The sequence below is a fragment of the Martes martes genome (genome assembly GCF_963455335.1).
Source record: "Martes martes genome assembly, chromosome: 6".
Classification (NCBI taxonomy): domain Eukaryota; kingdom Metazoa; phylum Chordata; class Mammalia; order Carnivora; family Mustelidae; genus Martes; species Martes martes.
Genome location: NC_137893.1, coordinates 133,530,334 through 133,818,691, shown reverse-complemented (window position 1 = coordinate 133,818,691; position 288,358 = coordinate 133,530,334). Strand labels below are relative to the sequence as shown.

Here is a 288,358-nt window from a genome sequence, read left to right as displayed (position 1 = left end):
TGAAATACATCAATGCACATTCTTGTGCAAGCCTTGTGTTTTTACCATAATCTTTACAGGAGTTTATAGACTTCTCCTCCAGCCTAGGCATCACTTTCTCAGGACTGTCACCTGCCTGAAAACCTCTTTATATTCTTTGAGGATAAAAGGCTTTATTTTGAGATCAAATAAATAGATCATGTTGCTCAATCTTTGTTCTAGTGAAGAAATGCTGAGCTAATTAATTAGGACCATACTTGGAATGTAACTTGAGCTCCTTCAAAATAGAGTTATCTAATAAAGAATTTAGAACTTTACCAGTTGTCCCCCTCCCCAATTCTGTCCTCCGTATCAAATATTTTAGGGAAAAAAATATGTTTCTAAATGGAGCCCTACTTTTAAGCACAGAACCTATTTTTATTATGACATCAAAACCAGTCATTAACTAAAAGACATGCTGAGATTACATTCAAACTTATTCTATTATTGACTGTAAACATCTTCGGAGTAAGAAAATACTTTTCTTTCTACTTGCAACTGTAGAGAAGTTCTAGTCCTGCAGAATTAAACAAGGATTCTTTCTCTCCCTTTTAATGTGAAATTAAGAAAAAATTCAGTCATCTCAAAGGCAGAATACATTTCACAAAGACTGATACACTCTTACTTTTATGTAATCCTGCTTTCAAGAAAAACAACATAGAGAAACAGTCTTTCGCAAGCCTGTAAAGTCAGTATTAAGGATAGTTCTGTTATGACATATGCCTGGTGTCCTAGAAGAACCACAATGTCGACAACAAAAATCTGTGTTATGACAATGTTATAGGGTCGTCCTGTGCCATGTGGTGGCCACATGTGATGGTTTCATTTAATATTTAAATTAGTTAAAATGATATGGAATTGAAGATTTAGTCCATCGATCCTACTAATTCAAACATTCAATAATCACTTATGGTTACTGACCACTGCACTGCAGAAAGTTCTCTTGGACAGCTCTGTTCTAGGGTCTACTCTTGTATAGATTACCTGTTAATAATCTATTTCTATTTCACGAATAGAAATCCAGAGTCTGATCTGGAGAGTAAGAGCCCAGGAGGGAAATTGAATGAGAGCAGTTTAGAAACACCATGCACTGCTTTGATGTCGCAGACTAGCAGCCACCCAAGAGAAGAAAATTCATAGTAGTGTTTCCTCTTTTTACTTTTAAACACTTTTTGTATTTCTTTTCGGTGGGTGGAAAAGAGTTAACAAATCATGCACTGTGTGCATTTATCTCTTTTTTGGAAAAACAGAAAAGCAAATGTCCCCCGCTCTACCCAAATCATTGTTAGTTAAAAAAATAAAAATTAAAAAAAAAAAGAAAAGAAAAGAAAGCAAGAAAAAGTTACTGAACATCACTGTGTTATTGTGTTACCAAAATTAGCAGTGGGTTCAGTTGAGAATAGGAAGGAAGTATGGGCAGGACAGACTTTCTAGGGAAATGGACAAAGCTGAGGCTCCCAACCCCTATTTTCCATACAGTTGAATTATACACTATCTTAGAGCCATCTACCTTTTAGTGTAGTTCAAGCGCCTGTTCTAGACATGAGAAAACAGAGACCTGGAGACAAAGAAGTGACTTGCCCAAGGACACTTGCAATGTCGCTGGAACAATAATCAGAGCAAGTTCTCCCTTATATTATTTTACCCACACTTCCACTACTTTCCTTATTCACTAGCTAAGTGGATACTCCGCTCTCTCCTTTAAAACAACCTATGGGATAAAAATAATTACTTTTTGCAAAAGGTAAAATATCGTGGTTCAGGAAAGCACTGTAATTGTGCAAGGGAATATCTGCCATCTTCCTGGTTTTGCTTCTTCGTGGAACAACTTGGGGCCTGGTCACTGGCCCAGTTGCTCTCTGGCCCATCCTCAAAAGTCAAAATGACTCCCTCATCTCTGGCCCTCTTGGGAGGTGGATGGACATTTGTGTGAAGTCCCTCCAAATACAGACTTTCCCGAGCAGGGTCATTTTGGAGTGGGTTATTTCCAGAATTTAAGTGAATGAATGTCATATAGGATGAAATCCAGTTGTTTCTGATTTGCTTTTGAGTACAGAGCCACAGTCCCCTCAGAGACCCCAAAGTAGACCCCAGTCTTGGTCTTGGGAAGTGGTTAAGGGCAGGGCAGTGTTAGAAGGACTTGACTTCCAATCTGAGTGCTCTACTTATCTATGGTCAGAACCACTGGTGGCCTCAGCCTCAGTTTCCTTACTTACTACGGTGAAACAATTAAGACCCATCTCCCTGTGACTTTGAAAGGATGAAATTGGTTACTAGAAGTGAATTGCGTGATACATCCATGTTAGAAACATGAGAAAAGTGACATTGTTGGGAACGGACCCGAGAACCCCAAGAAGTAGTAGAAAGACCTTTCTGGGTCCTTGCCTCCAGGCATCCTGCCTGAGCCAGTTTCCAAATCTGGGCTTCTTTGCCACCAGCTGAGGGAGCATTTCCAAGTCTCACTCTCAAATTTTGCCACTTTAATAAATGCGTCAGACCACAAGGTGGTGCTTTATTCTAAAGTTTGATATCAGGAAGTTTTGCCAACCACAAAAAAGTGAATAGCAAAGCACTTTCAAGACCATTCTCGAGTGCCAACTTCTTAACCCTAATACAAATATCCAGGTGGACTCCTGCCCTCCGCCACTAAGAAGCAAGGTGCACAGGCCACATAAGGCACACCCAGTCCTCTTTGTTCTTCCGTTCTGTGACTGAGAAGGAGGTAGGGAGAGCCCCGGCAAAGCTGAAGTCTTTCTGTGGTTCCTTTATCTAGAGCATTATGTAAACTCCTGTCAAATCTATACATGCACTGTGGTTTCCCCCAATTGCTGTCACTCCGTCTCCCGGTGAGCGGCGGTTCACAGAGTTCAGTGAAGAGGAAGAGAACGAGGGTATCCTTGTGACATTTGTCCTGAGGGGGGTGAAAAGTCAACTTCCCCCTTGTAGTGCAGGGGCTGAAACCAGTGGCCAGAACAGACCATGCAACTCTGTGTGCCCACCCTGCTGAACTTCCAGCTTTCAAACACTCTTGCCATGGGGTCTCCTGGAGCTGGCGGTGGGTTCAGTCGACATATGACAACTGAACCACAGCCATCTTGTTCGTTGGGTTAACTACCTCGGATGAGGAGAGCAGTCCGGGCTGTTTAAAGGGCTCTGACACCCATTTGCAAGCCATTATTGAGAGGTAATAGAGAATCAGCCATCCTGAGTCCTAGTCCTGGCTCGCTCACTCCCTGGTTGCATGGCTTTGAGCAATTCCACGAATTTTGTTTAGCTATAAGAGGGTGGGGGAAAGAAGGCAGGTAGACCAGATGACTTCCAAGGTCTTCTTCAATACCGGCATTGTGTAAGTCAGTCTCATTGTTCCAGAAGAGGTTCTGCATCAGCTAAGGCCTGGGATATTGTAGAGGCTAGGAGGGCTTCAGGGGGAATGCCAGATAATATCAGGCAGAGACCGTAAGAGGTCAGAGAAAGGCAGGAAGAGGACAGAGCTAGGAAAAACTAGGCTGACAAACAACAACTCAGATCCTATAAACTTGGGCTAAGACATGGAGGCGAAGTGAGAGGGCTTTTTGAGGAAAATGGCCTCTATAAAGGAAAATAAAAGGGGGAGGGGGGAGGTAAAGGGGTTTTTGGGATCCAGCCAAAGGATTAGCCCTAAGACTGTTTTCTAGCTGATCCTATGATAACAGCTTTCTAAAGCCTTGTGTAGACGTCCCTTCACCAAGTTCTTTGACCTTTTAATCCCTCTGAAAGTGACCTGCCCTCTCCTTCTACTAATGAGAACAGAGACAAATAAAAGAAAGTTTGCTAGCAGTCATTCCAAGAACATTCTGTTGATTTTCTCATTGTTCTTCACGCTGCACCCAACAACCTTTCATTATAAAATAACCGAAAGCCCTTGCCATGAGTCACAATGGCTGCTGTCCACAAACTGCACCCCAACCCCTATCCCACAGCATCGATCCTTTAGTCTAGTCATATTTCGAGTGGACGGATCAATTAGGATCAATGAAGCATCAACGATCAACTTTATTTTAATCGACTCAGTTCCCTTTTAATGAAGGAATTCATAAATTCTTCTTCGAACAAGGAAAGCACTAACACTTGGCGGAAGGCGAAGGGGATGAAAGATGAGCTTGACAGAACCAGGCTGCTTGGCTCAGAGAAAACACACGGCGAGATTGCTACATTCCACAAGTTACTGATTTTGGAGGAGGCTGCATTTGTCCTCTTGAAATGATCTGACTCAGCTTCTTCGGATCTTATGAGCACTCTGGCCGTGTTGTTTGGGAGTCAGATGACCCTTATTTATTTGATTCTGGACATTTTATTGTCAGCTGAAAAAAATAAACTCAGTTACGGAAAATATGAACAGATTTCCAAATAGAGATCTAGTCGGGATGTACGTACGTTATTGAAAATTATGTGTATATATATATAAAAAATATAAAAATTATATATATAATATATATTTATTTTATATTTTAATATGTATTTTATTTTTATTTAATGTATATATTTAAATATCTAAATTTAATTTATATTTAATTTAATTTGATTTATATAAATATAAATATATATCTAATATATTTTTAAATAATAGTTTAATATATGAATATTTACTATATTGATAAAATATATTATAAAATATATAATTATATATACTTATAAATATATTGAAATATGTAAAACTCTATAGTTAGATGTTACATTGTAATAGAATATATAAAAATGTAGAGAACTGCTATCTCTTGACATTTTCTTAGGGAAAATGTCAACATTTTACCCCTTCCTTTTTTTAGTCCAAATGCTAATGAATGCCTAATGAGTTTAGGTCTGTGGGTTGTTTGGAAACTTATTTTCATTCAAATTCACCACTGAACACATCAGACTTATACGAAAGATAAAAACTTACCAAAAAGAAGGAGTTACTATTGGTATGTGTCTTGAGTGACATTTCTGAGTAAAAACTAAATAAATCAGACAAGAATATTATTCCAAGAAAACAAGGTCAGGGTTACAGAGCTCATTCCCCTTCTGTTTAAGAAAATAAATGCACATACCTTTCACTTACAACTCTGCAGATAACCATGTGTTTTCTCTCACAAAGCTTGTCTAAAAAGCCACTGAAATAGTTTCGTTTTGTTTCTGGTTAGCACAAAATCCTGGAAGAATCTAGAAGGCAAATTATAGTTCTAGTAGAAAGAAAAAAAAGCATTTTTAATAGTCAAATTTGAGCAGCAAACATGTACAGAATGACAAGAGTACCTGTTTTTTTTTTAAAAAGATTTTATTTATTTCTTCGACAGAGAGAGCAAGAGAACACAAGCAGAGGGAGTGGTAGAGGGAGAAACAGGGAGCCTGACTTGGGGCTTGATGTGGGACTTGATCCCAGGACCCCGGGTTCATGACCTGAGCCAAAGGCTGGTGCTTAACCGACTGAGCCACCCAGTTGCCCTGACATGAGTACATGTTTTGAATGGATTTCACTACATGATTTTTCTCTTCGGTTTTCAGATTTGTTGCAGTTCCTTTACATCAGTAATTTTATCTTTTCCAATCAAGTATGAACTTGACTTTTGATTCATCAAAGTGGAGTTCTGATAGATCATTGGACCTTACATTTAAAATGCCAAGCAAAAGACGGGGTTCGCAGGACCCCTCGCCACCCTTTTGGGGTCAGTGGCGTTCAATCCTCTGATAGGAGGTCAGTTCTGCTGTAGAGGCAGGGAGTGAGGGTGGGAGGACTGGAGGTCCACAGCAGGTTCTGGGCCATTTAATCTCATGGCTTGTCTGGCTGTGAATCCACTTTCTATTAAAATATAATTATGTGTACATGGTGACAAAGCTCACATATTACGGCTCGCCATTTTTCACACTAGGAAAGCTGCAGACAGTTTGCTGGAGATGCAAGGAATTATGTTTCTCCACCTTAGGCCAGTTAGCTACTGTTCTGGTACTGTACCTCTCACAAATCATGTCTAGAAATCTCCTGGGTCTCCAAAATAATGCCTTGTTTCCTCTTCTCATGTTTTTGTCTACCCTCTGCAACAGACCTCCGTCGCTTAATGGAAAGGAGCAAATACAGGCAAGTCTGCTTACTTGCTCAAATTTATTCGTAACCCCAAAATCAATACCTGCGTGTTTTCACAGTGATTTGCGGACACATGTAGAGCGGAGAAAAATGTGAGATACCAAAGCTTGTGGTCCCAGCTGAACTAGACCATGTGCTTGCTGCCTTCTCGTTTTAGCTCTCACACTTAAATAAAGTGTCTTTTTGGGCTATCTATTTAGGCCCACATTCTTTGCATGTCTGTGCTTTGTTTTTTGGATGACTTCACTGTTTAAAATGGCCCCCACGCAGAGTCGTGAAGGGTTGTCTACTGTACCTAAGAACAAGAAGGCTGGGATGTGGGGAGCCTGAGTGGCTCAGTTGGTTGAGTATCTGACTCTTGATCTCAGCTCAGGTCAGGATCTCAGGGTCATGGGATCAAGCCCCATATGGGGCTCCACTCAGGGCAGAGTCTGCTTCTCTCCCTCTCCATTAACCTCTCCCCCTGCTCTTTCTCTCAAATAAATATTGCTGGTTTTTTGTTTGTTTGTTTGTTTTTAGATTTTATTTATTTATTTGACAGACAGAAATCACAAGTAGGCAGAGAATCAGGCAGAGAGAGAGAGAGGAGGAAGCAGGCTCCCTGCTGAGCAGAGAGCCCGACGTGGGGCTCAATTCCAAGACCCTGGGATCATGACCTGAGCCGAAGGCAGAGGCTTTAACCCACTGAGCCACCCAGGCACCCCTGTTTTTTTTTTTTTTTTTTTTTTTTTTAAAGAAGGCTGTGATGAGCCTCCCAGGGAAAAATAATATGTGTTCCATAAGTTTCATTCAGGCATGAGTGACAGCGCTGTTGGCCATGAGTTCAACATTAATGAATCCACATTTTGTATTACATAAAGTGTCCTTCAACAAAAACACACATAAAACAAGGTTAGGTATTGATGGATGGATAGAAATGTAACGAGAGGGTTACAGGAACCTAGCCCGTATTTCCTCTAGGAGCAATGGCTCAGTGTTCACTAACGTTCACAGCGACTTCTTGGAACATAAATGCCACTCAGAGTGAGAACAACCGTAACTACCATTGGTAGGTTTTCTGCTTCCCAAAACGCATATTCCTGCTGCTTCCTTCTTTCTTTTTTTTTTTTCCCAAAGAAAGGAAACTGGAGACAGTTCAGAGAAGAGAAACAGACATTGTATAAAGAGAAAAGAAACCCTACAACAAAGAGTAAGTGCAACTGGGGTTTGTTGAGTTTTCAAAAGAGATGCGGTAAAGACCGTTTCTGACCTCCATTCCAAAGAAGGGAGAGAAGGCTGGGCAGTGTTGGTGGTAGAGTGGTCAGCACAGCTGCCTTCCAAAGAAGGGAGAGAGATGGTCCTACATTCAAGCAGATCAGATTGTGTTTGAATGCAGTGGAACATTTTACTGGAACTTTGGAATATGAAGTTCCATTCCTAGGGAGCATCAAGAAGAGAGAACTGATATTCATTCAAAGAACCGCTGATACGATTTTGAGATTCCAAATCAGGCACTCTGTCTAGCTTCGTAGAGCTCTGGGATTCAACGAATGCCACCCGGTGTAAGGGGCCCCATGAAGCTGAGGTTATGGAATGTTTCTCCCTAGGATAGAGTTATCTAGTCTGAATAAGGCTGTGTGGGGATGAAAGCTAGGTCACTGGCCATACACTGACCAATATTTTCCAGACTGTATTTCCTGGAAAATGAGTTTTTGTTTCATTAGTGTGTGTGTGGTGGTGGTGGTGGTGGTGGGAGGTAGTTGGGGAAGAAAATAGTGTATTTGTGTGTGTGTGTGTGTGTGTGTGAGAGAGAGAGAGAAATTAGTGATTTGTCTCTTTTTTTAAAAAAGATTTTATTTATTTATTTGAGAGAGAGAGAGAGAATAAGCAGGGTAAGCAGACTTTACTGAGCAGGGAGCCTGATGCGGGGCTCAATCCCAGGACTCCGGGATCAGGACCTGAGCTGAAGGCAGACGCTTAACCGACTGAGCCATCCAGGTGTCCCATGATTTGTCTTTTTTAATATCACACTTCAATTTTATGGGTGGACGTATTACTTGGCATTTTGCTCTTTATCTGCAGTCCAAGCCTATGGGGTTTATAATCACACAGACATGAGTTTGAAAAGTCGTGGTCTCTGATGAATTTCTCATCTGTGAAATAGAGATGACCCTGTCTGCCTTGCAGGGTGTTTAGTTTCTTAATTGAGATAATAATTGACACACCCCATTATATTAGTTTCAGGTATGCAACATAGTGACTGGACATGTGTACACATGGTTAATGGTCACCACCACGAGTCTAGTTACCATCTGTCCCCTTATACAGGTAACTGCAATATCATTGACCAGAGTTCCCATGCTGTGTGTTACATCCCTAGGACTTATTTATTTTATAACTGGTGGTTTGCACTTAATCTCCTTCTCCGTTTTACCCCGGCTCCCCAACGCCCTCCTCCCCTCCGGAAGCCACTAATCCCACAGGGTTGCCTAGGAGATTTTGTCTCTAGTTCAAGCAGCTGTCCTACTCTTCCTGTTCTTAGTTGCCCCCCGGGCTCAGCATCTCACGACTAAACAATAAGCTCCTCCAGGGCAGGCAACCGACAGCAGCACGCCTCTCACCTAAGCGGGAGCTCAAGGAAAGTTTTTTTGACTTTTGAAGGAACAGCATCTCTGAGTCCCAGCCATGAAATTCCCTCCCGAAGTCTGGCCTCCGGGTGTCTCAAGGATTTCCCATCGGTTTCAGCTGAAATATGGCTTCTTCCCCAAAGCCCGGTCCCCAGGATTGGGTTAATAATCCCTCAGCCCTGCATGATTGCTGCTCCTCTAGCATTCATTCACGTACTCAGATTTAGTGATTCTTTATTAAGGGCCTGCCAGCCTCCGGCCAACGAGATGGACACAAGCCCCGTCTCTTGGAGCCGACAACCTATCAGTAGAGGTAGTCCTTCAACAAATCACTGCACACACAAAAAAGTGTTTTGCTTTTAATTTTGCAGGAGACTACAGCACTACAGGATGCATGAAGGAGAGGACAATTACGAATACAAATCACACTTTCTGGGCTGCATGGTTAATTGCCAGATTTCTTGCCAGTCTCCCCGACTTGACCACAGAGGGCTAGACCTCTAAATCTGGTTTTCTCGGAACACAAGCCCCAGACTTGAGCAGGACACACTTGGTAGGGGCCTAAGTGAACTGCCAATGTCACCGTCAGGGAACCTGCTTCTGTAGCGCTCTGCATTTGCTCCCTTGTGACAATATGGGGTTTTGAGTATCGCCCTCCACAATCTTCCTTTGTCCCTGAATGGATAGAAATTAGTGGCATAGGTATGGGAAAAAATCTTGTAAAGCTTGGGGCATTTGCTTTCAGAACATCTGACCCCCCCCCTTTGTGCCTGCTCTTTAGCTGATGAGAAGGTTCTCCCCCCACCCCCGGGGAGGGGGCAAGCACCTTTTCTCCTTCTCTCCCTCCTTAGGCGGAAACTCTGGGCTGTCACCTATTTATGCTTTGCCTGAAGCTCCTTCATTCCAACCCGTCAACTCTCCCTGGTAGCTCCATTTCAGTCTTCTTTTCACTGTGGAGCGAGAAAGCTTGTGTGTTCTGGAAGAGGAATTCCAGACAATTGTGAAAAGTCGCCAGGGAGCAGAGATGCCAGCCCCACCCCCCGACGTGTGCACGTTATGGCTACAAGTATTTATCTTATCATTATGCCACAGGATGTGCCTTAGGATGCACAGCTTCTTTTGCATGACTCAAATTGTACAACGAATGCAACTTTTCAATGAAATGACACCCGGAGTCCAGAAGGCAAATTTAGGGTGAGTGATGGTAAGTTAGCCCTGCCGTGGGTGCTCGTGGGTCCCTGTGCCCAGACTGAATTAGTTCCTCAGCCCGAGGGCCGCCACTGGCCTCTCCCCTAGTCCCCGAGCACTCAGGGCTCCGGGGCTCAGGTGTCTGTGCCCTCCGTTCTGTTCTGTTTGCAGCTGAATGGCACCTCCGCTCTGCAAACTGGCATGCAAGCCCTTTGCCCCCAGATGGCAGGGAGGAGCCCCGCCTCGTGGGGACAGCGGAGCAAGTCCGTGTGTGCGCGCGCGCATGCGCGCTTGTTGGGGGGGTACGTGCAAGAGCACTGTGGGAGGACATGAGCAGATGGCAGAGCGTCATAAGGAAGAGCATTCTGGAAGCTGGAAGTAGGAAATCTCAGCGGTTGGTGGTGTAAAATGAGGGTGTGAGCGCTGTGTACCAATGAGCGCTCCTCGAGTGGGTAAGGACTTTTGGACATTGGTGGCAATTATAGAGATCAGAGAAGTGATGAAAAAGAGAAAATAGAGTATTTATTTGCATAAATGATCCCCGATGGGGCATGCCTACTGTGTGTCAGATAATGTGTACTGTCCCTTGTACTGGATTCAATATAATAACATCCGTACCTACTCATGGGGCACGGACATCGACAAACAGGCCAGAATTGAACACAAGCAAAAGACAGAAGCGGGCTTCTTCCAGACAACACCAGATTTTGAACAGGTGCCTTTAACCACAGTGAAGCAGCCCAAACCTGTTTGTTCTTGTTTGCTGGGGGTGGTGATCTGTCTAGAGGGCTTTTTTGAGGTGTGTCGTTTCTCCCCCTTTTACGCTCTGTCCCCTCAGTCTCCACTCCCTCCTGTCTACTGCTTACAAAGGTGAAGGTCAGTGAACCAGGAACATCCCCAAACAATGGGCACCTTCCAAGGGGAGGAGCCATTTGTGGAAGTATCAGAGAGTGAGAGGCTCAGAGCCAAGTTCAGGTATGGGGAGGAAGGGCGAAGAGAGCAAGAAATACCCTTATTTGCTATATTTAGTAGTGGAAGGGAAAAACCACAGTAGAAGAGAGAGTCTACCACAGTGAAAGAAGGCCAGGTCTGTAGAAAATATATTTTTACATGTATGAGGCAGGGATCGCGCCTTTATGAAAATGTACATACACAAATAAGATATAAAAAGAGAGACATGATTGATTCATGCAAATATAACGCTAACTTGTTCTTTATGAAACTCTTCAGAATTTTTTTTTAAAGGTTTTTGTTTATTTATTTGAGAGAGGGAGAGAAAACATGATTAGGGGGAGGGGCAGAGGGAGAGGGAGAAGCAGATTCCCCACTGAGCAGGGAGTCGGATGTGGGACTTGATGCCAGCATCGTGGGATCGTGATCTGAGCCAAAGGTAGACGCTTAACCGACTGAGCCACCCAGGTGCCTGAAATTCTTCAGAATTTATGCTTAAATAACATGCAGCACACTGTATTTAGTTACAGAGTGCTGACTGTGTGCTAGGCATCAGGGAACCGTGATTAGCCAAGCTAGGCGTGGGGTCACACCCTCGGGGATCTGAGAGCTTCCTGGGCCAGCCCGGATCACCCAGGAGAGTGCGTGAGCCTGCGCCTCCGTGGAGAGTCCCAGGTACGAGGCCAGCATCTCAGAGGGTGACTTGCCCTCTTGGGAGGGATAGAAAAGCATCAGGGAAATCTGCCTGAGGGGAATCACATTTCTTGAGAAACAAAATCACGATGGTCAGGATTATTATCTCATTTCATAACAGAGTCCATGTTCCTGGTCCTTCATTGTTTTTGTTTTTGTTTTTGTTTTTTTAATTTGGCTCTCCTAGCCATGCATCTGCCAGGTGAAACAAGCAAGTTGGAAATTCACTGTAAGTGTTGGCTTCCGGCTTCTGACACATCATTAGAATTTTAAATATCTAAGATGTAACTTTATAGGCAATGTTTTTTTTTTTTAATGTTTGGATTTTTTTTTTTAATCATTTACTTACCTACCCACTCAATGACTATTTGAGCTCTAGACATATGGGTCACCCTGTGCTGTATTCAGAACACAGAAGCTGGCTGGAGACACCAGGGGAGAAGGGAATGTACAAATGAATATATCACTGTAATTGTAGTGAGGTTTTCTCTGCAGGTCAGAGTTCTTAATTATAGATGCTAAGCAATTTAAGCAGAAAGGGATATATGAAGAGTGACAGCAGGCTTCACACTGGAAAGTGGCCTAAAGAAATAGACTCGAGGCAAGACTTGCAATGCCAATGTCCCAAACCATCCTGCACAACGAAGCCACAAAGGCAGCTGCCACCTTTGCCAAGGTAAGAATCACAGCTCCTCTTCCAGGACCCCCGCCAGTCAAATGAACTCCTCTATCCACCTGTCTCTCTCACTCAGCGGCAAGTCAACACCACCTCCCACATATATGCCTGATATATGACCCAACTACTTCTAGAAGCCAGCTGCAAGGGAGCCTAGGAAAGACACTTTTTGTCATAGTTCTTGCCTTCTAGAAGAAGACGGGAATGCACATTGAGGCAACCCACCAGTCAGCCGTGGTCACCAAGAGAACGAGCAGAGATCTATCAGAAGGAGCAGCATGAGAGATCTGCCCTAGGGTGGGTAATAAAGCAAGGCTGTTCTGAGGAAGTTGCTTTTAAAGTGGATGGAGAGGAAGAAATAGGATGTCGTCAGGGTGTGCAAAGGCCCTGAGGTAGGAAATCGGCAGTGGCAAGCAAACAAGGAAGTAAAGGAGAATGAGGGTGGGAAACATAGAGCTAAGCCTGAGAGCTCTCAGAGAAACAGAGGGGTTGGTTATGCAGGGCCTGGTGGCCCTTCATGCTTTATTCCATTTGCAACAGGAAGCTTTGAGGGGCCCATGAAAGGGGAGCTGTGATCATACCTTTCATTAACATATCACACTAATAAACATGTTGTAGTTTATCATTAATGCTCTCGGCTCCAAGAAACGAAATACCTGACTAAAAGGAGCTTGGATACGTTTATTTTTATCACCTAACAGGAAGCCTCGAAAGAGGCAGTTCCAAGAGTGGTTCAGCTGCTGAGCGATGTCCAGGATCTGGGTCAACTTCTTCATGATCCTTGGGGCTGTTCCCACCTGCGCACGAGACAGTGGCTGCAGTTCCAAGCCTCATATGCTTCGTCCGTGGAGAAACCGCTCCTTGGAAACTAGGAAAAGAAAGATATTTTCCTGAATCCCTCAGGTTCCTGTGGTCAGCGTTGGGGGCCATGGCTCTGCTGAGCTGCAGAATACACCAGAAAAATGATTAGCTGACATTTTCAGATGCTGCAGTGGGAGGCAACCCCTGCCAAGAAGGGGGAGGTAGCGACTTCTGATAGGGAGCTGAGGCAAATGCCAGGGCTGTATTTTATTACAACACATACTCGGGTCATCCAAGAGAATGAGGATGGCAGGTGAGAGACGGCCAAGAGCAAGAGTGATGTTCGCCTGGGCCTGCCTGGCTAGACAACTCTAGAAACTCCCCAAGGCATAGGATGAGATGGTTAAAATAAATAAATCTACGCTTGTATAAATCAATCACTTTTTCTTGTGTAATTGTGCCTCCTAGAAACTTTGTTTGTAAGTTTATCCATAAGCATTTTCATAGGGTGATGTCAACCAGAGAGGCGGTTCTTGTTGTACACTATGCCTGGACCTTAGACATAGGCTTCCCTGCACCCTGGGGTCCCCTGATGGGCTTATGGATGATTTTCCTTGGTCTACCAGATGGCTGTTTGACAATTCGCACACACAGGCATGTGCAAAAGCTGCTTTCCCCTGACAGGGTGCCAGCGGGAGGGGAGTCTACCTGGACAACTGTACTCTTGGCAGTTGGGTTTTATTAAAGAAGGATCTTTTCTCTCCCTCAGAGGAATAACATTTACCCTCCTCTTCTATCTCCATTCTTTCATCGTCTCGAAACAGTTCCAAACTTCTCCCTCCCCCATGGTGGGGCTCGGTCATATTTTCCAGTTGTTGTTTGCACAAGAGAGAGGCAGGCAGGCGCACCCCCAGATTTACGTTATTTTTCTGTTTCTTTCTCATGCTCTTTGGAAATATGCTAATGACCTTGCCAGACCCCAAGGCGATGACAAATCTGGAATGTTGTTCTCTTGCCCATTATGATGGAGTGGTGAATAGTCATCTCCCTCTTTTGTTCTCATCACAGACTTTGCCTGATGTATTCCCAAACCCCTCCACCAAATCCTTGCTCCGGCTGCTCTCCATCTGGGAAAGCAAAGCTTACAGCTGTCTCTGCATCTGACAGTGTAGTTCCGTGGCTCCGACAGCAAGAGCGGCTCGTGGTTAAGTAGGAGAGACTCCACTGGAGAGATGTGTTTGGGAAATATCCATTTGCAGGTGCAGAGGGAAGGTGCAGGGGTAGGGGGAGATGAAGAGAGAGGAGACTTTCTCTAAAACCCTTTGGCTAAATTAAAGATAAAATTATGGAGTCTCATGCGATGTTTTTGACATTGCAAAGGGTGTGTTAGCTCTCTTGCTCCCTCCCCTGCCCGCTGCACTACAACTGGAGATTTAATGTTCAAACACCTGATGCCCAGCACCCCCCACTCTGATGCTGAAGTCTCCTACCAGCGACGAGATGCGGGTAGGAGGGAGGAAAAAGCGGAAGTGAACAGAGAAGGAGGATGGCAATGGGCTGAGAGAAAAAGAGTAGATGCATCCCTATAAGTAAGTGAGGGCACGCAGCTGCTAGGGAGCAAGGATTAATCCAGGTACAAAAATCCCCTCGTCCCGTACATTTGAATGCTTGTAAGTGGCAGACATTCAGCCAGCAGCACACACTGATGGACAGGTGATCGTCAAGAAAGACATCAAGAAAGACACATCCCCACTCTCATGGAATGGCATTCCAGCCAGGGAGACCAAGAAGAAACAAATACACAAGGATACGATATCATGTCAGAAACTGATAAGTATTACTATTGGTTTTTAAAGATTTTATTTATTCATTTGAGAGAGAGAGAGAGAGAGCATGCGCAGGATAGGGGAGGGGCAGAGGGAGAGGGAGAGAGAGAATCCCAAGGAGATTCAGTACTGTGCATGGACGCCCAACAGGTCACTCCATCTCATGACCTTGAGATCATGACCTGAGACAAAATCAAGGTTGGATGCTTCACCAGTTGAGCCTCCCAGGCATCCCCAGGAACTGATAGGTCTTATTAAGAAAAACAAGCCAGGACTCAGAGTGAGGGGAGGGTGGCAGGAGACAGAGATCTCTTTAAGGAGGTGATATCTGAGAAGAAAACTCAAGGAAATGAGAGAGTAAGAGACCCAGAGAGCTGGGAAAGAGCACACCAGGCCTGGAAGAATGGCGAGGAAAGATCCAGAGGCAGGAAAAAAAAAAAAAAAAAAAAAGACCCAGAGGCAGAAGCAGACGGAGTAAAGGGAGGGGTGGAACAGATGGCAGGAGGGACAGACAGGTGGGAAAGGAAGTCAGGCCCAGAGAAGACAGGCTCTGCTCCAAGTGCAGTGAGGAGCTCCTGGGAATTTTCAGCAGGACAAAGAAGCGCTTTGATTTTTGTTTTTAAAAAGATGTCTGTGACATGAAAGAATGGCTCAAAGTAAGGTGTTGGCGAGGACGTGGAGGAACCAGAATCGCCATGTCGTACCTGGGAGCTCGAATTGGTAGAGCCATTTCGGAAAGTCAACTGATGGTACTTACTAAAGCTGGACGCAAGCTTTGACCGAGTAGCTCCACTCCAGTGTATCTGTCCAAAAAAGGAAAATGGCCGTGTCCACCAAAAACCAGCCACAACAGCCTTCACGGCACTGTTATGAACGATAGACCCAATCTGGAAACATCTTAAGTATCCGTCAGCTGTAGAATGGGTAAATAAATTGTGGTAGAGTCACACAACGACTGTAACTCAGAAGTGAATAACAACCACCTCCAGCCACGTACAACAGAACGAAGGTCCCTCACCAACCTCACCGGGAGGTACCAGCGGCCAAGCACAAAAGGGCACATTCCGTATTCCTCCGCTAACATGAAGCTCAAAAAAGAAAAATGCATCTGTAGTAATCAACACCACAAGAGTCATTGTATTTGGAGATTCTTGCCTGGGAGAGGCCCGGAGCAAGTCCTCTGAGAGCTGGGAGTGGGTCTCTGTCTGGGTAGCTCAGTCGTTAAGCGTCTGCCTTGAGCTCGGGTCAGGATCCCAGGGTCCTGTTCAGGGAGGAGCCTGGTTCTCCCTCTCCCAATCCCCGTGTTTGTACTCCTTCTCTTGCTGTCTCTCTCTCTCTGTCGAAGAAACAAATAAAATCTTTAAAAATTAATTAATTAATTTAAAAATACTGAATTCCAAAAATCCAACAGGAGACCTCATTATTCAATAACCCAGGAAATCGATATGTTGTACATGTGGATACACAAGCTTTTAAGTATGGCCTCATGATGTAGGGTAGTATATGATTATTAAATGAATACACTTATACGTTAATGCACTTATAAGTACCTAAGAATAGATTTGAGGAGTTATGCCATTTCATATACTTTTTTTCAAAGATTTAAATAATTAGTTAGTTACTTTATTTATTTATTTATTTATATAATTGACAGAGAAAGAGACAGCAAGAGAGGGAACATAAGGAGAGGAAGTGGAAGAGGGAGAAGCAGGCTTCCCTCCGGAGCAGGCAGCTAGTGAGGGGTTCCATCCCAGGACCCTGGGATCGTGCCCTGAGCCGAAGGCAGGCACTTAGCCAACTGAGCCACCCAAGCGTCCCTCATATACATCTTGATTGTAAAATTTATATTGTAATATTATAAAATTTATACTAGCTTTAAAGCTCGAGAAAGGCTTCCAGATAAATATGGTGAAATGACATAGGATTACGGAAATCACTTTCTCTGATACTTGGTAAATAAAAATAACAACCTGAGTTTGAACTGTGCAGGTCCACTCATATGCACGAGTTTTTTGTTTTGTTTTGTTTTTGTTTTATAAGTGTAGTCTTGTCCTGTAAATGTATTTTCTCTTATAATTTTCTTTTATTTTTAAAGATTTTTTTTCTTTGTTTATTTGGCAGACAGAGATCACAAGTAGGCAGAGAGACAGGCAGAGAGAGGAGGAAGCAGGCTCCCCACTGAGCAGAGAGCCCAATGCGGGGCTCGATCTCAGGACCCTGAGATCATGACCTAAGCCGAAGGCAGAGGCTTTAACCCATTGAGCCACCCAGGCGCCCCTAATTTTCTTAATAACATTTTCTGTTCTCTAGCTCACTTTACTGTAAGAATACAATATGTAATACATGTAACATACAAAATATGTGTTAATTGATTATCAGCATATTATCAGTAAGGCTTTTGGTCAAAAGTGGGTTATTAGTATTTAAGTTTGTAGGCAAGGGTTGTACGTGGATTTTTGACTGCATCGTGTGAGGGAGACCTGAACCCCTAGCCCCTGTATTAAGGTTATGTGCTCAAGGGTCAGCTTTAGTTTTTTAAAAGGTAAAAATTTCTCTAGCAGGAGCTAAATAAGGAAAAAACAAAGCATTATTTCATAAGCATTAAAAACTAGTGATCAGGAAAAGAAACAGGATATTCCACAGTGCCTTGGCTCTTAAGTACATCTCCATCCCCAGAAAATGTACTAAGGAAAGACTCATCTCCATCATGAGAGTGTCATAATATTCCACGATTTGGAAAAAAGTAGACTAAGGGTAATAAAATAGCCTTAAGAAAAACCAAGGGAAAAAAAATGATCTAAAGACCCAGAATCTTTCAAAAGTTGGAAGTGAATCCAGTGTAGTCTAAAACTGAAACATATAGTTAAAATACAGTGATAATTATAACAGACAAGTATCCAATCTCTTAAAAGTTTTCATAATCGTTTTCTTTAGAGGCATTTTCATTGGTGAAGAAATGCTTCATGAAGTTCAGCCAAGTCTTTCAGGTTAACGCCAGTTTGTTTTTCCTCCGTGAAGGTTAAATAAAATTAACCATGATTTTAAGAAGTGAATAGCTTCGATAGAATTATTTTATTTTGAAACAATTATTTGATACGCAGCTCACTTTTTTTTTTACCTATCTCTTTGCCCATATACTGATCGAACGTTCTAGAACAAACACCAGTCCGTAGACTACATTACATATTTCATTTAGTCTGCATAGTGTTTTCAAACAATTTTGAGAAAATAGTGTCAAAGTGGGGGGGTTTGATTTCAGAAGCAAATGCCTCATATCTTCGAATGAATTGGAAGGCCTGGTGACACAGGGGCCACACTCCTGCTTGGCAACGATCTGTTCTGCCTGAGTGATGGTACCCGTGTCCTCTGGTGGGGCATCGCTCTCCAGCTTGCCATGGTTCCCACCACCCTCTGATTGTCTTTAGCAACAAAGAGAACATTGGCTTCTATTTATCATTTCACTGCACTGTGGTTTTCTGAAAGTAGAGAAACATTCCCCAATACCCATGTGGAAAATGCCGAAGGAGACAAAGGAGGTTGAGTGAATTTTCCACACAAACCATCTTGATCACTGAGGCTCCTTTTGGTTGCTGTAGGCCTTTCAGTCACCGTGACAGGCCTACAATGATGTCCACCAAGTGCCAGTACCAATATCTTTTTGTGTGTGTGTGTGGGGGGGGAGCAGTTACTTTCCTCTTTGTAGTCTTTTTTTTTGCATTCTTTGATTTTTTTTCTTTATTATGAGAATGTCCCATTTCTATTAAAAAAATGGAGATTATTTAAATACATATACATATACATGAATATGTTTATATAAACAGACATATGTTCCTACATAATTATATACGTTTGTGTGCACATATATAATGCAGATTGAAGATGGGAAAATGATACAAGTATTCTTGTAAGAGGGTAGAGTACAGATCCTTGGAGTTAGTCTATGTACTTTCAGGGAATCCTCTCTATTCCGTATCAAGGCAAAGGTAACTTCTTCTTTTTTTTTTTTTCCTTTAAGAGCTCATTAATTTGTTTGAGAGAGAGAGAGCACAGAGGGAAAGTGAGAGGGAGAAGCAGACTCCCCGTTGAGCAGGGATCCCAATACGGGGCTTGATCCCAGGACCCTGAGATCATGAGCTGAGCCAAAGGCAGACGCTTAACAGACTGAGCCACCCAGGCACCCCCAAAGGTAACTTCTAAATGAGGCATTCATTTATCAGGCATTAAGACTTCCCAGGCTTTCTACAGCAGCCAAAAACAGTATTTTTAATACCGCTGAAGGAAAACTGTAAAAAACAGGTCTATTCCCAGGGAAACCACACCTTAATTAGGAAGATATTTCTTTCTCTGAAAAAAGATTGACAAGGAACTTAATCTGAATATATAATGAGGTTTTAGTTGAGTTGTATTTAATCAATCTCCCAGGCAGTGGTGTTTAATTTACAAAAGCATATTATTTCCTTCTTCAGATTTTTCAGTTCAGTCCCCAGAGGTTGTATCCAACACACTAAAAGCCAGGAGATGACAAATGCATGAAGGAATAAAGGCAGCACTTTTCACACCCTTGTTGCTTTCAAATTATAGTCCTTCATTAGACTTGTTCCTTTGGAGAAAAAAAAAATCGAACAGTGCTATTGATGTTTTCTGTATTGTAATTGACCTGAGCGACTATAAACTACTCTAACTAGGGCGAAATGGGTAATAAATAAGAATCACGAAGCATAAAAGCAACAGAGATTGAAATTTAGTGTTTCCAAGATATTACTTGCTTCAAAATGATGCCAGCTAGCTAGCTCATCAGAGGACATTTCCCAGTTCGACGGTAATGGTAAGAATTGTTTGGACTGTAGCATAATTTTAGATTTTTTATTTTTCACTCTATCTTTGCACTTCCTGTTTGCATTTTCTGTTTTGCAGCCCATGTTCTCCCTTCTCTCCCTGGCCCCATAGTCAGGAACTCTGCTTCCTGTCGACCGAGTACTCAATTATCGGTATCTGATCGGTACGGCTTCTCATTTACCATGACCTCCTTTTTGAGTGAGAAGACACATCTTTCTTTGTCCCGAATCAAGGTTTCCCTTTTAGGCTTTATCATCAATTGTTTGACTTTGGATGAATCCTTAACTTCTCTATTTCTCACACTCCCACAATATGTGATAAGGAGAAAAATGTCAATATTGTTTTTGCCGCACAGGATTATTTTGATTGTATGCATGATGCAATTACATCCTATCAGATGTAATATGTTAAATACGTATCTGGGCATATTTAACAAGTCAACACGTGTAAAGCCCTTTGTATCTGGTCTATGTTGCTCAATTCCTGTTCATGCTCATTACATAAATCATATTATTTATATATTCATTCAATATATGCCTCTTGAGTGCCTGTTCTTTTTTTTTTTTTTAAAGATTTTATTTACTTATTTGACAGAGAGAGATCACAAGTAGGCAGAGAGGCAGGCAGAGAGAGGGAGAGGGGAGCAGGCTCCCTGCTGAGCAAAGAGTCCGATGCGGGACTCGATCCCAGGACCCTGAGATCATGACCTGAGCCGAAGGCAGTGGCTTAACCCACTGAGCCACCCAGGCACCCCTTGAGTGCCTGTTCTAATACCAGGTATACATCAGTGAATAAAACTGGCAAAGATCTCTTCCCTCCATGAAGCGTCATGGAGAAGTCAGCGATGAAATAAGTACACTCTATGGGATGTTTGGAGGTGATTAACGCTATAGAGAAAAATAAAGCAATAAAGGAGAATGAAGAGTGTTGAAGAAGGGGAGGAGGGGATTGGTTTGTAATTTTGAACAAGGTGTCCAGAGAAGTCTTGTTGAGAAGGTGACATTGAAATAAGTCTTGAAGGAAGTAAGGGAAGGAACAAGGAAAGTACCTGGGAGAACTGTGTTCCACACGGAGGGAACAGCATGTGCGAGGAACAGCAAGAAGCCCAAGGTGGCTAAAGTGGAGGGAGGCTGGGGGCAAGCAGCAGGGGATTAACCATTCCACATTCTTTTTTTTTTTTTTTGTAAGATTTTATATATTTATTTGACAGACAGAGATCACAAGTAGGCAGAGAGGCAGGCAGAAAGAGAGGAAGAAGCAGACTCCCTGCTTCTTCCGATGCGATCCCAGGACCCTGAGATCATGACCTGAGCCAAAGGCAGAGGCTTAACCCACTGAGCCACCCAGGTGCCCCTACCACTCCACATTCTTGAATGCCACATTGATGGCCATAAAGTGTTTATGTATGTATGTATGTATGTATGTATGTATGTATTTTTAATAAATAAATGGGCAAGGTGCTCAGTAAGTATTTCTCTTCTGCATAGAAACAAGTCAGTCTCAAATTCTGTACTTCCCACAGTCTCTCACCCTCTCCAGAGACCCCTTATGAAGCGCACCGAGCTGAAGGATTGGTTTTCACACTGTGAATGAAGCCTCCAGAGCTAATGTCCAAGAACAAGCTTAATGTAAATGACACCATGCTTTGGAGACCTTCCCTTCAGTTTGGGATGAGCCTTCAGCCCAATCAAAAGCCATAGACAAGCCACAGACAAGCAGCAGGCTCAGTCCTTGGAGTTTGCGACTCTTGATCTCGCAGTTGTAGGTTCGAGCCTCGCCTTGGGTGAAAAGATTACTTAAGGAAAAATAAAATCCTTAAAAAAAAAAAAGAAGCCATAGGCAAACCTTCCAGTCAACCTACAAATTCAACTCTTACCCATGACACATGGGTTTAACTCTGAAACTGTCTTTTGTCTCCTCCGCCCTCTAAACTATGTCCTTGATTAGAATAATTCTCATCCTTACCATTACTCTACACATTCAGTGCCTCAGGGCAAGTCATATTAAAATAAAAAGAAAAATGCTAAATTTGTAAACTGTATCTTTGTGATTTTTGCCCAAATTTTATCACACACGATGCACGTGGTGGGGCGCCTGGATGGCTCAGTGGGTTAAAGCCTCTGTCTTCGGCTTGGGTCGTGATCCCAGAGTCCTGGGATAGAGCCCCGCATCGGGCTTTCTGCTTAGTGGGGAGCCTGCTTCCCCTTCTCTTTCTGCCTGCCTCTCTGGTGATCTCTGTCTGTCAAATAAATAAATAAATAAATAAGTAAAATCTTTAAAAAAAAAAAATGCATGTATTTTTCTGGCCTCCGTAAGTTCCTTGAGTTCCATTGTTTTGCCACTTACTAGCTGTGTGTGACCTTGAGCACGTTATCCCAGGTCTCTGGGCCTCAGTCACCTCAACTGAAAAATGGGGATGGATGTGATTTAGAAGGATCAAAAGAGTAAATATAAATACAGTAATCCCCCTGGGGCACCTGGATGGCTCAGTGGGTTAAGTGCTTCAGCTCTGGTCATGATCTTGGTCCTGGGATCAAGCCCCCCCAACCCCACCACAGGGCTCGCAGCTCAGTAGGGAGTCTGCTTCTTCACCTCCCTCTGCCCCTCCCTCTGCTCCTGCTCTCAAATAAATAGATTAAATCTGAAGTAATTAAGTAAATAAATAAATAAATACAGTAGTCCCCCCTTTATCTGTGGGGGGTACATTCCAGAACTCCCAGGGATGCTAGAAATCACAGCTAGTACGGAAACCTGCCTACACCACATATTTTCCTACACATATATACCCATCATTAAGTGTACTTCATAAATTAGGCACAGCAGGAAATTAACAAATAACTGATAATAAAATAGAACGTGGAGAAGAATATGCTGTAATGAAGGTTGTGTGGATGAGGTCTCTCTCTCACAAAATCGCTTACTGTGCCATTCTCAACCTTCTTGAGATGCGTTGAGAGGATACGGTGTGATGAGATGCAGGGTGGTGGCTGAGGCAGGCACTGTGACGGAGGGTCAGGCTATCGCCACCTTCTGACCTTGTGTCAGAAGGGTAGTCATCTGCCCCCGGACCGTGGATGACCTCAGGTACCAGAACCGCAGGAAGTGAAGCCGGGGCTGCCGGGAACCATCGTAGTTATTTAGCTTAGTGACGGGTCTCCAGCAACACTTCACGAATATTTCTTGTTGTCATAGTCACTGTTATTTTGTTTTTCTGGGGAATTGCTCAAAAGGCAGTGAGACATTAGGTGTTACGAAGCACGCGTGTAAATTAATGGAACGTGTAAATCAAAGAAGTAGCGAAATTGATGACCACGCGCCTGTGTCTCCCATGGAAGTATCAGTATTAAGGAAGCACTGACTTAAATCATGATTATGGACTTTCCTTTTTTCCAGAGAGTCAGCAATTTCATCTTAAGAGACCAAACCCCTATGTTCCTGTTTTTACGATTTGGAAGAGATATGCCTCAGAAGGTATTTATTTATTTATTTATTTTAAGATTTATTTATTTATTTGGGATGGGGTGGCTCAGTGGGTTAAAGCCTCTGCCTTTGGCTCAGGTCATGATCCCAGGGTCCCGGGATTGAACCCCACTTCTGGCTCTCTGCTCAGCAGGGAGCCTGCTTCCTCCTCTCTCTCTCTGCCTGCCTCTCTGACTACTTGTGATCTCTCTCTGTCAAATAAATAAATAAGTAAATAAATATCTTTTTAAAAACTTATTTATTTATTTGAGAGAGAGTCCAGGGAGGAGGGGCAGAGGCAGAAGGAGAGAGAGTTCTGAAGCAGGATCCCCATTGAGCATGGAGCCCAACCTGGGGCTCGATCCCACCACCCTGAGATCAGGACCTAAGCCAAAACCAAGAGTCAGATGCTTAACCCACTGCCCCACCCGGGTGTCCCTCAGAAGGTATTTCTAGACATGTCTGTCACTTCGTAACATACTGTAGTGGATAATAATGATAATAGCAACCATCTGAAAGGTTTTTGCTCAGTGTCAGACACTTTATGTATACTATTTCATTAATTTTCAGAATAATGCCAACAGGTATGTTACCACCGTCCTTATTTTACAGTTGAAGAAGCTGAGGCCCAGAGATTTGGAATCACAGCTAGCGGGCGACATCGCGGAATTCAAATCAGCATCTGCAGTCTCCCACACCTGGCTCCTTAAGTCTAGTTTCTTGATTGCGAAGTGCTTACGAAATGCCTCGACGATCGACCAGACTTCCAGTTGGTCGTGGCTGTCGGCTTCTACGGCTGAGGCTATAGGGCAATTCACCAACTATTTCTAGAAAAGAGTGCAGGCTACAGGAAATAAGTGGAAGTCCTAGGTCCTTGGGTGTATTAGTAGGAAATTTAAATAATCTATGGGAGGAGATCAGGTTGATGGCAACTATTAAGTGTCATGATGAAAATTGTATTTATGGAACATTTGAGTGCCATTGTACCGCACAGACGTTTAAAAAACAAGGACATGGTCCCTGGCAAGATCTCCTTAATAAAGAGTGGAGAGTGGGGGCACCTGGGTGGCTCAGTGGGTTAAAGCCTCTGCCTTCGGCTCAGGTCGTGATCTCAGGGTCCTGGGATGGAGTCCCACATCGGGCTCTCTGCTCAGCGGGGAGCCTGCTTCCCCCTCTCTCTCTGCCTGCCTATTTGTGATTCTCTCTCTCTCTCTCTGTCAAATAAATAAAAATCTTTAAAAATAAAAAAGAGTGGAGGGTGGTTAAATCCATCTTCAGCAGTCACATTACCTTTCCGTGAGCATGCTACAGCAATCACTTGTAGGAATTAAGACCTCAGACTAAAAGGAAACCACACGACGGGCAATCAAAGTGAGGTACCCTACTAGATTAGCCAGGTGCCAGCAATCTCTACACATCCGGGATGATTTGTCTTCCTTAAAAAAACAGCAGAATCGGAACAGATTTTTTAAAAATACTTCTGATACTTTGATGTAACATTTTTCCATGGGATCCAATTTCCTCATATTTCACTTGATCAATGTTGGCAACCCCCTAAGTTTATTAACAGGTGGTGCTGACAGGTTAATTACAGGAGGAAATTAGTGCACCTCAGAGACCAGGGGGATCTCTCCTACTTTCAGTCACTTTTAATTGTAAATGATTTGCTACAGCTTCTCATTCACCTCTTGGGCTAAGGGTTCGGACAACAAGGAAGTTTCATGAAACTCGGGCCTCTTATCCAGGCTGGGATCTAGCACTGTGCCCTTGCTAGCAACTTGGCAAAGACTGATTTACATGTATAAAATAGTAAAGATGACATAAACATAGCATATTGGTTTCCTAAGGCAGCCATAACCACATGCCCCAAGCTGGGGGGCTTAAGCCTCAAACACTGATTCTCTCACAGATCAAGAGGTAAGAATTCTGAAATTGAGGTGTTAGGAGGGCCGTGCTTTCCTCTAATGGTGTCTGTGTCCAAATTTCCATTTTTTTAATTAACATATAATGTATTATTAGCCCCAGGGGTACAGGTCTGTGATTCGCCAGGTTTACACACATCACAGCACTCACCATAGCACATACCCTCCCCAACGTCCACAACCCAATCACCCTCTCCCTACCACCCTCCCCTCAGCAACCTTCAGTTTGTTTTGTGAGATCAAGAGTCTCTTATGATTTGTCTCCCCTCCGATCCCATCTTGTTTCATTTTTTCCTTCCCCACCTCCCACAGCACCCCCCACCTCCCACAGCACCCCCCACCTCTCAAATTCCTCATATCAGAGAGATCATATGATAATCGTCTTTCTCTGATTGACTTATTTAACTCAGCATAATACCCTCTAGTCCCATCCATGTTGCTGCAAATGGCAAGATTTATTTCTTTTGATGGCTGCATAGTATTTCCCCCCCCCATGTATATACCACAACTTCTTTATCCATTCATCTGTTGATGGACATCTAGGTTCTTTCCATAGTTTGGCTGTGTGGACATTGCTGCTATAAACATTTGGGTGCACGTGCCCCTTCGGATCACTACATTTGTATCTTTAGGGTAAATACCCAGTAGTGCGATTGCTGGGTCATAGGGTAGCTCTATTTTCAACTTTTTGAGGAACCCCCCCATGCTGTTTTCCAGAGGGACTGCACCAACTTGCATTCCCACCAACAGTGTAGGAGGGTAAAAGTCCATTTTTTATAAGAACATCAGTCATCTTGGATTAGAACCTACCTTAGTGACCTTATTTTAACCTGTAGATGTCTGTAAAGACCCTGTGTCCAAATAAGGTCACGTTCTGAGTTATGTGGGGGTTAGGACTTAAATACGGGAATGTGGATGAATTTGGATGAGACACAATTCAGCCCACCACACAGAGTGTTACTATCATGTTAATGACAGTTCCAGCAGTGGGGGGCACCGAGGGGAAGAGGCAGGTCCCACGTCTTGCGGTAAAATGGGCTCAGGGTCATGCGGAGCTGGCTACAAATCCTGACCTTGTCATCTGGGAGATGTGGCTTTAGGGAAGTTATTTGTATCAATTGCCAAAATGTAGGTCATAACTAATTATCTTGCAATTTTTTTAGAAAAAAAATGATCCTTTAAAATTACAGTTATTTTATATGTGTAACAAATATGTAGTTTACAAATACTAATTTATATAATCCTTACAACAACCCTAATGGGTCGCCACACAGAAGTGAAGTCACGTACCCTCAGTCATACAACTAGTAAGAAGCAGGGGCACGCTTCACAGCTAGTAGCTTGGCCCAAGACCTGAAGACTTAGCCAGCCATGCCCCTTCTGCTTATTAAAACTGGCCCGCAAGGGGGGGGCGCCTGGGTGGCTCAGTGGGTTAAGGCTGCTGCCTTCGGCTCAGGTCATGGTCCCAGCGTCCTAGGATCGAGCCCCGCATCGGGCTTTCTGCTCAGCAGGGAGCCTGCTTCCTCCCTTCTCTCTCTGCCCGCCTCTCTGCCTACTTGTGATCTGTCTGTCAAATAAATAAATAAAATCTTTAAAGAAAAAAAAAAAAACTGGCCCGCAAGGCCCCCTATACCACACAGCAAGTCATCCCCCACCTACCCTTGCTCCAAATATTTGACCGGCTTCCCATCTGCCTGGGAGGGAAAGCCAGGGTCCTGATCCTGCCTCCAAAGCTATCACAGGTTTCACCCCTGCCGGCTCGTGACCTCATCTTCTGTCACTCCCCTTATGTCTTCTGCTCCTGCCAAACCACTCTTCCTGGACACTCAGACACCCTCTGACCCAGCTCTTTGCCTTTGCTGTTCCCTCTGGCTGTAATGCTGTTCCCATTACAGCTTCCCCAGGACTTGCTCCAGCCCTTTGCTCAGAAGGCACCCATCTGTCCGCCTGGCCACTCCCTCTGCACCTGCTACTATTTCTTTTCTCTTCACGTCGCTCAGCCCTGCCTGCCATAATATGTTTATTGTTTTCGTATTGCTTCTCTCCCCGACTCCCAGGGCTTCTGAAGAGGGAGTCTTTGTTTATTCGCTGCTGGAATCCCAGGGCTTTCTGACCGGATAAGTAAATCAGTGGACGGAGTGATTACCGCCACGCTTGATCTTGCTTCATAAATAATAATCGCAATTTTTTTTTAAATGCAGAAACCAAAATTCATTGAAAGTGGCACAGGATCGGAGAACAAGATGATTCTGGCAGGGGGACTTTCTTTCTTCGTATTTAGGGGCATGCATGTCACTGAGATGCACCATGCGTCGGTCTTTCCAAATTGTACCGGGACATGGCGCCCAGCAGAGAGGAAGCCCTCGGCACCCGGGGGTCGAGGAAAAAGAGCCAGAGACGGAAAAGCGAGAAAGGGAAGAAAGGAGGGGGAAAGGAGAGGAAAGGAGAGCAAAGGAGCAAGAAAAGGGGAAGGGAAGCAGCTTGCTTGGTGCTGGCAGGGAAGCTGAAAACCCAGGGTGTGTCCACGAGCAGCCCACGGTCAGGAAGCCTTGGATGTGTCCCATGTCAAAGGCGCAGTGTGACAAAACCGCTCTCCTTCTCGCCCTTCTGCATGCAAGAACGCCCTGACTATCTCCTTCTTCATTTTCCCTTAATGCAGAGAAAGGATTTTCTCTGAACCCCCGAATACCAGTTTTCTAAGCCAGGGTCACCCCAAGATCGGCAGAGAAACTTCTTCAACATGCAGTCACCCCCGATGGCACTTTCAAGTCCTTGGTGGCACCGGGCAGATCGTTCAGTCTGGTGTCAATTCGTTTTCTCATGGGCTGGCAAAATCTCGATCTGTTATTTTCTGAAGGGCTTTTTTTTTTTTTTTAATTTTTATTTTTTTGTCTCTTCCTGCTGTTCTCAGCAAACAAAAACAATAGCTTGTGAGTGACTCTGAGCTTCTGTCACCCCTATAATAATAAACTACTACACTGAAAGGGGGACAGAGGCAGACTTGCCCCACGGGAAGTGCATCTGGGCTTGCAATTCCAAATGTTTAAAAGAAAAACAGGCCAAGCCCAGGTTGTGGTGTCTATGACTAATGGAGACTTTGCCGGCTGCCACTCTTCATGGGTCTGTAGCAAGAGCCGGGGTTTAATGGGTAATCAGGCTGCCTGGATCCTTCCTCAGCCCGACCCCAGCATTCTCCTGCTGGAATGTCCTTATCAGCATGAAGAGTCACCGCATTCCATACAGATCTTTCCAGCATAGAGAGTGTGAAGCGGTACTGCTATATAAGGTTATTTCAGCTGCCAAAGTGCTGCTTTCAGTAACAAAGCTCCATGTGTCAGACCATCCTCCTCCCCTCCCCGCCTGCCCCCATCCAGGGCAAGAGGGAGAAACTTCCCGGATGAGATCGTTAGCAAGACGGACCGCAAGATGCAGAAATATGCTGCCATTAAGGATGCCTGACATCAGCGTGCATTTGACCTCTGAAAATGTATGCCCTTTTTTGGAATCTAGAAAGCCAACTCTTTGGGGTCGTGGGTCACACGTGTGCATTTCACAGAGGGTGCGATTCGTGAAGGCACAGACTCGCGTTCACAGTATAGATTTGGGAAGGTACCCAGATGGTTACTTCATTTTCCAGAAAATCGAAAGAGGAAGGAGTTCTGATTTCTAGGTAATTTTCTAGGAAGTCCGACTTTTCTGACTTTAACTCAGGGTTCACACTGCAGAGGAGGGCTGCAGGGAGGGCAGAGAGAGAGTCGGCATCCATTGGGTTTGATGCAGCTTGTAGAGTGGGATAGGTTGACCTTCCATGGGCTAGGTTTTTCAACTTGACATCACAATGAATTTGTGGGTTCTGGGAACGTGACATCTCCTCTGTTTATTCGACCAACACTGATCTGCAGTATACTCTGCTGACGTGCAATGTTTGGAAAGAAAGATGTAGGCAAAATAAAAGTGATCCAGAAATTTCCTAAGCTAATGACGGGGGATAGTTAAGAACTGACAATAATACCTCAAACAATCAATAATCTTGCATTACTCGAAACATAGCAAGAAAACAAGACAGGCACTCCTAGTTATTAATAGAATACATCTCTTGAAGTAATAAAATACAGAAGAAAAGATTTCCCATGCTTGTATGACAGGGAGAAACTTAGCATGTCTGACTCCATAGTGTTTCCATTCCCCTCGCTGCTGTGACCTCCAGCTTAGCAACTTCTGCTTAGCCCTGCATGTAGGTATGGTATAGCTAGGATTTGCAAAAACTGCTTTTTACCCAAAACCTACATCACCATGAAAGATAAAATACATACAGAAATGACTATGCTATGTTAAAGATGAGAAGCGACATGACCAGAATCCTGTACCCCAAAACCAACTTGACAAGGACAAAGAGGTTAGACCACCTTCTTCAGATGTCTCCAGACCTCAGTCACCTTTGGACCCAACCCCTTCCTGCTTCCCCCTTTGGTTAATTGAAAGAAGCTCAAATTCCATGCCAAGGGGAGGTGATCCTTTGCAGCAATGATCCACCACCTCTCGGTTTGCTGGCTTCCCCAATAAATCACTTTCATCGATCTTACGCCAACATCTTTCCTTTCGACCTGTTGTAGACGAACAGAATGCGTGTAGGCTTTGGTATAGTAGAAGATACTACAGGGCAAATTTTATTTGCCCCCTGTAGTATCTAAAATTTGGAAATTTTTTTTTTTTACTCCTAGGCAATACTAGAAGGTATGGATTTAGATCAAAGTGTTTGTCATCATAAAAATTACAGAAAAATGGTTTCTTAAGTGTGGAGGACACTACCTTTGGTGGAACTCATTTGGTTTCTTTCCCATTTCCTTTCATCCTCCAAGTCAGCAAAAGGTTCTTTTAGTGTCCTTTTTGTGAGATCCCCTCCCCCTGCACAGCCCTAAAACCAACCTACAAAAGTTTAAAATGGGATTGAGATCAAAAGAGAAGGAGAAAACATGCATGATGAGAGAAGTCTCTTAGGGAATTCTCCCCAAGTCATTGGTGAAAATTGAAACTATGTGCATTGAAATCCAAATTATTCATCTTAGGAGTCTCTAGTACGACAAATCATGCTTTCTACACATTCAAAAAATAGTTAATCATTCTATTTAAATAAGTGGAAATGAACTCTAGAAGGGAAACAAAAACAAAAACAAAAAACCACATATGTTTGGAAATGCACAGATTCAGATAAGAACATGAGTAAGAACATGAGTTCAGATAAGAACTGCCTGAGTCAACAGAGATGGACGGACTGGTCTACTAGACGCCCACCTCTTCTGGGTATGTAAACTGCAAGGCCCCCAAAGTCTGATGAAAAACCAATGTAATCAGTAGTTTGGTGTTGACTTCCATGTTTTTATCTCTCAGTCTGGGCGAGGCATGTAATGGGTAAAGTTGTAGGTCAAGGAATAGAAGATGTTTTGGTGAAATGCTCCTTTTATACAAAGGTATTTTTGAGAGGGTTATTAAACAAAGATAATATTATCAAGTAGAATGCAAAAGGCAGCTGAATTTTAAAGCAAAATGAATTCAAATAAACTTCAGGCATGCGGCAGAGTATTGGGGGCTATGGGTTCATTCTCTTTGGCCGGAGGGAGTCTTTGGTAGGAAGTGTAAGAAGCGCATCTCTGGGGGCACTTGGGTGGCTCACTGGATTAAGCCTCTGCCTTCAGCTCAGGTCATGATCTTGGGGTCCTGGCATCAAGCCCCGCATCAGACTCTCTGCTCAGCAGGGAGCCTGCTTCCCCCCACCTCTGCCTGCCTCTCTGCCTACTTGTGATCACTCTTTCTATCAAATAAATAAATAAAATCTTAAAAAATAAATAAATAAATAAATAAAAGCGCATCTCTGGGGGTGCCTGGGTGGCTCAGTCAGTTAAGCCTCTGCCTTTCGGCTCAGGTCATGATCTCAGGGTCCTGGGATTGAGTCCCGCATTAGGCTCCCTGCTCAGTGGAAAGTCGGCCTCTCCTCCTCCCTCTGCCCCTCCCCCCACTCATGCTGGGTTGCATGCGTGCTCTCTCTCAAATAAATAAATAAAATCTTAAAAAAAGGGGGAGGGAGAAGCATACCCCTCGATCCCTATGAATGGACCTAGAATCCTTAGTGGGCACGTATGCCGGATGCATAGAAATAGCAGCTCCCAATGAATTACTTTCCTAGACTCTGGTCTCTCGACTTCCTCACTGCTCAGTGCCCATTGGGGTTGAATTGAGTCCATTTATTTATTTTTTCTTTTTTAAAGATTCATCTATTTATTTCGGAGAGAGAGTGGGGGTGGAGGGAAGAGCAGGAGGAGGGAGAGAATCCTGAAACAGGCTCTCCGCTGAGCAGGGAGCTCCACTCGGGGCTCAATCCCTAGGACCCTGAGATCATGAGTTGAGCTGAAATCAAGAGTCAGCTGCTTGACTGACTGAGCCACCCAGGTGTCCCTGAGGCCACTTAATTCTTTTGGAGTTTTGGTGCTGTGAACTGAAAGTTTGTGTCCCTCTGAAACTCCTGTGTTGAGACCCTAAACCCTAACGTTGAGTGTGATGGTATATAGAGGTGAGGTCTTTGGAGGTGATTAGGTCTTGAAGGTAGAGATCTCCTGATGGGGTCAGTGCCTTTGTACTAAGAGACAGGACAGGGTTTGCTTTCTCGCTCTTTCTCACAGCCATGAGAGGGCACCACAAGAAGACAGCCATCTGCAAACCAGGAGGCTCTCGCCGGAAGCCAGCCATGCTGACCCTCTTCTCTCAGACTTCCAGCCACCAGAACTGTGAGAAACAAATTTCTGTGGTTAAGGCCCCCCAGTCTGTGGTCATTTATTAAAGCAGCTGAAACTGACTAAGACACTTGGTCTCTGTCTTTCCAACATTCGTCACCTCTTCTTCTCCATCTCACCGTCTTGGCTTCAGAACTGGATATGGAACTCTCCACCTTTGACAGTCATCCCGACTCTCTGTAGACTGGAGGCAAAGAGCTTCCTGCCTCCCACCAGAGCGAGGCTAGCACCCAGTCTACCTGGGAATGGTGATGGGACAGGTGCAGCCCTGGTTGATGCCAGCAAAGGTTGGGCTCTGCACTGGAAAATCCCCCAGAAGGGCCAGATGCTTCCTATATGCAGCTTTTATATTTTGCATTCAAATACCTTGATATAGTAGGCTCAGTGCGTTGCAGAATATGGAAAAAAAGCAAAACTTCTGTTAAAAAAGTGGTAAGCGTCTTTACCATGAAACAGCAGGAATGTATTTACACCAAATTTCTTCTAGATTTCACTAAATGCCCGTTTTTATTCATTTTCTTTTAATTTTTTTTATTATGTTACATTAGTCACCAAACAGTACATCCTTAGTTTTGAGGTAGTGTTCCATGATTCATTGTTTGCGTATAACACTCAGTGCTCCATGCAATCCTTGCCCTCCTTAATACCCATCACTGGGCTCACCCATCGAATCACCCCAATTCCCACCCCTCTGAAACCCTCAGTTTGCTTGTTGGAGTCCACAGTCTCTCATGGTTCGTCCATGAGAGAAATCCTCCGCTTTCTCTCCTTTTATTTTTCCTTTCCTTCTCCTAATGTCCTCCATGTTGTTCCTTATGTTTTACTTTTAAATACTCACTATGTTCAAGTCTGCCTCTCAGGGCAGGAAGGGAACTAACAGTCACTGTGTTCCCACCACACAGTGCTAAGAATTAAGCACCGCTTTGCCTTGCCTCTCACCTGCTATCAAAACATCACAAAGGATTATTTCGTGATAATCACAAAGGATCAAAAAAGATTCAAATCCAGGTCTCTCTGGCTCCAAAGTCTGGATTCCTGGTCTTTCTACATGACACTGCCTCTCAAAAGACATCATTTGTAAGTTTGCTCTGGTTCCTAGGTAAGACCTAAAAACTTAAAAAAGTAATTCTCTGCCTCTGCATGTCACATGACCAAGAAACCCGCCCCCTGCCCCCCCGAACCCCCCCCCCCCCGGCCAGTGGCCTCCCTCCACAGGGTCCCAGCAGATCACTCATCAGAGAGCTCACTACCTTCAGAGACAGTCCGTTCCTTGTCTGGCACCTCTTGATTCTTCTGGTAAGTTGATCCCCCCACCCCCGCAATGTTTGTGCAAATCCATTAAGGACTGCAGGCTTAGGAGACAAGATGAATTAAAGAATGTACTTTTTTGGTGATGTTTATAGTTGAGTGGAGGATTCTGAATTTTAAATGGATCTTTTTAATAAACTTGTTCTTTAAATAGCTGAATTCTGTGTTCCTGAATTCTTGACAATCTCCGTATGCCTTCTCAGATCACCCAAGATTGGGTTAGGCATCTCCTTTTGTGCTTCCATCACTTTGTAGACCAATACCCATCAGAGTTCATAGTATGCCATGTGGAAATTGACATTTTAAAATCTCTGTCCCTCAGGGCGTTTGGATGGCTCAGCCTGTGGAGCGTGCAACTCTTGATCTCAGGGTCTCGAGTTCAAGCCCCATATTGGGCATACAGCTCACATCAAAACAAAACAAAATGAAACAAAAAACCTTTGTCTAGACTAGCCCAAGACTTCAAAAAATAATTAAACGAGGTTGAATTAAAATCTGTCGTTCTTCGATTTTACTGTAAGCTTCCTTGAATGCAAGAGTTGAATTTGATTTCTTTTTGTCTAAGACCTAGCCCCATCTGGCAGATAGGAGGGACAAAAAAAAAATTTGTTGGGGCGGGTGCCTGGGTTGGTTAAGCATCTGCCTTTTACTCAGGTCACGATCCCAGGGCCCTGGGATCAAGCCCCGCTTCAGGCTCCTTGTTCAGTGGGGAGACTGCTTCTCCCTCTCCCCTTCCTCTTCCCTCCCTCTTTCTCTCGCAAAAATAAGTAATAAAATCTTTCAAAAGAACAAAAGTGTTGCCTCAAAAAAATCTGTTGGAGAAATGAATAAATAAATCTTTTCTTCACTAAGTTAATAGTTCCAATTTATTTGAGAAACCTGGTTTCATGACACCCCCTTCCAACTAAGTTGTTTAGCTTCTTGGTGCCCCCACTTAAAAGATGGAGGCCAATCCTGAGAAAATGACTTTAACCATGACCTGGTAAGCCATACTCTGTTATCTCTGGACCAGGACTCTAACCTATCCTTGGAAGTTGACTGAGTTTTGTTTGGTTGCCAGGCTCTCTCTGCAGGAACCAGTGAGTCCACAGTAACTCATCGTGATTGTTGTGGATTAGGAACAAGTAGGCACTAGGACGGCAAGTCTGCACCCTTTGTCTTGGTAGGTTCCTTCCTGAGCCTTTCTGCTGTAGGTGTTGAGTATGATCTTGTATGTAGCAGTAAGCTTCAGTATTTGAACCAAGGAGATGATAAAGTAATCTGAAGAGCCATGAACAACCAGTGATTACGGTTTTGACAACTGTTACAAACTATGAGGACTCTGACCTCAGCGACTAATTCTGGTTGTCCTTGTACTCCAGCGGAGTGACGACCACAGGCAAAGATATGCAGGCTTTGACCCTTTCTTCCAACCTCTGTTGGAACACCCTGGTTCCAGCCATCATCCAGCCATCATCTCTCGCCTGTGTTAATACAACAGCCTCTTAATTGGTCTCCTTGCTACTTCCATTGGCTTCTGTGATGATTAATTTTATACATTAAATTGGCCGGAACACCTTATCCAGATATTTGGTCAAACAGTAGTCTAGATTTTCTGTGAAAGTATTTTTTGGATGAGATTCATATTTAAATCAGTAGACTTGGGGGGCACCTGGGTGGCTCAGTTGTTAAGTGTGTGTCTTTAGCTCAGGTCATGATCCCAGGGTCTTGGTATCGAGGCCTGCATTGGCTCCCTGCTCAGTGGGAAACCAGCTTCCCCCTCTCCCACTCCCCCTGCTTATGTTCCCTCTCTCGCTGTGTGTCTCTCTCTCTGTCAAATAAATAAATGAAATCTTTCATAAACAAATAAATAAATCAATAGACTTGGGGTAAAGAAGATGGCCCTCTGTAATGTAGGGTGGGTCTCATTTAATCAGTTGAAGGCCTTTCCAAAAAAGACTGACCTTCTCCAGCAAATTGCTTTCATACTCAAGTTTCAACACTTTCCTACATCTCTGGCCTTCTGGCCAACTCTAGATTTTGGACTTGCTGGCCCCCACAATCACATGAGCCAATTCCTTACAATAAATCTCCCTATTATATGAATATGAACATCCTACAGATTGTTTCTCTGGAGAAGCTTCACTAATATTACCTCCAACAGTCTGCCTTCAATTCAGCCATCAAAACGACCTTTTAAAAGCTAAGTCAGAAGCTGTCCCCAGTAGATTCCCTTTCCGCTCAGAGAAAAGCCATGCTTCTCACAAAGGCCTCTGTCTGATTTGTCCACATTGTACCTCTCTGGTCTAATCTGCTACCCTTGCCCTGGCCCTGGCCCTGGCCCTTGCTATTCTGCTGCTGCCACACTGGCCTCCCTGCTGTTCTCTGAGGCTCAGATGATAGGCATTTGTTATTCCCCTGCTTAGAACATTTTTTCCCCAGAATTATGTATGGCTCTCTCCCTCTCCTCCAAGTTGTCGTTACTTTCTCAGGAAATTCTTCCTTAGTTACTCCGTACCTGCTTTCCTTGTCTTCCTCGGGTAGCCTTCTTTTTCTTTGAAACACTTGCCACCCCTTGATATGCTCTGTCATTTACTTATTTCCTGCTAGCTCTCTTATCACCACCATCGTGGAAGTTGATGAAGGCAGGGGTCTTTGGTTCCCAGCTTCCTCCCTTCAGTTATTGAACCAACAAACAAATGGATGAATACTTTGTGCCCTCTCTGAAAAAAATTACTCTGTTAAAAAAAAAAAATCTCCAAGAGTTTCTGTTTGAACAAAATAAAGCTAGACAACAAAGACCAACCATGAACCTTCTCCAGTGTTCCGTTCTCAGTCCTCTGTCCTTAGCACTCTATACCTGCTTCCTGGGGGACTTGGTCAAACCCAAGGTTTCAACCACCCTAAACCTACCCTTCTTGGGGTTCCTGTGTCATTGCATAGGGGTGCCTGGCTGACTCAGTTGGTAAAGCATGTGACTCTTGATCTTATAGTCGTGTGAACCCCATGTAGGATATAGAGATTACTTTAAAATTAAAAAAAAAATCTTAAAAAATAAAAAAAAAACATTTTAAAAAATGTGTTACTATTCAGATGAAATTAGATGTAAGTCCTAGAAGAATATGGGCACATTGTGAATTTTTTTCTTAATTGATTATAAAAAATTTTTAAACTATTGACCATCTTGTTTGCATATTGCTTGGGTATCTATACAATTCAGAACCCTCACTTTCCCCATTTTGAAGATGTGGATATTTTCCTGTTTCAATAATCTGGCCATCCTATGTATGCTTTCTCTTCTCTTCTGCATATATTTATTGAGCACTTACTATATGCCCAATGTTCTGGGCGCTGACAGCACACCAGTGAATGAAGGAGATCATGTCCATGCTCTCATAGAACTGATAATCTAGTAAGTGAATGAGTTCAATTTTGGAAGAAATGCCAAAGACTACCAATGATTTCATCTCCCAGAAATAAAAAGTTATCTACTGTTGGATGTGAACACGAATTTATAACACCTGGATATTCTCGAATGTCCTCCCTTCTATCTTGAGTTCATTTACTTCTTGAGATTTTGTCTCCCTTTTCCAATTTGAAGATCGTTTTTCTTTGTAGAGAGGACAGAAGCAAAATTGGAGCTGCATAATTCTATCTTCCCTCTGTCTTGTGGTGATATTTTGCCTGAATTTCTATCTGTCCTTCTTTTTTCTTCTTTGTGCTCTGGACAGAGTTTTCAAAGCACCTTTGGCTTCCTCTGACTCATTCTATAGAAGAGTCCTGACACTAGCTGGTTTTATTCCTTTATGTTTGTCTTTGTCATAGGTCCTTTAAAATCTGAATTTATGAATAAATATCTGAGCTCATGAGAGCCCTCCTGGCTGGTCCTATTGGTTGATGCGGTGCTATTCTCTTTACTTAATTTAATTACAGAGGCATCCTATCTCTCACTTGAGTTGAATGCCCTTTTAGATCTCTGGCTAAAGCAGTGAAATTCTGAATTGGCCTTATTAAAATCTGAGATCATAATGAAGCTTTAGACCTGTGCCAGCCAATGTTAGCCTATATGCAATATGAATTCCAGAGGTCATATTTAAATTAAAAAAAGTGAAACAGATAAAATTATTTCTAATGATATGTTTTATTTAACCTAAGCTATCCCAAACACTAGTATGTAAATAATTTTAAAAATATCAATGAGATATTTTGCATTCCTTTTTGAGTACGCGAAGTCCTCAAAATCAGGCATCTCTCTTGTACTTACGTTACCTCTCAATTCAGGCTAGTCCCAGTTCAAGGATTCGATAGGCATCTGCTACCATATTGCCCAGCATGGCTGTAGACCCATCACGCAGCAAATATTCATGCTGCTCATACTTCCTTTTAATATTAAATCAATTCCTTTACATCAATACATTTGGTCTGTAAAAGCTTTAACAAAGGATAAAAGTCCCTTAAGATCTAAACCTGAGCCAGTCTGAAGTAGTTTTTTGCTATATTATGAGCTCAAATCTCGTGGCTTTTGCTTCCTCTCTTTCTCACAATTTGCATATTAATGTACCTGAGATATCATTTGAAATAATCATCACCTTAGTAGGGGGTCACTAACCATTTCTGCCTTCTCTCTGCTCTGCATTGCCTTTCATCTTTAGTGCCTTAGCTTGTCATGAAGATTAAAAACAAAAATAGTGGATTAATCTAGTCTTAAAAGATACCAGGTAAACAAACAAATTGGAAAATGTTTGATCTCATGAACAAGCAAATAAATGCAAAATAAAAGGACAATCGGGAGCTATTTCACCTATCAAATCAGTGATTTATTTTTAAATGACAACACCTTGAGAATAAAACCTTATAAACTGTTTCCCACACTATTGTTGATATTGTCACATCCTTTGAAGAGAAAACGCTTTGGCAATATGAATCAGTGATTCAAAAATATTCATTCCATTTGATCCTGAAATTGTCCTCCAGGGAATTTGTTCTATAGAAATTCTGAGGAATAATGACCATGATATTCACACGGACTGTTTACTTCAGAATCATTTATAAAAGCAAAAAGAGAAAACAACTTCAAAGTCCAAAACGGAAGTGAGATAAGTAAATCACACTACATTCATTGGGCAGCGTATTAAATAGGGAGTGAAATTATGATTATGAAAAGTTTGCAGCAATAAAAATAAAAAAATGGCATGTTAAGCGAAATGCATAGAGTGAAATTATATATACATTGGAAAATCTATGAAAATCATACGCAAATCAAAGAAGGATACTAGAAAATAATATCCCAACATGAAAACAATGGGGATGCCTGGCTGGCTCACCTGTGGAGCCTGTGACCCTTGATCTCAGAGTTGTGAGTCCAAGTCCCACATTGAGTGTAGAGATGATTGATTGGTTGATTGATCGATTGATTTTAGAGATGATTTAAAAATAAAATGTTAGGGACACCTGTGTGGCTGTGTTGGTTAAGCGTCTACCTTCAGCTCAGGTGATGATCCCTGGAGTCCCCATGTTGGGATCCTTGCTGAGCAGGGAGTCTGCTTCTCCCCCTCCCTCTGCCCCCTCCCCCCACTCCACCCTCTCCCAACCTCTGCTCCTCCTTGAGCATGAACTGCACTGGCATTCTCTCTCTCTCTCTCTTTTCTTTTTTTTTTAAATTTATTTGACAGAGAGATCACAAGTAGGCAGAGAGGGGGGCAGAGAGTCGGGGGAAGCAGGCTCCCCACTGAGCAGAGAGCCCAGATGCAGGGCTCGATCCCAGGACCCCGGGATCACGACCCGAGCCGAAGGCAGAGGCCTAACCCACTGACCCACCCAGGCGCCCCATCTCTCTTCTAAATAAATAAATAAAATCTTTTAAAAATTCAGCTCTGAAGCAATATGCACTGTGTCGGACTTTGGCAAAAATAATCCAAGGATGTGGAGTGTCCGTCTGTGTTCATGTTTTATTGTTTTTTGTCTTTTGGAACTGGTTGACAATGGAAGATATTTCAACAAATTGATGCCAATGTAATGACAGCCTCTTAAACAAGAGTGGCTGGTTCACATCTTACATATATCGGCTTGTGTCTTAGTTTCCTCTTACAGGAGAAGTTAGCTGAGAATCACACTTGACAATTACGCTTCTTGGAATTTTTAAAAACTACTACTGGAATTATTAATCCATCTAGTAGTTTCTAAAATTACATTTTTCTGTGCTTTTTTCTTCTGTCTTGGTTATCAAAGCACTGAGGTTGTCAAGACAAATGAGCATACCAGCTGTACGTAGTTCTGTGTATAAAACACTAAAAAGGGTGCTTGGGTGGCTCAGTGGATTAAGCGTCTGCCTTCAGCTCAGGTCATGATCCCAGAGTCCCAGGATAGAGTTCCACATTGGGCTCCCTGCTTGGTGGGAAGCCTACTGCTCCCCCTGCTTATGCTCTCTCTCCCGCGCTCTCAAATAAATAAATAAATAATTAAATAAATTTTTAAAAAACAGTAAAAAATATTGGGCATCATGAGTTTTAAATACTAAAAATAGGGACCACATTTGTGTATCAATCCGTAAGACATTTATTCTGCTAGGTTGTTTTACAACTTCGGTTTTTCATGAATGAATGAAGGTGTTCAAGAGAGGTTGGCATTCTCACCAAGCTGGAATGTGTCAGGCACTATCATGTGTGTTGACCGAAGAATAAAATAGAAATGGTACCTTAAATAATTAACAGTTTGAGGAAGGGTGTAGAAAGACACTGAACAAGCCAACAAGACAGATAAAGAAATGAAAAACAATTATCTGTGGTTAAGTGTGAGTAGAAGGATTTAGGTGCCACAAAACACTACTAAACAGGACTCTACTTTTTTTTAAAAGTTTTTATTTCAATTGTTTAAATTATTTAGATAATTATTAAATTTAGCTGATAAATTTAATTAAGTGTAACAAACCATTATAAATTATTTAATTAACAAATTAAATACATTACTTAAATGTAAATTTACTTAAATTTATTTAAATTATGTAAATTCTAGTCTGTTAACATACAGTGATATTAGCCTCCGGTGTACAATGTGGTGATTTAACGCCTGCATATATCACCCTGTGATCATCACAACAAGCGCCCTCCTTAATCCTCTTCACCTCTTTCATCCCTCCTTCCATCCCTCCCCACCCACCTGCCCTCTAGTAACCATCAGTTTGTGCTCTATAGTTAACAGTCGGTTCTTGATTTCTCTCTCTCTCTCTCTCATTTTATCCTCTTTGCTCATTTTTTTTTGTTTGTTTTTTAAATCCAACACGTGAGTAAAATCAATAGTATTTGTCTTCCTCTGACTGACTTATTTTGCTTAGCATAAAACCCTCAAGCTCCATGTCATTGCATTCTTTTTTATAGCTGAGTAATATTTCATCATATATACCATATCTTCTTTTTTAAAAGATTTTATTTATTTATTGGACAGAGAAAGAGAGAGCACGAGCAGAGTGAAGGGCAGAGGGAGAAGCAGACTCCCTCTGAGCCACCCAGGCATCCCTATACCAAATCTTCTTTGTCCATTCATCAGTTGGTGGACACTGGGCTGTTTCCATAGTTGCTATTGTAGATAATGTTGCTATAAACAGAGTATGTGTATCCCTTTGAATCTGCATTTTTGTATTCTTTGGGTAAACACCCAGTAGTGCAATTGCTAGATTGTAGGGTGGCTCTATTTTTAACTTTCTGAGGAACCTCCATACTATTTTCCAGAGTGGCTGCACCAGCTTGCATCCCCACCGATGGTGCAAGAGGGTTCCTTTTTCTCCACATCCTCGCCAACACCTCTTGTTTCTTCTGTTGTCAATTTTAGCCATTCTGACAAATGGGAGATGATATCTCAATGTAGCTTTGATTTGTATTTCCTTGATGATCAGCAATGGTGAGCATCTTTTCATGTGTCTGTTGGGCATCTGAATGTCTTCTTTGGAAAAATGTCTGTTCATGTCTTCTGCCCATTTCTTAATTAGATTATTTGTTTTGGGGCTGTTGAGTTTTACAAGTTCCTTATGTATTTTGAATACTAACCCTTTATCAGATATGTCATCTGCAAATATCTTCTCCCATTCCATAGGCTGCCTTTTAGTTTTGTTGTTTCCTTTCCTGTGCAGCTTTTTATTTTGGTGTAGTCCCAATAGTTTATTTTTGCTTTTGATTCCTTTACCTCAGAGGAATCTGTTTCATTTTTTACACCAATAATAAAGCAGCAGAAAGAGAAATTAAGAAAACAATCCCATTTAAAATTGCACCAAAAATAATAAGATAGCTGGGAATAAACCTACCCGAAAAGATGAAAGATCTATACTCTAAAAAACTGATGAAAAAATTGAAGACAACAAAAAGAAATGGAAAAACATTCTATGCTCACGGACTGGAAGAGCAAATATTGTTAAAATGTCTATACCACCCAAAGCAATCTGCACATTCAATTCAATCTTTATCAAAACACCAATATAATTTTTCACAGAGCTCGAACACATAATCCCAAAATTTTTATGGAATCACAAAAGAGCCAGAATAGCCAAAGCTATCTTGAAAAAGACAAGCAAAGCTGGAGACACCACACGTCTGGACTTCAAGTTAAATTTATAAAGCTGCAGTCATCAAAACAGTATGGTACTGTCATATAGACAGACACATAGCTCAACAGAACAAAATACAAAACACAGACATAAACTCACAATTATATGGTCAATTAATCTTTGACAAAGCAGGAAAGAACATCCAACGGGAAACGTCTCTTCAACAAATGGTGTTGGGAAAACTGGAAAGCAACATCTAAAAAGAATGAAGCCAACCACTTTCTTACACCAAACACACAGAAAAATTCTAAATGGCTTAAAGACTGCTGAGACCTGAAACCATAAAAATCTTAGAAAAGAGCACAGGCACTAACTTCTCTGACCACGGCCCTAACAACCTTGCTAGCCCTACTTTTATCATGTGGCTTTTCTGAGATGTCAACAGAATGTGTGGAATATCCAGTGAAATGACTCCCTTCTGCTTGGAACCCTGGTGCCTCCCCACACACCGTTAGCCTCCAGCATCCCAGTGAAACTCTGGCCCCTTGGGAGCTCTTCTCTACAGGTGACCCTGGAGTTCCGCTCTGAGCATGCGCAGGTTGGTATTTGGTGAAAGACTGAAAGGAACCTACGTGCAGGTTTCTAGAGCTGCTTCTCTGTGCAGCAGCTTTTTTTTTCCTCTCTGGATCCCCTTCTCCATAAATTATAGCTGTCTCAGCAGCCCTGATCTCTTGACATCCGTTTCCTCCACCCAGCAAGATCACTGCTCTCAATCTGGGTTCACTCCCTTGCCCTACAGTTTGGAAAGCGCCCCAGGCAGAAAGCTGAACTGAATACGTATGCACACCCCTGTGTTTTCCTTCTTTCAAGAAAGGCAGAACTATGTGGAATACTATCTGATGTCTGGAAACAGTTACTTGCATCTTTTTTCTATAACTTTTTAGGTAGTTATAACCAATACCTGTTACTTGGTCATGACCGTAACCAAAATTTCCTTCTAACACCGAAATACTTATCCCACAAAGTTTACTTTAAATGTATGTATGTCATGTGCGTGTGTGTTTGTTTATTATATTATTTATGCACACCTTAAACTTCAGTCTGAAGTTTTATAAAAATATTTTGAAGACCTCAGCTGCTTTTCGTTTTTTAAAATTTTTATTTATGAATTCTTTTTTTCTTGTCATTTTTTAATAGATAATGCTTTCTCCTGGGAAGATTTAGAATGTTGCAATAAAATAATAATACATATCACTTTCCAGCTGAACTTTTTGCTGTTCTGGGACAATTAAAAAATCACTTATAAAAATTCAATTTTTTTAGTGGAACTTAAACTTACGAGTCTGAATTTTTTTTTTTTTTTTCTATCCTAACTGTTTCACAGGGAACAGAAAATGCATGCTCACAAAACTCCCTCTGGGAAAACGGATTGATGAACAAAAGGGCTGCAATTCACATTTAAGAGGCTATTAAAAGGGAAAATGGAAGAAACCATCAATAGTCTCATTATTCTAATCATAATGAAATTAAAATGTAAATATAGTCTTCCAGCATGGCATTATTTGTGAATGCCACATGAACAGATGGCAATGAATACAGATCAAAATTTACTTTGTGGGCTGTTCTGGCATAGTGGAATGCAGAGAAGTTTGTTTGTGTCTGTATTTAGTGTGATGATGTATGACTTTAAGAAAATGATAAGGAATTTTTTTTTATGTTTGTGCTAGATGTTATTAACAGGGATTGGTATCTACACATTCTAGAAAATCCCAGGTAAGCCCACACAGTGGAGACAAATATATCGAATTCTCAACACAAAGGCTTTGAGAGATCCAAAATTAGGATCTTTGCCGAAAATACTTTGCCTCTAGTCTCTTGAAGCCAAAAAAGAAAGGCAGTGTTATGTCATCTGTAATTGTCTCCCAGAACAAATGACCTGACAGAATTCTATTTGTCCTCATTTACATTCTGACTCACTATACCCTCAGAGACTATTTTATTTTTGTTCTATTTTTATCTATTTCTTTTTTCTTTGTTCTTATTTTTTCCATTTTTTAATTTTATCTATTTTTATCTATTTATTTTGTTCTATTATTTTATCTATTTCATTTGTGTTTATATTAATAACATGATTTAGCCACTGTGGTTTCTTAAAGTAATTTGAGTTAATAATCTGAAATTCTCCATCATTTATTTTCATTAGTGATTTATATTTCAAATTTTTTCATTCATATGGAAAAATATAAGCACTCTACCTTTCGTTTTATATCACTGATCTCAAGGGATATAAAAAATTATTAAGATATAGTTATTTTTGATCCTTATCCGTATATAGGAAATGTAGGCTATAATATAATTTTGAGTGGTGGTGGCAAGACAGGGGCCAAAAATGAGTTGAAATCATTGTCCCGTAATTAAATGATCATATCTTGTAAATGCAAAAAAATGAGGAAAGGCAGCAAAAAGATTAGGAATCGGGAAATCTGAATTCGAATCGAAGCACGACAAGATTAAATTAAGTGATTAGAACTTAGCTATCTCAAACTATCTTTTCCATCTAAAACTAAGGGCTTTTATCGGAAAGATCACCGTGGAGCCCATCTCCAAGAACTCCAAAATGCAGCTTGCAACCCAGACATTTCCACAGAATATTTAATAAACACAAGAGGGTGCTGAAGCCAGTTTGCTCCACAGAAGAGCCAGACCCTTTAAATAGGCCTTTCCTTCTCTCTCCTCCTCTCATTCTCTCTTTTTCTCAATTCGCTTTCCGAGTGCTTAATGTATCTGATTGATCCCACAGAGGGCATTGAGATCAGTACAAACAGCTTTGCTTTACCATTATTTATGAATCCATTAGTTCTCAAGTTTTTCTACTTTTCAAAATGATTAAAACTACACTTGGTATGCTCCTAACGTTTCTTTTGTTTTCCTTTGGCTTAAAACTTGCCGGGAATTTTTAAGAAAATCATTTCTCTAGTTGAAAGCCCATTTTCTTAAGAATACATACATTTTCCCTTTTTAAGTGTCTGGGGACCGTCTCCACCCCCCAAGGAAATATTATATTGCGGTTTGGTCTCTGGCATGGTTCTTGTGTCTTCCCTTTAAAACATCAGGTCTCCTGGGCTGAGACGGACACCGTTTTCTGAGTCACTCAGGAGGGCCACCATCTGAGCAGACACCACAGCCCCGCAGGAAGAACCCACACGGTGTCACGCTCCTTAGTAATCGTAAGGAGTTTCTGATGTTAGTTATGACATTTTCTTGGACAGCATGGTTTGTTTTATTAGGTGGTTCTACTATAGGTCTTTGAATCTTCCTCACAAACGTTTCTGAGGGGAGCATGGCAGGCATTCCTCTTTAAGAAGGAAGACAAGGAAGATAGAAGAGAGTGAATCACGAAGGACATAAATGATGGAGTTGAGGGAAGAATCTCTGTTCTACATCCCCTGGCTCAGGACTTAGTCCAGGGCGCCATCTTTCCTCTCTGAAGAAACGGGCATTTCCTTCAGCCCTGAACTAAAGGGAAAACTTCATTTGACATCTCCATGAAAATACCTTGTTTCATATTAATTCCTGCATAACCAGAACCTTTACTACTCAGTTGGAAGGAGAACAATAGATCTCAGAGGTGCCAATGATCTGCTCGCCTAATGATGGGTACACCGACTATGCTTTCTTTTCATTTTACGTGCCTGAGGCATGGCATGAAGAAGCAATTTTAGAGTTTGATTCTTTACATACCTTTTTTTTTTTTTGTATTTAAATGAAAGGGAACTTTCAAAGATTAAATGGGGAAAAATAGTATTGATATGTGCGAATTATTTTCTCTTTGACTTCTCTATGTGTTGAGATCCTGAAACAGATTTCTAAATATCTGCTTTAATCTGCATTTCAAATTGTTTTCCCCTGGGGGTGCCTGGGTGGCTCAGTTGGTTAGGCAACAGACTCTTCGGATAGGATCAGGTCATGATCTCAAGGTTGTGAGCTCAAAGGGTCCTGAGTCGGGTTCCCATTGAGTGTGGAGTTGGCTTAAGAGTCTTCTCCCCACCTCTATCCATCCCCTCCCTCAAGCTCTCTTTCTCTCTAAATAAAATAAAAATAAAATAAAATAATAAAAATAAAAATAAGTTGTTTTTCATTTTTGCATTGTAATTTTTATCTCCTATTGTTAATATAGGAAGTGCTTGCGTTTTGGGCCCCACGTATGGGCTAATTCCCAAATCTTAGGAGCTGTGAATAAAATACAGGGTAACTAGATCATTACTCTGGGGATAATAACTTGGGGATTATTATCTGGGAAATCAAGTTTTGGAAGAAGAGATGTGATATGTTCCATCATTTCTGTATCTTGGCTTTTAGTCTCGATCATAATCTGAGTCTTTCAGCAGATAAAACAAGTAGCTTCTCTTGGCTCTACTGCAAAATACATTATCATTATCAAAAGAGAAGAAAAGGATTTTAAGGTGAGTCATCAAGATGTTAGCTTCCATGTTGAAGGCATGGGAAGAACCAAATCTTCACTTTGACAAACATAAGCTCTTACCTTAACACAGCAGGGCCTCCAAAATAATATTCACATGTTCACGTATTGACTTTAGTGAGGGAGTGCTTTGGCATTTGGGTGTATTTCTGTTGGCTCAAGAACTTACTGGAAGTCCCCAAATACTTTCTTTTGGATTACCTCAGTTCTTTTCTGCAATAACAGATTGGAGAAGAGCTCACAAGCCAAGCTAAACACACATACAATGAGAATTATAAAGTAGTCTACATTAGGAGTATCAGCTCTTACCTTGACATATCTTCATGGGCTTATGCATCTCACCGTCTGCCATCATTGCTCTCTACTTATGTGCAGCCTAATGAAGTCACATGCTGTTTCACCCCTGTCTGATGTAGTCTCTCAAGCTTACTCTGCATTAAGCAGTATTTACAAAAAGAAAGAAAACAAAGTTTCTGTAAATGAAAACAAAGATACATTCATGTATTAGGTTATGAATCTTTCGTGTAAATTTCTGACATTGTAGAGGAGGATCTGAATAATTGAGAATGAAACGAATGTGCAGATGCTTCCAGTAGAGACTTAAGCCCAGGGTATGGCCTTGGACGCTTTCATATCAGCAAAAGGAAATTGTCATGGAGGGAAATTATATGGTATTTATGAAATACAGGAAACACTGAATATCATTCCCATTCCTTCATACCAAAACGTCTATTTATAATTACTTGTTAAGAAATTTAGAAAACCATAGTAATTCTGGAGAAGCTGATAATTAGAGCAAATCTCTAGGTGATTATTAAATACCTAGCATAAACAGATACATTTTCCCCCTAAAAATATTGAATGCTTTTAATTATAGTTTATAAGAATAAAGGACTCTTTCCTCTCAGTGGATGAAGATTCTAGTTGATGAATCATTGCAAGTGTATATGCCAAGAAAATATCAGAATTTATTTTAATTTTAAAACACATATGTTCAGCTTATCCAGTGATGGCCCTGAACCTGGAAGAGAATATTGGTAAAGAGCAAGGGAGATAAATATGCGTTGAGACAGGTTGAAATTTCTGGGGCCCTGCGCAAATATTTATCCATTTTATGTCTCAGTTTCCTTAATTAAAGAGGTGTGCTTTCACCCCACGGTGAAAAAAAAATTTTAATGAAAAAAACCTTGTGGGGCACCTGGGTGGCTCAATGGGTTAAAGCCTCTGCCTTCGGCTCAGGTCATGATCTCAGGGTCCTGGGATCGAGTCCCACATCGGGCTCTCTGCTCAGCGGGGAGCCTGCTTCCTCCTCTCTCTCTGCCTGCCTCTCTGCCTACTTGTGATCTCTGTCTGTCAAGTGAATGGATAGAATCTTTAAAAAAAAAAAAAAAAAACCTTGTAAAGTAAGTTTTTATTTTACTAATTATTATTACAAAAATGCTGTTCAATATCTTAAGGGTATATTGGGGTTGATACAAAACTTACTGAAATTCTACCTGTTACACTTCTTAGAAATAATTTCCAGTCCTTTTAAAGAAAATTCATGTCACCACTCTTGAGCCTTCTGTTTTGTTTTTTTTTTCTTTTTCTTTTTTTTTCTGTTTTCTTTTCTATCTTAATTTTATTCTCTTACAGGACTTTGACATAAATACATTTTCCTTGGAAGTATTGAAACATTACTTATAAGTGACCACTGTTCTAAGAAAAGGCTAAGATCTTTTGTAAATTTCTATTGGAATTTTGGTTTTGTTTACTTGTGTCGCAAGAGTAGGTTTCCTCTTTTTAAAGCATTGAAACATTGCTTGTTAGCAACTCGCTTGTCCGGGGAAACACTCATCACCAGGGCGGAACAATAGTAACAGTAACATTGAGAGCAGCAACGAGAGCAATCTTGACCTCCCTGTCCCACACTTTCCAAATTCACTCCTCCAGAAGATGGGAAGGAGAAACCTCTTACCTAAATGGTGAGGCAGCACTGGTCTACATTTTCAAGCAAAATGGAGCCCATCGCTCCCCTCTCTCTCTCTGATCATTATGAAGTTATGTAGGACTATACTCCCCTTCTTATGGACTAGACTGGAGGGGAGAGGGGATATGCAGGGGGTAAATGTAGTGGGGGGGTAGGGGAGCAAGCCCGCTGGATGTGGTCCTAAGCCATCTGCTCCATGATAGCCTTCATCTGTCATAAAGCTGACATTTCTGTCCCTGTCTATATATTGGCTGGGTCCATTACACCCAATGAATGCCCACCCCCAAATACCTTTGCCATGATCCCCAGGTCTTCTTCAGTGATGTCTTCTGCTATGACTTCTATGTGTCATCCTTCCATGCCTTTTCTATGCTTTTACATAAAGACATAAGGCTCTAAACATCTGTACTCCGTTTGGTTATATCTTTTTATATTTTTGATATAAATTGTACCTATTACATGAATTTTCCTGTAACCAGTTATTTGTATCACAAGATAGGTCTCGGAGAGCTATGCTTCTATGTAATGCTTTCTGTTTCAATCATGCTGAGTATTCCAGAGAATAAATATGTTCTAGTTGATGAAGGCATCACTCTATGTCAGGATATTTAGTTTTTTTTTTTTTTTAAATAATTTTTCAATATAGCAAACAAAACAAAACAAAACAAAAAACCCAAATCACACAATGTTTTTGCTCAAGTTCTTTTGGCAAGTATTCCTCTATGTGTTCCTTCATACTGAAGGTTGATATGGAGAAATGGGGAGGGACATAGCTTGTATTTCTGGCTCTAATGAATACTGCTGAATTGTTCTTCCCAATGGCTGTATCAACTCAGTCCTCTACCAGCTGTGTCTAAAAACACTGCTCCCTCCACAGCCCCGCCCACACTTAAGTGATTAGGTTTTTATTATTTGCCTATCTAGTAAAAAAAAAAATCTCATTTTAATTTCCACTTTTCTCATTTCTGTTGAACATGAATATTTGTAATATATTTCTTGGTCTTTTGTATTTTTTCTATGAATTTCTTATTCTTACCATTTGGAAATTTTCCTTTTGGGCCTTTTGATTTTTTTCTTACTGGTTTGTAAAATATTTTAAATGTTTTAGGTGAATATCCTCTGTTAGATGTATAAACCAAATCCCTTCTCCAGCTGAGTTGTCTTTTTTATTGTTTTGATGTTTTTTACATTGAACCAAAGTTTTGCATTTTGATGAACTTGAATTTATGACCCTTCCTGATTTTTGTTTTTAGGTCCTTACCTAAAAGCCCTCTCTTGCCACAACGTCATGAAGATAGTATCTCATATTTTTTCCTAGTAAATTCATAATTTCCATTTTTATAATTATACTTTAAAATGCCATCTTAAGCATTTTGAGTTAAATCATCAAAACATAAGCCCAACAAATTAAATTCTTTCAAACATTGTTTGTAAAATAATTAACTTCTTTAAAACCATTTAACATTCCAAGCATAACTTTTATAATCTAATCCTCTTCGGTACTTTGAATATGGACTTGGGAGACAGACAAATGGAAAACAAAAACAACCCTAAATATAAAAATCCTCCTTATCATTTAGCCAGCTCATTAGAGGTCAAGAGCAAAAATTTCAGAGCATAAAGGGATGCTTGGTTGTCAGCTATTGTCTTTTGGTTTCTTTCTAACTTTGACTTCTCTAAAATAATACCAATAGGTATATTGTAAAAACAATAATGAGGTAACTTTGAATGCTTATAGTAGGCAAGGCAGGCTCTTTACCAAATACCCTAATGAGATGTCATTTGATCTTCCTGCTGATTTCTGAGTTTTGGTATTATTATCATCCCCATTTTTTAGATCAGGAAATTAAGGTACAAGGAGGGTCAATGACCTCCCTAAATTTAGAAAGCTTGTAAATAGTAGAGGAAGGAAATAATCTCAAGCACTGTCTTCTTGGGAGCCTGCACGTAACTAGTGTCAATGTGACCACTTTGTATCTTCCTTAAATAATGTAGAGTATTAAAAAAAATCCTAGGGATGGGGGGTGCCTGGGTGCCTCAGTTGGTTAAGCGTCTGACTCTTGATCTCAGCTCAGGTCTTGATCTCAAGGTCGTGAGTTCAGTCTCCACATTGGGTCCCACACTGGGTGTGAAGCCTGCTTAAAAAAAATAAAGTGTAGAGTATTTACCTTCTTTGGACATCATTTTCCTCATTTTCTGAATGGGAAGATTGGAGGAGTTCCCTTCAGCTCACTTTTTTTTTTTTTTTAAGATTTTTATTTATTTATTTGACAGACAGAGACCACAAGTAGGCAGAGAGGCAGGCAGAGAGAGAGGAAGGGAAGCAGGCTCCCGCTGAGCAGAGAGCCCGATGCGGGGCTTGATCCCAGAACCCTGAGATCATGACCTGAGCTGAAGGCAGAGGCTTTAACCCACTGAGCCACCCAGGTGCCCCCTTCAGCTCACTTTTTACATCTAAAATTCAGTGATTCTTAAAAACACACCCAAGGCTTAAAATAATAAAGTGATCTAGAATCAAACCATATAGCTCTCTGACAGATCAATTGTTTCCGATCACTCCTTAACAATCTAATTGGGGTAGCCTCCTGTCCCAGTTGGTCGTAACCTTGAAGTTACAGGCAGTGAAGGCAGCCCCAATTCCAACACAGCAGAGATGCTAAGAGGCACTAGCCTGATTCTGTGGGTTTGGGCTCCTCCCAGATCCTGGAGTTTAATTGTTCTGTAACACTGGTCTCTGGGCAGGCCTGGGTTCCATGGCCGACCCGGCTGGAATTTTCCTTGAGGAAAATTCTCTGCCCCCACTTCCTGCTAGATTCTACCAAGAACAACCTGGGAAATGAGTACCTTCCCCTTAGCAGTACGCTCTCAGCTGCAAATAGCACACACATCTCCCCCACACTCTACTTTTCTTTTGCCAGCGGACAGCCCATCTTCTTGACAATGTACAGGAATGACCTCACGTTTTTGAACGTATAGTTAGAAGAGTTCACGTAAGCTACTAGAAATAACCTGTTTGGTTTATTCATTTTACTTCTGTCTTGTCTGGTTTTCCTGCAAAGCAAAAGCATTAGAAACATTTTAAACACAGCACAGCACTTGACAAAAGGGTGCTAGTGGGTTTTAGCATAGATGAAGATCCGACATCGTTTTGTACACAGTAGGTGCTTAATGAGTGTTTGCTGGATGACTGTTGAGATTTGTATTCTTGCAAAGCATTCAAAAATCACTTGAAAACTCTCATAATCAGTGCTAACATTTATTCAAATATTTCTAGGCACCAGAAATTGTTAATTTCTTTACACACTGTCCGCTTAAACTTCCAATAGCACTTTCCGGGGTATACTTCCTACATTTTTAATATAATAAATAAATATAAAGTATTATAATAAGTAATTATATTTTGAGATATAATTGACATATAACATTGTGTAAGTTTAAGGTGTACAAAGTGTTGATTTGAAACATTTGTAAATGGCGATGTGATTGTCCTTGTGACATTAGTTAACACCCTAACACTTCTACCACGTCACAGAATTAGCATCTCTCTTTTTGTGGTAAGAACGATTAAGATCTAGTCTCTCAGCAACTTTAAAGTTTATAGCACAGTATTGTTGATCATAATCACTGTGCTGTGCTTTATTAGGTCCCCAGGACTTACTCACCGACTAGTTGCAAGTTCATATCCTTAAACAACATCTACCCAATCCCCCAGCCCCAGCCCCTGGTAAACATCATTCTACTTTCTGTTTCTTCAAGTTCTGCATTTTTGGATTCCACATATAAGTGAGATCATACAGTATTTATCTTTTTCTGTCTGACTTAAACTCACTTAGCGGAATGTCCTCAAGGTCTACTCCTGCTGTTAAATGCCAAGATTTCCTTTCCCATGGCTCCATTACATACATAAAAATAATTATATGTAAATATCACATTTTCTTTATTCATTCTTCCTTTGATGGACGCCTACGTTGTTGCTATATCTTAGCTATTGTGAATAATGCTGCAATAAGCATTATAATATATAATATGTACATAAAATATATATAATTATTAATATAATAAGCATGAGGGTACTTACTTTTGCCCTAAATGATAGATGAGAAAATTGAGGAAAAGAAAATAAATAATTTGATAGTTAGCTGATTAAGTGTCAACTTGGGAATTGAATTTAAGCAGTTGGGTTTTTTTTTTTTTTTTAAGCTTTATTTATTTATTGAGAGAGAGCTTGAGAGGGTGGAGGGTCAGAGGGAGAGGAGAGAGAGAGAATCTCAAGCAGACTCCTTATTGAGTGTAGAGCCCCTCAATGGGGCTCGATCTCATGACCCTGAGATGATGACCTGAGCCAAAACCAAGAGTGTGACGCTTGACCAACTGAGCCATCCAGGCACCCCAAAGCAATCTGTTCTTAAGATTTCCTTGTTTCCATATGCACTATGTTACTTGTTTCTACATGTAATACTTAAAAGAACTAAGACTGAAGCTGATGTTTTGATTTGATAAACAGATAAACTATAGAACAAACACTATCTATGCTAATCATTTGTTGCAATGTGTGGCTTATGAAGCTTGAGGTATTTTTTGTGCATCCCTTCTTTCTTGTTCCTATTCCGTTTGATCATAAATCTGTGAGATGAGTCACAGCTGTTAGCGAAGTAGTCACTGGCCACTGAAATAAGCCAAGATTAAATGAAGTCTCATTCTCCAGCCGACCGATCTAGGTGGCCCCCAACTCTGGACCAAATGTTAATGAAATGCACAAGTCTTACTAATCAGTTACTTTATATTACAAATCATTTACAAACCCATTCAGCCCATATTCTACCCGCTGGAGAGGAAGTTACTTCAGTGGCAACGGTAAAAACAGTAGCCATGAAAGCTTTCAGGGCTTCTAAGAGACAATAATGAAAGTCTGTCACAAAATATTTTCTCTATTTCAGCTGAAATTCAAAAGAATATGGGGCTCTACCTATAGAAGAAGCTTTAAATGTTTTGACGCTGTTTTGTCTTCCAAATCCCTCTCTTTTTTGAAGGATTTCGGAAAAATGACAACAAAGAGTTCACAGGAATTTGTTTAGTTACAAAACAAAACAAACAAAACATTTTCCAGGATAGGCCCCTGGGGTCCCTGTGTCAGCTCTGATCTTTATCTCCTATTTAAAAACCTTCAGAGCATTGACCTGAAGGCGTTCAGGGTTGCTCAGGCGTCAAAGGGGATTGATGTACCATGTACTAAACATTTTACAACTATTTCCAACAGAGGCCGAGACAAAGAAAAATATCTTTTATTAAGCATTTCACGTCACAGTCATTCACAAAATGAAGTCGTTAGTAATCGGTATCTGAAATTCATTTTGAAAAAGGTGAGTCATAAAAATTATTATTCTCCTCGTAGATTATTTTCTGAAATTCAGTTTCTTATCAGCACCATTAGGAGTTCAAAAGGCGACAACCCCTGGTAGACTGAAATGGTGTGAGTTATTTTATCAGAATAGTTAATATAGTTTCAACGAAGACTGGATCTTTCCATAATTACGATGATGATGATACATGGTTGGTTATAAATGAGCAGACTCAGCATGAAATCTTACACTACTTCTGGAGAACTACTTCTAGTGTATATGGGTGTGGAAGTAACAGAAAATGTCTCAGTGTATAATGGATGTATGAAGATGTTCCAAAAGAACTAAATTCAAAGGTATCAAAGGACACGATTGCTGAATCAGAACGAGTCTTAACATTTGACCCTACTGGGCAAAACTAAGCCTTGCTATTAGCAAAGCAAACGAAGCATGCCTGGCTAATTGACTGATCTCAAAGCTGGCTTTTCTTTCCATGATTGACCTCCAGGAATGTAAAGTCCTGTTGTTTTTCACCTAACATGGTTTCCTTAGATCCCATTTGGCAACATTCATAGGCAAATAACTAAACATACTCTCTTTCAAGTAACTGAAAACGAATGAATGAAAGATGTCTTGTCTCCGGCAAAACCAACTACCTAACAAATAGCTATTGGTCTTTAAAACTTTATAAAACTCGCAAATACATGGGCGTTGAGAAAGGTATCTAATTATTCACTACTATAACCCAGATTCCAAAAGTGAATTCTGGAAGAAAGCAAGAATTAATTCTATGTAGTTACCTCTACTGGTTTATTCCGAGATACGGAGTCATTTGCTAAGGAGATCAATTTTTTTTTTCCCTTATTTGTTCTGTAAAAAGAATTATTAATGTCTTCATTTCCTTCTAAATTCTGATCCTTGCTTTCTTTGCATTATATTTAAATAGTATAATTTAAGACATTTTAAAAAAGTACAATTCGATGCTCCCTCTTGCAGGAGAAACACGTTTAAAAAAATCTTCTTCTCTATCAAAAGTAACAGAAAATTGCTCTATTTCTTTTTGAAAATATTTCTGAAAGGATCAGAGTCAGAGATTTTATGATATAATGTTATGCTGTGTTCAATCCAAATGTATATCCAAAACAATGTGAACCGATGTTCAACTTTCCCGTCATTTGGTTTTTACCACTACAAGACGTGTAAACAAAGACATTTTTCTGAATAGTGACTAATAATTGAAACCTAATTCACTTTGGAAATTTACACGTTTTATGCTTGATTGGGATTGTCAGTTTGCATTGCTATTTTATCTCCTGCTATTTAAATTAAATATTTCTTCACAAATATTTTTATGACTCCTGTTATATCAATTATGAGAAAGGGCATAGAGAAAGGTTATAAAATCTAATATCTATACAAATATGCATGGCACTGGATGTACTCATTTCAGTCGGAAATTTAAATGGGATGTTTTATGAATACTAAATAGACTTTCACCTAGAAATGAATACAGTGCAACCCAATTACTGTAAATCATTACTGAAAAGCAACACGGTACAGTGGGGAAAAAAAGAGACCTACATTTCAATCCCAGCCTCACTACTTTGTTACCCTTAGGCAATATTCTCAGCCATAAAATGGGAATAACATCATATAACATTTGTTGTAATTATCAAAATTAGAAATACCGCATTATATATCAGGTTATCTATAAGACTTGTTCATAAAATAGACATTATCTATAAGACTTGTTCATAAAATACTCCATCGAATCCATGGATGATCTCAAAACTTTTGTCTGTACAGATGCCTTATTAGTTTAAGTAAGAAAATTTACCTAATTCTGAAAATGAATTTCTCATATCCTTAAGCCAGGAAATGTTCAGTTTTAATTTGGAATTTCATCCCAGTAACCTAAGTCAACTACATCTTTTCAGCATGGCACGTGGTTTGGGTGATGAGGAAATAAAGCGGAAAGCTTACCTTTCTTCCATCATTCGCCCCAACGTGCAGCCCCACACCTACCAAAAGCCAGAGCCACCAAAGGATAGTGCTTCCGTGTGTTGAGATATAGCCTTCATTTCCAACGTAACCTCAGGCATTATTGCAACGAGACAGCCCTAACTTCTCAGAGAAAGCAGCGCAGGGATGAGAACACTGTTGTTCTAGGTCACGGGGACTTTTTATTTTAAAGACGGCCCAACTACAAAATAAGCAAAACGTGATTCATGACTCTTGAGAGATACACCTGCCTGGTCCTTCTCCCTGCTGTGAGAATGTGGCTGGGGCCACTGGTCCTAGTTTCTGGGGCTCTTCTCAGCTGTGTCTGCACGTCCCCAGAGCAGACGCTGTCCCCAGCACCCAAGCGCTCGGAAGTGGTGTTCTCCTAGAACTTGCTTCAGAACAAAGTGGAGGGGAGAACGGTTCGGCAGGCCCTCCCCGGGCTAGTCGCGGATAGATCTTAAAGGATTGGTGAAACACTAGAATTTTTAATATTGCAGTCTTCCCTGAAGATATATATTCCTCTATGTCTGGTTATTATGCAAATATGAGTTTTAGTTTGAGAGCCATGAATTCCCACTGGCTGCTTGCTGTGAGGCTAATCCTGGTTTTACACAAAAGTTAATGGAGACCTGGCATTTCCATCACAATGGTCTGCTCTTTTTTTCATAATCCCCAAACTCTCTCTCCCCTACTGGAAAGATAACTTTATTGTTATTCTTTCTTTATTATTATTATTATTCATTATGATCCTTCTGTATTATTTCTGCTGCTGTGACTCTCCTGGAGTGCTTTCTTCCCCATCATGATGAACCGTCCAGGTGCTCCTGCCTGCGGTCCTCTCACCAAGGCCCTTCCCAAGGCTTGGCCTCCAGAGCCTGATGGCCTCAAAATGTGCTCATTTGTTTCTATATTGCTCAAGCCTGGGGTCCAGAAGTCACAGAATACTCGGTGTTTGGTCCACGAGAGAACAGAGCATGGTGATTTTTGTATGTGGGTTTAACTAATGTATTTCTAATATCCCCAAGACAATGCTTTTTTTTTTGGGGGGGGGGTGGATAAGAATGGCACATATTGAGCTTTGTATAAATGAAACTGCTACACTTTTGGTAGCTTAATTTTCCCTGTTGTGTCTTATATCCAGCCCATCTTTCCAGCTGGTCCAATCTTCTTTCACACTGTCTTCATCTGTTTGCATGATCAATAAATGTCTCCTGTAATTTTATTGAGTCCACCAATTAAGAAGAAATACTGTGGCCAGCTCGGTAATGGATCAAGTGTGTCTGCTTTCCATGCTCCCTGTATTATTTCCTTTTCCTCCTCACTTCTCTGGCCTGTTATTGCCAGCTCCTCCCCTAAATTATTCTCCCATTAAAGAAATGACACTTCTTTACCCGCATGAATGACTCTGAGCCCGTGAGTGCCCCCTTCATGTGAGGAGCCCACACACACCTTTTTTTTTAAGGTTTTTATTTATTTATTTGACACAGAGAAAGAGAGCATAAGCAGGGGGAGCAGCAGAGGGAGAGGGAGAAGCAGACTCCCCGCTGAGCAGGGAGCCTGAGGCTGGGCTCGATCCCAGGATCCTGGGATCATGACCTGAGCCAAAGGCTTAACCAACGGAGCCTCCCAGGCACCCCAGCCCACACACTTTTAATCATCTTCAATTCTGTCCCTGTTCCCACAGTATCACCATGGCTACGGCGTGTGCTTGCTAAACCACTAAAACATTGTCTGCTCCCTTCGTCTTGATCCTTCTTCCTGATTCCTGCACCTTTGCTTCTGTGCAACGCTGTTGTCATGCAATCCTGCATTCAAATACTGGCTCCTGCACCAGCATGATGAAGATTCAAAACAACCAGAGAGGCAGGCTGCTTGTCTATAAAGTGGGAGGATAACCCCTGCCTAGGTCTGAGATTACCAACAACACATAGCAGGGATAAATACTGGTTGCCCTCCATGTCCTCTGTCCATAATGGCCTTCCCTTCTATTGCTTCTGCTTAGTGAAGTCCCTTCAAGGCCAAGTTTAAATGTCACGTGCTCCATAAAGCATTCCCTGATCAATTTCACCAGGAGCTCCCCCTTAGTTGCACTAATGTTCCTGGTTGTCCAGTAGCCCCCTTATCTGTGGGGATATGTTCCAAGACCCTCCCCCCCAAAACAGTGGATGCGTGAAACCACAGATAGTACCAAACCATCTATTTGCTGTTTTTTTCCAATACATAGATACCTATGATAAAATTTAATGTATAAATGAGGCACCATAAAAGATCAACAGTAACTTTTTAAAAAAGATTTTATTTATCTAAGAGAGAGAGGAAAAAGAGGGCACAAGCAAGGGGAGGGGGAGCAGCAGCAGGAGAGGGAGAAGCAGACTCCCCTCTGAGCAGGGAGCACAACACGGGGCTTGATCCCAGGACCCGAGGATTCTGATCTGAGCCAAAGACAGATGCTTACCTGAACATGAGCCACCCAGGCGCTCCAACAGTAACTCTTAACTTAGAATGTACTATAGTAGAAGTTACTTGAATGTGGTCTCTTTTCTCTTAAAATAACTTAATGTGGCATATTCACCCTTCCTGTGACGATGTGTGTTGAGATGGGAGTGGGGTGAGTGACACAGGCACTGTGGCAAAGTGTTAGGCTACTACTCGCCTGCTGAGGAGGGGCCGGGGAGACACCTGCCTCCGCCAAGGTTGACCGCAGGCAACTGTAACCACAGAAAGTGAAACCACCAATAAAGGGGAACTACTGTTCCGCTCTTATGCCTCCTGAGATACTGTGTCTTACACTTACTCTTCTACCAGAACTTAAGCACCTAGAGGGTAGACACCTAATTGCATTAAATTTGGAACTCCCAAGTGATCTCTATATTGTTGGTGCTAAATTAATATTTGTTGAAAGCCCTTGTAATCTTCTCTTCCACCTAGATGGTTTCCCAGGCACATTATTTTTTTTAAAAAGATTTTATTTATTTATGAGAGAGAGAGTTCGAGTGCATGTAGGGGCAGGAGGAGAGGGAGAAACTTTAGCCAACTTCACCCTAAGTCTGGAGCCTGATGTGGGGCTCTATCTCATGACCTTGAGATCATGACCTGAGCTGAAACCAAGAATCTGATGCTCAGTGGACTGAGCCACTGAGGCATCCGCCACCCAGGCATAGTTTTTAAGTAACATAGTCATCTCAGCTATTTCTGTTCTACTGCTTAGCGTTATCTCTATTCGAAAGTCCCAAATCCAACTCCTCCTTCAAAATACAGCAGTCCCCAACATACACAAATCGTTCTTTAATTACTTAAGATAATAACTTCTTACCTCTCAAAGTGTTTATAGTCTGTGGTTTCTAAGACATGTGTGGTCTAGTATTATTCTCTAGTTTATATGGCCTAAGTCTAAGGCAGGCATGCTCCTTTGGGATAGAAAGTGTGCCTTCTAATTTCTTTTGTACCTTGCATTGTATTGGAGTTGGTTGGTACTTAAAATAAATGCTGGATTTGGGGTGCCTGAGTCTGCTTCAGGCCTGAGCCTGGTTCAGGGGACAGGGAACATCCTCCAGTAGGTTCTATCTCTGCTTTAACTCTGATGTCTGCAGTTCCTTCCACAGAACCTTATATATGCAAGGTTCTAGATGACCCTGATATAGGTAAGAGCCTCATGACTTTCAGATTCTAAAACGGGTAGAGAAAAATATTTTACCATTTTTTGCTTTAAATTTGTTCTCTTTTTTTGTAATGATGGCAGAGAGTCAGGGTCATTAAAATACTATAAAATAACTATTGTATTATACATAATGCCATATAGATCTTCACTGAATATTAAATAGAGAACTCAAAGTCATGGGAAAACAGTTTGGAAGAAGATTCTTGTCTTAGATTTAATATCCCATGCTTAGAATTTATAGGTAGTTTTGAGACAAAATTACTTTAATGGAAGTCACCTTTTGGTGTTGCTTACACTTGATCTCAAAACATAAGCTTAACAGAAAAGTAAAGAAGAGCATTGATGTTATATTTTGATATATGCATCAAGAAACACCTTCACAGTCTTCCAACAAAAATAATGAACCGCTCCATAAGCCTTGTTAAGCCCTATCATTTAAAATTCAGATAAGAGATTAACGAATGACAGTATTATTTATACTGTTCCCACGAAATGAAAGTCATGGCTGTATTATGAAAAAAAAAAAAAGACAAAATCTCTTTGTGAAATATTATCAGTTAATTATCATTCTGAAAAAATTAAGTACCATTGTAGCCTAAAGTTTGGGGAATGAAAACAGGTTACTTGAATGCCACTAACTTAGGTTAACTCCACACATTTTCATAAAACAGATATACCAACCTTTAAAAACTAGAAAGATAACCTTTTTTTCTTCAGAAGTTTTATTAGATAAGCTTTATTAATTTTTTTAAAGTAATCTCCACACTCAATATGGGGCTTGAACTTGAGACCCTGCAATCAGAGCTGCACACCCTACTGACTTAGCCACTCAGGTACCAACCAGACTTTTGGTTCCTTAGCTATTTTCAACACTTCTGAGAGTGACATTGCAGTGGGTTCATACAAGGAGATACTGAAATTGTATCACATATGCTTTTCACCTGTTTGGCTAAGAACTTATCATAGGGCGTTGCTACGGTCATTGTGCTCTAGTTTTCTAGTGACCTGGGTCTTTCAGTACAACAGAATAAAAGTCAGATGTAGGCTCACCAGCTCTCTGGATTGCATTATTTGAAAGTCACTTGTATTTAAGAATAACAGTGCTCGTGTGGTGTATAAACAATGAATCTTGGAACACTGAAAAAATAAAATAAAAGAATAACAGTGCTCTGTGGGAAAAAATGACTTTGCAGAAAGTGTTCAGAATTATTCCCTAATGTTTTGTTTATGTGACTATTTCAAAATATAATGGCCCAGACTTGGGTTTCTCACTTAGCTGCATATTTCAAATGTTAGCAAACTATTTGAATGTCATCTTGAAGTATTAAAGTCACTAATATTAAAGGTATGTGTATAATTTAATGAACCTTGAAAAGTCAAGACTACAAAAGAACCTTGAGATGTATTACAGCATTATGAAATTCTCAAGGGAGCATCCAAATACATCAGAACATTTGGTATTTGGTTAAATGTAGAAAATTTTTCAAATTAAGAAAATTCTATCCATACAAACTAAAAACAAAAACAAAAAAGAACAACAAAAAACCAATTCCCAAATTCTGAGCATTAATTTTGAGTTTAGAGAAGTTATACATACCTAAAATATGATTCTAGAATGAAAATGTTTGCTATTCTGCTTTAAAATGTTAGGCAAAGTGCAATAGAAAGTATAATAGAAAGCATGACACAAAGTTAAAACATGAATTTTGAGAAATCTGACAAGATAATGGACCTCATTTTCAACAACTATATTGACAGAGCAATGCAATTCTTATAAATAAGTTTCTAGAATTCTTTTCCAATCTATCTTGGAAAATATTTTTTTTTGGTATTTTTGATAATTGTTAATCTGTAAGTGTAAATAAAAATTCGAACACACATCAAAAGCATCACAGACCCATCTAAGCCTGCTGGGGCTAGACTGCATTCTAGAGATCATAATTTAGGCTCAGGGCATGCAGGCTAAGATGGCAGGTGCCTTTCCCAAAGTCACGGAAAGCAGGGACTGGCCAACAGCAGGTCTCCAGTACTTCCCCCAATAGTCTGTTGTCTCACCAGCTTCGTACCCTGGGTATCTCCACGAAGGAGTGCTTTAAAAAATCTGAATACATTGCCTTAATGATATGCTACATATTCAATTTCAATATTAAAACACTTTCTCACAATCTAGCATGTGTAATGCTTAAGTAATAATGCAAATCACTACAATGGGAACTGTGAATGTTTTCTGAACGAGTAAGGGTGGCTAAGCCTTACAGGGCAGGAAATAATCATTTCTAAAGAGAGTCACGTGAGTAATTTAGAAGTCTGAGTTTGGTTCTGTCCATCTTGGACCCTCTGCGTTGTGCGTTTGGCCAGAGAGCTCTCTGAGCATCATCAGTAGGACTTCCTATGAGGGAAAAAGCCAGTGGGTAATGAACAGACCTGGGGGCAGAGCCCAAGAGACCGGGTTCATGGGCCATATCCAATTTTTTTTTTTTTAAGATTTTATTTATTTATTTGAGAGAGAGCGTTCACAAGTAGGCAGAGAGAGAGTGGGGAGCAGGTTCCCTGCTGAGCAGAGAGCCTGATTCGGGGCTTGAAACCAGGACCCTGAGATCATGACCTGAGCCGAAGGCAGAGGTTTAACCCACTGAGCCACCCAGGCGCTCCCATCCAATTGTTTTTAAGTTATTTTATGTTTACCAGAAATTGTCACAACCGCATTTAGGAACTTTGCCCATTCCAGGCTGTATGCCGTACCTATTTGCAGGTGCTCGTCTTTTAGAAGTTAATACCTATAAAATGAGTTCTCAAAAATAAGTAACATAAGCTTCTCAGTCATATGGGCTTCCCTGAGTTTCACACATTTCTCCAAAATAAGGGTGGGTGTGAGTGTGGAAAGAATGTGACCGATGGCTCTTTTCTGAATACAGATTACTGATAATGGGTATATAAAGAAGGCACAACTTAAGCAATGGTAAAGTCAGTAAACAATATTTTACTGAAACATTTCATGACACAGAAAATCTGTCTGAAGTGTAAAGTTACTGTCTTACACAAGAAGGACAGACCCATTTTCAAAGACTAATATGAATACAATAAATATGGAGTTTACATACTAATTTATACACAGAAACTCTGCCCCACAGCCATAAAAATTTATATTTAACAATGCAACATATAATTTAATCATTTGATTTATTTGACAGGTTTTTTTCTTTTTTCTAAACACAAATAACTACCTGGTTTTCATATACATATATAATATATATTTTATGTATATAGATATTCAACAATCTGTACAGCTTCTAAACATAAACTCCTAAAAGGCACAAGTGTCTATACAACATGTACAAAAATGGCTGGAGCGGACACAAAACAACAATTATTGGTCAAAAGTTCATGATTGCACAAAGATTAGTCATGAGTTTATGTCAGAAAAATGTGCTTTAAGGAAAGGAGGGTTTTCAAAGAAACCTTTAAGTGTTATATAAAAAAAAACCAAAACACCAAAAAACCAAACCAAACCAACCCGCCCCCCTGCATAAAGAGCCCCTAGGTCGCTATCACAAGCCTGTCCTCGTCGTCGTCACTACTCACGTCGCTGAACTGGGCGGCGGCCTGCCTCCGGGGCGGTGCTGTGGGCCTGGGCGCCGCTCTGTCCGGAGGGAGGGTGGGCTGGCCGGGGGGCTCCGGGACCTGTGGAGGCGGCTCGGCGGCACAGGCCACTTTGCCCTGCACCGGCGCGAGCTCGGGCTGGGGCTTCACATGATTCACCGAGGCGGCCTTCCCTGGGTCTGCTTTACCCGAGCCATCGGGCCTGGCCGGGTCTCTTGTGGGGGCAGAGGGGTCTGGAACCTTTTTTGCATTCGCCCGCTGGACCTGAGGAGACCCCTGAGGAGACGTGGTCCCGCCACCTGGATGGGCGCCGGCTGCCGGGGCGGGCTTGGGCGGCGCCTCCCTTGCTCTGCTGGGGGCGGGCGGCACGTCGGGGGCGGGCGGCACGTCGGGGGCGCCCGGCGTGTCCACGGCGGCCACTTGCCCGACCGAGGGGATTAAGGTAGGCAGCGCGATGTTCAAGATCTGGAGGCCTGGAATGTGCGCTTGGGGGCTGGGGCTGCTTTGCGAGGAAGGGTTTGCGGTCAGAACCTGCAGCCCCACGGCGTTGAGGGCGAGCCCCGGCGGGTGCACTTGAGGGGCCACGTTCGTGTTGGCGAGGCCCAAGATGTTGACGGTCTCCATGCTCAGGGACGGCAGCGGCTGCAGGCCCGGGGTGCTGAGGTTCGGCAGGCCCGGCACTCGGATTTGGCCAATGGGGATACATGGCACGACGCCGCTTAACTCGGCCACTCCCGCGGCGTGGGTGCTGCCCGAGGCCTCCGTGGCCGGGTCCCCGGGGGCGCCCACAGTTCTGTGAATGACATTGACGGCCGGGATCGTCAGCTGCATTGGCCCAGCTTGGATGGGTACAAACGTGGAGTACGTGAGGCCGGCAGGTACCACGTGGATCCCCCCGACTGGAACCATGTTATAGGGTGTCCTGGACTGCTGCTGAGAATGCAAAGGAAGGTGGCTGAACAGATGGGTCTGGGGGGAGGGCAGGCCTGCAGGCGGCTGGAGGGTCACTTGCTGCTTCTGGTCTGGAGCGTCGGGCTGAGGCGAGGCCCCTGAAGGAACCCCCGCTGCTGGCTGATGGCCGCGCTCTGCTGCAGGAGGAGGAAGTCTTACAGACGCTGCGCTCTGAAAGGCAGGACACAAAACCCTTTGACAGCACGGCTCTCTCCATCACGGAGCTAAACTGCTGGCATCACATCTATTCTTCCTAACCAGGCGGAAGCATGTATATTTGTATAAAAATGACAAGCTTGCTGAAAAGGATGTTTTCATTTAAAAAAAAAAAAATAAACTGCCAACTAAAAAAAAATCTATTACGTCTTTAATCTCGAGTACCAATAACAACCACACATTTTGTATACTACTTTGCAGTTTTCAATAAATTTTCTGGGTATCGTTTCATCTATAGAGAAGTTAACCTTGCGGCATAGCCGTAATTACACTGCCGTTGTTCTTACTTCTGTTGTTGTTATTGACGGCACCACCAGCTCTACCCTATTTTAGAGATTACGAGTTATTGAGAAATTGCGACACTAGCTGGCTATGAATGTCAACTCAAAGGGAAAATCAACTGGAGGATTACTCATTTTTGAGATAAAGGGTTGTCATTAATTAAAAAAAAATCCGCAGTTGTTTATTTATTCCTTTGTTCCTTCATTCATAAACTTACGAAATGTCTACTGAAAACCAGATTTCCAGGCACTGCCAGGTGTGTCAGTGATTTTAGGCTAGAGAAGATGAGAGCACAGGCGGCCAAATCTGGAAGTCGAAAAGGGACAAATCTTGCCAATCCCCCCTCCCGAACGAGACTATCACCTAAATATTAGCTTTTTCTTGATAATATCTACATTACAGAGTCACATTGACACATATGCTAACTTAAATATCAACTATGACTTAAGTATTAGTGCAATAAAGTTAAACTATATTAACTTAGAATGGTCTCTAGAAAGCCAAGCTTGCACAGTCTGTATTTTTCTCCAGGGTTACCTCCCAAACCGAAATCTGCCCCGTTTAAAAATACATCCTACGACCATCGTCAATCCATACTTGAGGTAAGACAAGTGTCAGGGAGATAACTATACTCGTCACAGATTTAAATACTCCTCATGAGCCACGCCAGGGGTAAAAGCAGAGACTCGTTCATAGCACACGTAGGTTGTGTTTCTTCTGTAGGCCTGTGTCTGGCCTTGAGCTGGATTTCTGGCAGGAAGCTCTCTAAAGCTGCCATGGCACTTCGATCATTCAAGCAAAGTGAACTTCTTGGTACATTATTTGGGTCACACCAACTATGCCACAGAAACTGGTAGCTGTCTTGCCAACGGGGGAAAAGTGCAAAATGTTTGGATAATTTAGTGTAAATACATCATATCAATGCCAGTGGAAAAAGAACTCAGGGTAAGCACGGGGACATCGAGGTCCCAAGGTTCATGTTCCCAAGGGCACATACATATTTTTTCAAGTGAATAGATTTTCAAGATCCATTTGGTCCTTTTACAGATTGATGATGAAAATATGTGAACTCTGATTAAAATACCTAGCAAGAAACCAAAAGACATAAATGTCCTTTACCCTTAAATAAAACAAAAAGTTAAGGCTAAACAAAGTGATTTAGCCGGAAGTAAATAATTTAAGTCCATTATTTTCTCAAGCCATTAGGATCCCCCTATTTAACAGGTTAAACAAAAGGAAACCAACAACAAAGCATTTACCTGTGTTAAAGTGATAGTCTTTCCAGCCACAGAACCTCCCAGAATTACTTCTGAGTCTGGGTAGTCTACAGACATCTGGTGACATGGGGATCTGGGCGCAGTGTCGGGTGACTGAGAAGAGTCTATAGGAGTTGTTGGTTCTTCTCCGTCTTTTGTACCATGCTGCCTGGTCTTTGCCGGGGACTCTGTATTCCTGCTATGGTCTGACTGCACTGTGCTTAGCACAGTCATCTTGGTGGGCAAGGCTCTGGGCAGAATGTCCATCGGGTCGGTGTGCACCCCAGAGAAGCAGTCAGCAATCCTGATGTCCTCCTCGACACTCCCAGAGTCCTGGAGGCTACTTCTAGATGGAAGGTGCTGCGGGCTGGCCGTAACAGAGGGAGCTGCTGACAAGACAGATTCGGCCTGACTGTCTTCATCATCATCTTCATTTTCATTATCATCCTCATCTGGGCCATCTGATTCTTCAAGGTCATACCCAGACCGCTCGAAACCAAATCTTGGCTTTTCATCTAATAAAAACAACCAAGGGACTATGTTATAGAATGTTTTGCATGTGGACAAGTGCAACCTTTTATTGTTGTTGTTGTTATTATTATTATTATTATTATAAGCTTAGCAACGCTGTGAGGAATAGAACAGATGAAGGCTCTACCCACAAAAAGCCTACAGGTTAGGCGAGGAGAGTGGTGAGGGGAAGAATAGGTCAGTGAGTCCAGGAATCAGAGAGGGGAGGTGCTGACAGAGAGTGGCATGGCCAGGACACTTGTTAGGGATGCAGAACGTGAAATGGACCTCCAGAAGAGTAGACAGGCAACGGCAGTTGTATCAAGAAAATCAGAAATAAAGGCCTCAACTATTAAAGAAGATTGAAAGATATTTAAAAAACTGAGAGTTCAACACCATTCTTCCTGAGTTCTTTCTCTCTACTACTTTGTATTTCCCTTTTATTGGACAAATTAAAATAAAAACAAACAAAAAAACCCTGAGGCCATCTGTATTTGTAAGTGAAATAATTTTATTTAATAATTACATTAAATATTTGCATTAATATGTGAATAGTATTTTAGATGTTTCCACTGTCCTCTGGGTAGTAATATTCTTTAATATTTAAGACATCTACTTTTTATTTTCTTTTTTACTAAGAGAGGTGCTAAATTTTCCCATCATTTTTTCATTATGATAATTCAACTCCTCACACGAAGAGGAACATTAACTAAAAGTCATTCATATCAGCTTCATGTCCTCATGCGGGACTTTAACAAAGAATATTCGAGAAGGTCCTGTTTCAGATGCTTTCAAAATTCTCATAAGCTCATGTGGAACTGGATTTAAAACTCTAACTGTTCAAAAATCTTACAAAATTAAAGGTGCTTTCCCTTAGAAAGCTAATAAACTTCAAAAAAAAAAAAAGGGAGGAAGATGAATGCAAAACGTCCACCCTAATTTTTTGTCACGAGTCATAATAAAGAAGACATCACATTGTAGTCAACTTAGCTCTGAAACATTCATTTACATACTTTTTAACATCTGCTTTTACACACGTATTTTGAAGAAGTTTATTTCCTGTATATCGCAAATGGTCTGCATCTTAATTTATTTTACTACTCCTTGTATATGACAAAGATAAGTTCTCAGAGAAATGTCTTAAGGGATGGACACCAAAACATCTGAGGGTGATTATTTCAAGAAGAGGGAATGGGTTAGAATTTTTAAGTTGTTTATCTCAAGTATATGTTACTTTTAGAATTAAAACATTCAAGGACAAAAACATATGCATGCAGGCTACTTTAAAACATGATTTTCATTTGCTTTTTGCCTTAGGGGTTCTGCTGTTTTGCTATAAAATAACACCGATTTGCTGAATCCCACCAGGTGTCCATGCTAGAGATGGAATGGGTGGTTTCTGGGTAATTGCTGTGCCTCCTGCCTCACAGATACCTTTCTGCAATCCTATCTGATGTTTGAAATTCTAAAATTGAAGAGTCATTCCCAATTTGTTTTGAGTTTGCCACAACAGTGCCAAATCAGACATTTTTAGATACTTTTTTTTTCCTCTTAAAGGGGAAAGCTGAAGAAAATCAGAAGACACCAGATGATTAGGAGAACAGGTGACTGGAGAGGGAGGTTGATTTCATCAGAGGTCAGCCCTGCTACAAAATCTAACTAGGATGAAACTTGTTTTGCCTTAAGAACTATTACTTAATTTTAAAAGAGAACAGGCCTAATTTTATATTTCCGACTTTTTCAATATGCCTCGTAAAGCTGAGATCCTAGTCAAAGAGTCCAAACTCCAAGCGGAGACAGTGTCTGCAGGAAGAGAGGAGACACCAAGTCTGCATCACCTGGGGTGGAGGCCATGGGACACTGGCTGGAAGAGTTCAGCTAAACAGCTGACGTGTTGGTTAGAGCCAACTACGGTCTGGCAGGACCGTGTGAATCCTCTGAAACCATGCTCTCCTGCGGGCTCTATGCTGTAAACCCCACTCAAGTGCTCACAGAAGAGAGCACTCAGTATCCATTGTGATCTAGATCTGGAGGGCAGGAGCGGTGGCCATAGAGAAGGGACAAGATATTCCACCTGGATCCACTTCCTCCCTTCCCACTAGGAGAAAACGCTACCCTGTGAAGGGAAGGGCACAAGCATCGCTGCCCTCAGGACATTGGTGAAAACGTACTGCAGTGGCGAAAGGGGAGGAATAGGAGAAAAAACGCAGCTCTACTCCTCGAAGAGGGAAAAGATTACCAGCTGAGTCTACCGCAGCGGCTGAGGGAGTGGTTGGGGAGCACAAGGACCACAGCCCAGAAACCTAAGAACCTGGTACATGTGGAAGACAGGCCGAATCAGAACACAGGTAGCATCCTGTCCTCCTCCTCACCCCTTAATACCAAGCTAAGACCGTTAAGTGACAGGTAACCCCTGCTGGGCGAGGGACAGGAGAAGAACAGGAATGTGTACAGTGACTCTCAATGAGACACAGTACACACGGAAGACCTAAAACTGGGACTGAAACAGGCATTGTACTCATAATCCACTCACCATCCCAAAGACAAATTAGCTCTGTAGCAATCTGAAGCCTCTGGTGCTCTCAGAGTTGCCATAGCTACAATGGATCTTTCACACAGGGTCGGATTCCTAACTAGAGACATTCTAATGCTCACATAAAGGCCCAGCAGGAGGGACACACCCCCTAGGAGGCAGAAAGACTGTTTACAGTTTCTGCTGTCTTACAGAAGATGTCTAGCTTTCAACAAAAATTACAAGGCATACAAAAAGGCAGGGGGAGAAAAAACATACTCAGAAGAGAGAAAACAATCAGAACCAGCTGGATGGGATACAGACATCAGATGTGCCAGAGCATTTAAAATAAGCGATGTGTTAAAGGCTCTCATGGGAACGGTGGACAACATGAAATGTCTAGTGGGAATTTCAGCTGAGAGATGGAAACTATGAAAAGGAATGAAATGAAACACTACCAATGAAAAACAGTAACAATGACAACAAGAAAATGGCTCAACCCAGAAGTCTATGCTCACTGGCAATAATTTTCAAAGATGAAGGAGAAATTCAGACTTTCTTAGAAAAACCTAAACCGAGGGGATTCACTGTCAGCAGACAATAAATGTTAAAGGAAGCTCTTTAGGCAGAGAGAATATGGTATCAGATGGGAATGTGGATCTACACACACACACACAAATGAAGAGCTTCAGAAAAAGATAAAGACAAAATTATTATTCTAAAGTTTTAATTGCTTGCTCTAAAAGACAATTGAATGTCCACAGCAGTCACAGTGTGCTGTGCATTTACAGCATTTGTAAATGGAGAAGGGAGGAAAGCTACAGCACAAAGGATGGAAAGGAGGAATTGTGATACACTGTTACAAAGTCTTCACACTACCTGTGAAGTAATGTACCATTATTTGAAGGAAGACAACTCAATTTTTCAAAAAGGTATAAATAAGAAAGTCAAGGAGGAGAGAAATATAACAAGTGTAAATAATATAACAAGGTATGAATAACAGGTCAAGGAAGAGATAAAACAAAATCATAAAAAATGCTCAATTAAGTAAAAAAAAAAAAAAAGAAAAAAAATGGCTGGCAAGATGATATGTTTTATTCCACTACACGGAAAAATGACACTAAAAGGAATGGTCTAACACGTGAACGAAAGGAGAGAAATTGCTAGACTGGATTAAAAAAAGCAAGTGTCAAGTATACGTATTGTGTGCAAGAAACGTATTTTTAATATAAAGACAAATAGATTGAAAGTAAAGTTTGGAGAAAGATATACCTTATGACATTAACTAAATTACAGATGGAAACACTAGTATACTAGTATCAGACAAAGTAGATTTGAGAACAAAGAATATTATCAAGACTGAACAGGAACATTATGTAATGATACGGAGGTGGCCTCACTATGAACATATATAACCCTAAATGCGTAGCAATGAAACCAGAGCCTCAAGATAAATGAGGCTAAAACTGAAAAAAGTAATAAACCAATCCACAATTACAGCTGAAGACTTCAGAACATTTCACTCTCAGTAATTCATGGAAAAAGAATATAGAAAGTAAGAACACAGAAGACCTGAAAAACACTATCAAATAACCTGTCCCAGCTGACAGTTACAGAACATTCCACCCAACACAGAATATGTTTTCCTTGTAAGTATACCTGGAACGTTTACCAACATATATCATATTCAGAGCTACAAAGGAAAACTCCATAAATTTAAAGTAATGAAAGTCATATAGAGTATGTTTTTGGATGAAAACAGAGTGAAACAAGAAACCAGTAACTGGAAGATACCTGAAAATCCCCAATATTCCAGATTTACCTAACATTCCTAAATAATCCTTGAGTCAAAGAAAAAGTCTCAAAGAAAGGTCAAAAATGCTTTGAGCTACATGAAAATTAAAATATAACATGAAAACTGTGGAAGGCAGCTAAAGAAGTGGTTATTGGGAAATGTACTGTATCAAACACTTCTATTAGAAGAGAGGCCTTAAATAAATAATCAGAGTTTTCACATTTAAACTAGAAAAAGAAAACAAAAACCAAAGCAGGGAGCAGAAAGGAAATAATAGAGATAAGAATGGAAATAAAGAAATCGACAAAAGAAAAGCAGAGAAAGTCAATGAAACCAAAAGCTGGGTCTTTGGAAAAAAAAAAAAAAAGAATAAAATTGATAATTATCTAGTAATACTGGCTAAAAAAAAAAAGATACAAATTACCAATATTAGGAAAGAAAAGGGGACTATTACTATAAATCCAGAGATACTAAAAGGATAACAGAAAATCTATTAAGGATACAGTTGGTTAAGCATCTGCCTTCAACTTAGGTTGTGACCTGGGATCAAGAGTCTCCAGGCAGGCTCCCTGCTCAGTGTGGAGCCTGCTTCTCCCTCTCCTCCCTACTCCTGCTCTCTTTCGCTATCTCTGTCTTTCTTTCAGATGAATAAATAAAATCTTAGAAAAAAACTTTTAAGAACTCTATGACCCGCCAATGAAAGCTAGAATTCAAAATTAAAGATACAATACTAATTAAAATAGCACTAAAATAATGAAATCTAATCTAATCTAAATTTAAAAAAGGACCTGTATGTTGAAAACTACAAAATACTAGTTAAAGAAACCAAAGACAGGAAATAAATGAAGAGATATACTAATACTCACAGACAGGAAATTTCAGTATTGTTAAGAAAGCATTTCTTCCCCAATTTGATCTACAGATGCAATACAATTCCATTAAAAATCTCATAAGTGTTTTACAGATATTGACAACTTGATTCCAAAATTTCAAAGGGAAAGAAAAGAAACTAGAATAGCCAAAGATGTTTAGGAAAAGAAAAGTTGAAGAACTCAGACCTAAGCAGTGTGGTATTGGCAGAAGGACAGACATATAGGGACCAACAGATGAGTGGAGAGAATCAGAGATAAAAACCACACAGATATAGTTAGCTAAATTTTTGACAAAGGCGGTTTCCATGGGGAAAGGACGGTCTCCTCAATAAATTGTTGCTGAAACAAATGGACAACCACATATGAAAAAAATGACACATACATAATACCTTATACAATAACTCAATCTAAATGTAAAATATAAAACTGTAAAACTTCTTAAAGAGAACTGTAGAAAATCTGTGTAACCTTGGAGTAGACAAAAGATTTGTTACATATGACATCAAAAGCACAATTTTAAAAAATTGATCAACTAGGCTTCATAATATTTTTAAAAAGCCCTTTTTTCTCTGAGAAAGACACCACAAAAAAGAATAAAGACAAGTAAAGACTGCAAGAAAACACCTACAAAGCGCATTTCGGGCAAAGAAATGGTATCTAGGATATATTTTAAAAATATCAAAATTCAACAATAAGTAAATAAATACCCCACTTTAAAAAAATGGGCAAAATTTTTGAACAAACACTTCACCAAAGAAGACATCTGGAAAGCAAAGAGCATATGAAAATATGCTCATTGTCATCAGTCGAAGAAGTGCAAGTAAAAACTGCAATGAAATGCCACTGTACCCCTATTAGAATATTTTTTTCAAAACGTGCTGGTAAGGTCACAGAACACTGGACTCTCCTACATTGCTGGTGGGAATGTAAGATGGCACAGACACTTTGAAAACCAGTTTGACCACCTGTTATAAAGCTACACGTCTCCCAGCCACAACACCCAGAGATTCCACTCCTCATGTCAAACCATGCAGGAATGGGAACTTACATTCATATGAAAACCTTCACATGACGGTCTTACAGCAGGTTTATTCATTTGCCAAATACCGGCAGCAATCTAGATCTTTCCACCGGTCTGTGGATAACAAACTACGGCACATCAGTACAACTGGAATACTACGCAGCAATACAAAAGAAGTGAACTAAACGGAAGCAGCCAGAACCCCAAGGCTATTCACTCTATTATTCCTTTCATATGGCACTCTGGAAACCTCACGACCATAGGGAAAGAAAGACATCAGTGGTTGCGAGGCGCTGTTGGGTAGGGGCAGCAGATGTCTTATAAGGGAATGGCACAGGGGAATTTGGGGGGTGATGGAATGCCCCTGTATGGAACTGTGGGGTTGGACATACCATTCTACGCATTTGTCAAAGACCGCCCTAGAGTGAGCTCAACGCCATGAAGTGAACTTTATGGTATCTCAATAGAAACACAATCAGTCAGGATGTGGGACATATCCAAGATGGAATGCAAGCTGAGACAGACAACGCTAACTGAAGTACCCGTGAACTGCATAACTACTCTGAAGGGGTGGGAAAAAGGTCCCCCCCTGGGTGAGGGTTCTGACCAGATGAAGTGAAGTCTGAAGACAAAAAGAACTGCACACAAACACTGACTGCAACTGTAAATCTGCTTTTTTGCAAGTGGGTTAGGATTTCTGAAACTGGTTCATTAATTGATACTAGAGCTGTGCAAGGGGCACCCAGGTGGCTCAGTCGGTTGGGTGTCCGACTCTTGGTTTCAGCTCAGGTCATGATCTCATGGTTCATGGAAGAGAGCCCCATGTCAGGCTCCACGCTCAGTGGGGAGTCTGCCTGAGAGTCCCTCTCTCTCTCTCTCTCTCCCCCTCTGCCCCTCCCCCATAATAAATAAATCTTAAAAACAAAAACAAAAACAAAAAAAACTAGAGCTGAATAAATATGCAAACATAGTGTAGATGGGGACCAGGTTCCTCACTGCAGGAGAAAGAAAAAGAAGGAAATAGAGAAGGCTAGAATCAACCGTGTGGACTGAAATTGGGACTATCAGTATGGACTCATGTTTCATTCATGTATACTGCATAAGTGTGTGTTTATGTATGTGTGTGTGCGCAAGCCTCCCCCTTCCCCCACAGATACAGAAATGAATATAGGTGTGTGTGTGTAGGTAGGAGTTAGCATATGTACATATACTTCCTAACTCTACCCAGTGACAGAGGACAGAAGCAGTGACAGGTCAGTAGCAATGAACACACCACCTGTGAGATCTTGGTTTCTAAACACCATTCTCCAGTAGGGGGAACCAGAGGTCCTTGGAGAAATGGTTGATGTCAGGGCTGAAACATCTAGGGGTGCTAGAAAATAAGGAACTTCTTAAAGAAAAAAAAAAGATGGGGCAAGTCAAAAGGGCACAGGAACAGACCTCAAAGAACTCTTGATGAGAACTTGAGCTACACAATAAAAAAACGGTAAGACTGATCATAACCCAAAGAATAAAATACATATCCCTGAGTCCATACAGATGTAAATGAATGAAAGGATGAAAGAACAAATGAAGATATGGTAACTTCTGCCTGCAGAAAAATTCCAATTAATAAATCAGAACACCCTAGTAATACTCATCGTAGGCAAGATCCACCAGTGTATAAGCAGAGTATCTGCATAGTCTCAAAGTATCTCCCATAAACATTTAATATTTACAAAGGGAACAACAGTAAGTTTACAGTAGAGAGTCCTGGAAGATTAGCCAAAGTCCTTCCAGAGTCCTGGAAGATCATGTTAATGTAGGTTAACATGACCAATAATACCTGTTGACATGGTGTACCTCCGGATACGACAACACTGAGACAAGTACAATTACTCTCTGGCACGTTCCTAATGATGCAAACCTCAATCCAGTCATGAGCATCCACCAGAAAACCCCACTCTGGGGACATTCTACAAAATGACTGATCAGTATTTCCTACAAATGGCAAGGTCATGAGAGACAACAGAGACTGAGGAAGTCATCAGAGGAGTCTAAGGAACCATGACCGCCAAGCGCCATGTGGGATTCAGAAGGGGATCCTGGGCCAGAGAAAAGACATTGGTGGAAGAAATGGTGAAACTCAAGTCACTTCTGTACTTTAGTTACTAATGTTGAGCTGAAGTTAATCTCTTAGTGTTGGCAAACATCCCGCAGTTCTGTAAGATGCTAACATAAGGGGAAGCTGGGTGAGGAGTACACAGGAACTCTATATGCGTTTTGCAGCTTTTCTCTTAAGATGAAAATAATCTCTTGGAAAGCTGCATAAAACAAACAAGTGGCCAGTACTCCAGGGTCTTTATTTTACTCCCTCAACACCAATATTCCGTCTCCTTCAGATAAACTTGCACAATATCCACTTCCCTGCTGTTCTTATACTCATCAAGGCTTCTTTCTCTGATAAGCAATTTTCTCTTTCTTATTGTTTAGTAGGAAACCATTAATTCTTGAAATCAAATCCAATGCTCCTCTTGGTGAATTTTTAGAAGCACAGGAAATTTCTCCCAAATACATGTGTTAAATTTTCAGCACCTAGGGGCGCCTGGGTGGCTCAGTGGGTTAAAGCCTCTGCCTTCAGCTCAGGTCATGATCCCAGGGTCCTGGGATCGAGCCCCGCGTCTGGCTCTCTGCTCAGTGGGGAGCCTGCTTCCCTTCCTCTCTCTCTGCCTGCCTCTCTGTCTACTTGTGATCTCTGTCAAATAAATGAATAAAATCTTTAAAAAAAAATTTTCAGCACCTATAATTCTTCCTACCTTGTATTTTGTATCTGGTTTTGCATCTCTTAGTCAGCTGGACATAGGGTTCTTCCAGCCACTGGGGCTCGGGGACAATGTGGCTTTGCGCTATATACACACCAATGCTATTTGATCGTAACTAAGACAAGGAGCAGATGAGCACTTGATATATTCTCAGATAATGATTAAAAAATGTAAACTGTAGGTAATTATTTTAAAGTGTCAAGCCAACAGCTCGCAAGTGTCAGAGCTGAGGCTCAAACCCAGGCTTGCCCGGCTCCTGAGTCTCTGGCTAAATGTTGCACATTCAAATGTCCTATTTTAAAAATCTAACTACAGAGTGCTCTGAAAGGTCAACAATAAATTATAGAAATTAAGCTAGCTTATAAATATGCATGACTTGAATGTTTATAGGCACAGAAATTAAAAGCTTCATGTAATTATTTGATTACGCATAGTAGAACCTATAAAATGCAATCCCCAAGAATGTAAACTAATCACTCAACGTTAACTTCACAACACATACACTGGCCTTTGTAATGACTATGGAAGTTTAAGAATACTTGTAGAATAGTATAAATCTTTAAAATTTTTAAATTTTATACACACACATACACACGCAATTTACATGAAGGATTTAAAAAAAGAACACCATATATCGTTTAATGTGGAAGGATGTAAAACTATTTGGCTCCATGTTAATCTGATTTTGCCTTGATCACGGCAAGTTTCAGACTAAAGCTGGAGGTATGATGGGTGGGAAAGCTGCACAGTGGCTTCCCTGGACCTTTCTCCTGGACAGAGCCACAGGCCTACAGCTTGGAGAGGAGTTAAGAAGGGCTGGGATTCCTCTCTGTAGTTTTCCTTCCGCAGGACAAGGACAGAGTAATGTTTATCTCTGCATGTGCGGTGTCTTGAAACTCCTGAAGGGGGAGTTTCCAAGTCTGGAAACCTGAACATAAACTCTGATTCATTACATTACATATTACATACATTGCATGTATGTTAAACAGGGCTGATACTCTAGGGTGATAGAGAAAAGAGAAAAAGGGATAGCTCAAATGAATGGGAGACAATGGCATTCTTTTAAATACCCATCCCAAGGCAGAGCCCACCAACCCCGTTCTCTTGTGTTAATACAAGTCCCTTCATATAACTTCACTGTCCCCTTAGCCCTGCTCCTATGCCCAAAGGACACTATTACTACCACATCAGAAATTGTGTCGACGGAAGACGAAGACAGGAAAAGTGACTCGTCTGTGATCACAAGCCGGCAAGCATGAGACCGCAGACTTGTTAACTACTCCGAAAACTTACCATTTAGGACTCTGTGGTATCGTCCATTTTGCCGTAGCGCGTTACATAGTATGAGAACTACCACAGCGCGCTGTGCACAGTTCCTGCTGTATCCGACACTGGCAAACTGTGGCTGCGGGCCGCGTGTGGCTTGCTGCCTGTTCTTGTCAATAAAGTTTTCCCGGCACGCAGCAGGCTCACAGGTTTACAAACTGTCCAATGCAGCCTTTGGTCACAACCAAATGTTAGTAGTCATGACAGAGGCTACATGACCCACGGAACATGAAATACTCATTATCAGGCCCTTTTCAGAAAGAGTCGGCCAACATCCCGGCTCTGCTGTCCTGTTTCAATCTAACCAGCACCATGTGACAGCAGTGATCTCAAACTCTTCTTAGCAAGGAAGTTAAGAGATGTCTCTGTGGCTAGGAAGCATCAAAGCCAAAACTTGGAACCAGCTTTTCATGCACTTGGGAGTCCTGTCATTATGCCGATAAGATGTATAGATTTCCTACTATTCTACCCCCATTGTTCTTTTTTTTTTTTTTTTTTGGTGTAGAGTGTAACACTCCAGGAGGGTAAAGGCTATAGCTCACCCCTCCGCATCCCCCAGACTCTACAACAGACATTAAAAAAAAAAAAATCCACACTTGCTTAACAAGTTCATAAATGCGAGGCCCTTACAAATTCTATTTAGTTTACGTCCTCCTAGACATATTCCTTCCCTGCTTGTAAATTTTTCCAATACTCAGTAAATATTTATGGAAGTGGAAAATTAATTCCCTTAATTTCTGTGAATTTAAATTCGTGAGGGAAAGAAGAGGTAGGCAATGCGGCACTACTGTTCTTCAAAAGCAAACGTTTCCATAAACTCTGTCACCCAATTTCCCTAAAGATGTAGTTCCAACTTCAGCGTGGGTGGGACGAAGGGCAGCCAGGACCTCCCATCGCTGCCACACAGTGACACCTGCTGGAAGACTCGGATTCACAGGAGGCCAGAGCCGCCGGCTCCGACGTCTGCTGCCTGTTTTTGTTTTGCTCACATGTTTGGAAACAGTACTTGGAGACACAGACAAACAGCAGCAACTTGGGGGAAAAAAATTCTTTTAAAGCCTGCAATTATGGCAGTAATAAGTTATTGGGCTATTTTGTTTTTGTTTTTTAAAGATGAAAACATCATTAAGAATGTAATGGGGTCAGCGTTTAATGTTTGTTCACTTCAGGAAGTAAAACTAAAAGACTCCTATCCCTGTCGTTCGTTAATGGTATTAACACTTTATCTTATACAGAAATCTCCAGAGCTATTATGGTTTTGTATTGTACATGGAACGTTTTCTTAAAAAGGAGCACTCATGTTTTCCCTGAAAATCCCAGAATGACAGAAACATACTGTACAGGTTTCATGTCGACAGAATTTCATTTAGAAAAATTCAATTAATTTTAAGGACAAATGTGATACAGGTTTTAAATCCTGCGGTCTGACATCAAGCTCTTCCACACATTACCCTAGACTTAAACCCCAGCAAGATCAGATCTGCAGCTGCACTTGGCCACACCGGACAGTCCTCCCCGTTGGGCAGCCGAGGGCATGTATTAACATTCCCAGCACTGCAGTCCAGTATTCTGTTGACAAAAACATTCTTTGGATCAAGGCACGAAAAGCAAATAGCCGGCAGCACGGTTTTTGACACAAAAGGTGAGAACACGAAAGTACTCACTACTACCCCAAGAGCACAGGGATGAAATTCCAGAGACTGTGCAATTTTGCATGGCAAGAAGACGACGAGCACCACGGGCGGGCTGGCTGGAAGGATGAGACTTTTCGTGAGCACATACTACTATAATTACAGCTTGAGTTGCTGGTTTTAAACTAAATGGGAACTTCTTTCAAATGCCAAGTGTCCACATTTTAATGGCTGGCTTAGAGAAACTTATAATTCCTCCGGCTTCATTCAAAATAAATGGTTCCTTGCATCTGTAAATTGACTCCACTTGGAAATTAGCACAAGAATTCATCCACTGAAGGATAAAATGGGTAGCTACGCAGCCTGCGGTTGCTAGTAGTAAGGAATTCTAAAAAATCGAGGTTTTTGGGTCCTTCATCACACCATTTTCACAGTGAGCTTTAATGAGTCGTCTTTAGCAACTGGGGACCTGCACGTGACTCTGGTGAAGGGCATTCTGAATGTTATGTTGGTTGGCACAGTAGGGAATAGGTTTAAGATAATTTGAAAAAAAAAAAAAAAAAAAGATAAGTGCCAAGAAAATAAATTCTGAAGTTAAGGAGAAACAAACCCAGAGTAAAACTTTGGGGAAAATAGACAAAATGAGGCAGACATAAAGGAATAACTAAATAAACATACAGCATTAAGAGGCCTTGGACTTTTGCCAGAAAGCCATAAGCTGGCCAAGACGTTACCAAATGCTAATAATATTTAAGAAATAAATATTCTGGGGGCGCCTGGGTGGCTCAGTCAATTAAGCATCCAATTCTTGATTTTATCTCAGGTCATGATCTCAGAGTCATGAGATCAAGTCCCATGTCCGGCTCTGTGTGGAGCATGGAGCCTGCTTAACATTCTCTCTCTCCCTCTACGCCCCTGCCCCACCCCCTGCACACATTCAATCTCTAAAACACACACACACACACACACACACACACACACACACACACACACACACACACACACACACATATATATTTTTTGGTGAGATACTTTGTAGTAACACTGTCTGGCCTTTCATGAGCGTTTAATAAATTTTGTTGTATGAAGGAAAGCTCAGAGATGGTATTTCTTGATGATATATCTTGGTGTGCTACAGAGAAGATAAATTAAATGACCAAACTGCCCAATTTTCCCTGTAAACCGATAAGCACTATCCTTGGTATAGGTTTCTGGGTCCTATTCTACAAACTCTGGCATTTAGTATCAGGTCTCCCAAACAAAACCATTGTGGGTTATTTGTTTTTCTTTTAAAAAGCTCTACCCTGTTTCTTCGATGTCCAAGGTGATCAAGATTTAAATGTATGCAGGAAGGTCGGGCATGTCACGTGGGCACTGACCATCTCAGCGCATGTCACATTCACTAATGTGTGCTGAATCTAATTCTCTTTTTCTTTTTCTTAAAGATTTATTTATTTATGTGAAAGAGAGCAAGAGACAGAGAATGAGTGGGGTGGGGGGGGGGGTGCTGCAGGCAGAGGGAAAGGGAGAAGCAGGCTTCCTGCTGAGCAGGGAGCTTGACTTGTGGCTTGATCCCAGGACCTGGGGATCATGCCTTGAGTCAGCTTAACTGACTGACCACGCAGTGGTCTAGGGGGCCCCTAGCCGTCCTCTCTGAGGTACCGTAGGAAACCACTGCCAGCACGGCCACCACACGGTTAGACTAGGACATGCAGCGTGGCTATCAAAATTGTGTAGGAATTTAAATCAGTATCTGGAGAAGACAATGTCACATATCGTCACACTGATCAAGCCCTGACATTCTGGAGGAATGGTTTCCCAAAAGACATGGAGCTTCGAATCGGGCTGCTTATTGTTCTTTATTCACCGTATTTTTTTAGTTGGCATCTATCATCTATCAGCATTGGTAGTGACAAATTTCAACTGTGTTTAGGCAAAGCTAGGTCACAAAGGACAGTCAGCTGGTGGACTTAGTTATTTCAGACTTTACTTTTCATAGGGTAGACCAGCTGTCCCCCACCCCCACCCCGACAACTGCCATCATGTGGGCACAAAAGGCATTGGAAGAGCCATAGCAATCATTACCTTTTTGAAATAAAGGGAAGAAAGCTAACCGTGAGGCGTGCTATGGCACCCTCCCGCCAGCCCAACCTTCGACTTTTCGACGTGCAGCGACGGGATTCCAGTGCGGTTTCTGGCAGTACCCCGCGTCAGGTCTTAGTATCAGATTTACGCTAGATTACAAATTTGAGAAATGATAGCAAGATCACAGGGTGCCACGAAAACATTTGCTAAAACTGTTCACCATTAAAAAGAAGACAGCAAGTTCCGTGTGCAAAGATCCCACATCACACAACACAGTCTGACCCCTGCTTTTCATCCAGTGGGCAGGGGAGATGGAGAAGACACTAGCAGGCCGGAGTGTTGAGATGGGCAGAGGGGCCTATGCGGCATCTGAAGTCCCCCAAGGAACCATGGCCATGTGCCTGATCCCTACACGGGGGAGACTCTGTGACCAGGGGACAGGGAACCTCAGTGGGCAAGGAGGGTGCAGAGAGGCGGAGCTGGCACAGATCACCCAACACTGACCAGCCTCAGACCCCTGAGCTTCAGTCTACCTGGAAGTGTACATTTCGAAATTTAGAACTGCAATACTTGAAAACCATTGATTCTCCTTCCTAACTTTTTAAAAGTCAGCCACTTCGTCTCTGACGTGTTCCCCTGGGAAAGGAAACTGAAAGTAAAGTGAAACACTTTGTGACAAGCTGCTATATTTTATCACATCCTTATGGAGACCACGAGGGTAGGATTTTAAAACACACACAAAAATTAAAGCAGGAACAAATCAAGACCTTACCTTTTACGATGAACTATTCTATGGGGAGAACAGAAATTAATTCCAGGGGAAACAGTGCTCCCTAATTTAATAAATGAAGAGCAAGTTTTCTAAATTAGTCATTACACATTTCTATGTATACATACAATGGGATGTCACAAGGAAAAACCCGTACCAGACTTCCCACCCAAACTTGGGTGGGAGTGAGGCATGTGGAAGCACTGAGGTGCTCTCTTTATATAAACAGCCTTCCAGAAAGAGGCGTTTGCTCCATGGAATTATTTTTTATTGCTGCTGCTGAACGGGACCATCCGCTTAATGAACTCATGCTTCTTTCAGGCATTACAGTCTAATTTCCCACTACAAAATAAAACAGCATCATCGGGGGGAAAAGAGAAACAAAAACAAAAGAAAGCAAAATAAAAAAGCTCGGCAATGAAAATTCCAGAGTCATGGATTAAAAGCTCTATTATCTTTTCTTTCCTTGTTTCAAAAACATTTGAAAAAATAATCTGGATTGAAAGACAGGTGTCTATGGGCCCGAGGAAGCAATGACTTTACATGACTTTAGATGACATTAAAAAAACAAAACAAAAACCTAAACTTTTTAAATCAAAGGAACACTTTTTGTATCATGGAATGTTTAAAAGAATAAAAATACTAGAAAAAAATCATAACAAAGAAATAGTGGGTTTCAAGTGTCACAACATCACGGAACTGGCATGAACTGCCATAGCAGAGGCTCTAAACAAGTAGGTGGGCAGCTGGCACCACCACTCTCCGGGCTTCCCTGGGCTCAAGCCCCCTTGCATGGTCTGACCTGTCCCACAGCCCCTGTCAGGGGTGCACCCTGCCCAGCTCTCACATCCTGTCCCAGTTACACACTTTGTACTTGTTCCTTTCCCCGGTCCTTGCGGTTTCTGCCCAAGTAGCTCTCTCGGTCCAGCAGATGGCCCTCCCTTACCCCTCCTCCTCACCAGTTCTTTTTTTAAAAAGATTTTATTTAATTTGACAGACAGAGATCACAGGTGAGCAGAGAGCCCGATGTGGGACTCGATCCCAGGACCCTGGGATCATGACCTGAGCCGAAGGCAGAGGCTTTAACCCACTGAGCCACCCAGGAGCCCCCTCACCAGTACTTTTTTAAATAAAGTGATGTACGGGTAAAGAAGTTCCTTCCCTTTCTTCGAGGGTACCCTTAGTCATCTTTCTGCACCATCCAGGCCTCCCTGCTCCTGCCCCAACCCCAGCTGAGGCTGGGCTCACTCCTGAGCCCCGGGGTGACGGGGCGGGGAGGGGGGGCATGCACGTCCCCTACGGCTGCTCCAGGGCTGAATAAATACATAAACAGATCAACCAGAGAAGCAACTTTTCTTCTCTGGAGCTACCAAAAAGCGGGTCTTCGTCAATCTGGAGTGATCATCACTGAGGATGGGAAAACGGAAGAGTCAGATGACCTCAATTACCCTCTCGTCTTCTGATCCCACAACCAGTAACAATTTAACAAACAAACGCCTTCATCGCCTCGACAATACTTGTGTCTACTTTGGCCATATCATGAAAACTCTGGTTATGGGTAGAGGCGTTAAATGGCATCTCATAGCTACTGTCTGATTTTAGTGAAGGGATTTAACAGAAAACTAACATGTCCAACTCAAAAAATAAGAAGACTGAAGAACTTTCTGACAGACTGTAGGTCATTTCTTTCCCTCAGTCCTTCATTAAATCAACAACTATTTACTACCTATCACCTGCCAGCCACCATCCTGAGAAGCTGGAGATCATGCAGCAAACAGAATCCTTGCCCTCACATTCTATTTCCCTAAAACACACACAAACACATAACACACCTGGTAGGGATACATGCCAGAAGGACTACAAAGCAGGACAGAGAGGTGTGAGTACTGCTGGCAGTAAGAGCGGGAGGTGTGGTTGTCGGGGGGGCTCAGAGGGCCTCGCTGACCCGGCAGCACTGAGCAGAGCACTGAAGGACACGAAGGGGTAAGTCCGGTAGGAACTGGCGGAGGCACTGGGAAGACGGGAACTGAGCACAAGGCCCGAGTGGGGGCCTGCTGGGCTGTTTAATGAAGAGCGGGGAGATGCGAGTGGGTGTGGCTGGGTGAGCAAGGGCAGAGGAGATGGGAGACGAGCTCGGGAGAGATGGTGTGCGGAAGGTAGAGAAGGAAGCGCGCAGCCGACCAAGCACTCTGAAGGACAGGAGACCTTTAGAGGGTTTTCAGCAAAATAAGGATGTAATTCAAAACACAACACAACAAAAAAACAACGCTTTGGTTGCTCTGCTGGAAGTCTGTCAAGGGGCTGGGTTGTACACAGAGCAGTCAGGGGTACTCCAAGCCACTGAGTGGAGGCTGTGGTGACTCTGACCAGGGTTGGGTGGCAGAGGGGGTCAGACGTGGGGAAGATCCTGAACACACTTCAGGAAGGAAGAGGCAAAGGCACCAAGGATGACTTCAAGACTTGGTCTAGCAGCTGGGAAGACGAGACAAGACACTAGGGGAAGTGTGCTTCTTGGAGGTAAGGGGTGAACGTCCAACTTGAGGTGCCCATGAGACTCGCCAATGGGGGTGGTGAGCAGGTGGACAGATGCGCCAGTCTGGCGTGAATACTGGAATCAGCAGGAGACAGGTGGTATTTCCGTCAGAAAATGGAACGAGACTACCGAGCGAGTGGGTACAGACAGAAAAGAAAAAGAGACCGACCACCAGCCCTGGGGTCGCCCTGGGGCGCCGCATGCAGAGGCCGTGTTCAGGCAGAAAACAGAACCTTCTCCAGCCATGCAGCATCCTCCTGCATGCAGGTCTGGGCTTTCTCCCCTAAAAACACAGACATCTGAGGAACTGTTCAGCAAGATCCCGTCTCTGACTACTGCCGATTTAATGGAGAGGAACCTCTTTTCAAAGAATCGTATGACACCACTTTGGGACAGTAATCAAGAAAACACTAAGACAGCAGGCTCTCATTCAGCCAACCAGGCAAAATTTAAATTCTTACAGTATAAGGTAGAGTCAAGGATGAGCAGAGACAGAAACTGTTCTAAAAAACAATTTAAAATTATAAAGCAAAATTAATTTTCTAGGCATCTACGTACAAGGTGATACTGTTGATACAAATTCAAAACACAAACGAACCAACCACATACTATTCATGGATATATGAAAGTACATTAAATGAATTGAAAGGCGCAGTTAGTGTGTGGCTCTGGGAGGGAAAGTGACTGGCAAAGGTGACCTGATGTGTAATGATGTGCTTGACTGTTTTTTTTTTAAATACACTCAATTTATGAAAAAGACTTGAGACAAATATGAGAAAATATAATAATCAGGTCTGGTGTGAATCCCTGAGGGTAGTAATAAAACTCTTTGTAATCATTCTGTATTTAAAAAACAAAACAAAACATTTTTTTTTAGAAGCACAAAACAGAAGAATGAAAAGTTCACTGTATAAAACAAATGCTTACTACTGTTACACGTACATTCCAAGCCCATAATAAAGCAAAAGTAGGATATGCTGGTTGGCATATTCATAAAGAATTGTTAGGTCTCCAGTACGGTATAGCACTTGGCAAAATCCACCTAGATGCTACAATTTACTATTCAATTAAAACTGTGAAAAAACTGAGTATGCTACCCATAATTACAGTAATTAAAAAAAATTTAACTAAGAGAAAAATCAAGTAAAATTTCCCAGTTTTATCAAAAGATCCCATCTGAATAGGGAATCAGGTTATCAAGTTTGAGTTATCATCTAAAACCCACTTCAAGTGCTTCTGGAATGAGCTGAGAAACACAAACATGAATGGACAGATATGTAAGTCCACCCATCAGCCGATCTAAACAATACATGGTAATAATGCAAACCACATTTAATTTTCCTATGCAAATTTCAGATATAAACACTACCTTCCTCTAACTTTAGAGGACTCTAAAGATATTTTACTTAATTTTTACAAGACATCTTCTTAAAGAAGTAAAACATGTAAATGAGTGTATACTATAATACTACTTTTTACATTTGTGTTTCTCAGACATTAGTATTTCTTATTTCTACTTTGTTCCTTTTCTAGTCTGTGGGTAATAATAAACTTGATGAAACTCTTACTCATTCTTCCTAGCTTTTTACTTCTGAATGGCTCTATATAATAGCAATATAGCAAATAATAATAAAGCAAATAAAATTTTTTTCTTCACTTTATCACGGTAGTTAATTTACTGCGTGACTGCTAGGAGCAGAAAATAAACCAAATAAGCTGTATACATTAGAAGTGAATTATAAGTAATTCTATTAAATGTGTAAGTGTCTTTAAACAAAGACACGACACAGAATTCAATTTCTGGCAATTCAAAAATCAGCTTTTAATAAGTGTGTTCCTAGGCAGAAAAGTTACACATATGTTAATGCGACAGGCACTTTTAAATCCTGATTATTGTCATCCCCAAAATGTATAAAGTGTCAAGGTGCCTAAAACACGTAAAAAGCTCCTTATTGTCCTAAATTTGTTATGATGTTCTTTTTCTTCTATCAAGAATGTACCAGTTTATTCCCAAAAAAGAGTTAAAGGCAATCCTTTCTGTGTGCTCAAAATCCTGAATCATATTGGCTCTACCACTTATGGTGTGAGTCACTTCCTTTGCGTATCCAGAAAAAAATTCAGGGTGATTCATTCAGTGTGTTACTGGTTGTCAGGTGGAATAAAACACGTTTGACTTTTTACCTATATTTTCAATGATATCCTCACCACTTTCTGTTTGGAAATTTTCTAGATATCAAACTAATGCATGTTAACTAAAACATAGCAAGCAAATAAAGGTTGAATTTAGGGCATGTTTCAAAAAAAGTAGGACAACTTTTTAGGGAAAACTTCTCTCTCTTTGGTTGATAAATTCTTGGCTTAAAAAAAAAAAAGTCTTACGAGAGAATAATTCTACTACTCTCTAATGAATCAGAACAGCTGAACAGGTTTACGTTCCCTCAAAATTGGTTAAAGATAAACACTTCTATTTGTTGAGTGAACGCCGTTAAGAAAACAACCGGTTAACTTCTTCAAAATAACAAACATCTTGGGGACGCAAACGAATGTTCTGGTCCACAAACATTTCCAGAGCAGCCGCTCTGGGTGAGGCCATGCACCACGGGCTGTGGGTGATGCGGGCATCACTCCTTCACCAGCTCTGCTCAGGACATGCTTCGAAATCTCGGTGAGGAGGTGAGGTAAGCAGTTGTAGATAACCCCAACATAAGGCAGAAAGAGAATCAATGCTTTCAGAGAGCAAACGTTAAACTGCTACAGGAGCTGAGAGCAGGGAGAAGTGGCTTCCCACAGTGTGGGAAGGGAAAATCAGAGAAGGCTTCATGGAGCAGTGGGTTTGAGCTAGACCTCGAAGGGAGGAAGAGTTTTGTCCAGTGCACACTGGGAGCCATGTCTGCATGGGGATTGAGGGCGGTGGTGGGGTTTAGGGGAAGGTTAGAAAGGGAGAGAGCCAGATCAATGCCACGTAGGCAGGAAATTTAAGCATGAGGATAGGTGAAAGAAAGAAATGAGAAACAAGGGTGGAGAAGGAGGAGGACACAGACCATAACGGACTTTGAAGATGTGCGGTCAGGCGGCTGACAGTTCACTTGGGAGGCAAAGGGAAGCCAATGGAAGACGAGCAGCAGAGCAGGAGTGTGAGCAGACACATGCTTCGGGAAGATGGATGTCTGCGGGGCTGGACGGGTGGGAAGGAGGACAAACTACAGGTGGGAACACGGATGAGGAGTCTACTGCATCGTGTAAATAAGCAGCAACGACAGGAAGAACTAGGAAGTATCAGTGAGAATGGAAAGCAGCGTATGGATGCAAAAAAACCAGTACATTATAAATAGCATTTATGAAAAATATGGAATAAAGCCTTACCTGATTCTTCTGTATCTTGTTCATCTATTAAACCTACTGAGACGCCTAAATCCACACATTTCTTGCTATGTGTCTTGGACTTCATGTGTTTTGTCAGATTTCCTTAAGGGAAAAGAATGTTTACTAAGCTTATGTAGTATTATTTTGCTCTCGCATTTGTCAACACTGGCAAATTTCATTCCTATTTCAAGTGAAAGCACAGACTGTGGTTATACAATTCCAAGACTAAAATTTGGACAAGCAAAAGAATTGGTATCTATATGTTGTAATAACCTTGCTATTCATGACTAATGGCTTCTCTTTTTCAAATCTGCCTTCACTACCTGGATAATGTCTACTTTTGCCTTTGGTTTCTATTCTGTAGTCCTCATTTATTTCTGAGTACATTTTATATTCAGTTTAAAGTCCCCTTGGATTGCACTAAGATCTGTAGTTCCTGTAGTCCGAAACCTCCCCCATCATGTCTGCTCGATCTCCCGCATGGTACCTTGTTTCCTTGCATGCTTTGTAGTTGTTATTGAAAGCTTATCTTCAGCAAGACTGTTTCCCATGGAGTCTTAAGGACCCTGGGTTGTACAAACATCTCTATGGATCAGTTTTCCAACTGCTTCTACTTGGGACTTAAGGTTTCAGACCACTAATTCTAGACTAACTAACTATCTATCTATGAATGACATGGCAGAGGTCAGGGGTTTTGCTTTTTAGGAGGTATCTTTTTCTCACTTGATCCAAAGTCACTGGGCAGGAGGGCCAGGCTTATTTCAGAAGCCTCAGACTCCATTCCAGGATTGACGTTAAAACCCCAGGGCTGGATAGCTGTGATATCCCCAGAAATTCCTTTTTTTTTTTTTTAATTTTGTTTGTTTATTTAATCATTATTATTTTTAAGTGTCTATTACTGTTGGGCTAGCATGGAGTTTCTTTTTTATTTCTGTTACCTGGGAATTTGTTTTTTTAAATTTCAAGCTTGACTATCTATTAAAAACTACATTTGGCTGTTATGTCATGAACAGAATTTCTGTTCACTGGAAGCTGAGAAAGAATTTCCTGCATTAATTTCCCTTCACCATATTGACTAGAAGTCTCTCAACAGTATCTCTAAAGAGGTGTTTTCTTTGGCAGCTAAGTATTACCAGGTTAACTGGGAACCCCTGGGCACATTTGTCCCATGGGATCATGAATGCAGGGGGAGAGCTCAGGTTCTTTTCCGGACACCAAGCAGCTTGAGTGGAGAACGCCACACACACACACACACACACACACACACACACACACACACAACTGCCAACAAGGGAAAATCATCTCTTTTGAGAAAACAAAATCTAAAGACTTAGTTTGGTTAGCAGGGGCAGACTAGTATTTCAGAATAAGCATCTAGAAGAGTTAAGAATGTCTGAATCGTTGCTCCCAGCTCTGGGCTTGTGGTCACCGGAGGGCGTGCGACACGGCTGTTACTTGTAGAACCTCAGGACCACTACAAGTGCCTTATTCCGTGGAACTGGTCACACTTGTCCCAGCCAATGCTTACACTAGACAGTACACCGGACAGCATCCCAGAGCCTGGTGCTTTGGGGGCTCCAGTGTGAAAGGGTGCCTGGATCAGATGAGGTCTAAGACCCATCAAACCCTGACTTCTATAATTCTAGAGGTGACATCTGGCTTACATGGCCTGGCCATGTCGGATACTTAATTTAAATACACTTAAAAAAAATAAAGCAAATATGGCAAAATGTAAATGATTAGTAAAAGGTGGTTGGTATATTGGTATTCATGATACAGATCTTTACTTTTCTGTCTGCTTCAAAACTTTCATATTAAAAAGTTCAAAACAAATGGCTCGGCCATCAGAATAAGGCTGAAATTTCCAATTATAAGTCAAAGCACTTTCTAATATAAAAACAATATGACAAGCCAAATTACGAGTTCTACTAATAGTCTCTTTTAAAGTGCTTTTGTTCCCTAAATGGACAACTATAGAACATTATTTGCTTCTTATAGAAATTAATGGATAATTGTAACCAGGCAAATTTGGGAATATAAAGTTCTAATAAGCACATTTTCTCATAACTTGAGCTATTATTTATTATTAACCTACTTCTTAAATAAGTTAAAATAAATAAACACTCTGCATTTTAACATGCAAAAATACATATTAAAGATGCAAATATCCCTTAGCAATGCCATGAACTTTGTGCATTAACTTAACAAGTAAGTTTTTTAACAGATTTAATAAACATGACCCTAAATCCTCTGGAAAGCACGTAAGGTTTTGTTTCTGGGTTCCGACGGCTACATATAGAGTGTCTAGCTTTCTGTGTATAAGTGACAGTAAATCCCAGAGAGATGCAAAGCTCACTGTATATTTTCTGCTGACTGACCTTTAAACAGGGAAAACAAATTAATTAAAATTATTTTGAATATGTCCTCATAAAATAAATTAAGAGGACAAATGACGAAGCAGAGATTTACACACATTGCCATGGGAAGCATCACTCTCTCGCACTGCATATATCCTTCTCTGGGCGCCATTTCGCCCCCTCCACATGCCCATATTGATGTCGCACTGTCATTACATCACTCTTTCTGTGACCACCAGACACAGCCAGTGAGAAGTCGAGCTGCACCGACTAGGACAACAAGGTAAATCCAGGAGAGCAACATCTACAGCCTCATCTAAAAACAAGTCTCTCATTAGTTAGCTAACTTTAGAAGATACTGTGGGGTCTACGAAAGCTGACCCGTAAAATAAAGTACTGTCGTGCTGGGAAGAGAAAGAGACTGAATTTCTAGCATTTTCTTCACCAGTCTCCTTAGCAAGGGTAGCTTTCTTCAAATGAGTATTTATTGCATAATTCCAAAGAATTAGCTGACAACACAAAACATTTGAGGTAAATTCAGAGAAGCAGCGTAGCAGAGGGGCGGAGGGTGTGAACGCCGCGAAGACTGCAGGCTCACTCTTCAGGGGTCCTCGTGCTCTGTCAGCCTTTTAAGAAACGATTATCTCAACCCTGACGTGGTGCCCTGTTGAGTTATTTCACTAGGATTGCTCATTGGTGATTCAGAGTATTTGTCTTTGCCAGAAGTCTCTGGAGCCTGATCTGGCTTTCCACACCTAAGTGCCCCTCCCTCTCCTGCCCTTATTTTATGAATATAGTTTTTTGAATACCCTGATTCCTTTTCTTCCTTCTGTTGAGAAATACTCATTTCACCGTATACCTGGAGCCTCTTCTATTTAGTACTTGGCCATCTTTTATTAGTAACGCTGGCCTCTTTTTGGCCTCCTGGTCTCATATTGGAAAGTAACCAGTGTTTCTTAATCACAGGATCAAAACCAGCGAAAGGGCAACAAATTGGGTTAAGAGATCAAAGCACTTTCTCTTATCACACTGGCACACAAGGCCAGGAGGAACATCCTGAAACCCACCCTCCACTTCCAGAAGGAGAATCCACATCACAGCCGAAGGACTATAGACTGTGAACCTCCCAATTACTCATGTTGTCTTGAAACTCTTCAGGAACATTCCAAGCTAGCTGAGAACAGTCCCGTTGCTGTTGCTTCCATCACTCTGGCCTCAGGTACTAGTGGCTTGTAAAGAGAGTGAATTCAAAGCTGCTTATTAGACGCTACCTATTATAACTCTCTTTAAACACCAATAAACACTAGCCCAGAAAAGGAAATAAATTTTGCTGAAGAGCTGATCAAGTTTTAAAACAAAACCCCTGAAGACAGCCAACATAATTAGGAAAAAGGTGCATGTTCACTCAAAAGGGATAAAAAGAAGTTTCTGTAAAAAAAAAAAAAATTGGTTTTTTTTTTTTTGCTTTTTTTTTTTTTTTACAGAGATTGTGCTTTCTGACAGATAATTTTAGGAATACATTGTTTTATTTTAGAGAGATTCCTAGTTTTTAAAGGGTGGTATGGGAAATTAAAGCCTCAAGTAACATATTTTTACATAATGATTCATGAGCAAGAGCCTAATGGAGAAAGTGAGCATTATTTCATAAGTAGTGTACTCATTATATGTAGCGGGGAATCTGAAGAGGGCAAAATTACCTTAACTACAATAAGGACTTACAATTTAAATAAAAACATATAAAGAATACAAAAAGAGTACTAAATATAATTTTAATGACTAGTTCAGAGTTCTATGCACGTTAAATAGTATAACAGCAACTTTGTGAAGCTGAAATTCAATAGAATTTGGGTATAAAACAAAAAGCATCATGGAAAAAGAAAAATGGCTATTCATGTCTAAAATTAGATAATAAAACATGAACATAATCATTATAAGTTTACTACAGTTATTATTTAAAAATTTTCTTCAATCTTTTTGAGTTTACTGGTAATCATGAAAATTTCTTTCTCTTCTTCAGCCCCAAAGTATTTTTGAAATGTATTAGTCATCGTGTTATGCAACTCTAATTTGGGGAGTAAAACAAAAAAGGGCAGTTTCTCCTTTTAAAATGTCATATTTATTATATATAATGTAAAAGTGTATAATTAAAAAAAAAACTTTTTTTTCCCTCAGAAGTCTAGAGATAGATAAAGAAAGAAGTCTACCATGTTGACAAGACGTATTTATATTAGTCAATTTAAGCTATTGCATCCTTGGTCAAAGAGTAGGTAAAGTTGGGTCTCAGCTCTACTAACTCAACGCATATAAAAAGGACCATGAAGCAATGTCATCTCATACCTTTCGTCTTAAAGGAGAAGTTACAGTAAGTGCAGTGGTAGGGGCGGACATCCGTATGGGTCCGTATGTGTTTCTTTAACATACTAGGTTTCTTACAACGTATTCCACATTCTTCACATATGTACTTTCCTCTTCCCCTGCCTCGGACATATACATACTCTTCATTTGATTTATATCTAATTTAAAGAAAAAAAATAAATAGGGAGATTGGATACTATGTCTTTGAGAAAATAATGATGATTAGAATTCAACTTACAAAATACAGCAAGTCACAGTTTTTATACTCAATCAACACAATTTTATGCACATATATGTAAATAACAGAATATTCCAGGTTTTTGCATCAACACTTAATATGCTAATAGCTAATTCTAATCAAGCAACCTTATTCAATACTAGGTTTAATTTTAGCATAGCACTCTCTCCTTCTAAGCCACTGGTTTAAGAGTGTTCTTTTATTATTAAATTCAATGACAACAACTCTATGTACTAAAATATTTCTTGGCTTCGCCCCAACTACCATCAGTTTTACAATGTGTTTTTCTCATTACCAAATACACAAAGGCATCAAACAGGCAGTGAATTCGTCTGACAACAGATTTCTCGAGGCACTCCTTATTGTAAATCGACGTGAAACCCAGAGTGTACTCTGAAAACAGTTCTTAGCTGCCTCCTAGGACCTATGATGTTTCCTAAATATTCTCTTGATCAAAATGGAATTATTTAACATGACAATCTAACATATATTTTGCCATGAAGATTCTGTTAATAAGCTGAGAAACCTTGCAACATTTACGTAAAATTGGCACTGGTAAGTCTTCATTCACATGAAAGCAAATGTACATTTAAAAAGTATGTTTAAATGTACATTTAAAAAGTAAAATTTGTACTTGCCCTCCATCAAATATTTTAATTCTTCTTGGTTCACTTTTGATTAAGGAATTTTCTTTATCTTGCTCACTGTTAATTTCAGAGGCATCTTTATTGCTGAATTCAACTACTGTGGACTTTTGATTACCTAATGCTCTCTGAAAGGGAAAAAAAAAAAAAGAGAAACTAATTTAATAAAACTGAAAACACAAACATGCTAATGTTTCACTTGGAAATTAAAACATGGCACAGAACCGTACACGTAGTTAACTTACTGGGATGCGTTTCGAGGAAGTAACGTGTTTAGAGGACATTTGCTTTCTCCCCTCCCTCGGCTTTAGTCTCTCCGTGGGCCCCCCAGCAACCTGACGACCGTAACCTGTTTGAACATCCCGCCACAATCCACTGACCAACGGCTCACACTACTCTTCACACCTCAAAGAGCTTTACTCTTTGGAGATGGGAAAGAACCCGTTCCCCTTTTTGGTATAATCCTGTCTCATACTCCTGAGAGAGAGGACGCTATCACCTTCACCGGAAGGCACTGTAACTGTGCATTCTGTCAAGCAGAGGCCCCATTTCCCAAGAATCTCCCCTTTCCCTATTATTTTAAACCATAATTACGTTCCCTCTCTGTGTCTTCTCAAAAGTTCCCGAATGCTGATAACTGTGAGAGACAGCCAGGTCGCAAGTCAGGCTGTGGCCTGATAATAATTATGTCTCTAGAAAAAGGTAACAGATGTCAAAATGAGAAACTGTATGTGCATTTCCTGTGGAAACTTTACAGCGACAGCACCTTGGGATTTCACTAGTGTCCCGTTCTCAGCCCCTGTCCTTCTCACACACCCTGTGGGGCAGGCAGCACAGGGTTATACCCAGGGAAGAAAGGCACTCTCGGGGTAAAGTCACTTGTCCAAGGTCAAGCTCAACAGCCAAGGCTCAAAGTCCCATCCTTTGGCCAATTCCAACATGAGGTGCGACTTTTCTGATCAAGGGCCCTTTTTTCAAACCACGTCCCCAAGCAGACAGCTCTGTGCTGAGCTGACTTATTGCCAGCAAGTGAAGAGAGAGCGTGCACCCAGACAGAGGGCCCGCGTAGCCTCAGAAGGAGCACCCCGGGGAGCCCCTGTCCTCTCAAGGCCAGGAGTAAAGCCAAGCTGCTGGCCCAGGTCAGGAAGGTAGTGCGAGGAGGTCATGATGCTGACCTTGACAGGCAAAAATGCATCGGGTTCTTCTTTTCCTGACAAATACATGGGGTTCCCCCACAATCTAGAATGCACACACATACCTTTCCTTGACTTTATACCGTTAACACTAATTCTACTTTTCACCTTCTTTTCAACACCTAATTCCCATTTGTCTTTTGCTCATTTTCTTACTATTGAATCTGGCTTCTAGTCACCAATTGCCAATGAGCTAGACACCCCCAAATCCTTATCCCTTCCTTGGTCTTTATACACTTGACCACCTGTGCTGTTTAGTTTATGTTGCTGATACCTTGTTTCTCTTAGAAACACCTGTCCTTCAAGACCTGTCCCTTCCTGTCCATTCTGAATCGTAACATCTGGGTTGGGAATTAACAGCCAACCCAGCACCCAGTCCTCCACAACCGCCTGCCCTTACAACCCAAGTGACCAGAGATATGAGAACCGTTGAGCCCAGGAACCATGTTCGTCTTCATCTTTATGTGACCTTTATTTGACCTCTCCATCTGAGTAACTTTCCTTGAAATTTCCTCCTTGATCTATGCGATCCCACTTTCTTCTAGCCCTCCTCTTTCTTCTATGAACAACCTCTTTCAGCTTCCTGCGTATTCAACCCTTTAAGTAGTAGTGATCCCGGATCCACCCTGAGCTGTTTCTTCCTTCTGCCTTCTCTGAGCAAGCTCATGAATTACACCAATGCACCAAGGAATTCCAACACTGTCCACTGAGAGTCCTTGCCCAGCTCCAAACCTAGATACACATTTCCAGAGGCATTTCTACCACAGCACTTGGTACTGAGGAGAGTCACTTCATACAGGCACAGTAACATTCATGAAGCTGTTTAAATTCTTATAATCAGGTCTCATCTTCCAAGATTATGGTTTCATTGGTTTAAAGTCTGGGCATTGAAAAATTAAGTTCTGAATGGTTTGGATGCACCTTCCTTCACTGAAAAAGCATCAACGTCTCACCACCACCAGGCACATTCTTTGGTTTTTACCCATATTTCCAACCTGAAGGCACACTGGTGTTTCAAACTTACATCTTCTAGCTACAGCAGACTCCTCAAGGTTCTTTAAAACAAATCAAGTTCTTTCTCACTTCTATATCTTTTCAGCAGACTATTAAAATTTCTCATTCTTATTTAACTGAAAAAAAATTTCTACTTTTCTTTTCTTTTTTTTAAGACTCCGTTAAAGTATCTCCACTTTCAGAATCTCTTCCCTGTATCCATACCTCCTTGACCTACTGGCAAAGTTAGAGACTTCCTTCTTAAAACTGGATGTACCTCCCAGTATCTGGGATCCTGAAATATTTCCTTATTGAAAAGCATGTATATATCTAGGAACCTGTATCATATATGCTCACGAACCTGTGGAGGTCAAGGACTTAATCTCTAGTTCTGAATGGCCAGAGTCCAACACGATCCCTTTACCTATTTATTCTCACTTCCATGATTTTTCCCATATTAGAAAGCCAACAACTCTACTAAAACAAATTCCATAAATGACCCAAAGCTATAGCTTTATGACCTTATTCTACGTCTCGAGCACATCGACTCAATTATCCAGTGTCTGAGTCAGCCTTTTTGTGACCCCGCTCTCTAGTACTAAGATTCCAACACTGGGCGGGAGTTGAGATTGGCGTGGCAAGGGGAGAGGAATCAGGGCACACAGGACAAGTATGAATGGCTCTCTGCTTATATTTCAAGATGAAATATAACACTCTTTGATAAGTCACACCGCTGTTCCTCTGCACTAGCAGGGACGAAGCATAAACATAATCTCCTATCACTTAGTGTAAGAGAAAGATGAACGTAAAACCATGTTTCTCTGCACCATTACGCAAGGACTTAAATATTCAGCTGAGGGCAAGTTATTTTCAAAATGTTTCAAGATAATATCACTGAAGGATTCCATGTAACCCTTATCAGCCTAACTCCCGGGATAAATTTATCACCCTTTCTTTCAGATAACTTTATACTTACAGAGCACAAGTTGTCATTCAAAATTAAGATACAACTTCCAATTAAAACATTTAAAGGCATCAAGACATTGCACAAACTATTTCTGAAGATAAATATGTCAAGTACCTTGCTTAAGTTGCTTTTCCACTTGCTCGAATAGACCAATAAATCTGATTTGGAATGGGTAGTTATTGCTTGACAATATAGCGATTTTCCGGTCTTCTGTTTGGAGTTAAGGAGAGAAAGAGCAACTTTTGTAGGCAAACCAAGTGGGTTTGGGTTACCGGCACTAACTGTCCAATCAGTATAGGCTGAAGTTTTCTGGTCACTCTGAGGCAAATGCAACGCCTTCTGCCTCAACAGGTAACACCATGTAAAGTTGGTTGAGGTCTTCAGGCTGGGGAAAGGCAGCTGCCGTGTGTCTCCCGCATCAGACACTAAAAGTGTGCTGGTCGTAGCTGGACTTTGCTCTGGGATGTTCTCTCTGTCCCCTTGAGTTTTAACCCCTGGAGACTTCCTTTCTTGGTTATTGTCTACATGTTCCAAAGGGGACATGTGAAGGTTTTCTGCAGGGACAGGTGAATCTCTCACGGTAAGAGTGAGCGATGTGGATGCCTTGATCTTTTCAAATTCCTGTAGGTCGCTTCTAGGTTCTGTGACTACAGACTTGGAGTGATCGGATGACAACTCATCAGCTGGTAAAACATCTGTCAAATTAACAGCCTCACTACTAATTTCTGGTGGAGAAAAAATACCCTGCTCCAATAGCACACCTTCAAGAGGCTCTGTAGTACAAACCTGCCTCACCAGGATGGGTTTCTTCTGTTTATTACCTTCACTAGGTCTGGAACTCAAAGGCTCCAAGGGTCTAACCTCTGTTGTACAAACAGCCCCATTCTCATCTTTAGCTCGCTTCTGGTGCTTTTCCATGGCAATGTCTAAACTATTTGCTGGGGAAAGCATTCTTTTACTTGAAGCTGAAGATTCTTGCTGGGGGGAAAGTCTACCCATAGACATTTTCTGGGTTATGGACAAGGAAGCTGATGGAGAAAAATTCTGACCCATCTCTGAAAACACATTTTCATGAACGAGTTCCTTCTCTGGGTTTGGCAAAGCATTCTGGTGATCTTTTTGCAATTTTGGCATGGAATTTGGTTCTTCATTGATTGGCACCATGCTACAATTAGCCTGGCAAATTGGCGGGTTGGAGAGATCTTGGGTCACCAGGATCTGTGGCAGAGGCGTGACAGTGGCAAAACAGTATGCTGGAACGTTACTCTGCAGGTGCACGGGCAATGCAAACGATGTTGGCACCTTCTGCGCCTGACTGCCCAGGGGCCCGAGCTTCAGTGGGGGCGGGACACATGAATTAGGCATGGCATCCATTAATTTGGTTGGTAATGCTAACGAAGTCCCACGATGGTCAACCCCAACGGGATCCGAAAGAACTGGCTTTGGCAAAGAAAGTACAGGACTGGAAGAGCGAGACTGGCTTGAAGCGAAAACCTGACAATGAAGTTGGTACTTTGGAGCAAAGCAATCTTTACTTTTAGAAGATACACATACACTGGGGCTTGCATCCGGTTTGACACTCTGTGTAGATACCTGCAGAGACATCTGTGTGTTTTGGTGGCTAAGGGGTGCATGGATGTGATTTAACAAATTGATACCAAAAAGCTGTTGAACAGGAAAGATGTTAGCAGAGGTGGAACTGGAAGTTTCTGTTCGCTGATCCTTAACTTGAGTCTGCGGGTGCAAAGTGTTTGCAGGTAACTCGGCTAAAGAAGCATTAGTGAGCTGGGGGCCCGGAAATGGTGCTGTGTTCACGACGGGAAGAGCAACTGTTTGGAAAGATGGTGGGTTCACGGGAGGCACATGACTATCTGGAGCTATGTTTAAAGATATCTGCCTCATCAGTGGACCTCTCCTTCGTTCTAAGAGAGGCACGTGCCCCGTGACCCCCATGCCAGAAGGGGACGTCAGGGGCTGCAATTCAACAGGTGGTGTCGTCTGAGGTGGAGTTATGCTTCCACAGTCGAATGATTTACTTCTGAAATCAGAGACCTCCATGGATGTTGGCACGCAGCTGATCTGTTCTGAGGCAGCACGCCTCATTTCCCGGTGAGTTCCAGGAACATTGAGTGTATTCGAGCCAGCGGGAATCATGAGGAACTCTGCTCTGTTTAGAAAATCGATTTTGGGGGGAGCCTCAGTTTTAGAAATATCCTCTATGTCTAACGAAGCCGAGAAACTGGAAGTGTGAGATAAACTACTCTCCCTACTTAGACTCCTGGACAGAGTGGAGTCAAAACTTGATTCTGTTGAAGAATGTTCCATCTCGGCAAGACGGAGCCTCTTCTTTTTGGGTGGCAGTTTCTCAGTTGGCAACTTTGACAAAGTTTCACTACGCTGAGGCCAGCTGAACTTCTCGGATTTTTCCTGATCGTAGCCTTGGGCTTCGAGGTCCCGATCTGGCTCTTCTGTGACCAGAATCTCTGGGACTTGGATGTTGTGCTGCCGAACTAGTCGGGAGGGCTGTCCTAACACGTGTCGTTCATTTGCACTCTTTCTCAAACTGTCCTGAGGTTCTCCTCTCAGAGCGTCTGACGATAGCACAGGCTGGTGAGGGTGAGAAGTGTTCTGAGGAGGGTGGCCTTCCTCTGAGGAAATTCCTATCACTTTCAGAGGCCCGGGCTTCACTGTTCTATTCAGCTCCTGGAAGGAAACTGGGGAACCTCTTTCAAAAGACTCAAGCTTGTCGAATGAATTGGGTCTGCTCAGTGAGTTCGTATGCTGAATGACGGAGATTCCGGTTCCATGCCTCTTCAACTCTGTCTTGTCCTGGGCAGCTGAACTTAGGTGTTGCTCCGTGATGGCGGCCGACTTTGGATCCATGGTCTGGTCGGGGCCTCTGGCAACCAGGTGGATTTGGGGAGTCTGCAACTGTATGTTTCTATGCTGCTGGTCACTTGTTATTGCAATACTATGCTTAGGCAGAGTGGAAGTGGGGCCCAGAGAATTCTGAAACTGAAGGCCTTCAGAGCTTTTGGGAGAAGCCCCCCTTTCATTGTGCTGAAGTTCATCGTCATCTCCAACACTTTTCATCTTCCTCCTTTTTCTAATCTGGGGCGTCTGTTCCCACACCCCTGTGGAACCAGCAACTCTGTAGTGCAGAATCTGAGGCTGGGTACTATTAGGCACGGGGCTGTGTTCCGGTTCTCTCACAGCCACCTTTGTTTTGGGCCCGTGCAACTCTGAACAGTAAAATTTCTTATGGTTTTCAAAATTCTCCAGTTTTCTATACCTGTTTCTACAGGTTTCACACTCAAACATTGTCCCACGCCCTTGATGCGATTTCTTTTTCTCTAAATGCGAGCCTGGGGCTGACGGCTTGCTTCTGGCTGATACAGCGTCACCACAGCCTTGATAGCTCTCATCCAAGGACTGTGCAGGACCGAGAAGGTGATTTTCATTTGCGGAAGAGTCTTCGACTGCTGACTGTCTGACGAGGGTCCGGGGATGTGCGCTGGGGGGCACAGAAGTGTTAGGTCCCGACATGAAGACATCGTCGTAGAGCGCGCCAATTTTGTCATCAAACGACTGACTTCCTCTCAGTGGGTGAGGGGGGGGTATTATGTTGGCAGGCACTGCTGAATAACCTGTGGTGGGCATAGAATTACTTCTTGTGATGGGCAAACAGTCAAGGGAAGGTACGGACAGAAGAAACACTTGCTTTGATTTCTCAGTCGGGGTGAAAGGGGACTTCGGTATATCAGAGCCTGAGCTTGTTCTCCGTCCCACTGGTTTCAAATCAAACTGAAAAGAATCTTTAAAAATATATGACTTGGGGGAATCGATACTTCCTCGTCGTGAAAGAGAGGTTCTCCGTGGCTTAACACTATCCAGCTGCTTATCATCTACCAAAGCTTCGTTGTCGGAGATAAGCTTTGATATCCGTTCTTCCAGTGTTTTTGTTGCCAAGGGTGGGCGCATCTGACCCGGCAGAAGCAATGCTTTCTCACTTGTTGACAGAGTCGAAGGTGCTGGTGTACTGAGGCGAGGTGCAGAGGGCCCGTTATTCTTATTTAAGTCTTGTTCCACGGTGGGTAACGCTCTGGCAAAGGGAGTCGGTGGGCTCGCTGTCTGGTCGGCACTTTCAGAACGTGAAAAGTAACCAGAATCTGTACTTCCTAAACTCCGAGGACTCAGAAGTTTTCCCTGTTGCTCTTGGGAGCAGTCGGTAGCCTGCTGCCTTTGTAGCTGGGCATGTACCGTTCCTACGTGCGGTTCCTGTTTTCCTTCTGGCTGAGTCAGGTCCCCCTTCTGACAGGACTTCTCGTCAGTCTCCAGGGAGGAGGCCCAGGCTGAATGGGACAGGACACGGGTTCCCTGAAGGTCCTTCTGCTTCTGTGCACTAGACAGTTCAGGCTTGGGATCCGTAACCTTTGGGCTGTCAACTCTTAACGGGGACAGGCTGACAGGGTGGACCACAACTTTTGGTAACTCTGTCACAGCTTGGGATTCGGAAGCTTTGTCCTGTAGTGAAAAGTCACCCACCACATGGTCTGGATTGCTGGGAACAGAACCTGATTTCGGTAAAGCTTCAGAATTTGACATCATTTTCATTATTTGCACAGGCTGCAGGTCCATGGAGGCTGGGTCGTTGTGTCTTTCATCAGCAGCCCCCTCCTCGTCACTCTCCCCGCTGTCTTCTATGTCTGAATGGATACTAAGTGCTTTGGGGGACTCCTGTGACAAGAACAAACCACCGGCATCCGGTTGCAAGACAAGACCCAGTTTGATAGTATGTGCGTGGGATTTTTTGTGCTTGTACAGATTGCTTTTAGTCTTAAATGAAAATCCACAGGTGACACAGGGATAGGGTCGCTCCCCAGTATGGGAGCGGATGTGCTTTAAAAGCACGCTAGGCTTTGCACACGCCCTATTGCAATACTCACAAATATATTTTCCTTGTTTTTTGGGCTTCTGATCTTTCAGAAGAAGATTGCACATTTGCTCCACGCTGTGGTTAACCACAGAGGCGACAGGAGTTGAACTGTAAATTGGCGGGGGCGCTGACTGTGTAGAATGGGCTGGACTGACTGACATCGGGGAAGCAGAATCCATTTGCTGGTTTTGAGGAGGAACCTGAGTTCTACTGGAAGGTGAAGTCAGACCCACAGACGACGTCACTGCTATATGATAAACTTGTTCAAGTTTGGCATTGTCTTGATTTTGCAGGTTCACCAAGGACCTCGTGAAACCTGAGCACGCTGGAAGTGGCGGATTTGGCTGGCTAGGTTTGGGAACAAAGTGTTCGTGTGGATTATGTGAATGAGAAATTGACTGAACTGCAACCTGCTCATTCTTCGGAGCAGCAGACACATGCACGGTGTATGAGGTACGAGGAGAAGGCTGTGGTTCGGAAGCAAATTCTTGCGGAGTCTGATCTGGGGCCTCCACTGAGCTGCTGTTTAACTGAGAAGGGGGTCGTACAGTTTTATTTGGTCTCAGTTTTTCTATCTTAACTGCGCAAGACGAGCCCTTTTGCGACAAGGTGCTCAGTTCTGGCTCCATCGCTTTCAGTAAGACATCGAATGCGGTGTTTGTATAAGAGGAAGAAGTAGGACTACGCGTGGAGGAGATACATTCACTATGGTCAGTCCTGGTTTTACTTGACAAAGAACCAGAGTCACATTTTGCGTCCAGGAAGTCTAACTTGGCGGGGTCGGAGCCTTCCGATCCCCATCTCCGCAGCTCAGACGCGTGCTGCAGGAACAAGGGCTTCTTTGGGGAGACAGAGTCTTCGGAGTTAGGGGCATCGGCCACTACCCCAGGGGTTTCTCCATTTTGTTTGGTAAACTGCTTCCCATTTTTTATGGGACTAGGATTGTGTTTCTTGGGAGACTCTGAAGCACTCTGAAGGACAGCAAAAGAGGGCTCTTCTGCATTCTGTTTATGTTTTGCCTGAAGAGGATTCCTCAGTGGGGATTTTGGTATTTTTTTCAGGTGATTCTCAGCTACAATCTTTTTCCGTTTCACACCTTTAAGTGACTCTGAAGTTGTTTTAATGCCAGCCTCTAAGATTTCTGTTTAAAAAAAAATTAAAGATATCAATTGGTAAAATGGTATATATACCAACTATAGACATATTTTTAAAATTAAGATTACAATCACAAGATTGTTATGACAACTGAAGAAGGTAGTCCAAGGAGAGCTTACTTTGGATAAAACTGCATTCGAACAGTGGCAATTTTAAGAATTTGGCAATCAAAATCTATTGAAACAATCATGCCAAGACCTTAGTGTACATTTCCGGAATGTCGTGTTCCTCTCTTGACCACCTCTGTCACCAAGGTCCAAGAACCAGATCTTTCAACAACAAAATCACCCTTCTCCTTCAACTGACAGCGGAGGACTCTGTCTACACAATGGTCTGAGAGACCCGCCCCACAAAGAAGAAAATTCAGTGTTTTAATGTTGGGTATTTGACTGTCTTCTCACATTTAGTATCTTTTAAGGCAAACTTCTCAGCAAGTTTTTAGGAGTACTGTTCTAAAACATGCAATATTGATATTCTTGTGAGAAAAAAGTCTACTATACAATGATTTTTAGGGCAAACATACCTCAGATGATCATGAGATATTAGCCGGTAGAAGCATGAAGAATTGCTAACATGGAAATTTTATCAATGAACAAAAACTTTATGAAAGTAAAAAAATCTACTTATTTAAGGTTCTTCACCAATACAATTTAAAAGTTATAATGTGATGGCCCTTAGTTTAAAAAGAAAATCACCATTTTAACTGAGCGAAATATTCAATAACTTTGCTGCTTTGTCATTAATGACAGGAAGGTAGGTAGAGCTGACTGCAGGAGAGAAGGGATGAAACCACCACCATTTCTGGTTGTGCTGGAAGTAAATCGGTATTTAAATGGCATCGACCACCCACAATCTCTGTCAACTATTACATTTTTGAGCAGTGATTACTTGCCATAATTTCATTTGTTTCCACTTACTGGATCCTTGGGCACACACACAAAAACTATTCAGGCTCATATTATTTATTTATACAAGAGTCAAATACTCTAATTCCTCATATTTTCAAATAGTTGTTTCAATGTATGTATTTGAAATTCACATTAGACCAAAATGCCTACACCATAATAATCACTTTATATTAACTGAAGATAAAAATTTACATAGGATAAAAAATATCCTAGTCATCTTGCAATTATCAGTTTATATGCTGTCATAGATTAATGAATGAAAAAAATACACTACAAATATGCCAAAGATATATTTACCCACCATAATCAGAAGAGCAAAAAACAAGGGGGGGATGCCTTGTGCCTAAAATATTTGAACTAAGAAAAACAGGGGAAAAAGTATCAGGCTTGTTGATAAGAAATGATGTTGAGCAAATCATTTTTATGCTTCAATCCACTCATTTATAAAATGTTTCCCACTGGTTTTCCCTTTTCAAGATGAATGTAATGAAGCTCATGGCGCACTCTGTGCCTCTTATTAACCACACCAAGCAAACAGGTGGAAATGAAAAATCATGCTCGTCATCTGGGTGAGCAGTTTCCTCAGTAGTCTCCAGAAAGCGTGGAGGTGGGTTGTAAGAGAGGTGAAAGCTACCAGGCTGTGAAAACACATACAAAAACAGAGAAGAGAAACTGCTAGCGCAGCAGTTCCAAATTGTCAGAACATTCGGAAACACAAGAGCTTTCTTAAAAATCTGCCCATGCCAAACCCCAATCAAGACCTATGCAACCAGAGGCCTGGATGGTAGATGGGTTTATTTTCTTACGTTGAACAGAGTTTTTGGAATAAGCTTTTATTTTTAGATAAAGTTATCTGTTTAAAAAAAAAAAATTCAACAATGTCTGACACTCCAAAGGAAAATGCAAAAATTCAATGTGCAGGCACAACACCCAGAAATACCACACCAAGTTTTAAAGGGAGTCTATACACCCTCCCCTGTGTGTCTTAAACAGAAAGAGTAAAATTTAACTTTGTACTTAAAATGAAGCTGAAGTGAAAATAAAGGAAAAACTCCACTTAAATCCATATTTCTTTATAGAGACACTACATTCCCCAAAAATTCCTCTGAAGTTAGGCTTTTGAAAAAACATATTTTAAACAGATTTTCTGAAGTATAAGTTTCAATTTTAAATGAAGACCAACTATCTTTTGTCAAAGTGTATAACACTTACATTCTATTTGCACAGTTGTTTACTCTTGGTTTCTCTAGCTGAATTCTAACACTTACTTGGTGCTAAATACATTGATTCTTTCTTTCAAGACTCTGCATTCTCCTTTGCTTTCTGGCAATGATGCTAAAGTGGAGAAGCCTGGAGCCAGCCTGATTGATGGCCTCCCCTCCTTGGGGTGACTTGCCCTTTCTTCTGGCTCAATGTCTGCAAAATTATTTCTGAAGTCTGATAAATAACTAGGTGTCAGCTCGGGGTCTGTCACTATACAACCTTTCTTTACCCCCTAGAACACAATGACCTTCTCTGTAAGGAGACACATTTCATTTCAGAAAAATTTTCTTTTATTATATCTTCAAATAGATCTTTTCTGGCCAATTCTTTTTCTTTGGGGGTAGGCTCCTTTACTTTACAGACACCAATTATCTTTATGTTGGACCACCCTTATGATGATTTAAATTGTTCCCATTTTTGGTGGGGGGTGGGATGGGGGTTCTTTTCTTTTGCTTTCTCTATAATTATCTAAAGCTTTTCCCTATGTCAGTAACTCAATTTTCAGGTCATTAAGTTCCTTACTGTTTCAAATTTATTAGTTTTGGGTGAATGTTGTTTTGTTCTCATCTTGTTCCCTTAGTTACGTATTTCCCATTTCATCTCATTTTGTCTCATATAATGTTTGAGCTGTTGTTTTAATAAATTTATGATCTTATTAAGCTCAATGAAAACACTTCTGTTTCTGAGGTAATAGTTTCTCTAAGGCTGAGTGGTCTGTCTTTTTGTGTTCTACTTTTCTATTGCCTGAGATCGTGGGGGACGAAGGGGAAGGCATTCAGTGGAGAGTACGTTCCTAACAGTACTTTTCTGAGTTATAGTCACTCTTCTAAGATTTTGTCAGGTCTCCTTTAAAACGGTTTACTCTCCTTGTTCAAGGAATGAAGCCCATTCCATCAAGTGTGGGGATGACTTCGCATGTTGGATCAGTCTCTAAATTGAAGGACTTTGTTGTCGTTGTTGTGACAGGAGAGGACAGTGGAGGGGATCAGAGAGAATGTCAAGAGAGGGAGGGTATCAGGCAAACCAGAGCTGAACACATACTGTCGTTCTAGAGCTGGAGCTGAAAAACTTGTGTGCCTCACTACTGACTGTCACCCTCTACCTCTTGGTTCTCAAGATTTGGGGCAGGAGTGCACAGAGTAGACCGCTAAGCCATCTGGCTAGGAATTACAGAGAGAAGCATCTTCGTGGGAACCAATGCCTGGGGCAGAATGAAGCGGCAGACCCTTGGGTCTTCAAGAATGAAGCACCCAGGGTAGTTTTTTAATTGTGATTAATCTGAAATCTACCATTAAAGAGTGACAAGAGTTATCTTCTCCTGCCTCCTGATCTACAGCAGAGAGCACCATCATCAAATACTGTCACTGTGGCTACAACATCTGGTATACAGTTACTGTGGGCCATTGAGTTAAGAGGATGCATAGATCAGAATGCCTCAAGGCAGAAGTACAGTCAGGGCAGAGAGTGGGAGGGGAGAGGCTGTTACAAAAAACATGCATGCTTTTCAATAATTTTAAAGGCAATTTGTTATTATAGTAGACTAAACTGAAAATTAATTAGAGGATGTGAGAGAAAGGCAGACAATGGGATAAGTGGTGGAAGGCAGCGGAAGGGCAGTGCCTTGATGATATGCCCACTCTGCACCGCCAGTGCACAGGCCCACCTTCTGCTCCAAGAGCCTGCTTCACAGTTGCTACCACTGTATGGTTCCTGGGCTGCTGGTGTTTTACTAACATGGGGCTTGGAAATGCTTGGTGCACACAGCCCTATTTGTGTGAAACACAACCCTCTTTCCTTACACAGTGATAACACATAGCCAGAATGGGAAAGGGTGGGACAGGCTCAAGAATGGATCAACCAACTGCTGTGGCTCGTGTCCTGGTCAGTGTGCTCCTGGAAATGGCTGACAGTCAGGCAAAAGCTTGGAGGCATTCCCAGGTCGGACACCCAAACAGGAATTCATGAACACAGACAAACCATGCTGAGGAGAGGGACAGAAACTGGTAGCACTGCCACGGTTGGAAGCTCTGATCTGATGGGCTTCACTAAAGAGCCAGTTCTCCGTCACGCAGGTGGGTGGAACCGCTTGGCACGATCACAAAGGCCACTTGGCTGGGGACAGGTGAATGGTTAGAGGAATAGTTCCCAAGTTCTCCACAGCGAAGGCACCAGCACTTCGTTTCCCAAGGCACAAGCCTGATAATCATTAGGGCTCCTACAGTTTTTGAAGACCACCACCAGGGAGTATGAACAGCACCATCAGCTGGTTTCCAGGTTCCTTCTGCAGAATAACAGAATGAAAACAAACACATCTCCTGGCTCCAGAGAGCATCTGAGTTGTCAGTTAAATATGGCAAAAATCCTCCCAAGGCTGATGGTAGGTATTGGGAACCACAACCTTATAGTGTGTTTAAAATCCTGCCTTGGTTGAAGGTGAATCTCTTTTGCAGATTTACTCAGAGACACATCAGTGTGAGAAACTTTAAGGTCTCTGGGGTCTTGGGGACACAAGGACTACTTGTTCTGTAATAACAGAGAGCCTGCTGTATCAGTGAGGAAGGAGCCTAGGGACACAGGGACCACGTGGAAGGCCTTTCGGGAGTTCACGCAAGGGTTAATAACGCTACCTTGAACTCGGGTAGTGATGGTGGGCCTCTCAGCTGATCCAAAGCAAGAAAGCCTAAGGAAGCTTTGCCAAGGATTCTGCTGATTTTCCCATCTTTATCTAGGAGGCCTGAGCTAGTTTGGGAGGGGGAAAAAAACAGCAATTCATTTTCCATCCCACCAAATCTCAAACTCAATATACATGTGTAGAATTATAAAGTGTAGCTGCAAATCCAGGACTAGAAATTTTCAACAGAGAAATGGTTAGGCTAATTACAGCAGAGGCACTTAACATAACATTACACATCCATTTAAAATAATTACAAAGATTACATAGCAATACGAAAATTATGATCTATTAAATATAGATGCATATTCTTTTCTTTCCCTAGAGAGAAGTCTGGGCTAGAGGCACAGATCTGGGAGTACACAGTGAGAGCTGTTTTTGTAAAAGGACATAAATGATAAGCCAGAGAGCATATACGGTAGATAGAGAAGTCTGACTCAGCACCTTGGGTAATCCCAACCTATTAAGGGTGAAGTAGAAATGAAAAGAAACGAGAGGTAATACGAGTGATAAAACAAAACACGTGACAGCGAAGGGCCCAGGAAGTCAGGGTTTAGAGACTTTGAAGAAGGAAGACGTGGCCAACAGTATATTTTTAAATCTTCCATTCTGAGAAGAATAAATGAGAGGGTGCTGGGTTTGGTGGTCACCGGGATTAGGAGGACATTGTTATGGGAAAAACCATTTCACAGAAGGGTAAGGAGGGAGGGCGGGCACAGTGAAGTAGTAAGGGCCTGCAAACACAGAACACGGTCTGAGAAGTGGCTGTGAGGGAAAGGAGAGAGGCCGGGCGCCAGGATCAGCAGAAGAGGGTTGGGATAAGGGGGCGCTGAGTGTGGTTAGAAACAGGAAGAAAAAGTCAGCACGGAGAGACTGAAAATGTGAGAAAGGTAACAAATAAATTAATGTGAGATAAACAACTATACTAGAGGCTCCCAGGCCCACCTTGTGTCATTGGGCTTCGATTTACTGCACTTCGCAGGTAAGTTTAAAAAAACAACAACAACAAATTGAAGGTTTATGGCAACTGCATCAAGGAAGTCGATCGGTGCCATTTTTCCCACAGCATTTCCCACTTCATGTTTCTGTGTCCCATTTCAGTCATTCCTGCTGTATTTCAAACTGTTTTGTTATTACGGTATTTGTTACAGCAGAGCTGTGATCAGTGACTATCGCTCATGGGAATCACAGAAGATGGCTAGCATTTCTCAGCAACAAAGTATTTTTTAAGTATATCTTAAACTCTTTTTTTTTTGGCATAATGCTACTGCACACTTACTAGACTACAGTAGAGTGTAAACATCTTTTTTTGTTGTTGTTGTTAATAATGAAACTGTAAGTTTATTAGCTGGAAACATTAAGTGTGAGAGAATACTTAAATTTTATCAAACTCATTCACATTTAATGTAGGTTATTTTATTTTTTTTTTAACTTGTAATGAGTTTATTATTGTTATTTTTAAAAATTAACATATAATGTATTATTTGTTTCAGGGTTACAGGTCTGTGATTCTTAAGTCTCATTTAATACACAGTGGTCACCACAACACATACGCTCCCCAGGGTCCATCACCCAGCCACCCCTTCTCTCCAGCAACCCTCAGTTTCTATCCTGAGATTAAGAGTCTCTTATGCTTTGTCTCCCTCTCTGGCTTCATCTTATTTCACTATGATCCTCTGCATTGGAAAACAGTATAGAAATTCCTCAAAAAGTTAAAAGTAGAACTATCCTAGAACCCAGCAATGACACTACTAGGTATTTACCCAAAGATACAAATGTAGTGATCCAAGGGACACCTGCACCCCGTTGTTTATAGTAGCAATGTCTACTACAGCCAAACTATGGAAAAAGTCCAGATGTCCACCAACTGATGAATGGATAAAGAAGATGCAGTATATAGGCATCCAATGGAAAATTACGCAGCCATCAAAAAAATATGAAATCTTGCCATTTGCAACAACAAATGGATGGAATTAGAAGGTATTATGCTAAGTAAAATACGTCAATCAGAGAAAGACAATTATCATATGATCTCACTGATATGACTTTAATAAACATCACTTTTATATGCGCTGGGAAACCAAAACATTCACTTGACTCACTTTACTGAGATACTCGCTTTATTGCGGTGGTCTGGACCCGAACCTGAACCACCTCTGAGGAACCACGTAGATGCGGGAATAATGACTTTTACTGAGCAAGCAAGAGGAGGCCTCCTTCAATTCATCTCCAGGTTTTTCAGCTTCCTCATGTAATTCAAACATGTAACTTGGCTGAAAAGATGGCATGGCCATTTGGCTCTGACTACCTTTTTGATCTCCCTTCATAACATTTCCCCTGTACTCACTATGTTTCAGCCACACCGGTGAACTTCTGATCTTCCACCAGGCCCGTCTCCTTTCTGCCCCTGGGAATTTGTACCTGCCAGCTCCCGAAAAGCCCTCCCTACTTTCAACTCTTTTAAGCAACTGGATCATTTTCAATCTTTAGAGCCTAACACCAGTATTACCTCTAGCCTGTTCCTGTCCACCCTACCTAGAGTAGTTACTCCCTACTGCCCACCCACCCTGTTCATTTCCTTCCTAATCTAAATCACAATCTAAAGTGCCCTATTTATCTATTTACATGTGGCTTTTGTCTCCCTTTTGATCAGAATACAAATCTGTAAGACTCTCTATTACCCATCTCTACGTATCTGGCCCTTAATAGAGTATCAAAGAAATACTTGCTAATGAAAAAATTCTTCAAGTACGAAAAAATAAGGGGTGGATTTAGTATCAGGTGATCTATTGATATAATTCATCATGTCAGGAAGGATAACTTAGAAATTCACATGACCATTTTGAATAAGGGTGAATGATATTTAATAAAATACAAAATCCATTCCTTATTTTAAAAAATAAAGCTAGATGAGTCTGCTTCAAGATGCAGACACTTGAAAAGAATGTTGTTTCCAGCATAATAACATAAAAAAGCTAGAGATATCACAAAAACCATAACTTCTCTCAAGCCCACCAGAAAGTTGAAGTCACAGAGCAACCAAAGCCTGAACTCCATGCAGAGATGCATGAAATGGCTCACCTGGGGCCAAGAAGGGAAGGGCATGTGGAGGAAGACATGAAAGCTATTCCAACAAGCAAGAAAATATCATCTAAAACTATAACAAACTGTTAAGAGCTGAGCATTGGGCTGGATTAGCCTGGTCTCAGACCCAGGGGAATCCACACTCACTCCCAGGCTCTCTCCCATGAGCCCCTGGCAGGTACTCACACAGCCGGCAGAGCAGGAGACCAGAGACAGCAGGTCTCCGTGGGAGGCACAGAGGGGGAGCCTCAGCTGTGGAAAATGCACAGAGCCCAAGGCCCTGAGAGCTTCTCTAATGTGGAGTAAAAACCTTAAACTTCAAACTGCTGGGCAAAGAGCAGCAGACATGTCACCCACAGAGCATGGGTAAAACCCACTGTGGCTTGGCGAAGGGTAGAAGAAATCTTTTATCCCAGGGGAAGTAGGAAATTGTCCTGGGACCAAAATCCCATACCAATAAAATGAGAGGACTGCTACCACAAGAGATGGTCAGGAAGCACAGGAATTAAGACCGAGGCTAGAACTGGACAAGAGAGCAATCCTCACCAACCCCCACTACCTGCCTGGCAATGAGGAAGAAGCAACAGCAGTCCACTGCTAGGAGAGGTAAAGAAGTGGAGACTCTACTCCCACAATGATAGGGGCATCTAGAGCTGAGCATGGAGCACTAAACTGAAAAAAAAACCTTCCATACCTCTAGCCTATAAGCACAAGGAAATAGCAGGCCATCACAAGAATAACTGGAGGCCAGGGTGGAACATGGAAGATATACACAACACCACCAAAATCTAAACCCAGTCCAACTCCTGAACAAACTGCCTCCACTCCCCACCTGATCACCTGAGAGAAGAAAAACAGTGCCCATCTCCAGCTACTAAAAACCACTGACCTCAATAACTACTGTTATATACACAATATCCAAAGTTCAGTAAGACCCAGGCATTACTGACCCACTGTCAAGAGACAAAACAAACAGAAGAACCAGACTCAGGGATGATTCAGATGCCAGAACTCTCAGAGAGGGAATTAAAATAACTCTAATCAATATGTGCAATCACAAGTGGGAATTTAAACACACACACAGAGAAAGCCAAATGGAAATGCTAGAAATAAAAGACAAAGTAATAGAGACAGGCAAAGCCTTTTATAGACTTATTGATAGACCTGACAAAACTAAGGAAATGGTGAACTTACAGATAGGCCAATAAAAATTGATCAAACAGAAATACAAAGAAGAAAAATAGCATAGAAACAAAACAGGACAAAACAAGAACAGTGCATTCAAGGCCCATAGGACAATCTCAAATGATCTAACATATAAATGGAATCACAAAAGGAGAAGAAAAAATACTGCAGAAGAAGTAAGTGAAGAAATAATAGCAAGTATTTTCCAAAAATAAACAAACCATAGATTCAAGAAACTTAGACAACCCCAACTGATGAGTAAGAATAAAGAAAGATGAGAAGAAAAACCAAGAAATAAAAGAAAAAGAAAGAAGGAAAAAAAAACCCACCTAGACAAATCATATTCAGTGTGCTGAAAATCAAAGATCAAAATCTTGAAGGCACACAGAAGTTAGAAAAATGTATTACACATAGAGAATCAAAGATAAAAATTAAAGCAGACTTCTCAACAGAAACTGTGCGGTGACATTTTCACACTACTGAAAGAAAAAAATAAATGGCCAACCTAGAATTCTCCATTGAAAGATAACAGTTTTCAAAAATGAAGGCAAAACAAAGACTTTTACAGAAAAACAAAAGCTGAGAGCATTCATTGCCAGCTGGCCTGTACTGAAATGTTAAAACCTTAATTTGGCTCTACATATATAAAGAGGTCTGAAAATGGTAACAATAAAAGAACATTTGTAAAAGAATTTTCAAAAATTCCATCACTTTAAAATATCGCACAGTGGGGGAGCCTGGGTGGCTCAGTGGGTTAAGCCTCTGCCTTCGGCCCGGGTCATGGTCTCGGGGTCCTGGGATCGAGCCCCGCATCGGGCTCTCTGCTCAGCAGGGAGCCTGCTTCCCTCTCTCTCTTTGCCTGCCTCTCTGCCTACTTGTCATCTCTCTCTCTCAAATTAAAAAAAAAAAAAAAATCGCACAGTGTGACCCTGCATTTTCCAATATGGTAGTGTGTTAGGCAAAATAATGGCTCGGCCATTATTTTGTACACACCCCAATCCCGGAAACTGGAGACTATGTGTCTTTGCCTATGCAAAGGGGACTTTGTAGAGGTGATAAGATTATGGACATAAAAATGGGGAGACTATCCTGGATGATCACAGGACCTCTTCAAACTTAATCAATTGACAGAAGAATATGAGGGGCAAGGGGGAGAGAGAGGGGTCTCACGTGTGACAAACCTAACTGGCTACTGCTGCCTTTGAAGAAAGGAGCCAGGATCCAAGGAACACAGGTGGACATTAGAAGTGGGGAAGGCTAGCAAGGACAGGAGGAATTCAGGCCTACAGACACAGGAGTTTAATTCTGCCAAAATCTTAATGAGCAAAAGACAGATTCCCCCCTACAGACTACAAAAAGAAACAAAGCCCTGTTAACACCTTGATTATAGCCCAGTGAGACCATGTCCGATCTGCCCTATAAAACTGTAAGTATTTTTTAAACTGCTACGTTCATAGTAATTTGTTACATAGTCATAGGTAGCCACTGGGCACATGTGACTTTAAACTTAAAAACAGTCTGCTGCTCAAAAAGGTTAAAAGGACATACAAAGTATGTTCTCTGACCACAATAATATTAAAGAGAAATAAATAGTAGAAAGATATCTGGAAAACCCCCAACTATTTGGAAATTAAACAACATATTTCTAAACAGCCTAGGGGTCAGAAAGGAAGTCACAGAGAAATCAGAAAAATCAAAACAAAACTTTAGAGAAGTAGGAAAACACAACAAAGAATATTTACCATACCCATGACATACAACATTCAAAATCAAACACTAGAGAACTCTCTTTTGAACCATGGGACAATGAAGGGATTTTTGCCATAATCAGTAAGATTTTTAATCAGTTCTTTAGGTGACCAAGCTAACGCAACAGCAATAAAAATAAGTGAGATATAAATAATGGTAAGGAAGAAAGTAGACTTATTGGCTGATAATATAATGGTTTCCTAGAGAACCTATCAGAAATAACCAGAAATCTACTATATCTAAAAAGAGCTCAGGAAGGTAGATGTCTACCAAAAACATAAAAATATCAATCTTATCACTTGTACCAAAAATAACTAGTTAGAAAATATAATGGCAAGAATATTTTATTAGAAACAGCAATAAAAATGAAAAGATGCCTAAAAATAAATTTGGCACAAAATATTCAAAACATACAAAAAAATTAAACAGTTTTTTTGATATGATTTTAAAAAAGACTTACAAAACAAAGAAACACATCACGCTCCTGGAAAGAATATTTTGTAGATTATCAATTCAGTTCTTTTCAAATTTCTAAACTTTATACAATTTCACACAATAAAAATAAGTATTTTTTTTTAATGTGATATGACTCTAATCTTCACTTGGGAGAATATTCTAATTTGGGTAATACAATTTTTAAAAAGAATGATATAAGGACACCAACACAGAGAGGCATTAAATTATTAAACAGTATTTTCTCAAAATCAGATTAATGGTTAAACTGAAAACCCACAGAAAGATCCCATCATATATGTGCCTTTAGTATACAAAAAAGTGGCATATTTCAAAATCTTGGGGAAAGGATATAGTTTTTCAGTATGCAGATTTCAAACAAAGACAGTAGATTCTGAGCAAAAACCACATTCCACACAAAGTTCATTAATTCAATGTGAGAAATAAACCAGAGAAAGAAGTGAACTGTGGAAGGACTCTTGAGTATATACGAGAGACTCTGGGGCGCCTGTGTGGCTCTGTTGGCTGAGCTTCGTGCTCTTGATTTCAGCTCAGATCATGATCTCAGTGTCACGGGATCAAGCCCAGTGTCCAGCTCCACACTGAGCACGAAGCCTGCTTGTTCCTCTCCCTCCTTCTGATTGTAAGCTCTCTCTCTCTCTCAAATAAATAAACAAAAATCTTAAAAAACAGAAAAATCTCTTTTACATATAGAAAAGCAAAGGACAAAAAGAAAAATACTGCAACATATAAGGCAGATATCTGGTTGATATTCTAAATATATTACCTTTTATGGTAATAGAGAATTAAGTAATTAAGTAATTCAAATGATAGTCCTCTGAGGATAACAGAACAGCTTAAACAAATGAAAATATTATCAACTTAAAGGCGCCGAAACAGTAGGAAGGTAGTGAAAAGTTAGTGGGCCAAGAGCTAGGGGAGGGTAAAGTCCAAAAAGGTGAACTCAGCATTTGGGCTCCTTTTGCTCAGAGAAGATTTGTCCAGATGGAGCAGCTCGATGGCCGAGCAGTTCTTCTGACAATCTAGAAGAGCTAAGGGTATAAATGACAGAATCCAGGGAATGCCATCCACGGGAGTCCCTGTGAAAATCTACATGTTCCCAGTTGAGAGCCTGAAGGACTTTATTCTAGAAGGAAGAGAGGTCTGGATATAGACCAAGCAAGCTTCACATGAACAGCAACTTAGTTCCAGTGGCCCAGAAAAATCAAAGACCCCAAACAGGATTAAGTTGACATTGGATTGTTAGCTCTCCTACGAGCCTCGCAGAAGCAAACTCTTCTCTGGAGGAAGATGTCAACTTAAGCTCTGAACCATTTCAAAGATTTTTTAACTGGAATGTCTAACTATTCAAAGATAACCGGGCACCTAAGAAAAGAATGAAAGCACCAGTATCACAAAAAGATCAACGAGAGTCCAAAATACTAGAACTGATACACAGAGACTTCAAAATCAATGTACTAATGCTATTAATATTGAAAGCATATTGAACATTCTAGAGGAAAACGGGAAAGTAAAGAAGAGAGTGTGTCTGAAGAGCCAAATATAAATGACAGAACTGGAAAAGTAGACGCAAATTTAGAACTCACTGGGTGTCTAAGCTCAGATTACAACAGGGGATGAGAGGAGTCAAGAGAAACAACAGGGCATAGAGTAGCAGAGACAAAAGGTGGCAAAATGGAGATGTCCCAGAACAAAGGACGAGTCGAAAAGACTGGAACTGGAATCTCGGAACGGGAGGACATAAATAACTGGGCATCCCCCAGACCCAGGACTCTACAAATTGAAGAGTGCCTCGGAGCACCCACAAGATAAATACAGAGAAATCACACCTATTCGCCCCTCTGTGAAACTGCGAGGCAGAGCCAAGGCCCCCAAATCTTAAAAGTTTCAGGAAAATACATTAAAATGAAGATGGATCACCTCCCAAGGAGCAGTAATTAGACTCACAAGTGACAATCTCGATGGCAGCAATGTGCGCAGGGAGGTGAACTGCCAAGCTACAAGACTCTAGTTTTATACTCAGCAAAAGTTTTTTTTTTTTTCCCCCATGAATGAAAACGAAAGAGACATTTTCTAATAAATGATACTTGAAGTAATTTGTCACAACAGACCTGCATTAATAGAAAATTAAAGACTACGCTTGAAGTAAAATAAAATTATCCTAGATGGGAAACTGGAGATATAAGACAAAGCCAAGAGGGAAAAGCGTGATTAACATGTGGCTAAAACAAAATGAGTAGCAACTCTGGGAAAAGTAATAAAGCATATGGAATGTGGATACACGAGAGTGACAGCACGTGAGTCCAAAGCAGAGAACGTGGACCAGCCCCTGAGGGGAAGAACAAGCCCCACGATGGAACGTTCGAGAAGCCTGGCGTCAACATGCCCACAACAACAGGTTCTGAGAGCGCCATCGAGTCTCATCAGGCCCACCTCAAGCAGAAGATCGGGGCAGGAGTTGGAGCATTCAGTGAAATGTGAGCGGAGTTTTACCAACCGGAGTGGGTGCAAAGGCCTTGTTAATATTCCTAATGGAAGAACTCACGGGAAAACAATCGGAAGCCAGGAGCCTTCCTGAACAAGAACCTCAGCTCTGACAAGAAAAGCAAAACTAGAAGCTAAGTGGAATTTAGGTCCATTCCCATCCCAAATCTGAGACCACACATCATCAGGCTAAAGGTTTAAACAATGCAAGATACAGCATCACTAAATTTTTACAATATAACAGAGAGGCAACAACATACATTAAAAACTCTTCAAAAGACACAGAAATAGAATTGTGGGGGATGGTTGGAATTCATCAGCAGGCTATGACGTAGCAAACAGTCAGGAAAGAGAAACACACAGGTTTTAACACAAAGAAAATGTCATAAAACACAGACCTACTGACTTAAAAATCTTCATTAAGAGAAAATCTCATACATAAAGTTTCAAAACAAATTAAAAAACATGGGAGGGTGAAACAGGTGAAGGGGATTAAAAGGACACTTACCCTGATGAGCACTGAGTAATGTATCCAACTGCTGAATCACTATATTGTACACTGAAACTAATAGAACACAGCGTGTTTATTATATTGGAATTAAAAAAAAACCCAAAAACTATGGGATTGGAATATAAAGATTGCACAGGCGACCCTTACTATTTGTCACCTAAAGTTCCACATGTTTAAATTCATCATGCACAAGTATGTTCTCATAAATATGTAATAAAATACTCATCCCCAAACTAGTTCAACTAACAAAGTAAGAAACTATTCAAAGGTATCTGAAAATACTATAGATCAAAAGGTAGCAGACCGGCAATATAGGTACTCAACTATTTTTGTAATTCACCACTCAAGGGCAAATGAATGCTGTAGGACCTTTTGTTTTAAAGATGAGAGATAATTTGCTAAGCAGTTAATACATGATTTTGGAGAACTAATTAAGATGGTAGGAATATAGAAAAAAGAAAATAAAAACAAAAATAAAGCTAGACATAAGTCAAATTTAAAAAATTATTTTTTAATTTATTTTTAAATTTTATTTATTTATTTGACAGAGAGAGAAAGAGAAAGAGAGAGAGAGAGAGAAAGCACAAGCAGGGGGAGCCACAGAGGGAGAGGAAGAAGCAGGCTCTCTACTGAGCAGGGAGCCCGATGTGGGACTCGATCCCAGGACTCTGGGATCAGGACCTGAGCCGAATGCAGATGCTTAACTGACTGAGCCACCCAGGCACCCCTAAAATAACTTTCAAAGTAGAATAAATAATACTTACCTTTGAAAATTTTAAATACAAAAATCAGTGTAACCAGTAAGTGCTCTTAGATACTGAAAAAGGGTATGATACAAAAACAGATGAAATCATTCAAAATTATAAGAGAATATTATATTCCATCTAGTTATATTTGGAAACTTGAATAATATGTAGAATGTAGCAAGTTATAAATCAAATTGATCCAAGAAGGTGAAAACTTGAACAGACCTCTAACTGACGAATGTACGAAGACAGTCTTCGAGACCTGCACACATGCTCCCCTCCTTCCATGCACTTAAGTTCCAAGTAGCCTTTCCAGACGCTTCAACATAAGGAAAGCTACCCAACACAATCAATATAGTCCTGTCAGATCAACACAATCAATATTTTAGGCCAATCTCAGTGCATAGGGCGTGGCCATTTGTGCACCTGTTAAAACCACAAATCATCCTAAATTCTTCCTACTCTCCTACCCCATCCACTCAATTACAGAGGGAAGCCTGGCTTTAAGTCCTGGCTCTACCAATCACCAGCTCCATGACCTTGAACTCGTGTTGTGCAGATAATGGCACTGCACAGGGCTGCAAGGATTATTTGGGTAAAGCATGTAGGAAGCACAGTGTGGTGCTCGAAACCTCAATTTTCATTCTAATACCACCACTGCTACTGTTGATGGTGATGATAATGTTGTTATATCATCAACATCCTATTATTATTATATTCTATCATCATGGATTGCAATTATATTACTAGAACAAAATGGCTCAACCAGTATTACAACATTTATTTTCTATAATACAGAGTAGCTGGAATTAACTCCAATATTTTATTTTAGCTCCAGTGAAACCAAATTTTTAATTCACTTCTAATAAAAACATCATAAAGACATATTTTATTTGATGTCTTGTAATAAGTTTATAAAACAGATAGCATTATTCTAATGTTCTACGTTATCAGAATATAAAATAAAAACTGTTAAATAGACTGAACACTATCAGAATAAAGAGTATTAAATTAACATAAAAATAAAATAATAGTTAATCTCTTTAAGAAATATGTCCTTAAGAAATGACAAGGTAATGACACTGCGTGACAAGTGTACTTTTCTGCGAAAAGTTTCAGCTGCTAAAATGCTTTGACTGTCTTATTCAAAAGGAAGACAACGAGATAGCTGTTCCAAATACATTTCTCTGTGTAATCCCTGTCTTGCTTAATTATTAAGGAGATGACTTTAACTTTTTCTTCTTTTGGAGGGAAGTGTAAGCCTTAAAAATTTGTTACAGCAAGCTCTATTTCTGTTTCAGAGAAAGCATTCCCAGTGGTCTGTACCTTTGTTAGCTTCCTCATGGATAGATAATCTAATGTAGAATCCTTTTGTCAATTTTATGGCAGTGTTCATAGTGTATTTGTTTGAAAGTCTCTGAATCATCTGTACATTAAAGTTTTGCTTTGCCGCCTGCCATTTCTCCTCTGGGGGATTATGTAGGATCAGAAGAACTTTTTCAGGTGCGCATACTTTTTCTGTTACTGATCTCTAACTTCACTGGCTCTGGTCAGCTTGAAGACAGACTTGGTATTATGTCAGTCCACTTAAATTGAGTGATCAACTGTTCCATGGCCTCGGTTATGGCCTATCTTGGAGAATCTTACATGCACACTAGAGAACATGTGTGTTATACTCTTGTTCGGTGGAATGTTCTATAGATGTCTATCAGGTCCAGCGAGTTTATTGGGCTGTTCAAGTCGTCTATTGACTCGCTGACCTTCTGCCAAGAGTTTTGTGAGCTACACAACCATTGGTAGCTTGAGATCAGCCATGGGAGGCATATTTTCACCACACTGCAAACACTGTCAATTGTTCCCTCCTTTCCCCCAGGGACCAGCACAAGACTGACCCTAAGTTTAAAAAAAGAAAAAAGAAAACAAGTTTAAATTGAGGCTAATCTTATTACTGAGACAAGAAAACATGAAATCTATTTGATAAACATTTCTACCACAAAGGCTCTTCGGGTTGTAGTGTTGAACCTTCAGAAGTCTGAAATCCTCAATTTTTCATTCAGTACATCTAACCTCCCACCAGGTTAACTAACATGTAATTATATTATCAAAGTATACCAAGAATGGTTTTAGGGGCACCTGGGTGGCTCAGTGGGTTAAAGCCTCTGCCTTCGGCTCAGGTCATGATCCCAGAGTCCTGGGATCGGGCCCCGCATCGGGCTCTCTGTTGGGTGGGGAGCCTGCTTCCCTTCCTCTCTCTCTGCCTGCCTCTCTGCTACTTGTGATCTCTGTCAAATAAATAAATAAAATCTTAAAATAAAAAAAGGAATGGTTTTAATCACAGCATTTAGATAAAATCATGAGAAAGGATTCATCTGCAGTAGCTGACCATGGTCTCTATTAAAGGCTAGAGGAAAGCTTTTATTTTTGTTAGGGAGACAGACATAAGTAAGTTTTGTATATCACTGCAGAGAGATACAATTAAATTATACAGGTAATTTAATATAATAAAAAATTTACTTCAGATATGCCAGCTAGGTTATAGCAGGAGAAATAAAAAATATCTATGTAGCCACACTTAAAAAAAGAGAAGAAATTGATAGTGCGTGTCATCTGAAAGTCCTGCCTGTAATGTGAAGGAAGCCATTCTTCTCTCCCTCATCCACCTACCTACCCGCCCTCATTTATTCAGTAAATTTCTGCCAAATGCCTATTGTATGCACTAGGAACTGGAGCCAAGTATGGGGGGTGGGGGTAGGGTGCTGGTGGGGTGGACAGTAGGCAAAAGTGAACTGGAGGCATCCCAGGAGACCGTCTGGTGAGGCGGGGGTGAGCAGCCGGGGGGTGGGACTTAGTGAGATGCGGTCTCTTGGGGGCCATGTTTTGCAGCACTGTCTTCATGCCAAGGGCCACAGACAGCCATGAAGGGGTTTTGTTAGACAGTTTCTAATAGGCCTGTGGAAATCAGCATAGCCCTAGAAACACCCCCCTTCCCCACTCCTGTGCAGGGTGCGTGCTGCCCTCCCCATACAACCTGCTCTGTAGTCTGCTGCAATCTGCTTCCCCACTCCAGCATCCGCCTCTGTGTAGACGGCTCTACCTGCCTTTGTGCTCATTTCAGCACGCTTTAGCCCTCTTGGTCCCTTCCCGCATTCATCCACAGACTCTCATTTGCGGCTTCCAAATCTTTTCTTGAAGGAAAAGAGTTCATTCTTTGCTTGGTGCTCAGGACAAAACTCTAAATTATCCTTCAAAATTTGAAATTCTTCTCAGATGCAGCCCAGCCCAATAAAACATGCTCTGAGTCATGAAACTGACAAAAGAAAATCACATCTTGGTGAAATGTTACTGTGTGATTTCCAAAGACGTTTGTGTTTTAATTTTTAAATTTAATTTTCCAGAGTTTCTCCCAGTTTTTTAATCCGTTTTCAATTGATTCTGCCTCCCCTCACTTTTATTTTCTATTCTTCCTTGCCTGGAATTATATGCCTCCCTTTCCTGCCACACATCTAGCACCTTCTCTCACCTGTGGAAAGAGAGACGAACACGTCTCTCTGTAGGCCACACATACCTGAGCTCGCTTCCCTTTTGTTCCTTTGGCCCCACACATAGATCACAGCAGCCAAGCGGAGAAATGCCTTAGTAAATCAACGGAAACACACACTACCCTTTCAAGTCACCCTGCAACATTATTTACATAGAAGACACGGAGGCGTATGCATGAGGTCAGTTACCCAAGAGGCAAAGACAGTAAGCTGAGCATAGCCTGCTTTTATTCTTATCATTCTCGATGAATTTCCAAGTGAACCAACAGAAAAAAGATCCATTCCTTTGTTTTTCACAGTTCTTAGGGACGCTGTCCTCAAGGCAGCTCAAATCCAGCCATCATCATCCGAACCACTTCAGCTCTCTCACCACAAAATGAAGCCGTGGACGTGAATACACTCCACAGACTCTCAAACAAACAGGTTTTGGACATTTTAATCTCCCTGAAATGAGGATTCATCTTCTACTCAATTATAAGAGCACTGTGTCATGATTTAATGGGTAGTGACTTTCCCTTTCTAAATGGTGCATGAAATCATCGTGAATCTCACAATTAATAGCATCTTGAAGTCAATGGAATATACAATAAAAGTACAAAAGAATGCAAGTCTGTGATAGTCTATGAATCCTATATGAAGCCTATAAAACAAAAATCTTGTTAGCTACTTAAGTCTCTGATTTAATGAATGATTCATCAACAGACAGTAATCAGCAACGGAATTTTCTTTCTAATAGTAAAGTATTAAGGATTTTGCTTCTCACATTTTATGGGAAACAGAGTGTTAGTTTCACTGGCTTTAAAAACAAAAAAAGGTTTGAGAGAAAGAGAGAGAGTGAGAGTGTGAGAGTGAGAGTGTGCACGTGCACAGGACGGGCAGAGGGGGGTGGGGAGAGAATCCCAAGCAGAATCCCTGCTGGGCACAGAGCCTGACCAGAGGCATGACTTGATGCAGGCTTGACCTCAGGACCCTGAGATCACAACCTGAGCAGAAACCAAGAGTTGGTTCCCTAACCGACTGCGCCCTTAGTTTTTCTTGCATTTAAACATCATGAGTAAAGAATATTTAAAGACACTTGTTTTACACTAACGAACTAAAAAAATGCTTTATGTTATTTATCATTGCACATCTTCTATATGGCTGGCACAGTATATCTGAAAGGCAATCATCTCTTGGGATTTAGTATTTTTAAATCTCAAAATATTGACCAGATTGCCAGAGGATACCTTTAAGTCACACACATTGCACAAATAATTAAAACAATACTAATCTTCCTAGAATTCAAATTAGCATTGTCCATTACACTCAGAGAATACTTCATGAAACCTGAATGTTTAAATTTAAAATTCCAAGTAATAAAATATTAAAAGATGACTTTTTTCCCTGAGAAAACAGAAAATCTGTTGCTGTTTTCCCAAGGGAAATTTGTTAGGCACTGCTGCCAGTCTACATAAAACCTCATGAATTTTGATTCTACCAAGTCAGATTTCAGGACAATTTGGGCAAGAGCAGTAAAGTTAAAAGTTATCCTTTTAGGGTAAGTTAGACTTGTTCTTTCCTATCTACTTCCCAGGGTTACAAAGAATGGCCGACGCATAATATAAATTTATTGAATAAAAGAATGAACTAATAACCTTACAAGAAGAACATAATGAGTTTTTTAGGGCATTCATTAAGAAAAAAGCAGAATTTATAAAAGTTTTTATTTAAAATAAGCATCCATTAACAAGTGCATTTAAATACACTATTTCCCAGCAATTAATTTATAAAACCAAGGGACCACAACTTGCCAAGAGGGCATACTTAACTAGCTAGTATTACCGTACACTAAAGTAATAAAACTGTGTTCCTTAAAACACTCTCAAGTTCAGACACCTCAATGAAATAGTACACTAGCCTTTCCTCTGCCAAGGAACTTTAATTTTTTATATTGTTAACGCCCTTCTAGGTTTATTACATTTTGATGATGATAATCAAGTTTTGTTCTAGTGCACAAACTTGCTCCCAGACTATTTCTAAGACATTTTTATCTTCCCTTTGATTGCATTCATATTATTGATTTCAAATTACTAAAATTAGCCCAAATTTTCCATAATGCCACCTCAATTTTAGTCTTACTCAGGAACCACTTCACCGCCCCAAATCTAAGAAGAAACCTTTATATTTTCCTAAGTGTACTTAGCAGAATTCTTAAGGAAGAGAATTCATTAGCATTCAAGCATAACCTTATTAACATAAGGTTATTTTATTAACATAAAATATGATCACAAATCAGCCTTCATTTTTTTAAAAAAATAGCATGTGTGGTATTTAAAACAGAAAAAACATGGGAGAATTTTTTGCACTGCTGGTGAACTTACTCCTATTATAAGAAGCTTAAGAAAAAAGACATTTAGTAAAGTAGGTGAGCAAACTCTAGGTTTCTTATTTACACACTAATTAGAGTTCCACAGTCTAGTTTTCTGCTCATTAGCCTGTCACTCTCACTTCAGAATTACGCAGCCTAGTTTTACACAGACACCTAACTTCCCTCCAGCTTCCCCAGATAACTGGAGGGTAATTCCTGGGCATAAATTATGCCTATGTTAACAGAAATCCTACTTGTCAAGAGCCTCCTTGGAGCAAGTCTAAACCTGCTAGCTACTGCAGCAGTGTAGACCCCTTACTGTGTTTCTTAAGCCACACAATCCACACAGACATGCTTACGGCCTCATTACCCTCACAGCCACAGTAAAACAGATGATTAACAGAAATTATTGTTTTTTTTAAAATAAACTTTCTGGTGGTTGGAGTTTAAAAAGTCGGAGTGATACCACTGCTGCTGAAGGAAATTACTGTCATTATGGGGGCGCTTTCAGGATTTTGCTGCGAATTACTGTGAAAAAATCCCATGCAAGCTGACCTACCATCTCCACCTTTTTCTAGACTCAACTGTCTGAGTCCTATTTTTCCTGGATTATCACAGTGTTTTTTAAAGGAGGTGACTGCTAACATAATCTCATCACCCAAAGGGTAATTTAGAACAGGACTATCACAGATTCAACGACCACTGGACCACAACTCTCATCCAGTTATGATGCAGGATAATGTTAGAATAGCACAGTCCAAGACAAGGACTTGAACCCTCCTCATGCTACTTGCTGCTTCCACTCTCTGGGGGTAATGTTCTTTGACATCTTTCAACTTCAGCTAGTTAGTCTTTGTAACAAGGTAAATTTAGAAAGTGCTGAATTTTGGATTTCTGGCATAAAACCTAGGAGCATTTTTGTAGGACATTCCCTGAGAATTTTATTACACAGTGTTCAGAAATTGAGAGCAAGTTGTTTTAGAAATACAAACTGGTTTTAAAAAACAGTTAATGTCGGAGCGCCTGGGTGGCTCAGTGGGTTAAGCCTCTGCCTTTGGCTCAGATCATAATCCCAGGGTCCTGGGATCGAGCCCCGCATCGGGCTCTCTGCTCGGCGGGGAGCCTGCTTCTACCTCTCTCTCTGCCTGCCTCTCTGCCTACTTGTGATCTCTGTCTGTCAAATAAATAAACAAAAAATCTTTAAAAAAAAAATCAATGTCTTTAAAAAAAAAAAAACAAAACCAGTTAATGTCACAGTATAACTAAGTGAGAAATCACTACCAAAACATAAATAAAATCCCCCACAGTGTGGGGGGAGAAATTCTGTCAAGAGGGTCAAAGAAGAAACTGGCACAGAAATTAATGAAAGCAACAAATATGACATCGTGTAGAATGTAATAAAGTAATACGCAGAAAGTAATTAATAGTTTTCAGTGATTCAAACAGGAAAGAACAAAGGCTTAAAATAAATTAGCCCAAATTCCAACTTTAAAAAACTTGGTAACAGAATAAACCAAAGAAAAAGAGGAAAAAAATAATAAAAAGCAAAACTTAATGAAATTAAAAGGACAATACAATATGCAGAAAATCTGAAGTTGGTGTAAAATAAGGAAGTGAAACAGATAAGCCTCTGGCGAGACTAATCAAGAGAAAAAAGGCACAAATGAGCAAAATTAACAATAAAAAAATCTAGTAGCAATGAAAGAGAGTTAAGAAAATAACACCAAGGACTTTTTGCCAATAAACGTGAACACTTGATAGAATGTATACACTGTAACAAATACGTAACTTACTGGCTGATTGAAAAGAAAAAAGAAAGTATGAGCAGAACCTAAATATACCGATTTGATACTTAAAAATCTATCCTCAATCCCTCTTGAAAGTCAAAGTATATTCCAAGACCTTCCTGTAAAGCTATCATTCTAATATTAAACAAACACATCCATGGGAAGCAGGACAGTTCTCAGATCTCCTTTGTTCAGCTAATATAATTTTGAGACAAATCAGAAAAGGAAAATGATAAGAAAATAAAACCATTATTTCTTGAACATGGATAGAGAGTTCAACAAATATTAAAAGATCAATCTAGCAGTGTGTTTAAAAAGACAGACATCAAGACTAAATTGGTTTTATTAAAAGAACATAAGTGAAGTTTAAACACTACAATGAGAGAAGACCAGAAGATCGGCTCCACATATGAAGAAAAACTATTTGATTAAAAAAGCAGCCACTTACGATCCTTTTTAAAAATTTCAATAAATTAAAAAAATAACCTCCTTAAGCTATAAAAACAAAGCAAAACTAAAAAACCTGACCAAAGCCTCCCATAAAAAGACTTCGAACATTTGAATGGTGAAATACTAGAAGCATTCCCTTTAAAATCAAGAAAAAGTCAAGGATGCCAACACTACCATTCTTCTGATATTTTACTGGAGCCAATTGGTAAAACAAGAAAAATAAATAAAGGAACAATGATTTAAAAAGGAAGAAACAAAACTTTGATTGCTTCCAGCTGATATCACTGTCTATAAGAAAATCTAAAAAAATAAATCTAAAAAAAATAAAGTACCAACAAATAAATTCAATAAAATAAATACAAGAACCATATGGAAAAAAATTACAAGATATAAAGAAAATACATGTATCAAAAATATGCTATTTTTATAACTGGAAAGCTAGAAATTGTGACAACAGTCACTGTGCCCCAAAATCAATGTAATCCCAAACAAGGTCCTAAAAGGTTCTTTTAGAAGCTGATTCTAAAATGTAAATGGATGAGCAAAAAACTAGAAATAGTCAAAACACTTCAGGAATTTGCCCTATTATACTATATGTTAAAACATGATTCCTCAAGAAATTAAAAATAGAGCTTCCCTATGACCCTGCAATTGCACTACTGAGTATTTACCCCAAGGATACAGATGTAGTGAAAAGAAGGGCCATCTATACCCCAATGTTTATAGCAGCAATGGCCACAGTCGCCAAACTGTGGAAAGAACCAAGATGCCCTTCAACGGACAAATGGATAAGGAAGATGTGGTCCATATACACTATGGAGTATTATGCCTCCATCAGAAAGGACGAATACCCAACTTTTGTAGCAACATGGACGGGACTGGAAGAGATTATGCTGAGTGAAATAAGTCAAGCAGAAAGAGTCAAGTATCATGGTTTCACTTGTTTGTGGAGCATAACAAACAATATGGAGGACAAGGGTAGATGGAGAGGAGAAGCGAGTTGAGGGAAATTGGAAGGGGAGGTGAACCATGAGAGACTATGGACTCTGAAAAACAACCTGAGGGTTTCGAAGGGGCGGGGGGTGGGAGGTTGGGGGAACCAGGTGGTGGGTACTAGGGAGGGCATGGATTGCATGGAGCACTGGGTGTGGTGAAAAAACAATGAATACTGTTACGCTGAAAAGAAACAAAACATTAAAAAAAAAGTGAAGTAATTAATACACTGTGGTATTAACCTATGGATACATAAACAGAACAGAACAGAGAACCAAGAAACAAACCCATACATATAAGGAAAATTAGTATGAAACACAGAGTAAGGGAAAAATCCACTCAATACACGTTCAGGAACAAAAAACAAACACTCCCCCCCAAAAAAAACAAACAAAGCCCCCACAAAACTGGAACCCTGATACTATATTTTTTTAAAGAATCAACTCCAGACAGATTTTTTTATCTGAATGTGAAAGTTTTTTTTTAAGAAGAAAATAGAGAAAAAAATATGTATGACCTTGTGGTAGGGAAGAATATAAGACAAGCAAAGTAAGTTTAAAAATCCCCAAAACAAAAAAAATACTAATTATAAAAGAAAAAGTCTAATAGTTTGATAATATTCAAATCAAGAGCTTCTGTTTACTGGAAGGCAATTTAAAGAAATTAAAAAATTAAGCTCAAAACTAAACCACATAACATGAATAAAGGACTGTTACCCAAGATATATTAAGGAAAAAAAAAAAAAACAAAGAGTTTTAAAATGCATGAGATACTCCTAAGCATTTCAAGAAGGTAGAATACAAATGAAGACATGTTTAATATTATGACTAATTAGGGAAAAATAAATTGAGAGCAGGACAAAATACTATTTTTTACCCATCCAACTAGAAAAAAATAAAAGGGTTGACAATTCCAAGCACAAAATGAATTCTTAGGCACCATTATGCTCCCCATTATATGCCCTGGAAAACTCACAGATGTGCACTAGGATGCGAGAATCTTCATAGCCGCAAGGAGGTAGAAATAACTCAAATCCATCAACAGGAGAACGGAGGCACACATTGTCTCACACAATAAAGTATTATCACAGCGAGGAAAAGAAAGAGCTACATTCAACAACATATATACATTTTAGAAACAATGCCAAGTGAACAAGCTGTTAAAATTATACAAGATTATTTTTAATGCCCAAACTCAGGCAAAACTAAAAAGTATAATTATTTTTATCAAGCGTTAACACTATGAACACAAAGTTGAGGACAGTGAACACCTCAACAGAGCAGACAGTGGGATGAAACAGCCCAGCGCTCAGGCTGATGCAACAGCCTTGACAATGCGCCAGCTCTTACTTCCATGGGTAGCGGGATTAAAGACACCAGGTTATTCTTATGCTATATAATATGTTACATGCACTAGCTTACAGATATCAATATTATATGATAAAAATTTTAAACTATTAAAACTAAAACTTACAAAGAAAGCACATGAAAGCTCTCCTGAGAAACTGATTTATTTCTCCCCAGTTTATTTTATAACATACTCCATTCCCACACTGTGACATTCACTATTTATTTTTCATTTAAATCCTGTGCAATAATGTGGAAAATAGTGTCCAATACAACAGATGCTAGGAACAAGTAAAGAGCACTGTAAGGAAGAATATGATGACATTATGGAGAATTATATGAATGCTACATGTTCTCTTTATCCCCAAACCCATTAAAATCAAAATAAATCAAAGCCATCTAATTTTCATTCATAAGCAGAAAGAATAAAAGAAATACATTAACATAATTTCGTGTCCTTCTTTATTTTATTTGTGTGTAATGGGCCAAGTCACTTTCTCTGCCACCATATTAAACAGATTAATCCTTTCTTAAAATGTTAGAAAACAATAAAGATCAAAGATCAAGGTTTACTTTTTTAAAATGTTTTTTGTGAGGGCTTGTCATTAACATAGATGCTTCTGAAGATAAATTAGTTACCTGTCCTAATGGTAAAAATAAAGGAAAGGGGAGAAAGATCCACAGATAAGTTAAGGACTACACTGTCTTCTATGGAAGCAAAGCCTTAGAACCATGAGCACTGTAGAAAAATAACCAGATGCAGAAGAAAAAGTCAGACTTGCAGGGGGAAAAAAACAAAAGCACCTTGAAAAAACAGTGAAAAAGTGACCTGTCCTAGATGACTCGTCTTAATAAAAATAAGAAACAACAAATTTTTAAAGAACATTATTTGAAGGAAGAAATGAATTTCCTTTTTAAAAAAAAAAATATATATATATATATTTGAAGATTTTATTTATTTATTTGACAGAGAGAGAGAGATCACAAGTAGGCAGAGAGGCAGACAGAGAGAGGGGGAAGCAGGTTCCCCACTGAGCAGAGAGCCCAAAGTGGGGCTCGATCTCAGAACCCTGAGATCATGACCTGAGCCCAAGGCAGAGGCTTAACCCACTGAGCCACCCAGGTGCCCCAGAAATGAATTTACTTGAATAAAATAGGCAGCTCAGCAAGCAAAGACGAGAAATCTCCAAACTTTTATTACTCAAAGATTTTATCTCATATTGTTAAAGACAAACTGATATTATTCCTTAATTATATTTGAGGGAAAAGCTATTTTATTTTTAATTTGCCCAGAATGTGTATGTAAAAATGGAAGCCAAGTAGTAATTCTAGGCAGTGAACTGCACAGAACTGTGCTCACTTGGTCTTCATCCTAGGTCTTAAATAAATGTAGCCACTAGATTATTCTGAACCTCATTATTCAATTTCTTTTTCTACAACCTTTGTTCCATTTCCTCCTTCCTATCAGGTATTTAGTTCACTCTTCTTAAAACTCTGCCACTGAAGGAAGAAAGAAAGAAAAGGAAAACAGGCACACATTTATTTTTCTACCTGAAACAGCTCTAACCCATTACTAGATGTAAAAGATCTCTTACAGCCGAGCCTGCACGTCTAAATGCTTTATGTCTACAGCGATGGGGGAAGGGATCTTCAGTCAACCACTGAAAGGGACAGCACGGCTACAGCGACTTCTCTGTTCTTTCTAGACTTTTCTGCAAGAATGTCATTTAAGGTGCCTATTAAGGACTTTCCAGACTGCATGGAAGAAGGGGGTGGGGAAAGGAAAACAGGGAAGAGAGACACTTCAGTGTCACTGCACAGCACAACCTAACTATTCAGACCAATCCCAAGCCATCCTGAAGGTTCACAGGTTGGTTCAAGGGATGGAGAACATGGATGGCCAGAAATATTTCTACTAAAGACACCTAGCTACAAACCTAACTAGATTAAAAAAAAAAAAAAAAGACGTTCAGTTGGAATCCTACATGGCTAAATTACTCTGTCAAAATATTCCACTTTCATTAGAAGATAGAAGGACAAAGAAATAATAAATCATGAAATATAAATGCTCTAAAGGGAACTTTAATTATGCCCTTTTAATCAATTTTTCTCATTAACATAGAGGGTTAGAACGCTATCCACTTCACACTGTCTTCCCCTCTGCACTGGCTGTTTTATACTGAATGTATTTTTTCCTGCTACCTAGAAAAGTAAACAGTGTGCTTTCTATGATGACAATCAATTTTTGCATTTAAACTTTTTATTTTTTTATACAAAATAAACATTATAATAAAAAAAAGAAAGCCATATAAATAAAAGTTAATCTTCCTCAGCCCCTTCTTCCACCATTATAAATATATTTGTGCATAGTTCTTGCAAACTTTGTCCAAACCTGTATAATCATATGTATAAGTAAGTGTGTAAATACATTTGTGTTCACGTATATGCCTTCGTCATTTGACTGAACAAAAAAATTGAGATTTTTACAAGCTACAGTGCAGTTTCACTTTCCTCATTCAGCAATAAATCATCACCATCAATTGAAATAATTAACATTTCTTTAAAAAGTATATAATATATCCCCAAATATGAATGTATTATAATTTATTCAACTATTTTCTCACTGACTAGCATTCATATTATTTTATTTGTCTCGGGCTTTTGTCCTTACGAAAAAATACTGCATCACAAGAACACACATAGGCACATATATATGTAAACAGCCATCATTAGCCAGTGTATTTGTACTTTTATTGCTATGGGATGGTCTCATCAACAGGACTTTTGAAAGACCTGCAACAATCTTTCACAATCCCACCAGCAATGTATAAATACCTGGGAAACGGTTACAGAATATGATACGTAGCTAAAGCATTTCATAAAGCAGAGCCCATATACTTCTAGATATCAATTAGTCTAAGGTGATTTTTAATTTTGTGATATGTTTACATTTAGTAAGGCTGTGATTATAAGGTAGCTATTTAGGAATCACTTAAGAATACACTCTATATACGGTTGAGTTCAATTTACCTTTTTTTGACACTTCTGCCCCATTAAGTTCTTTTTGTGCTTCTTCAATTTTGTCTAAGAAAAACAAAGAAATTTTACAAATCAATTAATCATATACAAATAAAAATACAGAAAAACATACTACTTATACATGGTGTCTGATACACAGTAATAAATACTTATTGAATGAATTATTTGCGAAATAAATGCACTTAAACTGTCAAAATAATGATATATTCCCTTATTTTAAAATTGAATTTCTCCCTTCAATCATATCTTGGTCGCAAGGACCACTTCCAATTAATTAATGTTTCCATAATGCAAATAATGAGTGCATTTCAAATACTGAACTATAGTTAAAAAAATGTCTAGGTGCCTAAGAAAAGCACCTAAAAATAAAACTTTCCTTATTGAAGATATACAAATGCCCAAGAAGGATTTTATCAGAGAGATATAACAAACGCCCCCTAGCTTAGAAACAAGTCTAATCCAAGTTCGTAGATGGCCTGAGACCTATGCCAAACACGGAAGAACCAGGAAATAAATGAAATGAGGAGCTTTAATTAATAGCCACCCGTCCTGCCAAGCCTTGGTAACAGGACAGTCATTTATGAAGGGGGAGGGTAGCATACTGCATTAAAGAGATCCTGTATCAAAGTAATGACCACAGAACTGTTCGTTTTGAAGGAGCAGGTGTAACCCAGAAGTAACGCCTAACAAGGCCCTGGGAGGCTGCCCCAGGAGCGGACAGGACAGGGAGGCACGTGTGGGCCCTGAGCCGACAGGTCTTGGATCTGAGGCTCTGAGCACCACTGGCTTTTGCAAAAAAAGCATGTGTTCTACCTTGGTTAACAATTAATTTACAGTTTATAAGGATGCACTTATTTGATGATTATGACAATCACCAGTTTCAAGTTTCACACAGGATACTAGAAGTGCTTGTGATCACGGGAGAAGCTACAAAATTCCCGGGGAACTATTTTGTACTGAAATGAATACATAACCAATAATTATATATTATTACAATTAGTTCATAGAAGTATCATTTAAAAGCTTTCAAAACATTGGTACTTCCATCATTTATGCCTTCGGGCATCCACCATCGCCCCTAGAATGGTCTCCAATGCTGCCCCTACCACTGCTGGCCACAGATGAGCCTCCGAAATGCATCTTTTCCAAACAAATAAAAGACGCAGATCCCACCACAGGTCCCCTGAACTCCGGTCCACCTGCTGCTTCTCCTGTCCAGCTTGTGGGGAAAGCCAGAAACTCAGAGAACCTCCAATTTACTGACCAAACTTCTTTTAATTGCTTATTGATCCACCCGGCCCACAACATAAAGGCAGAGTGGGAGCAGCAGAATAAAGGAGACAAGCGAGTTTGAAATATTAGACATTGACTATCAGCATTGATCAAAAATAACTAAATTTTTATCCTGACAAAGGTATCCCCACAGCAATGTCCTATTTCTTTGTTGCCAATTATCGGATCCAGAATGAGACGTATAAGGAGTAGAGGTAACCCGTAGAGATGATACAATTTTTCTTATGTATAAATTCTAATTATTTCTCATGAAATGACAGGTGAATTTGGAAACCGCCCTTAAACACCCCACCCCCAAGCAAACAAACAGAAACCTCTTATTAAATGTAGGAAGTGGATCCTGCCTCTACAGCAATTTTACTTCAAAGAGAAAAATACCAAATGCAAGGATGAAATCTATGTTCATATAAATAACAAAAGGGCAAGGGCCACTTAAAAAAAATAAAATATACACTGCAGACCTTCAAAAATATAAAGACACAAATCATATAATTTAAATATACAGTCCTTGAGAAACATAAAAAGGAAAAAACACTGTTAGTTCTGTGCCAGCAGTACATCCAAACTCAAGAACCATAAATAATATATACGTATATAGTCTATATATTCACAGTGGTAATGACTGTGTTTAAGAGTTTATGCACACATAATTTGGCATTTTACAATAAAACAACTGTTTATTAATAGAATTGACTGTGGCTCAAAGCAACAAAAACTCATGATCTAACACATATTTAAAGAACAGCTGCTATTCAGTATAGGGAGGTTTGGTCACTTGCTGTTCGCACAGTAACCTAACAAATTCTTACAGAAATGACCTCAATTTACATGTGATCACAAAACACTACTCTTTGTTGTTAAATTTTCAATCGAGTTGCCTTTTTCTCTTCACAATAACAGTGCCTAAATCAGCAGATGTAGGACATCTACTATGTTAGGGATAAGCACCTACTTAAATGCTTTTACCTAAGGCTCCAGTTCAATAGGTAAATACAATTTTCATGTAGAGGGCTTCTAACGGCCAATTTTCAAAGCGTTTGCTTCGATTTTTAGAAAGAAGTCCTGTTTATATTTAACCTATGCTTTATGATTCTCCTGGTAAAACAGGATGTTTCAGAGACACTCCAAAATCACAGAGAAAGTGGTCATACATTGTACATACTTAATTGGTTCAGACAAGGTAATTTACTGATACTTAAAGCAACATTTATCATTTTTTTGCACTATGACTAAGAGCAATAAATATATTTTTACATCCCCACCAACTGCACATGCACACTATTATGTGTATACATAATTCAGAAACAAGCTTACCCACACTCCATCCTCTATCTTTTCCTATTAAAAATGAAAAATGCCGCCTTGCCCAGCTACATTGATTTCACAACCCACTGCAGGATTCTGAACCAGATACAAGCAGCAGTTCCCTACACATCTTTTTTACCTTTTATTTTTTTACCCTTTTCCCTTTACCAAGGCTAACACTTACTGGCAATAATATATGATCTCATTATTGTAAGCCTTGACTTGGGGGGCTGGGGGTGTTGTTTAGAATGGGATCTCCGATTCGGAGCCATCTCTGTCACCCCCCTCCCCGGCGTCACTGTTATCTGAGTTAACAATCTCATAGAAAACTGCACATTCAGAAATAAATTGTAGTTTCTCTGTTGCTATTGTTTAAGGATAAAAATAGACCCACACCATATTGGTAAATGCAAAGTGAGGAGTGTGTTCTTATGTAATGAGTTCTTACTGTATTTAAGATGGAATTCTAATTAATTCAACTTTTACTAAATGTACTTTGAGGAGCTGTCACCTGGAAGAGGCAACACGAATAGATCCATAATCTTTTCTAAGTTCCAGAGGGGCCTGTGGCTGAAAGAGTAACAGGCCAGGAGAGGGGTGGGGGTACTAATCATGTAAGTCATATGTTGGTTCTGCAACTATTAAAAAATTACAACTTTTTATAGATTTTCTTCTCCAATAAAGCACAGAAACTGTCAATGGCAAAGGCTACAAATGATCTTGTATAAGAGCTTACATATTTTAAAACTTTTGCTTGTAAAAAATAAATACTTTTGGTTGTACAAGATACAAAAATACTGTTTCTGTCATCCTCATAAATAATTAAAGAAAAAAATCTCTTTCTTTATGAAATGTAACCTGAAACCATTGAGCAAAAATAGACAAAAAAACCAAGTTCTAGAGCCTTAGAAACAACCTTTCTTTTAAGGCTCTGGGAAAAAGACTGAATGATTAAAAACAAATCATTTATAACCATAAAGCACTCTTCAAAGACAGGTTCATGGTTGAGTTCCTGCCGTCTGGCCCTGTCTATCCTGTGGTGAAGTGTGGGGGCCTCCCTCTGCACCACTCACGAGCCTCAGGATGCCTGTAAGACAGCACAGCTCTGGGGACCAACCCACGGAGTCCTTAGGATTTGATTCAACCAAAGCTGTGTTTTTACCGTGCTGAACGTCCACCTTGTGTCAGGTACAATAGGAGGAACTAGAGACAGGAAAACAAAACAAAACAAAACAAAACAGGATGGCTTTCCTACAGGGGCTCACAGATTACTCTATCCTTTCAGTGATCATTTGAATGTCAATTTCAAGGTAAACGCGAAGTGAAGTCTGAATTCCAACGTGGGGCTGACGAGGTCCTCCTCCCCCTTCCTCCCATTCCCACTCCAGCTTTCTTTCGGGCTTCAGCCCCACCTGCTGCAGGCTCCATCAGATCCCTTCTCCTGTCCCTTCTCCTGGTGGCATCCTTTCAAGATTCACCTCCTCCAGGAAACCTTCTTTAAACAGCCTCATTCACAAGCCCGTTGCCCCCTTCTCTGTGCCACCACGAAACTTTGCATGTGGAACCGTGGGTCTCTGTAGCGACACAGCTCATGGTCACTGGTCACTAATGACCGCATGACTTACTGACTGGATCAATGCTGACAATAACGCGCTGAGACACGGAAGCACTGGTGACTCTGAAAGGGAGGAGAAGGCACACCTGTACACAGATTTAAAACTGGCACTGGGTGGTTCTACTTAAGAACCCAGCATTTTATCCTCTTTAACGTTACAAATTATTTCAACATGTGCGAAGCCATATGGGTACCCTGAAAACACGTGAATCAACTATTTATTACTCCATTCGGTCAATGACAAGTGATTTCTACCTTAATTTTACTCGCTCGTCCTGCTTTTCGGATCAGCACCTGTAACCCCGGCTCTAACACCATACTCTCCCTCTTCGTGGGGCCCTAACAGCACAAAGCCGAAAGGCTAATAGTAAAATTGTACGAAGTAGATCCTAATGAACTGTAAAAGGCACCTCTATTTACTGAAAGAGATACCATCTGATTGAAAAAGGATCACCATATGTGACTGTACTATTTTTACTACTAAATAAGCATAACTCCTACGTCCCCTCATTACCCATCAGTACAAGCTCCTTACTCTTACTGTTTGCTGCTAGAGCTATTTCGGTCAGACTAAATATATGACAATGACGTAATGTTAAAAACGCACCCGATACCCATAACCATTTATACGTGCTCTTTTAAATGAAAATTATCCCGGTGTTCACTACCAACTCAGCTAAGTAAGCCTACGTTTATGTGCCATACATCTTTGTACCTCTGGACCTCTGTCTTCCAGGCAGATGACACTGTACAATAATGCTAAAAATGATAATCCAGACGAGTAATATTTCAAAATTGGAAAATACTCCCTGAAGTAAATAGAAAAAAAAAAAATCAGGCTCAACTCTGTGCCAATGAATTTGAAAATTCTGATTAACTAGTGAAAAGTTCCAGAAAGCAAAATTACTCAACTTGATCCAGGAAGAGGAAAACGCCACTGGAATAACAACCATGGATGAAATTAAGACAGTTATCAGAGAATAACATAGAATTAATCTTATTTTATGTATGTATGTATATATGTATTTAGAGAGACAGAAAAAGAGAGAGGAAGTGGGAGGGGGAATCCCAACCAGTTTCCACACTCAGCAGGGAGCCCAACGTAGGGCTTGATCTCACAATCTTGAGATCATGACCTGAGCCGAAATTAAGAGTCAGATGCTAAACCGACAGAACTACCCAGGTGCCCCTAGAATTACCTTTTTCAAAGGTCCCAGGCATAGATGGTTTTGTTCTCAAATTCCTTCTGATTCTGAAGAGCAAAGCATTTTAGAACATAGGATAACACAAAAGCTGTTCCAAGTCATCTTATAAAGCTGACATGACTCTGATATCAAAATGCAAACAAAGGGGCAGAAAAATCAATACCACAGGCTAGTTGCATGTATGTGTGAACACTGATTTAACAATCTATATCAAGAAGTACAGGGGTGGCTGGCTGGCTCAGTCAGTAGAGACGTGAGTTCCAAGCCCCACACTGGGCATAGATATTACTTAAAAAATAATAATAAAAAATTTTTCAAAAGATGTGTATTCAAAGTTTGGAAAGCCACATCCAAGAAGGGTATAAAATAAGTATGCGAAACCATTTCAATATTAGGAAGTATGTTGTTCTAATTTGTAATAGCAAAGGGACAAGGGAAGAGGAAAAAGGAAATTTTAAAAATGTGCAGAATGTACTTGATTAAATCACATCTTTTTTGGATTTTATTTATTTATTTGACAGAGAGAGAGTGTGTGCACAGGCAGAGGCAGAGGGAGAAGGAGGAGCAGACTCCCCACTGAGCAAGGAACCTGACGCAGGACTCAATCCCAGGACCTTGAGAACATGACCTGAGCCGCAGGCAGACACTTAACCAACTGAGCCACCCAGGCACCCCTAAATCACATCTACTATTAGTGTAGTAAGAACAAAACAAAACAAAAACAAAAAATCCTCAACAATAAACAGACTTCCCCATATTAACCAAGTATTATTCTAACAAACACCCCAGAACAAAGAAATTGGCCACTAATCACATTATCACTTCCTTAAGGAAACCTTCCTTGACCGGGTCCCCCACCTCTGATCTGCACCCTAGCACGGTGCTCTCACCCCCAGAGCAGGATTCATTACCGTGAGGTTTTCTGGGATCATTTCTAAAACATCAATGCATGGGGTTCATTCGGTTGGGAATATATGTATTAGTTCCCAAGTGCTAGTGTGAGGATACACAAAGATGAGCGATCCCACGTGCAGGAACCTTCAGAGGTAAACTAGCAGTTCTTGCATATGCTGTGATGGTGTGACTCTAGCTATGGGGGCCTGGGGAACACAGAATGGGGAAGCGTGGCTGTTCCGGTAACAGAAGATTCCTGAAACACGTCCATGGAAGAGACACACAAGCTGAACACAAACAGAAGATGAGTGATCCCACCACGGAAAGAAGAGGAGGACATTCAGGTTGGAGAGCAGGAGGAGATTGGAAAGGCAAAGAAGAAAACCAGACAGTGTGTCAGGAGCTCAGAGCAGTTTGGGAGCAAACCTGGAGAGCACAGGTCTAAGGATACGGGGATTTGGAAACTACCTTCCTACATACCTAGCAGTTAAAACCATACCATGGAGTTGGTGGAAGCAAAAATGTAACTAGTCTATGAGGTCTCTGGGCTACAGGTATTATGATCTTTGGAAACCAGCTCATCCTTAATACAGTGATTAAAATACTGTAAATCTAGACTGAGACCATAGAAGGAGTGGGGCAAAGGCCATTCATCACAGTGCTTTTCATACTAGGAAAAAAGAAAACAAACTAAATCATTTACAGCACCTGGCAAAAGTAGGTGTTCAATAAATATCTGTTGAGTGAATTCTTGAGAAATAAGTAAATTATGATACCTCCGTATGACAGAATATTATAAAACCATTATATTTTAGGTTTCTGGAAGGAGGGTCTACTGAACCAATAACTACAGAAATGGTGGGCCCAGATTATATAGATGTTAAGAGCTTTGACAAGGGGTTTTAATGGGCCGCCTTCCTTCCAGTTAAGAACCACTGGTGGGATGAGAGGCAGCCCCAACAGTTGAGGAGGAGGTAGAGTAAAGGAAACCCAAGAAAGAGGCAAAGGGGGAAATAAAAGGAATGGCTGAAAAAAATGAGGAGCCCTAGAAATAACTTTGGTCCCAGAGGTCACCAGAACGGTGTTTCACTATCAAATCTGTAGGTGATGCACTCCGTAAAGACTGAAAAAGCTTCCACTGGATTGAGCCATTAGGAGGTCCTAGTGATGCTTTGCAAAGCACGCAGTGGGAGGGGGAGGCCGGAGGGCAGGGGCTGAGACAGCGATGGGACGGAAGGTAGAGGAGAGAACAGAGCAGAACTGTCTTTCCAAAGATTCAGTGGAGAAGAAGAGAGGGAACTGGGGAGCCACTGAGAAACACAGGGTCAAGGGAAGGTTGTTCGTTGTTCTTTTCAGAGACGGTAAGTCAGGTGAAAAGTCTACTGATGGGAAGGATGAGTTTGAGGGAATGCATATCCAACTGCCTCAGTTTTATTGAGATAAGAGGCATGATTGTCTACAAAGGAAAAGAAGCACAGTGTTTCTATAAGGGGTCTTCAAGACTGGCTAAGGTGAGACAAATTACTGATGAGAACGAAAGAGCTGACCGATTTTAAGGACAAGTAAAAGCACCGATGAACAGCGACTAGGTATCTGTGAAGTGGAAACCCTTGGGTATTGCATGGCTCCCATGTGCTATTTATCCTAACGAAGTCTGGCAACCTGGATGAAGAAATGGAGAACGAATGCCAAATCTGGACTTTTCCAGGGGGGAAGGACAAAGAGTTCAGTGAGATGAAGATACTAGAGGATGGGTCATCTGATCAGCCAAATACACAAGATGGGTTGTGGTTCGGCAGGCAGTGGCGAGAAAGGAACTCAGCAAGGAGAAGTTGGAAGAACAGAGGGGCAGGGAACAGAAGCTGAGAGTCTGAGGCCAGCAAATCTGGCTGGTTGTGATCGGTTTCTGAAACGAGGTTCATGGGTTTGAAAAAAGATCCAGAGTTTGGCCGCACGTAAAGTAGGGCAGAGAGAAAGGGTAACTGGACATGAACAATCTGTTCATCTAGTACAGTAATGAGTCATGGAACAGCAAAGATTAGGAACAAAATCTACCATAAGAAAACTCCAACTGTGAAATGCCTAGCCCTGTTATACTTTTACGTATACATAAATGTATACCTTTATAGACTTTGCAAAATTGTTCCTTTACCCTTCTCAGAAAGCATGTTTCCATTGTGACACTGAGGAAAAAAAAAGAGTTCAGAGAGAAAAGTAAAAGCTCCATCACACTTTTAAAAAGATATGGATCAACGAAATGCAGTGTTTCTTCTATAAGAGGATAGTCTGAATATCAAAACTGACCATGGAAATATCAAAATGTGTACACACAGTGAATATGTTCCCACTGAACCAGGTAAGGCTTTTAAATTACTTTTTTGTCCTTTAATAACATATCATCGGTTCCACTTTGCAGAGTTCCTTGGTCTCCATCAGCAGAGCTGGGAACTGTGTTAGGCCACTGTGCAAAATACGCTTTGAACAGTGGGGTAATTATAACTTATTACCCCTAGAGGGGGCTAGGAAGTCCTCCGGTTTTCAGAGCTGAGCATACATTTCCCAAGAAGTAAAAAAGCAAAGCAAACTTCCAAACTCTCTTTCCTAAACCTCACAGGGTTTCAGAACCCGTGAGAAGTCCAGCCAAGAAGGTCAAGTTTGATGAAAAGCTCCTTCTTCAGGCGGCTGCCACGGCAGCGTGGACCAAAGTGGAGTCCCCTGATGCCAGCCTCCTGGCTCATTTCTAAGTCACCGAAGAGACCCGGACTCCAGCTTGTGGCTCCTTTATTACCGCGGTCCTTTAAAAATCTGGGTAGGAAGGATGCAGCCCCTATCAATCAAATCAGCACTAGAAGTTTCCCAGGTGATTCTAACAGGCAACAAACCTGAAAATCAATGTTCTCTAAATTACAGATATTATCAGGTCAAGATTCAAAATTGTGTAAAACCCAAGGAGTTAGGGGGAAAGTCTTATCAGCTGGCTCCTTGGAGCCACTTTTTATCAAGTAACAGGGACAGGGACAGCAACAGCATCTGCCTTATCACAGGGGCTGCTGTTGGTGGATGGACACCGGGAAGATAAGGAAGGGAGAGCTCCGGGTACGCTCCATGGCTATGATGTCCAATTCAAGAACACTGCTAACATGCAAAGTCAAGCCAGACGTTCTTAACAAGCATTACATCACAGATAGATCGACTATTTATTACCAACAGGAGCCCTAAACTAGAAAATAAATCTCCAGCTGAAAAATGTATGTTTGAAAATACAAAAACTATTTAAACCTAATAAGCTCCTGTGTAAAGATGCTAAAAATTGACATGGATCAAGACAGTTTTCTAGCAATCACATTAAAATACGTGGCCCATTTTGGTTCAGATATTATTATTAGAGTATGACAACACTGGTTTCCTCTTCCCACTTGATGATTTCTAACGCTGTGAATGGGAGCAGGTAGTCATGGTAACTATGATGGGGAGAGAAAGGATTAGGAAGACAGAGCGTTCTCATCCTGAGCGGCTCAATGCCAGGTTCCACCGAACTTGAGTTACTAACCCAGTAATGGATTCACACATGTACACATATGTGTGTGCACCCCCATGCATGCATGCAGACACACACACACTCTCACACATACACACACACTCTCTCACACACACACACACACACACACACCACACACCACACCAATTCAGGGGTAAGCCTGTAATTGTAGAGATGGTTGAGAGAGACCCAAGAGGTGAGGATCTCAGAGTCTGAAGAGAACTCTTCTGGCCAGCTGCCTCACCTCTACTCAGCAAATACACACAGTTTTCCCTGTCATTTTTTAAAGGCTTCTTATTTAAGAAAGAAGAACGAAAGAACGAAAGAAAGAAAGAAAGACAAAATAAAATGAAGAACTTAAATGCAGGGTGTTGCTGTGATCTAGGGAACAGAAACGAAGCACAGGGAGCTGTATCTGAGGGAAGCTAGGCTGCCCATCTTCTATGTGCCTGGGGGCTCTTCTTGGGACAGCTTCCTTAACCCTCACTGGAAGGCCACACACCACTCTTTTCCTCAACAGGAAACAGTTAATGCTCACAGTATGCCCGGAACTGTGGTAACTCTACTATGAGCTGGGGTAAATGACAGTTTGATAGTTCAGATTTCTGGTTCCACTGGTTCCATCCAGGGATCTCCAGTTACTGCAGATACAAATCAATCGATATGCTCCAAGATGTGGGGAAAAGGGTTGGGGGAAGGATGAAGATTAGAAACGTGAGGGAAGAAGGAAATCAATATTAGAAAGAACTGCCCAAACCCCCTTTGGGTAGAAGGAAGAGTATTTAGAGCCTCACAAGACTGGACAAAGAAGTACAACTACATTTCTTCTAGAATTCTGACTGGACGAAATGGCAGTCTGGGGTAAGGAATACTTGGATATTTCGGTTTTCTATTACATATCTGCTGAAGACCTATGTCATGTGGTCTTCCCAGCTACCTGTCACTGGATTTCTCACCACTGTGTTGGCCCCTTCTGCCCAGGGAGGTCCCACTCATGAGTCTGGATGTTATGGTTACAGTGGTTCAAGTCCTGGTCTAGTGGCTGATATTCAGCATCCCTTCAGCAAGATTCAACTCTATAGAAAGACTCCAAAACATGTATGCCATACTGAAGAGACTCTGAAAAGGCTTCTCTCTGTATGACATTAAGTGGTTAACTGTATTCTATTGAAAAAAGAAACAAGAACTTTTTTCCACTTGTACCCCTACCACAAATTTAGCAGACACAACACACTGGTCATCTAATGCATCGGTATGGCCACCTGTCATGGTTGTATTTAAAGCAATTTTATCTGATTTTGTCTTGTATTTTCTTGTGAAAAGGAGAGACAGAGAAATTAGTATGTGACTATTTGGCCTGAAACACATTATTCACTCAAAAAATGTTGCACTGAGGCACCTGGGTGGGTCAGTCGGTTAAGTGGCTGCTTTCAGCTCTGGTCGTGATCTCAGGGTCCTGGGACTGAGCCCTGTGTCAGGCTCCCTGCTCAATGGAGAATGTGCTTCTCCCTCTCCCTCTGCCCCTTCCCCGGCTTGTGCTCTCTCTCACACTCTCACAACTAAATAAAACCTTTAAAAATAAATAAATTAATAAAATTTCCATATTTAAAAAATTAAAAAAGGAAACAACAGAAGCTCAATGTTTTCTAAAAAACTAGAAGATCACTGAAGTATTATTAATGTAGTGTTACAGCATTATACTTCAAATGATAATCATAAGCAAGAAATGCTCTATAACAATGTTAAGTAAAACGGCAGTTTCTACAGGCCCAGCACCTGGGGGCATTCAATAAAGGTCACTGCCCCCAGAAATAATCAGAACGAAGAGGAAATTAAATCATTTCTGAACTACCACTAGCAGTCAGGTTTGTATATACCAAGGCCGAAAAAGATACCAAAAAGAAAACACAACGATTTCTGGAAATATGCTACCCGGTGTTTTTAACTCCTTTGGGTATGGCGGGAGAAGATAAGAACTTAACGATGAGAAAGCAAAGTTAGAAAGACAAAAACAAAACCCAAGAAGTAAAACAATGTGTATCGTATATTTCCATTTGTGTCCAAATATTTACACCAATGTGTGCGTGTGTGTGTGCACGTGTTATGTGTATGTGCCGCTGGTGTTTGCAGCTACCCTTGAGGATGAGGGTCTACATAAGAAAGACACATATTTCACTGTATCTTTTAATGTCTTTTCTGTTTGAATCAGTTAATAGTGTGAGATATACTTAAGTTCTGAAATTTAAACAAAAAATATATGGAACAAGAATAAAACAATATCTCAGCTATACAAATTAACTACTGTTAGCATGCTGGCATATCAGATTCCAGGTTATTTTACACACACACACACACACACACACAACTTTTGCATATGGTCTCAGGGACTACAGGGACCCAAAACCCAGGTTAAGAACTGACAAGGACCTAATCTACACTATTACTATTCTTTTGCATCCTAAGTGAGCATTCAAAGGTATATTTTCACAGTGTAAAAACATGTTTTCATTTTTTCAGTTGTTAAATTTCTCCCCAAATAATTGAACAATGTAGCTCTTACTAGTACAAGCTATTCTTATGTAGTCACATGAAAAAAAGGGGGGGAAGCAGGTAATTGTAATAAATAATCTGTTCTTTTTCCTAGTTTTCCAGTCCCATTATATTTAATAACTCTTTACAGAGCAGAGGAGAGTAGATAGGAAAGAAAAAAAAAAATCACTCATCACTGTCCTCAGTACATCAGGCATCGTGCTTGGCACAGTACATTTCGTTTCATCCTTAGAACCTACCCTGTGCAAAGCTCTGATCTAGATACAGTGTCTTCCCTTTGGAGCCCAGGCTCTAGTGGAGATGAAAATACTTTAAGCAAGGAAGATATATTAATGTATTAGTACTTATAATATATAGTAAAAAGTGATAACCTCACTTGCAAAACAAAGAAAGGACACGAAGTAAAACTCTCAAAGTATGTGCCCAACTCATAACCCATCTAACTTTTACTCACAACAGTTAGTGTGTAGTGGAGAGTACTGCACAGTGAGTTCACCAGCTCACCTACAACCAGCTGCCAGTCAACCTGTGACACCAAACTCACGAACCAAAAGGAGCAGAGGATTATCCTATTTCTCCTCTATGCCAACTTGGAAGGCTTCCCAGGGTCTCTGAATTCTTTGAATAATCACCTCACTAATATTATAAAGATCTTCCACTGATAGCAAGAACTTATTATCTACTCATTTAGGATTTCTGGCTTCTGGTAATGTCAGAGTGGCTTACAGGGGACTAACTCCCCTGTCAATACAATAAGAGTATGTATGAAGTATTAAGTAAACAAAAAATAAAAAATTTCTTGTTTTAAAAAGGCAAACAAAAAATAAAAGGAAGACACGAGAAAGTGACCAAAAGCGGGCAGAAACTGGATGGGATTTGACCTTGGAAGGTCAAATCGTTAAGCTTCACTTTTCAATGGCCATTTCCTGAGGGGGAATCACCAATTCGAGAAGAGCATGGATGGAGCAGACAGTACCAGTCACACTGGGCTGAGGAGACAGAGGTAGAGTTTGGAAAGGCTACAAACAGCTGGACACTGAGTGTGGGGGCGGGGGGATCCCAGAGGGAGCCTCATAGAAAAGGGTCTGGAATCTGTGAACAAGCCCCTCAAATCCTTGACTGCTTCTTGAACTGCTTGTATGGAGGGTAAGATCTCAAGGAACCTAAGGGAATGCAACCCAAGGCCAGGATGATAGAACTGAGCAAAGTAACAGCAGCAACTATCAGTATGAATATGGGGGACACTGAATTTGGAATTCAACTCCTGTCACATTAGAGGGTCCAGGTAAACACCTTATATTTCCAAGGCCATACCTTAGGATTAACATCACATCCTGGGCTCAGAGCAAATCAAAGAGACGTACTCTGAAAAGCCTCCACAAGTTTCAGAAAATCTGATAGTAACTTAACTATCTTCTAGTACAAAACTCAACAAACTTCAGAACAAGACGACAGAATCCAGACCTCTCTAAATGTACCAACTACACTGTTCTCTATACAACAAAACATTATAAGGAAGGTGAATCACGACACTGCTATAGACAGGTAAGTCAAGAAAAAGAATGAGACCTATAGATAACAAAGATGTTATAATTAGCAGACAAGAAATTTAAATTAACTATTACCATGACAAAAAAATTATAAAAAAGAAATTAATCTTGTAAAGAATAAATAGCAGAATTTCAGAACATATATAAAAACTCAAAAACAGTGGAAATAATATCAAGAAAAATGAAATATCTGAAAAAAAATTCACTGGATGGTATCAAGAGCAGATGAATTGCTACAGCAGAAAAAAATTGTGAACTTGAAGACAAGTCAAAATAAATTATCTAAACTGAAGCAGAGAGAGGAAAAGTGAAAAATAACATAGTTTCAACACCCCAGGGAACAGTATCAAGTAATGTAACATATATATAACTAATGTCTCAGGAGAAGAGAGAAAACTGGGAAGAAATAATAGCTGAATTGTTCCCAAATTTGACTAAAATATCAACCTACAGATCCAAGAAGTTCAGTGAACCCCAAGGAGAATGAACACAAAGAGAACAACACAGAGGCATGTCTTAGTGCAACTGCAGAATAAGGGGGCGGGGGGGGGGGAGTGGCAACAGATAACAAAAGTGCTGAAGAGACGGGGCATCTGGGTGACTCAGTCAGTTAAGCATTCATCTCTTGATTTCATCTCAGGTTGTGCTCTCAGGGTCAGGAGATCAAGCCCCTATTCTGGCTTGCACCGGATGTGGAGCCTGCTTGGGATTCTCTCGCTCCCTCTGCCCTCTACCCACCAACCCCTGGCTGTCTCTCTGTCTCTCTCTCTCAACTAAATAAATAAATAGTAAAGTGCTGAAGACAAACAAACAAACAAACAAAAAACAAAACAAAAAACCCCCACCAAATTAGAGTACTATGTTTAGCAAAATTATCCGACAAAAATGAAAGCAAATGAAGATATTTTCAGATAAACAAAAGTTCAGAAAGTTTGTTACTAATATAAGCAATGCAAAAAGTGGTTATTTAAGCTGCAGGCAATGGTAACAGGTAAAAATATGTCTCTCTAGTAGGGGCCAGCAAACTGCGGTTCACAAGTCAAATGCTGACCACAACCAGTTTTTGTAAGGCCTGTACACTAATTTAAACGTTAAAAAAAAAAAAAAGTGGGGAAAGGACAAGAAAAATATGCAATGGAGAATATATGAGGCTACAAAGCCTAAAATATTTATTATCTAGTCCTTTTCCAAAAAGAATCTGCAAACTCCTGATTTATAAGAAAGAAGCAGAGAGAGAGAGGTAGGAAGAGAGAGAGGACAAATAAAGACTGTATTTCTCTTTTCTTCAATTCTTTAAGACAAACTGACCATTAAAACAAAAAATAAAAACACTATATTATAGGGTTTCTAATATATACAGAAGTAAAATATATGACAAAAACATTTACTCATCTCAAACTGCCCTGAGGCCCAAGGTCATCCCTACAAAATGAACTCATACAAATCTGAATCTTAATACCCATAAGTTATTTCATATTCTACCAAAATCTTAAACACTAGATTGAAATTATTACTTTAAAAAAACACAAAAATGAAACAGATGATTTGTTCCCAACCTATTTTCTGGTACACATTTCAAACAGCAAGCACATTATCAGCTACGGCGATCTTCTGAAAAACTGAGAGCATTCTCTCTTTTTAAGTAAATAATGAATTATTTCATTCTATTAAGTACTGGTAGAGTGTGAGCTCAAATAATTCTAGGGGACGGAAAGAGCCTGTGGGAGGGAAGAGCATGAAGAAAGCAGGAATAAGTACTCGGCATGTGGGGCACCATGAGTAGGTGTGGCGTGGCAGAAAGTAAATAAATACACAGGGTGAAAGGAGAACGTGGTAAAAAGTTAACATATCAGGAAAGTAATCAGAGAGTCACAAATGATATGGAAGGTTCAGGTTTGCTGGCTGGGTGACTGACGCAGCCACACCACATGTCACAGAGGCAAATGACCTGCTTTCCCCCCAACATCTATCCAACCTTAGCCATGTACACAGATGACAGAGCAAGGATTCTCCTTGCGTTTAGGAATCCAGAGATCAATGAATAAATGAATAAAAAACCAAAAATGGCTTCTCTGGGATGGGAAGTCCATTTGTAGACATGATAATGAGTTTGGAACATGAGTCCAAGGGAATAAGGGCTTATTCCAGAAAAGATACTCGAAGGGAAGCTAAACAGAACTTTATTCACTGGTCAAGGCTGGACACATGGAATTAAGACTCTAGACTTCTAAAGGATTCTGGTTTGTGTTTCAGCATGTTTAGTCACCAGAGAAAATTGAAAGTACTTTGTTCTCATAAGCTTATTCAAATGCTTATTTTGTAAATAATACTATTATGAGCAAGAAAATTTTTAAAAATCTGCAATACACTGACAAAGACACTGAAAGACGCTGATCAAATGGATGGGAATGATGGTAGCCTAAAAGCCCCGCAGGAGGTTTGGGTGGAGCCAACTGTATCAGGAGTGAGCCCACTACTAGATGTTTTCCTACTGGTATGGCTTTTGCTTTCAATTTCAGTTTATAACCCCAGGGATTTGGGCAATGACTTGTTGGAGTATATGAGAATCCTAATTTAAAAAACATCAGAGGTTCAGACCAGCATACATTATACAATTCAGGTTCTGTGGGGTTTTTTAAATTTTATATAATTCAGTTTTTTAAAAATGATGTTGTCATATCTGGATAAACATTTCTGAAAAAGTGACAAAGAAATTAGTATGAGTGGGTGCCTCTTCATATGTGGATAAAGAACAGGGGCTGGAGAAGGGAGAATAGATAACTTTTTCATTGTACATGATTCTGTACTAGTTGATCTTTAAAAAAAAAACTAAGTGTATGCATTATTCATATTGAAAATGTATTACTTACTCATTTACATATCTAGGCATGTATAAAGATATATGTATGTACATGTACATAAGTGTGGGTAGCCAAATCAATATCAGAACTTGAATGCTTCAATTCTCTAAGAGTATATAAGTACTTACTTACATGCTTAAAAAATTCATATACTATGTATATTACATATGTACACATATTAAATGTATACACATGCGCTCAGGTTTTGTTGCAGTATTCTCACTTAAACTATCATTCCATGTTTCCAAAGTCATTAATGCCAGTTTCCTCCTTGCAAACTGAGGCTACATTAACATTTACTGAATGGCAGTAATACCGCTGTTAAGTACCGCAACACACTGTTCTTTACACTTCCTTTAACTTATTCAACTCAACACGTTCGGCAAAATATTCAGAGGTCAGATAACAAGTCTGTTTTTCACCTCAAAACAGTCCAATTTGCATCCTCGTCAAAGGGTAATTCCCTCACCAGCAAGAATCAGAAGTTAAAAGGATATGAAAAATTATAAGTAGGAGGAAGAAGGGAGAGAAGCAAGGTGAAAACAGACAGAGTCTAACAATTTTAGTCATCAACCACAGACACAATCTTTAAGGGGGGGGTAAATTAAAGTCAAAATAAACCAAAATACCCTAACGTTTTGTAGTTTATGAAGACCAAGTCAGGGCCCACTGGGTACTCCTGCAAACCCCAACACCTTCTACCGTCCTACCACGGCAGTTGGCTCACAGCACTGTGGGTAATGGCTTCCTTGAAGTCAGCTTCCTCACTGGCCTGGTGGCCCATGAGGGCAGAGACCAGGTAGGTGTTGTTCAGCCCTGAGTCCCAAGAACAGTGTTAGACACACAGCAGGTCAGCTGCCCGATCACCTGGACGCCAGCATCAGACAAATGTCATAAATCCTAACCATCCCATACTGTAGAGTATGGTAAGTGGGGAAGAATTAAAAATTTGATAACCACAAGAAAAGTAACCTTACAAATTTCCAAACTTGGGATTAGCTACATCTTTTAAACAATCCTTACCATCTTTTTCTGTGCTATAAGTGAAGAAATGGTCTAGACTAGTAAAGTAACTTCCCACTCAAGTCATTACGATGAAAGCTCCCAAACTTTGCATAGTGCCATAAATGTAAGAAATGAAATACATAAAATACAATTATTTCCAGTTACTAATATTCTATGCCATAATTTATAATGTGGAAGGTATTAACTTCTGAGTGATTTAGGTCATTACAAATACACAATGGTAAGGACGTGCACAAATACACAGGTGGTCGTCTGTAGGGTCCACAGCGTGAAGGGCCAGTCATGGACTTGAGTTAGCTTTTGATTACTGGCCAACACACTCAGACAGACATTCCCCAAACTGATTTTGAAATGAATTAACACTTACAAAATACATGATCAAATCCACTGTTTACATTAAATTATATTTTACGAACATAAACTCAAATGATTATTTGAGGCTCTTGGCCCGAATGGTCAAACAACAGTTCATACAATTTTTGTATATTTGTGTATGTAGATGTGTATAACAGATTATGTGTTTGTGTGTATTACATATATGTTTTTATACATATTACCTTATTTGAAATATATCCACATGCCATTACATGCATACATGCCTATGTCTTCTAGGAGCTGTCACTGTTACTGAATAATAACATCTAAGATAATGATAGCACTGGGCCTTTTAGGACCATTGAAGTGGTCCTGAATCAATATTTATTTATTTATTTTTGTCTTTTCAAGATTTTTATTTATTTATTTGAGAGACAGAGCATGAGCAGAGGGGAAGGACAGATGGAGAAGCAGACTCCCCACTGAGCTGGGAGCCAGACATGGGGCTCCATCCCAGGACCCTGAGATCATGACCTGAGCCCCGAAGGCCAACACTTAACCAATGGAGCCACTCAGGTGCCCCCTGAATCAGTATTTATTACAAATTTTACAATACAGAATTCCCAATTCAAATCAAATAGTGCAAGCACACAAACATGCACACATACACAACTCATAGACTTTTAGCAATCATAACAATTGAAACAATGAACAAATGTCATTTTTTTCACAAAGGAAGTACTTGGCTAACTCCCACACTTGCAAGGACTCTGGCCAAAAATAACAGTAATTAGGCTTGTAACTTCACATGTATGGATCTAACTAGTCAAGCCAAAAATAGCTTTGTAGTCATTTATCAACTGTTGTCATTTGCTTTAGAGGCTACTGCATTATACAGATCCAGTTAGGCAAACCGTGGTGAAAACATGCTAAAATATCGCTAAACTTAAGAAAATTTATAGCTCTTTTCAGTTAGAATATTGTAACACATGAGAGATCACCACGATGTAATTACTTTGGATAGCTAATAAGGCGAACTCTTTTTTAAACTAAAACATACGTTAAATAAACTAGCAAAATAGGATTAACACACAAACATTTCTTAAGAACCGATGGAGACATCTTAGGTTACCTGCTCCAACCCATCATTAGAATCCCTGCTCTTGAAAACCCTCCTCTGGTATGAGCAACACTGCCTTTTAGGGATGCCCACAGTGCACGGGGCCTGCCCTTCCCCCACCACTGCCGCAAACTCAGGGGTGTTCCCTTGACGCCTGCCTGGAAGCCCTCATCCTCCTTCCTCCTTCAGAGCCTGCTGGGGAAAAAGCTATCAAAACCAGCACACATGTGTTTACTCCGTGCCTGACACTGTTCTAAGGACTTTACGTGCAGGAATCCATTCAACCCTCACAGAAAACCTACCCAGGAGGAAGGAGCTCCCTTGACCTCAGCTCCACAGAGGAGCAAACTGAGGCACACAGAGACCGACTTCAAAGAGATAAGGAGGAGAAGTGCCAGGTTGGAATCCGGACAGACTGCGTCCAGAATGTGCCCTTCTTAACACCACACTTGATTTCTCCTACATGGCTTCTACGCGACGGCGCTCTGTGCACGTCAAAATGGCGTCCTGCCTGAGGGGCAATGCCTCATCCTCTCTCCTGTTTGACCCCGAATACCCCATGCTCTTGCGGCCCCTTCCTGAGCCCCAAGGGGGGGGGCACTCTAGTACACACCAACACTAACTACCCCCGCTCCTCTCGCATTAAGTACGTACGTGGGTCCCGTTGTTTCTTTCATGCCTTTACCAAACCGTCGCCTCCATGAGAAAGGTTTACCACAGCCGCTCCATCACCCTGGCCCCCAGTATCCACCCAGACCTCACCGGTGTTTCATCACCAAGCTTCACACGACTCTCAGAAACTTCTAATAAATCCAGCAAAGAAAGCTCCTTCCCTTCCTACACATCCCACAGAGCTTGATTTGTCCCGTACCACTGTCTGCAAAGAAGTCTCTCTCCAACGGCGTTCAACTGTCTCCCATTTACCCATTATTATTCGTGGTCTCATTTATGGCTTAAATTCCCTATTACGTGGAAGCCTCTTTTCCATCTCTGCGATTGTTCAGCTACCTGCGGGGAGGAAAACCCATCCCCGCGGGGCGCGCACAAACACGGCACGTGTTCCAATGTGGCCGGATTCCTATCTGTCAGAGCAAACGAACAGCCTAGAAGACTCAGGATGGAAAAGGGAGGTGAAAAAGCCCTTCTCCCAGAGGAAAATAAAGCAACCAATGGCTGACCTAGCAGATCAACATGACTGGGGTGGGGACTGTGGAGGAGAGGAGGGCAGGCCAAGAAATGAAAACTCCGCAAAGCTGTCAGGAAAGGGGGCTTCTGTCTTCTCTTTCCTTTTGGCCTCCCCTCGGCCAGCCCTATGCACTGCAAGGCCTCAGTTCAGGCGCAAAAAGGAACTTCTCCTTTACTATCACAGGAATCACCTATACACTCAGCTACACACAATGCAGTGAGGTGGGGGGAGAGTGTTTGTCATCACTGCTGAGGTGGGTCACCGGCATTGCAATTTTGTAATACTAGCATTGAAAGTGTAATCACAACTCTGAGTGATTTTACCTAGGCTTATTAGCAAAAGTTATTGTTAATCACTAAGTTAAGCTCATTCGATCTTACTTACTAAAAGGGCCTCAGAAAACAGGGTGTTGAGGTTATCTGCTGCCTGAAGACAGGAATTCCATCAGGTTTCCCTGAATGCTGTGCCACAGCGAGGGCTTGGGCTGCTGTGTCCTTACCGCTTGTTAAATTGATGGCGTACGCTGTGCCCGCTACAGAGATGCGCTGCTTTAAGAAATCTGCAAATTTTCAAATTGTGACTCAAAAGCAAGATAATCACTTGATGTCCAAAAAATTACTCACTTCACAAGTGGATTCTTTAGAGGAGAAAGCTCTGGGGCCAAGGACAGAAATCAGGGCAGGGACAGGCAGGAGGGCAGAGACAGGCAGGCGGGCAGGGACCCAGGAAGCAGCAGTAGCATGTATAGAGGCACACCACTGGCCAAAACAGGAGACCTCCCCCATCTCTCAAGATCACATCTAAACTGCAAAGCAAGGCAGATCCTTCAAGTCTTACATATGAACTCACTTGGCAGTTGCAGACATGAGACTCATGGTTTCCAACATTCACAAAGGTTTAGGACATTCGGTCACTTGTAACTTTGCTAAGAAACACATGTGACCCCCATGCATGGCCACACTGACACACAGAGGATTCACCTGGCTGGTAGTGCGTCCTGCATACTGCCCAGCATCCACCTCTCTAACCCTCCTTGTTCTTCACTTTCTTGTCAGCACTGTAATACTCTAGCACATCCCAAATCGTCTGGGTCTCCCTCCAGAAAGCCCTCCCAACTGTCCACCCCCACTGACTGGTGCAGGCCCTCACCTCTCACTGAGACCCCAGCCCATGGCTTCTGCACTGGCCTTCATGTCTTTTCATGCCCTTCCCTGCAGGCAAACCCACACTCCATGTGCAGCCATGACAACCAGCCTGCTGCCTCACAGTTATTCCTACTAGAGAGTCTTGGTCTTTTCCATCAAAGTCCTCAACACACTCTGTAATTATATTATGTTTATTTACTTGAATAACCCCTCCATATCTCCAATAGGATCTTTAGTCAGGGATGATTTTGTCCCCCAGAGGGCCTCCGACCATGTCTGGAGATATTTCTGGAAGTCACAATTGAGGGGAGGGGCTGCAGCTGGCATCTAGTGGGTGGAGGCCAGAGATGCTGCTAAACATCCTACTGACACACAGGACAGCCCCCACAACAAAGAACGATCCAGCCCATAACGTCTCTCACTGCCAAGGTCGAGAAAAACCCTGCTGTGTAAACGGACACGTATTTGAAAGGATATCTGAAAAACCGTTCAGTATTACTTTAATCACATCTTTGGTTTTCAAACAAAAGAAAACATAATTTTGATTACTTTCTTATATTTTAACATTATGAATAATAATGCACGTTAGCAAATAACTACTACATGGGGGTAGGGGGAGCAGTCTTCACATTAGCACTAAAATTAAAGTATTCGCATGTATCCCATCATTAAGAACCTACCAAAAAAATCAGGCATGAGCAAGTCTAACCTCTGCTATGTCACTTGGCTACGACACGGGAAGCTGGGGTTCCATCCCAGGACACCTGAACACAGAGCTTTTCTCCCTTCACCAGGTTATAGTTTTCACATGCAAAGAATAATAAAGTGTGGTGGTTATAAACATTCATGAGTTCAAATCCTAGCCTCCCCACTTCTTATCTCTATGATATCGGACAAGTGACTATCCTCCAAATCTCCATTTCCTCATCCATAAAATGGGTACGAAAACAACACCCACCTCACAAAGTTGCATAAGACTGAGAAGAGACAACAAGGGGAAATGTTTAGAATAATACTCAGCTTGTACTTGATAGGCTATAGGGACTCCTGGGTGGCTCAGTCGGTTAAGCATTTGACTCTTGGTTTTGGTTCAGGTCATGATCTCACCACCATGATCTCTGATCCATGATCTCAGGGTCCTGAGATCAGGCTCTGGACTGGGTTCAGCACTCAGCAGGGAGTCTACTTGAGATTCTCTCCCCCCCCACCCCCCAACATTCTCTCTTTCTCTCTCCCTATAAAATAATAAATCAATCTTTGAAAAAAAATTACTTATTATTATCTAGCAAATATGCAAGTATTTTATATTTCATAGCCTTCTGACTTGCATGAGTGATCAAGAAAACGAATTTTGGTTTCCTTGTTGAATCAGCATACCTTGGAATTAATTTAAAAATTAAGAAAAACAATGAAAATGTCAAATTCACCAATATCTGTACCTAATAACTCAGGAACTTTTGTCTTTAGATATTATATTTAATAAGTAAGGAATGTATTTTTAATATACAATATCCCCAACACAAAAGAAATAGAAATGTTTAGTAAGCCAAATAAGGTTATCATTTAAGGCCTAGTTTTATACATATAAATATAAATATATAAATATTTATTGAACACTTTCTGAAGTACCCTAACTTGAAATAACATTTTCCAAGTAAATTCTGTAATAAATATGTGTATTCTACAAATTTTTTCAGAAGCACTGTGTGTACCACTCTATATGACACTGTGTATAAATTTTAATAATGCTACCTTACCAAAAAAACCCCAAAACAACCACTTGGTTTGTCATTTCTTTCATGGACTAAATTAGGTTATTAGTGGTCATTCTTAAACTAAGTTTTACCATGCATTAAGCAGTCAACGACAGTAACAGCCTTACAATGTATTCTTCACCTAAGCCATTTCTGACTCAACTACTACTATAAAACAATATTAATATTCAGCTTTCATCAGAAAATTAAGAAGTCAAGTTTCCCTAAACTTGGTAAATTCAGCACATTATATGATTTCCTTCAGAGAAACATACATTTACTTAGAAAACGGTTAAAATCGTTTAAAGTTAAAATTACCAATCACATTTGTTTTTAAACAAAGGCATTATCCACAATGATACCCATGAGAAAACAAAAGACTAATATATCATCAGATTCAATTTATCAGTTATGTGAAAACAATAATGTCCTAAAATGATCACACTACAAACTCGTTAACCACAATTCTCTATTTGATCTGAAACTATCCCCCCAAAATACACTGATGACAGAATCTTTAAAATTTATCTGTTAAGATCAAGCATATTCATCTACAAAACACACAACTGATCTTCTTCTACCTGTTAGTGGAGAAGAATCCTTACAACTTTTATTGTTTTCATTTCTGCTGTATTCTCTAATTACACGGCTCTCTCTCCTCTGGAAATATAATGACTCCAGGTTAGTAACACATTCATTCCTGGCTGCAGTTTGATCTACCATATTAGATTTTTCGGAGTGTATTATTCCCATCGGAATTTATTTGACTTAGTATTTATGTCATTTATCTATATGCAAACATGCCAAACGAAGTTAGTTTCCTATGCTAATAAGGGTGTACATTTGGGTTAAATATGTTTAAACTCTTCTAATCACATCTCGCATGGAAGAAATCGTATGGGGGGGGGATACATACAACATTACAATCCTTTCACTTCACATAGAGAATCCACAGGCACTTCCACAAACATGTCTGTCACACCCAGGGGTCTGTGCACAGTCACGTTACCAGCCATGGCAGGTCAGCCAGCCCCCATTAGCTGTGCCGCCGTGGCACACCTGAGCTCCCTGCCCCTCCACGTCATGTTCTGGAGCAGCTCTGAGACGGAGGAATCGCTCTCCCAGGCTGGGTCCTGGGAGTCCTCCCCCACTACCTCTCCATGGCAACCGCAGCTACTGAGAAGCCGGTCCACCTCTTACGCAAATGAAAAGAGGCCACAAATGTCAGCAGTCACAACATCCCCCTTTCCCTCCCTACTTAATTTCCTTCTTAAAGTAACAGCGGTGCATTCTTCTTAGTTTGCATTTTCAAATGCCTTCCACCGGCTAATGGATGAGAATGCAACTTAGGAGAATCAGAGTTAAAAATCCATCTGTATGACCACTTACATAACATGACTGAGGACCCAAAGAGGCTTCTGATTTGCTGAGTTTCATTACCAAGACAGCATCTCAGCAAGTCCCCTTTGTATCTGGGCATCCCAGTATCTGAGACAAGAATCCTTTAAGATATTAACCATCCTATGATTTGGCTTTCTCAGAGAAAGAGAGAGAGGGAGATCATCCATTATGCTTACTCAGGACTCAATATGCATCATTTCTTTTCTAAGGTCCTATTTTTATGTAAAAGTCAAGGCTATTTTTTTTTTAACTTTCTGAGCCAAATTGTCATTATCTAAATCACTGGCAATACTGACACCAGCAAATGCTACCTGATCAAAGTGCCTTGCATTTTACAGCAGCATGTTGGCTTTAAAAATGATCTTTCTGGAACTTGCATTTACAGCCTGATGGATTCTATGAAAAGGGGGAAGAAATACAGCTGGCCCTCCCAAAGACTCTGAGGCATTTTTTAAAAACAGACACAATAGTTACCAGGATAAATCTGATTATCTAGATTCGTTCCTTCCTTCGCACACTAAGGAGACATGACAACTCTACACGCTGGCTTCAGGGATTTCTCAAGTCGAAACCCAGTATCCTGCACATCCTACGTTTACTAAACAATGATCAATTCGTAGGAAGTATTCTGAAGAAATACCAACCACCCCTGGCCCTTCGAAGAATAATTAAATTTTATATTCATTAATTCTTACCTATTTAGAAAAAGTTGTAATATTAAATATTCAAGAAAGGAACATCTTAACCAACCCTGAGCATATGAGGAAACAGTTATTAACGAAAATGTCCCAGAGCGCGAATGTCAGGAGATACGCAATTGATCGTAAAGCTTTACCATGAGCTATTTCATAACACTATAATGCAATCACTAGTTTTTTGAATCTTAGGTAACAGAAAATAAAAGGAGAACCGAGACAGCCTCTGAAAGTTTTAGTGGGTGACCCTGCAGGGCGTCCAGACTGACATCAAGATCCTCTTCTAGATAACAGACTCCCTTGCAAACTACCAGAAGGAGGGCAAGGAGGAGTATGAGATTTATTTTTAAGTATCCAGATTACAAGTTCCCTACCACTTCAAGTCTGAGGACCTCTTTTCAACCGAGAGTTCTGTAGTCCTTCCTGCAACAGTAGCTATACTTTTATTATCTGTTGATGTAAGAAGGATATCAATGATAAAAATATATAAAAAAAGCAATACTTCTAAATGGATGTGTAGGGGCTCCTGGGTGGCTCAGCGGGTTAAGCCCCTGCCTCTGCCTTCGGCTCAGGTCATGGTCTCAGGGTCCTGGGATGGAGTCCCAAATCAGGCTCTCAGGTTAGCAAGGGGTCTGCTTCCCCCTCCCTCTGTCTGCCTCTCTGCCTACTTGTGATCTCTTTCTCTGTCAAATAAATAAATAAAATCTTTAAAAAAAAATGGATCTGTAATTCATTAGCCACAATCCTGTCCACATTCACTGACCTACTTAAAATACAGCAGCATCAGTGGTGCCTGCGTGGCTCAGTCAGTTAAGGGTTCGACTCTTGGTTTCTGCTCAAGCTGTGATCTCAGGGTCATGATATCAAGCTCCGCATCGGGCTCCATGCTTAGTGTGGAGTCTGCTCCCTCCCTCCCTCCCCCTCTGCCCCTTCCCCCTGTTCTAAGATAAATACATTAAATGAATAAAAGATCATCACCAAGTGGGATTTATCTCAGGAATGTAAGGATAGGTTTGACATCAGAAAAATCTATTACTACAATTCATTACCTAGACATATTAAGGAACAATATAACTACAGAAGCCAAATTTCAAGTGATAAAATTCCATACCTAGTCCTAGCAAAATACCCAAAGAGTTGTGATTAGAAGATAATTTCTAAAACTATGTAAAGAATATCCGCCAGAAGCTAACTACAATCACTATATTCAACTGCGGATCATAGGAAGCATTCCCATTAAAGGCAGAATTTTACCAGTGATAACCCCTTAATGCTTCACTAGAGGTTCTGGACAATTTGATAAGAAGAAAAAATTTAAGAGGTATGAAAATTGTAAACAAAGAAACAGAATCATTTATTTGCACAGCTGATCGATCTAATTAGAAAAATTCAAGAAAATCAACCCAACGGTAAGAATGAGTAAAAAAGAATTCCGTCACGTGGCCATATACAGAGTCAACCCACAAAAATCGATAAACACTTTTAAAGTACTTTCAAATACACCACAGACAAAACCAAAAACAGTAGAGAGAGAGAGATGGTACATGGGACAAGATGTAAACAGCTGCGGATTTAAGTGAAGGACACACGGGTATTAATTACTTTTAAGAGTAGCATGCTTCCACACTCTGAGGCTCCACACGACATGCTGAGTAAATTCAAGACACTTCCTTCCTCTTCAAATCCTCTCACCCTGCCCAGTTACCCTACTGGCACTTCATAGATCCTACTTTACCACCAAATTAATGCTAGGGCATTTACCTTGACTTTCAGCTCTGTATTCTTCACTTCTGTTTCTTTATTAACTAACCACCTTATATCTCTGCTTTTCTTCCAACTTCGGCATTGGATCAAGGCTGAATCTAACCTGGACCCCAGAACAACTGTCTACAGCCTTTCTCACCCACTCTCTGACTTCTCCTAACTAAACTGCTGAGCCATCAAATGTATATGAACCAAATACTAACTCACCCTTTCCATGAATATTCCACAAAGCACAATTCCCCTAAATGATGTACAATATTCTCCCATGTCTCGCTGTATTGACATCATAACCAGCACTGGCCTCATAGGACCTGAGTCTCAGGCACACGTCTACATCATTTTGCTTATTTTGTGCTTAACTTGCTCTGTGAGCAAGCCAATGCTTCTTAATCATGACGCAGTCTAACGCTTCGAAACCGCCACTCTAGCTGGAAGAATTCAACTTAGACCCTGAAATCTGCTAGTTCAGAAAAAAAATTCCAGCTCAGAAGTCAAATACTCAACCAAAAGGATTAATGATTTCTTCTCCTCCAGACTGGGTATATTTGGTGAGAGCAAAACACATGAATAAAAGTGTCTGCATTGTATCCTCTGGTTTGTGCCAACTCCTCAGATACCACACAGAGGCTTTCTATTTTAAATAGAAGGCACAAAAGATAATGAAATTAATGAGATTTAACTGAAGAATTGTCTTTTCCTACCAGTTTAGTTCCTCAAGTGTATGTTCTAGGGCTACGCTGTAGCTTTTGGTTCATAACAGTTATTGAGAGTATAATTCTATAATATTTTAATTATTTTTTAAAAGATTTTATTTGAGAGAGCATGAGTCGGGGGAGCAGGGGGCAGAGGGAGAGGGAGAAGCAAGCTCCCCACTGAGGAGGAAGCCCGATAAGGGGCTCACTCCCAGGGTCTGGAGATCATGACCTGAGCCAAAGGCAGACGGTTAACCAACTGAGCCACCCAGGCGCCTGAATTATTAAGTAATTATTTAATATAATACTTTCTGACCAAGCAATAAGCTCTAGAAGAACAGGAACCCTGTCCCATCTTGGCTTGCGCTGTAGTCTGACCACCCAGCACAAAGATGTTCCCCTTATATTTCATGGAAGTGCGAATGAAAGTTGATCAAACCGAAGCTAACAAAGACAACTTCCTAAAACAGATACTTAAAATGCAAAGAATTTTTTTCTTAAAATTATTGCAGGATAAACACAAAAATGGAATATTACAATCTTGAATTGGGTTCTCAGATGCTCAGACTTTTTTTTTTTCTTAATTTTAATTTGAGAGAGAGCACGAAGGAGCCTGTGCAAGTGGCGGGGGGGATGGGCAGAATGAGAGGGAGAGAGAGCATCTCAAGCCCACTCCCCAGGGAGCACGGAGCCCCCACAGGCAGGGCTTGATCTCAGGACCCAGAGGCAAAATCAAGTCAGAAGATTAACCAACTGAGACACCCAGGCGCCCCAAATGCTCAGACTTTTTAATGAACAAGAAGCAAGCCATTTTTGATCAAGGAATATGTAACACCATCAAATCAGGCAAGTTAGTTATAAAAGTGGAAAAAAGGATTCCATGATACCCATTAAATAAAATGGAAACAAACTAATCATATGTCAGCAAGAGACTGTTAAGTCTAACAAATTAATATGAGGCAAAATATCATGGAGTTATCTGAAATTGAGGTCTATGAGGAATTTTAATGACATTCTAGAACACTAGTGGCAGATATTATCAAAGGAGAACGCCACAAAACATACTATATTACCCCAACTGTGTTTTAAAATTTCATACATATGTAATTATATGTTCAAATTGACAGCTGCTATTACTGGATGTTACAATTACGAGTGACTATAATTTTTGAATATGAGGATCCTTCCAATTTTCTGCAAAAAAAAAGCATATTAATAATATTTTTTGGTAACTACATCTAAAGAGGGGGAGAGAAGGCAGACTATATTCTATTCTGCATATCTTAACTTCCACAGCATAAACACTGATATCAATCCAATTATTTACACACTCATCAGTCAGATAAGTCAACTAAATACTAGACTCCAAATATAATACTCCAAGGCCCTCAGATTGGCATCACAATTGACAGAGTAAAGTAGCCAAATACAGAGCAGACGCTTTCTCCATCTTGCTGAGAGCCGTGAGCGGTGAGAGCTAATAGCTTTCAAGTAGATTCTACTTGAAACACAGAAGAAAGAGAACCTATTTTTTCCGATCCTAAGAAATTGTAGGTCCTTTCTCTACACTGAGAATGGTGCAAGTGTACGTTCCCCTCGTTATCCTACTTGTGAGATTCTTCACTGAAACAAAACAAAACAAAAAAAAACCTCTTAAATCTGGAACAATCACTATGCACCAAGATGTTCAACATAATGTTATTTATTTGGGAAAAGGCTGCAAGCCACCGAATGACACAGTTTGTGTGTTTATCCCTCCTGTTCTTATGTTGTCTCTATTTTTTTTTTTTTTTAAGATTTTATTACTCATTTGACAGAGAGAGACACAGCGAGAGAGGGAACACAGCAGGGGGAGCAGAAGCAAGAGAAGCAGGCTTCTCAGCAGAGCAGGGAGCCCTATGTGGGGCTCGATCCCAGGACCCTGGGATCATGACCTGAGCCGAAGGCAGATGCTTAATAACTGAGCCATCCAGGCACCCCCTTATGTTGTCTCTTGATTTGCTTGGGGCTTGATAAGGCTGGACAAGGAAAATTGGTGTTTTCTTTTCTCTCCAAACATATCCTGGTTGAATCAGTACACAACCTTCATACACATTCCCCAACCACCACCACTCTGGTTTGGGTCACGACTTGGAGTCAATTCTGCTCCCAGGGCTATGGAGTCTGGGAAATCCCCACACACCGTCTCCCTAAGGCCTTAGAATATTTCCACTGGTCTCCTGTCCCTAAGACTTGCAAGTATCTATTTAGGTTCTTCTGTTATATCCCAACATTTGGGTTAATTATAATTAAAAATGTCTGCCCATGATAGTCTTTTTCCCCATAGTTTACAACACAGTTTAGTCATAGTCTATTTCTATAGTCATATTTCTACAGTCATAGAAATAGTCTATTTCTATGCTGTCTCTCTTATTTTTACCCTTGATCTTCTTTTAGCTTGACCAGGAGAAAAACCCCATTCTTCTCTTACACAAACCATAAACTGACAGGACAGTTTCATGTTTAAAGAGCAGCATTTGGCTAGACATGCCTCAGAACATATCAACATACAAAAAAATGAGCAATTAGGAAATACTTACGAAAATTTTATATCCTGTCTCTAAATCTGTATTCTGAAACACCGTTTATAGTATGGACACCTACTCTTTCAGATCTTCCCCCAAAACAGGGACATAAATTAAAGCTGCTGCCCAGAAAGTCTTCCGATCTCAGGGGAAATTATGCTACGAAGTATAATGGACATAGAGCCCAGTAACAAGAACTGTACAGCTTTTCCCATAATGAAGATACATTACTTTAAAACCTGTGCCAATGAGAATCTCACCGCACACCCTAACTCCAAGAAATCAGTGTCTCAGGGTTTGTTAAAAGTCTTCAAAAGGTAACATTTCCTAAGCATTTTGGCAAGCAGTTTCAGATCACAGGGATGAAGGTTCCATCAACTCAAAGTTCTAGCTTACAAGTAGTTACCTAGTTTTAATCTGGTGAAATGAGATCCTCTGGGTTCATTTTAGGATAAGAAGAGAAAGTAAACCAAGACAACAGGGCACACTGGGAAGAGCAGGGGCTTTTCTTTTCAGACAAACTGAGGCTCCATTCCTGGTTCTGCCACTTGCTAGCTGTGAGACAGCAGGCCCAGGTTCTAACTCTCACACCTCAGCTATAGCAAAAATAAATAAATAAATAAAATAAAAAAGGTCACCTGCCTGCCAAGATGGCTTTAATTCCTGGAAGCGATCGCTGACGGTTACACCAGGACAGAGACAGTCAATACACGCTAGCTCTCTCCCCTCTTCACAATTACAGATTTCTAAAACTGACTAAACAACTTTGTATATGTAAGGGTCAGACAGAACTGTCTCACACACTATGGGCAGTACGTTTAGAGCACCAGGGTTTTTTGTTTTTTGTTTTTAATAGCATTTAATAAAGTTATAACGCATTGACATAAATCCTCAAATATTACAATATGCTGTACGTAGCAATCTCCAGGAAGCCCCCCCTTTTTAAGTAATATTTTATTTATTTATTTGACAGAGATCACAAGTAGGCAGAGAGGCAGAGAAAGAGGAGGAAGCAGGCTCCCCGCGGACCAGAGAGCCCGAGGTGGGGCTCGATCCCAGGACCCTGAGATCATGACCTGAGCCGAAGGCAGAGGCCTTAACCCACTGAGCCACCCAGGCGCCCCTCCAGGAAGCCCTTTAAAGATGTATTTGCCCACTTTGGGTGCTTCTGGTAATAAGACACATTTCATGATTTCAGCTTGTGCCTTTACTAGAGAAAACATAATATAAAGGGAATGAATAAACACATTCATAATCTGAATAGATCTATCATGGTTTTGTTACCATAGCAAGACAGTTCTTTATGCATCAAATGCCCTATACCAATGGAAGTTAAGAGTTTCCAAATACTGCTTTTGACCCAAAGGCATGTTTCACAGGTTAGCGACAGCTGTTGCGTCCCTTCCACTTATACTGGCCAACCACACAGCGTGGCGTGCTTTTCTCATTTGGAAAGTCCCCCACACAGAGCTTCAACTCATTTTGAAACCAGAGAGGACGGTTCCTCCTATAACTCATCTGGGCAAGTTTATATGAGAGAAGACGTTTTCAGAAAGCCACGGAGTTTCTCTCCCAAGACTGTTCAAGCATAATTATGGGCAAATGTAATTATGGAAAAAGAAGCTAACCAAAAGTAAAGGGGAAAAAAAAAAAAGCACACTGAATAAGAGTTATGAAGGGGAAAAAAATAACAACAAAAACTTTAATCCTTCTATTGAAATAATTTTAGAAATACCCATTCATGTATCATCCTCCCTCATAACCTCTTCTTCCTCAAAGGGAAAAACAAAAACAAAAACAGTTACAGTCTGTATATTCATTTGTGAAGTATAACTAGGTGGGTTTCCTTTCCTTTGGAAATATAAAGCATAGATTAGTATACACATACATACATATGCCTACATTTTTGTACTTTACCTATAAATTATCTATGTACATACACACATAAACAATAAAGACAAAAACAGAAGAATAAACCATAATTTTTCTTAGATACCTACTAAGTTTTTTTAATTGAGATATACTAGACGTATGTGACAACATAATGAGCTGATATATGTATATGTTGTCAAATCATCAACATAATATTATAGTAACGTCCATCACCACATAGTTACAAATTTTTTTCTTGTGATAAGAAGCTTTAAGACCTACACTGCTAGCAACTTTCATATATGCAATACAGTATTATTAACTACAGTGGCCTTGCTGTGCATTACAACCCATGACTTATTTGCTCTATAATACAAAAGTTTGTATCATTTCATCACCTCCACCCTCCACCCCTGCCAATCACCAATCTGTTCTCTATATCAAGGGATTCATTGTTTTGTGGTTCTTTTAAGATTCTGCACATGAGTGAGATCTTACAATATTTGGCTTTCTCTGTCTGATTTCTTTCTCTCTCTCTTTTTAGATTGTATTTATTTGAGAAAGAGAGAAAGGAGAGTGAGAGCACAAGCGGGGGGTAGGGGTAGAGGGAGAAGCAGACTCCCTGCTGGGTAGGAAGCCCGATGTGGGACTCGATCCCAGGACCCTGGGATCACGACCTGAGGCACCCAGGTGCCCCTGATTTCTCTCTCTTAGCATAATCCTCTCAAGGTCCATCCAAGTTGTTGCAAATGACAAGATTTCATTGTGTTTTTTGCCTGCATAATAGTCCACTGTATTTATATACCACATCTCCTTTATCCATTCATCCACTACCGGACACATGGGTTGTTTCCATGTCCTGGCTATTGTAAACAATGCTGCAGTGAACCGGGGTGGGGGGGGGGGCAGGGGCACAGATGTTTTCAAGTTATATATTCTTTGGATAAATATCCAGAAGTGGAATTGCTGGATCATATGGTGGTTCTGCTTTTAATTTTTTTGAGGAACCTCCACCCTCTTTTCCACAGTGGCCACACCAATTTATGTTCCCACCAACAGTGCACAGGGTTCGCTTTTCTTCACATCCTTGCCAACACTTGTTGGTCTTGTCTTTTTGATGACAGCCATTCTAACAGGTTAGAGACGATATCTCCTTGTGGTTTTGATCTGCATTTTGTTGTTAATACTGATGTTCAACACATTTTCATGTAGCTGTCGCCTATCTGTATGTCCTCTCTGGGAAAAGGTTCAGATCCTCTGTCCATTTTTAAAAATGGATAGTTGGGTTTCTTGCTATTGAGTTGCATGAGTTCTTTACGTACTTTGGATAGTAGCCCCTTATCAGATATATAATTCGCAAATACTTTTTTCCCATTTTCCAAGTTGTCCACTCATTTTGTTGACAGTTTCCTCCCCTTTGCAGATTTTTAGTTTGATGTAGTCCCTCCTGTTCAGTTTGCTTTTGTTGCCTCTGTTTTGGTATCAGATCCAAAAATTCATTGCCAAGACCAATGTCAAGAAACCACCTGTGTTCTTCCAGGATTTTTATGGTTTCAGGTCTTAGTTTAAGTCCTGCATTTTGAATTGGCTTCTGTGTCCAGTCTAAGATAGCAAGCAATCCAGTTTCATCCTTTGGCATGTGGCTCCATTTATTGAGAAGACTGTCCTCTCCCCATTGTATACTCTTGCCTCCATCGCCATAAACTAATTGACCTTACATGTGTGCGTTTATTTCTGTGCTCTCTATTCCATTCCATTTACCAGTGTGTCTGCTTTTATGCCAATATTATACTGTTCTGATTACTATAGCTTTGTAATACCATTTGAGATCTCAAATAGGGCATACGAGAAAACGGAAACTTATTTTAAAAAGCCACTCACACTTGCCAGGAAAGTATATACTTATTAGTTAGAAATCCACTAATTCCATTTGTTTTTAAATAACCTTGAATCATCAGTAAATCATCTTTTTTTTTTTTTTCCTATGTGGAAATGGTTTTTATTACCTGAGTGAGCAAACAGGAAAATACCTTCTTTGGCTAATTGTGTTGATTTGTGATCAGAGAAGTGGATGAAGTTCATAAACCGAAAAGCACTGGTGAGATTTTTAACATTCTATAGTCACTTAAAGAGAAGCACTCTGTTCCCGCAGAGCAGCTGGCACAGTATCTGCACGAGGCCCTCCCTCCTCCACCAAACACACGAGCCCACCTGCTACCTGAGGAGGCCAAATACTACTCAGCTCCTCTTCCCCAAGGTGATGACCTGCCTGTCAAGCAAATCTTGAAGAGTGAGTGAGCGAGAGAGAGGAGAGCAGGCACAGAGAAAACCTTCAGAGGAGGCTGCTCATGATGAGGGGTGTGCCCACAGCACCTTTCATCCGAAATACATAATGAGTGTCATTAATCCCCAATTCCCATATACCAAAGATTTCTACATCTTAACACCTGTTTATCTCAAGGGTGTTCCTGTCATTTGATAATCTAAACCCTATACTAAATGTTCTGCTTATAAATGCTTTGGGACAGTCACCCCCCCTGCGCAAACACCTTTTTCTCTGTCTCCCCTCTGCTCTTCTCCTTTGGATACCCGGGAGCTGACTGTATGCTAGAATCCAAAATCGTACAATGCACAATGAATTACAATGCACACTTTAACACTTTTTTATACTGATACTCTTATTAAAATGCAGTAAGCACTCAGCGTGTTTCAGGAGACATCACATAAACACTTTGAGGTTTGCTTCTGGTTTGAATTGAGCAGACTAGTGGTGAGAAAAATAATACCAAAATGTTCCCAAGCAGAAAGAACAGCTTCACCGTTTTTGCTCAAAGGCAAGCCAGTATCTGGGTAGAAAGCTTCACAAAACAAGCATGGGTGCCAGTTTCACAAAGGCTGAGGATATTTTTATTTAAATAGTATTTAAACAGAGAAAAATCCATTTTTAACTTCTAGAGTTCTTCAACTCAACTGGAAAAGGTCTTTTGAAAAACAGACATTCTATTTTGGACTTTTATAGTGAATTTTCAAATATAGAGTATATCCAGGTCCCAATAACAATAGATTCACCATGCATGTTTTAAAATATCCTGTGAATCACAAGTATCATCTTGATTACCAAAAAAAAAAAAAAAAGAGGTAAGAATTTTGGGAAAGCTGGTGGATATTTTCGGTTGAAAGACCAAGAGATGTTTGTAGAGATGGAGTATTGAAAATATAAGGCATCTCTCTCAAATACCAAATGATCATTAATGTCTGGGTGACACAGGTCAAAAACATACGATAAATATCAAGCCGATTTTCATCTCCTTATCTGAAGATGTGGAAAATGTGGACTCTGGCCCTCTGACTGCTGTTTTCAGGAACATCGTTGAGGTGCCTTCCCATGGCCAGTCACCTGCTCTGTACCACACACCTAGTCTCACCCCTGGGCCTCAGGGTGTCTAGAATTCATGACTCTACACGAGGACATCAGATCAGCCACCACCAGAAAGCCTGGAAAAAGCTGAAAACATCCATGGGCACAAAAGTCCCTGTTTCCTCTACTGAAGGTTCCAGGTGTATCCTAACTGCTGAACTAGGGACAGCAGGAGCCAAGCACAGAATTCACTTATATACCCTGAGGGTCTCTAGCCACATCCCAACACTCTGCAAACTGCTCATGTACCCAGATTTTAAAAAGCAAGGAGAGTACTGCTGAGAAGAAGAGAGTGCTAGGAACCACACCCCCCCGGGGGGCGGGGGGGATGCGTTTCAGACTCTCCTGGCTGGCTTGCTGAGAAAACCCTGGTCTTCCCTGACTGCCCGTGATGCATCTTAGGATGGAGAGAGCTTCCTCCTTGGTGTATCAGTAAAAATGAGGTGGCCTGCATGGATGACCTCAAATTTCACAGACTTAACGACGAAAACAAAAGGAAACAGCACCCTCAGACAAGGCCACCGAAAAAGCAGAAGTGAGGGAAAGGCCAAGCTGCACAATGGCAACCAGCTCTATGAGAGGGTGGGAAGAGGATGTGTGTCTGTGGGCAGACGCTCCGCATGGCAACGGGTCTGCCCAGGTGGCTGAGGGACCCGGGACGAGTGACCCAAGCTGCCCAGGGCTGCTAGGCACCTGCCTCCCCGGTCCCGGGACTAGCACGGTGCCTGGCACAGAGGGAGCACTCGAGAGAACCCGTCTCCTTCACTCTATCCTTGGGATTCCTTCCCCAGCCCTCTGTCGGCTGCTGGCTAACTGCTCCACTTCCCGATTCTGACAATGATCCTGGCTCAGTGTGTCTCGTCATTTAGCACAGTGTCTCGGGGGCCTGGTACATCTCTGTACGAGGCTGCACTTGACACGAGCATGTCCCCAAAGTCATAAGACTTACACATATCTGAAAGGCATTCAGAATTGCTAGTATGACATCATCTACAAATTACGGCACAAAGTGATAGCATTTTATGCACTTCCAAGCCCTGTGGCAGTAAGAAGAGGTAAAAGGCTTTGGGGAGGACAGACCAGAATTGTACTTTCAGTCTCCCACGTGATTCCTGTGGGTCTGTGGCTTTTGGCTCCTTATGCCTCAGTCTTCCCCTCTCTGAAATGGGGACAACATAATACTGACAGGCTGCAGGACTTTTCTGGAGATTAAATGAGGTAAGGAGATTGAGATGGGTCCAGAAATACAGTAAACGTTGACCATTATCCTTAATAATATATACGATACACTATTACTCCATGGTTCATTTTTAAACTAGTCAACTTTACAATATCAGAGTATTTCAAATACATAAAAAAAGGTTTCTGAACACAATCTTAAAAGTCTATAAAATCTACCAAGGTAGTTCAGATAGGACAACCAAGGTAAAATTTTTCTAGTTTCTATTTTCCTAAAATTATGTGAAAATCCTTCCCCAGTGACTTCTGGGTTATTTAAATTACACATATATCACATCTTCACTCAGTGTTTCTATCAAAAGCTACTTAACACTGTTGAAAATCGCATTCATTTATAAAAAGAAACTTTAAGCATTAAAAATATAAATTACCAGATTTCAAATTGGTAGAATTTAAAAGATGATTGTAAAGCATGGCTTCCCAATGCTTATAAACGTTATAATCAAAATTTTATTAGGCATGTTTACACCATTACAGATGTTACAGAAAACCTTTAGTGAGCACGCACTGTTAAAATGATAATGTGTTTTTAACTGCTAATAAATGAGGTTTGAGATCTGCTGTAAAAAGGTGTTTACATACTACAAACGCCACTAACACACCCTCCGAGGCCTGCGTGGGTCAGGCACCAACATCCATCTCTCACACAGAGGTGCCTGCTTCGCTAGCAAGCACTGCTGGGGGAGAGGTCAAGGCTGTGCCCATTGCACAATCCCAGGGGACGCCACTCACGCTGTCTTCTGGAGTTGTCGGCACGGTGGCCCTGGGCCACCTCTCCACTCTGACAACACCTTGAAAAATGCGCCCGACTCATGACATGTTAAAGGAAGCGCATGAACCAAATAAATCTCCCTCGACACGTCAAATAAATTCAGCACGCTCCCCCTTCCTTTCCGATGAATCTAACGTGTTGGCAGCCGAGGCTAAGGTAGAGCAGAGCTGTCCTGCTCCTCCCTCTGCCCACGGAGCCTCCGAGGACCGGGGCCAAGCTGCTTGTCTGCGATGGGTGATGGGTGTGTGGGATCCACGTGCACGTTCACCCCATCTCACTTCTGACCAGTGCTATCTCAGAAAATGCCCAACCGCCGACCAGGGTAGGGACGGAGATGGAAAATTAGAAGCCAAGGCCCACTCCACATATCAGCCCCCCCGGTGATCCCATTAACCTGCTGCTCCCGACAACTCGGGGACATATGCACGAAAGTCCTAGAACCGGGAAACGAAGGTGAACCTTCTCACAAGGTAAATTCAGCCTGGATCTACAGATGATGACAGGCTGGTCGCATCACGGCAGAAGCTCCAGAATGACTGTAAAGGAGGGAGGCAGGGCCAGTCCATGGCGGGCAGGAAGGAGCGGGTTGTTGAGACGCGCACCTGCAGGACAAGCCCTCGGCTGCAGCCCAAGCCGTGGGGTCGAAGGGGGCCGCTAACAGGGTGATGGGACGAGCCACCCCACAGCTCCCCGACAGTCCACTCTGGTGCCCCCGCTTAGTCCCTAATTAAAAAGCTGCAGTTTTCAAGTTCAACTGAAAATCTTTTTGTTCAGCCATCAGAATATATTTTCCCTTAGAAAAAAATGACATGTGCTGGTATGTTGACCAGGTCATAAGGAAGCCCATAAATTTGCCCTCCAAAGTAAGAAAAAATTAATACAGATCCCAATTATTCATTATAACAATGTTCTGTAAGAGAGCAAATTCATTTAGCATTCTTATTCAGGAAGCCAGAAACCCATTTTCCCTGGCTTCCATTCATGGCTTCAGAGTAGCCGTCTCTACTCTAGGCCACCCTGCACAATGCATCACGTACATGCTTGGGACATCGAGTGAGTGTGCACGTGCACACACACACACACTTCATCACGGAAAACTCCAAATATATAAAAATTGATAAAATGCTAAAACCCTGTATTCTTAATCTCACCCATCTTTAGCCATTATCCACACTCCCCCCGTCACCCCTAAAGTCCACCCCACCGATTACTCTGAAGCAAAACTGTGGGCATTTTTGCTTGGCATACTCACTGGAATGCCACTGGCATTTAGAGGACAGACATCAGAGGTTGTTAGAAACTCCACAAAGTCCAGGACAATCTCTAAGTTTTATTAGCTTCTAGAAGTACCACTAACGATCCAGGAAGGACACAGGGGAGCACCCGATTCACTGGGAACCTGTCTTGCAGTGGATACGGAAGCGTGCAACGCGCCCCAAGCGGCAGACAAACTCAGTGAAATGGGAGATGCTGTACGTGAGCGCTCGTGAGCACGCAGGCATCATCTGCAACGCCTGGCCGGTTCACCAAAACTTTAAGGAAAAAGAACAGGTAAGAACAGAGAGCCTCTGGAATTGAAATTTATGGCATTTAAGGAAAACATTAACTAACGTTATTTTAATAAAAAATAGTGAAGCCAACCTTACCGTTTTGGAATTTAAAACTCACTAAAAAGCTACTGCCACTGAACAATATGGTGTCAACACAGGAATAAGTCAGTCAGTAAACCCAGGCCAGGAGGCCAATTGTATATGGAAATTATAGCAATTCTGTGGGAAAAGGATTCTTCATTTAATAAACAATCCTGACACATTGGTTTTCTTTCTGGGGGAAAAAAAACAGACTCCCTACCTCACAACATATACAAAAATAACCACAAATAAATTAAAGATCTAAATGTAAGAAATGTCACAGAGGTAGCTGGGTAACTCGGGCAAGCATCTGACTTCTGCTCAGGTCAGGATCTCAGGATCCTAGGATCCAGCCCCACATCCATCAGACTCTGCTCTCGGCAGGGAGTCTGCCTGCCCCCTGCCCTTGGCCCCCACCCCCAGCTTGTGCGTGCTCTCTCTCTCTCAAGTAAATAATTAATAAAATCTTTAAAAAAAGGAAATATCACATTATACTGAATTCAAAGCATCAGTCATAATTCGAACTGTTGTTTTATATGGCACTGAAAGAAAAATGCACTACCAGTTAAACTGTGACATGCTATTAAAACAACTCCTGAGATGTGAGAGCCTGAGAAAAAAAAAAAAAAGAATCTGTGCATCTTAGAATTAATTAAATATGGTATTTCTATTAAAAATAGCAGAAGAAACTTCAGAAGAATATTTATGTCCCTGCAGGTTAGAACAGGAAAAATGCTGATGGATTTGACTATATGAAAGTTTTAAAGTTGTGTATAATTAAAAGGTACCGTGAGCAGAACTAAAATACAGACTGAGAGAAACTTGTGTAAATGACATGACTGACAAAGTGCCACGACTCCCAAACAGAAAAAGCGTCCTTCAAAGGGATGAGCAAAAAACCAACAAGTAAGAGAGAAAGTGAGTAAAGCCTATGAAGCAGCAAGAGGGAGGGTCCAGGGAAGTAACCAACATGTTAACTTTGTTTAAACAAGATAAAGAGATCATACTCACGGAGGATGCTTACTACAGGAGTTTGTAATGGCAAAGGTAAGGACAAAAAAAGGCAAAACCAAAACCAATTAATCTGTTCTATCAAAGAAATAACTCAGTAGGTTAGGTAAATTGGTATTTTAGAGCACTAATTATTTTAGATTAAATTAATAAATTATGAATTAAGATCTCTATATGATAAGTGGAAGGATATCCCTATCAAACTATTAAGTTAAAAAAAAAAAAAAAAGGCTGGGGCACCTGGGTGGCTTAGAGGTTAAGCCTCTGCCTTCAGCTCAGGTCATGATCTCGGTGTCCTGGGATCAAGCCCCGCATCATCCGGCTCTCTCCTCTGCAGGGAGCCTGCTTCCCCCTCCCTCTCTGCCTGCTTCTCTGCCTACTTGTGATCTCTCTCTCTCTCTGTCAAGTAAATAAATCTTTGAAAAAAAAATTAAAAAATAAGAGAATTTAAAAAAAGGAAATTAGGATCATCATTTGGGGCAAAAAATTAAAAATTGGCAAAACTTTCTGTGTGTTTATGTCTACAAACAGAACAAGATACAGCAAGCTATGAACAAGTTAGAGGGGGAAGAAAACAGAGGGAGGCCAATCATCAATCCACACATCCACCACCCATCAGTTAGATCCTTTCTCTGAACAAGTAAAATTAGAATTTCTTTTGTGCCTCTGAAGTCAGAACGGAAGGTAGGAGATGCTACTCTGCTTCTAGCAGTTTCATGCTAAGTCTTTTGGCCAGAGCTGCATTTCTTTCTTTCTTCTTTTTTTTAAAGATTAATTTATTTGAGAGAGAGAGAGAGCGCGCGCGCACAGGTGCGCACACATGTGCATATGCATTAGAGGGAGTGCGAAGGGAGAAAGAATTCCCAAGCAGGTTCCATGCCCAATGTGGAGCCCAACACCAGGACCCTGAGATGATGGCCAGAGCCAAAGTCAGATGCGTAACCGACTGAGTCAGCCAGAGGTCCCAGAGTTGCATTTCTTACACACGAAATGAGAAAAACCGACCTAAGTGATCCTCTTCCAACATGCTACTCTACTTTCTTTTGCAAAATCGCCAAGAAAAGCATCGTAACCTTTAAATTGTTTACTTGGCTTCTTCTTCAGCAAAACACGAACTTTATGACAAAACAGACAAAAAAAAACAATTCTGGTTTATTTCTCCTTCTGGTCGTACAAGGGAAATGGAGAAGACCAAGGAATTCACGCATATCTAACCTGAGAAAACATCTCTAAAAATTCTACTGTTTGGGGCCACGTTAGTTTGGGAGGCAGGGAATCAGCACCCTCAGTATCAGTCTCGGGATGCAAGGACAATCAATAAGGTGCAACTGAAAAGCACATTTAATTTCCCATCATTACAACAAATGCATCGTATAAGGAATTCACGTGCAGTGCCCCCAGAATGAACCGCACAGCCCCTTGCTTTCACTATAGACAAGCCGCAAATACAGAAATGGTTTCAAGGACAACAGACTCTAGATCGCGCTTCTCCACAGGGACAACATTGCCTCAAACAAGGAAAAAGGAGTTCTTGGGGGACAAAAACCTCTCAGCTATGACCATGGTTTGTGGCCATTTGAAACCTCACCCTACCCAACAAAATTTTAGTTCTCGGTACTTAAGAGTATTTCTCATTAGGCTGAAATTCAAAGGTAATTAATGGTCAGTTTTTCTCCTTAATGGGATAATCAACTAAAACTGAGAGGGACGTCTCTGGACCGTTCCTACAGAGTCATAAGGATTATCAAAAAAGATTGCATTTAACAAGTTTTCCCCTAAACTCTAGACACACAGCAGGGACCCTGAGGATATCCAGTGCGCTTGGAGTACTTAAAATGTTGTTAGGCATAAACTAAACTGATAACTAGTTAACCACTGGTATAAACATCCAAACTATTAAATAACCAAATTCAAATGTCAAATGACCTCCGAACTATAAAAAAAATCATCTTGGCAATGTATAATTTAAGCAACTCTGCTAATGGTGTGTGTATATATAATATTTAAATTTAATGAGTGTATTCAAATAGTTTTCCTCACAAATATTCAAAACATGTGCAAACTGAAACAGTCCCAACTTTCTAAGGCAACTGTAAACATATGCAAATACAAAATCCTCCTTGTCTTTATCCCAGAGATGAAATATGCATGCTTGGCTTACAAAGACCCTACCTGAGGAGATTTCTACCTCTCACAGACAAAAAATGTCATCAAGGGACCTGTTCCATTCAGCGGCCTACCTTCCTGTTTTGATTACGAGTCTACTTGTCAGTTGGGTCACATTATGAGACAGTTAAAATATATGACATGTCTGCTACAATACACACTTATCTTCAAAAATTTAAATCATACAAGTTTTCTGTATCAAGCAAAGAAGTTACAAAAACTGAATGAAACAATCAGCACACTGAATGTATCACCACTCTTTCCCAGGTGTCATCCTTTCTTTCTAGAAAGAGCAAAACTTAATAGTGCAGGATAGCCTCAAAAATCTGACTAGCTTAAAATAATCGCCAGCATTTTAGAAGTTATACATCCACAGATGAGAAGGCAAGCATCAGAGTAATGATCCTTCACTGTTGTGTGGTCGAGCTAAACTCTTAAAGAGAGAAAATGACTTAATTTTAAATTTTTCTTATCTTTTAAGAGGATTAACTTCTGTGATCATAAAAGATTTGCACCACCTGGTGGAAAAGCAAAGATTCAAACACAGTTAAATCTCTTTATTATAGAGCATTTCTTAGTTCCTCTGGGATCAAAGGCCCTTTTAGGCCCCTGATGAAAGCCCCGGGCGCCCCCACTCCCACCCAAAGCGGCCGTGTGCCTGCCTACTCACAGCAGGTGCACACTCAAACACACAAATAATAAGCACTTTCAACAACTTCTGGATCCAGCAGTAGAAAACACTCATTTTTCTTTCTGTTTGCATTTTCTCTTAGCTGCCCGGCACCTGAATCTTCGTCCCATCGTTGGGGAAGCCACCACTGCCTGGTGGGCGGCCAGGCCCTCCTCTGTCGCCTCTGCCATGATCTCCCGCGTTCTGGCCGCGCACACATCCTCCTACCTATTAACGCAGATATCCACTGTGGTGGCAGTTACGTGGGCAAGCCCATATCCTTCCCATGAACTCCTGCTCTGAGTTTCTAGACTTTGCCATCAGGAGCCCTGACTATATAACCGTACTTTTTTGTAAGTCTCTGCCAGCTGCCTCCCGAGCACCCCCCATCGACCAATCTAACCAACCTGGAGCCCGTGGATCAAATGGGGGGTTAAAAAGCTGCTGGAAGTGAAGATTCAGGAGAGCAGGTTACCTCACAAAATGCAAAAATACCATTTTTAGGACTGAAGGAGGATTCCTGTACGCCAACCCCTAAGAGAGGCCCGTTTACCAGGATAGCCTCCACGGTCGCTCTCGGTGATCGTTTGAGACAACAGGTGTGGTTTCAACCAAAGGTGACTGGCCAGCATGTAACAAAAGAAAACTAGTAAAGGAAAAAGCGAGATGTCACAGAGACAACAAAGCCTGTCCATGTGTGCACATTTCCAGTTCGCAAAATAAAGGTCTGTGCCTGCTTCCCTTTAGACAGGTCTAGATCCTTTCAGTTTCAATAAACATACAAGATCAAGAAATGATAAGCAATCTGCAGGACACACAGCTGCTTTCGGGTAAGAGGACCCAGAGGTAGTGACGTTTGTTCAACGTGCAGGTTACCCTGCTGGGCATATTACACAGAGCATCTATTTCGATCCTCGTCACCAACCCAGCACAGATGTGTCCTACATAGTTTATAACGAAGGATGCATCTCAGAAGTTCAAGGCCTCAGCCACAGAGCTCCTAAGAGGCAGAGCAGAGGTTCACAGAGTAGAACTGTGTTTGTTTCTAAAGTTCATTCTGGTCCTTTCCCTTCCTGGGTTTGTGCTTTGGGGGAGAGGAAGAGGTTGGCGGGGGGGGGTAGTTCTTAACATTTCATGTATGCTTTATACATCTTTGCAGTGGAGTAAAACCTATGGACCTCTTCTTAGAATGTTTTTATTTTTTTCATTTTTTTTCATGGTGAATTCTACCTAACTTTATTTTATTTTTAATTGAAATATACTTAACATGCAGTGTTATATTTGCTTCAGGTGTACAATATAGTGGTTCAACAATTCTATACATTACTCAGTGCTCCTGATAAGTGTATTTTTTTTTTTTTTGAGAGAGAGAGAGAGTGTACATAAGTGGTGGCAGAGGCATAGAGAGAGGGAGAAGCAGGCTCCCCGCTGAGCAAGGAGCCCGACGCAAGACTCGATCCCAGGACTCTGAGATCATGACGGAGTCAAAGTCATATACTTAACCAACTGAGCCACCCAGGTGTCCCAGTAAGTGTACTCTCAATCCCCTTCACCTATTTCACTCATTTCCTCCAACCATCTGCTAACCTCTGCTCAACTCCTCATCCTCCCCTCTGCTAACCATCCGTTTGCTCTGTATTTAAGAGTCTGCTTTTTGTTTCCTCTTTTTTTCTTTATTTGCCTTGTTTCCAAATTGCATGTATGAGTGAAATCATACAGTATTTGTCTTTCTCTGAGTTATTTTACTTAGCGTTATACCCTCAAGATCATGCATGTTGTTGCAAATGGCAAGATTCCGTTCTTTTTGATGGCTGAGTAATATTCCTCTGCGTGTGTGTGTGTGTGTGTGTGTGTGTGTGTGTGTACACCTATTCATTCACCAGTCAATAAACACCTGGATTGTTTCCATATGCTTTTAAGTGCATAAAACATACACATAGGATTAAAAAAAAGGAAACCAATTATTCATAATACAGTCCTCAAATATTAAAGAACACATAAAGAAATTGCAGTATCTGCACTTCTTTATGAAAGTATTCAAAAAGATCTAATGGAGCTATTGTTATTTGCTTTCCACTGAAAGGACATCAACAGATCAAAACATTTAAACATAAACATCTTGCATGGTATTGATGTCCTAAGAGATGTATCATGCTCCTTATTTTTTCCTATACAAGATGCTGAAAATAAAACAAAGAAAAACAGCAAATGTCAGAATTTATCATAGATTTTACAACAAATAATTTTTTTAAAAAACAGCAAAATACTGCTACTACCTCTTACATACACAAAATTCTTTCCCATAATATTCAGTAAAACTTGTTTCCCAACCACATAAAACTGCATTACCCACAAATATGTTCAGATTCAGCTATAACCTGCAGCAATAAACTACAAAGGAAATATAGTTTCATGGATCAGGAGTCAGAAAATTTAATTTTTGCCACTGATTCGCGTACAGTCTCCAGGAAATCATGACAGATCAGTGTATGAATGACCACAGTAGTAAACACACAAAGACACTGACACAAATGAGTACCCGTTCTGATTCTGTGTCCTTCCCTCGTGTTTACTGTACAGACAACCACAATAGTCCACGTCCAGAGGATGGACACGACTAACTAAACAAAGGGCGGGTCCTGTACTCTCACAGAAGAACACACTGCCTGAGGTGAAAACGACATCCTTAGTAACATACACAGCCCCCAAGCCCCGGTCCCCACCACCCACTGTGCGCCATCTATACCATTTCTCGCGGTTACATTTACCCTGGAAATAAGACGGTCCTTGTAAACATGCGCGTTCCCCCATGACTCACGCTTCACGCCTTTATTCGCACTGTCACCTCTGCTCACATCACGTCCGCCCAGATGATTCGGCCAACTCCTACGTGGTCTCCAAGACTCAGCTCTCGAGTCCCTTCTCTGGAAAGCCACTCTTTCAAACTGGACTGTTAGCTGCACAAGGGTCCACCTACAGGACCACACACCGTGGCCTGAGGAGCTCTGCGTCCCAGGGTCCCAGCAGGGCCCAGAGCACAGCCTGACAAAACTGAGAGTCACGTGGCAAATGCTCAATCAGTGTCCGAAACGGTTTAAAATTCTCGTGTTGCTGTCATGCCAACAGAAGCATATCCACAAAGGCCACATAATTGCATACTCTATACTAGACATTTATTTTTCACATACAGCAAGCATTTTTCATGTTTCCACAGGATCTCAAAACTATCATTTTTCAAGTCTGTTGGTACAGAAGATCAATTTACTATTCTACATTAAAGGGCATTCAAGTCACTTCTACTATTTTGCTATTAAAGATTACGGTAAAATTAGTATCTCTGGGGAAATATCTTTTCCCCTCTGACAAATTATTTCTTTGGGATAAATTTCAAGAAATAGAACACCTGGGTGAAGGGGTTTATTTAAAGGGATTTATGTGGCGTATAAACTGAGTATATAAGTATGAGAACCTTTAAAGCCCCAGCACGTCATCCACAACCAATGATAACCCCTGTTCCATCAGGCACCCTGAATGCTTTTTTAAAAAAAAGGTCAAGTGTATTGGTAAATAAAAATTATCTCCAGACTGTTTCTACTTTCCCTTTTTATTACTGGGAGTAATTGAGCCATTCACCTATTGCTTTATCTTACATATTAGAATAAGCTGCCATTGTAATATTTGCTGCCATTTTAATATTATAATCTTCTCTGACATAAATCCTTTTATTTTTAGATCTTCCATGCTTTTTATTTCTGAGTTGTAATTCTCCAAACCTGAGAATGTAACCTCTCCAGAGGTCTGGAATGTTCTTCTTCATTTTCTATACTTTTCTATATTTTGATTTTCTTTATATGTCCACTCTTTAAAATTTATGTTGCTTCGTGGGGTGAAATTCCAGTATCCAAGCACCTACTCATTAATTTCTATATTGTTTTCTAATGATCTTCTTCCCCTGTGTATGGATGTCCATGTACGTATAAGATGATTTCAAAATTACAAATGTTAGCAAACAAGATTCACTTTTGAAATAGATTTTGGAAACAACCAACTTGGCTGATATGTAAGGAAGTCCAGGGAGCAAGGGATACGTGAAAAGTTAAATGAACTATATGCGATTTTCCAGTGTAGACTTATCTAGGCTCACCCATCAGTAAGTCCTCACACTCTGTCTCTTCACTATCCTTATTATATCACTAAAAAAGAACACCATGATTGTGATTCTCTCCTAAAAGAATAATGCATGTAAATTTGAAAAAGATAATGAATTATTTACACGCTACCTTGTTTTCACTCTCTATGAGTCCTATCAGCAGAATTCTGTAAAACAAATATGGATACCTTGGGAGAGATTAAGCTGTTACTTAACAGATATACTCCAACTTTTATTTGTCAAGTAACCTGGGAACATACTGAACAGCTGTCATTGTCACAGATTAAACTCACCGACCAGTCTGAGCCAAGACCATACATGTGTCCGACCTCGTGTGCAGACAGACTCGGCTACATATGCAAACACACTTTATGTAACTAAAAATAATATCCACATCCATGAGGTGTCAGTAGTTCTTCATACATTGGTACCAACAGCTTGATTCACACAAATGGTATTTTTCCCAAATCTATCTAGTTTTACCACATCTATCTAGCGTGTGTCCAGCCCCCGAGCTTACTTGAATTGTTTCTCCAGATCTTTTCGCCGAGTGAGAGCTTGCACTCACAAGGTGTTTCCAGTGACAGGTCAGGTCAGAGGCCGCAAGTGGCCTGGCTCAGCCTTCAAGTGGAGAAGCCACCCCAAGGGTCCAACCTCTGCTCCTTCACCAACTCTCTCACCCGTGAATTCCTCTTGCCTTTCGGGCTCTTGTGATGAAGGGAAATCCGAAATGCATGTGCAGGTTTTGTGCACTAATGTGGTGACTCAGAGAATTGGTTCAAAATGGACAGGTAAAGAGAATTTTCGGGACCGGGGATAGCTTTCCTACCAAGCAGAAAGCACTGCTTCCCTTCCCAGTCTCTCCTGGCAGGTCTACTCACCCCCATGGCACTCATCACCTGGGACTTGTGACAGCTCAGGGCTTGTCTTCTGCTCCTACTGAAATGCAGGACCCTGGAGGCTGGCATAAATTAATGCCACAGGCATTCTCGTATGCTCCACGGCGCTCACAGGGCCCAGCACTTTGCAGGGTTTACTCATCAAATGTTCCCTGAGTGCACAAGAAAAAATAGCCAATCTACACAGAACAAAAGTCTAAATGTTTATTTCATTTTAAAACTCTCCTAAAATTTTTAACATAAATACTGGGTTGATTTTTAAAGCCTGTGAGAACAAAAGCAATGATTTTTATAAACCTGTTAGAGACCTGCCTTGAGCCCTGCATTTGTATCAGTGTTTAACAGAAGCAACCTGCCGTGTAACGCCACACTTTATTCCCGCAACAAGTACAGGTACTAAAATTTAACGTGAACAAATCCAGGATTTAATTACAGAACTTTTGCCGTATCGTGCATATTACAGGCATGTGTGAGTTGCTGGACAGACCTCATCCCAGACAGCACCCAGCTGCACCTCCAAGGGCAGGGTGACTCCTGTAAGACAGGATCCTGCCCACCCTGTACCTGACCTTCCTGATTTCCCTCTACAATGACAGAGCTCTGCGTCCTGACTTCCTACATGTCTAAATTCTGCAATGTCAACATTGCGAAACTTAAGCTTAATTACTTTATCTTCTTTTTTTAAGAAAAGATTTTATTTATTTCACAGAGAGAGAGAGCGAGCGAGAGAGCGAGAGAGACAGAGCGAGTGCACAAGCACACGAACAGGGGTAGCTGCAGGCAGAGGGAGAGGGAGAAGCAGGCTTCCTGCTGAGCAGGGAACCTGACGTGGGGCGCGATCCCAGGACCCCGAGATCATGGCCTGAGCCGAAAGCAGACGCTTAACCGACTGAGCCACCCAGGTGCCCCTTAAGTAGTTTATTTTTAAGAAGAGGAACTGTTAGTTTCTCAGCTTTGAAATCATAGGAAAGTATGGTTATTCATAAAAGGCTCTGGATATGCCTTAGTCCAACCAGACCCTCCCTCAAACCAAAAACGACATTACAACCTAATGATGGGACCAAAGCCAGCACTTCCTCCCTATGGATGTAAATAATATCAGAGTCTCCAAAGTTGAACAGAGTGAGCTGTGGTCCAGCAAGATCTAAGAAAATTTCTCTGTAAAAGTCTTTGATCATCTCTACTAGAGACCTTGTCCTGCCCCTTCCAATCATGTCCCGAGGCCATCGAGATAATGATCCACTTTCTTTCATTTTATAGACCTCCCCAAAAGGCAATCTTATATGTATGAGCTCATTCACTATAAAGTGGCCATAAAAAGTTTCACTGCCACTTATAAGCACATAAAATTTAGATTTTAGAAAGGAAATCACTGTGAAATAGTGGGAACACTTGGATATCTGGAAAGAGCATTCAACCAAAATGATCTCTGAGGAAAACATACTGTATGCTTCAGTACTGTATAAAGTACTAAAATTATTCCATAAAAGGAAAGGGAATCTCAGGAAGCAAAGCTGGGTAGAGGAAGGAGCAGATAACCTGAAAAAGTCAAGTTACCATAACGTTTACTGAATACCTACTATGTTCCAAATGTTTCCTCGATGTTACCATTCATCTCCAGGATAACTCATCAGGTAAGTATTATTATTCACAATTGAAGGTGAGGAAACCAGACTCACAGGGGTCAAAAGGCACTCTGTAACAATCACAGACCTGGTAAACACGGAATCAGGACTCAATCCAATTCCACAACTCCAAAACCCCAAAGTCTCTGCATTTTCCCCCAACCAAACCACTCTTTCAGTGACAGAAACTTAGACAAGAAAAGTCATCAGTGAGCTAGTGTTTGAGTAGTATGGATATTCACTACCAGTAATGGCCACACCAGTATCCTAAGGGCACAATCATCTCAGGTTTTGTATCTTTTCAAAAGCAACTCGATTTTCGGCCCACTTGACAGGTCTCTGTGAGCAGTCCTGAGTAAAAGGTGTGTTAAAAACACGGCCTGAAACTGACGCCCTACGGAGCCAGGGTGGGGCTCAGAAGACCTTCAGAGAAAAGGCAGCAATGACAAAACTAATGAAGTAGGCAGATCTTCTCCCCAAAACACAACTTTCAAAGCCAGACAAAATTCAGAAACCATCAGTTCAGCATTCTAGAAATCAACCGCAGCCAATCACAAACTGATGAGTATTTCTTGGGAAAGGCACTGACCTTGAGGTGGGAGCCGTGCAGCACGATCCACACCCACGCCCCCAGCTCCATCAGTGCAATTGTTCAACTGGGAGGGTGGTCTGAGACCACCAGTCCAGGCCATACATGTGGAGCACTGTCCGAGGGGCAATCCCATCAGCAGGAGAACACAAAGGCCTGGGGGTCTGCTGGCCTGCAGACCTATGCGGGGCAAGCAAGACCCCAGTCAACTGGCTGAGACTCACCAGGAAGTCCTGGGAGCTGAGAGAACCACAGTGCCCCCGATAAACTCTCCACGGATAGCCCCGGTTGACCAGAGATTCTGCATACGCTCCGTCGACTCCAGAGTGGGCTCGCGCCACCCACACGTTCCTCAATGACGGAACCTACACCTATGCGCACCACGAAGATGCAAGGGGGTTCGGCTGAAAGAACAATCCAGGGCAGGTGTGACACCTGCCTGAGAACTGCATGTGCCCCCCAGCCCGCACACGGATCCAGCGGCAGAGGGAAAGCTCTACTGACTCGAGGTCAACCTCTGGTCCGTCACTGGCTGAACACAAAACTACAAGCCACGGGGCTGACCCCTAAGAAACGAGGCTTCAAGGACCAACAAGAAAACAAACCCGAACAGACAGCAGCAGCCACACCGCACCGTACAGGAGAGACAGCCCGTGCAGGTTTATTCGAGGCAAGTTAGAGAAGAAACAAAGAGAACAACAGCAGCGATGACAAAATACACACGTGGCAAGAATCAGTTAGGTGAGCTACTCCAATCCATTACCTGAAGGGTAACATATTCCACAAAAAACTTGAGAGGCATGAGGAGAAAGAGAAAGCGTGACCCATACTCGGGAAAAAGCAGTCAATATGAGCTGTCTCTAGTGTCCCCAGATGTTTGGTTTAACAGATTAAGACTTCAAAGTAGCAATTATATGAACATACATGTTTAAAGCACTGAAGGAAACAGAAAATTAAAATAAATAAAGAACTGAGAGAAACCATGCCTTTAAGAATTCAAATATGATGATAACTCAAGAAATAGAGAACCTCAAAAAAAAGATATAAATCATAAAAAAGAGAACTGAGTGAAAAATTCTGGAGTTGAAAGGTAAAACAAATGAGATAAAACATTGACCAGAGGGGTTCAAAAGCAAATTTGAGCTAGTATAAGGAAAAAAATGAGAAGAGTTGATGATAGTGCTGTTGAAATTAGCCAGTTTGAGGAACAGAAAGAAAACAGATGAAAGAAAAACGAACAGAGCCTCATGGGCGTGTGAAATGACACCAAGTTTACCAACATATGTGTAGTGGAAAAAGGGTGAGAAAAAAAAATCTTCAGAAATAATGGCCTAAAACTTCCCAAATTTGATTTAAAAAAAACGACTAATCTCCACATCCAAGAGGTTCAACTCAAAATAGAATAAATACAAAGAGATCCACACCTAAACAGAGAGTGCTAAAACTGCTGACAAAGAAAAAACTGAAAGCAGCAAGCAAAATACAATTCATTGTGCATAGAAAAAAACCACACACACACACACACACACACACACATACACACAGCTGACTTCTCATCAGAAACAATGGAGGCCAGAAGGCAGTAGAAGGTCCACAGTGATTAAAGGGAAAAATGCTATTAGTAAGAATTTTATAGCCAGAAAACTACTTTTCAAAACTCAAAAAGAGTGGGGCAGGGGAAGCATTCTATGATTTTTTTTTTTTTTTTAAAAAGACAATTTGCTGCTAGAAGACTCACCTTATAAAAAATGCTGTATCAAGACCTTCAGGTTGAATAAAAGTAACACAGAAGATTATCTGAATCCACATGAAGAAATGAAGAGTGTCAGAAATGGCAAAGACATCAGTGGATAGAAGACTGACTGCTTTCTCTCATTTCTTATCTTAAATGTTTTAAAAAACTTCAGATTGTAGAAAGCTGAAATTTAACACTGTATAGCTAGGGTTTTAACATAAAAGGATGAAACATTTTTGACAAGAACACCAATAAAGGATCAAAGTCTCCATGTTTTACCATGATTGAAATAGTATCATTCCCAAGAAGAAAGGGATACATTAAGGGGCATGTTATAATGTCCAGAGCAACCACTAAGAAACTTACTCAAAAATAAGAGTAAAAACAACAAGTACAACAGAGAAATCAGAACTGTATATCAAATAAAAATATTTAATAAAAACAAGGCAGAGACACACAGAAGAACAAAAGTATGAGGCAAATAGGGGCGACTGGGTGGCTGAGTTTGCATCTGACTCTTGGTTTTGGCTCAGGTCATGATCTCAGGGTTGTGGGAGGGAGTCCCGTGTTGGGCTGTGTGCTCTGCTTGAGGATTTTCTCTCCCTCCCCCCATCCCCCCATATGCATTCTCCTCTCTCTCCTTCTCCCTCTCAAATAAATCTTTAAAAAAAAATATATATATATATATATATATATGACAAACAGAAAAAAAATAACAAAATGGTAGACATATACCCAATATACCCAACAATAAGCACATCAATGTGAATGGAATGAACACCCCACACAGAAGACAAAATGTCAGGCTGAATAAAAGAACAATTCCAATGACACCCTGTCCACAAGAGACAAGGCTTAGGTTCAAAGAATCCAAAGGCTCAAGTAAAAGGGTCGGGAAAGATATACCATGCAAACAGCAATCCTAAGAAAGCCAGAATCTCTATAATTATGTCAGGTAAAACATATGTTAACAACCCACTTGCCTTAAGTGGCATTTATAGAACACTGAAGCTATCTGCAGACTTGGGCATCGCTGCTTACATTAGTCGTAAGAACCAAAAACTGAAAACAATCCAAATGGCCATCACCTGGACGGACACATCAAAGGTGATACATTCATATAACAGAATATTACTTAGCAATAAAAGGTAAAAGAAAAAAAAATCCTGATACATGCTACAATGTAAGTGTGTCTCAAATACGTCATGCTCGTTGAAAGAAACTAGAGACACAAGGCTGTAAATTGTATGATCTCACTCTGTTAAGGGTCCAGAAAAGGCAACTGTGAAGAGCCGGAAACCAGGCCAGCAGTTGCCTGAGAGCATGACTGACTCCTACCAGGCTCAGGGAAATGCTGGGGGTGATGAACGTGTTCTGAAACTGGACTGTGGTAAAGGTTGCACAACTCTGTAAGTTTACTAAATTTCACTGAATGGTACACTTACAATGCTTGAATTTTACTGCATGTAAATTACATCTTGAAAAGCAGTTAAAAAATATATATATATATAGTGCTGTGGTTTCTGAGGCAATAAACTACTGTCTGGAGACTGAAAAATGCACTCTTTCCACAAAAACTTAATAGAACTCCACATTCCTGAAGATGTTACTGTAAATGGGAAGCATGTAACTCATCACTCATATGGCATTAATTTCACCGAAACATAACAGGTCAACCTGAACTATCAACAGATAGAAGGCCAAATAATGCTCTTAACCCCCCTGCCATGCAGCGACCCATCTGCTTACACATGTAAATTGAACGTTATTTCTATGTTCGCTCATCAAATCTTTGCACAGCTGGCTGGACTTGTATGTGTAAGCCATTACGGTCTCTCTCAAAATAAGTAAATAAATCTTTAAATTTCAAAGTACTGTAAGGTAGTCTCTAGCCTCTGACCTATCTTTTATAAATACTCAACTTACTATAGAGACTGTAATTTGGTAAGAGACGGGGCAGAGCTGTTGAACACAGTGTGCCCAACCCACCCCGGCAGGGGCTACAGAAGTCCAGGCAGAGGCTTCCGAAGTGGCCCTCTGTTTTCACCTCCGTCTGTGACCACTATGGCTCTGCTCTTCACTGAGGAAGGTCACATCTTAACATGCGGAATGTCATACAATTTCTGAGCCACATGCTAACACGGGCAGGTGCCACAATAACAAGGCTAATGTTCTAATAGGTCCGTGGAGAATCAGCATTGCTTTTTTTTTTAAAGATTTATTTATTTGAGAGACAGACAGAGAGCACGAGTGTGGGGAGGGGTAGAGGGAGAGGGAGAAGCAGACTCCCTGCTGAGCAGGGAACTCGAGGCAGGGCTCCATCCCAGGACCCTGGGATCATGACCTAAGCTGAAGGTAGATGCTTAACAGACTGAGCCACCAGGTGTCCCGAATCAGCATTGTTTTCAAAAGCGTTTCTCAAACTATCTAAATAATTACTATGAACTCAACCAAGCCATCCTTAACATAAAGTATTTAAACTTAAGCAAAATAAAGTAAAACAAAACCAGAACCTAAAAATATCTTTTCTACTCACTGTCATTCCATCACCCCAAAACCACCAGAAATAATTACTTGGAGATTAAAGATGGTGGCATAAGTAATATGAGAATTAGGACATTCAGAAATGCAATCACGTCCTCTGAAACCGAGGTGCAAATTGTCGGCCCCAATGTGTCAATAGCAGTGATGCAGATAACAGGTCCCATTCTTGGCACATCTCTCTCAAGTGGTGGGACTGCCTCCTAGGCCCCATTTTTCTGAGGAACAATCCTTCACAAAAGGTTTGGTGGCTTTGCCCACAGCACTGGGAATCGTGGCTTATGATATTATTCTACCACTGTGAGTTAAATATAGAGGTGACTAAGGGACACAGTACAATTGGAGGAAGGACAGTGCTCTAACAGAATGGCCCCCTGATGACCCAGGCCTTTTGAGTGGAGACCCATGATCTGGTATCAGAACATCAAGAACAATTAAATCTTTCTGTCAAGACCAACTGAAGCTCTAAGGCTTTCCCTTCACCTCAGGACCAAATGAATGTGAATTCCCTTATCATGCCTAGCAGGAAGCAGACCCTCACACAGAACCTCTGAGATCCCCTGTAATTCATTCCTATGGTCCTCTAAAGATAGATGGAACATTCTTACTCATTCCCAAACACAAAGGGGTTTCTAAATAAGTAATCCAATTCCCCTCTATTCCATAGACAAGGATCAGCAAACTGTGTAAAAGGCTAGACAGCAAATATTCTAGGCTTTCTGAACCATTTCCAACTCCTGCTATAGCAGGAAAACAGGCACAGGCATATGTAAATGAGTAGGCATGGCCGAGTTCCAATAAAACTGTATTTATAAAAACAGGTGAAAGACTGGATTCGACCATTAGATTGTGGTTTGCTGACCCTTGCCTTAGAATAACCACCACTTAAAGCTAAAAAGAAAATTACAGGTCAACATCACCCCACCCCCAAGCCCTGTCCACTCCATGTTGTTCTCATGGAAGAAACTTAATTTGAGTTATTTACTCAAGGTCATATATGATTCTTTTGCTAGTCTGTTCATCTGTATGAAGATGAATTTCTGAAATACAGACAGAGAGAAAGAGACTGCCCCATTCTTTGAACCTACCATCCTTTTCCTGGATAGCAACAAATCATACTGACCCTACGTGGAAGTGTTGTTTTTTTAGAATATACCGTATTTTTTAGAACAGTTTTAGGTTCATAACAAAATTGGGGTGACTGTACCGAGATTTCTCATACAGCCCTCTCCTCCACACATGTATGGCCTCTCTTACTATCAGCATCTCCCACCAGAGCCATAGACCAGATTATAACTGATGAGCCTATGTGGACACATCGTCACTCAGAGTCCACAGTTTACGTTCCCTCTTGGGGCTGTCATTCTGTAGATTTGGACAAATGTACAATGACATGTACCCACCATTACAGTGTCATATAACGTAGTTTCACTGCTCCAAAAATCCTCTTGTGGGGAGGTTGTTTTTAAATTTCTAAGTATTAGGGCACTTGGGTGGTGTAGTCGGTTAAGGGTCTGACTCTTGGTTACGGCTCAGGTAGTGATCTCACCATCATGAGATCCAGCCCCACGTCAGGCTCTATGCTTGGCTCAGAGTCTGCTTCGGATTCTCTGTCCCTCTCCTTCTGCCCCTCCCAGCCGTGCATGCATGCACTCTCTCAAAATAAGTAAATAAATCTTTAAATTTCAAAGTTCTGTAAGGTAGTCTCTAGCCTCTGACCTTTTATCAACTTACTAGACAACTCAACTTGGTGATTTTATAATGATTGTAAATATAAACTACACATGTCAAACCTACAAAGCTTCCTTTATTTTTCTTCTTTAAAGTTTTAAGCTCATTGAGAAATCCACTCCAATCAAGCAAACGAGACCAACAACCACTCCTGTATGATTTTCTCCCCATTCTATCTCCCGGCAAAGTCTCAAAACAACTTATTTTCTCTATCGATCTATCCTCCCTTTCTTTAAAAGCTCATCTCAAATCTCTGCTTCATTCAGGTTTTCATTTGGAAAAAAGTTAACTCCTCTAAGAAGTATTTTCTGATTGATTTATCTCAACCAGTTTGTTTTTGCTTCATTTTCCCTTTGAGAGCTGCAATGTTCCATATTAATCTTAAATTTGTTGCTTTATACTGCCCTTAGATCTTTTTAATACATTTGGAGACATATTAGATGAAAAGCCCTTAGAAGGCTAGGTGTGAGGGTTTTATTTCTAAGCATAGCATACTAAGCATCCTCACTGTAGAATTAAAAGGAAGACAGATAAAATCTCCCTTTCATTCTTTCATTTGCCCTTCCTATTCATCTACAATCTAGAAGAGTCCAAATAGACCTAAAATAGTACAATTTTTCTATATTCTTATGTACCTACTTATGAGGAAAAATTATAAAATGTTTTCATCTATATTTTCCTTAGAATTTTAATATTTTCACATTGGTTTTCCCAGAAATAGTTTTCAAGCATTTATGTCTAAAATTTCAACTGTTAGGCTGTGACTTCCATTTACATTCTGCCATTCTTCTTAAAAACAGAAACACCATATGATCCAGTAATTCACTACTGAATACTTACCCAAAGAAAACAAAAACACTAATTCGAAAAGATACACATACCCCTGTGTTTGTTGCGGGATTATTTACAATAGCCAAGACATGAAAGCAACCCAAGTGTCCACTCACAGAAGAATAAAGATATGATACACATATACAACAGAATATTACTCAGCCATAAAAAAAGAATGAAATCTTGCCATTTATAACAATGTGGATTGATTTGGAGTGTATCGTGCCAGGTGAAATTAGGCAGAAAAAGAAAAATACCATATGATTTCACTTATACGTGGAATCTAAAAAACAGAACAAATAAAAAGCAGAAACTAATCCATAAACACAGAGAACAAACTGGTGGTCACCAGAGGGGAGGTGCATGGGGGGATGGGCAAAATAGGTGAAGAGGATTAAGAGGCACAGGTTTCCAGTTATAAAAGAAGTCACAGAGATGGAAAGTACAGCATAGGGAATATGGGCAACAATACCATAATAACGTCATCTGGTGACAGACGGGGACTACACTTATCAAGGCTGAGAACTGAGCTATGTCTAGAACTGTCAAATCACTATGTTGAACACCTGAAACTAATATAACATTGTACGTCAACTACATTTCAAAGATAAATTTTTAAAATAAAAAATTAATTCTAAGAAATAAACACTGCCATTTTCCATTTCAAGCAAGATATCTCTACTTCCAACTCCATGTTACTAAGTAAATAAGTAAGGAAACATCCTTGATGGGACACCCACTCTCTGTCTCGAAGAGCTTGGAAATTTCTGTTTGTAATAGCAAATCAAGCTTGGAGTAATACAGACATCGACAGCTCGGAAATCAATTTAGCCAATTAGACTTAAAGGGGGAAAAGAAAAGTCCTTCAAGTTCTGATCTTCTGAGTGACCTCGGCTCTACGTGCAGTGCTGGACAACTTTATTTTGTAACTGGAATGGAGAACATCTGTCAGCTCGTACTAACCACAGAACTCTGCTATAGACACGGGCCAGTATAAGCATGACAGTCAAGAAGAGCAAAGGCACTGGAGACTCCTGGCTGTGGGGCCCTGGGCGGCCAGCAACTTCTCTGTGCTTCCTCCCCATGTCTACATCACGGAGGCAACAACCCTGTCTCACTCAGCTGGAAGGATTACATGAACACAGTTATGAAAAGCACGCTGAATGGAGCCTAGCACACAGACCTGTGGACAGATGAGTTCTTTTTACCCTAAAAATGATAAAACACAACATCCCTCTTGCCGCCGCCAGCCCACAATGAAACGTAACTAGGGGAAGCAGTATGATTTAAAAGAAAAAAGTTCCAAACACCCCTCCACAAATCTCTCCAATAAGATACAAACAAGCTGCTCAAAAGTTGATTCACTTAAACTTCTCTGGCCATTTTTCTCAACTGGAAAATGAGGAAGATGGACCGTCTTCCAAGGGCTGTCCTTCCCAGCTGTAGAATGTGCAGGATCCTCCTGGAGAGGCGTATGAGAAGCCAGCAGGACAGAGAACTCCCGGACACGCATCTGGCACCGGTCAGTAAAATCGCCCAGGTCCTCGTGCTATGTATCAGCCCAGCTCATTTTTACTTCCTTTTAAACTATCAAACATGGCCCCAGTTGAATGCTTAATTTATAGTTGAATACTGCAATAGTACGCAATTACATGCTGATGGTCCTTTTCTTCCCTGGCAAATCTTTTTTTTTTTTTTTTTTAAGATTTTATTTATTTGACACAGAGAGAGGGAGATCACAAGTAGGCGGAGAGGCAGGCAGAGACAGAATGGGAAGCAGGCTCCCCGCTGAGCCGAGAGCCTGATGCAGGGCTTGATCCCAGGACCCCGAGACCATGACCTGAGCCGAAGGCAGAGGCTTAACCCACTGAGCCACCCAGGCGCCCCCACTGGCAAATCTTGTAAAGAATTGGGAAATAAGCACATATAACCACACTACCAAATGCAAAGCAATAAGGAGGTTTGAGTAAATTCATACTCTAACCATACAGGCACACAGAACTATCAATGTACATAAATACCCAAGTACCATAAAAATCCAGCTTGGCATCAATTAGGCAGGAATAACTCTTAGACTATTATGGGTCCACTTCACACTTAAAGGACGGCTCTTCTAGTTACTTACTTAACAGCCAACTAGTTAATGATAAAAATACAATTTTTTTTTTAACTACTTTAACATGGCAGCACGGCCCTAGAATATTTTCTAGAACAAAATTCATCCTAGAAAACTTCTAAGAACCTTACATTTTAAGTTTATTTTAAAAAGTCACGCCTGGGGGTGCCTGAGTGGTTCAGTCAGTCAAGCATCTGCCTTCGGCTCAGGTCATGATCCTTGAGCCCTGCATTGGGCTCCTTGCTCAGTGGGGAATTTACTTGTCCCTTTCCTTCTGACCCTCCCTGCCAACCCCCGTCCCTGCCCTGCCAATTCTTTCTCAAATTAAAATACAATCTTTAAAAAAAAAAAAAAAGAGTCCTGCCTGGCTGGCTCAGTTGGTAGAGCAGCAACTCCTAATCTCAGGGTTTTAAGTTCGAGACCTACACTCAGTGTAAAGATTATTTAAATTTATTTTAAAAAGTCAAAATTAATGCAATGCTACCCCAAATAAAAGCCCCAAAATAAAAGCCTAATAGTCAACAAGAACTTCCTTCTGAAGAATGACTTGAGTACTGAGAAGAGAGGACACTATTTGGTTACAAGGTTTTGCTGTGCAGTGTTTGGTGGCTGACAACATTACAGATATCAAGGGCTTTCTAAGAATACCTGAGCACTATTTGTAATTTTGGCACATTATTAATATGCAAAAGAGTACTGTTAAAATGTTTTAAAATAATAAATATAGGAATAAAAAATAAGGCATTTAATTTATTCATAAAGTATTTTTTCGGATAACACAAGAACCAACTTTGTCCCAGACATGTTCAAATTATGGGGCATAGATTCTAAATGTGGCGCTTAAAATACATGTATGGATATAATAGGAGATTTTACACACATTATGTATTTTCCAATTCTATGATAAGATAAAATTACAGCTCATCAGAATATATTTTGTGCAAAGATGTTCTAAAATAAAATCATTACTCTGATTAATCATATTATTACATTTTATATTTGCTTTTAAATAGAAAAAAGCATTTGGTTAATGTTAATAAGCATTCCAAAAGCAGCAAATAAGCTCTCAATATGAGCTGAAAAATAATGATCTGAAAACAAATGGGAGGCTTGCTTTATGAAATCTACTCTCCTACTTTTATCCCAGTCGGACAAACTAACAGCTGCTTAAATGACAGCGGCTAATAGGTTCAATACCTTTCTTACCTTTATCATCAAAAACGTAACTATAAGTTAAGTTATTTACTTATTTCCTTCCTAGCTGCAATCATCTACCAAAAAAATTGTTTTTAAGCCATGGGTTGTTTACCCTACAAGACTTCTGACTTCTCAAATCTTAAGGCTGTCTACATAGAACTGCTGACTTAACATTCAAACATGAAAAACAATGTGCATGAACAGCTGGAATTCCATCTAAAAATCATCAAAATCAGGGGCCCCTGGGTGGCTTAAGGTTAAGCATCTGCCTTTGGCTCAGGTAGTGAACCCGCAGTTCCAGGATCAAGTCCCACGTCAGGCTCCCTGCTCAGTGGGGAGTCGGCTTCTCCCTCTCCCTCTGGCCCCTCCCCTGCTCCTTTTCTCTCGCTCACTCTCTCTCTCTCAAATAAAAGCTAAAAAAATAAACAAAAGTAAAAATTAAAAAAATTAAAATCATCAAAATTAAACTTAATCTACTTATAAGCCCAACAAGACCATCCCCATGTAACAAGAAAACATGAGATTTTCTTCATGACAGGTGACTGATATAAGAAGTCACTGGAGTGGGTCCCCCGCACTGCTAGCAAATTAAAATATTCACATTCATCGGATTACTCCTGAAAACCCACTGGGTTTCCAAGGTCCCACACGAGACGGGGGCACAGGGGACGGAGAGCGGTGCTATCTTAGAACATAAACACAAGCGTGGGCTACAGCGCCTCACCTCCGTCCTAGGAGATCGTGAACGTGGAAGGCTTCTAAAAGCAGTTCCATTATGATAGAACGGAATGACTTGACAATCAGTTTCCTGAGAACTAGATTCAAAACACGAGGTAAGGTTTGAATGTGCGGAGGGACGGACTGAGGAGGCAGCACTCTGGGTGAGAACTGTCCTTCCCAAACCCTCTCCTACAGCGATGGCTCTTGTCCACATCCCCAGCCCCGGACCGCCAGGACCATAGACCCATGGCTGACTCACTCTGCGCACACTGGAGCAGCATCACACCACTCCTGGGTGGCCTCTGTTTGCAAAGCACATGCAACCCAAGAGTTCGGCACAAACCAGTTTTTTAGAGAAAGTGACGCTGAGTGTTTACCTGGTGTCAGGCATCGTGCTAAATGTTGCGGTGTTACCTAATCTTCACACACTCTCCCTGCTTTGCAGAGGAGGAACTGACACTTGCTGCTTGCCCAGGGCCACACAGCTAGCCGGTGATAAGCTGAGGCCAGACACTTTACCCATTACGTTAATTAAATGTACAAAAGCGATAAACTTGAGGACTCCCAGGACAAAAATGAACGTAAAACAGAAGTTAATAAATAACAACTTGGTTCAGGCGATGAAAATTTCACATTATAACAGGTTTTTTTTAATCAGAGGCCACCAAATATCACAAGAAGCATTTGTGCATCAAGGTTCAGAAGTGTATACACATTTGGAGAGCACGAATCATCTTTAACTGTCTTGTTTGCTAAATAGTTAATGCAAATACATTTTTGCTGAACACGGATGGGTGACTAAAACACGCTCTTCTGACATGGAAGTCATACCCGGCTAAGAAGATCTGCAGAATGACAACGACGCAGTATTAGAAGCACGATAAGGAACCTGGAGACACAAGCAGTGGAGGTCCACCATGTGTGCTGGGGGGCACAGCGGCAGGGGAGAAGGTAGGAGATGGGGAGGGGCTCAAAGAGGAAGAGATATCTGCTTTGGCAGAGACAATTCCTGCGCAGAATAAGAAAACAAAGTGGAAATGAGGATGGGAAAGAAATACTTTTCAGAAAGAAGAACAAGCACAGAAATGCTGGGTCTAGATGCTGAGCTCTTAAATGTCAGATTATTCATCAGATACAGAGGAGAACGAGAAGGCCCAATTGTGTCCCAGCCGTACTCAGGACCTTGGACTTCACCTTCCAAGATGATGGGCATCCACAGACCCCACGTGTGGACCTCACCCTTTACTTCTCACGTTACAATAAAGCAGTGTGTTCAGAGCCAAACACACTCAACCAATAAAAATGAAAAACAGCCACACCGAAATTCCCCAAATATGTTTTGCTAAAGGTTAAAAAAAATTCACCGTTTTGCAAAAGGTTAACACTTGGTATTTTCTACACTGACTTCCAATCTTGTACTTTAAATACATCAGTCTTTGAAACTCTTAAGCCCAAACTCAACTTAAAAAATGTTCTTTCTTCCCCCAAGTTTTGAAAACACATTTACAATGATGACCGGCATAAGAGAAAACAGCCCTTTTAAGAGGACTGACATGGAACCCCAGCAAGTCCCTGTTTCCTGTATCAGGGTTACCTGAGTCCAAGCAAAGGCCAGGGAAGGCGGGGGAGATGGCTGATCAGAAATGAACAAATGCTGGTGAAGGGGGCATTGCCCTGCCGGGACATTCACCAAGACCACACATGGGAGCCCCAGCCCCAGAGTCAGCCACAGAGTGGCAAGAGCCCCGCTCCAGAGAACCTACCACAACATACAAAGCCTTGCTTCTGAACACCAAGTGTTTCCCTCATGCTCTTCAGAAATTCTCACCCACCCTCACAAAGGATATGTCAGTCAGGAGGGGCTCCTGGGTGGCTCAGTCAGTTAAGCGTCCAACTCTCCATTTTAGCTCAGGTCACGATCTCAGGGTCCTGGATCGAGCCCTGCATCCAGCTCTGTGCTTAACGTGAAGTCTGCTTGCTGCTCTCCCTCTGCTCCTCCCCCCACTCTCTATTTCTCTCTAAAATAAATAAATAAAATCTTTAAAAAAAAAAAAAAAAGGATAGGTCAGTGTTAAACTCTCCCCATCTGCTTCATGCAGACAAGCCCCAAAGACAAAGGTTCTATCTGGTTTATAGGGCCAAGGGTAAAGACACTAGAATTCAACAAACCCCATTCCTACAATCTGAACAGATTCCCATCAGTTCTAACTCTCAGTTTTGTCCCAAATTCATCTCTTACCCTTAATACATCAGTTCTCATACTTTTCTACTAAAGAACCTCTAACAGCAGAGAAGTGTAAATTCCACCTCCTCCAGGAGCATTGTGTGCAGGCCTCATTTAAATCCATACAAATCTTGTATATTCATATATGACTTGTATGATATTTTAATACATGAAAATACACACGAGTGTATACGTATTTTCCCCCAAATAAAACTTATATTCCAGAAAGTTAGAATAGGATTACCCTATGTCTTTGCATAGCCTTAGGACTACACCAACACCAGCTGAAGAATAGAATAAATCAAAGGAAAATTATATTTTAAGAGTTAAAACTGCCATGAAACCATAGTGAACATATAATTTGAGTTTAAGTATATATCTTTTATTATTGACTTAATTACCAAACACAAGGCAAGTATTTCACAGACTGTTCTTCACAGACACCGAGAAAGAAGCAATGCACTTAAAGCAGTGTGAGCAACGTGCTCACCAGAGCAAGGTGGGCTGTGACTGGCTTTGTGGTCTTCTGATTTCCTCTCTCTCCATTTCATAGCTAACTTATGTGGTAGGTCTTCAGTAAGTCAAAGCAGCGGGTGACAGGTAAGGCAAAACAAACATGGTATTTCAACGGTCAGAGTGAGACACAAACTAAAATGCTAAACAATTCATTTTACTAGCTAATGTTTACTTGCTTATTTTTTTTTAACCAGCAAAATCAGTTTCTTCAGGAATAACAGAGGAATTGCAATTCAGAACATATCTTCTTACTTTCACCCCCAATCTGTGCCCAGAGATACAGTCCTCAAATACATTTTTAGAAGAGAAGTGGAAATTCTAGAAGTGTTACACCTTAGCACTTTCTTGCCTTTGTGCCTCTGTTTACTGGGGTTTCCCAGGCAGGAACAGCCTCGCCCTCATCCCTCTCTGCTGAGTAAGCTCACTGGCTTAGACTCGCGGCCTGGCCTACAAAGAGCTGCCCAAGCCCCCAGTCCATCCACACCCCGCCCCCACCCACCCCTGGACCTGGCCAGTCTGCAGGTCCCACCGAGGACATGGCTTCTGCAGTCTGTCTTGTGCTAATCTACTCTGATCTACTCTTCAGTGTCTGAGTCATCACTGCCTTAGTGAAGCAGCTCGGAAACTCCCAATGAGGGGCCAGAACAGAACTTCCTTCAAATTCTCTTAGAAAACTTTAAAAACATCTGAATTTCGGAAAAGAAGCCAGCTTCCTATTCAAAGTTTCAGCTCTGCATACTAAATTTAGACTCAGATTTGGGGGACCCTCAGGACCTAATTTCTAATTGTCTCACCCCAGTCTCCTAACCCCTCCCTCCCCCAAACGAAACAGTGTACGCTCCATTAATAGAGAACTCCAACTGGCTTGGACTCCCCATGTCACTTCACAAGCTCCTACCCCAGGATGAAATGCACTCACCTGTCTTATTGGTTTTGTGCATAACTTCTCCGCCCTAAGAACCCACTTCAGATGGTACCTTTGCTTCTCTTCCCTTTGCACGCTGCCCCGCACCAAACTGCCCCCCCCCCACCACAATCAGGACGTAGTATGAGATCCTGCCTCTGCGGAAGGTCCATACCCCTGTTCCTCCTTCACGACATGGGCTAAGGTGCATGTGTACCCGCCTCCCCTCCTCGACCCCACACTCTTTCAGGGTCTAGGCTTGAGGATCATTCTATCCCCGCCTCCTAGAACAGCGCACAAGGAACAGTTCAACAACTACCCAGCGGGTTGTGCATTAGGTACAGAAAGGAAGATAGTCTGTGGCCTAACATCTGCATTTCTCTGGATGGCCGGGTGATCTAGAATATTACAAAGTACAAGCACACCTTGTTTTATTGTGCCCTGTTTTGCTGCGTTCTACAGACGCTGTCTTTTACAAATTGGAGGAGTTTCTGGCAACCCTGGGTTTAGCAGGTCCAACAGCACTTGCTCACTTCATGTCTCTGTGTCACATTTTGGTAATTCTCGCAATCCTTCAAGCTTTTTCGTTATTGTTGTATTTGCTACGATGACCTGTGATCAGTGATTACAACTTGCTGAAATCCCAGATGATGACTAGCATTTTTTCAGCAGGAAGTATTTTTTAATTCAAGTACGTACATTTTAAAAAACAATGTGATCGCACACTTCAGAGTCCACAGCAGAGTGTAAACATAACTTTTATATTAGCTGAGAAACTCAAAAACTGATCTGATTCGCTCTATCACGATATTTGGTTTTTGGCAGTGTTGGGGAATACAATCCAGTATACATCCAAGGTACACCTGTATACATTTTAAATATGAAAAATGTTTACTATTTATCGCCTAATAAACAATACTTCTCGTTTCAACAAATATCTGGGCTATTAGCCGCCAGGACCTGTGCTGGGCTAAGGCGAGCACCAGTCTCAGGCTACCTTGGTGTACCCTATTTAGACAGATGAATTAGGGAAGCCGGCCCCAGGACTCCAGCTGTCAACCTCAGCTGGTACCTCGAGTGTGAAGGCTTTGCCTCTAAGAGTAAATAAGAGAAAGTAACTACTTGTGGGAGCTCAGGCTCTAGTGAGAAAGACAGACAAATACATGGTCAACTCCTAACACTGTCTGTAGGACTCGGAAAAATCAGACTTCAGCACACAAGACTTAATGTTCTCCATCTAAATCCTCACCTCATTGAACACTGGTGCTATCATCATCAATTTGAACTTGTTCCGAGGCAGCCACCTAGGCCAGCAGAGCGTTCCAGTACTCTTCCAGATAGGAAACACACCGTTCCAGATTCGAGGAGGCCACAAAATTGACCATGTTTTCAATGATCACCCCACAGTGACTGGCCAAACTTATTTCACAAAGGAACATCTCCCAATTAATCTGTTTGATCTTTATTTTTTTTTTTTTACCTTGCATGTGCCTGAGAATTTTTTTCTGTAATAGTAAATACGTCGTAAGCTATTTCACCCTGTTGGGGTTTATATTTGCTGTAACTGTTTCTTGTTTCGCACTCCTATACCCTTATCTACTAAAATGGAATATAAAAGATCATTGTTCTTCCCAGGTGATACAACACATTAGAATAACACACATCTTTCAAAACAATTAACTAAAATAAGCTTACTCTCGTAAAATTAAAATCTCTCCACAGTGAAGGAGCAACACGCATTTCCCACCTTTGCATGAAATGTACATAGCATGCGTAATTTTGACTGATTGCTTCCTTTATGGAAACAGGTCATGTTGCCCCTGAGTTCTGCAAATAATGGCCTGAGTCAATGTCAACTACAACTCTCTTCACTTCTTGATAATCTAACATATACAGTCATACAGAAATAAATCTCAAAAGTAGTATGGGGAAGGGGCTAAAAAAATCATATTGGCAAAGAATATCCAACTACTCATTTCAGATTCCTCCAGGCAAAAGCTGTCTCTGTTAAGAGAGTGTAAATCTCTCACTTTCACACTCACACTAATGGTTGGGAGGGCACTGTAATTTTGTCAAATGCGATTCATTCATTCAACAAATATTTATGAAACATTTTCTGAGAGATGGGAATTGTGCAGAAGACTGGAAGTGAACAAGGGAAACGGAGCCTTCCGGGTGCTCACTGTGGACCAGGGTCAACATCCAGCGAGCTGCCATTCCTGTCACCCAAGAAGTACTTTACTGTAGGATTTCCTGTAAACCTTATTTCTGTTTCATGCAGATCCTTACCTCTTAGATTTCTGGGATGAATCTGTTTAGTTCGAGGCATCTTCTTTGATTCAGGGGCCCCTTTTTCTTCTTAGAAACTGTAGGAAGAGCAGGTCACAAAAAGGTAGCTCCATTAAACGCAACATCCATCAATTAATTCATGTGCTAAAAAAGAAAAAAAAATCACACTTTATTACCTTCAAAGGAAAAATACACTTCAAAAGTCATGGTTAGAGTCCAGCACTCATCTAAACCCAATGGAAGATAACCAAGCCAGAGACACCTGCAAAAACTTACTTACTAACTTTTAATTAACCGTAGGAGATCTCATTTTGCTACTCTCTGGGCTTTCTCACTAAGAAAACAAAAAAATCACTGTACTTTTATCAAAGAAGAGTGAAAAGATTCACTCCATGGTGTTTTACGGTGACATCACAGGATAGAATTAAAGTATAGCATGAGACTATAAAAGGGCTATGCTACATGTAATGTGGCTCCTGGTTCATCAAGCTCTTTGGGAACAAGGACCATGTCTCATTGATCTTATTTTACTGAATTAATTCAGTTAATATATGTGGTTGCTATTGGAACTGCTCCCCAATTTTTCTAGTATTTTCTTCTAGGCTTGTGCCAGGACTGTACTTTACACTTCTCTGGGTTTAGCTACAATGTGTGACCAGTTCTGGCTAACGACCTATGAGTGGAGGAGGCATGCACCGTTTCCAGCCTATACCATTTAGTTAGCAAAGCAAAATCCTCCGGCGCTCTCTGTTCCCTCTGCAGTGGGAACAGGCACTGTTCCAGACAGTGAGTGTTGCAACACAGAGCTGGGCTCTTGCTAACCTACCATGATCAGCCAGAGTAAACAACAAAGAGACCTTTGTTGTTTTAAGTGGCTGAGGGTTGGGAATTGTTTGTTACTGTAGCTTCACCTGGTCTGTCCTGACTTATACGTCCTAAACACAATGACTGGAAATGCAATATGCCAAAACAATAATGATTCAAAACCTGATCATCCCTCTTTCCAAATCAGCCACCTCTGTCTCCTCTTCCACAAGATCCTCACGGATCCTCGAGCTAAAACTTTAGTTCTGATTTCCTGGAATAGAGCTGATGATATTAAGGGGGAAATTCTGTTCCATCACTAAGCAAAGCACAACAATGGGTAGCAATGCTTTGTTTAAAACTTGTTATACTCAGTACTGTAGAAGAAACAAGAGAATACTTACTGAGCCCCTGCAGGGTGCCTCTGTACTTTCTACACATTACCTAATTCGGTCTTAATAATAACTGGTTGGATAGCTATCATTTACCTACTTTACAGATAAGAAGATGAGTTGGGGAGAGGTTGACGAACCTGCCCATGGTCAGCATCTAAACAATGTGGCACACATGATTCAGTCTCAGTGCTCACTTCCTCAGCAGAGATAATAGGTATTCCGCGGAATAAGGTCAAGAGGCTGTAGAGCCCAAGCCATGACTATATATTTTGGTGTCAAACTGTACTGGGTTCAAAGCCAGGCTCTATCCCCTTACTGTGTGGCCTTGTCAAGGTACTTAACCTCTCTGAAGATCAGATTTCGCGACTGTGAAACTAGGAAATATTATCCACCTCACAGGGCTGTTGTAAGGTCTAAACTAAACAACATGGATGTCCACTGTCTGGCACACAAAACGACTCAAATATTAATTGTCCTTAAGAAAGCCTATATGGGAAAGGCTAGATCTGATATCCCTGTATAAGGTTTTAGAAATTTATGATTTCATTATAGCAAAGAAGAAACAGAAGTAAAGAAGGTTACAATTAGTACTTCAGTATTTTACCCCTGATAAGGCTATGTGTGGGCACTGCACGAAATTATTTGCAATTTTTTTAACTGCACAGAGAAGAATAAGAAATACGATGGCTAAGTACTATATACTTTATCTAGCACCATGCTAAATGATCTATAAGACATGGTTCCTCAACTCCCCGCATTAAAGACATCCACCATCCGACTCACGAAGCTTGATTCAATAGAGAATTCGGAGACATTAGGGCCAAATAAATTGTATGACTGCTTAACTACATTCCTTGTTAAACTTAAAGCTTTTAAATGGTCACGATATTTGGAAGTTTTTAAAGCGTAAACTCCGAATGTAATATAATCACGTGATCCCGTATCGAGAGCATAAATATAAAATATGCAAATTTCCAATCAGTAACAGCTCCCTGCTACCCCGTTCCCTGCCTACCCACTGTCCCTAGCTGTCCATCCCATGTTTAAATCCTTGTGGGGGGAAGTGAGTACATGCAAAGACAGCGGCACTAGAGCGACTAGGACGAGTAATAAACCGTTCCTTTACAGGAAAGAAATAAATACTACATGGAGCAAAAACATGACACGATCAAAAAGCGTAAAGACAGTTGCAAGGAGAAAAAACATGAATGAATGTGGAGGGCGGAGCCTGGGAAAACCCCTCTGCAACGCTGCACTGAACAAAGCGCTTCGCATGCCAGGAGGAGGGGGAATGGAAGTGCCAGCTCAGGAAGGAGCCCGGAGTGGATGCGGAGAGCATGAGGAGGAGGAGGAGGACGGGATGAGGCGAGCGCGGCAGCCCTGAGACTCCTCCTCGCCGCCGGCTCCGCCACCGCCCCCTCCCCTCTCCAGCAGCAACTCCTTCCCCAGCCCGACCCCAAGGCGAGCCCGAGCCGACCCGCGCCCAAACCCACCGCCCGCTTCCCAACTGCTGCAGGCGCGTACTCCCAACCCGGAAAGAAACTACCCAGGTGGCTGGGAGTAAACAGGCACTTAGAGCAAAGAACGAAAGGAAAAGAAAGCCACAAAGCCGGGAGGTTGGGAAGCCGAGGCCTGGTCTCCCTCACCCCCCACCCTCTTGCAAAATGCGTCTGCGGCTGGAACGCGGGTGGGGAGGCTGGGTCCCTCCGTACCTGCTCGCCTCGCAAGACCGCAGCTCGGGCCGCTCGCGCGCGGCGAGGGCGCCCAGAAGTGGCAAGTGTCTCCCGCACGCAGCCATCCCCTCTGCAAGGTCGGCGGTTGCACACACACGCACACACACACGCGCGCCCGCACGCCCCCCGCCCGCGGAGGGGGAACTGGTCCTGCCCCCCTCCCCGGTACCCTCCCCCCTGCCGCCCTCCCAGCTGCAGCGCCCCCGCCGCGGAGCCCGCGCCGAACCTGCTGCCAGGACGCCCGGCGGAGCCGCTGCCGCTGCAGCCGGCCCAGGAGCTGCGCTGCTGATGGCGGCGGCCGCAGCTCGGAATCTCCGCGACCCCCGCGCGGTGGCGGCGGCGGCGGCGGCGGCGGCGCCCGGGATCCCTCCTTCACTTGACAACCCCAAACACAAACATAGCCTCCTCCCGCTGCTGCTCCCGGCCCTCGGGCTCCGTCCCCCTCCCCGCCGCCGCCGCCGCCGCCCCAGCAGCAGCCACACTAGAGGCCGGCGACTGGCACTCACACCACCCAGCGCTGAAATATTAAACAGGGGAGCCGGCCGGGGGGCGGGGGGGAAGCGCGGGGCGCGCGGGCGGGGGCCGCAGGCGCCGGGCGGGGGAGGCGGCCGCGCTCGCCGGCGCCCGGGCCGCGGCATGACCGCCGCCGCCGGGGAGGGGGCGGCGGGGGGCCGGGCGGCGAGGCGGGGCGAGCGGCCCCCGGGGCCGTGGGGCCCGGGGCGCGGAGGGCGGGCGCGGGCTTTACCTCTCCCCGGGGCAGAGTAGGGCACGTTTAGCGTCTTTAGGGGCGACGGGAGGAGCGCGGGCCGAGCGGCGCGGGGGAGGGAGGGCGAAGGTCCGAGGCTTTCCCGCGGGTGGGCGGGGCGGCAGGGGATCCCCGGGGGCGGGAGGCGGGGAGGCCGCGAACTGCGCCGCGCGGGCGGGGGAGGGGGGTCCCCCAGCGGGGGCTCAGCGGGGAGGGGCGAGGGGGGGTTCACCGACGCCGGCGCTGAGGCCCAAGTGGACAGGCGCGGCCGACACCGCGGCTCAGGGTGGGGACGGGTTGGGTGCCCCGGTCGGGGCTCGCGTGGAGCCCGGAGCCCCGGGTCTCCCCCGCGGGGCGGACCCCGGGCCGCACCTCCCCCTCTGCAGCCCGCCCCGCGGCTCCGCCCCGCCGGGCCGCCGCAGGGACGGGAGTGGGGGGCGGGAGGAGGCGGTGGCGAGGCCCGAGGGGGGAGGGGCGGGGTTAGGGACGCGAGGGGCGGGAGCCCGGGGTCGCGCCGGCTCGGGGACTGGCGCCCGGCGGGGGCGGAGGGGCGGGCCCAGCCGGTCACGCGGCCCGGGGAAGGCCTGGCCGGGTCGCGCAGTTGGGGGCGGTTGGTCCGGGAAGAGGGGCGGGGACGGGCGGGGCGGTAGTTTCTCTTTACCGTCTCTTTACTTTCTAAAGCAGGATGTGGGCCGGGCCGGTGACGTCATGGGGTCTCCCAGTCCCGCCCCCCGCCCGGGCCGATTGGGGGAGGGGAAAGGAGAAGGGAGGGCGGAGGGGGGGACCCCAAGGGGGTTTCCTCAGCAACGCGTTGAGGGAAGGGGAAAGTCATTGTGAAACTTGAAACTCATTAACTTTGAAAAACAACTTAAAAAAAAAAAAACTGGGAGGGGGGCGGGGTGTTGGTTTGGAGGGTGGAAGGGGACATATTATTAACCCTGAACTGAAACCACTTCTTGGTGGCGGATGTTCTATTAAAAGATTGAGGGAAGCCAAGGTTATTCCAGAGGCCGCTCCAAAGCCCGCTGGTGGTTCCCAGAGCCGGGGCTGCCAGCGCGTTAACCCTTGCCTGTCCGCCTGACAGCTTGGGGCAGGGAGGGGAGGGGTCTTTGGGGTCGGAAAGGGAGGTGCGGGGCTGGGCAGCGGACCTGGCTCCTAGGACGCTGAGGAGAAGAGAAAGGGGGAAGAGGGAGTAATTATCATAAACCAGAGTTTGACCCTTGCTTCTAGAAAGCAGTAGAGGAAGCAAGGAGTGGTAATCTATGGAAGGAAATAAATCAGGAGGGGCTTGACTAGGGTAACGAAGGTTTTGGGGTTAGAACTACTAAAGAATGTTAGAAATCGGGGGCTCAGAAATTCACACATGTACACCTAAAGAAGCAGGCAAAAGTGACTGGTTTAAGGAGCCACGTTGAACTTGGGAGGAATAAAGCAAAACAAAAATTTTGATGCAGAAGAATTTCTCAGATTAAACCAAACTGCTTTCCCCTTTTAAGGAATAAAAATGCTAAACGACCGTACACCCACTACGCGGGCCATCTGTGCAAACTTGAATTGTTTTGTTCCCTGGGGCTTCCATAAAGACATCTAGGCTTTCCCTGCTACGGTTGACCCTGAAAATTACCCTGAGAAAATCCTACCTCTAGCTCACTGAGCTCAGAAAAGCTTAATGCACCAAAATGGGAATGATTAAAAATGTAATACTCAATAAAGGAGAGCTTGTAACCAAAAGAAAAGTCAGGAAAAGGGGTGGGGGTAATATAACTATTAAAAACTAACTTTGGTCATAAGAGCAAAGATCACCCAAGAACTGCCTAAATTTGAAATGATGTTGTTTATCATACTTTACTTTCAACCTGTCAATGAAATAATGCAATCTTTAAATTTTCAATGTGATGTAATCATCTGGCTTTTGTAAAAGTAAATGTTATCTAATGGATTGCAATCACAAAAAGTATGTAACGTAACTTTCCAACTGGGCTTTTGAAAAAAAGATGAACACTCATTTAAATGTTCAAGTATATCTAATCTGTCAGAGGATAAAAATTAAGGTAGTTTGATAGTGATTAAGTCTGCCTGGTGTCACCTGCTAAATCAAAATGCTCATGAATGAATATATCTTTACCCCAGTGGTTGGTGAACAGAGCAAATGCACACTGTGAACACAATGTTTATATGGGATTTGGCATTGTTGTGAGCTTTCTAACAGATTAAGCATGCAATTTGGAGTTATAATAGATAATTTTGCCATTTCAGCTTGTTAAAGAGTTTTTTTCTTAAGTAGACGACTCACAACTTAACTTTCTTGAGTGGCCAATCAATATTAAACTTTCATTTGAAATATATGCCGTACAGAACAGTTTCCTATTTCCTAGTTTCGAATTTCCTGAACGCAATTTCTTTTCCTTAATTCTGCCTGCAGGTCTAACTTCCTATTTATGAGAACGCAGGGAAATCCAGCTAACCGGTAAAGTAGCTAGTTTCGACTTGTTTTGTTGCAAATTAAATACAGTTTCTCAAATGCTATCGGAATGTGGGGGAAGATAATTTTTTTTTTAACCAGAAGATAAATGTGAATGGTGAACAGCAGTTTGAACTGTCAAAAATTCTGTTAACAATGGGGGAGGTGACCATACGGGGGGGGGAGGTGAAGAAGGGGGTTCCCAGGGCCCTTCTCTCTAGCTGCATCCCTACCGGCCGTGTGAACGCTTTGGAGCCCCCCTCGGGGCGCGGGGTTCAAGTGAGGGCAGTGTCATGGCAGGGCTCTGTACACATTTTCGTTGCTCAGAAGTTTTGGGAAAACACAAGTCCACCCTGGCCAGGCTTCGTGGCGGGGCCCGGCCGTCCCGCCGCGACCACCGGGCTCCGCGCCACCAGCGCCGTCCGCGTGTCCCTAGCCCCGGTTCCCACGCGGCCGCCCGGCCCGGCCCCGCTCGGGCTCCCCCCTGGCGCGGCCCCGCGGCCCCGGCCCTCCGCCCTGCGCGCGGCCAGGCAGCGCCGCCGCCACGCGGAGATCCCGGAGGTTCCTCCCCGCCGGCCGCCGGGTCACGCCGCCGCCCGTCCCTCCCCTCCGCCCTCCGCCCTCCGCGCGCGCCGGGCTTTCCCGGCCACCGGCCGAATCCCCTCCTCCTCCGGGCGACCTCGGCGACAAAACCTTCCCCCGCTCGCTCTGCCAACTCTGCCCCCACGCCCAGGCTGCCGCCGAGCCAGACGCCAGACAAAAGAACCAAGAGAAAACTTACCGAACTGCAACGCAAAAGTCTGATCCAAAGCTTCCTGGGTTTAACTTTTAATTTTAAAAACAACAAAAGCAGAAACCAAAAGCCTCCTAGGTTGGAAGTGGGCGTGAGAGGAAATGCTAGGGGGAGGCGCTTCATTCCCTCGGCTGCTCTTGCCCCCCCCCCACCCTTTCTGGCCCCTGCCTGGGGCTTTGATGTTATCTGGTGCTCCGCCTATGTTGGTTTATACCGTGGGCTCTGGGCGGAGAATGGTATACAGATATTTGGCACTTTATGTGCTGGTTTGAAGAGAGGGAAGCAGGTGGTCACGGTAAGGGATTTCCACTTCTTCCCCCCCACACCCCCACAGTGAGAAAGGACCATTTGCCCCGGGCTGTCCTTTGTTACCTGGACCGAAATGAACAATCCACCAGTCCAAAGATCCTGGAGAGCTGGACCATGTGGTATCATCTGTTAGACACACACACATACACACACACACAGGCCTTCTAAATTAGATTCATTTCCCCTCCCCTCTTAGCACAAACTTAGAACAAGGTGGCATTGTATGTTTTCAGAGGCTTTGTTTGCTTTTTGGATCTGTTTTGAAAGTAAATAGTATTTCCCTTCTGAGATGAACCTGCAGCCTTGAAGCCACAAGGATATACTTCTGAAGAGAAGAATCTCCGTAATAACATGCCTTTCATGCCTATTCTTATAAATCAGAATATGCCCGCACCCTCCCCCTCACATTATGGAAAGGTTGTAACTGTTGATTTTATCTTAGTTAAGTGGACACTAGCAGAAACTGGATATATTTTCACATTAGATTAGCAGTCTCAGGCTATCACAAACAAAGCGTTGACAAAGGATGGTTTGGGATTCATTCTTTCTCTCCCTCTCTCTCTCTCTCTCTTTTTTTTTTTTAACAGAATAGTAATCAAAAAGGTTTGTTCTGTCTGTCATTCAGCTCTAACTGTTCATTCGCTTTATGCTAACACCAACCTATGTTCAAGCCTTGCCCTCTGGGAGTTTACAAATTAATGGAGACAGGATAAACACATAGAAAAAAAATACCTAGAGGGAAAAAAGATACAAGAAGAAGCTTATAAACAGAGCCAATTAAAGTTATACAGAGTTATTTACATGCTTGCTGAGAGCTTTCTGGGTTGGATGGAGGGCAGGATTATCAGAGAAAGTTCCATCCTGAAGGTGAGTTCTGGGTAGTGTTTTGAAGCAGAGAAGGTTCTTGATTTGGCACTGGTATGAGAACCTCATGCCAGGCAAGGAGAATAGCTTGAAGGTGAGAGCAAGTGAACTGTGTGTGACGGTGTTGCTGGCTAGAGCCGGAAGTCACAGCAAACATGAAACAAGTAGGCTGGCCCTCTAAACGTGGCCTCCAAACCAGGACACTTTTGAGAAAGAAAGGGATGCTATTAATGACTATGCAGATGAGAGACATATTGCTCGACTGTCCTAGTAATGAGCTATGAAGACAGAATGGGGAGACAACAGATAACCCCGGAAAAGCCTTCTCTGGCATGGTTAGGAAGGAATTTGGACGTGATACTGCAGTTGGTAGTTCTTTGGAGGCGTCTGGACTGAGACTGATCTTTTTAAGAAAAATCGTGGTCATTGATGGATTTCAGATCTGTCACTGTAGTATCTTTACCAGCAGAAGTAGTAAAGTAGTATTTGTAGGGACAGAAATTGCTACAGTAGACTTGTATCAGCAGCAGTGGTACTGGTCTCAAGAGTGATGGTGCAAGTAATTGACAGTTTTTGAGAATTTATGACTTGTCAGCCTTTCCTGTGTAAACTCATTTAATCCCCACTATAAACCCATACTGCAGATGAAGAGAAAGAGGCTTAGAATTGGCAAATAATCTCCCTACAGCCACAGAGCTGGTAGATACATGTTTGGAGACCAGAGAATGCTGAGAGGCTTAAAGCTTGGAGAGGATAGCTTGAGAAAAAATTTATAATAGCTCTACCATGCTCTACATCTGTGGGGGAAAGAAGAAAAAGAAATGGAAAAAATAAGTCCATATTTTTAAGTTTTGAGAAGCTGGTAGATTGTGTGATGAAAACGGGGAAATCCTGCTAGTATGATGGTTGAAGGGGAGAAGAGAAAATGACTACTTTTAACTGAGTCTACTTTATTATTATTATTATTATTATCATTGTTAACATATAATGTATTCTTTGTTTCAAGGGTACAGGTCTGTGAATCATCAGGCTTGCACATTTCACAGCACTCACCACAGCACATACCCTTCCCAATGTCCATCACCCAAACACCCTACTTTTATATATTTATTTTTTTAAGATTTATTTATTTATTTGACAGAGATCAGAAGTAGGCAGAGAGAGGCAGACAGAGAGAGAGGAGGAAGCAGGCTCCCTGCTGAACAGAGAGCCCAATGCGGGGCTCGATCCCAGGACCCTGAGACCATGACCTGAGCCAAAGGCAGAGACTTTAACCCACTGAGCCACCCAGGTGCCCCACACCCTACTTTTAAGAAGGATGATTTCATTCACATTTATGTCAATACTATGAACCTTACAAGATACACTATTACAAGAAACCTGGGTCTCTAACTTCATTTAAAAGCACCTAAGTCAATGCCAACTAATAGAAGAGTGTATTGAGTATTATCTGGTGTACTATCTGTTGAAAGGGTGGAGGAAGGCTAGAAGTGACTGATGGAAGGGAGACTTGCAGTTCCTAAAATCACTCTTCATAAACAGTGTCCATGAGTGGCACACGGGAAGCACTAGAAAAAGGCACTGGCATTCGACCTTAACTGAGATCAAAATGGTCCAACTTTGTCCAGGATCTAATGCTCTGGAAACAGGGAAGCGCTGTAATCTAAGATACTGTATTGTTCGGCAGGGACTGCTATACAGAATACTGTAGATGGAGCCACTCAAACCTTAGAAGCCTATTTCCTCACAGATATGGAAGCTGAAAGTTCGAGATCAAGGGTTGATCTGATTTGGTGTCTAGTGAGAGCTCTCTTCCTGGCTTATAGCTAGCCAGCCAGCCGCTTCAGCTCTGTGTCTTCACGTGGCATTTCTTGGGAGTGTGTACATGGAGAGAGCCAGTGAACCCCCTAGTATCTCAGAAGGACCCTAATCCTGTGGGATCAGGGCCCCACCCTTATGATTTCATTTAACTTCATTGCTTCCCAAAGACCCTATTTCCAAATACAGTCACACGGAGAGTAGGGCTTTAACATATGAATCTGGAGTGTGCGGGGAGGAACAATTCAGTCCACAGCAGACTTAAGTGGAAATGCAGAGTGAATCCATACAGACCTAGGAAGCCATCCTGTCAGCTTCTTGAAGATAAAATAAGTAACGTGGGCTTTGGGATCATGCCCATGTTCCAGTCAGAGAGGACACTGGTGACTGTGGGAAAAGTTGTGCTCATCTCTTCAAGTTCTAGTTCCTTCCTCATAGGGGTGAAGACGAGATTGAGTGAAACACTGAATGTAAAGCCTGGAACTAACAAAGGGCTCAGTGAACGTTAGCTACTATTATAACCCTCGCTACTATTTTACTAATGCCGCTGCCTGGAAAAATCGGAAATTGGAAAACCTCTGAAGTAGACTGCAGCCTCCTCTACCCAAGGGGAGACCTGACCGGGGCGTGCTTGATTTGATCATAGCTGCAGAGAGCCAAAGGCCTTTATGCTTGTCTCCTCTTTCCAGGAAGAATGACGCCTAAATAACTCTTAAAGCATAGTAGTGGGGGCACCTGGGTGGCTCAGTGGGTTAAAGCCTCTGCCTTCGGCTCGGGTTTGGATCCCAGGGTCCTAGGATCAAGCCCTGCATCAGGCTCTCTGCTCTGCGGGGAGCCTGCTTCCTCCTCTCTCTCTGCCTACTTGTGGTCTCCGTCTGTCAAATAAATAAATGAAATCTTAAAAAAAAAAAAAAAAGAAAAAGAAAACACAGTAGTGTACTCTACTTTTTAACATGTCTAGTAAAACAGTTTCAAACCTCCTGTTGAAAACCATTTTGGTATACACATTTATTGCATTGTAAATAAAGCCATTTTATTGATTGCCAAAGGATTTAAGGGTCTCATCTTCCCCATTGGGTTCACAGGCTGAACTTATATAAATTAAGCATTCTCTGTCTTAGCCTATCTAAACTGTAGAGATCCCTTTCCCTACCCCCCACTCTCCATCTCATCACTCTGTTCATTTCCTTTATAACATCCAGCATTCTGGAATTATCTTGTTGATTTCCTTGTCTGTTATCTCTTAGTTCTCCAGTAGAATAGGAGGGCCATGAGTGAAGGGGGCTTGATTTGTTCCCCCACTGAATCCCCAGCACCTGGACCAGTGATGCAATCAATATTTGTTGAACAAATGAATGAGAAAAGCATAACTCCGTTCCATCCGAGTGCAATCCCACTCGTTACTTTCAGATCTTGCTTTATTGGTGACAGGACCCGCTCTCAAGATGCCCTAAACTAAGAGCTTTGTCGTAGACTGAGTCCAGCTCGTCTTTCATTTTGGTTATCAAGGTTCCCATGCCAACTTTACTGTTTTCTTACTTTGGCATTTTCATTCGAATGACTTGGAATGTTTGCATTTCTGGACTCAATGTCATATAGTACAGTTAAAAGGGATCGGCTTATTTTGTAGGCTGGGGAATAGGAAGATAAAGGGGTCGTGTGTCTGTACAACACGATCAAGCTGAGTCTAGGCAGAGCTTGAAGGCACAGCCCCGGTCGACCCTTGCTTCCTTCTGCACCCCAGTCCTTCTCCTTGCATATACTTCCCGGATTCTCACCCACCAGAGCCACTCCACTCCCTTTGCCTGCTCTTAATCTACATCCCCAGATTCTTAAAAAAGTGTTTCTTCTTTGGTACAGGTTTGATTGAGGTTTCATGGCTTGAGCTTTTTATGTTGAAAGGAAGGAAGGAAAGGACGGAGATCGAGAAAGAGAGAAAGGTAGGTGTGTTTAGAATTTTAATTCTAAAATTAAGAAAAATATGGCAGAGCAAGGGTTTAACCAAAAGCGACCTATAGGAGAAGCTATTCACGGAGTGCTCCTGGCTAATGCAATCCACCATTCCATACCTTTTCTTTCTGGGATGCTATAATTGTGGAATTAAAGAGGGTTAAAAATCAGGCACTTTTCTTTTCTTTTTTTTTTTGAGATTTTTATTATTTATTTATTTGACAGACAGAGATCATAAGTAGGCAGAGAGGCAGGCAGAGAGAGAGAGAGAGGAGGAAGCAGGCTCCCTGCTGAGCAGAGAGCCCGACGTGGGACTCGATCCCAGGATCCCGGGATCATGACCTGAGCTGAAGGCAGAGGCTTTAACCCACTGAGCCACCCAGGCACCTGAAAAAATCGGGCACTTTTCTTATGAGAAATGGAGGTTGGGAAATAATTTCTTAGTAATACCCCTACTGCCCTGGGGGCGCCTGGGTGGCTCAGTGGGTTGGAGCCTCTGCCTTCGGCTCGGGTCATGGTCTCGGGGTCCTGGGATCAGGCCCCACATCAGGCTCTCTGCTCAGCGGGGAGCCTGCTTCCTCCTCTCTCTCTCTCTCTCTCTCTGTCTGCCTCTCTGACTACTTGTGATCTGTCTGTCAAATAAATAAATAAAAATCTTTAAAAAAAAAAAAAATACCCCTACTGCCCTGGAGGAATTCACCAGTTCCAGAATCTACTACTAATAAGAACATGTATTAAACATTCACAGATGAGGATGACCTGGTGATTAGAGGCCTAGACTGGATCCTGGCTCTGCTAGAAGCATGATCTTGGGCAATTTATTTGACCTTCCCTGTGCCTCAGTTTACTCATCTGTAAAGTGGATGTAATTGGCATCATCATAGAATTATGAGGATGATGAGTTAGTATTTTTTTAAGATTTATTTATTTGAGAGAGAGAGAGAGAGAGAGTGGGGAGAGACAGAGGGAGAGGGAATCTTCAAGCAGACTCCCCACTGAGCACAGAGCCTGACCAGACCAGTGGGACTCCGTCTCATGACCCATGAGATTATGACCTGAGCTGAAATCAAGAATCAGATGCTAAACTGAGCTCCCCAGGTGCTCAGTTGGAGATAAATTGGTATCTCCAAAGCACTTGATGATTCCTGTCACCTTGTTAAAACAGCAACACACAAGGGGCACCTGGGAGGCTCAGTGGGTTAAGCCTCTGCCTTCAGCGCAGGTCATGATCTTAGGGTCCTGGGATCGAGCCCCACATCAGGCTCTCTGCTCCACAAGGAGCCTGCTTCCCCTTCTCTCTCTGCCTGCCTCTCGGCCTACTTGTGATCTCTCTCTCTCTCTCTGTCAAATAAATAAAAATAAAACCTTTAAAAAAAAAAACCTGCAACACACATAAATGTTGACCAATTCTTATTGCATTTCCCGCATGCTGCCAAGTGTGCTTAAACATTTATTACCTTTCAAGTCTTGACATTAAGTCTCTGGAGATGGGGAAAACGTGTTAACTAGGTGTCACATGGTGCCCAGGATGGAATCCTGAGGATAGCGAGAGGACATCACTGGAAAAACTTGGCGGCCTCCAACTAAGGTCTAGAGTTAAGAGTAAATGTACTCTCAATGTTGACAAACAGATCATGTTCATGTAACGTGTTAACAGTGGAGGGAAAGTGGGTGAGGGTGTATGGCAGTTCTCTGTATAATCTTTGCCTGTGTTCTGTAAATCTCAAATATTCCAAAGTAAAATTTATTTAAAATAACAATAACCTGCTGGCGCCTGGGTGGCTCACTCAGTGAAGCATCTGCCTTCAGCTCAGGTCATGATCCCCGGAGTCCTGGGATAGAGTCCCTCACGGGGACCCTGCTCTGCGTGTAACCAGCTTCTTCCTCTGCCTCTCCCCCCATTCTTGCTTGCTCTCTCTGGCAAAAATAAATAAACTCTTAAAAAAAATAGTAACAATAGCCTGCTATACAAGTACTGTTGTTATCCACATGTTACAAAGGAACTCGGGCTTCAAGAGGTTAAATAACATGTCCAAGGGACGACCAGGAGTGGCCTCATAAGGAGCCTGGCCGTCATCTGCAGCAAAGATCACATCCTGAACCTCGAGGCCACCCTGCCTCCCACTGAATCTTTCCTTTGCTCGCTCATCTGCAGGGCGAGCTGGTGGGGCGTACCACAAAAATATAATTTATATTTTCCTACATGTATTTTGTAATTCAAGTTTTTATATATATATGTATATGTACACATATAACATCATATTTATATATGTATATTGTATATAATATATATCATATCTAGCATTTTTTTCATTGTAATAGGAGTCATATCTCTAAGTATGAAATTCCGACATCAGCACAGGGGGCCACTAGGTGTATAAACCAGCTCCAGGACAGGATTCCACAGAGCATTAAAAGCATTTCATGTTTCCCTTCTAAATCACCAGTTATCTGTAGCCTTTCCTTTCTGTAAATAAACTGCCAACCCCACAACTTTACCCCCCCCACCCAGCTTACAAGTGCTTTCTCTCTCCAAACACAGCTTGACTCCCAATGTTTGCATCCCACACTAATGTCTCTGTTACACCAGACCTGACCAGGTCCCAAACTCACCAGCTCCTGGCTTTTTAAAAACCTTGTTGGGCTCTAAGAAGTTCTCTCTGGATGTCTGTTCATTGAATGAAATGGTGCAACGAAATTGCTGCTGGTAAACCACCCTACAACTCATCATTTTTTCCTTCCCTAAACTCACTGCCCATACTATTCTACACTGTTCCATTTAATTTTCTGCTTGCAAAAGCTCGCGGTTTGATTTACGATTTTGAGTTTCCCGGGCTCTTGTTTTCGTGGTGGTTCCTGTTAGGCCAAAATGTCTATGGGTATCGATATAAAGGAACCCAGGAATCTAGAGCCAAAGTCAAAATTGGGGCAAATTGGAAAAAGAACAATAGACAGAATGAAACGTATGGAGGCTAAGGAAAGTGAAACTAATAATTATACACACAAGTAAGACATAAGCAAGGGAATGAGAGACAAGTGTAAGCCACTAATGACAGGACAATCATAGTTCATGGCAAACTTTAACATGTTTTGAGTGCTTTCTAAATTTCAGCTGTTTTAATTTCTGTAAGAAGAGGTAGAGCTTGATTAATAACATATAATTGGATATGTAACAAGGATTATAATAAGGCATCTAAATAAGGCTGTGTGTGTGTGTGTGTGTGTGTGTGTGTGTGTGCATAGTGAATACCAGCAAACCAGATGGCTCTCTAACCTAAAGACGGCATAGATATTATTTGTAAGATTTTTTTTTTTTTGCTATTAATGGATTACGCACAGGAGGTTTGGTAATTATAAAAAATATTGATGCAAGCAGGAAATCTTGTCTTGGCACAGTCGTGGTGTGTAGTGCTCAGAGCAGGAGTAACAGGACACACACATTTGTCTTCTGCTTGCTACTCATACAACTGTCGTTCCCAACTGTTGTGGAGCCTTCTGGTTGCAAAATTCCAGCGCTCACATAGTAACAAGAGAGTCAAAACAGTCCCTCCCTCCTGAGCTCGAATCGCACAACAGTTTCGTAACCATGTTCTCTCAGAAAGTTCCATAGTCCAAAATAAAATGATTTCCAGAAAGGTAAATCAGATGGTTCTCTAACAGTAATTCTTCTCTTGTTTGTCTTATTCTAAAAGCATGGTCTCTAGGATCCTAAAGTTTGCTTGGGGGGAGGAATGTGGTTAGCTTCTGGATACCCTCAGAAGTATTTTTTGACTGTCTCAGTAACCATTTCTTTTAAGCATAAGTTCTGAGCAACTGATGATCTTATATCCATCCTGATACCACTAAAACAAATCCACATAGTTTCTTTCACTCCAATCTCTAATGCCATTTCTTATTAAGAAATCTTTTATTTTCTAATTTAGGAATAAAAAGCATTATCCTCAACCAGTTATTATTCAAGAAAGTTTTCAAACATAAGTTCCTTTATGACGGTGGTCTATGATGCCTATTCCCAAAAGGCCAAGCTGTTATTCTGCAATAAATCCCAAGAAAATATTTTGTGTCCATTCTTACAAATTCAAAGAAAGCCAGAATAAATTTAGGCGGTACTTAAATAAAAAAATTCTAGGATGTTGCAGAAATATTAGCAAGTGATTTAACAGTATGGATGTTTCGCTACTAAGATTTCCTTAAGGAAATTTACTTGATTTTCCAGTACTCTAAAATATATGGCAGTGTTGAGATGTTGTGATGGAACACCGACCAGTTGTGTGGTGGTTAAGTCGAAGGGATTGTTCTTTTGGGTTAAATGAAAGATCCTAGGGAGAGAGAGAGAGAGAGAAAAAAAAAAAAAAAGAAAGAAAAGAGAAAAGAAAACTTTAATGTTTCTTATCACAGCCAAATTACAATTCAAATACACTGCTAATTGGCACACCAAGATTAATGTGCTGAAACACTAAGAAGCATTTTATAGTATCCTCATCTGTACAATGGAATAATAATCATAACCCATTTCCTAGGGATGCACTACAGGGAGCAGAGTGCTTATTAAGTAATCCGAATGTATCTACTTCTAGAAAACTATCAAACTAGCTTTCTCTTTATCCTTCAACTACGTGCAATGTCTCCTTTATATTATTCTCCCATAAATCTTCATTACACCTCGTTTCTGTCGTCACTTCCATTGTAACTAGATCCTTTTAAGCAAGCATTTATTCCCATACTTGTAACTATTCCCCATTCTGCTGCTAGATTTTCTTTCTCTTCTTTGCTTCTGAATTTGGAGTGAATGGCTTATTCTTAAACCCAGACCAATATTATTTTTAGCTTCTATGAAGTATGTGAATTGGATACCTGTCCTTTTTCTTCTAGTTTGTATTGCCCTGACACCTGGCATTTAGAATATAGATTCTCTAATGAAAAGCAGATTAGCTCTTTACAACGACCCAGAACCCGCAATTTTGACATCATTTCCAACCACATTTTTCTAGTTCCCTCAATTTTTTTTTTTTAACCAACAACCTCCTGTTTTCCCAACATCAACTCTTTGCTTTTTTTTCTCCCACATTTAGAAGATTTGGGATTTCATGAATATTACCCTAAGATGTAAAGGTCAATGTGATAGGTTGAAAAATATTTTCCTCGCCGTTCTTCAAAAGACTGCCAAAGAGGAAAAGTAAGTACACTCTATATTACATTTAATAAGAAGCCACTCAGCAGAAGATTAATCTAGTGGTACTCCACTGTTGCCAATATTAATGTTGGAGGGTGTCTGGAGAGAGAACACAGCTGTCCACCGATGCAACAACTTGGAAAAGATAGGCCTGGAGTCCACACATTCCTAACTTCTCCTAATCAGGCACACCACCCTAATTATCTCCCCCAAATAATGCTTTGAACATATAACTCCCTTGCTGAAGCAAGCAAGCAGCTTACTGCTAACTACAAGATGAAGTCCATATTCTCTAGCTGCTTTCAAACCACAGCGTGACCCAAACGCACATTTCCAGCTTCCCCAAAGAATGTCTTCGCATTTCAGCTACTCACTGTTTCTGCAAAAACTTTCTGTGTTTCCAACCACTGTCATTACGGAGAATGCCTGCCTTCTTCCTCTTTGCTCATCCAAACCCTACCTTAGTTCTCTAAGATCTCACTCACTTGTCCCTTTTCTGTGATCATTTCCGGAAGTGGTTGAACAGGCTCATAGGAAACGGGCATACTCTCAGTCAGAGAGGTTAATTAAGTGCTATGATTGTTTTACTTTTTCTAGGTTTCTATCTTCTGATCTACATTGTTTAAACAGACAACTCTACCCTATTATTCTATGTAGCCTTCTCTTTAGTCTCCTTTATTAATCAGTTAATTAATGACCAACTCTGGATGTTATCCATAGTTGTATGCAGGTTTTTTTTTTTTTTTCCTTTTGGTGAAAAACAGGTAAGTGGTACTTTTTATCACTAACACCCACATTTCACTGAGTTTTAGTTTCTATTTGTAAAGTGACTCTGTGGGACCAGCTCACTGTCTATTCTAGAGTGAAGAATCTGTGATTGGGGGCACCTGGGTGGCTCAGTTGGTTAAACGTCTGCCTTTGGCTCTGGTCAAGATCCCACGGTCCTGCGACTGAGGCCCTAAGGTAGCGGAGAGTCTACTTCTCCCTCTGCCCCTGCTCATGCTCTCTCTCTCAAGTGAATAAATAAAACCTTCAAAAAGAAAAAGAATTCATGATTTGGTGGTTCTACTTCAAAGACTGGTGAATTTTCTAATCAGGTACTTTGGGGTAATATCAACTTTAATCATGGACCTCAGTTTTTTAGATTTTCTTTAATCCATTCTCTTACTATGGGCTCCTTCATTCTTCTTCATTACAACCTTGAGATGGCATTGTTCAAACCACAAACCTTCAACGATCTTCAGTTACAATATTTAGATTATGTCTTCTAGGCTCTTTTCAATCTGAGGTAACATGCAAAATGTGGGTACATTCGCTGCAGAATATTGATTTGAAAACAAAATTGATCAGTGCATTTGGCCCCCTTCCTTCTGTACTATAGAATTTTGATATACCTGTAAGAATTATATGATAATTTCCTCCAACCTTCCTGTATTTCAGTAAAAATTGAAATTAAAACAATGCCTCCATATATTACTTTTCTTAGAGAATATTGAGGTATAACTAGAGAGTACTGATTGGAAATTTTTCAAAAGGTAGTACAAAAATACAAAAAAAAGGTTTTTGTTTTGTTTTGTTTTTAAACAAAAGGACTTTCCTATGACTGCTTTGAAGTCCTGGCTAGAAGCACTACCACGAATCCAAAATCTAAGTGTTCATTTTATCCTTTGAGAGTTTTCCTTAACTTAAATATTAATAAATCAAAACTATTTTGTAGGTGAGATGTTTAAAAATGGTAAATTAAAAGCTGTGGGTTCCCTAGAACTATACCACATGAGCAGAGAACACTCATGTAAACTATGGGCTTTAATTAATAGTAAATATCAACATCGGCCCACCAGTTGTAACAAATGTACCAGACCAATGCTAGGAGGAATAGTTCTCTTCTAAACCTAAGACTGCTCTTGAAAAAATAAAATCTAACAACTTCTTTAAAAGCAATGGGTTCTAGTTCATGTTGTATATGTGTCTTCTATAAAACTGTTGCCTTTATCCTATTCTTATATATCTTCTAAAGTTGCTAAAGAGCGAGTACTCTACTTTTCTCTGTCTTGTTATTTTATTCAGTTTTTCTTTTTACTCTCAGCTGAGATCCAGAAAGGCCTCCTCCTTCAGAAAATTCCTCTTTGGAGGGGGCAAATCTCTCAAAACTTAAGCATTTTACTGTAAATGCACCTTCTTTTACTCTAATTTGATGGTATTTCAATTATGAGTAAGGCAACATTAAGTACCCATGCTTTCAGACATCTCCTGTCCTCAAGATATGATTAACTATGGAAGCACTGGGAACTAGAAAAGGTGACAGTAAGATTTCTGTGCCACCATGTAATCCTAATGACAGTATATTTAAGACCTAATTAATATTAGATGGTCTCTTCAAAATTTTCTTTTCCTATCCAATTGTTAGAAATCTGTGTTCGTATACTGCAAACATATATGTTATGTAATACTAACCCAGTTACTTGGGCGATCTTGACTTTACTCCTACTTGTGAAACTTCAACTTTCTTGCTGACCAAGGAATTAACCCAGAAAGAACACCCATTTCATAACTTAATCAGAATGATTTCCTCCCACTGATGACCCAACATGTTTGATATTTTTATAATATGAGACAAATACCTACTAGGCTATCATTTGGTCAAGTTATTTCTTTCTTACCTTCAATTTTCTTATTCTGTAACATGGTGTTTGCCTATGAAGATGACTGAGATCATACGTCTTAAAGAACAACTGTTCAAAAAGCATAACATGTCATATAAACTGTAGTTGCTCTATGTTAATATGGCTCTTTGGTGTCAGTGAGCTTGCTTATATTTTCACTTGATGGTCCTTTGTATAGTTGGGTCTCTAGCCCTGCCCTCTAGGACGGGAAACCTGTCTGCTCCTTTTAAGCTCCTAACACCTCCCCCAACCCATCCACTTATCTTGCTTTTAGCAGAAGTCCTTGACCAGCTTGTGGAGAAAGTTACAACTATTAAAACCAGATGCCCCTGACCCCTGATACTGCACCTTCTGTCCTTCTGCTCTCCTTCTCTTGAGAACGTGGAATCCGTTCTCCACTGAAGACCAATGCATTTCCCCAATGACTGTGCATCCTTTGATCTGCAATTCTTACCCCGTCCGTTGCCCCCTCTCCTTACTCCTTCTCCTATTCCATAGACTCTTCTTTTTATGACACATCTGTTCAAATATCTCCTAGATTCAAAAAATCTCTTCTTGGACGCAGTTTCTCAGCCCAGTGACTATCTTGTTTCTAGTTTTCTGTTGACCTCTAAACTTAAAAGCTTCATCTCCATGCATTGCTTCTGAGTCCCTGGAGTGCCCTTTCCTTGTATCCATGTCAATGTCTTTCAAGCTTCCGGCACGTCAGAAAGGTGTAGGTTACATACATCTCTTACTTGTCTAGCTCTTCATAGTTCACAACATGCTCTCTTATAATTTTGTGAATCATCGTGGACTTTGAGCTTCATTCTCAGCTGTGAAATGTTATGTCCCCCATCTTACAGTTTTCTCTTCTTTCGTTCTCAATTTATACTGCATTTGTGCATTTACAAATCCTTGGAAGGTACCTGCTACCCTTTCAACAAAGGGGGAAGGATTTTTTTTTTAATTCCTAATTTTACTAATAAGGAAACTGATATTCATTAGAGAGTTTCTATAACTTGTTTCAATGACTTCTCACACATTAAATCCCTGAGAACAGGACTTAAATTCTGATTTCCTGTCCCCAAACTTGATATATTTCTATAAAATCATGGCTAGCTTCTATAATAACTGCTCTATGTTTCTCCCTTTCTACTTTAGTGGCTAATGGATAGAAATCAGACTTTATTTTCCATTTCTTGCTAATTAAACTGACAACTCTCATGTTTCCAATCTATCCTGAATTCAGCCATCAAAATTATACCCATGAAAATCCTCTCCTCAAATGTTTTCTTATTACTTACAGTCTAAACTCTTAAGTTCCTCAGCATGGCATCAATATCATCTGTTACCAACTCCTAACTTAGCCTTCCAGTCTTCTCAAGCCATGCATTGGGCTAATGTTTTTGAGTCTTCATTATGTGCCAGACAATGTTCTAGGTTGTTGAGAGCACAGTGACAAATAAGGCCCCCAAGATCCCTGTTCTACTGGAATTCACATTGTCATTCCTTGTCCTCCATCATATTGAATGATTTGTAACCTTCCAAACTCGCTGAAATGTTTCCTTTCTTCATGATTTTGCTCATGTGAGTACTAGCTTGTCTACCTCTTCCTTCAAAGCTCAATTCCATTGGCCACATCTGACAGGCAAATCCTGACCCTTGTTCTTTTGTACTGGAATATGGCATTCTTTTACCTCCACACTAGTCTTTTTGTCATCTATTCCTATAAACGTAAAAACATATTTCACGTATCTTTCTTATTTTTTTGCCAGCAACACGAGGAAGAAAATCATGTTGTAGTCCTTCCTGTTTACTTTTCCCATGGCCCCTCACACTGTCTTGCATAAGGTAGTCCCTTAATAAATGTTCCTTCACAGCATCATTATATGAATGAATGAAGAAGTAGACAGGTATGATCCTTGTGACATAAGTGATTCATCTTAGCCACATCTCCTGAAATCATTTACTCAAAGACTTTAGGAATACAGGCTTTAACCTGAACTTTTTTCTTTCTTAAAAAATGAATGTACAAGATTTCATTGAAGTTTAAAGAGTCAGGCAGTTATAATGCGTGTCGTGAACAACAGCTGTTTCCTACCATCTCTGTTTTTCCTGTTCTTTAGACACAAATATTTTCAATTATTTCAACCAACGTTATGTGTATAACATAAGCATGTTGCCAATTTTTGGCTTCAATTTAGACATTATCTTTGACTTCCAACTCTGAAACAAGAGGATTTCTGTCTTTCCCGTCGCCACTGCCTCTATCCTGCAGTGCCAACAGTTACAATGCCATCCCCCATGTGCCCCATGTAGGTTATAATTTTGCTTGGATCAACAGTGTTTACACGTATATTATCACCATGACCCCATGTAGTACTCTGAATGCCACTCACAGCTAAACCATATAAAGCCTTTTCTTTTTCTTCATTACCCTGGTGAAAGTAATTGCCTAGTTTTTACATTTGCTTGGCTTCCCATGTACTTAGTAATTCACTCTAAGATGGGTAAATGCCATCTTAATGCATTCAAACTCATTCAATATAGTATTAATTTGGTTTTATGGAATAGCTCTCTCCTAGAGTGTTTTGACTTACATTCTGAAGAGTCACCCCTTAGTGCGCCATATCACTGTTTCCATGGGGATCCCTTTCCCATCCTTCTGGGGGTTTCTGTTTCTGATTTCTCAAGTGGGGTGCCATTTCCTAAACCCCATGCTTTTCTCCTAGTTTTCTCCCTTATTTGGGTGATGCTCCTCCTCCACCGTCTTCCTAAGGAAAAGTTCATGGGAAACAGTGAGACTTGAAATACTTGAGAATGTCTTTATTCTACCCCCACACTTCATTTATACTTTGTGTAGAGAAGAATTCTGAAATGGAAGTAATTTTTCCTCAGAATTTTGAAGGCGTTAATTCATTGTCTCTTAGCTTCCGGCATTACTGCTATTGAGACACTTCATGCCATTCTGAATTTCAATTCTTCTTACGAAGTCTTTTCTTTCTAGAAAGTTCACAGCCTATTCTCTTTCTCTCCAGAGTTCTGAAATTTCACTATGGTGTATCTTAGTGTAGATTTATTACTGTCTCTGGTGCTGGGTTTATTTTGATCTGAGAACTTATGTCCTTATGTTTGGGGGAGTATTGAGTTATTTTTCTTTTAATGATTTCCCCTTGTCTCTTTTCTTGGTTCTCTCTTCATGGAACTCCAATCATACAGATGTTGGATGTCTGGGACATGTCTGTTTTTCTTATCTTCTTCCATTTGCTTTTTTTTTTTTTTTCTAAGATTTTATTTATTTATTTGACAGACAGAGATCACAAGCAGGCAGAGAGGCAGGAAGAGAGAGGGGGGAGGCAGGCTCCCCGCTGAGCAGAGAGACCGATGCGGGGCTTGATCCCAGAACCCTGAGATCATGACCCGAGCCGAAGGTAGAGGCTCAACCCACTGAGCCACCCAGGCGCCCCCATTTGCTTTTACTTAGGGAGCTCCAGGTCATTATTTTCAGATCTTTTCTCTTAAGCTGGTTAAATTCCATTACAGACTTCCAGTTACTGGCGTGTGTGTGTGTGTGTGTGTGTGTGTGTGTATCAGTGTTCCTAAATGGAAAGGGCACTCATTATGTAGGCTCATCCCCAACCCTGTTTTTCATACTGTTCCTTCTATGTGCCTGTCTGCAAGAAATATCTCTTTTCAGTCATCTGCTGGGATGTGTGGTTGGTCTGTTGCATAGAGTAGAGGAGGGGATCAGGAGGTCCAGCTCCTTCTTAGAGCACCCTACTTTCAACTTCCAGAGGTACCAATGATGCCCATTCCTGAATCATTATTTGAAAATTTCCCCCAAGATTAATCTACTTCTCAGTTTTCTCTGCAGGTGGCTTAGAATTTAGCTTTCCCAGGTCTGCTCCAAGCTTCCAAATGTTTGTAACTGTTGTCTATCATTTTTATTTATTTTGTCTTTGTTGGTTTGTGCCTTTTGGAAAAAAAATATAATTCTCATTTGAGCAGAAGAGGTTGAGTTAAATGCTAATAGTTAATCTTCCCTCTTTAAAGATATTTATTTATTTATTTATTTGACAGACAGAGATCACAAGTAGGCAGAGAGGTAGGCAGAGAGAGAGGAGGAAGCAGGCTCCCCGCAGAGCAGAGAGCCTGATGCGGGGCTTGATCCCAGGACCCTGAGATCTCGACGTGAGCTGAAGGCAGAGGCTTTAACCGACTGAGCCACCCAGGTGCCCTAATCTTCCCTCTTTAATAAAATGTCCTAGGGTAACTATTCACGTGGGAAAAAAAATCCAGATTATTGTTTAATAATGAATTATTTTTGAACATGAGCTTCCATAAGAACAGAACTTGAAAGTGTAGGTATTCTTGTAATTCTTATTTCCTCTGGAGGGGTGGGAGGACTCCGCTGGGCAGTTACCATAAGTGAGTACATTTTTAAAAATCCCTACAAATTTTAAAACTTTTTAAAAGCCAAGAACAAATTTTGTAAATCCTAAGTTGTTGTTAATAGTTAAAAAGTATGTCCTGATTCTTATTTTAGTTAGTCTGTTCCCTGTTAATCTAGGCCTTCTGGGTTTATGGCCTTTCAGGAGACTGGCATTGCTAGTCTAAATTATATGTATGCCTATGAGGTTCCTGCAGGTTAGTTTTTGCTGCTGAGGAAACAGCCATTACTAGCACTGAATTTCAATGACTTCCTGCAGGCAAACACCTGGAGGCAATTACCTGTACTTGTCTGCCAGCAGACACAAATATGCTTTAGCATAGGAAAACTATATGTCTGATTTTCTGAAAAAAATGAGTCCAGCTCCTTTGTGTCATGTTTTACTTGTGTCTGAATGAAATGCTAGGTTATCTAGCCTAGGAATTTATCCTCCAACCTAGTACAGGTTAATCAACCCATTTTTATGAGCATAGAATTTCTGATTATTAGCAATTTCCCATTACTCTTATCCTCCATCTGATGTCAGAGCTCTCTTGCACTTTTACAGGATATGGGTCGGTGACAGTGAGTGAAGGAAAATCAATAACCTACATGTTATGGAAAATGACAACACGTTAACTTGAGATTCCTTACAAACAGACTCTCCAGTCTATTAAAAGAAGGACAGAGGCCAGGAAAGAGTCAAAACACATGTAAAATAATATCACCTTTTATTTTAATATACATAGGAACTTAATAATATCTTATGGATCTAGAGACGGTCTAAAAGGATAATATTGGTGATGATCACTACTTTAACTAGACCACGGAAGTTTTGTCCTTGAACTTCAATGTAGATTTCAATTAAGCTTTTAGAAGTATTAGAAATACCATTAAAGTACTTATTAAAGGTTTAAAATTATATGTATTAAAAATAATGTTTGACTATATTTTTATGATTTTATTGACTGCTGCTGAGAGGGTAGGCTCTTAAATCATTAGGCGTGCAAATGGACCTCAGTTTTTATTCAGTGTAACTTCTATGTGTCACATCTTTCTTATTTTTTTTTCTATTTCAGGCAAAACTAAAGGTAATGAACAAGCTCTGTGCTTCCTTTTTTAGCATGATCAAATTTCAACAAAATTTTCATTTCTTTCTCTCATTCTTTCTGTCATTTTTACACTTAAGGTATTTTTTAATCCTTATTTATTTATTTATTTATTTTGCTATTTAGAAGCACAGCTTCCTACAGTGTCTAGTCCTTATTTCATAGATGCATTTAACCATTCAGTTCCAAAATACATTTTCTAAATTTCCACTGTACACATTATTAATGCATAAAGTGTCTGTTTTGTTTACCACAGGGCCTTCCTAGAGCTCCTGTCAAAATATATTACTGGAAGGCAAACCATACTTTCCCATAGTCTTGGTGTTATAATTAGCTATTGCATTCCCAAACAAGGACCTGACATTAAATAAATCAAGGATATGACTGACAATAAGCTGTACAACCGAAACTATGACCATAATTCTCTTTAATGATTTAAAATACTATGGTGTTTCTTTCCAAGCCTGGCAGAACTTTAGAACGGGCAGAAACCTTAGAGATCATTGACTTTAACAGACAGATTTCACAGGTGAAAAAACGGAAACCAGGATCTGGTGACTTTTTTGGATCACACAGCTAATTTTCCACTGCCAGCTTAGTGTTCTCAAGGTCTTGTTGCCTCCCAAATCCAAGATCTGTTGATTCTGACCTAGGATTCCCCCTTCAGTGTCTGGGCTGATGTCCCAGTACTGAGATAGACCTCAGCTCTTCCCAACTCTCATTGGAGTCACTTCTTTTGCAAATTCTGTTTTCCCTTGAGGATCAAATGATGCTCCTTGGATGAAGCAGTGACTGATCCTACTTTCCACTGAGTTCCTGTGGAATTCACACTTTCAGACGGTATCCATCACTGCTCAAGGTATAAAAATACTAGCCTCACTCCCAACTATCTACTTATTTCTTGAGTATATTTGAGTTGTTATGATGATTTTTATATCTCTTAAAGCTACTTACAATAGTAGACATTCAATACAAATTGTTGAATGAGTGCCTATAAACCGTTGTCAGACTTTTCTGCTGGATTGCATTGTAGGCATAACTCAGGGGCAAGGTGCTTGCAGTATAAAGATCAATATCTGAAAGTTTCCCATATTATTTTGTTCTTTTTGGGGGGTTCTTGAATTCCCTTAGTCAAATCAAACAGATGTATTATTTGCTATTAAGAAAAGTTTGTCATGATAATGACTATAAAAAACTGTTTGTGACGGGACGCCTGGGTGGCTCAGTTGGTTAAGCAGCTGCCTTTGGCTCAGGTCATGATCTCAGCGTCCTGGGATCGAGTCCCACATCGGGCTCCTTGCTCGGCGGGGAGCCTGCTTCTCCCTCTGCCTCTGCCTACCACTCTGTCTGCCTGTGCTCGCTCGCTCTCTCTCTCTAACAAATAAATAAATTAAAAAAAAAAACTGTTTGTGACATTTTTATCAATAGAAAGTTATTCTTCTATTGGGATGCTCCTAGGTCACCTACTAGCCAAACAGGATTTGGCATTGGCCATTTCTCTTGCTGATGACTTGAAATCACTGTCTAAAATTCTCAGGTCTCATTTGCTCTTTCATGTCACTGCAGAGGTGTAACCTCTATGGACTGGTCTAGTAGTTCCTTGACCCAGTCTTACCTCCATACACACCTTCCAGTGACTTCGTGCTATGGATGTTTACCCAGCAGCAGGCTATGGGTTTCTCTGATATTTAAGCAGTGGTCACAGTATAATAAAGATGGTCTACTGGCCCACTGACTTTCTCCCAATTACCACTTTATTTCTACTAGTTGACAATAAGGCCTGCTAAGGCTTATGGCTCAGCTAGCACTGTGCAGCGTTAGCCAGTTGGTGAACCTCCCCATCCATATGACTACCTCCTTACCCCACAGGTTGCTACATCTTTTAGCCACCCAAGTAAAACATGAGAACATCTAAACTTTTTCTCTCTTCCTTTCTTCTGAGTCTAAAAGTTTGGAATAGGGACTTATGTCACTTAGCTTTTGATGCATCACAAACCACCCCAATATGTAGTAGCTTAAAATAATTATTTATTTAGCTCACGATTCCACATGTTGTTGATTTGGTGGGCTTGTTTATGCAGTTCTTCTGGTCGTGGCTGTGTTCTCTTGTGCATATGCTCAGCTGCTGGGTTAGATGGGAGCTGGTCAGTCTAGGATGACCTTAGCTAGGATGCTTTATCTCCTCACATGGTCTATCATCCTCCAGCAGGATAGCTGCATCTTTATTTGGTGGTTCTGACAATTTCAAGAGAAAGAACCAAAATCCACAAGACTCCATGAGGCTTTGGTTTGGATTTGGGACAGGACTGCAATATTTTGCTTGCCAAAGCAAATCAAAAGCCTAATTTGAGGAGTAGGAAAATAGACTCCAAATCTTAATAGGAGAAATCACAAATTCATATAGAAAAAGGGTATACATTCAATGACAGAAGTAACTGCTTCCAATTTTTATGCAACTTATTAAGTTCCCAAGAAAATGCATCCAGATTACCAATATTGGACAAAAATATCCCTCCATAGGGAAGAGCTAATAAGAAACAATAAAAATCCAGACATAGAGAAAGACTTAGAAATTCAGAAAAGGGGATGAATTTGAGATAATGAAGTAAATCCTTCTTTCTCACCAACTTCTGTATTTACTGCAAGAAACAAAAGCCTATTTTAAAAATCTCTGATCTGTATTCTCAGTATGATCCAGGAATATAATCTTGTCTATTCAAGTAAGAGCAGGTAGTAATAAAAAAAAAAAGAGGAGTCTAAGAATAGGGGAAATAGAATTGAAGTGTTGTTCTAATGTTCTTGCAAGTTCCTGAAAGAGAATAGAAGTTATAAATTAATACTAGACTTTGGTAAGTCAGGAATGCCTACTTTAATCTTGGTTAATCACTAAAAGAATAATCAATGAGTGTGTTATTTCTAAACTAATAGAGGAGAAATAAAAGAAAAACAATAATCAGCCCAGAAGAAGTAAAAAAAAAAAAAAGAAGAAGAAAAGAAAAGAAAATGGAGGATAGAAAGGAACATGAAGTAGATGGAAACTAAGAAAGCACTCAGTAAGGTGGTATTTTTGAAATAATATATTAGTAATTACATCAAGTGAGATGGACCAAATGACCCAATTTAAAGATAAAGATGTCAGACTGAATAAAAATGTAACTCACAGCTGCTTAGATGAAACACATTTAAAACATAAGGCTGAAAAAAATAAAACAAAAACAAACAAACAAAAAAACCCATAAAGCTGAAAAGAAAATAATAGAGAAAGATACACTACATCAACTGACAACCCAAAAAGATAATGTCCCCAGAACAATATCGGTTAAATGAACCTTTAAGGCAAAATCCAATCTCTTTACTAAAGACAAAGTGGTACACTTTAGTGAGACCATTCCAATTAACAAGGAGGTTCTAAAAAATGTCAATGTACATGTACCCAATATTGCCCCAAAATATGTAAGGGAAAACTGGGAGAATGAGAACAAAAAAACAGGCAAATCTCCCACCATACTCAGAGATTTTTAGCATGTCTTGCAATATCTGATAGAACAGATTAAAAGCCAACAAGAGTATAGAAAATGTGAGCAATGCAACTGAAAAACTGGACCTGATGAACACATTCAAAACATGGATCCAATAATTGCAGACCCCACATTCATTTCAATCTCATGGGGAACATTTGTAAAACTCGAGTATCGAGCAGGCCAAAGAGTAAGACTTGAGACATTTGGCTTGAAATCACATAGTGAATATTCTCTGACTCAGTGCCATTAAATGTAACAACCTGAAAAGATAAATAGAAAATATTCGTGTGCTTGGAAATTAAGAATTTTGGGAATACAAGTGTACATAACACATGGATCAAAGAAGACGTCACAATGAAGATTAGAAAATCACAACAAAATACTGTGCATTAAACTTGTGGAATGCAGTTAATGTTATATTTAGAAAGATCTCAGGGCATCTGGATGGCTCAGTTGGTTGAGTGTCTGACTGTTGATTTTGGCTCAGGTCACGATCTCATGTAGTGAGATTGAGCTCCGTGTTGGTTGGGTTCCCCACTGGGCATGGAGTCTGCTTAAGATTATCTCCCTCTCCCTCTGCCCTTTTCCTCTACTACCCCCCACACCCTGTTCACATACACTCTCTCTCTCTCAAAAACAAACAAACAAACAAACACCCTTAAAGGCTTAAAATAAGCTAATTTGAAATAAGATAAGCTGAAATCGGTAAGCTAAACTCACCTTAATAAGTTAGACTAATGAACAGTAAGTTAAACTTACACAATAATAATGGGAGGGGGGTTGAGCTGTGATAAAGCCATAGACGTCATGAAAATTTTGGTACTTGTGCAAACACAAAGACGGGTCTGAGCTCTAACCTTTTCTTCCTCCAGTGAAGAAGATACTCAGTTGACCCACTCAAGGGCTAGAAAAGCTGCCATTTAAAGAATCTTGCCCTAAGAAATCTAGTTTTGCTTAACCTTTTGTGAAAGTACAAGAATCTACTCTTGTGGAAGTACATAAAACATCTCTAGGCTACTCCAAACTCTATCCATAACCTCTACTCTGCCCCCTCTGTATCAGAAGGCTTGTGAATGAATGATGAGGAAAGGTAAATATTCCTTCCAAAAACAGACTTGGGTTGGGACTTGTCTCAAGGGTAAAGAAAAGTCTCTGGATTCCATTATGTCCTTTGTAACACTGGATCATTAATCATTCCTCACCTTCAGGATTTCCTAACAGTTCCCTAGTAGCCCGGACCCTAAAAGTCACTGTAGAAATCCAAAGTTTCAAATCGCTGAGCAGGGGCCTCCTCCTCTGAGCCTCTCCAAATGGAGATAAACTGCAAGAGATGAGCTCACAGCAAACTGGCCTGATTTGGCAGGAGGGAGAAGGAGAAAGGGGGAAAAGCACAGCAAGCAGTCCATCCCTTGATCCCATGGCTCCACAGGCTCCATAGAGTTCCTTTGATGGTGTCCTTGTCCCTGTCCTCACTGTCCCAATGCCACTCTTTCACCCCATCCCCAGAGCCTTTCCCTGGAGTTTCTAGTATAATTGCTTTTTTAAAAAATGCAAATACATTGCTTATTCTCTAATGTCACTGGACCCTTATTTTCAGATCTTTTTTTATATTGAATTTAACCTTTTGCTAAAAATAAAATTAGAATGAAATAACAAAAGAAAAAGTAGTGCAGATATTAATAATAGAAAACAAACACACTATAAAGAAAAAATCAATGAATCTAAATGGTCTTTCATCAGTAATAAAAGAGGGCAGAATTAACCAATGTCAAGAGCCAAAAAAAAAAAAATAATCCAATTCTGAAAAATGACAATGATTATGAGAACATTAAGAAAAGCCTTACCGAGGGCATCTGGCATCTGGGTGGCTCATCTACAATATAGTTAAACTCAAAAATGTTGTGCTCAGCAAAAGAAGCCATACATATTATATGATTCCATTTATATGAAATGTCCAAAAACAGACAAATAATTTGAGACAGAAACTACATTAGCTGTTGCTTAAAGCTGCGACTGGCAATAGGGAATTATTTCCATGAGGTTTCTTTTTAGTATGATGAAAATATTTTGAAGTCAGATATTGGCGGTGGCTACAAAACTTTGTAAAATTCATTAAAATGTACACTTAAAACATGAATTTTATGATATGTAATTATGTCTCAATAAAACTGTTAAAAATATCAATTTATGGGATGCCTGGGTGACTCAGTGGGTTGAGCCTCTGCCTTTGGCCCAGGTCTTGATCTCAGAGTCCTGGGATTGAGCCCCGGGTTGGGCTCTCTGCTCTGCAGGGAGCCTGCTTCTCCCTCTCTCTGCCTGCCTCTCTGCCTACTGCCTACTTGTGATCTCTGTCTGTCAAATAAATAAATAAAAATCTTTAAAAAAATCAATTTATGATAATAAGCATAGGGTAGGACCCAAACAGATTCTTTTATACTGATACAGTAAAACTTGCAAAGTCATAAAATTTATATGTAAATAATGATACATCAAATATACACCTAAAGAATACTAGAAAAATTTTCCTTCAAAGAGAATTGTGGAATTAATATATGTAGCATGATCTCATAGTATGGTACACAAACAATGAATCTTGGAACACTGAAAAAATAAAATAAAATAAAAAACAAATACCTCTCAGTATTTGTTTGTATATATTTGTAAAAAAGATATGGAAGAACATGACCCAGAACGTCTAACATTGAGTTAATATTTCAGGAGGAGAGGACTGGAGGGGGTTGAAGTCAAGATGTTTCCATTTTCCATTATCTGTTTCATAACTTTGATGGCGACTCCATTATCTGTTACATAACTTTTATTACTATTGTCATTAAAATAAAATTCTCAACTTTGAGACTGAGAAAATTCTCAGTCTTTGAGTTGAGGCAAGCAATACTATCAAGCAAGTAACAATGTAAGTATGAAGATAAAGGATCTCAAATAAATTAGCAATGATGATTTAATAAATACAAATAAAACTTTGCCTCTTAGAAAGAAAGAATACCCCTACCTTTTTAGTACTCATAGAAAGGCAGAATGCTGACCTCAATCATGGTGAAGCAGGTCCCTGTAGTGATCTGCTAAGAAGGACACACGGGGCTTGTTCAGCCAACACTCCTTCTCCCATGTTGGATATTAGGTAAGGAAGGACCTCAACTTCTTCCATCCTACTGGTACACAATTGACCAAATACATAAATAAATAAGTTACTTTTATCTTTAATTCAAGACATTTTGAACAGGTATTTTTTGGAGAGCCTGTATTTTTAGTTTCTTCAGCAGAGCTATTTTTGAGAGTATCTGTGTCCTGTGTAGGCTGCAGTGTGCTGTGTACCATCTTCCAGGCCACTCTGACCCTGGTCACAACAGGGAGTCACGATCCACAGGTGGGTGAGACAACTAACCAGTATGAGCGCTCAGAACCTTATCTCGTTCTCCCACCGTCCCCTGGCTCTGACGGAAAACAAAATGGCCACCGCGCATGGGGATGGTGGCTATAGTGCTGTTTTTCTCAACTAAAGTGACGATTCCAAGGATATCAGGGTCTATCCTGTCCTGTTCCAAGAAGCAGAGGAACCCGTACCACCGTCCATGGTGTATTTGTGAGTTTTGTTCTTTGGGGATGGAAGTTTTCTTTGAGAGTGATCTCAATAAATCGTAGCACAGCTAATTCGAGATTGGTCATGGAACTTTTTTTTGTTAAAATTGTGCGACTCCAAGATCAAGAAAGAGCTACAGATTAAATCCCAAATCCAGAACCCATGACAGCCTCTTTCCCGAATCCATAACTGAGAACAATCTTAATAAACTCTCCAAAGCAGAAGTGATATAAGTAGATTTTGTGATGACAGTACTGTATGTGTAACTCAAGATTCATATTGGAAAACAAAACAAAACAAAACCCAAAACCTTTCTTCCTCTAAACCCAACTAAGGGAAAATATTAAAAACCCTTCTAAGTGACATTTGAGTAAAGAAAAAAAAAAGAAATCAAATATGAAATTATAGATTTAAACATTAATATATTTAGACATGGACCATAACGAAAACATTTATCATCTATACAACGAAAGCTCTACTCTGAGGAGAAAAAGTCATCTGGCACCTGGATGGTTCAGTTGATTGAGCATCTGACTCTTGATTTTGGCTCAGGTCACGAACACTGATCATGAAATTGAGCCCTGTGACAGGCTCTATGCTGAGCATGGAGACTGCTTGAGATTCTCTCTCTCCCTCTCCTTCTGCCTCCTGCTCTGTTCATGTGCTCTGTCTCTCTAAAAATATAAAGTATTCAAAAAAGAAAAAGTCATCTTTAATGCTTCATGCCCCCTGCTTTATTGAGATTCAATTGATCAGTAAGAATTCTATGTATTTTAAGTTTAAATGTGATGACTTGATATACATATACATTGGGAAATGATGACCCAATCGAACTAATTAACACACCCATCACTTCCCACAGTTAACATTTAGTATGTGTGTGTGGTCAGAGTACCTAGGATCTACTCTCTTATGATTTCAAGTATGGAGTACAGCATTATTAACTATAGTCACCTTATTGTAGTACGCCCAATATTTAGTAGATCCCCAGAAATTACTCTTTTTCTAACTGCAATCTTAAATGCTTTTTTATCACTAAACTACAAAGAATACAACAACAAAAAAATTAAGTATTTAACTCCAGAAGCTAACATCACAACAAAAGGAACCTAAGAAAAGGAATGGAAATAATGATTAAATGTAAAAGTCTAATAAGAAATCAAAAGAATAAAAAACTGACCAATACAAGAAATTGTTTCTTAAACAGTCCCACAAATTTGATAAATACCTGGCAAGGTCAGTTAAGAAAAATAAGAACAAAATTACAAATACCTGTAATTAGTAACAATAAAGAATATTTAACCACAGATTAAAAGAGATTTAATTTGAATTTAGAAGATAATACTCTTCTAAATTGAGAATACTCTTCCAAAATGATGTGGATACATGCAAAGGAATGGTCCAGGGTGGTCTGCAAATAAAATCATGGAAAATCTACTTTTATGGGTTTTTATTTTAATCTAAAATTTTGAGAATAAACTTTCTTATTAATAAGGCTCATATTTTGGAGCAAACCTTCACTTAGTGTGTATGTCAGACCTGTGTCACCTTGGTAGGTGAGGGGAGGTCAGGGTTTTACCCTGTTGTGTTGATATTGATGATGTCCTTGGCTTTCCTTCACTTTCGGTGTATTGACACGTGTTTGGTGAATACGTGTTTAGCTAAATGGTATTCAGACGAAATTACTTAAAATAATAGAATCTTTACAATTCTCTGAAATGAGGGGAGGAATTATTATGAATACATTTTGTGTTCTGCAGAGATTCCCTCCAGTTGCCTTTTGGCGAAGTATTTAAAAGAATCTTTTTCCTTTTTTAAACCAAGAGTTTTCACACTGGGCTAAGTAGAGACTTTTTAAAGGGGATACCATGTGAATAGTTTAAAGGACACAATATACAGAGAACAACTTTGTTATATCCTCTTCCCTGGTGTAATGTAGGTTTCTTTTTACTTATTTCCCCTTTCAAAATAGCCTTGTCCCACTTTACAAAAAGAAAGTTGAATTGGTTAGGATGGTCTGGGAAACTTCAAAATCTCAGTGGCTTAAAACACAGTGTTTATTTCTCATTTATGCTGTCCTTTCCGTTAGGGGATGTTTGGGTCTTTGTATCATGTTGTCCTCACTCTGTGACCCAGGTAGTCAATACATGGAAGGTTGCTAAACATCATGGCAGGAAGAAAAGAGAATTTCGGAAGGTCTTGTAGTGGAACGTAATGCTTCTGCTTTGAAAGGACATACATCATTTTCCCTTACAATGTAGTGGCCAGAACTAGTCTGTTGGTCTCACTGTGCCTACCGTGAGCACAAAAAGAGGAAAGTATGGACAGGTTTGGTGAACAGCATTAAGACTACCCTGAAAGATTTATACTTCTGGGGGTGCATGGCCCCTTGTCAACAGGGGTTTCTAGGACACCAAACAAAAGGACTTGTGGAAATACTATTTTTTTTGCAAGTTTCCTTTTATGATTGGTCTATGAATCAATGAAAGTCTATGAGGTTTCTAGGTTTTTCCTCTCTCATATATATTTCTTTTTCAAGGTACAGCCAGTGTGTCGGAAATAAGAATCATTTGGTCATGGGAGATTGTTTTGAAATCCAATCTTCCAGGAAAAGGAGAGGGATGGATATTGTCTTTTACAGTCTTTCCTCTTGCTTCTAAAAAGGATTGTCAAAAAGTGCATGGCTCTCTAAGGGAAAGGTTAGAGGGGGCAAAGGAAAAGGGACATTGGTAAGACATATTGGTGCTGAAACGACTGTTTCTTTTTTCTTTCACTTACTTGAAGGTAAGCAATTTTCTTTGGCTATTCTCAACACTCAGCCCCAAGACTCATTGACAAGAAAAAAAGCATATTCTAAGAACAGGTGCAGATCCTTGGTACTACCTGCTTTAAAGGAACTGGGGCCCAAATTTTTTGAGTTATACTATTTTTTTCTTTTTGTATTTGGTATATATTACTCAATAATTGATTAGTGCTTGTTATAGCAAGTCATATCTTAAAAATATTTCATCTAGATTTTTGTACTTTTTTCTACTTCATCAAAATTTCAAATTAATAAGATAGCTTCTGAAGTAATTGTTTAGCAGTATGTAAAATCTTCTCTCATAAAATATAGAAATGTTTATTTATAGTGTGGACAAAATTAATGAAGCTATTTTTGGATCTTTACACATGATTTTTAGTTAATTATTCTAAAAACCTATGTCAAAGCCTAAATATACACATGTGTACAGCATTTAATAGATATCATGATTTTACTATATTTCTCCCTTCATAATAACATCATTTTATCTATACACTGCACTGTACTATTAGAAATTAGGATAGTAAAAAGTGTATAGAATTATTCTTGTTTTTTAATGTATAAAGTGGATGAATTTATCATATTGAATCTAATTTTAATTTTATTATATATTATACATTATAATATATGTATATTATATTATTTATTATATATTATATCATTGCATATTATATAATTTATTATATATTATATATCTTCAATTATATATAATTATATATTTATTATATATTCAATTATGTTATATTATATATTTTATATATTCAATTATATATTTTATATATTTGATTATATATAGTTGTCTATATTCAATTATGTATAATTGAACCTAATTTTAATTTTATTCACTTTAGTAAACCATATTATAGAAGACATTCCATAGTTTACTTTGTTGTGTTTTTAAAAAATAAACGTTCTTTGAAATAAACATTAACATATTTATTTGAACAGAAAAATGCAGCAAGTGTTTTTCCAATGCAAAAATAAATCTAAATCTGATTCACTTGATAAATTTGAAAACAAGGAATGGTTTTGTTAAGTAAGTTTCAGAACATTTTCTACAGGTTGAATGCCCTTAATCTATAGTTCTAGAGATATTAATAAAATACGTATTTAAAGGTTGTGATATGCCAAAAAGAGTCTTTATAAAAACAGCGTCTTGAAAAAGGTTCTGAGACGATTAAGAATTTTCTCAACTCCTCATTCAAAAATAAGCTCTTATTTGAAGCATAACATGCGAACAGACCATGAGTGTGCAGTTTCATGAATTAGCACACGTTGAGCCGACCTGTGGATTTTTTTACCCCAGGTGAAAAATAGAGAATAACTAGTGTCTCAGAAGCCTCTCTTATGCCTTTCTTAACCTACCAACACTTTTTAATATATTGTTTTGAACATGTTGCCACTAAATCCAAACTAAAACTAAATCCAAAACAAAAACTAAAAACTAAATCCAAAACAAAAAGCAACAACAAAAGAATAGGCATGGTAGATGAGGTTGGTCAGCAAACATTTTCTCCCCCAGCCCATAGATCATCCATGAGAAGACAGTTCATCCCACCCCAGGGAAACTGGGCTTGGTCATGTGACTTTCTCTGGCCAATGGAATGCGGGCAGAGGGGGCAGTGTTCCAACTCTGAGCCCCCGCTTTAAGATGCACACATCGTGCCTACTAACTGGAGGAGAACATGTTCACGGTGCCTTCATTCTAGAGCCCGAAAAGCCAACACACAAAACACACCAGAATTGCCCCAGTTGACCTACATACTTGCCAGGGACAGAAATAACCACTTTTTGTTATATGCCACTGAGATTTTGTTAGTTACACAGTAAAGTTGACTCATATAATAATCATTTGGTTGATCTCAATAAAGCCTAAGTGAATGAACTCTAATGACCGGGTAACACATCCATTCTTGGCTTTCAACAAAATTGAAGAATGAATTAGAATTGTCAAAAGATAGATTATTAAAAGTAATTTCATCAGTGGGTGACTTTTTGGCATATGATCCAGAAGTGGTTAAACAAATTGAACAGCATTGCTAAAATAAAACTTCTATTCCTATCTATTTATATGAACAAGGTTTCTCGGGGCTTACATCTAGAAACATGAAATATATAAATAGCACTGTGAGTTCTGTCTCATTCAAGCCATAAGCAATATTTATCTTTAATACAGCAAAATAACCCAACCTTATTCATGTCCTTAAGCATTTTTTCCCCAATGATTAAAAAAATTGTTTAATGATTATTTATGGAAATTTGTAATATAGTTAAGTTGTTTTGACCAATTATGTACTACTAACAATTGCAATGATAGCTCTACCCAAGAGGCAATTAACACTTAGAGCCTTATGTTCATTCACAGGTAATTATAAAATTAAACTTTCAATTTATGTGCATATTTTTATTGTAGAAAATAATGGTGATAAACCTAGAGTTTCAAAAATAAACATATATTAAAACAAATTCTCTGGGGGAGGGAATAGTGGAAGCAGGATAAAAATATAAATCCAAGGAAAAAAGGATGAACCACAGTTTCTCATTGTTAAATAAAATCTGATTCATATATTTTTAAATAATGGATGGTGGTAGGTATTGAAGTGTTATGGCATTGGGATGCCACTGGATATAATGTGATTTACATTTTATTTTTAAAATGTCAATTGTTAGCAAATTCCATAATAAATAAATCCTTAAAAAATCAAAGCAAATTGAATTTGGAGAAAGGTCTTTGATCTCTGGATCACAATGTATTACATGAAGATTAAAATATAACAAAAAAGCTTATTTAGTTGCATGACTCTTACTAAAATATTAAGACTATTTTATGCCAGGAGGTGGGAGAAATGGGGAGATGTTGATCAAAGAGTCTAAACTTCCAGTTATGAGATGAATTATTTCTGGGGATCCAAAGTACAGCAGGGTGATCATAGTTAATAATATGGTATTACATACTTGAAAGTTACTAACGAATAGATCTTAAATGTTCTCACCACAAAAAAACAAATGATAATTATGTGATGTGTGAAGGTGTTAGCTAATCATTTTGCAATGTGTGTGTCAAATCAACACATTGTACACAAATTTAATACAATGTTATATGTCAATTAAATTTCAATAAGACTAGAAAAATAGACTGTTTCGATGGCACAAGGTTATTTTAACTAAAAATTTTTTTATTGGGCTACAAAAATGAAAAATTACTTTTGAGTAGTTTATTTAATCTTTTATCTTATCTTTAAATTTTTTTTTATTACCAATTTGGTTTTATAATGAATGTAACCCATGAATATAGTACACAGTAAATATGTGGAATTATTTAATAAGAATATTACTCAGACAACTTTACTTGATAGGGTGCAAGGATAAACCATTGGGAGCCAGTTCTCTAAAAAACTTGATGTGACTGAGTTAGAATATCATAAAGAAATAGATTGTCAGCATGGAATATATAAATAACCAAAATTGGCTCAATATGCAGAGGATCCATCATGAATAAAATTGAAAAAGATAATTATCCCCCCAAATTTGCCAAAACCAGATGATTTTATGGATGTTATTTTAAACTCTGAAATTATAGCGTTCTTTTGCAATTTAAAATGTCCCAGAGCATAAAGAAAGATGGAAATCTTCCCAGTTTATTTTAACCTTATACCAAAACCTGATAAAATTATCACAATAAAAGAAAACTACAGCTAAATTTCACTTATGATTATAGAGGAGAAAAAAATCCTGAATAAAATATCATCCACCGAGATGTGTTAAAAGAACAACAAATCACTACTATAGTAGGGTTTATTTTTGGAATCAAGGATCATGTAGCAAGAAATCTCTTAATGTAATAGATACAAATGATAAAAAAAAATCATATCAATAGATGCCCTCCCAAAATCCCCAGTTCAGTTCAACATCCATGTTTGATATTGTATTTAAAGAAAGTAGGAATATTCCTTGAACATTTCATGTATATATATGTTTTTTTTCTTCACACATACACATACACAAATATAAATGCAAATAAATATGTAGATACTTAGATGGGTCTTTCTGTGTCTCCCTCCTTCCCTCTCTCTCTCTCTTTCAGAGGTATTCCTATAAAGTCATAAATACTAATACAGTTATCTGCTATTTGTGATGTTGGAATCTTGGCCAATATAGTGAGAAAAGCTAACTAGGCTGCAAAATATTTCGATGAAAGAAAGTATCAAATGGATACCAATTTACAGTTGAAAAATTACACCAATAAATAAGAGACCTTAGTAAAATGACCATTTGCGAAACATGCAATACAGACCTATTAACTATAAAACAGTTTTCCAATAATAACCAATGATAACCAAGCAGAGAACTCTTCACCACAGCAACAAGTGTGAATTATCTAGACACAGACTTAATTAGAAATACAGAGGATCTGCAGGAAAACATTTACAACACTTTCTGAGGGCAACTACAAAAAAGTGATGTTGCCAGATCAGAAGACTCAATATTGTTAACGTTTTTTGTAGAGTTACATACAAATTTATCAGGATTCTAGAGGGCTTCTTTTTACAACACATGACTGAGTGGTATCAAAGTTCAACAACAAAAATAAACAAACTGCAAAAACCATGAACGTTTCAGAAACAGCCTGAGAAGAGATTTTTTTTCTCTCCTGTTTTTCAAATACATTATCAAAACGTAATAGTTAAAAATGGAAAGGAAATAGTTCCCCCTTCCCCCTCCTTCCCTCCCTCTTTCACTCCCTTCCTTTCTTTCTTTTAAATTTATTTTTGAAAGAGAGAGCAGGAGCAGGAGGGCAGGGAAAGGGAGAAAATCTCAAGCAGACTCCAAGCTCAGCAGGGAGCCTGACACAGGGCTGGATCCCAGGACTCCGAGATCATGACCTGAGCCAAAACCGAGAGTCGGAGGCTTCACCAACTGTGCCACCCGGACCCCCCAGTAAGGGCATTATTTCTTTCTTTCTTTCTTTTTTTTTTTTAAGATTTTATTTTTATTTATTTGACAGACAGATCACAAGCAGGCACAGAGAGAGAAAGGGAAGCACGCTCCCCGCTGAGCAGAGAGCCTGATGCGGGGCTTGATCCCAGGACTCTGGGATCATGACCTGAGCCGAAGGCAGAGGCTTTAACCCACTGAGCCACCCAGGCACCCCAGGGCATTATTTCTTAAGCAACATATATAAAGCAATCAGTAGACTCTGCTATAATGATGTTTGAACTCAGTATTCAAAATGATGTATAGAAAAATACAGAGTTCCCCAGTTAGTCAATTTGAAACAAAGAAGGCCAATTATCATACAATAAATAATACTTAAAAAGAGCAGAGAAATTGACAAAGTCACAGAGAGCAAATGAGGGAAAATGCAACTTAGGGACATGCGGGAAAAGACCACCAGATATGGGGAGATGGGATACAGAGGAGCAGGTGTACAGCAACGAAACTAATTACCTGGCCAAGAGAAGTGTGTCTGACACCTGAGGGAGGGTCAGATTTAACCAAGAGTTGTCTTGTGATATGCAGAAGAAAGAAGCCCATACAAAAGAGGAGGGGGGGCAGATTCTGGAAAAAAGTAGCACGAGTAGGAATAAATGGTAGCATACAGATTATTGTCTTTTTTCCCCATCAGTATTTAAGTTATTTCTTTTCCTGATATTTGCTTTGTGTAAATCCCGGATACTCCCTTTGGTGTTCTGTTTTTACTATCTAGCATTTGGCACTGTAGAAGAGGGGTGCAGATGCTGAAATTTAGGGAGTTGGAGTATGGTCCTCTGAAACTTCATTGTTCACCATTTCTGGTCCGATAATGCTGGTAATATGGCTTTACCCCCATGGGGACTGATATTCTTGAAGAAAGAAAAACATCAGCCAAGATACCCTCATTTAATCTGCTGAGTTCCATCACCTCTGACAAATACTTACTGAGTCTAAGAAGCGTCGGGCCCCTTGATAGTTTCTGGGGATGAATAATGGAGCAAGTCCATGTGACGGTCACGGACAATAACCACATGCTGTACGCCAGAAACGATAATGGAGGTATCTAACCAGTGGTATGACCGCTGAAATGAGGCAAGTCGGAATGCTTTTCATAGGGCTCGAATGGCAAAGGAATAAGATACCACGTGTCCACCAGGAGGGAGAGAGGCACACAGGAAGTAGAGAAACGGGGGAGAACCCAGAGAAGTGGATGATCATAGTGCACTCAGAGAATGATCTCATGCAGATGAAATGAAATATAGCAACAACAACAGAACAACTGGGGGACATTCTTACTGTCCTCTGGAGTGGTCATTCTCTTGACTCCTATGGAAACCATGGGCGCAAGGAAGCCACTTCGGAGGAACAACGGAGGCTAGAGCACAGCGTTTCCATCTCAGGCTGAAATCTCCTAAGCTAGCTTCTTTTAGAGGAGCGAGACAAAGAGGCAGGCTGTCATCTTCTATACAAAACCTTCTAGGGTTTTACTTCAGAACACAGCCTTATGAACACAGCATCCAAATCCCTTCATAATAGGAAGCGAGTGTAAGATCTATTTGCTATTTTTTTCAGATTTGTTATGGCATGAAAATCATCATTTCAAGAACTTCTTGGCAGGAGTTAAGGTAAAAAAAAACAAAACAAAACCACAAAACACTTTTATATTTGAACAGGCTTGCCTTTAGCCTGTTTCTCAGAAGTCAAGACAGCTGGCAACTTCAGACTTCTGAAGTGACTGGGATTGGGAATGGTCTGGACCAAAATGCCCAGCCCACCCTCCGGAGGCAAGAAGGCTGGGCTGAGCGCTCGTGGCTCAGAGTTCTCACTCACTGAGCGGAGAGAGGTGAGGGCACCGTGGCCGCCACAGGTCCCTTGGAGCCCTGTGGTTGATGGGGATGTTGAGAAAAGGCCAATTTGTTTTTGTTTCTGTGTTGGTTTAAAGGCCAAAAAATAATAAAGATCTGCCAAGGAACTGGTCAAGAAAGAAAGAAAATATAACTCACGGGAGTGCCCAAGAGATGTGGTTGCTTTAGCTGTGGGGGGCAACTTGAACGTGGTCAGACAGGTGGTAAATAGACGGTCCTCTGACCGCAGATGGGATGACCACGTTCCACGAAGACAGGGATGTTAGGAGAGCTGCGTTGTCCTCTAAGGAGACAAAGAGCTCCCCGGGCTGAACTACCCATACATGACAGGAGTCATGTGGAAATGTGTGTGTGTGTGTGTGTGTGTGTGTGTGGTGTATGGAAGATTTCATTGCATTTTATAACAATAAACCAAATGCCCCAAACGCATGCTAACATCAATGAATTTTTTTTAAGATTTTACTTATTTATTTGAGAGAGAGAGCACGAGTGGGGGGAGGGGCAGAGACAGAGGGGGATGCCACCTCTGTGTTGATCAGAGAGCCCAGTGTGGCACTCGATCCCAGGACCCTGGGATCATGACCTGAGCAGAAGACAAACTCTTAACTGACTGAGCCCCTAGGGGCCCTCAATGACTTTTTGTAACAGGCCAATTTTAGGGACATTCTTTTTTTTTTTTTTTTTTAAAGATTTTGTTTATTTGACAGACAGAGATCACAAGTAGACAGAGAGGCAGGCAGAGAGAGAGGAGGGGAAGCAGACTCCCCGCTGAGCAGAGAGCTCAATGCGGTACTCGATCCCTGGACCCTGAGATCACGACCCGAGCCGAAGGCAGAGGGTTAACCCACTGAGCCACCCAGGTTCCCCCAATTTTAGGGACATTCTTAAGCCACATATTCCACACCATCTTCATAATCATTGATAGCAACTCATAAATGAGCTCTTCAGGATTTGCTGAATCCTTGTTCCTGTGGGGCATTCCCATTCCCACCTCAGCAAATGGCTACACAGTAACTTGGGCCAAAATCCAGGGGTCATTCTAGATCCTCTTCTCTTGTACTTTGACTCTGGCCTCCAGATTATTTAACTTCCTTTATGTATGTATGTGTGTATGTATCTGTTTATCTATCTATCACTTTCCATAAAAAATGGATAATATGTTTTCTCTGTTGGATGGTAAACTCTGAGAAAACTGAGAAAAAGCTTAGTTCCCATTTTTTACTTCCAATGCTTCCTACATTCATTGTTTTAAACACTCAAACGGTGTCACATTATATTTTCTATAATAATAGGCACATATTGCATGGAACACTGGGTATGGTGCATAAACAATGAATTCTGGAACACTGAAAAGAAATTTAAAAAAATAAATAAAAATTTAAAAACAACAACAACAACAACAACAAAAAGGTCAAGGATTTAAAATGTCAATACTCAGAAGTTGACAAAACTGGTCATATTTATTTATATATAAAATGGTTTTTTCCCTGATGGCTGTCCAGGGTAAAGTTCTACTGAGCTCGTTCTCTGCTCTACTGGCAGGTCTTACTCCGTGGTAAGTGACACCTCCGAGTGTCGTCCAAGCCTACAGATGATGCCCCTTCAAGATGGGATGTATTCAAGAATATCCACATTCTCAAACACAAGCATTCCAATAATGACTCAGCGTTGCATATTCGAGGGTAAAATTAGTCAGTAACTCTTCAGATCAGTGCAAAGAAAATTGTTTCTAGATTTATACACCAAATTTCACTGAGTTGCATATAAGTAAATCACAATCCTTATGCTCAATAGTCTTCTGTTTTAAAAAATAGAGAAGACTGACACACCTAGAGATAGATAAGACTGTAGATAAACAAAGTGAGTGCTTCTCACTTCATTCCAATGGAAACATTTCATTTCCAATGGAAACTCTCTTCTTTCTCAAAGCATTGTCTTTCGTTGTTGTTTATATGATTGTTATCATGGAAGGGAAGAGAATCTCTCATTTTGACTTTACCTTGTGATTAATCCTTGTGATTAATTCCGTAGCTCTTTTTCAACCGTTGTCATGGTAGGAGGAGATTCCGTTTCTCAGTGCATATAATGCTGTGGTAATTCTCTATCTAGTTTTGACTCTTTAAAAAAAAAAAAAAAAAAAGAAGAAAACTTCTTTATCGCTTGGAACCATCCCGTATTTTCCTTGGCTTTATCTTTGTTCCATTGTTCATATTTTCCCCTTGAAACCAACTTATTTTGAGAAAATGAAAGCACTAAATTTCGTTCTGGAATCACTTTATTGTACCTGATTGGAGCAGCTGATACTTGCCTGTGAGTTTCTTGAGTCAGATTTCATGGGTTTAGCATAGGTTACATACCTGAACCATGAAAGCACCTTCTTTCTTAGGCTACGTGGAGGTTTGGACACCATGTTTCTGTAGGGGGACCTGCATAAGATGGCTTATTAAAGGTGATGTTCAACGCGGTACTTGCTTGATTGCTTAAGTTTGATTGACTTCCAATTCATCCTTGAGACTAAAAGCAGCTGCTCAGGACTGTGACAAAATAATGTTTTCACCATTTCCTAATGAATTCGACGTGGTTATTTCCCTTTTGACGGAGGGGAATGTTTCTTTAATAAAATCGATTTGTACCATGCATTTACTGTTTTATTTTCCCTTGAATGCTGGGTCTAGCTCAGTAGTAGCAGACATAGAAAATACACGGAGACCCATTGTATAACCACTCATGGTGCTCTTAGTACCAATAAACAGAGACCCACAGGTGGCTTACTCCGAGAGAGAGGAAATGATTTGCCTTTTAGATTTGCTCAGCTTGCATTTCATTTATTTTCATTTATTCTGTAAAGAGCCAACAATGACACATACACTTCAGCTCCAATTTCAGTTGTGCAGTTTGTTGTTTAAAATGATCCAGTGTCTGTTCTGTGTATCAGGGACTGTTGTACAAGGCTGGCCAGTTCCTTATGAATTCCGCACTTCCTAGTCCCGTCATATTAGCCGGATGTCCCATGGTCAAGGCGGCACATCCCTTGATAACCCAACGGACGACTGGTCCAAGGATGCAGTTCTTTCAAAAACGGCAATGGCAAAACAAACAAACAAACACCGGGCAGAAGCTGGCATTATTTTTTAAGTGTTTGCTGAATGTCTTGGTTTGGGTTCCTTAGCACACTCCAGACAAGAACCTGGGGGTCATTTACTGAGTCATCCCAGGAAGTGCAAATGAGGGCAGCGGGAGAGGCAGAAATGGTAGGAGGAAGGAACGCAGGGGAGGAGTAATGCCCAGGGTAGCTGGGGCATTTATCCGCTTACTCTCATCCCTGCTGGTACATCCCCAGTGTTCCCGCCTGTCCTGCATGCTGGTTGGATAAGCTGGCATGGTTTGGGTGACAGAGACAGTGTCACTCAGAACAACTGAGAGAAGATATCAGGAGTCCAGAAACCATCCACTGCTGATACAGACGAGCTTGGGTGCAAGGAAGACCTGGAACCTCTGCTATTCTAGCTCTATTAAGCTTCCTTGAAAAAATTTGGGTAAACCTTGTCTTATGATGACTGCTTTGAAGATATCTGCAAAATTGGGTGTTAGCATAACAAGGGTACCCATCCGAGCGCCATCTATCTCGTCTCAAGGAGATAACACAGAAATTTGGAAGTGAGGATCATTGTATCCCTGGCAAATTACAGACATCGTTGAGGCATAGTGGGGTCTAGGGGTTCAGAATGCCAGCTGAGGGGTCTGACCAGCTGTGGATGCTGACAGTGACACCTGCTACCTGTGTGACCCTGGGCCGGTGACTCAGCCTTTCTAGTCTTACAGCCCCATATCCTCATTTGTAACATGAAGGTAGTCAGTGTATCTACTGCTAAGGGCTGTTGTGGGGACTGACCGAGATCCTGAACGTGAAGTTGTTAGCGATTGAACAGCACTGAAGTCCATGTTCACTGTTACCATGATAACAAAATAACATCTTCTGCTGCTTCTAAACCGGAATTCGCCGCGGAGAAACTGGTGTGAGGAAGTGGTGTTAGGATCGAAAGCATGTTACTAGCCAGTCATGAAGAGACAAAGGCTGTATGATTCTGCTCGTACAAGGGATCTAAAGCAGTCAAATTCATAGAAGCATAAAGTGGCATGGGGGTGGCCAGGAGCTAGGGGAAGGGGGAGATGGGAATTTGTTCAATGGATACAGAGTTTCAGATTTGCAAGCTCTAGAGATAAAAAGCTCTAGAGATCTGTTGCCCAAAAATGTGAATATGCTTATGCCCCTGAACCACATAATTAAAAATGAGTAAGATGCTTAAGTTCATGTTTTATGTTTTTGACCACAATTAAAAATAAAATATTTTTAAAAAGCATATTGTGGATAAGTCCCATCAGTTATACCTATGAGATGGCATTCAGAGCCTGCTATAAGCTTTTCTCTTATGTCGTAGTCACCTACAACAACATGGAAATCTGGAAGGCATTTCAGATCACTCTTCTATTTAGAATGCATGCCCCCCAAAATGCCACTTAAATTATTCATCGTGGGCACCCAAGGGAAGACCGTAGCCAGAAAGAGAGCTTCACTCCCTGCCAGAGATATCAAAGCAGTTGTTTCTAATATAAACACTGCCTCTAAACAGCAGGCTTCCAATAAGGTCAGGAGGATACAAGAAAAACATCGTTCAGAGGTTTTGCAGATCAACGCAGATAACTCTGCCTTTGGCTCCATGGGGGTAGATTCAATTTTCTGATTGAAAATTCAAGGACGTGGAGAGCCAATTCTTTAGGAAGAAAAACCATTGTAAAAAAGAAGATGTTGTACAAATCAGCCAGCATAACGTTTAAGAGTTGTGTTCTACCTGCAGGTTCCGGGGAAAGAAGCCTCATGATATTCTAGAGCACTGAAGAGTCTAAGAAGGAAGTCAGTGTCAGTCACGCCCTATTATTTACCAGGAATTCCACCTTAAAAATGTTTTCTCTGGGGCTTTTTGCAATTAGCAAAGTCACAAAGATATCATAGAAAGGGACAGAACAAGCTCTCAAAGTGTCACTGGGATAATAATACTGGGCATCATCCCTTCTCCCAGGTTGTGGTCCTTAGCTTCAAAATTTCCATTCATTTCTTCCCCAGTTCTTCCAGATCTAGGGACCAGACCCTGGAAAATGACTGTGCCTAGATATTACCATCCTGTAAGATTTTTTTTTTTAAAGATTTTATTCATTTATTTGACAGACAGAGATCACAAGTAGGCAGAGGCAGGCAGAGAGAGAGGAAGGGAAGCAGGGTCCCTGCTGAGCAGAGAGCCCAATGCGGGGCTCGATCCCAGGACCCTGAGATCATGACCTGAGCTGAAGGCAGAGGCTTAACCCACTGAGCCACCCAGGCGCCCCCTGTAAGATCTTTTGTAAGTTGACCATTCAAATTCTCTGAGGGTGTCTTATGTTAATCAAATTTATGAATGACAGATGTATAAATAAGACCTCCCATTTAATAACTTGTCTGGAACCCAGACTCTAATTTCTGATACCAGAGTCAAAATATTAATCAGAAGAATTAAAAAAAAAAAGATTAGAATGAGAAATAAAGAGAGTGAGATCATTTTAAGTAATATCTCATATGGGCCAGGAAAGAAAGTCACTCTTGTCTCCCAGTGGTTTATATTTCTCTAAGTGGTTTGACTCTCTGTTTTCGTTGGCAGTAGTAGGTTAACATGAACAAATTCTTGATCTCTATTATAATATCCTGTTGTTAAGCTCCAGTCAGATCATCTTCTCCTTAAACACCTTTGTCTAGATGAGGTTTCTTGATTAGGCTCTAACGTTCATAGTTACAATCCGTGCTTTCTTCCGATGACTCTGACAGAGGCTTTTTGGGCTTGGAGCTTACCCAAATTCCCCAGCCACGTATTTACTGGAAATCTCTTGGCTAATTTCTGCTGATCCCGTCCAGGCCAACTGGTCTACTTTCACTTTTCGAGGGGAACACGTCCTCAGGATACCTCCCGTAAGATTTTGAGACCATTTAAAGACCATTCTGAAGTTTGCAAAGGCTTTCCGCCAGAGCACGCACAGCAAAGAAACTGGTATAGTCCTGAACTAAGAGGACTGTTTCGCTGTCCGTGGCATTTCTGTCATTAGCAAGGTGTCTGAAGCCCAACGGGTATTCAGCATGCCTGATATGTCTTTACTGCCTCTACCATATCCATAGAGCTCAAAAAATCCCCGTTCCCCATTAGTGCAACTGTATAATGAGTTCCCACTAGCTCATGAATGACAGAGCCTTGGGAGGCAGATGTCTCTCACACTGGGCCTGGGATGTAGGAGGGACTCAAGAAATTTTCATTGGATGGAAATTAGTATAATTACCATGGATTCAGTGGTGCCTCTGTTAAGGGAGGAGCCATCAGGAAGCAGCATGACGGGGTGCTGCCAATTGGAGTCAGTTCTAATCCTGACTCTGTCATCTTACTAGGTATGTGATCCAAGATAAGTCATTTATCCATTTTGAGTTGTCTCCATTTCTGCCCTTGTAAAATGGAAATGGTAGTACCTGATCTCATGAGGTAGTTGATAAGAAAATGCAGATACAAAAAACATGTGATGATACTCGATAGAATGTAAGAACTCAGTGATTGTAAGTTCTCTACCCTAATAGTCCCTTGATACCCAGTCTTTTCAGCATTTCCATCCACTCGTTGGACCCTGATATACCAACTCAGTAGCTCTTCACAATGGACCCCAATTTATGTTACCCCTATTCTCATTTCTCTAGCCTGGCCTAATCCAGCCCTGGCCTCTCTTATCTACTCCTGGGGATTTTGAAGTCCTAAAGCCTTGTCTTCTTATATCTTCTGATGTTTCCTGCCCAGGCTCTGCCTAGCCCTTCTCAGTACCTTGCTGACCTTGGCTATATATAGCAAGTGTAGAGACTTCTCCATTGGGTCCAGTTGTAGCATAGCCCAATGGGATTAGCAAAATCATTATTTTTATAATTTTAGGATTATGTAAGTATATAATTTTAGGATTTTAAGAATATCTGAAAGTCTATTTTTAGATATAAAACCTAAAGCATTTCTTTGTTGTTTCAAAATATCAGATATCCAAGATAAAGGAAAAAATTAAATTTGGAACATCCAATGTCACCATGTTGGGTCAAATCAATGTTACTGGTATTAATTCCTCTCAAAGTAAGGAAGAAATGAACCTAATGCAAAAACCAAAGCTGGAGTTCTAGGCCTTCCAGTGGGACTGCGTATTTGCAAAGCTTTCCTTCTATAAAAGTAAGGCTTGGGTAGTCCCAATTACTTCCCCCCATTGCTTGACCCAGTGTACTGGGTCCAGGCTGGGATTCAGAGTTTAAGGAACATCAGTCCTTTCCCGGGGTGGGAAAAGGAGAAAAATGGTGGCTGGACATAAGGAGCTATTCTGGTCCTTGTGTGGAATCAAGGATAATGCAAGGAGTAACAGCATCCATGTGAGAAACAAAAGCCCGAATATGTCCAATGTCCTTCTCAGCTAACAGAGCAGCTAAGAGAGAAGAGGTGGTGTTAACTAAGGAAACAAGCCCACAGGGACTGAGAGTTTGAAGTAAGGATAAATGTAGAATTTGCTTCTCCCAGAGGCTGCAGGAACCTGCTGGAGTTCCTCTCCATAGACTACCTATCTTGTCTGGAAAGGCATCTAAAACCCAATTGTCAGGGTGCTGGGTGGCTCAGTTGGTTAAGCGTCTGACTGTTGGTTTAGACCTAGGTCCTGATCTCAGGGTCTTGAGATCAAGCCCTGTGCTGGACTCTGCATTCACTGTGGACTCTGCTTGCATTTCTCTCGCTGCTGCTGCTCTCTCTCTCTCTCTCTCTCAAATAAATGAATAAATAAATCTTTAAAAAAATTTTTTTAAACCCAATTGCCAAGCACCCACTGCTACTCATCTATGACATTTGCATTCGTCTTCTGTTGATGTGTAACAGGTTATCACAAATTTATAGGTTTAAAACAATACCCATTTATTAGCTCATAGTTCTGTAGGTCAAAGGGATGGCATGAGGTAGCTGGGATCTCTGTTTAGGATCTCATAAAGCTAAAATCAATCAGCCAGACGGAGCTGGGTAAAAATCTACTTCCAAGTTCCTTTTTATTGCAGATTTCATTTCTTATGTTTGTAGGACTAAGGTCCCCAATTCCTTGCTGGCAGTCAGCTGGGGCTCATACATAGTTTCTAGGAAGTGCCTGCCATTCTGAGACTTGGCTTCCTCCATCCTCAAGCCAGCAATGGCCTGTCCTTGGGATCCTTCTTATGTTCTCAACCTCTGAGTTATTTCAAGAGCAGCTGTAAAAAACTCTGCTTTTAAAGGGCTCATGTGACTATTTCAGTACCACTTGGATAATCTCCCTTTGTAACAGTCAACTGTGCCATATAACATAACCTCATCACAGGAGTGAAATCCATCCTCTTCACAGTTCCAGAGACTACGCAGGACGTGAACATTTAGGAACGAATGAGAAATTTGGGAGACCATCTTAGAATTCTGCCCACCACAGCATCCCATGGATTTGTTTCAATAGGATACTTTCAGCTGTTACTGATTTTTGAGCCTGGACTACAGTATACTTAACAGCCATATATATATATATATATATATATATATATATATATATATATATATATTCAGTGGTAATTCACTTTGCTGTTTTGAATTTGTTTTCACCACAAAATCCCAGCTGTCACTGGATGTATCTATTCCCTTTTGAAGGGTGATAAAGAAGATCCAAGCTGGGGCATTAGCCAAGTAAGCCAAATCAGGGACTTGGTTTCAAAGTGCTGGAAATAGCAGGTCATGCAGCTCAAGGCAGCCAGGAGCTAAGGGGATGAGTCCCAGCCAAAGTTAGAAGGAAATACTGAAACCCAACCAGAAACCAGAATGCAGTGATCATTCCAAAGAGCCAGAGAAAGGGCCAAAATCTGAGTTCAAAACAAAGGGCAGAAGCTTGGCGGTATGGAAATGGGATAGAAGTAGGTTAGAAGCCAGACACAGAGAAGGTCTTAGATGATTGCTTCAAATGCCACTGGGGTGTCTTTCTGTCTGGGGGAGTCAATGTGGAAACATATACATCCTTTACCTTTTCATGAAGGAAATGGTCACCTCCAGAATAGATCTCTGAATGCATTATCAAAGGAACATTTGAAGTTACCAAGGGACAAGTTTCACAACAACATTGACTTCTGCCTCCTCCGGTCCTGTAAAGGCAGCCAGCCCTACTGCGGTGTTCCAGCGAGCATGCCCAGTGTGACAGATGGCACATTTCCACACGCCGTTACTGCCCTTCACTATAGCCGAACTCGCCAAGCTCCGTGCGAAGATGACCCATCTCTGTGCTCAATCCCATCCACTCTGATCCACCCCAGAAATTCTCTCCTCTCTCCCTTCCATCATTTTTCCTTCTACTGGGTTCTTCTGCTGTAATCCCCTCTAGGGAAAGACTTCTCTTCTGCCTTCCTACCCACGGCCCCATTGCAGCAAAACTCTTCGAGTTATTGTTACTCACTGTCTTCTCCCGCCCTCCTCCACCCCCTGTCTAACCCATCCAACCAGGCTTTCATCCCACAACCCCACTGAAACTCCTCTTGTTCAGGTCACTGAGGGTCTCTGCGTTACTGAAGCCTGAGTGGCCAGTTCTTGGCTCATTTGACTTGTTGTCTCAGCAGTATTTGGCCCCCAGGATCACTGTGTCCTGACGCACTTCCTCACTCACTTTCCAGGATTCCGCCTTCGTTTGTTTCTTCCTTCTGCCCTTCTCATGGCTGCTGCTTCTTTTCCTTTGCTGCGTCCTGCTCTTCTCCAGAGTTTCTCCTGTGAGGATGCTCCCAAACTCAGCCTTGGGCTCTGTCCCCTATTCACATTCACTCCCTTATTGACTTACTCCGATCTCATGGCTTCACTCTCCACACTGATGGCTCCCACAAACGTATTTCCGGAGATTTATTATGACAAATGCCTACTTCACTTCACTACTTGGATATCTAATAAAGACATCTCAGTCAACATGTCCAGAAATGAACTCCTCATCTTTACCACACAACCAGCTCCCCCTCAGTCTTCCCCATCTTGGTTGATAACAGATTCCCTTTCTTCTTGCACTCCTCGTATCTGATTATTCAGAAAATGTTTTGATTTTTATCTGCAGAAAATATCCGCATTCTGACCACTTCCCACCACCTCCATGGCTACCACCAAAGTCGTGGTATCACCCGTTCTTGCCTGAATTACTCAACAGCTTCCAGACTGATCTCACTGCTTCTGCTTTTGCTCTCCTTATAGTTTTTTTCTCAACCTGGCATCTGGAGTGTTCCTTTAAAAAACTTAGCTGGCTTATCAAAAGAAATGAAATCTTGCCATTTGCAACGACGTGGATGGAACTAGAGGGTATGATGCTGAGCGAAATAAGTCTCTCATAGAAAGACAATTATCATATGATCTCTCTGATATGAGGAATTTGAGAGGCAGGGTGGGGGTTCGTGCGGGGAGAGGGAGGGGAAAATGAAACAAGATGGGATCAGGAGGGAGACAAACCATAAAAGACTCTTAATCTCACAAAACAAACTGAGGGTTGCTGGCGATGGGGGGGTGGGGAGAAGGTGGTTGGGTTATGGACATTAGGAAGGGTATGTGTTATGGTGAGTGCTGTGAAATGTGTAAGCCTGATGATTCACAGACCTATAACCCTGGGGCAAATACATTATATGTTAATACAAATAATTAAAAAAAAAAAACCCAAACCAAACCAAAACAAAACAAAACCAGGCTGGCTTAAATCTTTCCTCTGCTCGAAACTCTGCAAAGACTTCATCAAATGCTCCTTGACAGAAATGCTGAAATAGGGGCACCTGGGTGGCTCAGTGGGTTAAAGCCTCTGCCTTCGGTTCAGGTCAGGATCCCAGGGTGCTGGGATCAGGCCCCGCATCGGGCTCTCTGATCAGCAGGGAGCCTGCTTCCCTTCCTCTCTCTCTGCCTGCCTCTCTGCCTAATTGTGATCTCTGCCTGTCAAATGAATAAAATCTTAAAAAAAAAAAAAAGAAATGCTGAAATATGGAGATGAAAAACACAAAACAAAGTACCTACCTTCATGGGGCTCTACCACAGACAGAGACTTCAACATTCTATCCATCCATCTCAACCAAGAAATTATCTGGGTCACAGCTTCTCTGCCTCAGCTCTGTTAGTATTCTGGGTTGAGCAATTCTTTATTATGAAGAACTGTCCTATGCATTGTAGGACATTTTGTAGCATCTCTGAACTCTACCTACTAGATGTTAGGAGCAGCCCCCAACTTGTGACAACCAAAAGTGTCTCCAGAGACAGGCCATCAAGAGGATGAAAAGACACGCCCCACACTGAGATAAAATTTGCAAAAGACGTAACTGATAAAGGAATGTTATCTAAAATATAAAAAGAACACCTAAAACTCAATGATAGGAAAATAAACAACTCAATTAAAAAATGGGCTGAAGACCTGAATATATTCCTCATCAGAAAAGATATACAGATGGAAAATAAGCACAAGAAAAGATGCTCAATAACATATGGCATTAGAAAATTGCAAATTAAAATGAGATACTACTACAAACTTATTGAAATGCCCCAAATCCAAAGCACTGCCATTACTAAATGCTGATGAGGATGTAGAGTAACAGGAATTGTCACACATTGCTAGTGGGAATGCAAAATGATAGAGTCGCTTTGGAGGACATCTTGGCAGGTTTTTTTTTTTTTTTTTTTTTTTTTAATAAAACTAAACATACTCTTACCATATGATCTAACAATGATGCTTCTTGATATTCACCTAAAGGGGTTGAAAACTTTTATTTACACAAAAGCCTGCACATGAATATTTATAGCAGCTTAATTTATAATTGCCAAAACTTGCCATGACCTAGGTAATCAAAGGACAGAGTGACTGTAGGATAGTGACGGGTAGGACAGCAGGAGATGAGGGCTGAATCATATTAGGTTGGGTCTTTCAATCAGAGTAGAGAAGTGGAAATTTAAGCTGAGCATGATTGCAAGCTCCACAGAGTTTTCAGTAGAGGAATGACATAATTTTACTTTGAAAAATGAGGAATTTAATTTGAAACCTTGATGTGAGGGTCAATTTTATGTGTCCCCTTGGCTAAGCTATGGTGCCAAGGTATCTGGTCAAACACTAGTCCAGATGTTGCTATGAAGGTATTTTGTAGAGATGATTAACGTCTATAGTGAGTTGACTCTAAGTAAAGTAGATTGCCTTCCATAAAGTGGGTGGACCTCATCCAATCTGTTGAAAGCCTTAAGAGGAAAAACAGGTTTCCCGAAGATGAAGAAATTCTGCCTTAAGACTCTCAAGTAGAAATCTTGCCTAAGTTTCCAGTCTGCTGGTGTGTCCTGCCATTTTGGACTTGCCAGCCCCCACACCTGCATGAGCCAATTCCCGAAATTAAGTCTCCATTCATATACAGTTAACCCTTGAACAATGTGGGGTTTAAGGGCATTGAATCCTCATGCAGCCAAATATCCATGTATAATTTTTGACACCCCTCCCCCCACCAAAACTTAACTACAACCTAATAGCCCACTGTTGACTGGAAGCCTTACCAATAACATAAATAGTAGATTAACACGTATTTTGTATGTTTATATGTATTCTATACTGTATTCTTACAAGTAAGCTAGAGAAAAGAAACTGTTATTAAGAAAATCATAAAGAAAAGAAAGTACATTTATAGTACTATACTATATGTATTGAAAAAAAAATCCTTGTCTAACTAGAACCACGTAGTTCAAATCAGCATTGTTCAATGGTCAACTGTATATCTCTATATCTTTACTTCTCTCTCTCTCCTCTTGGTTCTGTTTCTCTGATAAACTCTGACTGATAGACTTGGCTACAGTGAAGTTGTGGCCAATGTTTCAATTTGAAAATGCCTTTAAGGACAAGACCTAGCAAGGTTTATTAAGTCGCCAAATTCAACATTTTGTCTCAGCAGCTTGCATAGAAGCAGCTGACAATGAGAGTTGGATTCTGGAAAGGCCTGGGAGATCTAATAATTGATGGGTAGAGGGATTATACTACTCAGATGTTTGAGATTCATAGACTTGGTGAGATTTTGAGACCCAGCCATGCATCCTTGCACCATGCCTTTCTTTCATCCTCTGCTCTGAAGTGGGATGTTCTGTATCAAGTTAGGTCTAAGGGAAGCCAGAAAAAGTGCAGCACCATAGACTCATCCAACATCTAGTTGTTTTTATATTATAAATTATATTATATAAAATAATATCTACTTATTTTAATGGGTGGATAGGCACAATTGTTTCTTACCCTGGTCTATAGGTGGGCAAACATTTATTCACCCAACCAGTCATATAACTTCTTTCTTTGGTACCTGTTATTTTTGGGGTTCTATTCTAGGGTCTTCAAGGGTCATGGTGAATGAGAGAGAGAGAGAGTCTCTATCTTCATAAGGCTTCATTCTAAGGTAGAATGAAGGTAGAATAGGTAAGGATGATAGGTAGACTACAGGTTAACCAAAAAAAATAAACAAAATGATTGCAACTTGTGGTGAGTGCTATCATGAAACCAAAAAAAGAATCCGGGATGGGAGTGTTTAAGGAGAATGATCAGAGACTTTGTCTTCAATATACAAATAGAGATCTGAAAAAACAGAAAGGAATTGTCCATCTGAAGGACTGAGAAAGCATTTCTGGCAAATGAAACAGGATTAGAAAATCTCCAAGAAAAGAAGCAGCTTTTACAGTGAAGGGTCTTGTGGAAATAAGTGAAGACCAACCAAAGAGAACAAGCAAAAGTCATTTATTCCAAGTTTGCTACAGCAAGGGAATCAGCCATTGTCACTTATGCTTTGGCAGAGATGCAAAGGCTATCAGCTATTAATAAGTCCTGGTCGTTTCAGTCTACTTGTTGAGGGGTTATTGTTTGGTTTCTTAGATCAGTTTTTAGAGGTAATGGTCTGACTTCCTGTAAGTCTGACTCATGGAAGGCAGGCCAGATTTCTAGGCCGGTTACTGTAGATAATGAGTTGATTTCCTAAGCTGGTTGTTGCAGGCTGTTGGTCAGAGTTCTATTTTTATGTATGGCTTGGCCACTGTCCATTTATATACACAATCTTTCAATATGAAAGCACACTAGTGTATTGGGACATCCGGAGTGCTGGGGAGAGGGGCATCCAATGAGATTGGAGAGGTGGCAGGACCCAGAACACACTGAGCCACCATGAATAAGGGTATAGATTTCCTTCTAAGGTAAAGAGAACAGTTGAAGGGTTTTAAATAGAGGAGTTGGGTGATTGGATGAATGTTTTTAAAGAAACACTTTGGATGCAATTTGCCTAATAGATTTTAGAGGGATAAGTGTAGAGAACAGTTAAGAGGCTGCTGTAAGAATCCAGGTATAAGGTAATGGTGACTTTGTCTAAAATGATAGTAGTTCAGCTGTATAAGTAATTTGTGCCCAAGAATCTTTTCTGAGCTGCAGTTATCATTTGCATATAATTTAGCTATCCATCTTTCTCCAGTAGGGAGTTATTGAGCTAAACAAAGACTGAGGATCAGGTTGACTTGAAAGTTTTGTATTTTATTATAAATTAATGAGTTGGCATTGTGATCTATACATAAATCGGTCATGGGTTTATTCAGTATGAGTCAGTTGTTAATTACCATGGATGCACTGAAAAATTATTTCTAGACCCAAAAAGTGAAGAGCAAGCATGGTGGCCATGTTGACTTCTAACACACTGTGTGTCTGGGAAGCCATATGACCTCCCTAGAGGGCCCTGTATCTATCCCCATATCTTTTCTGTCGTTAAATCACATAAATAATAGTTATTCCTATTAATCTTTATCTCATTAGGCATCTATCCTATCAAAATATTTCTGGATGTGATTATGCTGGGCTGTTTTCCTCTTCATTTACTGAACATCTACTGCATGCTAAACACTAGGGTAGGCACTGGGAATTTAGGCAAGAACAAGATAGACATAGTCCTTTCCCTCTTGGAATCTATATGGTGGGGGAGAGGATGTACATTAAACAGGCATACACTAAGATTAATATATAATTACACATTAATATGTAATTATACTATAAAGGAAAAGGTCAGAGGCCAAAATAGTAGATATAAATGTTGCTTTAGATTGTGTAGTCAGGGAAGCATCTATTGGTAAATACCATTTCAGTTGAGGCCTGGATGATGAGAAAGTCACAATTAGGCAAAAATTTAGAGAAAGTGAGTATGATGGCCATGAGGAGGGATGCAAGGAGATAAAAGAAGCAAAACTGGTGTAGTGAACAAGAAGAATAAAGACAGAGAGGAGGAGGAGTGAAGGCATCACAAGTGTCTACTGTCTTCAAGGTCACTGCAGAGCAGCCCTGGAAGGTAAGGACTCTCAAACGTAAAGGGACAGGACTACCTAAGAGTTTAAAAGATCACCTTGAGGGCGCCTGGGTGGCTCAGTGGGTTAAGCCTCTGCCTTCGACCCAGGTCATGATCTCAGGGTCCTGGGATCGAGCCCCACATCGGGCTCTCTGCTCAGCGGGGAGCCTGCTTCCCCCTCTCTCTCTGCCTGCCTCTCTGCCTACTTGTCATATCTCTCTCTCAAATAAATAAATTAAAAAAATTAAAAAAAAAAGATCACCTTGATTGCTATATGAATGCGTTAGAGGGACAAGAGAGTGGGCTGGAAGAATTAGGAGTTCATTGTAGTTAACCTGGTAAGATGAGACAGTGGTGACACCAGGCTGGAGGCATTGAAAGTAGAATGCAGTGTAAAGATTTGAAAGATGCTATGATGGTTGGATTGATGGAATAATTTTTCTTGTAATAATGGACTGGATGTAGAGGTGAGGGAAGGGAAATATAAAAAAATGACCTCCAGTTTCTGGTTTGAACAACTGGTGGATGGCTGGGAAAACATGTGTATCTGTATTTCCTCTATCAGTTTATTTACATCATCAGAATTCAAATACTTGTTTAAAATTGGTACAACTCTTTGTTTTAGCTTTCATTCGCTTCTTCTCAAATATCTCCTCTAGCTTTGTGTTGGCTCTGTAGTCTTCCTCTCTAGTTTTCACATTACCTAGCAGTTTCTCCACACCTGGCTTTATAGACCTCACATCTGCTTTTCTTCTCGATTTATCCTAGCATGTATTTCCACTAAGTACAAGAAATGTATTCACATAGGGAAATTCATTTTTCTGTTTCCCTTCTACTTGAGTGATCTCTAGGAGTCAGGCTATCCTATTCCCCAGCACACACTGTAAAAATAACTAGGCTATTAACCAGAGCTAGGTAGAACCCTGAGTATTCTTTCTCTAGCTAATACTCCAAAATAAAGATGAAATTTGCTTGATCTATAGTTCAATGAGTTGTGCTTAGAATGAAATCATTCACATTCTTGAGCTTTACCAAGAAAATCTATCACCTAGTTTAATCTAAGGAATGCATATTTTTGGTTACATATTCTACTTTTAGCCCATTTTTTCTTCCTAAGTGTGACCTTAAAAGTTGGACAAAATAACTATATTTACATAGAGCTGCTCTAAATCATAAGGAATCTTATCTTTTCACTTTACATTTTTAGCTACATGTGTCATGAATGAATAGATTCCCAATGTAAAAATTCAAACCAAGAATTATATGAAACAAAGGCAGAGTAAAATATGTAACTTCTCTCTCATCTTCTTATACATCTGCATATATATTATATTATATACATAAAATAATACTATATCAATTGATATGCAACTTACTTGTCATAAAATGTCCTTAAGATCTTTCCATATTTATTGGTAAACACTATCTCATTCTTTTTTAATAATTGTAAAGTATTTCAATGTCTGAGTGTTCTAGACTTTTGTAACTCTTTCCCCCTTTAAAGAATATTGAGTTTTTTTTCTAATATTTTGTTGTTGCAAAGAATTCAAATTGTCTTTCCTATACATGCTTCCTGTGTACATATTTGAGTATTTTTGATAGATTCATAGAAATCAAATTGCCAAATCAAAACATATGTGCATTTCATTACATCAACAGTTTTTTCTTTTTTTACATCAACAGTTTCTGTGAGTTCTTTACTTCATATCTAACTAACCAGCAACACTGGACATCAATCATCTTAAAAATTTTTTGCCAGTTTGGTGCAAGTATAAAGTTGTTTTAATTTGTATTTATTTTTTCATGAAAGAATTGACCATGTATCTCTGCCACTATCCTTTTTGTGTGTGTACAAAAGTATTTCCATTTTATGAAATTAGAAATTTCATTACTTCCCTTATGGCATATAGATTATCTATCCTATGTGGAAAGGTCTTTCCCAATCCAAGATGATAAAAACTATTCTTCTGTATTTTATCTTACCATTTTTATAGATTAAAAACTACTTAACTTAGTACATTGGAAACCTGCTTTTTGTAAATGGAGTTGGTTAGAGATCTAATTCCTATTTCTCGAACATTCAGTCATTTTAAAAAACTATAAGGAAACATAAGTTTTAAATGATACTTTAGACCAGATGGACTTAATAGATATATACAGAACATTTGATCCAAAAGCAGCAGAATACATTCTTCTGAAATGCACATGGAACATTCTCCAGGATAGAACACATGCTAGGCCACAAAATAAGTCTCAAAAATTTCAAAAAAGATTGAAATCACAACAAACATCTTTTCTGATCACAATGAAACTAGAAATGAATTACAAGAAGAAAACTGTAAAAATGTGGAGATTAAACAACATGCTACTGTATAACCAATGGATCACTGAAGAAATCAAGGAGAAATTAAAAAAAAAACTCCTAGAAACAAATGAAAACAGAAATATGACATATCAAAATCTCTGGGATGCAACAAAAGTGATGTTAAGATGTAAGGTAGTAACAATAAAATCTTACTTCAAGAAACAAGAAAAATATCAAATAAGCAATCCAACTTTACACCTAAAGGAACAACAACAAAAACAAAACCAAATGAAACCCAAAGTTAGTAGAAGGAAGAAAATAATAAAGGTCAGAGAAGAAATAAATGAAATAGAAACTAAAAGACATAGAAAGATCAATGAAACTAAGAGCTGGTTTGTTGGAAAGATAAACAAAATTGGCAAACCTTTAGCTAGACTCACCAAGGAAAAAAGGGATGAGACTCAAAAAAATAAAATCAGAAATGAAGGAGAATTTACAGCCGATACCACAGAAATACAAAGGATCATAAGACTACTATGAACAATCATACATCAATGTATGGTGACTAACATAACATAATAATTAAAAAAAACAATAAACAAAAAATGAAATTGGACAACTTAGAAGAAATGGATGAATTCCTGGAAACATACAATCTTCTGAAATTTAATCATGCAGAAATAGAAAATCTGAGCACACCAATTACTAGTAAAGAGATTAAATAAAAAACCTTCCAACAAAGAAAAGTCCAGGACCAGACAGCTTTATATGAATTCTACCAAATACTTGAAGATTTAATACCTATCTTTCTTAAACTCTTCCAAAAACTGAAGTGTAGGGGATGGTACCAAACTCATTTTACAAGGCCACTACTACACTGATAAAAAAACACTGATACCAAAACAAGGACACCACAACAAAGAGAAAATTATCGGCCAATATCCTTGATAAACATATATGCAAAACTTCTCAACAATGTATTAGCAAACCAAATTCAACAATACATTAATAGGATCATAAACCATAATCAAGTGGGATTTATTCCAGTGAGGCAAGGATGGTTCAACATCTGCAAATCGATCAACATAACACATTACATTAAAGATTTTTAATCTTTTTAACATATAATTTTAAAGATTTAATTATTTATTTAAAAGGCATATAAATTTGTAAGGAAGTGGTAAAACTCTCACTATTTGCAGATGACATAATACTATATATAAAAAATCTTAAAAACTCCACCAAAAAACTATTAGAACTAATACATTCAGGAAAGTTGTCTCATTTCTGTGTATTAATAACAAACTATCAGAAAGAGAGACCAAGAAACCCATTTACAATTACATCAAAAAGAATGAAATACCTAAGAATAAATTTAACAGAGGAGGTGCAAGGCTTGTACCCTGAAAACTATAAGATGTTGATGAAAGAAATTGAGGAGACACAAATAAATGGCAAGATAATTCATGCTCATGGATTGGAAAAATTAATACTGTTAAAATATCCATGCTACCTAAGCAATCTAGAAATTTAATGCAATTCCTATCAAAATTCCAATGGCATTTTTTTCATCGTTCTGAAATTTGTATGGAATCACAAAATATCCCAAACACCAAAACAAATTTGAGAAAAAACAAAGCTGATTTCAAACTATACCACAGTCAAAACACTATGGTGCTGGCATAAGAACAGATCCATAGATCAATAGAACAGAACAGAGAGCCCAGAAATGACCGCATGCTTATATGGTCAATTAATTTGTGACAAAGGAGGTAAGAATGTATCGTCTCTTCAGTAAATGGTGTTGGGTAAACTGAACAGTTACATGCAAAAGAATGAGACCGGACCACTGTCTTACACCAGATACTAAAAAAAGAGACAAATGGGTTAGAGAATGTTAAGACCTGAAACCATAAAACTCCTAAAAGAAAACGGCAGTAAGCTCCCTGACATGGGTCCTAGTGATGTTTTTTGGATCTGACTGTAAAAGCCAGGGCAACAAAAGCAAAAATGAATAAACACGACCGCATCAAACTAAAAAGCTCCTGCCAGTGAAGGAAACCATCAACAAAATGAAAAGACAACTTAGTGGGAGAAGATATTTGCAAATCACATACGTCCTGATGGGTTAATATCCCAAATATGGTAAGAACCCATACAACTCAATAACAAAATAACAAATAATCTGATTTAAAAAATGAGCAGAAGATCTCAGGGTGCCTGGGTTGCTTAGTCATTAAGTGTCTGCCTTAGGCTCAGGTCATGATCCCAGGGTCCTGAGATCGAGCCCCACGTCGGGCTCCCTGCTTGGCAGGAAGCCTGCTTCTCCCTCTCCCACTCCCCCAGCTTTCATTCCCTCTCTCTCTCTGTCAAAAAATAAATAAAATCTTTAAAAAAATGAGCAGAAGATCTAAATTGACATTTTCCCAAAGAAGACATACAGATAGATGGTCAACAGATACATGCGAAGATACTCGACATCACTAATAGTCAAGGAAATGCAAATCATAACCACAAGAAGATAATCATCTCTCACCTGTCAGAACAGCTCATATCAAAAAGACAAAAAATAACAAGTGTTGGTGAGATGTAGAGAAAGGGGAATCCTTGTGTGCTGTTGGTGAGAATGTAAACTGGTACAGCCACCATGGAAAACAGTCTGGTGGTCTCTCAAAAAATTAAAGATAGAACTACCATAAGATCCAGCAATTTTACTTCCTGGTATTTATCCAAAGTAAATGAAAACATTAATTTGAAAAGACATACATGTCCCTATGATTATTGCAACATTATTTACAATAGCCAAGAAATGGAAACAACCTAAGTATTTATCAGTAGATGAATGAATAAAAAAGTAATGGAATATTACTTAGTGGCATTTATATATATAATGGAACATTACTTAGCCATAAAAAATAATGAAATCTTGCCATTTGCAACAACATAGATGGACCCTCAGAGTATTATGCTAAGTAAAACAAGTCAAACCAAGAAAAGATAAATACCTTTAGATTTCACTCATAAGTGAAATCCAAGAAAACAAAACAAACAAATAAAACAAAACAAAACGTAGACTCATAGAACAGAGTGGTGGTTGACAGAGGAAAGGGAGGTAAGGGGGGGTATAAATGGGTAAAGGAGATCAAGATGTATAAGCCTCAGCTGTAAAATAAATAAACCATAATGATGAATGTACAGCATGGGGACTAGGGTCAGTAATATTGTATTAACTTAGTACAGTGACAGAAGGTAGATGACTTAATGTGGTGATCAGTTTGCAATGCTACAAGTGTCAAATCACTATGTTGAACACATGAAACGAACACTATATTGCATGTCAATTATGTCAATAAAAAACAAAAAACCCCATGTAGTCATTTAAATAATTGTTGAATGAATAAATAAGCTTAATTATCCCAAAGTCATTTAATGACTGGTTAACTTTTTCTTTTTCTAGATTAAAATATATTAGTATCCTCTCTAAATTTTCCTAGATAGATAAAACTATTTCTCGTCTTTTATCATTCCATTGACTACCTCATTTGTTCTTAGCACACCACTTTAATTACTATAGATTTAAAGTATGTTTGTTAAAAAATATTTATTGATTTATTTAGAGAGAGAGAACGAACAAGCAAGAGAGGCAGAGAGAGAAGGAGAGAGAACACCAAGGAGACTCCATGCAGAGTGCAGAGCCCCATGTGGGGCTCAATCTGACAACCGGGAGATCATGACCCCAGCTGAAGCCAAGAGTCAGTCACTTAACCAGCTGTGCAACCCAGGCACCCCTAAAGTATGTTTTTATATTTGTTAGTGTAAGTCGTTAAAATTTCCTTAGAGATTCTCACATATTTTAGCTTCTAGCTGAACATTAGGATTAATTTATGATGCCTTATAAATTCTGTTGGGATTTTTAAATTAGACACACATAGACTTCACAGATTAATTTGTATGTTCCTTCTTTATTACTTTTGTCATAATACTATCATTATAATTGAGATATTCAGTCCTCATTTCTGCAAAAATAGAGATTATTATTTTAATATTAGTTATTAAGGATTTCTTGAAATAACTGGAAATGTTTGTGTGTGTGTATATATATATGAATGTACTGTGCATCCTTAGATTTGGTTAGCATGATGCTTGGTACAGAAAAGTCATTCAATGGGTATCTGTTAAATGAACATCATTATATTTAAAATTTGTAACTTATGACAAATATATTCTTTTCCTAGTTTTAAAAATTGGAATATTTCAGACTTAAAGAAAAGTTGCAAAGAGGTCCTGTAGACCTTCACCTAGCTTCTATAATAGCTTCTATAATAACCATAGCACAATCAGTGAAAGGAGGAAATCAACATTAACATCATACAATGAACTACATTATAATCCTTGTTCATTTTTTTTAAAGATTTTACTTATTTATTTGACACAGAGAGAGATCACAAGTAGGCAGAGAGGCAGGCAGAGAGAGAGGGGGAAGCAGGCTCCCCACTGATCAGAGAGCCTGATGCGGGGCTCGATCTCAGGACCCTGAGACCCTGACCTGAGCCGAAGGCAAAGGCTTAACCCTCTGAGCCACCCAGGCGCTCCTATAATCCTTGTTCAAATGTCATTTTTTCACTGACATTTTCGGTCTGGGATTCAGTCCTTAAAGAACCCACATGGCATTTGTCATGTCTCCTTCATCTCATTCAATCGGAAAATTAACATTTTTTTTGGTTCTCACGACCATGACCCTTTTGGAGGACACTGGTTAGGCATTATTTAGAATACCCCTCAATTTACCTAATATTTTCACTGGAGGAAACAGATTTTGCACTTTAAGTGAGAAGGTAGAAGTGATGTTGTGGCCTTCCCAGTGCATCGTATCAGGGAATTCATCATGTCAATATATCTTATTACTGAGGATGTTAACTTTGACCAATTGATCAAGGTGTATCTGCTGATTTCACCATGGTGAAATTAATATTTTCCCATTTTAATTAGTAATTATCTTACTGGGAGATGTTTTAAGGCAATGCAGTTTCTCATCATGGTTTTGCACACTGATTCTAGCATCATTCCATGGCTCTTGTGTTTGCCTAAGATGGATATTTCTCTCTTCCTCATTTTTTAATATTTATTATTAGAATTCTATTGTAAAGAAGAGTAATCTCTGCCCCCCTACTGACTGATTGATTGACAGGAGTCTGGACTTGTGGATATTTCTTTTATTCTATAGGTTATAGTCTTATACTGTAGTTTATTTTTTCACTCAAATTATTTCAGGTTTGGACATTGGGAAGCTCTTCCCAATTGTTTTCAGTGTTCTTCTGACATAGCCCCATCGTTTTCAAACAAGTTTTTACTTTTTGGTACCACAGAATGTTCTGGGCTGTGTTGTGTGTTCCCTATCACAGTCCTGAAATCAACACTTTCTCCAAGGAGCCTTGGCTCCTTTTTATTGGAGACCAGTCTTTTGAACGAGCATCTGGGCTCTAGGTATGATTATTGCTAAGGCTTATTATTGTTTCTAGGTCCTCTCAGCAGACAAAGCAGAAAATATATGTCTCTATAGTAATCCAGGTACACATCTACATTTCTGTGTATTCATATATATATATATGTATATATATATATATTAAAAACCATGAATTCATACTAACACCTCTAGTTTCAACCCATACCAGAGTTTATTCTATTGTTCCCCTTTCCCTATTTATATCTTTCCCCCCAAGAAATGAAAACTTAGTTCTCACTATTCACAATATATTTATGTATTTGTACAATCCTAGTATAAACATGAGTAGTACTATGAACTTTCTCAGTTTAAAAAACTCTCAGATATTACTTGGTATATAATTCCCTCATTTTATAAGTGAGAAAACCCAGGCCCCTAGAGATGAATTTGCCAAAGGGAAGAAGCACATTACTAGAACAAGAGAATTATAAATGTCAGAATTTTAAATTTTAACACTGTGTATATTTTGCAGGAGGGTGTAGAAAGGACAGGAAATGTAATGTCAGGTAACCGCTAAGAATCATTAATTTACATTTTTTCCCCATCACTGCTATATGAATCAGAGCATTCTGGCTAAAAATGTGAGACATTTGGTCAGCATGGCTTGTGTATATAACATGGCCAAATGCCAGAAAAATGAAGCACACCACTCATGTGGTGTTAAGACGGCCTCCGTAAAAGAGAAGAACCAAGTGTTCCATTATTGTGTCTAATTTCTACAATTAAGGATACAGTCAAATCCTCTGAGGTCATTAAAGTTTATAGATCTTGTTATATGAAGTAGACATAAAGGATTTTATTCCTTTTTTCTGTAGTAAGTATCACCAACCTCCTGTCTTTTTTGTGACTGAATTTCAGTCACAGGAGCTGATATTTCTAAAGTTGAAATGAACAGAATATTAAGTATTCTGGGAAAATGCTTACTTTTTGAGCCTGAAAATTTATAATTGTATACCACATGTTTAAACCCCGATCATTAAATCCCTTCCATGTTTAGTCCTCTCTGTGCCAGGGAGATTTGGGATCTCTGTTTTAATGATGCCTTGAATTCTTGATTTTCTTCTAGTGGCCCAGTGTTGCCTTGGACAAGAGGAAGAATTTGCTATTATTCTCAAGATGGGAAAGATATGCTCACAGCATCTGGGAATTGTAACTTCGTTTGGAGCTTCTTTTTTGGTAAACAATGTCACATGTAATGGTCAAGGTCTAAAATTTGTCACCAATACAATATATATATATATATATATATATATATATATATATATATCTTGGGTTAAAAATCTAAATTCTACATATAATGTTAATTCTTTGCAGAAAACAAATTCCAAGCAATTTACTTGGAACTCAACTCACAGGCTAGGAACACTTTGTTGAGTTCTTGTGTCTACAGTAGGATAATATAGTAGAGAATTATAATTTGTTCATTCCTAAGTCTTCATTCAGACTCCCAACACATTTCATGCTTGCCTTGGCTCACACAAACCCAAGGAAATGACAAATTGGGTCACTGCCTTGGACTCTGAGGAAGCTCAACAAAGCTGCTGAGTAGGTTCTGATTCTTCTTCTCTGAGAGTGAGAGAAGCATAGGGACCCAAGCGAAGTGAGAGACTTCATACATCCACAGTAATCTCACAGATGACCCTTAGTTTCTTCAAAGTAACCACTTCTCCCCAGTTTCAGAATTCCATAGTTCTGAAAACTCCCTTATGAAAAATTTCTCCTTCTTTCATCTTCACTTGATATACATGAACATCATGTCTTTTACAGTCAAATATTTCAATGGAGATAAGTCCACAGAAAGTTTGTAACCAAGATCATACTCTGGGGACATGAGTTCATCATAAATCTTTATTCTGATTCAAGACATTTATGGACATTAAATTGGAGATTTGGGAAATATGCTCTTGTATTGTGTGATTTAAGGAACTGAAAATTATTTCTGAGTTGTTTGACTGAAAATGAAATCTGTAAAATCACTGTCTTACAAAATGTTGAAGGATTTCTAGCTTAAATAATCATGAAATAAAAATGTTTACTACTGAATGAGTAGTAGTCTCCTTAAAGAAGATCTTTGTATTATAGAAGACATTTCAATGAATATTTTTCAGAAAATATACTAATTTTTCATGTTTGGAATTTTATTGAATTTTTTTCCTATTAAAGAAGGCAAACAATATTTCTCAGAGGACTTCTTTTCTTTCCAACAAAGTCAAAATGTTTATAACAATAGAAAAAAGCTTTAGATAAGAAACAGAAACAATTATTTTGAGGAACAAACCAAGAGTTGCAATGGAGTGGTAACAAATGGATGCCAACACATAAATTTGCAATAATAATAAAATGAACAGAAAATTATCCCTTAAACAGGATAATTTTGCATTTTCTCTTCTCATCTATCAAGATGAGAAAGGTTCTCCTTAAATTTACAGGGATTCAGGGGTGCCTGGGTGGCTCAGTGAGTTAAGCCTCTGCCTTTAGCTCAGGTCATGATCTCAGGGTCCTGGGATCAAGCACCACATCGGGATCTCTGCTCAGCAGGGAGCCTGCTTCCCCCTCTCTCTCTGACTGCTGGTCTGCCTACTTTTGATCTCTCTCTCTCTCTCTGTGTCAAATAAATAAATAAGATCTTTAAAAAAATATTTACAGGGATCCCAATTGCTTAAACTGTGTCCATACTCCCATTAATATCAATGGACCTCATGGTGAGAAAAGAAGAGTCCCCAGAGGATGTCTAAATGACATACTAAAATGGGTGTTATTGGGGTGCCTCTGTGGCTTAGTCAGTTAAGAATCCTACTCTTGATTTCAGCTCAGGCCGTGACCTCAGGATTGTGAAATCAAGCCCTGTGTCAGGCTCCATATTCAGTGTGGAGCCTGCTTCAGGTACTCTGTCTCCCTCTGTCCCCCACCCCCCAAAAACCCCCAACAAATAAATCTTTAAAAAAATATTTAGGAGGGGAACGTGGATACTATTTCAAGTCCTGAAAAGAAAAAGAAAAGTGCACCCAAGAATTAAAATCATGGGATGAGAAGTCAGATGAGCAGTCTACCTTTTTATCATCTGATCTTATTTAGAATATTTCTTAGAAAATTGTTCTCTGATGTAGGCTTGAGTGACTGAGTCTTATCCAATTTATATTAAAAAGGACTTGCCAAGATTCTAACATACTTCAAATTAAATCTAACTCACAATCATCATTTTCTCCATATTTTAAAATGGTGCTTCCCACAAATAGGAAGAAACATACAGGGTTAAAACGATCTGTAAGTCATTCTTGAATCTGTGGCTCTAGTCTTGTGAGTTCAAAAGTTTTTTTTATAAGCATCACATTTTTATGTGTGTTTAAGTGATATTGTAAAAAATGACTGCTCAAAACATTTGGATGACTTTTTTTTATAACCAAATTTCCTATGTTAACATAGTGTTTCTATTTATATTTAGGATCACATTAGAACCAACTAGGTCTTCTTTGATCATGAAAAACAACTAAATAGAGGCAGCAGATGATGCATTAAGGGCAAATAAAGTCCAAGTCGTACATGGGAAGGTTTCCTGAGAATTGGAGCTGGGGCTGAGTTATCTTTGATCCTTGCTGTACAGGCATGTGAAACTCAAAAGCATCTTGCATCTTCTTGTTGAGGAAGCAGCTGAAAGTCCATTAAAATAGCAGTAATGGAGTTCAGATAAAACATAGTCCTCCACCTTTGACAACAGAGAATGGAGGGGCCTCATGGAAGGTAAGTTCTCTCAACCAACTTTGGAAAACTGGATGAAGAATGTTGACTGATGTTGGAAAGTGAAAGAAGCTACAGCCTAAAATACAAGCAGATTTCAGTACGAAGGAGGCTGGGAGCAAAACAGAAGGCTGAAAGTAGAGTGATTCACCAACCCATTTGCTTGACTGTCATGGTTTTAGGGCTGAAAATCCCACATCCCAGGAAACCCCTCAGCCTCATGCAAACTGAGATGGTAGATTGCCCTACTGAAGTTCATATGTAGATTGACCTGCTTTCCTGTTTCCTCCCTCCACAACTGTACATTTTTTTTTTAAAGATTTTATTTATTTATTTGACAGACAGAGATCACAAGTAGGCAGAGAGGCAGGCAGAGAGAGAGGAGAAAGCAGGCTTTCCACGGAGCGGAGAGCCCGATACGGGGCTCGATCCCAGGACTCTGGGATCATGACCTGAGCCGAAGGCAGAGGCTTTAACCCACTGAGCCACCCAGGCGCCCCCACAATTGTGCATTTAAAACGGGAGGAAAGAAATATGCTAAAGTGGACTGATCCCGGGTATTAGATGTTTGGGTAGTTTTAATTGATTTTATGACTTTTGGTATTTTATAATTAAAATAATTATAAGATGTAATTGTTCTGATATAAACTGTACTTGTGCTTATATAATAAATAAATTTATTTATTTATTATTTATTGTGATTATGTAAATTATTATGTATGTAATACATATTTTACATCAAATATAAGAAAATTATTTATGAATATATCATCATAGAATGTAAAATTATCAAAATAGTCATAATCAGGGAAAAAGGCAATCCTGGGCCATAGCAGTTAGTCATACAGTCCTGTTATAAGCAAAGATTTAACAAAACAGCATGCAATCTGGCAGAAGTATTTCAATTTTAGTTTTATTGATGTATTTTTTCTTTGTATTTAATTATTATTTTTTTCCTAGTTTTATAGATGGATTCAAGATATAAACCTTAGGGGTTTATGCATACATTTATGTCTACATATAATTAAATAACATGAGGAAAGAATTTAAGTATTACTGAAGCATATGAGATTTATATTTTTGTAAAGGAGTTTACATATTCCTTAAGTTTGATATACCTTTTTTCCCTTCTCATTTGGGTGGCCTGACAAACTTGAGTCTACTATGTGTCATTTCGTTTGGTTTCCCAGCATGTTTGGCCCATGTTAAGATGAATTTCAACATCCTGGTGTGTCAAAGAAGAGCATAATTGCTGCTCCCAATTGTGGGTGGATTGAACTGTGGGTCACAATGGCACAATTCCTTATTAATAAGTTACCTTTGGAGGTTTTTAATAAATAAATAAATAAATGATTCTATTATGGGATGTAAGACAATTAATCACAAAATGTCCATAAGAAAGAACACAAGAGTGAGGCAATCAGAGTCTACTTACAACACCTAATGAGCATGGACATTCCATAGTTTATGTTGGATTAAGAAACTATTTGACTCTGGGGACACCTGGGTGATTCAGTTGGTTAAATGTCTGCCAGGCATCTGCCTTCGGCTCAAGTCATGATCCCATGGTTCTGAAATTGAACCCCACATTGGGCTCCTTGCTCAGTGGGGAACCTGCTTCTGCTTCTGCCTGCTGCTCCCCCTGCTTGTGCTCTGTCTCTCTCTCTCTGACAAAAAAATAAATAAAAATTAAAAAAAAAACACCTATTTGACTCTGAACAAGAGGCTGCAAGTATGCACATTTTCTTGATATGAGCTTTCCTAGAGATCCTCAACAGGCACTCCAGCTTGGAAAACCAGGCAGTGTCCAGTGTGCTACACGTGGACCCCTGTACTTAGGGCAGAGGTGGAAGGAGGGTAGGAAGGTCTCTATCTCAGATCCTTGGGACGTTCTTGTGCCATAGTGACTCTGACACAGTATGGAGCCAGTCTAGCTGCAGTGTTACATTTTCAAATCCATCAGTGGAAATTCTATCAAAAACTATTTTCGAGACCACCTGGGTGGCTCAGTTGGTCAAGCGTCTGCCTTTGGCTCAGGTCATGATCTCAGGGTCCTGGGATTGAGCCCCAGGAGAAGAAGAAGAAGCCTGCTTCTCCTTCTCCCTCTGCCTCTGCCCCTCCACTCATGGTTGTTCTCTCTTAAGTGCTCTCTCGCTCTCTCTCAAATAAGCAAATAAAATATTTTAAAAATCCGATTTTTGAATTAAAAGACCAATAATTCTGACTGAGACACTGCATATGAGCTTCAGAAAATGAGTAGGGCCTGCTCAGCAAATTTATCTAGAAGGCTGGTAGTTTAAAATATTAGTGTTATTTTGAATTCTAGGTACTATTTAATAATTGCACATTCCTTTTCTTGCAAGCTTAAAGCGATTCAAAGCTAACTAAGACGAATCTAGTTATAGTAACAAAATTATGATAAGGATTTTTATAACCTGTTGTTGACTAAATTGTGTCCCCATAAAATTCATATGTTGAAGCCCAAATCCCTAATCCCCAGTGTGACTATCTTTGGATGTTCTTGAGAAAAAAGACTAAGCCTTACTGATTTCTCTAAATCGAGTTAATGTGCATGACTTGCAGGAAATATTTGTTGACTGACAGGTGGAATGACTGATGATTGCATAAAAGTCAGTAGGTGTGAAACAGATAGATGCTAACTATAGACCCTCAGAAGTGAGGTGGAAAGTGGGTAGACAAAAATAAGTTGAATAAATATAAGGAAATGTAAGAATGGACAGCTCAGGAGCATAGGGCATTGTGGGTGCACAGAATTTTGATAGCTATAGAATTATGGAGGACCTCAGAATTTTCCCAGGAGTGTGCATATGAATGGATGTATGCATACACTTGTGCTTCTTATGGAATATACTGTACATTATATGAGAGTAGTGATTATGTAAAAGTAGCCCTCACAAAATGAGAAGAGAAACTACAAGAGATGGCTTAGGTGAGTTAAGAGTTATAGTGATTACAGCTGCTTAAGTCTCTAGTAATCTTGAAGCATAGTATCATTTACAGAAAGCAGTAATTTTATTCTAACTGAAATAACACTAAATTAAGTACAAGAACATGTGATTTTATTTTATATTGTGCAGGTAGCATAATTGTGTGTCATAAATGTAAAAATTTACATGTATAAGATTACTGATAAATTTTGCATACCACAGTGCCTGACACACAGTAGGTGCTCTTAATCATTTATTGGTAAGTGAAGTTGTAGGGAATCATGCAGAATTCTTCAACTGTGGAATTAGATTGTCAATGGACTAAGTGTATGCTCCCTTATATTTCTAACAAAATCACTCGAAAACACTTATGTTAGAATAGGTACATTTTCCAATATGACTTTATTTTTATGTTCTCCTTGTCTGTAACAAATCCATATATCTATATCCATATATCTATCTCTCTATATATAAAGACAAAGCCTGATGATCAGCCTGGAGCAGGAGTTTATTTTGATTATCATCAACAGTGATCTAAAGAAGGTTTGTGTTTTAAAAATACACAAGTGTATTTTTGCCATGTGAGTAATACTTGCTGGTCTTTTCAATTTAAATCAGAGAACAAATATTACCAAAAGTCTACTAAATGAAAGGGAAATATAAATTAATTCCTGTGCTCAAGTCTAGCTAAAGAGGACCTAAGTATATGAAAAATTAACAATTAGTAATTGCTGAATGTGAAGGATTGCAGTTCATGTTGAAGGTCACGTCTCAATCCAAGCAGTGGAAGGTCAAGACCAAGCTAGGAGAGTTCCTAGGAGTGTTGTAACCGACAGAAATGGATTGACAGATACAGACATCAGGAAGTATACTTTAAAGACCTAGTACTGACTCACAGATTTTAAAATCCTTAACACCATCCTCCTTACTCCTAGCAGATGACCTTCCTTGCACTATACTCCACAGAGAACAGCTACCATGTAGATCCTTCTACTTCCTGTCTAGTAGGATCATGCATTCCAAAGAGAATGACTGAAAAAAAAAAAAAAGACACGACACCCAGGTATCATGATTACATTTGCAAATTTCACAAATGAAACAAATTCTATAACCATGGAAACAGAGAAAAAAAATTCTAGGTAACATGATGTATTAGCCAAGGTTCTCCAGAGAAACAAAATCTATCTCTATCCTCTATCATCTATCTATCATCTATCTATCTATCTCTCTGTTTATCTATCTATCTATGTATCTGCCAAAAGAAAGAGGAAAACTCAAAAGGAAGTGGAGTACATGATTATGAAGGTGACAGAAAGCCAACGTTCCATTTTGAAGGCAGTCAGGCAGAATTCTCTCTTACTTGGAAGGTGATCAGGATTTTTGTTTTATTCAGACCTTCAACTGGTAAGATGAGACTCACCCACACCAGGGAGGGCAATCTGCTTTACTCCATATATCAATTCAAATGTTAGTCTCATCAAAAACTCCCTCACAGAAACACCCAGAGTAACATTTGTCCAAATATCTGGGTACTCCATGGCCTAGTCAAACTGATATAAAACTAACCACCACACATGCATACTCTTCTCTCTTACACTGTGTATCAGAAAACACTGCGAATTTGTGAGGGAAAGCTTATAGTCTAAGAATTCCATGTACTGCCAAGATGTCATTCACATGTGATTGAAGCAGGAAGGATATTTTAGTTAGGCAAGGGCCCAGAAAGAACCCCTGTTTTTGCCCTGAAAAACATACTCAAAGATGTACTATAGCCAGTAAAGATGGAAAATTCAGTAACTCAGAAATATGAAATATTGGGTTAAAAAGAAATATAAGAATAAATACAATGGATAAATGCTTAATATCTTAACGGTACAGAAAAAGACTTTGACCATCACCAATGAGAGCACCAGATCCTCCAAATATGACAAAAATAAATATTGCCTATAAGACATAAAATAATATTTAACATTATAAATAATCAAAGAAAGGCAAATTCAGATACAAAGCTGTTGTTATCTGTCAAGTAGGAAAAATTAAAATACTGATCATTCTTAATGTTATAAAACAAGTCCTATCATTCACTACTCACAGGTGCAGCTATTTTGGAACACAACTTTGCAATGTGAATTGAAAGTCATAAAAAATGTTCAAATCCTTTTACTCAACATTTCTATTTTTAACAATTTGTCTTAGAATTTAATTCAAGGTATGCACAGGGGTATACAAAAATGCTCATGCAAAAAAGAAAATGCTCATGGAAAGATGAAATATAAAAGCCAACCTAAAGTCCAAGATAGAAATGGAGATTGGTAACAGCTCATTCATACCAGGGAAAGTCATGCAGTTCTTACAAGCCATGTTCTGAAGCCTACTCAATGCTGATATCCCACTTGCTCTACAAGATGGTATGTTAAAGTGAAAATACAAGTAAGTCCAAAAACAATAAAGTCTCAATTTTGTTAAATACATTTAGAATATTAAGAACCAGAAGGGCAGGAGGAACAAGATGGTGGAGGATTAAGAGACTTAAATATCGTCAGGTCCCAGGAGTTCAGCTAGATAGCTATCAAACCATTCAGAACACCTACAAATTCAACAGGAGATCAAAGAAAAGAAGAGCAGCAATTCTAGGAACAGAAAAACAACCATTTTCTGGAAGGTGGGACATGCGGAGAAGTGAATCTGAGGGGACATACAGGAAGACAGACCGCAGGGGGAGGGGCTTTTTAGAAATCTGCTCCACTGAAGGACATGACTCCAGAGGCTAAGCAGGGGGTGGAGCCCTCTCGGGGACAGGATGGTCTCAGGACCCGTGGGGTCACAGAAAGACCAGGGGTGTCTGAGTGTAGCAGAGCTCCCAGGTATCGGAGTGGGGAAGCCGGCTGCAAAGACAGAGCTGAGCAGTGGGCTCTCAGCTCGGCGTTATCTTAAACCATGATCCGGGACAAAGTCGGACCACTGCTTTTTGAGCACAGACCCAATAAGTTGCAGGTCCAGGGAGACTCACCTTCTTCCTCTGGGAGGAGGGGTGTGGGAGCTTGTGGCAGGAATCTGCTGGGTTTGGAGACTCCAAATGGGGCCGAGCACCAGAGATAAAAATGCTCAGTCACAGACTAGATGATCTCAGAGTGTGGCTGGAGACAAGAGAGATGGGAAGGATTGACTGCTTTTCTCTGAAGGTGCACTGACGAGTGGGGCCCTAGCTCTCAGCTCCTCTGGGCTGGAGACTGGGAGGCTGCTATCTTCATTCCTGTCCTCCAAAGTTCTATGGAAAGCACTTAGGGAATAAAAGCTATGTAGAGCGAACCCGAGCAGATTCGCTCTCCGAACCAGGCCACTTAGCCTGGCCCCTGGCAAGGGTAGTGCAATTCCACCTTGAAAAAAGACATTTGAGAATCAGTACGATAGGTCCCTCCCCCAAAAGATCAAAAAGAACATCCAGCCAAGACCAAGTTCTCTGATCAATGAGAACTGCAAAACTTCAGAGCTACAGAATTACAGCACATAGAATTCACAGCTTTTCCCCCATGATTCTTTACTCTTTCAAAGTTAAATTTTTTTATATTTTGTTTTTTCTTATTCTATTTTTTTAAGTTATTCCTCTTTACTATTTTGACATTTTTAAACTATTTTATCTTATCAATACAATTTTTAAAAAATCTTTTAAAATTTTCATTGTTATAGTCATATTTTACCCCTTCATTCTATTTAACATTTTTTTTTAATACATATAGCTTTTTTTTTTCTTGAAAATTTCATGATAGATTTTGGGACAGTTTCTTCTAAAAGGACAAAATATACCCTAAATCTAGCACATGGCTTTGTTCTAGTCTCCAGCCTGATCACATTCTTTTCTTTTTTTCTTTTTTCAACCAACTTCTTATATTATCAATTCCTTTTTTAGAATATTTTTAAATTTTCATCTTTACAGTCATATTCCATCCCTTCATTGTGTTTACCCTTATTTTTGTATATGTTTTTCTTTCTTTAAAATTTTGGGAGGCAGTTTCTTCTAACAGGCCAAAATACACCCAAAATCAAGTGTGTGGCTCTGTTATAGTCACCAGTCATATATATATATATATATACACACACACACACACATACATACATACACACATATGTATATATTTTTTCTCCTTTCTTCTCCCCCTAGTTTCAGGTCTCTTTGGATTTGGTTAGTGTATATTTTTCTGGGGTCATTGCTACCCTTTTAGTATTTTGCTCTCTCATTCATCTATTCTTATCTGGATAAAATGACAAGGCAGGAAAGCTCACCTCAAAAAAAAGAACAAGAGGCAATAATGATGGCTAGGGACCTAATCAATATGGACATTAGTAATATGTCAGAACTAGAGTTCAGAATGATGATTATCAAGGCACTAGTTTATGGATAAATCATGAATGAAAGAGGAGAAATCACAACCAACACCAAAGAAGTACAAACAATTATAAGAACATATTATGAGCAACTATACACAGGACAATTTGACAATTTGGAAGAATGGATGCATTCCTAGAGACATACAAACTATCAAAACTGAACCAGGAAGAAATAGAACACCTGAACAGACCTATAACCAGTAAGGAGATTGAAGCAGTCATCAAAAATATCCCAACAAACAAGAGCCCAGGGCCAGATGGCTTCCCACGGGAATTGTACCAAACATTTAAAGAAGAATTAATACCTATTGTCCTGAAACTGTTCCAAAGAATAGAAATGGAAGGAAAACTTCCAAACTCATTTTATGAGGCCAGCATTACCTTGATCCCAAAGTCAGACAAAGACCCCATCAAAAAGGAGAATCACAGACCAATATCCTTGATGAACACAGATGCAAAAATTCTCACCAAAATACTAGCCAATAGGATCCAACAGTACCTTAAAAGATTATTCAACATGACCAAGTGGGATTTATTCCTGGGCTGCAAGGTTTGTTCAACATCTGCAAATCAATCAATGTGATACAATACATTAATAAAAGAAAGAACAAGAATGATATGATACTCTCAATAGATGTTGAAAAAGCATTTGACAAAGTACAGCATCTTTTCTTGATCAAAACTCTTCACAGTTTAGGAATAGAGTATGTACCTCAATATCATTAAAGCCATCTCTGAAAAACTCATGGCGAATATCATTCTTAATGGGGAAAAACTGAAAGCTTTCCCCCTAAGGTCAAGAAAAAACAGCAGGGCTGTTTACTATCACCACTGCTATTCAACATAGTACTAGAAGTCTTAGCCTCAGCAATCAGACAACAAAATGAAATAAAAGGCATCTGAATCAGCATAGAAGAAGTCAAACTCTCACTCTTTGCAGATGATATGATACTTTATGTGGAAAACACAAAAACTCCACTCCAAAACTGCTAGAACTCATACAGGAATTTGGTAAAGTGTGAGGATATAAAATCAATGCACAGAAATCAGTTGCATTTCTATACATAAACAGCAAGACAGAAGTAAGAGAAATTAAGGAGTCAATCCCATTAACAATTGCACCCCAAACCATAAGATACTTAGGAATAAACCTAACCAAAGAGGCAAAGAATCTGTACTCAGAAACTTATAAAGTACTCATGAAAGAAATTGAGGAAGACACAAAGAAATGGAAAAATGTTCCATGCTCATGGATTGGAAGAACAAATATAATGAAAATGTCTATGCTCCCTAAAGCAATCTACACATTTAATGCAATCCCTATCAAAATACCAATAATTTTTTTCAAATAAATGGAACAAATAATGCTAAAATTTATATGGAACCACAAAAGATCCCAAATAGCCAGAGGAATGTTGAAAAAGAAACCAAAGTAGGCAGCATCACAATTCTATACTTCAAGCTCCATCACAATGCTGTAATCATCAAGACAGTATGGTACTGGCACAAAAACAGACACATAGATCAATGGAACAGAATAGAGAGTCCAAAAATGGACCCTCAACTCTATGGTCAACTAATATTTGACAAAGCAGGAACAAATGTCCAATGGAAAAAAGACAGTCTCTTCAACAAATTGTGTTGGGAAAATTGGACAACCACATGCAGAAGAATGAAACTGGATCATTTCCTTATACCACACACAAAAACAGACTCAAAATGGATGAAAGACCTAAATGTGAGAAAGGAATCCATCAAAATCCTCGAGGAGAACACAGGCAGCAACCTCTTTGACCTCAGCTGCAACAACTTCTTCCTAGAAACATCGCCAAAGGCAAGGGAAGCAAGGGCAACAATGAACTATTGGGACTTCACCAAGATGAAAAGCTTTTGCACAGCAAAGGAAACAGTCAACAAAATCCAAAGACAACTGACAGAATGGGAGAAGATATTTGCAAAGAACACATCAGCTAAAGGACTAGTATCCAGAATCTATAAAGAACTTCTCAAACTCAACACCCAAAGAACAAATACTCCAATCAAGAAATGGGCAGAAGACATAAACAGACATTGCTGCAAAGAAGATATCCAAATGGCCAATAGACACATGAAAAATTGCTCAATATCACTCACCATCGGGGAAATACAAGTCAAAACCACAGTGAGATACCACTTCACACCAGTCAGAATGGCTAAAATTAGCAAGTAAGGAAACGACAGATGTTGGCGAGGATGTGGAAAAAGGGGAACCCTCCTACACTGTTGGTGGAAATGCAAGCTGGTGCAGCCCCTCTAGAAAACAGTATGGAGGCTCCTCAAAAAGTTGAAAATAGAGCTACCCTACGACCCAGCAATCGCACTACTGGGTATTTACCCTAAAGATACAAATGTAGTGATCCAAAGGAGCACATGCATCCAAATGTTTATAGCAGCAATGTCCACAATAGCCAAACTATGGAAAGAACCTAGATGTCCATTAACAGATGAATGGATAAAGAAGATGTGATATATATATACACAACAGAATACTCTGCAGCCATCAAAAAAACCAAAATCCTGCATTTGCAACGACGTGGATGGAACTAGAGGGTATTATGCTGAGTTAAATAAGTCAATCAGAGAAAGACAATTATCATATGCTATCTCTGATATGAGGAATTTGAGCGGCAGGGCGGAGGGTTGTGGGGAGAAGAGAGGGAAAAAATGAAACAATATGGATCAGGGAGGGAGACAAACCATAAGAGACTCTTAATCTCAGGAAACAAACTGAGGGTTGCTGGGTGCTGGGGGGGTAGGGTAGGGTGGCTGGGCCATGGACATGATGGAGGGTAGGTGCTATGGTGAGTGCTGTGAATTGTGTAAGGCTGATGATTCACAGACCTGTACCCCTGAAGCAAATAATACATTATGTGTTTAAAAAAAACAAAACAAAACTGGAAGGTTATATGCCAAAATGTTACCAGTCATTGATTACAGGAAATAACTTTTCTTCCTTTTATTTCTCTATATTCTCCAACATTTTTTCAGTGGACTTTTATGTTAAAAAGTAAAGAAAGAGGGGTGCCTGGGTGGCTTAGTGGGTTAAAGCCTCTGCCTTCGGCTCAGGACATGGTCCCAGGGTCCTGGGATCGAGCCCCACATCGGGCTTCCTACTCAGCAGGGAGCCTGCTTCTCCCTCTCTCTCTGCCTGCCTCTTTGCCTACTTGTGATCTCTCCCTCTGTTAAATAAATGAATAAAAATCTTTAAAAAAAAAGTAAAGAAAGATTATTTAACAAGGTTTATTTATAGAAATCACTATTAAGATTTTAGTTTATTACAAAACCAGCAGAGATTACTCAGAAAAGCAAATAATTTGTCCCATTGATAAACCTACAAAAAACCAGAATATTTTACACTGCTGCTGGAGCAAGGGAGGAGGATGTTAATTAGCATAATTTTTGTGGAAACAAATGTAAAAATGTGTAAAAAGTAGCTTCTGCAGAATTTATTTTGACTCAGCAATTTAATTTATTGGACTGTATCTTAAAGGCACAAAAATACACTGGAAGATGTATAAATTTGGATGGCAATTGCCAAGCATTTAGAACAACCCAACCTTTAACAGTAAATGAATGGCTGAATTAAAAAAAAAAAATGAGCGGGTTCATTTGATGTAATATTGGTCACTCATTAGAGATCATGTTGTCAAAAACTAGTCAATGAGATGCACCTGGGTGGCTCAGTCAGTTAATCATCTAGACTTTGGCTCCAGTCATGATCTCAGGGTCCTGGGATAGAGTCTTGTCTTGGGCTCCCTGCTCAGTGGGGCCTCCGCTTCTCCCTCTCTCTCTGCCCCTCCCCCTGCTACTCATTCTCTCTTTCTCTCTCTCTCTCTCTATCAAATAAATAAATAAAATCTTTAAAAAATTGTTCAGTGACACTGGAAAATAATCACAGAATAATATTAAGTTAAAACGACTGGCTACAAAACTGAAATACAATAAAAATTTTATAAATGTGTAAATAATGGAAGAAAACACTCCAGAACATATTCAGTGGTTTTTCTGGATAATGAACTTATAGACTATTTTTTTAAAGACTCATCCTGTTTATTTTTTTAAAGCACATGTATAAACATAAGAGCAAAACCAAAATATTTTAACCATTTTCAATGGCTTCAAAGATATCTCTAAATTCCATACCAGGTCGCATTGCTCTGTTGCCGAATCTAGGCTCCAAATAATCTCTAGACCCCTTCACAACCATTGTCCAATGGTACTTGGTCCCATGATTACATGGGCAAATTTGCCTCTGAAAAAGTTGGGTTTTCCTCTTGCATGCTTTTGTGCTGAGCTGCTTTGCTACCAAGAATAATCTCACTCTTTTTTAACTCATTCTGGTTTATGTTTAAATAAACACGTCAAACATCAGATTAGGTGTATCACCTTCTCTGGAAGCTTTCTAGATCCTTTCTGAGAGGTAAAATGTCCTACTCTCTGCTCTAATGCTACACTATAGTATCCTTTTATAACTCTTATCACATTGTGTTAAGATTATTTTTTGTCTACTTTTGTTAATATGTAAAAGTTTTGAAAAAGTAGGTAGATGACCTTCCGTGTATTTTATAGCAGTTTATGGGTACTGTAGGTACCCAGTTATAGGACCTCTATGAAATAGTTTTGAATTAATGGATTACTGATTTAAATTCTTCAAAATACAACCACCCCTCAAGACAGTCACCAACAAAAGCAATGCACAATTATTCCTTTTTGTATTAGAATTTTTATAGTATGAACTACAGTTGACCCTTGAACAACACAAGGGTTGGGGTGCCAAACCCCCACAAAGTTGAAAATCTGTGTATAACTTTTGACATCCCCAAAACTTAATTGCTAGTAGCTTACTGTTGACCAGAAGCTTTACTGATAACATGGTCAATTAGCACATATTTTGTATAGGTAATATATACTGTATTCTAACAATAAAGCAGTTCAGTGAAAAGAAGGTTATTAAGAAAATTAAAAGGAAGAGAAAATACATTCACATGGTCACAGTATACTACTCGAAAAAAAAGTCTGCATGTAAGTGGACCCGCAAAATTCAAATCTGTGAGATTCAAGGACCAACTGTATATTGATCAGCCTCTGCCATATTTATTAGTGTTCACTGAGTGATTAATGGGAACAGGCATTTTGAATCAGAAGGACTAAAGAGGATCCAAGAAATAAGAAACTTTGATTTTCCTCACTACTGCTTCTGCAAACTTTGCTCTTTGGGTCTGTCTTCTTGGTCCTTGGTGAAGTACCGCCATGGCCCAGAACTTTCACCTTCTCTCAGACAGTGATAAATTCTCCTTCAGATGGTAGGAAATGCAGCCAGTGTGAAGTCAAAATGCCAAGTTTTCAACCCATTTCAAACTTTTCCTTCCTCCCTAGTTCAGATCTGATTACTCAACGAGTTTGAAGCCTCTCTTCCTCTCCCAGCGGATGTCTAATTTAGTCAGAGCAGTACGGTGTAGATGAAAGTTTCTTCTCTGTCTTCTTTTTTCCTCTCTCTCCTTGCTGCTTTTTGAGCCCTGTCATCTGTTAGTGACTGGTGGGTCTAAGAGTTTCCAAAGCTGATTCTTCCACTGAGGGGCTATTCTTGGAGATATATTAGAACCTCCTTCCCTCCCACTCCTATCTCTCTCTGAGGATCACTCACCCATCCCTAGCCTGGATGGTGGCTTTTCCACCTGGTTTCCTGCGTCCTGTTCCTTCCCTCGCTTCTGCATTGATGATTAGCTTCTAGCCTCTTCTTCGCTAAGATTACCTTGTCCCTGGAAAAGACATGTTCTTAGGCAGAGTCCTTTCAAAGATAATCCATGGCTTGGACTTCTGCAGGTTCCACATCTGTCTATGGGACACACACACACATACACACACACACCCTTCGCTCTGTATGCAAACCCGTTGATGGCAGTCTTCTCCTCTGACAGCCCAGGGCTTCCCTCTTTAGCCACAGACTCTTTCCTTTAGATATCTCAGGGCATGAGATGTTAGTTTGTGACTTTACCAAACTCCAGGAGAACAGTGTTCTTTGTGCATGTCTTTTTAAGACCTCCTTACTTGGCTTGCGGTAAAGGCAAGCATCCTTCTCTCCTTCCTCATTTTGAAGAGGGAAACACATGACACATCAAAAGCTCTCTCCAGAGAAAACCTCACTACTGGCCTCTTCAACTGGGGAATAAATTCTTGGTCTCTTTGTAGAGCCTGAAGGTGTTTGTGAGGCTAATGCTCGAGGAGCCAGCTTCATAGTCTCTTAATATACCTGCATATGTCTAGCACCTAGTTCTAGCCCGTGGATGTCTGGCAACGAGTGCATTTTGCAGTCTTTGGCGTCTTTGTCTAAACCCAAGATAGAAAAACTTACATTTAATATCCTGATACCTATACATATTCTTCTAGTTACTTGTGGTATTTTTAGTGACAGCCATCCTCAGGGATGATGACACAATCAGGAGTCACAGCAGTAGCTGGTGTGACAAGTACATGTTACAGCCCCAACCCGTATAACCAATATAGACATGGAAGAGAAACAATTAGCAGATTTTAACATTCTGCTTTTGTTTCTATCTCCACTGTTCAGGATGCTCGTGAAAGCCCTTTGTGATGGTTATGGTTGAGAATATACAAGCATTTCCTGGTTGTTAGCAAAAACATGTGGATAGAAATAGATTCCCTTTACTAAGGGCAACGTTAGGACAGAAATTCATAGATAACTGTTTTTGAAATAGAAGAGAAAATGAGACTGTAGGGATAGCAATGCTTAATGGATACTGATTGGCTTCTCAACATTTTCCAACCTAACTTGGATTTTGGCCATGTGACAAGTTCTGGCAAATAGACTGAATACAGTTAAGAGTGGGGGGAGCTGTCCTTGTTCTTTCTTCCCCTTGTGCGGTTCCATGTTGAAATGGCAGCCTCCCAAGATGGTGGCACGCCCTTTCGCCTGGATACCTGAATAAATCTGTGGAACAGAGCTCCCTTCCAATAAGCCCTGGATACGTAGCACGAGCAAGAAATAAATCTTTGTTGTGCTGAGCTACTGGAATGTGGGGGATTACACGTAACCATGGCTACCTCATCTTATCTTGACTAATCAACTAGAACTAATGAATTGATCTTTATTCTAATAGCAATTAGCTAGAATTTGTCTTGCCTGCCTTCCTTGTGTTTATATCTGTCTCTTCCCTCTTTTTCCTCGCTCTTGAGATCATGTTGGCTCATCCTTTTCTCCTTCATGGTTTTCTCAGTCTCGGAACTTCAGTCATCAAAGTGTAAAAAAATTCCTATAAACCATTCTAACTCTACCCCACTACCCAGCCACGGTCTATCACCTTTTTTTTCATAATCCCTAGATGTTCCTAGGTAATGCCTAGACAACTCCTCACTGATCCATTGCCTTATTTACCTTGTGTAATAAACCATACAGCTTTGATTATTTGCTTAGAAACCTATTGCTCATGAATGCAACATGAACCCTTCTTAGGGTGACATTCCAGGTCCTTTGTATCAGTTTCAACTGTACTTTGCAGTTATAATTATCGGTATTTCCCACCATGCCCCTGTGACCTCAAATGAGGCTGATCTTCCTCCTCGCACTAAGTTGTGTTATGCGTTTGCCCCAATTAGATGCTCTCTGGCATCTATCCAAACCCTAGCCACATTTCCAGCCCAACTGGGGGCCGCATCCTCTGGAAGGTGCCGATTAGAGGGTCTCTCCTTCTGAACTTCTCTCCTGCACCATCTAAAGCACTTACTTGATTGCTCACCTGTGTGCTCCTTTTACAAAATCTGCCAAGGAAATTGCAGTTTTGTCTTCAATAAATTCTTATAGATGTCTCCATTCAGACTCTAAGGAATAATCATTTCATCAATCCTCTGCTTTAATAACAGTCTCAAGAAATAGAGTATGTAAATCAAATCTAATTTTCTCATCTTAAACATCAATCAATGACTTGGAAAAGGTAGGAGCCTGAACAATAATATTGAATTGTAAATGCTCATTACAAAATTCTATTTATTATTTTAATTATGAGCATAGTTCTTATTTTAATGGCTCTATAATATATCTAAAATTTCAGTCTTGTCAAGAGAATTCATGAATTGATTTCTGATTGTGAGCTTCTCTTAAATTCACGTATCATTGACAGTTTCCTAAGTGAAATGTGTTCCTTAAGTAACCGAGTGTTACAGGTTGAATTATGTACCCCAAGAAGATTTGTTGAAGCCCTAACCTCCAATACCTCAGAATGTGACCTTATTTGTAAATAGTCATTGCAAATGTAATTAGTTAAGGTGAGGTCATACCAGAAAGGCGTAAGAAATGTGGGCCCTTAATCCAATATGACCAGTCTTCTTATAAGACAGCCACATCCAGAGAAAAGATGTCAGTGTGAAAATAGAGGTAGAGATCGTCAGGGAATGCTGAGAGTCATCAACAACAAATCGGAATCTGAGAGAAAGGCAGCGAACAGATTGTCCCTCAGAACTTACATGAGGAACCAACCCTGCCAACACCTTGATTTGGGCTACTAGCTTCCAGAACTGTGCAAGAATAAATATCTGTTGTTTTAAGTCACATCATTTGTGGTACTTTGTTAAGATAGCCCTAAGAGGGACACCTGGGTGGCTCAGTAGGTTAAGCCTCTGCCTTTGGCTCAGGTCAAGATCTCAGGGTCCTGGGTTCAAGCCCCACATCGGGCTCTCTGCTTAGCGGGGAGACTGCTTCCCCCTCTCTCTGCCTGCCTCTCTGCCTACTTGTGATCTCTTTCTCTGTCAAATAAGTAAATAAAATCTTAAAAAAAAAAGAGAGAGAGAGAGAGAGAAAAGAAAAAGAAAAAAAATAAAAGATAGCCCTAAGAAACTCATATACCAAGTTTTCAACATAACTACATTAAACAGGAGGTCCCATATCACAGAGCCCAGCAAACTATAACCAGTGTACTAAATCCTGTCCATTATCTGTTTTTATAAATAAAGTATTATTGGAATACAGCCATACCCCTTACGTATCATCATGGCTGCTTCTATACTTCTGTGGCAGAAGGAGTACTGGTGAAGAGACTATCTGGCCTAAAAATATTTACTGTCTGGTCCATTACAGAAAAGGTTGCCCAATTCTTGCTCGACCCTGCTAAATCATGAAAAGATGGAAAATATGTAACATTCTAACTGAAGATTTCCTTTTAGCTCCCAAGACAAAAACCTATTATTATCCACATTAATCAGGACGAGCTGTGCTACAGTAACATACATTTCCCAAATCTCAGCATTTTAACGTGGTGAACATTTATTTTTCACTCACCTAATGTCCACTGTGGGTCTGGAGACTGCTCTGCTGTGATTCACAGGATAAGCTACTTCTATCTCTACTGCTGCATACTTTTTTCTAAACCCTGTAGATTGGCAAAGAGTGGAGAATTGCTCAAGGTCTTTGCAGGCTCTGGTTAGAAGTGACACGCTTAATTTCCTCTTATCTCCATTGTGTGGCCCTAAACGGAAAAAGTAGGAGAACAAATAGGATATTTATGAGTACCATTATGACCTTGATAGTAATACTAGATAGTGTTAGTCTCACAAGATTAGCATTTCAGTGACTCCTAGAACCAAAACTATATAGTCTCATCATCAGTATCGTTGAAGATTTACAGATGAGTTCGACTTATAATAAGGGAATTCCTGAGGAATCTCCAGTATCCACTCATGAACTTGTGATCTTTCTAAATGGTGGGACTAAGATTTTGTGCAACCCTGTAAATAATGTTTTTTTTTCTTTTACTATTGCCAAAGAAACACCCCTTGGGATTTTGTGCACACTATAATTAATAACTCCAATCAAAAAACAGGCACGCCTGGGTGGCTCAGTCATTTGGACATCTGACTCTTGATTTCCACTCAGGTCATGATCTCAGGGTCATAAGATTGAGTCCCGCAGCAGGCTCTATGATGAACATGGAGCCTGCTTAGGATTCTCTCTCTCCCTCTCCCTTCCCCACCCCTACCCACTTGCACTCTCTCTCTCCTAAAAAAATAAAATAAAAATCTCAGTCTGCACACTCTGGAACCAGGCTGTATGCCTATGTCAGCATTATTATTAACCTCTGCCTTCTTCATAAATTTAAAAAGAAGTGGCTCCAGAAGTCACACATTTTATTTACCCTTTGCCCTGGAGAAAGCTTTAATAGGAAAGGAGGTCAGCAGGTGCTTGGGAAGGGAGGAGCCTCGGGCAGGGTTTATGGCCCATGGTCATACCTCGACTGCACTGTACCTTCCTCTGTGGCGGCAGCACCTGGTCAGATGCTCTGAGGATGAGGCAATTCTTTATTCTCCTGCCTTCCTGCCATCGGGCACTCACCAGCCCTTTACCCCAAGCCCAGTCTCCACCTCATTGCCAATGGATTCCTTGTTCTTCCGCCATTATGGCGACCGGCAAAGGACATTTGTTTCCTCCCGCCACGGTGACCAGCAGTCTTTTGCTTAGGACGTCCCTGGCAAAGGATGGGCCTCTCTGGGATCTTTGCCTTTACTTAAAAGGCTTATTTTTGTACGTCCACTCAGGCTGATTACTTCTTCCCAATCTCCTTGGTGACATCTCAGCCTTGGGGTTTATCTGAAATGTGATCATTGCTGACTGATGGCTTCTAGGGAAGCTGATGCAGCCATTGGAAAAGTTAGCGAGACTCAGGTGGATTTGTTTTTGCTTTGGATCCAGGATGGTTAATCAGCTAAATTAAAAATATAATTGTATACTCCATTTTTCCTCATAAAAACCTCAAAATCATGGTGTAATCACTTGAATTATTAAGCTGTATAAATATGCTTATCCAGGCTAAATGCAAATACAGTCAAGAAAATAATAATCTGGGAAAAGAAGTAGAACTTCATCACACAGAACTGCACTGTATGATGATAAATATGTATTAAATCTATAGAGCTTTTTTTTTTTTAAGATTTTATTTATTTGACAGAGAGACAGTGAAAGAGGGAACACAAGCAGGGGGAGTGGGAGAAGGAGAATCATTCTCCCTGCAGAGGAGGGAGGTCGACGTGGGGCTCGATCCCAGGACCCTGGGATCATGACCTGAGCTGAAGGCAGATGCTTAATGACTGAGCCACCTAGGTGTCCCAGAAAGAGAGCTTTTAAAATAAAAAATCAAATTCTGTAAGAACGTTGAGCCATGGAACTCAATAAATTATTATAAATTGTACACATTAATGAAGCAAAAAAAAAAATAAGTGGGTTTCAGCAGTAGGTGAAGTTAGTTTTACATGAGTGTGACCAATCATACATACAATGTTATGAAAAATTAACCGTTTCCCGACTGACAAATTAACTGATGTCGATGCTGGAATCCATCGGACCCAAATTGTATCTTCATATAACGTTTGCGAAGTTTGTCTACATACATAATCTCATCTATTTGCATTGATTCATATAATGATCCCATGAGGTAGGTATTAAGGATTTTGAGGATTGGGAAACTGAGACTTTGAGGATTGGGTTTTGAGGATTAGGAAACTGAGGCATCCCTGAGTGAATGGCCCTCTACCTGTCAGGTGATCATTTAACAAACGTGGAGCCCAGGTCTCTGACTTCCCGGACACCTACAAGAGGCTCAGAGGAACAGGAAAACAATGTGACCATCAGTTCTTGATTAACAACCAGAGTTCCTAGTTCGATGAAATACTTAAATATTTTCCTCGTTGGAGTCTCCATAAATGGCTCTGTTCACTGCTTGCTGAAAATTCCTCATACATAATGTCTGTGTCTACTCTTAATACCAGTCCGCCTGACTATCCCAGGCGTTTTCATCTTGTTCTTAAGTATGTTTCCTTGCTAGAGGGTTGGAGAGGGCTATAATCCCAAACACAGTGAAATAAGTAATCTGATTATTTCTAAACGAGAAAGGCTAAGAAAGTTTCATTTTGGAAAAACATAACTTTTATTTTTATCATAAGATTATTTGATGTTTTCCGTTTTTCTACAAGCACCCAGTGTATGCAAAAATTTAAAAAAAGTAATTTTTCTGTGGGATCAGTATTAATTATCTCAAGAAAAATGTGTAAATATAATTGGAAAATCCCTAAAATGTAATAAAATAATAATAAAATATTTATTAGTAGATGAAATGTATTAAAATCCAGGAACCCAAACTTCTGAATCCACAACCCCTATTTCTGATATACATTGGCAAATTTTTCTTTTACTTTGACTACCAGGAAGCTCAGAGTCTAATTTATGGCCTAATTTGCATGAAGTATATCTTAGTGCCATTCTTCATTTCTCCCACGAGATTTTTGCTGATACTTGGAGTTTTATGTTGATGAGATATATGTTTTAATTATTGCTTCAATACCATTATGGAAGTTGATGTGATTTATTGAACATTTTTTCAGTGTTTATTGAGTGCTATCTATTCGATTTATAGATACAAAGATTGGTAAACCACAGCCCCTTCCCTCCAGCAAATCATGAATTCATAATACACAACTAACCGAATAGGCAAACAAATAAATAGCCCATGTACAGAGACAAGCATGAGGTCCAGAATCCTCCATGAATCCAATGTATCCTTTAGTTGTTAAGAAATTAACAGATTCCCCAACCCATAACAGGGGAGATACTCAACAGTTTTTTGTTGGATGAATGAATGAATTAATGTCTGGCTAGGAAAATAATAAAGTATATGATATAAGTACATTTTTAAAAATAAAATTTTAGAGAAAACCATGTTAGATGTTAAAAATCGGGGAAAAGATGCAACCGATTCTAGAGTGATTTCAAGAGAAACAGAACCTATGGTCCTTATGTCCTCACCATTTCCCAGTGTCTGTGGGGTTCAGCAGTTATGGTGCACAGACCACTTCCTGGTCCTCTGGGGTCCCACTCTGTATCTCCACATTAGACATAGGTTGGGGTCCCTGTTATACTGTTGATATCACCTGCTTTGATCACGTGATTTGAAATCTGGAGAGAACTCTCTGAAGAACCCAAAAGACTTTATCCTCAGGTCATGTTCAACTGGATTACTATATAGGCCATTGGCACACGTTCCTTCATTCCCTATTTCACGACGACCCACCACTGTGGGAAAGGTCTCTTGAGATGGGGGAAGGAAAAAAGGATAAAAGGGGATAAGAAAAATCCAGCCTAAAGTCAGGTCTTCGTGGTTTGGAGCAACAGATAACTATTGTTCCCTACTTTCACAAAACTAGTGATGTTCTACAAATATGTAAAACATGCAAACAATTGGTTTGGAAAGAAAAAAAAATGGTTTTATGGAGATGTCTCAGAACGCTTTCAGAGTATCTACTGCTGAAAGCACAGGAAAGGTTATTTATTAAGGAGATCTGATGAAAAGAAGAAATAGATCTGATGTAGTCGAAAGCATCTTATATCTTTCAAAAATGAACGACAGAGTTCCTCTTGAGCAGCAAGCCAGTACAAAAGGAATTGCACAGCTCATAATCCTGCAGTCCATCTTCTGAAAGACCTGTAGGAGGTGAAGAGTTTTTTCTTTCCTTTCTTCTCCCATCTTATCCTGAGAATGAGGAAGGTTAAGGCAAAGAAGGCTGAAGAGCTTCGCAAAGGCACTCTGCAGACTTGGATAAAGTGAATTCCTCCTACCTCTGCTCATTATCAAAGCCACCTGTGATACACAAAGTGCTCTGGGCCACACACATTGCAACTTGTAAATGCGTTGCAAGACATGAGTAAGACTTACTAGAGAGGTCTCATCTTGTGCAATAAAAATAGGTGAAGGTTGAAGTATTCAGGCCACCAAAAGTTGTCCCCATAGATCAGATTTTACCCTGTTCCTCATCTCTCCCAAATTCATCAGTCCTTTGCTGAAATGCAATAATTTATGTTCAAAACGGTCAATAGGGGAATGACCATAGGGGAATGGCCTAAATGTTCGCAGGGCATTTAGATAGAGAATTATCCAAGGAAAGAGATACAAAGTCAAGCCCTTCTTTGAAAGAAACTTACAAATAAGGACAAAGTGAACCAAGAGGAGATGTCCCCCCTGGGTATACAATAAACTATTTCGCATCAAAGCCTCACTGACTTTAATCTGAGGCACTAACAGTCAAGAAAAGATTAATAAAGGCTATACACACTTGCCTTGTTTCTGGGTGGGTTTCTTTTATAATGTGCCCCCAATGGGTAATATTAAACAACTAGGACTAGAGCATTGGTCCTTTGCCTTCTGTTTCCTGCACCCCTCCCCCACTGAACAAACATGCAGACACAGGGTTTCCTTCTCCAAACACATGGTATAGCTGAAAATTATTTATAATTTTTATTTTTGTTTTTAAATTATTAATTATAATCATTTGTTTTTATAATACATAATTATTTTGTTTTTATTTATTTTTATAAAATGAATTCTGTGATTATTTTTATAATTATTTTTATGATTATTTATTTTTGTTTTTATTTATTTGTTTTTAAAAGTATTTTATTACTATTTTTTTATTAGAGAGAGAGAGAGAGAGAGCACAAGCAGAGAGAAGAGGCAGAGGGAGAGGGAGAAGCAGACTCTCCAGCAAGCAGGGAGCCTGGTGCAGGGCACGATCCCAGGACTCTGAGATCATGACTTGAGCCCAAGGCAGACACTTAACGGATGGAGCCACCCACGTGCCCCTGAAAAGCCTTTAGATCTGATTTT

At 40.5% G+C, this 288,358-nt stretch overlaps 1 protein-coding gene across 2 annotated transcripts; it reads right to left on the bottom strand.

Annotated features, from left to right (window-relative positions):
* Window positions 1-62,089: 62,089 nt before the first annotated feature.
* HIVEP1 (HIVEP zinc finger 1) lies at window positions 62,090-201,443 on the bottom strand. Of its 2 annotated transcripts, XM_080806119.1 has the most exons (9): window positions 201,062-201,443; window positions 197,385-197,528; window positions 130,057-130,110; window positions 95,513-101,475; window positions 92,240-92,373; window positions 91,346-91,521; window positions 86,652-86,753; window positions 65,437-65,948; window positions 62,090-63,850 (listed from the first exon to the last, which is right to left on the bottom strand). In XM_080806119.1, exons 2-9 carry the CDS (start codon window positions 197,422-197,424, stop codon window positions 62,666-62,668), a joined length of 8,166 nt encoding a protein of 2,721 aa, XP_080662245.1. In that variant the 5' UTR covers window positions 197,425-197,528; window positions 201,062-201,443; the 3' UTR covers window positions 62,090-62,665. The 2 variants fall into 2 exon arrangements, with proteins under 2 accessions (XP_080662245.1, XP_080662246.1); XM_080806120.1 differs by lacking the exon at window positions 201,062-201,443 and having other exon boundaries at window positions 197,385-197,965.
* Between the last annotated feature and the right edge of the window lie 86,915 nt (window positions 201,444-288,358).

Excerpts from the sequence above, each read along its gene's own strand:
- HIVEP1 (XM_080806119.1), bottom strand. The coding sequence starts at position 197,424 with ATGCCTCGAACTAAACAGATTCATCCCAGAAATCTAAGAG. Across the intron at positions 92,374-95,512 it reads GGAAAAGCAACTTAAGCAAG|AGAGCATTAGGTAATCAAAA; the intron begins GTACTTGACATA and ends TTTCCCTTTCAG. Across the intron at positions 63,851-65,436 it reads AGACTATCACTTTAACACAG|AGCGCAGCGTCTGTAAGACT; the intron begins GTAAATGCTTTG and ends CCTGCCTTTCAG.